A 287,718-nucleotide genomic window follows, 5' to 3' on the forward strand; every position below is an offset into this window, starting at 1 on the left:
GCTGGGATTAAAGGCATGCACCACCACGCCCGGCTGTTAGATAGGTTTTTATATCGTGGTAAAATGAAATTATGAGGCGGATCCTTGCTATTTTCCAGGTTGTACAAATGACTGCATTAGTAATTTGATTTTTTTCCTCCATCGTTTGTAATGGGCCTGAAAGTGGCAGCAAGATTATGGTTCGGGTTCCCCGTAACTAGTGTAAAGACCTCCTGAAAAGTGATGTTTTATAAGATAACAAATGGAGTCATCTCCATGGCCATTTAAGGAAGTTCAGTGGAATAAAATGGAAGGCCAAAACTTTGTTTACAAAATGGAGCTGCTTATGTCTGCACTTAGCCCTTGTCTACTATGATTTCTTCCAGAACAGTTTGCAGAAACTTTGTTTGCAGACCAGTAACAAGCACAAGGGAGAGAAATCTTCCACATAAGTACTGCATGCTCACCCATTAGGCCACTGGAGCACCAGTCTTCCAAAGCAGTGTTGGTTAAAAACATGGTAACTGTTTACCTGGCATCTTGAAACTTTTCACTTTATATGTGACAAGCGCTTTGTGGAACACATAAGTTTATGTACAGTTGTAGCTGTGCAGGGTGGGGACATGTGAAGATAAACATTTTTTTGTTTGTTTATTTTTATTTATTTATTTGAGAGTGACAGACAGAGAGAGAGAGAGAGAATGGGCGAGCCAGAGCCTCCCAGCCACTGCAAACGAACTCCAGATGCATGCGCCCCCTTGTGCATCTGGCTAACGTGGGTCCTCAGGAACTGAGCCTCAAACCGGGGTTCTTAGGCTTCACAGGCAAACGCTTAACCGCTATGCCATCTCTCCAGCTCTAAAGTAATACATTTTTTATAATGTTCACCTGAAAACATTATTGATTTAAGAGCTGGGATTTACTTTTTCAAATACCCATTCTTTGATGTTAACCTCAATAAAACCTTCAGGTACTTTGAGTTCTTAATGCACATGAATTGCTTCTCAGATCAAGCACGCATGTCTTTAATCCCAGCACTCAGGAGGCAGAGGTAGGAGGGCCACCTTGAGTTTGAGACTACATAGTATTCCAGGTCAGCCTGGGCTAGAGCAAGACCCTACCTTGAAAACCAAAAAAAAAAAGGAAAGGAAAGGAAGGCAAGTTGTTTCTGTAGGGCTTCCTCATCTCTCTCTACTCTGTTCTACTTGAGTGATGACTTGAGACACAATGTGGCGCTGCTAGCTTTCCTCTTTGATGCTGGCTGGCTTCCTCCTAATAGTCAGCCATCACCTCTGTTCTCTAAAAGAGCTAATGAGAGAATAATTGGTGGCTTTGCCTCCCTCTCTCCTTCTGTCCTGGTTTTGTTTTTTTTTGAGACAAGGTCTTACCCTAGTCCAGGCTGGCCTTGAGTTTTGGGTGCAGGATTACTAGATAGGATATTGGCAGGAACAGGGGCCAAATTTTCCTTCAATCATAGAGATCTGGTGATATAGGAGTGTTGGTCCAGTGTCCTTCCTCCCTTTATCCAGAAAAACTTCCATGTTGCAGTCTCCATTTTCCTATTTACTGGATATGGATGAGCCTCTGGCTATTATAGAAACTTGTTTTTGTAAAATCAACTATTTGACTTGAAAATTGACATGAAAAGATCAGAGATATAAAGGTGACATGCATTCTTGGCATGGCAGTGCACACCTGTAATCCCAGACCCTAGGAGTTGGAGGCAGAAAGATCAGGACCTCAAGGTCATCCATAGCTATATAAGTGAATTCCAGACCAGCCTTTCTTCACTGGCCTTGGATGGCATCCTCCTATTACTTTGCTACTAGCTCTCTGTTTCCTCAAAGAATGAACAGGTAAATTAATTGGTGGCCTTTATGTGTTATCTCAAAAAATAAATAAAAATGAAAAATAAAGAAGTGACATGAACTAGAAAATGTCCTGGCTGTCTAGTGAGTATGCCAGGGACAAGGCAGAATGTACTCTCATCCATATCTGCTTATACTATGTCTCTTTTTTAAAAAACAGAATTTAAAAATTATTTATTTTCAAGTAGAGAGATAGAAGAGCAACAGACAGAGAATGGGCATACCAGGACCTCCAGCCACTGCAAATGGACTCCAGATGCATGCACCACTTTATGCATCTAGCTTTACATGAGTACTGGGGAATTGGTCTTAGATCATTAGATTTTGCAGGCAAGCATCTTAATCACTGAGCCATCTCTCCAACCCTACACTATGTCTCTTAACCTTGTAAATGTACCCACTCTGAGCCCCTTGCGATGCAGAAAGACATCAGTAGACAACTATGATGTGCTCAGGATTTTGAAAGCCTAATGGAAATCACACAGTACTTTGTCAGACCTGAGTAGATTTCTTTGCTAGAACACCATCAAAGCAAAGTGGTACCCCTGAGTGTCTCATCCCATCAGGAACTTTAATTGACCTACATGTATTATTGAGGAATAAAAACAAATGTGGCTGGGGAATGTCATACTACTGAAGCCATAGCTGAGCACGAACTGGTTGGCAGATTCCATGGCCAGCCCAGTTCTTATGGGCTCTTTATACTCCAGAGCATCCTGTCTGCCTGAAGGGACCTGTACTATCCCCAGCTGCTGTATATTAGCTTATGGAAGATGACACTCCCTTCTCCTTCCCATCCCCCTCCCAGCCTCAGCAGCAGAACCTTCAAAGATGGATGTCATTTCTTTGAATCGCTGCCAGTATCCAAGGACAGCTAATTCTTTGCAAACATCAGGCCTTAGGATTCTATGACTAAAAGCATACATCCTATTATAAGCAGATGGTTTTCCTTTAGTTACCTTCATTCCCTGATTGGTTTTTAGAATGGATTAAATATTCTCCTATTTAATAAAACAGAATAATTTATAAGTCTGAGTACTGGGATTAAAGGTGTGTGCCACTATACCCTGCAAAAAGGCAGCTGGCCTCCCTATCGGGGAATTGAACCCCGGTCTCCTGCATGACAAGTGGGGATACTTACCATTACATGAATGAGAATGGGAACCAGCATACTCTGGGCCTGGTCCCCATCTTCCTGCACAGGCAGGACAAGAGCACCCTGCAGCCTCACGTCACTGTCTCTGCTCCTCCCCTGTGAGGGAGACTGCTTCAAACCAAAGTACATCTGAAGCGCTCACAGGTAGCCATCGGCTCTGTGCGACTCATAGGACGCGGCTGTTGAAGCTTTTGCATACCCAGAACACCTTGCAATGAGAAAGTACAATATATACTTGTTGTGTGGCGATCCTCTGAACAAAACGACCATCTTCACCAGAGGCAGCTGTGACTACTAGCAAGAGGCGATCGACATTGTGCCTGGTGGGGCTGGAGGGATGGCTCAGCAGTTAAGTGTTCTTGCTTAAGCATGAGAGCCTGAGGGGGCCTGAGACTGCCTGAGACAGATTCCCCTGAACCTATGTAAACTGCTGGGCGTGTCCACACCCATCTGTCACCACAGTCCTGACTTAAAGGAAAAGAAAAAAAAAAAAAGAGAGATTGCACCAGGTAATCTTCCTTCAAAGGGGATGGGGAAGGCCATCTGACCCTCATCTGAGCTCTCTGCCATCCCCTCCTGCACCTCCCTGCTTACTATATGATTCTTCCCGCCCCCCACCCCCCATCTAGGGATCTCAGGAGGTGAGAGTATAGAGTGTGTGGAAGGTTAACTGAAGGGGAAGAAATCCATCTGGTGCTGGGGATTGAACACAGGGCCTTGCACATGCCAGGCAAGTGTTCCATCACTGAGCTATGCCCCCAGCCCTTGGGATAAAAAAATAAATAAAAATTATTTATTTATTTGGAAGGAGAGATTGAGAAAGAGAGGGGCAGCAGGTGAGTGCACACCAGGGCCTGTGGCCTCTGCAAACAAACTCCAGATGCATGTGTCACTTTGTGCATCTGGCTTTATGTGAGTACTGAAGAATCGAACTGGGGTCATTAGGCTTTACAGGCAAGCACCGTAACCACTGATGCATCTCTCCAGCCTTGGATGAGACTTTGATGCTACCAATGCTTTGAGATCACCCATCATCCATGCCCCTGTAAGTATACCCTCACCCATGCCCTCATTGTCAGGAGTCTAGGGTTGGTAGATCTCATCCTAAAAGGAGAAATAGAGCATGATTTTCCATGGAAGCCTCATGGACAAAGCCATTTGCAAATTAAATTGCCCCAAAGAATCTCAGGATAGGTTATTATTTAGATGCTATTTTTTTCTTTTCAACTTATTATTGACAACTTCCATAAGTATAGACAATATACGATGATCATAATCCCCCTCTACCACCCCCATTTCCCCTCCCAAATCCACCCTCCATTGAATCCCTTCTTTTAAATTAGGCTCTTCTATTTTGATGTCGTCATATGTTTTACCTCCTAATATGCAGGTCTCATGTTGGTAGTGTCAGGCACAGTGAGGTCATGAATACCAAGGCCACTTTGTGTCTGGAAGGCTGCACTGGAAGCAGTGCTCCCCTTCCTTTGTCTCTTACATTCTTTCCTGCAGTGGTCCCCAAGCTTTGGAGGGTGTGATGAGATGTATCACTTGGTGATGAACACTCCACTGTTACTTCTGCCCAGCACTATTGTGAGTTTTGAGTTTTCCCAGTGGTGATCACCATCTAAAAAGAGAAGCTTCTCTAACCAAAAGTGAGAGTGTCAGCTATTTCTTTGGAAAGAAAATTTACCTGTGCAATAAACTCACTGGCTTACCAGTTGAATGTTGGTGGTCTTGTACTTCAGTTGGCTGTTGATCCTTAACTGAGGAGAGCAGATGCTTATCAGTGCTTCCCCATAAAAACTTTCATACAACAATACCTCAGCAATACCTTATTGCGTTCTTAGATCACACTGAGAAGAAACTGTTGGCAATTCATGAGTTATGTATGGTAACAACTGCATCATTGAGCAAGGCACACAATGGTCACATTCCAGTGTCAGCCCCTTCCAGGTACAGAAAGAACCCTGGGACTACAATTAGTCTTCTAGAAGCACAAATTTCACATTGGCCTTTTGGCTTCAATGCTGTGGTGCCATTCAGGCTTGGTTGTATCAAATTGTTTAAAAAAATGATTATAGTTAGAATCTATTATTAGTTCTGCTATCAAGTAAATGAGATGAGACCTGTGGCTGTGGTTGAGAGGTGTTTAGATGTTCAAGGCCACCTGGAAACATCATCCAGAGCCTTTGAGTTCTTGGCAGAAGTGTGCTCACACAAAGAACCAGGGCCTTCCCGAGGCCCTTGGCTTCCCACCAGGAATAGATGGTAAGACCCTATTACTGAAGACTCCATATACTTGGGCTGCAAGGCCACTGAGAACTCTCACTGGATCTGAGCTGATAACCTCCTCCATGTAGACCAGCTAACAGAAAGCTGGAAGAAGCCATTCTGCATGCATATCAATGGAAAAAAGAGAAATCATCAGTCAAGATACTCAACAGTGGACACTGCAAGCCTTATATTTGGCCAGCCAGGCCAAATGAGCCAACTGGTGCAATAATGGCACGTCTGTAATGGGGGAAACCAACTGCCCTCTAATTGGACTGGAGGCCCACTCTATGGGAGGGAAAACATCCCTGATACTGAAAACTTAAAACAAGGGTAGTCATCAGCCCTCGGGGTGTAATGTCTGCTATTGTCTGGCTAAATTTATATACTATGCTTATCAAACTGCCCAGTAAGCAAGTCTGTTAATGTTCACACCCTTACAATATTGCTACTCTCACTTTTGGTAGAGAATCTTCTCTTTTCAGATGGCAGTGACCTTGGGACAACTCAGGAGGTATCATGGTGATGGAAAGAAATGACCACAGTGCTCAGTACTGCAATATCTCTATCACACCTTCCAAGGCTCAGGGTCTAATGCAGAAGAGGTGGCAGTAAGAATGTAAGAGCCAAAGGAAGGGCAGGACCCATACAACATGCTCCCTTCAGACACAGAATGGCCTAGATATCCATGGCCTCACAGTGCCTGACATTACCTGCATAAGGCCATCATAAGAGGAGGAAAAGATAATGACATCAAAAGTAAAAGAGAGACTGATTGAGATGGGTAGGGGTATGATAGAGAGTGGAGTTTCAAAGGGGTAAGTGGGGGGAGGGAGCGTATTACCATGGAGTATTTTTTGTAACCATTGAAGTTGTTAATAAAAAAAAAAAAAATTTAAAGAACCAGGGCCTGATTTTCATATTTGTTTGTTTTCAATTTTAAAACATTTTTTTTCACATTTGAAACATAACACAACTGGTCAGTCCCTATGATTTAATAATTTGTTTTTTCTTTTTTTTTTTTAATAACACCTCATGCTCTACAGTAGGTTTAAAACATGGGGAAGCTTTAAAAGTGCACAGATAAATCCCACTTGCAAAGAAACAATACCTGAGAAGATAACCTCTTCTGGGATACTCTTGCCCATGGAGGCTGCCCTGGGGAATTCTGTTCCGCTTCTCCTTTCAGGGTGAGGCTGACCACCCCAGCCTCCTCACAAGCTGGAGTTGTGAAGAGCAGGAGGCTGAAAGAAGAGGCGCGGGGGCCAGCAGCAGAAAGGAAGACATTGCTCCTTGATCTGCTCACACTGTGTCTTCACAGTTCAGTACCTGTGGGCACAGGGCTGCTTCCTCTGCCACTGCCTGGGGAAAGCCCAGGTGTGCACGTGTGTACAGAAGGTGCCCAAGGGAGAGGACCTTCCATGAGCGCGGTGCAGAGACCTCCTCCTGTGCTTGCTGACCAGTCCCATGGTGCCTGTGGAGTCCATGTCCAGACCGTGCCCAGCTCCTCTCTGAATACTCCAAGACTCCTTCTTCTAGCCCTGGATCCTTTCTCTAGAGAAAGGCTCCTCTCAGTAACTCCTTTCCTGCCTCATGGGACATAGAAAAGATAAGGGCATTGGGGACCCGAAGAGAGGGGGACAAGAAGGAATGTTCTAGCACATCTTCACCTTTACCAGCATGAATTTGTAACCAGTGTGCTGCCAACAACTCCCCACTCACTTCCATCATCACTGACTGTGAGCTTTGCTCTGTAGCTACGAAGATGAGAGAGAACAGACTGAAGATAGACACATGCCCGCTTTTAGAGTTTCACAAGTGGAAGTGGGGAAGGAGAAACTGGCAGGTGTAAACATCATGACCAACAACCTGAGAATAAGGGTGAAGACTGCCTGTGATCCACATCCCAAAATGCCAGAGCCCCACTGTCCAGGGGATCGTAATTTTCACTTAGTACAACTCTTCCCAGTGATTTCAAGAATTCTTTTGCTTTTCTTGAATGCCATGAGCACCCAAAGCTCACTGTGGGCATCCCTTGATGTCCTAACTGTGAAGCAGGTGGGCCTATCTGGGCATGTGAGGTATTGGTGATTAAGGACAGATCTCAATGAAGCTCAACAAGACAGAGTTTTCCAGTTGTATTGGCAGCTGGCCAGGAGGCCAGATGCTGTCCCTAGTCTACATGAGCCACTTTTTCCTCACAATGACCTGTATTTGGGCCATGTGGGGCAAATCAACTTAGTTTTAAATGACGGAAATTAGAAACATTCGTGTCTCCCTATTCCTTCTATCCAAAACTGGTTCCTCAAGTAACCCTGACCTCCCTCCCTAAAGCTCCACGCCGCAGGGCATGCCTCCTCGCACTCACCGCAGCATGACAGCCCCCAACTACCTCTGCTCCGGAGACAGCAGGTTCTCCCACAGCCTCGGGTTTTACCACATCAGCTCCCACTGTGGTGCTTCTGGAATGCAAGATGGGGGTTGGAAGGCACAGGCTGGACCATGAACACAGTGTATCCCCACACTGCCTGCACATCAGGCACTCTGGGGACACTCTGAGACAGGGACTCCTCCAACCAGCCACCCTGAGACCAGAGCAAGTGTCGTGAGCAGTGGCCAGTGCCGGCCGTGTGCCAAGGGGTCAGGGTCAGCACAGCTCTGAAGCTGCAGCCAAGCAAAGACCTTGCTCAGTCTGACATGCTTCTCCTTGAACTCGTGCAAGTCCCTGAACTGACTCTGTGCGGGCCACAGACTCCAGCGCCACACGGTCAGGTTTGCTTCCTTCCAGCTGTCCCATGGGGAAGAGGGTGCATGGCAGGAGCGCCAGAAGCAGGGGGATGGGGAGTGGCTCTGTTTGTTCTTTGGCTGGAAAATACTCTTTTTCTCTTGAGGTAGCAATGCAATTGGGCCCAGCTGTGGTCAACACTCAATATCTTGCAGCTCAATCTCTTCAGTGGTGCTTTCTGCAAAGCAAAAGACAAATGACGTGGGAGTGGAAGATGGCTCTGTGGTTAAAAGCACTTGCTTGCAAAGTCTGCTGGCCCAGATTCAAGTCTCAAGGCACTCAAGGAAAGTGGTTGCAAAAAAAAGTGGTGCAAGTATCTGGTGTTTGTTGGCAGCAGCCAGAAGCCCTGGTATGCCCATACACACACACATGCATGCATGCAAATTAAGTAAAAAGACATGGCAGAGTTGAGAACTGAGACACAGCAGTTTCTTGGTGTGGCTGAGAGAGGTAAGACGCCCTCCCTCCAACCTCCAAGCTGAGAACAGATTATCACAAGGTCCAGAGGATCACCTTTCAGTTTGTGTCTCCTCTTCCTCTGGAATTTATATGCACACCTATTGCACACCCACATGAGGCTGATCAACACTGCGGCAACAGCAGCAAGGAAAGCAAGGAACACAGCGACCAGGTGGAGGTCTTCATAGAGGACTTCTGGGGGAAGACAAGGTTGCTTTTAATAGTACGAAGTCGCCCCCACACTTATGATTCCGGGGACCCCAGGGCTCTCTTACCTGACACGTGCAGCACAATGGTACCAATCTGGCTGCTGCCTGGGTGCTCTGTCACTGTGACGACATAGTAGCCGGAATCTCTCACACCCACCCTGAAGAGCTGGATGGAGCCGTTGTCGAAGGTGCAGACTCGGCCCTTGTGACTCGGAGAGACGTTGGCCAGAGCCCCTGGCTTCCACTCCACGATCTTTTGCATGCCCCAATTAGACGTGTGCTTCCACTCGATGGTGGGCACCCCATGGCAAGAGTAGTCAACTGAGAGCAGGATGTCTTCTTGGATGGTGGCATTGATGGCTGACTGGGGAATGTACAGAGACACGCCCTGACCTGAGGATGAAACACACATATGAACTGATACTTAAGTCAGCATGTTTGCTACTTGCATTTATTCTCTCTTTTTTTTTTTTTTTTTTTTTTTTCGAGGTAGGGTATTGCTCTATCCCTGGCTGATCTGGAATAGCATTTAGTCTCATGCTGGTCTCAAACTCAAACAGTGATCTTCCTACTTCAGCCACCTGAGTGCTTCAATTAAAGGCATGTGCCACTGTGCCCAATTATTTTTTTAATTAAAAAAAATATTTATTTGAGAGAATGAAAGAGGGAAAGAGGCAGATATATAGAGAGAGACAGAGAGAAAATGGGTGCGTCAGGGCCTCCATCCACTGCAAATGAACTCCAGATGCATGTGCCCCCTTGTGCATCTGGCTAACATGGATCCTGGGGAATCAAACTGAGGTCTTTTGGCTTTGCAGGCAAATGCCATAACTGCTAAGCCATGGCTCCAGCCCTATTATTTTTTAAAAATATTTTTTATTCTCTTACGTGCAAGAAAGAGGGAGGGAGAGAGAGAAAGAGATGACATTTAGTCTCAGGCTGACCTCAAACTCACAGTAATCCTCCTACCTCAGCCTCACAGGTGCTTTGATTAAAGGCAAGTACACCACACCCAACTATTTATTTTCTTAAAGAAATATTTTTATTCATTTATTTGCAAGGAAAGAGAGAAGGGGAGAGAGAGAGAGAATGGGTGAACCAGTGCCTCCTGCCACCACAAATGAACCACAGACTCATTTTTCACCTTGTCTCTCTGGCTCTATGTGGGTACTGGGGAATCAAACCCAGGCCATCAGATTTTGCAATCAAGCACCTTAACCAATGAGCAATCTCTCAAGCCCAAGTCAAGATATTTAACTTACTGATTTCTTCCACAAGCACTGACTATTACGGTGTCTATTATATGCCACAAATGGTTCAAGGCTCTGTTGAGCTGATACTATCATGGGAGACAAACCGTAGTGTCCTTTGTGTCCAGAGTACATTCTACAGGAGAGACCCACAAAGGATGGACAAACAAAGCAAGCTAATTTTGCTTGTTTATTCTGTTCTACACGTGTGTTGTGCCTGTATGTGCATTGGAGTGTTTGTATTGTGTGGTACATGTGTGCATGTGTGTAGGCCAGAGGTTGATGTCGGGTGATGCATCTGGAGTTTGTTTACAGTGGCAAGAGGCACTGGCACATCCAAAACTCTGTTTCTCTCTTTCTCTATCTCTCAAATAAATAAAGAAAAATGAGATGAAGAAAGTGAAGAAGGAAACCAGCAGCAGGGCTCTGGGCTTCCTCCTGCCATGTCTCTGCTTCTCCAGTACCACTCCCAGCGCTCAAGCAAAGTTTGGGGTACACAGGATCTGTTCGAGGATGATGGGAGCTGCAAGAGGATGTAGGCCAGAGAATTCTCAGCCTGATGGGGACTGTTGCCCTCAGGCCTACATGCTCCTGCAGCTCCCATCACCCCCGAGCGCCCAGCGTCCCAGCTGCTGCCCGGCTCTCCCACTATGTTCCAGCACTTTCACTGCCCTTGTAGCCCTTGAACACGCCCTGCTTCCTCTCACCACACAGGCTTTACACTCCTGGCTTCTTCCTGTGTCTTCACATGGCTGCCTCTTTCTCTTTGTCGACTAGAACATTCAAATGTTACTTCCTCAGTGAGGTGTTTCTTGACCATCTAATGTGTACTAGCACCATCTAAAGCCCACTATAACTATATCCTGGTTTATTACCTGTAATACCCTTGTCATTGTCTAAATGTTGCTTAAATGCTAGGAGTGGTATGAGGGAAGCAGACAAGTAGATTCCTAGGGCTTGCTGGCCCTAGCTCCCAGGGCCATTGGGCTTTGCAAGTGCCTTAACTCTGAGCCATCTCTTCAGCCCCACCTGCACGTCTTGTTGAATGCTGGGAGTGGTTCTGGGAGTGCTTACTAGCAAGGTAGTCTAGCTCCCAGGCCGCCAGGCTTTGCAAGCAGTGCCGTAACCACTGAGCCATCTCTCCAGCACCTCCTTCACTTGTCATTGAGCACCCTCACCCTCAGTATGCCCAGCTGCTCAGGGGGCCCATGCTGTATGGCTCCAGGTAACCTCACCTGCTACTGTTAAGGCCTTTCTCATTGTCCTCTCCCATCCCCAGCATTTACATTTGTACCTCTGTAATATTGTAATGAAATAAGAATACCTAACTTCTGTCTCTTGTTCCTAATATATTTTGTTATAGTTTTGCTTGTGCATAAACACACAAATTTAAGCAAAGTGATTGAGATCTAGCAAATTAGTTGAGCCAACAGAAGTGTGGAACCCTGTGACTTATATCAAAGCACAGGTGACAACTAGGGCTTGCAAGGGCCATGGTATGGCCACATAGACACTGTCAGAATGAACTGAATTACAGGACACCACTTAATAATTCCTGAGCAATCTGAAAATCAGAAAAACTGTGCCAAATAATAAGAGAAAAAAGTTGTTTTATAATAGATTACCCAATGCTATGTCATTGAAAATATGTTAAAGGTGGGCTGGAGGACAGCTTGGTTGGTAAAGTACTTGCCTTGCAAGCATGAGGACCTTTCACTTTAATCCCCAGAACCCATATAAATAAAGCTGAGTGTGGTGGTGTGTGCCCAAAATCCCAGGTCTAGGAAGCTGGAGAGAGGAGAATCCCTGGGACTTTCTGGCCAGACAGTCTAGCCTCGCTGGAGAACTCCAGGCCAGAGAGACTCTGCCTCAGAAAAAGTGATGACCCCTGAGGAACAGCACCTAAAGTTGTCCTCAGTTTCAGAACCTCAGACCCACATACCAGTTGGAAGCTGTGGTGGGCTTCTGCAGTCCCAGTGTGTTTGTGGTGACAGGAAGGCAAGGACAGCAGAACCTCAGCAAAGCCTGCAAACAGAGGCATGGTGAACACAAGCCCTTACCTCAAGCGAGGTGGAAGGCTACGACTGAGCCACAGTGGGCCTTTCACCTCCACACGCATGCCATGGCACACACATGTACACACAAACACATATGACCATGCCTACCAGACACAACTGTCTAAATATATATATATATATATATATATATATATATATATATATTTTTTTTTTTTTTTTTTTTTTTTTTTTTTTTTGCTTTTTCGAGGCAGGGGTCTCACTCTAGCCCAGGCTGACCTGGAATTCACTCTGGTGTCTCAGGGTGGCCTTGAACTCATGGCGATCCTCCTACCTCTGCCTCCCAAGTGCTGGGATTAAAGGTGTGCGCCACCACGCCCGGCTAAATAAATAAAATTTTAAAGTGCACTAAAAAAATACTTTTCCCAGTGGATGCATCTTGATGTTTATGAAAAACCATTTTCTATCAGTTTGAAAGCACACAGAGAGACCACACATCATCTGTTTCCAGGGCCCAGCACAGCTCACTACTGCTGCTATGCAGATGGTCAAAGCCAGTGAGGCTGGCCCCACAGTCAGGGATCTGCAAGTTCTCCAGGAGAGCCCTCCTCTTTATTCTATGCTCAGCTACTCTCAGGACCCACAGCTCTACACTGCTCAGGGCAGGCCCGGGTCTGTCCATTCCCTCTCCAGAACCAGACTCAAGCCCAACCCCGTTCCTCTGTCTCCTGGGGACTGGACCACGACTACTGCCCAGCTCTGGCTCCTCTGTGAAAAGGATGCTCGTTTGTGATTCCACGCCTATGTCTGAGGAGTGGCCTAGGTCTTAGAAACTGGAGTTGGAAAAAAGAAGGAAGTTAATCTGGTCCTAGGCCTTTAACTAACTGAACTGCCTCTTATTTCCGACAATCAAAGGACGAGGCTGATGAAATTTGCCATGCTGGGCTGGAAAGAAGATAACCTACAGCTCTTCTAGAAAAGTGCCATGTGCCAGCCTGCCAGCTTTCTGAGGGGAGCGGCCTTTATGCCCTGTCTCAATCCGCCCCAGCTGCTGGAACAGGCTGAGTGGCCACACACGATGCTCTCTGCTGAAGCTCTAAGGGCAGAAAGCGAAGACCTCTGGGCAGCGCTGACGGACTGGCTCCTCCATGGGAGCTGAGCTTCTTCTGACTCTTAGACTGCCTTCCTCTTGCTATATCCTGACGTGGTGAAGAAAAGGCTTCTGACCCCATCTAAACCCTGTCATCTCCCAAAGCCCCATCTCGAAATATCATACTGGAGGTCAGTCTTCCATCTGTGAATTTTGTGGACACATTCAGTCTACAAACATCCATTTATGGTCTCCCAAATACACAATCCTCCTTTGAAAGAGAGAAAGAGAGAGGTAGAAAGAGAGGGAGAAAGGAAGGGAGGGAGGGAGGGAAAAGAAAGAGAGAGAGAGGGAAGGAGGAGGGAGGGAAGGAGGGAGGGGGGAAAGGAGAAAGGGAAGGAAGGAAGGAAGGAAGGAAGGAAGGAAGGAAGGAAGGAAGGAAGGAAAGAGGAAAGGAGAAAGGGAGGAAGGAGAGAGGAAGTGAGGGAGGGAGGGAGGGAAGAAGGAAGGAAAGGAAGAAGGAAGAAGGAAGGAAGGAAGGAAAGAGGAGATGCTGGGGCTGGACACAAGGGAAGGAAAGGGTTGTGAAAGAAAGAGGGGAAGGAAACAAAAACAAATTTTGAGCCAGGCGTGGTGGTGCATACCTTTAATCCTAGCATTTGGGAGGCAGAGGTAAGATGATCACCATGAATTTGAGATCATCCTGAAACTACATAGTGAATTCCAGGTCAGCCTGGGCTACAGTGAAATTCTACCTCAACAAACAAACAAAAACACACATTTTGTTTGAACAGCACCATAATGAAACTTAATTCTTTGTATGCTCATAAAAATAATTAAGAAAACTAGTTTAAGGTACTTCTCTTAATGTTCATACCCTTATATTAATGCTACTCTCACTTTTGGTAGAGAATCTTCTCTTTTCAGATGGTAGTGACCTTGGGAGGACTCAGAAGGCATCATGGTGCTAGAAAGAAGTGACCACAGTGCTCAGTACTGCAATATCTCTATCACACCTTCCAAGGCTCAGGGTCTATTGTGGAAGAGGTGGCAGAAAGAATGTAATAGCCAAAGGAAGGGTAGGACTCCTTACAACATGCTCCCCCAGACACAAAATGACCTGGATATCCATGACCTCATAGTTCCTGACACTACCTACACAAGAACATCATAAGAGGAGGAAAAGATCATGGCATCAAAAAAAGAGAGAGAGTGATTGAGAGGGGAAGGGGATATGATGGAAAGTGGACTTTCAAAGGGGAAAAGTGGGGGGAGGGCATTACCATGGGATATTTTTTATAATCATGGAAGTTGTTAATAGAAAAAAAATAATAATCAAAACAAAAAAAGACTACTTTGTATCATAAAAATGTAATATTTTCCAAAATGCAAGGCTGGGAGCACCACTGGGTGGGGTAGATTCTCACTGCAGAGGGCACACCTGGAAAGACAGGGCGAAGGGCTCCAGGCAAGTTCCATGCACAGTTAGGCACATAGTGAGACCAGAGCACATGCTCTGCCCTCAAGCCCCTGAGGTGACTCCCAAAGCTCTGCTGGGTGGTAAGATGTCCCCTGATGCTCTGGGCAGTCGAGACAGAAACAGCACCTTCACTTTTCCTTGTTATTGAGGCAACCCTTTGATCTGTCAATCAGTTTTGGTTATTTTTTTTGAGAGAGAGAGAGAAAGAGGGGGGAAGGGGGGGCAGAGAATGGGCATGCCAGGGTCTCTAGCTACTGCAAATGAACTCCAGACACAGGAGCCACCTTGAGCATCTGGGTTACATAGGTTCTGGTAAACAAAACCTGGGTTTGATTTGGCTTTGCAGGCAAGCACCGTAATGGCTAAGTCACCTCTCCAGCCCTCCTCTTATCTCTTTTTAAAAAAATATTTTAAGCTGGTGTGGTGGCACAAGCTTTTAATTCCAGCACTCGAGAGGCAGAGGTAGGAGGATCACCGAGAGTTCGAGGCCATCCTGATACCACATAGTGAATTCCAGGTCAGCCCGGGCTATAGTGAGGCCCTACCTCAAAAAACCAAAATAATAATTATGTGTGTGTGTGTGTGTGTGTGTGTGTGTGTGTGTGTGTGTATTTGAGAGAGAGAAAGAGGTAGCTAGAGTAGAGAGAGAATGGGCACACCACGGCCTCCAGCCACTGCAAACGAACTCCAGATGCATGAGCCACCTTGTGCATCTGGATCACATGGGTCCTGGGGACCTGAACCTGGGTGCCATCTCTCCAGCACTGGTTACTCTTCTCTTGTTGAAAGAACAGCTTAACAGCCCTAAGATTCAGTCCTATGGGATCTCGATATCCACATTCTTCCTTCATTTTGGCCTGACTGGGTCCCCTTCATTTCAGGTTGGCAGTGTTTCCTCTGAGGTGGCTGGTAAGTGACTATGTCCACACCCACACTAATCTTATCAAATAGCTAGTCACCACACCTTGGCTGTGCTCCTCTGAATGTGCTTTTCTAATTTCTTTTACTTATTTGTTTGCAAGGATAGAGAAGGGCCAGGGTATCAAGCCGCCGTAACTCCAGATGCATGAAACATCTTGTCCATCTGGCTTTACATGAAAGCTAGGAAATTGAACCTGGGTTGCTAGGCTTCACAGGCAAACACCTTAACTGATGAGCCACCTCTATAGCCCAGGCAGAGGTAGGAAGGTCACTGTAAGTTCGAGACCAGCCTGGGACTACAGAGCATGTTCTGGCTCAGCCTGGGGTAGAGTGAGACCCTACTTAGAAAAGACCAAAACAAAAATATATGTGTGTAGGGACTACAGGTCAGCCTGGGGTAGAGTGAGACCCTACCTCGAAAATACAAATGTGTGTGTGTATGTGTATGTGTGTGTGTGTGTTCACATGCATGTGTGGCAAACAAAAGTCTGACACATGCAGCACTGCTTTTTCATACCTGGCTTTATGTGGATGGCTAGGAAATTGAACCCACATAAACAAGCACCTTTAACCACTGAGCCACCTTCCTAGTCCCCTTGTTTGTTTGTTTGTTTGATTGATTGATTGTTGAGGTTTCAATCTAGCCCAGACTAGCCTGGCTAATTTCTTTTCTTTCTTTCTTTCTTTCTTTTTTTTTTTTTTTTTTTTTTGAGTTTTTCAGGGGTAGGGTCTCACTCTATTCCAGCAGGCTGACCTGGAATTCACTATGTAGTCTCAGGGTGGCCTTGAACTCATGGCGATCCTCCTACCTCTGCCTCCAAGTACTGTGATTAAAGGTGTGTGCCACCACGCCTGGCCTAATTTCTTATACTATTCACAGGTTTCAAGGTTTCCAACTCTTTAAACTGATTGCTTTTTGCTTAATGGTCCTTCAATTTATTTATGTTTTCAAAATCTACTACAAACTGTGAGGAGGAGTCAGGCCTTTCCAATACTTTGCTTGGAAATCTCAACTAAATATTTCAGTAGTTCACTTGCAACTTCTACTTTCCACAGAAACACTAGAACACACACACATTTCAGCCTGGGTTTTTGCCACTTGCAGACAAGGATTCTCTTTTCTCCTTTGTCTAGTTGCATGTCTCTTGGTTCTCTGAGACCTCCCCAGAGTTACCCACCACATCCAGGTTTCTAACACGCACCTGGAAGCTCCTCCAGCCTCCACCCAGATCCTACCCACAGCTTCAGCTCTGGTTGTTACAGTAGCACCTGCTTGTCAGTGCCAAATTCTCCATCACTGCAGGTTGTTACAGTAAGATACCATGGACTTGGCTAAAGTAACAGGCATTTTTTTTTTTCCCAAGTTTTGCACAGTGAGGGGTGGAAGATGGCGGATACCAGTAGATGCAGATTTAATGAAGACCCTTGTGGTGACTGTTAAACCTGCTATGTCTCACAAGCAGAGGATGCTAATCCAATCAAAGGGGCTCCAACCTCACAACCAAGGGCCTCACCTCCAAATAATACCACAGCCCAGGTTAGGTTAGGGATGCAACCTGTTGCTTTTTTGGAGGACATATTGGGTCCATAACCATTTATACAGGAAAGGCTTTCAAATACATGGAATGTGTGTGTTTGAGGACAGGTTTTAAAACACTTCCTGGACTGAAGATTTTTGTTGTTTCTTTTTGGCAGAGCTGGGAACTGAACACAGGGTGTTGCTTGTGACAGGAGAGAGCTCTGCTGCATCCCCAATCGTGGACTGAAGCTTTGGATAAAGGCGAGGAGGCAGGGAGCTGCTGAGAGGGAGGAGGGCTGCCCTACGTCATTAGGGCTGGCCCACAGCAGGTGCACATCCACCCTTCATCTTTCAAATAGTTCCAGGGCTGGAGAGACGGCTTAGGAGTTAAGGAGCTTGCCTGCAAAGCTAAAGGACTTAGGTTCTATTCCTCAGGACCCACATAAGCCAGATGCACAAGGTGGTGCATTGTATCTGGAGTTCTTTTGCAGAGGCTTAAGGCCCTGGCGCACCCATTTTCTCCCCCCCCCCCCCCGTGTCTCTGCCTCTTTCTCTTTCTCTCAAATAAATAAATGAGAAGAAGAAAAACAAAGAATAGGGGCTGGGGAGATGGTTAATGTTTGCCTGCAAAGCCTAAGGATCCCCAGGACCCACTTAAGCCAGATGCACAAGGGGGCACATGCATCTGGAGTTCGTTTGCAGTGGCTGGAGTCCTGGAAAACACACACACACACACACACACACACACAAACCCTCTCTCTCTCTCTCTCTCTCTCTCTCCCCCTCTCCCTCTCTCTCTCTCTCTCTCTCTCTCTCTCTCTCTCTCTCTCCCCCTGCCTATTTCTGTATCTCTCTCTCTCTCAAATAAATAAATAAGCATAAACTATTTTTTTAAAAAAAGAATAAGTCCAGGTGAGCATTGGGCAAGCTCTAGGGACTCCAAGCTATGAGTGCTGGCCTTCCTGGGACTTACAGCTGTGCGGGAGGAAGTCAAGGAACCACAAACTTTCAGCTGGTCTCCAGGTTTGGCATTTCTGGTTCACCCCATAGTCCCTCTGTCCCATTCCCTGTCCTCTCTATCCAACTGTGTCCAAGGAGATGTGGTTTCCTTTGGACTCTTTGCTCTGGCTCCTCAAATCTAATCCTGAGCCTCGAGTGTCCCCAGAATGCAGCACTTTCTGCTTCTCAAGGCTTGCCACAAAGCTGGCAAGCTTTATTTTAATTTTTAATTTTTATTTTTTAAACATTTATTCTATTCTATTTATTTGAGAGAGAAAGAGGGAAAGAGAGAGAAAGGGAGGGAGGGAAAAATGGGCATGACAGGGCCTCCAGCCACTGCAAATGAACTCCAGATTCATGCACCACCTTATACATCTGGCTTACGTAGGTTCTGGGGAATCGAACCTGCGTCCTTTGGCTTTGCAGGCAAGTGCCTTAACCACTAAGCCATCTCCCCAGCCCTTTTTTTTTTTTTTTGAGACTGTGTGGTGGGGGTTGTGTGTGCATGTACATTGCATGTGTGCTCACTTCATGGAGGCCAGAGGTGATGGTAGAGTCCTCCCCAATTGCTCTTCACCCTATGTGGGTGGGTGTGTATAGTATGTGTGGTGTGGTCTTCACGCTCCACGCACATGTGTACAGAGGCCACTCTTCCTCCCTGCTTCCCCAAAACAGTCTCCCACTGAGCCTGGAGCTTTCTGTTTCTCCATCACACCTAGGTGCTGGAGGAGGTACTCATGCTTGGGCAGCAAGCTGTACTCACGGAACTGTCTCCCTAGCCCCTAAGGCTGGCATCTTGTTTGCTGGACTGTCTCCCCCATAACAGTCTGAGCTTCCCATAGAAAAGCTGTCAACCACAGTATCCTTTGTACCTGGGGTAGCATCTACAGAGAGAAGACAGGGTCAAGTGTGAGCCAATGGCTGTCCCCTACACATCACAGGCAGCTGAACCGAATGCAAGAATGGTGACTCAAAGTGTGAGCATGGATTTGGAAAACAGAAGAGAAGGTCACTGCAGAGCCAAACCCGGGTGCCCACCTCTGGACAAGCAGCCAGCTAGTTCTCACTGGACAGCTGCCAGAGCCCCAGCCCCACCCCAGTCTCACTCAGCTTCTGAGATTTGCAACCCCCAAAGTTGGCCTCTAGCCAGAGATGAGCGAAAGCCAAGTGTGAGAGGGCCCCGTTAGAACCCTGCTTCACCACTGATAGGTGGTCACCTTACACACGCAGTCGCCTTGCCCTACTGCAGTTTCCTCAGTTGAGAGATGAGCGGGTCCTGAGGACTAAATTATAGGAGCCTCACAGACGGGATTGTTCCACCTAAGTAGGCACAGGTCAGTACCCTCACCTCTTGCAGCTCCCCACCCTTGTTCTCTGTAAACCTCAGTTGACTAATCTGTAAAATGGCAATGAAAATAAAGATAATATCGTTAAGTAAGAAAATAAAAATGCACTCTCATCTTTTGTGTCTACAGAAGTTTGTGGGACCAAGCCATGCCATACCTGGCCTCACCACGCCTGGAATTCCAGCACTAGCCCATCCTGCACAACCTGGCCAGTGACAGGGCCACCTTCTGGGGCCACAGCCCCCCCCCTTTCCAAACCCAACCCTCCGGAACCCTTTCACTTCACAACAGAACTGAGGGTCCGTGTCTACGGTGGGGGAGGCCTGTGGGACAAACCCTGATGGCCCAGGACACCCACAAAGTATGGACGGTCTCCCTGGTGGGGTGCAAGAGGCGGGCGCCCCTGGGAGCTGCCGTCCGCTTAAGACTCCGGAAAAATGAATGTAAAATGTTGCAGAGGAGGCGGCCGCAGGGCGGGGAGCGCTTATCTCCGGGAGGCTTCCGGCTCAGACAACCTCCGTGGGAGCCCCGAAGTGGCCCAGGGCTCAGCCCCGTACCCGCCGGCCGCGCCGGCCCCGGGAAGGTCACCGTCCACCCACCCGCCAGCCCGGCCACCCGCGCCGCCCCGTCTTACTCTGCAGACAGCGGGCGGCGGCCAGACACAAGGCGAGGAGCCCCAGGGAGATGCCGCGGGTGCTCCTCCTCCCGCGGGGCGGCCCCATGAGCGACTCCCGGGCCGCCGCGGCCCCGGCGGGCGCGGGCCTCCCTCCTCCTCCTCCTCCTCCTCCGGCCGGGCGCTCCGCCTCGCTGGCCCGCAGCGCGCAGGCGGCCCCCAGGCGCGAGGCTGGTGCTCTGGTTGAACCAGTTCCCTGGGTGGAGAGAGGGAGGGAGCGAGGGAGGGGATGAATATCAATTATGGACGCTACGGAGGGATGGGAAGGCACACACTAGAGGCAGCCCCGCAAATAATGAGCCATCTCCGGCCGTTTACACCGCCTTTACGAAACTGATTCCAGGTTCAGTGCCACGGATGCTGGATGGCGGCAGGGAGAGCAAGGACCTGCTGTTGTCTAGAGCCCAAAGGGGTGCTTGAGGGCTCCAAGGCCAAGGGAAGGCTTCTAGGAGAGTGAAGTGACAGGCTGCGGGTGAGGAGTGAGGGGAGAAACACAGGCAGGCTCGGAGTGTTCTGGGTGGAGGGAGGCAGCGTACAGGGACGCTGTCCATCTAGGACATGTCCATCGGAAGTGAAAGTTGCCTAGTGCACAGGGTCCGGACCCTGTCCTCACCATTCACTCAGAGGGTCGTGCTGGAATGAAGTCGGGTGGTACTAAGAACTAGAAATAAAACCAGATTTGGGGAGTCCCCAGTGATGGCAGGACTATGATTTCATCATTTGGGAATCATCAAGGAGATTTTGGACTCTTCATTAGAAATCCCAGCAAGGGGGATGGAGCGATGGCTTAGTAGTTAAGGTGCTTGCCTGCAAAGCCTAAGGACCCAGGTTTGATTCCCCAGTACCCACATAAACCAGCTGCACAAGATGGCACATTAGTCTGGAGTTCACTTGCAGTGGCTGGAGACCCTGGCACACCATATTCTCCATCTAGCATGCCATATTCTCCCTCTCCCTCCCTCCCTCCCTCCCCCTCTCCCTTTCTCTCTCCCTCCCTCCTCTCTCTCCCTCCCTCCCTCTCTCTCTCCCTCTCCCCCCCCTCCTCTCTCTCTCTCTCTCTCTCTCTCTCTATCTCTATCTCTCTCTTCCTGTCTCTCTCATATAAATAGATATCCCAGCAAGGAGTGAGAACTGAAAGAGAAAAAGAGCAACTTCTGTATAGTGAGTCCCTTGCTGTGACAAGGAAGATCCAGGATGTCTGGGAGCTCAGAGCAAATGACTGACTCCAAGAGGCAAGTGTATATAAAGGGGTGTGGGATTGAAAACTATATAGGTAAAGGTAGCTGCCTACTCTGTCCTACTTGGTCAAAGCTCGATTTTGAGCCTTCTTTGCAGCTAGGGGATAGCCATTCTGGTCAGTAAATTTAGCAGTTTGCTTAGGAGGGTTCTGGAAAAGGGTTTGCTTTCCTGATAAGAGGGACAGATAAATCTATGAATGCTTGCCCAACAGCTGTTTCCTCCATAATGAACCATTCCCTCCTGAAACAACTCACAAGAAATTTGCAGGTCCAGGAAGCTCCTCCTGAGGTTTTTATATATGCAACATTCAACTGCTGGCCAGAGCAGACTCTTTAGTGGAGCTGCCTGCAAGTTGTACAGGGAACTTTAGTGATGGAATTTTTGAGTTGTCACTCATGCTAGGACGGAGTTTTTAGTGAGCCAGCTGCTTGAGTCACTGGTGCTCTTAAATGATAAAATGATAAAAACATTTTTAAATAAGAAGCTTGACTAAAATGACTTTTTTTTCTTTTTTCAGCATACAGGAATCATTTGCACTTACTTGTTTATTCATCAAACATTTATCCAGTGTGCCATGAACCCTGTAATATGGTAGCTCCAAAGATGAATGACTCATGGTTCCAAGTCCCAAGGAACTCACACACCTGTAGAGTTGCAGTGACCTCGAACTAAGAAAGGCCTCTAGGCACTCGCCCTTCCTGCTGAGGTCAGCCTGTTTTGCTCTCTGCCATTAACCTCGTACCTAGTGCATAGTAAACCCTTAATGACTGTTTGTTAAATGAGTGGATGAATGCAAAGGCTGAATCCTGAGAAATGAAAGACAGAAGGGAGAGCTTTTCTTTGTAGTATAAATACTATATAAATACTATATTTAATAAATAGCTTTACAGTTTATGTCAATGTATTAGCAGAACTATTCCTGCCTAAGTTACATTTCAAGCATCCAATTCAGGTAATTTTCTCTTGTATAATAATGATAGTCTCCAAAAAAAAAAAAAGCAGCTCATTAATACACACAGGTTCAAATTTGCTTCATTATTTAGTCATCTTTGCCACAAACTACCTGCTAACAGTTAAATAGACAGTTTTTTATTAAGAAGTCTAATTTTGCAACAGATTTTAACTTTTTAAAACAAATTGAATCCAAATGTTTTCCAGTTCAGATTTTGTTTTGTAAACAGGCTTAAAATTTTTTTGGTATTGTTAAATTTGTTAGATACAAAAGTGACTCAGTTCCAGAGAAACTGAATTCCTAACTTCTGTCAAAGATAGCTGGTCTAAGGTGACAAGGACTTACCCAAAGTATAAACGTTTACAGTTCTGACCAATCCTGTCGACCATCTGCAAAACATTCAAAACTGATTCACTCATTCTCCCTCCCATCATTCCTTGCCTCGGTGCAGTAGGCTGTTGGTACTGTGGGTGGTTTCCTTCTGCCCGCTACTCTATTCCAGACGAGAGCAGAGGACAGGAAAGGACACTGTCCCATCATGCACAGCTCACACAAGTTTCTACCCTAGCACCCAGCCCAGCCCCCAGACAGGCACACCTGGTGTGGATTCTTTTGTGAGTTAACAACCTATCAACTGAGTCAAGTACAGTAACACAGGATAAATAACTTGTTTCCCCCTCACTGTTTTGGTTTTTTTTTTTTTTAAAGCGCCTAGGGACTCTCTACTTCATCTCCATTTGATAATTTTATATTTTGTGTGCAGGCAGCTTAAATTCATAGGAAGAAATAAGGTTCTGATATGTTTAGAGTGCATATTTCATTTATTCATTTTTGTAATACAGTATTGCATTATAAATATAGATGGAAACACTATGAACTTTAGTGGTCTTTGCTACATCCAGAAAGGGTCTTCCCATTTGTAAATTGCAAATCCAGATTTTCCCATTATAAAAGTCCATTCTATGAGGCAAATATGTGTGTTTACACTGTGTAATTTAAAACATATTGAACACACACACACATACACACACACACACACACACACACACACACATGCCAGGTTCCAGGTTCAAAGTGACATCCACCAAGTGGTACGCCCTGGGTGTGGGGCTTGGTCCACCAGAGCCCCTGAGCACAGGGAATGTGAAGTAGTGCTCACTCTGCCGACCCTTAGCACTCATAAACCTTAAGTGCAAAACAAAAAGGATGAGGAAAGGAACATAAAGTAAAATATTATACACTGGGAGAAGATCTTGAGATTAAAAAGCTGGTAAATGTCATAGATGCCTCAGCTGACTGTCATCTACTATGTCTCTGGCCATGGGAGAGGGACATTAGCTCTCTGGACCTCAGAGGAACTTGGACTGGACCAGGAATCATCACTTCCTGACCGGGCAATAGAAAACTGACTGGGGTGGGGGAGATGCTCAGCAGTTAAATGAGCTGACTTGCAAACCCTTACAGTCTGGGTTTGATTCCCCAGATCCCAAGGAAAGCCAGATGCACAAAGTGGTGCATGTGTCTGGAGTTTGTTTGCAGCAGCAAGAGGCCATAGTATGCCATCTTTCAAATAAATAAAAATATTTCAAGAAAGAAAAATGACCAGGCTTGGTGGTGCACATCTTTAATCCCAACACTCAGAAGGCTGAGGTAGGAAGATCTCTGTGAGTTTGAGGCCAACCTGGGGCTACATAGTGAATTGCAGGTCAGCCTGGACTAGAGTGAGACCCTACCTCAAAAAAACCAAAAAAAAGAAAAAAACCCAGAAAAAGAAAAATGAACTATGCCCTGAGTGCCCCTTTTGAACACCATCTGCTTTTATGGAAACTGAGTGATTCTGTTGTGCAGCCTGGTGGAGAGCCTCAGCTCCACACTGGAGGCTTGTCAGGGTCGTGTGTTGTAGTTCTTAGTTCCAAGTTTGTCAGGCCTTCCTGTGTAAAATGTTCTTATTGGGGCTAGAGAGAGATGGCTCAGCAGTTAAAGGCACTTGTTAGCTAAACCTGACGTCCTGGGATTGATTCCTCAGTTCCCACGTACAGCCATATACACAAAGTGGTGCATGTGTAAGGAGTTTATTTGCACTGGCAGAACTGGATGCACTCATCATCTTTCTCGGTCTGCCTCCCGCCAGCGCATTCTCACTCTCTCTCCTGTAAATAAATACAACAAAATAAAGTTATTTATTTATTTATTTGCACCCAGGGCAAGGTGCCAAGAACTCTTCTCTCTGCAAACAACCTCCAGACACACTTACTACCTTGCATAGTTACTGGGGTCTTGAACTCAGGATGGCAGACTTTGCAAGCAAGTACCTTTACTGCAGAGCCTTATCCCCAGCCTGTCTTTCCCTTAGTGTTAAGATGTCGTTGAGGGGAGGAAGGAGGTACATGCGCACATTATTGATGTGGTTATATTTATTGCTCAGTTGCTTGTTCCACAAATCTGATTGCCTGCAAGATGCTTGGCATGGCATGCTTAGTGTGGTTGAGGCAGAGGGGGGATGGGGGGATGAGTGGGAGGAGAAGCTAGAAAAGTAGACTGGGACTGAGGACCGAATCTAGAGTGCTTTTGCTAAAAGGGCACCACTCAAGAGTCACGGAGTATCAAATGTTCACGCACGTCCCTTGGCATATGTGAAAGCCTTCCAGCAGGAAAAACAACTAGTGTTCATTTTGTCAAAACCTCAGGGGCCATCCTTCACCTCCAAGAGAACAAAATCTGCCAGCACTGACCTAGCTTTGTGACAGCTGCACCTCATCTCCTCCTCATTTCTGGGGACAGTGTCCTGACTTTAAATATGGTCTTTCTGTTGTTCCAACAAGCTTTGAATTTGTGAGACTGGTCACCATATTCAGAGGTCTGCAAATTCACATTTCTTTTCGCCTCTCTTGAAAATATGCTTGTCTTACAAGATGTATGCTTTGGTGACATGCAGGTGGCAGAGCTGGGAGGGCATACAGAAGACCTAGATGAACTTCTATTAAGGCCGGTTCTTTGCCTCTGGGCTTATGACATCACAGCGTGCTCTACGAGTCTGTAAAGTGGTCTAGTTTGTGGTCTCCATGTCAGCAGGACTACATGGAGGCCACGCTTAGTAAGGGGAGGGAAAATAAAGCATAGTGTTTTCTCCTTTGAACTCTAGGGATCCAAATGGACTGCATTACGTGTATCATTTTTAACCTCTCCAACAAGAAATGTTAACTGATGCATGCAAGCCTTCATTTCCCCAAGTACAGTGGTGGTACCCTAAGGCATGCCCCCGCTGAACCACTGCTGAATTCAGAACCAGTTGTGGTTCTCTTAGTATCGTGCCCTGGAACAAATTGTTCCACCTCTCTCAACTTCAGTCACCCAGCTTTGAATTGTGTGCTGTTATCACAAGGCTGTTGTAAAAAATGAAGTTGATTACTGACAATAGGAAACCAGGGCTGTCCCAAGTCTGTTGCCCATGACAACACATCATGTAACTGACCTTCCTAGGAAAAATGTTATTATCATATAACTATTGCTTTCTTTCTTCTTTTTTTTTTTGGTTTGGTTTTTCAAGGTAGGGTCTCCTTTTAACCCAGGATGGCCTGGAATTCACTATGTAGTCTCAGGCTTGCCTCAAACTCATGATCTACCTACCTCAGCCTCCTAAACACTGGGATTAAAGGTGTGTGCCACCACATCCAGCATAATAACAATTTCTATTTGAGACAAGGTCTCATGTAGCCCCTGCTGGCCTCAATAGCTTCTGTTAACTGAGATGACCTTGAACTCCTGATCCTGCCTTCACCACTTAAGTGCTGGTATTACAGGTATGTGTCACCATGTCCAGCTCATGCTACCCACTTTATTTTATTTTTAAATACTTTATTTATTTATTTGCAAGCAGAGAGAGATGGAGAGGAAAGAGAGAGAATGGACAGGCTAGGGGCTCCAGCTGCTGCAAATGACCTCCAGGTGTATGTGCCACTGTGCATCTGGCTTTATGCAGGTACTGGAGAATCAAGCCTGTGTCATTAGGCATTTAAGGCAAGTGCCTTAACTGCTGAGCCATCTCTCCAGCCTATTTTTAAAAAATACTTTATGCTATCCATTTTAAAGATAAGAAAAATGGTGCATAGAACGTATAAGGAACTGAGCTCCTCTTGAACGGCTGTGGTTGTTGAGATTGTCCCCATCATTCTATTATCCTGCTTCTTCTTTGGACTACTAGGTGGACAGTGTGGTGGTCTGATGCAGTGCAGCATGTGATGGCTTTGCTGTAAGTGTTCGCTTTTCTCCTTCCTTACATAGACAGTCACAAACAAGGTGGCAAATAGCCCATGATCATCTCCAAAGTGCAGCAGGTACAATCCAACAGAATGCTGGAGATTGTGCCAGACCGTCTTACTTTCATTATTCTGGCTTGTCAGTTTCTTGGGCTTGAGACATGTAAGTCAGCAGGGAGGGGCTTCCAGCCCAACTCTAGCTTGATTTCTTAACGTCCTGCAAGCAAAACATGTGGTATCTTCACCAATAGGGTCTATCATCTAGTTTTAGTGAGCAACCAAGAGCTTTGGCAATAGCCTATATTGTTCTGGGGACCTCAGTGGCCTTGCTGACTAACACTTCACTGAGAGGTATCCCAAAATTGGCATGGAAATTTTCCTGTGCCAAACTATGGCTTCTGAGCACCCCATTTATACCCTCGTGGGGGAGAATTTTTTTCAAAGTATCAGTAAGTGGGTTCTACCCTTAGAGGTTCTTAATTAGTCAGCATCTCATTTAAACTTGATTTCATAGCTCTGTCTTTTCATTTGTTTTGCCTTCATTGTATAAGTACAACTTCCCCCTTAAAAACATGCATTGAATTGTGGTTAAAAAAAAAAAAAAGAAGAAGAAGCTAAAAGTTGAACTGATTCACTGAGTTACTATAAGAGTTAATTGAAAAAAAAAAAAAGAGTTAATTGCTCTGGAACTAAAACTTACCTTTGTCAGCAGATGGAAAAATCCCAAAGAAGGAACTGTCCAGAAAGGGCCCAAAGGGAGATAAGAAGAAAAAACAGTTTAGGCTAAAACACCGTAAAATGGGGTTCATTTTTAGTAAAAAATGGGGTTCACTGTTAGTGGCCTGACTATAGAAATGAATGATACGCAAATTGCCACATCTTGTTTGTTCACTTACTCCTCCCCTTGGCTATGGAAACTATAAAATGGAAATAAAATCTCTGCTCAGGGTCAGAGCTTCTTCGCAGGGCTACATCAAGTTCCTTGGCCCCCCGGGAAATAAACTCTGCTTTCACTCATACTTGTGTTGGAGTGATCTTTCCCAAGAATTTCTGCAACAGAATCTTATGGTTTCTGTGAATAAGGAACCTAGACCTGATTTTCTGTGTCCATTGCCTCGGGGATTCTTAGAAAGTTGTAATCAGAGTTTTGCTCGGGGTCTTGCACAAGACCACAGCCAGAGTTCAAACAGGACCTGGCTCCAGGCTCAGTCTGGGTGTTGACAGAAACTCTTCTCCCATGCTGTTGAACCAGGTGTCATACTTCCTCACCAAGTACTGGCTAAGAGATTGCCTTCAGTTCTGAGCTACACAGGCCTCTCTAGCCTGTATGCTTGCCTCACAAAGTCAGCAAGAAGGGGGTCTCAAGGCATGGTGGAAGTAATGACTTTTAAAATCTGTTCCTCGCACCTTTAATCCCAGCACTCAGAGGCAGAGGTAGGAGGATCGCCGTGGGTTCAAGGCCACGCTGAGACTACATGTGAATTCCAGGTCAGCCTGTGCTAGAGTGAGACCCTACCTCAAAAAAAAGGACCTGTTCCTGGAAATGATATTTCATCACTTTTGTCATATTCTATTTCTTAGAAGCCACTAGGTACACTTGCTACTCAGTGGGGATTACACAAGGCCATGACTATCAGGAGGCAGAGATTGCTGGGGCCGTCTTGGAAGTCTGGCTGTCCCCTTCTTAGATGATTCTAATGTGTATTAGGGTGAAGAAACATTGTTCGAGGAGAAGGGAGATGTAAAGATGGGCTCATCCCTGTGTTGGCCTACAAAGGCACAGTCTGAATTCAAGCAGGATCAACTTCCAAGCTCACTTTGATTCTTGGCTGCTCAATACACATGAAAAGGGATGCTTTCCAAAGAACTGCAAAGATGAGGGAAGTGCACAAAATGATGTTAATACAAAAAGATGAGAAATGAGACAAAGATGAGGAAAATATAAGAAAGACAGTGCAGGAATGGAAGTGGTCAAAGAAAGGGGCTGGAGAAATGGTTTAGTGGCTCAGGCGTTTACCTACAAAGCCAAAGGATCCTGGTTCAATTCTCCAGGACCCATGTAAACCAGATGCACAAGGGGAAGTAGTCAGAGGATAAGAGAGGAGAAATCCATGAGAAAGGAAAAGGGGAAAGAGATAGAAATGGTAGGAAGAAATGTGTGTATGCATGTGCATGTTTGTGTATTTATGTGTATGCATATACATGTATGTACATGTCTATGTATGTGTACGTGTGTATGTGTGTGTGTATGGAGCAGCACAAAAAAGAGATAAAGCTGGAGATAAGAGATACAGAAAGAAAAAAGACCAAGGAGAGGGAGAGAAGTCAGGTATGCCCCCATATCACCTATCCATCAGGCAGCCTCAGAGGGCTCTGTCTATGCTCCTGGTGGGCTGATGCCAAAGGTGCTGAGATCATTATTCATTAATATCAGAGGCTTCTGCCAGCCTCAATGCCCTCTGGGACTGTGTGCTGAAAGCTGGGAAGCTGACATGTTGGTTGGGTAGATGCCAGGCTGTGCTCAGAGAGCGATGGCCCCTTACCAGCACTTATCAGTGATGGAGTTGAGCCTTGCCTGGAGCTACCTGTCTTCAAAAAGTTCCCAGTGGCTGAAGCCTCCCTGTCCAGAGCTGCTGCTCATCCGACTCTCAGTGCACCCCACCATGGGCCAGGGGCTCTGTTGGGCAGGACATACTTCCTGCCAGCAACAGTAAGCTCTTGAAGGATGTCTTTGCCATGTGAGTGACATCAATGAAACTGCCCTGTAACATGAAGGTCTTTTTGTTTACTTTTAAACCCACTTGGATAACCATTCTTCTGAATTTTATAGAAAACAGTATTATGGGAGGGTTTCTGTGTCTGACTCCCTTGGGAGAAAGCCAATGGTTGCCACCCAAGGCACTCATGCATATTTGCAATGTCCACAGCAGCCTTCAGCAGTCATTGGGTGGCTCTTGTGGACAGAGCACTCTCAGTAGCTGTAGAACCACAATGAAATAGCAGCTCTGTTCTTACCCTTGAGTGAGCTGACACGGAGTAGAAGACGACCCCCCAAACATGTACATAAACCCAAACCCCAGGCCCCTTAATACTTTATAAGCAACTTTGATATACAATTCTAATGACGCGTGCTTAAATGCTTCAGAACTACCCTGCTTTCCTTGTACATGATGAATTTTACTGGCAAAACTGACATTCACAGGGGATTTTTGTCAGTTGTAGTGTTTTCCAGGACATAGCCAGAAATCCCCATCACATGAAACTGGGTTCTCGTATCGCTGCACTGGTTCTGGCTTGTTTTCTTCTCCTCTGTTTACCTCAGGGTTGGTGATGCATACTGGTGTCCATTACCCTTTGAAATAATTTTGGTTCATAATTTCCTTTCTCCATAAAGGGAGCAAAGCCTTTCATACATGTTAGGGCCCTAGACTGGGATGGGACCTCAAACGAGACCTGTGAAGGTTTTTGGAGGTAATGTTTACCTTTGTGATTCCCACATGATTGCATTCTTCTTTGAATGCTCATTATGATACTGCTGTGTCCTCTAGGGAGGTTGGGAGGAAGGAAACATCCTTCAGCTTATGGGAACCAAGGGAGCTAGTGAGGTGATGAATTGAAAGTTTACTGTGCTTCGTATTAAAGATCAGTTTTAGAGCTATCTTTCTGGTAAGGTGTTTAGTGGGGCGAAAAAAGAGTCAAGAATTGGAGGACACCACCTCCTGAGCGCAGGGATTACTGGTATGTGCCACCACACAGTTGATGCGATGCTGGGGACCAAACCCAGGGCTTCCTGCATGCTAGCTAGGCAAGCAATCTACCACTGAGCTACATCCTCAGCCCCTTGTTTATTTTTTAAACACCAATAAATATATTCAACCAGCGGGGAGAGCAGGTCGGAGGTGAGAGACCTGGCCGGCTGCCTCACTCCTGTCATGGGGGCCTGCCTCGGGGGCAGCCCTCCACCCTGAGGACTGGTGCACTCCTTTGCCGGTTAGTCCCCTAATTTGCCCATTTCCCTTTCACAGTGCCATTTGGAGGAGAGGGGTCTGCTTCCCGCTGTGACCGGGCTATGGGAATCTGACTACCTTGCTTCATGATTTGATAAATTTGTTGTATTCAAAAACTTGAAGTGTAGGACACCATTAAGTGTTTATATTTTTGGAATGTTTGTACTACAATTAATTAATAAAAGTTGGGGGTTGGAGAGATGGCTTAGTGGTTAAGCGCTTGCCTGTGAAGCCTAAGGACCCTGGTTCGAGGCTCGGTTCCCCAGGTCCCACGTTAGCCAGATGCACAAGGGGGCGCACGCGTCTGGAGTTCGTTTGCAGTGGCTGGAGGCCCTGGCGCGCCCATTCTCTCTCCCTCCCTCTATCTGTCTTTCTCTCTATGTCTGTCGCTCTCAAATAAATAAAATAAAATAATTTTAAAAAAGTTGGTTTAAAACCTAAAAAAAAAGAAAAAAAAAAAAAGAATTGGAGGACAGATTAGCTTAGAAAGGTAGTTTGGCAGGGCTGGTCCTAAGGCTGAAGCAATCCTTGTGGCCAGATCATTCCACGAGATGCAAAAATCAGGGAAGTGTATATTTTTATATCTGTGGTTTTGAAACTTTAGTACTTGGGCTTTGGGCATTCTGCACTACTCTTTTGCTCTTACAGCTGTAAGCATACTCCTAAGCACGGAAGGGGATGGCATTTCCCCGTGTGTTCACTGCCTCGTTCCTGGTGGAACAGCTGCTCACTGTCTGTGCCTCCAACATGATGCTGTTTTCTCTGCTTACAGTAAAAAAGGAAAAGTAGTTGGAGAACAAGACTTGCAGCTTCCTTTGCTTTTGAGGAAATGGATGTAGCAGAAACTGTACGATGAAGGAAGAATTCTGTGAAAGCTGCAAGTCTTAGACTCAGTGGTGGTCCCTTCCTAGAAGACAGGGAAAGGCAAGGAAGTGATCGCTGGACTTAACTGAGGCTGGGAAGAGGTCAAGTGTAAGATTTCATGCAAAACATAGAAGTTAGGTCCCCATTGTTATCAAGAATAGTCACAAATGTCATAAAACAAAGTTATTGTTTTAGGATTTTTTAAAAAATGTGTACCTAAGGCCATATTTATTCTTCTACTCTTATCACTGCAAAGGAGTGATGTGTATGTATTATATGGAAAATCTTTAATGCACTGTTATCTCCTAAATGTTTAGTAAATTAATACTATTTAATTTTTTTAAAGACTTGTCTGTGTAGACACTAAAAGTATTACACAAGATCTGGACTTACAATGTCCTTTTTTTAAAAAAAAAATTATTTATTTATTTATATGAGAGAGATCGAGAGTGAAAGAGGCAGAGATAGAGAGAGAGAGAATGGGCGCACCAGGGCTTCCAGCCACTGCAAATGAACTCCAGATGCATGCGCCCCCTTGTGCATCTGGCTAACATGGGTCCTGGGGAATCAAGCCTCGAACTGGGGCCTTAGGCTTCACAGGCAAGCGCTTAACCGCTAAACCATCTCTCCAGCCCTACAATGTCCTTTTTAACAATTGAAAAGTACTTTTTATATATGTTAAGACTTTTTATATATGTTAAGACTTTTTATATATGTTAAGACTTTTTATATATGCCCGGTTTGTATTTCTGATAATTCCTATTTGTGAACTGTACCCGTCCTTGTCTCTTTTTCAGGCATTTTCTGCATGCACCTCTCTTTGATTATAGATAGGACCATGGCTTGCCACACTCCATGCCCTGCTGCAGCCGTGTGCCCGGAGCCCAGTGCACCAGCAGTGCCCGCTCTGCCTGCAGGAAGCACTGCCTCTTTAGAGCCAATGTTCTGCTTTTGACTTGTCCCGCCATCCTTCTTGAAATGACTGTTAAAATGGATATAATTCCATTGCATTTATATTATATTCTTGGTTGAAATAAAATTTAATTGACTTTGGAAAAAAAAAGTTCCCAGTGGCCCAGTCTCACCACCTCGCTGCTGATTGGTACTACTGACAGTCTGGAAGACAGAAGTTTATGCAAAGGACAGAGGTGATTACAGATATCCACAGAGGACAACGTTGCCAAGAATAAGCTACCAGTATATACTTTGGACATATAAGCCACACCCTTCAAGGCTCAAGTAAATTCACAGAAAAGGGGAATGTTCGGAGCAGGAGCATGATAAGTGGGGCTGAGGAATACTATCTTCTAGAAGGCAATTCTACTATACTCATGGGCTCCCAGCACATGTGTTTCCTGTATAGGACTGACCCTGTCAAGAACTCATTCTAGAGGAGGGAGGGGTCCATGACACCCCACACTTCTAAGAGTACATAGTGGAAACTGACGGTTGCTGAGAGATGAGAAGTCACGTCCTTTAGGGCTGGTGGATCAGAGGGGGTGGTAGTTATTACCCATTCTCCAGGAAATAACATCCCACCCATTATTATACAAGGAATTCTAATTTAAATCAGTGGGTCCAAAAAGAAAAAGGAAAGTGAAAATAGCAATCATACCAAAAGCAATCTACACATCTAATGCAATCCCCATCAAAATTTCAATGGCATTCTTCACAGAAATAGAAAAAAAAAAACAATACAAAACTTAATTTGGAAGCACAAAATACATTAAATATCTAAAACAATTTTGAGAAACAAAAATAAGGCTGGTGACATCACCATACTTAATTTTAACCTGTATTACAGAGCCATAGTAACAAAACCAGCATGGTATTGGTACAAAAACAGACATGTAGATCAATGGAACAGAATAGAGGACCTGGATGTAAGTCTGGGTAGCTATAGCCACCTGATACACAATAAAAATGCCAAAAATACTCACTGGAGAAAAGACAGCCTCTTCAGCAAATGGTGCTAGGAAAACTGAATATGTATGTGCAGAAGGATGAAAATAGATCTTTATCTCTCTATGCACAAGAATTCAGACCAAATAGATCAAAGACCTTACTATCAGAAATGAAACTCTGAAACTGCTGCAGAAAAAAGTAGGGGAACCTCTTCAACATATTGGTATTGGCAAAGACTCTGAATATAACCCCAATTGTTTAGGCAATAAAACCACAGATCAACCACTGGGACCCCATGAAACTACAAAACTTTTGTACAGCAACGAACACTGTGAATAGAACAAAGAGGCAACCTACAGAATGGGAGAAAATCTTTGCCAGCTATACATCTGATAGAGGATTAATATTTGGCTATACAAAGAACTCCAAAAATTAAATAAGAAATCAAACAACCCAATTAAAAAAACGCCTATGGGGGCTGGAGGGATTGGTTAGCAGTTAAGGAGTTTGCCTACAAAGCCAAAGGACCCTCCCTGGCTCCATTCCCCAGGACCCACATTAGCCAGATGCTCTAGGGAGCACATGTGCATAAAGCATAATGTTTGAGGCCAGCCTGAAACTACATAGTGAATTCCAGGTCAGCCTGGGTTAAAAGGAGACCCTACCTTGAAAAACCAAACCAAAAAAGAAAGAAAGAAAGAAAGAAAGAAAGAAAGAAAGAAAGAAAGAAAGCAAGCAAGCAAGAGTTATCATGATAATAGCATTTTTCCTAGGAAGGTCAGTTACATGACATGTTGTCACAGGCAACAGACTTGGGACAGCCCTGGTTTCCTATTGTCAGTAATCAACTTCATTTTTCACAACAGCCTTGTGATAACAGCACACAATTCAAAGCTGGGTGACTGAAGTTGAGAGAGGTGGAACAATTTGTTCCAGGGCACGATACTAAGAGAACCACAACTGGTTCTGAATTCAGCAGTGGTTCAGCGGGGGCATGCCTTAGGGTGCCACCACTGTACTTGGGGAAATGAAGGCTTGCATGCATCAGTTAACATTTCTTGTTGGAGAGGTTAAAAATGATACACGCAATGCAGTCCATTTGGATCCCTAGAGTTCAAAGGAGAAAACACTATGCTTTATTTTCCCTCCCCTTACTAAGCGTGGCCTCCATGTAGTCCTGCTGACATGGAGACCACAAACTAGACCACTTTACAGACTCGTAGAGCACGCTGTGATGTCATAAGCCCAGAGGCAAAGAACCGGCCTTAATAGAAGTTCATCTAGGTCTTCTGTATGCCCTCCCAGCTCTGCCACCTGCATGTCACCAAAGCATACATCTTGTAAGACAAGCATATTTTCAAGAGAGGCGAAAAGAAATGTGAATTTGCAGACCTCTGAATATGGTGACCAGTCTCACAAATTCAAAGCTTGTTGGAACAACAGAAAGACCATATTTAAAGTCAGGACACTGTCCCCAGAAATGAGGAGGAGATGAGGTGCAGCTGTCACAAAGCTAGGTCAGTGCTGGCAGATTTTGTTTCCTTCTCTTGGAGGTGAAGGATGGCCCCTGAGGTTTTGACAAAATGAACACTAGTTGTTTTTCCTGCTGGAAGGCTTTCACATATGCCAAGGGACGTGCGTGAACATTTGATACTCCGTGACTCTTGAGTGGTGCCCTTTTAGCAAAAGCACTCTAGATTCGGTCCTCAGTCCCAGTCTACTTTTCTAGCTTCTCCTCCCACTCATCCCCCCATCCTCCCTCTGCCTCAACCACACTAAGCATGCCATGCCAAGCATCTTGCAGGCAATCAGATTTGTGAAACAAGTAACTGAGCAATAAAAATAACCACATCAGGGCTGGAGAGATGGCTTAGCGGTTAAGCGCTTGCCTGTGAAGCCTAAGGACCCCGGTTCGAGGCTCGGTTCCCCAGGTCCCACGTTAGCCAGATGCACAAGGGGGCGCACGCGTCTGGAGTTCGTTTGCAGAGGCTGGAAGCCCTGGCGCGCCCATTCTCTCTCTCTCCCTCTATCTGTCTTTCTCCCTGTGTCTGTCGCTCTCAAATAAATAAATAAATAAATAAATAAAATTTAAAAAAAAAAAAAATAACCACATCAATAATGTGCGCATGTACCTCCATCCTCCCCTCTATGAAGTCTTAACACTAAAGAAAAGACCTCAGGGGCTGGAGAGAAGTCTTAGCGGTTAAGGCACTTGCCTGCAAAGCTAAAGGACCTCAGTTTTATTCCCCAGGACTCATGTAAGCCAATTGCACAAGGGGGCATGAGCGTCTGGAGTTCGTTTGCAGTGGCTGGAAGCCCTGATGTGCCCAGCCCATTACCACCCCCCTCTCTCTTTCTCTTTCTCTCTCTTTCCCTCACTCAAATAAATAAATAAAGTATTTTTTAAAAAAAAGACCTGTGGCTGGGGATATGGCTCAGAAGTAGAGGCATTTGTTTGCAAAGTCAGCCAGTCTGGGCTGGGGAAATGGCTTAGTGTTTAAAGCATTTGCCTGCAAATCCTAAGGACCCCTGTTTGATTCCCCAGGACCCAAGTAAGCACTCAAGAGGGCGCATGCGTCTGGAGTTCATTTGCAGTGGCAGGAGGTCCTGGCGTGCCCATTCTCTCTTTCTCTCTGCCTCTTCCTCTCTCTCTCATAAGTAAATAAATAAATACATAACTTTTTTAAAAGTCTGCCCATCCGAGTTCAAGTGCTCAGTAACTATGCAAGGTAATGACTGTGTCTGGAGTTTGTTTGCAGAAGGAAGAGTCCCTTGTGCCTTGCCCCTAGTGCAAATAAATAAATAAATCTTTATTGTTTCTATTTATTTACTTGAGATGGGGAGCAGAGAAAGTGTGAATATGGGTGCACCAAGTTCTCATGCCATTGCAAATGCACTCCATAAACATGCACCACTTTGTGCATATGATACGTGGGAACTGGGGAATCAAACCCAGGCCATCAGGTCTGGCTAGCAAGTGCCTTTAACTGCTGAGCCATCTCTCCAGCTCCAATAAAAACATATTAAGCAGGAAGACCTGATAAACTTGGAACTAAGAATTATGAGAATTATGACATATGACCATGCCAAGCCTCCAGTGTAAAGCTGTGGCTTTCCACCCTGGCTGCACAACTGAATCACTCAGAAAGTTTCAGAAAAGCAGATTGGGTTCAAATGTACTGGGGCTCAGGGCATGGTTCATTTTTCTTTTTCTTTTACTGTTCTTTTGTTTCCTTTTTCTTTCTTTCTTTTTTTTCTTTTTTTCTTTTTGGTGGTGGTGGTGTTTTAGTTTTTGTTTTTCTAGGTAGGGTCTCACTCTCACTCTAGTCCAGACTGACCTGGAATTCACTATGTAGTTTCTGGCTAGCCTCAAATTCACAGAGACCCTCCTACCCCAGCCTCCCAATTGCTGGGATTAAAGACGTGCACCACCAAGCCCCGCCATTTTTCTTTTCGGAAATATTTTTATTTATTTGAAAGAGAGAAGGAGAGGGCATATTAGAGGGTAGCAGACTTGCATCGTGCTGTCCCAGAGGAAGCCTGCTGTGGAGAATCCCCAGGTAGTAGAAGGAAAGGTTTGGGGGCTTAGTGTGGGGACCAGTGCTATTTGTAGGGCATGGATGTGACATCATTCTTCTTCCATGAGTACACAGGACAAGGAGAAGAGAGAGCTTAGTAATTCTCAACCCAGGCTGCACCTTAGAACGTGGGGAGCTTAGAAGAACACGTGTCCACACCCTACCCTAGACCAGTAAAACCAGCATCTCTTAGGCAGGGTCTAGGCACTGCACTGCTTTACTTTTAAGCTCCTCCAGTGATTCCAGCATGTGGCCAGCCAGAGTGCTACTCACCTGGACAGTGAGCAAGCCTCTCCATTAGACTGGGCCTAGAGAATAGCTTGTCATGAAGTATGCACGTGTCCCCCACCTTTATATCTCAGAACACCCAACACTGTGTTAGAGAATCTCACTTTTATGTGGTTTGTGTGTTGTGGTAGTTTGCATGTATGCTCTCCATAGACTCAGGTATTTTATTAAAGCTTGTACCTTTGGTCTTCAGCTGGAGGAGGGTCACTGGGGGCAGATCCTGGGGTCCGGCTTGAAGGTGTGGGGTGGAGATCTGATCTCCAGCCCAGGGCATGAAGAGTAGCCTGAGCTCTCACCAGGTCCTGCTCTTGCTCTGCTTGCTGCTCTTTGGTGTTAGCTGGCTGGTTGGTTGTTTCTCTCTTCTTGACTGTATGGAAGCTGCTACTTCAGACAAAGATAGAACTTCTGGATCTGAAAGCTGGATAAATACCTCCATCCCTCAAGCTGTGTCTGGTTTGTATGTTCATCCTAGCAACATGAAACTGTCTACAACATGTGTGTATGTGCACACATGTGTGGAGGCCACAGGTTGAAGTGGGTGTCTTCCTCAATGGTTCTCCACCTTATTTTTTGAATCAGGGTCTCCACTAAACCTGGATCTCACCAATTTGTTTAGACTAGCTGCAGCAAGCTCCAGGGACCCTCCTGTCTCCAGGGAGTACAGGTGCATACCTCTGGATTCCATTTTTCACATGAGTGCTTGGGATCCAATCTCAGGTCCTCACACTTGCGCACCGAGCACTTTGTCAATCTCCCCAGCTCCTTATGTGTGTTTTCGTCCAGGCAGACTGCACCAGTCACTTTCTCATTGCTGGGATAAAACCCAAGAGTGGAAGCTGCTGAGGGAAGAGCTTCTCTTGGCTTCCAGTTGCAGAGGTTAGTTCTTCATGCCGGGGACGGCACGGCAGAAGCAGGAAGCCAGAGTAACAGCAGCAGGGAGGAAGTGCAGACCGAGAAAAGGGCGAGTAGGGCGGGACTGTTACAGAGAGGCCTACGGTCAGTGGGCACTTCCTCCAGCAAGGCATCACCAACCAAAGCCTCCATGACCTTCCCAAACAGCTTGTCACCAAGTGTTCAAATGCATTAGACCATGGTAGACATTTTACATGCATGTCCTCACATATTCCTGTAAAGACTTTCCTACCAAGCTAAGGATGGCAGACAAGACTGCTTTACTTTGATGTCCCCTTGGCACTATACTTCTCAGGCTCTTACTGTGGTTGGTCATCAGGAGATGCACGCTGCATTAAATTCCCACCTGAGGGTCACCTAGCCCCAGGGAAAGTCAGGTGCCAAGCAGGTAACATGACACCAGATGCACTAGGGCACTGAGAACACAGGGGTTTGGTATAAATTTGGTGGAAGTGTCTTGCAGCGGAAGCCTTGAAGGACAAGAAGGAGATGGGCACTTGAGTCAAGGAAGCTCTGGGCTGCTGGAACCATGAAGAGTCTGGGGCAGTGAAACAGAACTACGATCTTCTGAGTCATTTTCCCTTTGCCCATAGAGGTGACTGGTACCTTCCTAGTTCAGAAAATCAGTCACAGGAGAAAGTCATTTTGCAGTCTTCAACTTGTCAGTCATCCTTCCTGCCACTGCTGTTTTGGCTGCCTAAATAATGTGATGTCCCTGCCGTTAAACAACAATGACTCCACTGTCTTTCAAGATACCATGTTTTCAGAAGAAACCCAGGTGCAGGGAGTCTAGGCCCTTCCAAGCCCTAGCTAAACTCTCAGTGGGTGTTAGCTGAGTCCACACCACTTCCTTTTCCATTAATACCTTGTCAGAAATTTTTCAATGCATGTCTGTTTCTTCCTACTCAATCTAAGGAGTTGTCTCTGTTAAGAGAACAGAGCTTGGGAATGTATTGGGTCTTGGGTAGAAAGTGCCAGAAGAAGAGGAAGATATGCATCCCTTGACAGCAGTTACTGGTCCTAACCTAAAGCTCCTCTAGTTATTCCATCTATACAGATGACCTTGAGTTAATAAGATCCCTGCTCCAGGCCCACTGTTTACATGTCTTTCAGGAGCCAAGACCTAAAAGAGAAAAACCAGATCTACCTCCATTCCCCATTACTAGCCATTTGACATACTTTGGGATTCTTTCTTCTTTTCTTTTATTTTAAAATATTTATTTATTTGCAAGGAGAATAGAGAAAGAGAGAGAGATTGGACACACCAGGGCCTCCAGCCACTGCAAACAAACTCTAGACCCATGTGTCACCTGGTGTATCCAGCTTATGTGGGTCCTGTGGAATTGAACCTGGGTCCTTTGGCTTTGCTGGCAAGTGCTTTAATGGCTAAGCCATATCTCCAGCCTTTGCTTTGGTATTTTTGAACTAATTCAGTGAATGGTGAATTCAGTTCAATGGCCTCTGCTTACATGAATCATCTATTATGTCACAAGCTGGTATGCACTGGGGACACAGACCTAAGCACACTGGGAAGCCTGCTGCCCTTCTGACAGGGACATGGAGTATAAGTCAGACTATGAGAGGTGCTGCATGAGCTTTGTGGGGACTGAGAGAAGCTCTGATGTTTAAGACAGTCAGTCCTTGAAGAAGGAGCAGAAACCACAGCAGGGAGAGGGTGATCTGAGCTGGTGTAGAGGAGATAAAGTCCACTGGGGAGTGGTCTGTATTTTATGTTGCTTGAATTGGAGGTGAGAAGGAGTCAGGGGAGATGGCAATGAGAAAGTTGGGATTGGGTTATTGAGTCTTTCAGAGCCAAGGAAGACAGACTGTGGTTCAGGAAGATGATTAGCAATAGCTTCCAGCCAAGCCAGGAGAAGCAATGCCAGCATCATCCAAGTATGAACCAGGATTAGTAACACAAGAGAACAATAACTAAGTCTACTGAACATTTGGTGCCAGGCACCTTAACAGATGCTTGCAACACATCTTTCCTGTAATCCTGCACAGAGATATCTTGAACCCCCTTTTAATGAGGAAACAGGGGGCCTTATCTATACTCATTCACTCAGCAAGTGTTGACGCTGAGCCGCCACCACTGTACTGGCCCTGTAGAGTCCTTGGTGACCAAGACAGACCAGTCTCTGCCTTCTCAGAGCTGACGGCTGACCTAGCGGGGTGAGCCACTTGTTGAGAGAATTGTAGCCGAGTGGAATGAGTGTGTGGATCCAAAGGAATGGAAAGCAATGGAGTACAGCCCTGAGCCTGTTGTCCCACTTCTGTGGGTAAAAATCATGACTCAGAAGAAGCAATGTTTCAAGGAGTAGCTGGAGGGGCGGAGGAAGCAGCGCATGCATCTCTTTGGAGAAGCTCTGGTCTGGGCTCTCTGGCCATGCTCCCCTTCCAAGAATTGTGGGAATATCTTGCCATCCCCCTTTCTTCATTTGCCCCGCTCAACACGTATTTGCTACAGATATGTCTGGGGAAGGCTCACTCCACTTCCCCAGGCTGGCCAGGGACCCAGGGCTGACCCCGCGTCCCACGGCAGACAGCACAGCCAGCTCCTCTCCGTCCCTCCCCACCCGCCCCCCCAGGGCTGCGCAGAGCGAGGCGTACACGCTTGGCTTCCTTGGCATCTGACAGAAGCACAGCAGGGACTTTACCACAAGCCATGGCTTTCAACAACGGATTCAGTTCTCCAACAATGGTGGCCCTGATGTTCATTGTGCCTAGAATTGGTGTGGTAGAATGCTCCAGGAGGAATTCCATATGGGGAAATTTCAGGTTTCCCACTCTCTTGCCACACCTCCAGAGAGAATCAGATTTACAATTTCTGGCTTAGCTTTGGGGTGCTAAAATCAATCCCCTGGCCTGAACCACTTCAACACAACATAAAATCACTCACTATAGTGGTGCACTTCTATACTCCTAGCTACCTGGCATGCTGAATTGGGATGATTGCTTAAACTCAGGTGTTCAAGAGAACAGACTGCACAACAGAGATAGAGACAAACTGAACCTAGATATGCTCCCAGATCAGAAGGCTGAGAAGTCCAAGATCAAAGTGCCAGCATGCGGGGATGGTCTGCTCTGCAGGGATAAGAATTCTGAGTCCTCGGGAGGCAGAGGTAGGAGGATCACCTTGAGTTTGAAGCCAGCTTGAGATGACATAGTGAATTTCAAGTCAGCCTGGGCTATAGTGAGATCCTACCTCAAAGAAAGAAGTGACTGCAGTGCTCAGTACTGTAACATTTCTATCACACCTTCCAAGGCTCAGGGTCTAATGAGGAAGAGGTGGCAGAAAGAATGTAAGAGCCAAAGGAAGGGTAGGACTCCTTACAACATGCTACCCCCAGACACAAAATGGCCTGGATATCCATGACCTCACAGTGCCTGATACTACCTATGCAAGACCATCATAAGAGGAGGAAAAGATCATGACATCAAAATAAAAGAGAGGGGCTGGAGAGATGGCTTAGCGGTTAAGCGCTTGCCTGTGAAGTCTAAGGACCCCGGTTCGAGGCTCGGTTCCCCAGGTCCCACGTTAGCCAGATGCACAAGGGGGCGCACGCGTCTGGAGTTCGTTTGCAGAGGCTGGAAGCCCTGGCGCGCCCATTCTCTCCCTCTATCTGTCTTTCTCTCTGTGTCTGTCGCTCTCAAATAAATAAATAAAAATTTAAAAAATAAAAAATAAAAAAAATAAAAAAATAAAAGAGAGACTGATTGGGATGGGGAGGAGATATAATGGAGAATGGAGTTTCAAAGGGGAAAGTGGGGGGAGGGAGGGTATTACCATGGGATTTTTTTTTTTTTATAATCATGGAAGTTGTTAATAAGAATTTGAAATTTAAAAAAAAAAGAATTCTGAGTCCTCACAAGGAAGCTTGCTTTCAAAGGGCACTGGTAGATCCCCTCATGGCAAGCTTCATGACCTCTCACAAGCCTACCTCTTCCTGGTATCCCACTGGGCATTAGATTCCAAAAGATGAACTGCAGAAAAAGACACCAGCATTTAGACCATAGCAATGCCCTTTCCAGTTCCATATCTACTGTGTGATTCAGACTGAAGAACCAGCCTCCTCACCCAACAGCGGCTCCCTAGCATGTGGGGGACCCTGAATAGGAGGGAGGGAAGGACTGGATGGAAAGCAAATGGCCTTCAGCTACAGATGCCTTCCTGCAGATTATCTCAGTGACTATTGAACTTGGTGGCACACTGGTTTTGACACTGTGAGTTTTAAGATCCCCAGAAACTTTGGTCCTACCTGCAGAGATTCTGAATTTGTTCATCTAGGGAAGTGGTTTCAAAGCTTCTCTGGATAGTGTGGTGTTCAATGGAGGTTTAACAACTTGATGAGCTGACTTAATCCTTTGCACTTGGTGAACTAAATACCCTGAGACTATGACTCATGGAAACAAGGGCCACAGACCAGTGCCCCGGGCTGTCTGGCTTGCTTGGGCTGCCTGGCTTGCTTGGGCTGCCCTGAAATCACACTTCCTCCAGCTGGCTCACATAGCCAGGGCATTCTGAAGGGAGCCTGAGATGGAGGTGCTGGCAGGCAGGGAGGATGGCTGAACTCCTAGCCTCTCCCCGGCCTCTGCTGGTCATTGGCCACATGTGGTGTTTTTTGGCTTGCGTTTGCACCAGCATATCTCTGCCTTCATCCTTGCATGGTGTTATTTTCTCTGAGTCCAAATGGTCCTTTTCAGAAGGACACCAGCCTGGTGGCCTTCGTTTTAACTTGATTGCTGCTCTAAAGACATCCCCATAGAAAAATCACATTTGAAAACAGGCTCTGATGCCAGCATGTCTTTTTTAAACTGAACAGACAAAGAGGAGGACTGTGGACAGGGAACAAGTCTGGATGGCGTCTTCTCTGGCTAGATGCCATACTCCAAGCAGCCAGTGGCTCCCACCCAGGCCTTACCAGGCCTGTGGTCTTTTGTTCTTCTACATCCTCAAACTAGCACTGGTGAAGTCTGAGAAAATATTTTTAGGCCACCATAGGGGAGAGCTTACTGCATATCACACTGACTCTTCACAGTCTCCACTCACCATGAGTGGCATTCAATATCCATGTTACCAAGGAAGAGGCATGTCTCAAGAAGCTGCGTAATTGATGAGGACCAGAAGTCACCAGAGAAAACCTTTTCAGAAGGAAGCAGAGAAATCCTGGGTAGAGTATCTGCAAAAGATGGACAGACTTGGCTTCCCCTCATAACTGGAATGAGGAACTCAAAACTATTGGGACTGTGGCATCCCTGCCCCAGCAATCCCCAGACAACATGAGCTGGTGATCACAGCCTCTGACACCCAGGATCTACTTTCTCCACTACAATTACTGTGACACTCATGTCCCCACACCCCTTCAGACATGCCAAAGGAACCTAAGTAGACCCTGATTCCTGACTGCAGATGCTCAGGATTGAGGATCTGAGTGTCCCAGCCCAGAGCAGGTGTCTTCGTCCAATCACCTGTAACTATAAAGGTGGATTGACAAGACTCTCTCTGCAAAGGCTCAGAGAAGATGGGGAAGGGGGGAGGGATGAAGGAGAGGAGTTGAGCTGGGCAGGGGTGGGGGAGAGGCAAATTAACTAATAATAAATTTCCAAGTGGAACATGTGACCAGAAGTAGGTTCTTGTTGAATGTTTATGCCTGACCCCATCCTTCCCAACTATTTGTTGAATGGAAGGAGAATGAGTGTTTTCACAATGCAGACTCTCAGCTACCATGGTTAAAAAATCAAAGAAAGGAGTCCTGAGCCCCTGGCTGTTGAGCTCTCTTATCCACAAGAGGTTTTTCATTGAGTCACTTATTTCCAGCCAAGCTATAGGGCCCTTAGTTACAAATGAAAGTGGCTCAGAGAGGTAAAGGCATTTGTGCATAGTCACCCAGCTTGGCATGTGCAACCAAAACAACCCAAGCTGTCCAAGGCGGAAGATGCCCAGAGGCCAAGAAACAGACACACCCAGACCTGCTGTCTAGTGAGACTCTTGGAAAGGGCATGTCTCGGAGGCCACAGGATCTGTGACTCCACAGATGGGAGGAAGGGGTTTATAAACTAAATTAGACAAAGTTGCAAAGCAAATGAGAATGTACTATGGGCTTTCTTTAAAAAAAGAAAAGGGGGGGGAGGGAGGGAAGAGAGAGTGAGAGAAGGAAAGAAGGAAGGAAGGAAGGGACTGGAAAGATAGCTTAGTGATTAAGGCACTATATATATATGAAGATATATATATATATATCTTCATATCTCTCTCTGAAATAAATAAAAGCCTTTTTTTTCTGGTTTTATGAGGTAGAGTCTCACTCTAGCCCAAGCTGACCTGGAATTCACTCTGTAGTCTCAGGGTGGCCTTGAGCTCAGAGCGATCCTCTTACCTCTGTGTCCCAAGTGCTGTGATTAAAGGTGTGTGCCACCACTCCAAGCAATAAAATCCTTTTTAAATTATATATATATATTTGTTGTTGTTGTTGTTTGTTTGTTTGTTTGTTTTCCAAGGTAAGGTCTCACTCTAGCTCAGGCTGACATGGAATTCACTATGTAGTCTCAGGGTGGCCTGGAACTCTCAGCCACCCTACCTCTGCCTCCTGAATGCTGGGATTAAAGGTGTGCACCACCATGTCCAGCTTTAGAATAAATGAATATTTTTAGGAAAGAAAGAGAAAGAGAAGAAAGGAAGGAAGGAAGGAAGGAAAGGAAGGCAGGCAGAAAGAAAGAAAGAAAGAAAGAAAGAAAGAAAGAAAGAAAGAAAGAAAGAAAGAAAGAAAGAAAGGGAGGGAGAAAGAAAGAAAGAAACTGGAAGTAGAATGTCAGAGGCAACACGTGGGTGTCAGAGACCAGTGCAGTGTGCTTGGCTGACTGTGTTAACATCTTTTTTCTGTAAAGTTTCAAATGTGTGCCACGATTGCAACCAAGAGGGTTGTAGTCGTGTCAAACTGTCTTCTACTATGAGAGTCTTGTGGCTCCCCTGCATGTACTCCCTGACTTTCTCAGCTGCCATCTTGCCCCCTCCCAACTTTGTTTCTATTGGAAGATTCTCTGTCTCCAACACTGTCCATCCCTATGACCCTGAGCCACGTATGCCATGGGCAGAGGGTAAGGAAGAGCGAACTGACCTCTTGGCCAGTTGCTGAGCTTCCACTTACAGGTCAGAACAGCAGTTTGCCTGTTTGCCTTGTTTTAAAATTTGCCATTTTTCATGATGTACTTGCAACAGCCTGAAGTGCACTGTGAAGTGCCTTCTAAATAGTCCTGGGATGTGCCCCGCCTGCCACCTACTCTGTAGTCACTGGGGTGACAGCATTCTTGTGGGCAAGGGTGGACTGTACCCCTGCCTACACTTTACTTCTAGAAGATGTGGGAGGGGCCACTGTGCTGGGCTGGGCATTCGCATGTTCACTGTAATTCCTTCTACCATATCTTATCCGCACCGTGGCTGTGGCCACTGTGGTTTACCGATGATTACAGGCTGTGGCTTGGCCATATCTTGGCCAAAGTCCTGACATGAACAAAGGATAGGTTGGTATTGCTGGGACCTCATCTGCCTTAATGATCTCTTCTGAAGTTCCTGCTTCTCCAGTAGGGTTCTTTGGGATTGCTTGCACAAGCGTCTTCTATTTGTCAAAAGTAAGGTCCCAGCTCGGGGTGCATGAGTTGGGAGCACAGCTGTAAAGCTGTTAGTCACTAATATCACATGCTTATTTCAGACACAGCAGAAGAGGCAACTTGGAGGATCACACCAGAGCTAGCTGTGGGGCTCCAGCGCCCAGTCTTGTGTTTAGCTTGGAATTACAAGTGTGTGCCACCAGACGTGGCAGTGTGTGTGTGTGTGTGTGTGTGTGTGTGTGTGTGTGTGTTACATTTTCTATTGAGAGTTTTTTAATAATGTATTTTTTTGAGAGAGAGGCTGAGAGAGAGACAGAGAGAGAGAGAAAGGAAATTAAGAGCTCCAGGGTCTCTAGCCACTAGAAATGAACTCCAGACGCATGTGCCACCTTGTGCATCTGGCTTTATGTGGGTATGGGGAACTGAACCTAAGTCCTTTGACTTTGCTGGCAAGTGCCTTAACTGCTAAGCAATCTCTTCAGCCCAAGAATTTTTTGTTGTTGTTTGTTTTGGTTTGTTGAGGTAGGGTCTCACTCAAGCGCGGGCTGACCTGGAATTCACTATGTAGTCTCAGGGTGGCCTCAAACTCATGGTGATCCTGGGATTAAAGGTGTGTGCCACCATGCCTGGCACTTTTGAGAATTTTAGTACATGAACATACTGTAATGTGACCACATTCCTATTCTGTTACCTTCTTTTGTCCCTCCCCCACCGCATTCTGCTGAGCATCCTCCTCTTTCCAAGAAGATCTTCTGCTGTTTTGATGCCCTGCTCTTTGTCCTCCTCTGTCCTCCAGGTCAAATGTTGATGGGCTCATGACTTCACAGGTCTTGTGGGAGCAATGATTACTGTGAGGACAGAGCCTCAGAGTTCTCCCTTCTATCCCGTCTTCCCAGCTGTATGCTTTTATTTATTTATTTATTTATTTATTTATTTATTTATTTATTTATTTATTTGGGTTTTTCTAGGTAGGGTCTCACTCTAGCTCAGGCTAACCTGGAATTCACTATGTAGTCTCAGGGTGGCCTTGAACTCACAGTGATCCTCCTACCTCTGCCCCCCCAAGTGCTGGGATTAAAGGTGTGTGCCACCACACCTGGCTATATGCTTCTGATTAGATTTTCAATTCCTAGCATGAATTCCCTCCTGTAGAGTGGGCCTCAAATCCAACCAGAGGCTTTTTGTTGTGTTTTGGTTTTTGAGGCAGGGTCTCACTCTTGCCCAGCCTGACCTGGAACTCACTGTGGAGCCCAGGTTGGCCTATAACTCAAAGCACTCCTCCTACCTCAGCCTCCTAAGTACTAGTATTAAAGACCTGAGCCAGTATGCCTAACTTGAGGCATTATTTTCCTGATCATCTAATATCAACATATACAATTCTGCCTCATATTTTTAATGTCAGTATATGCATGTATGTATATGTATGTGTGTGTGCAATTTGTGTGCATGTGTATACATTGTATTTGTAGGACAAACACAACCTCCTTACTTACAGATTTGTGTGTATAAAGTATAGTTACTTGTTCAAGTGGAAGCATTCCTTACACTTTGTTCTGCCCTGTGCCTTTTTCATTGTCTTAACATTTCACTGACAATTTGTAGCACTGCAAGGCAGGAACATTGCTATTCTGTTATACTAGTCCCTTAGTGGAACATACATGGGCCATTTCTGTTCTTTTGTTACTGCAAGTGACTATACTATGCCTCATATCTATCTTTGCACCTATGTGCCCACAGTACCCTTAGGATAAATCCCTGAAAGTACTGTTTCTGGATTAAAAAGTATGTGTGTTTAAATGTTTTTATAGCTTTTGGTGTATCACCCTCCAAACAGAACACACCCTGCACAATCAGCCCAGTAATCTTTGAGTATATCATCTAAGCACACTCCTAGAAACATAGTGTTATCAAACAACTTCATCTTTGCCAATCTGATAATGGCCAAGTCATTGAACTGTCCCTCTCTTGGTTTCATTGAACTGTGAATCCTGTCTGATGCCTAATAGGTGTCACTTATGGAAATGACTTGCTATCTTGGAGTGATTTTTCTAGGTGGGGTAAAAATTCTAAAATCTGGTAGAAAGGAATCGCCTGTCAGCCTCCATCTGAACCTGCCTCTGTCTGTGGTGTCTGGATTCGGCTGACATAGGGTTAAGTTCTCAAGATCATGTAGCATCAAGATCACAGGGACCCCTGCAGGCTGGACTGAGGTTTGGTTTTAGATTGATTCTTCCTTGTCTCTTTGAGTTGGCAAGTTTGATGGGCAGGGCACACATGCCACCGTTCACTCATTTATAGAATCTATCTGAGCACCAACAAGGTAGCAGGACCCAGGCCAGGTACTGGAAATTCCAAGATAGCTAGGAAGAAAACGTTCCCAGGAAACACTACAGTGGAAAGTACAGACCCACTCTGCATCCTCCTTCCTTCTGCGCTTCTCCAGGGAGTGTGGTGAAGTGGGGCACAGTCCACAGAGACAGAAATGCCAGGCTCCTCCCAGCCATTTGACATCTGCTATGGTTCTCTCCTGAGTTATAAATGTCTACAGTGGGTCCACCACAGCCTAGGTGATATATGCACAACTTCTGGTTCTGATCATGGTGGCACTGTTATTTTGAATGTCCTGTGGCCATGTCTGCTGAGAGAGAACTCTCCAAGAGTCCCAGGCTACTGGGCCTGGGTTCCCCACTCAGTCCCAGGATCTTCTGGCAATCACCATTCTACACAACTTTGCTCACTGCACTAGTTACCTTCTCATTCTTTCACTATTCCAGTTACTGTTTTAAATACCAGATAAAAGTAATTTAAAGGCCTGATGTGGTGATACACACCTTTGATCTCAGCACTTGGGAGGCAGAGGTAGGAGGATCGCTGTGATTTCCAAGGACAGCTTGAGACTACATAGTGAATTCCAGGTCAGCCTGGGATAGAACAAGATCCTACCTAAAAAAAAAAAAAAAAAAGGCAATTCAAGGACAGAAGTATTTACATTGGCTTACACTTTAAGGGGACAGTGCATCATGATGGGAAGTCATGGTGGCAGGAGCAGAAAGCAGCTATTCACATTGATCTGCATTTGGGAAGCAGAGAGCCATGCTGGTGCCCAGCTTGCTTTCTCCTTCTTATTCAGACTGGGACTCCAGTCCATAGGGTAGTGCCACTAACAGTTTGGGTGGGTCTTCCCACCTCAGTTTAGCTAATCTAGAAATTTATAGACATACTCAGAGATTTGACTCCTAGGTGATTCTAGATCCTGTCAAGTTGACAATTGAGATTAACCATCACAATCACCAAGTCTGAAATCTGGAAGCACTGTTCTCTTAGCTTCGTTTCCCTTCCCTTCCCCCCACCCCTCCCTCCTCTTCTCTTCTCTCTCTCTTTGCAAGGAAAGGTCTCATTCTAGCCCAAGCTGACATAGAACTCACTCTGCAACCCCTTCTATTAAGTTTTATGCTTCGCAAACTGCCACTTGTTCCCTTGGGCAAGAGCTTTGCATTTATTCCTTCTTTTAAGCTCTGGGCTCCCCCATTTCTGGGAACCCAGATTGTGTCTCCTCTTAGCATGAACTTTGTCTTCCTTCCTTCTCTTAAATTCTATCTATAATATGCTAAAACCTATAAACTTTAGCCCTCCAGCATGTGAATGTCAATTTTTTGAATTCATAAGACAGGAATCTGGGTATATCCCAAAAATCTTATGTCATATCAGTGTGTCAACATGTTATATTCATGCATTAGCAGAGGAACCCCAATGCCTATATCACCTGGACACTTCCAACCTTCTATTCTGTTTATATATTTGACTTATTTAGAGTCAACATAAAGTGAGATTATTTGTATTTGGTACAAATATTTTTCTTTCTATATCTGGCTTATTTCATTTAGCATTCCTCCAGGATCACAAATGATAGGACTTCATTCTTTCTGTGGCTAAATAATATTTCCATCTCACAGTTTAAAGTACATATTAATTTATTTATTTGCAGAGAGAAAGAGAGAGAGTGCCACCTGGACCTCTTACCCTAGCAAATGAACTCCATTTGCTTTGTGCATCTGCTTTATGTGGGTACTGGGAAATTGAACCCAGGCAGACAGCCATCTCCCCAGCCCATATCTTACTTTTTTTTTCAAGGTAGGGTCTCACTTACTTTTGTTTTTGTTGTTTGTGCTATCAATGTCATTCAAAACAAGAAATTCTTCCCGATGTGAATGAACTCCAGGTATGTGTCCCCCCCCCCCCCCCCGCACACATGTGCGACAGTGCATGCTTGTGTCGCTGCATCTGGCTATGTGGGACCTGGAGATTCGAAGATGCGTTCTTAGGTTTCACAGTCAAGCACCTTATCCACTAAGCCATCTCTCCAGCCCTATTTTGTTTTTGTTTCTTTTTGAGGCAGAGTCTAACTATAGCCTAGAATGAACTGGAACTCACTCTGTTTCCCAGGCTATCTTTGCACTCATGGAGATCCTCCTACCTCAGCCTCCTAAGTGCTAGGATCAAAGGCATGAGTTGCCACACTTGGCTCTTCCCTATGTTTTCTTCTGGAAGTTTTGTAATTTAAGTTTTTAATCCATTTTTTGAATGGTGTAAAATAAGGATCCATTTTCATTCTTTCCCAGGTGGATATATAGTTGCTCAACATCATATGTGGGAGTATCTTTTTACCATAGTATATTCAGGTGTACTCCCTCTTGTTAAACAAGAAATTCTTCCCTTTGTGAACATGTATGTGTGTTCTGGATTTGCTGGTATGTTCTCCTTACTTGGCTATGTGTCTGATACCAGTTTCATGCTGTCCATTCAAAGCTTCTTTCCCTCTTCCATTCTCCCTTTCTCTTCTCTCTTCTTTCTCTCTTCCTTTTCTTTCCTTTTGCTGGGGATTGAAGCCAGGGCCTTGCAAATGCTCAGGGTGGACTCTAACATTGGGCTGTATAAACCAGCCACTCATTCTTATTAATGGTTTCTTGGCGTCTGTTTTATCAGTAAAACCTGATATGCTGAACCAACCTCTTTGGGTGGAACATTTGAACCAGATAGAATTATCACTCTCGCTCTTTAAGTTTCTGTGCAGTTGTACTGGAATGATGTTAGAATAAGGTACAAAAGGAGTTATTCATTAATCTATTTTTTTGTTGTTGTTGTTGTTGTTTTTCTGTTTTTTTCAAGGTAGGGTCTCACTCTAGCTCAGGCTGACCTGCAATTCACTCTGTAGTCTCAGGGTGGCCTCGAATTCACAGAGATCCTCCTACCTCTGCCTCCCGAGTGCTGGGATTAAAGGCGTGTGCCACCATGCCCCACTAATCCAATGTTTTAAGCATTTCACATTGGGTGTTTTCTTCAATTATTTTTTACTGTTTATTCTTTTGTTTGTTTATTTTTGGAGATGGGGAATCTCGCTGAACCTAGAACTCACCAATTAGGTTAGACTAGCTGATTGCTGCTGTACCTGGCTTTTATATGGTTGCTAGGGAAACAAATTCAGGTCCCCATGCTTACACAGCATCACTTGGCTAACTGAGCCATCTCCCTAGCCTCTTGTGTATTTTTTGAGGTAAGAGTTCATGGAGCCTACTCTGGTCTCCAACTCACTATATTGCTAAGATTGGCCCAGAACTCCTGATCCTCCTGCCTCTATGCCCCAACTGTTGGGATTACAGACTTGTGCCACCACAAGCCAGCTCTCAACTGATGATTTATGAGGTGTCCTATGGGCTCCACATGGTTAGAGGCAGCCAGGTCTGGGCAAGTGTCAGCAGAGTGAATCCCATCTTCCCAGCCCCGCCTGACTAATTAGTGCATTTGGAATGTACGGGTACACTGCCACTTGACTAGGGTCCTCCTGCTAGTCCTGAGCCCAGCAGCACCTTCTCTCCCATCTTCCTGGACTACAAGGACAGGTGCAGCACTGCGTTGGGAAGATTATATTAGCATCTCCATTTCACAGGAGAGTAAATCAAAGTTCCTTGAGGTTAGACCCCTTTCCAATGTCACTCTAAGGGGCTGGGCAGAGATGTAGACGCTAAAGCTTTACTTTCCATTACTCATCCAGGAATCATGGAGGAGAAAAATGCATCAACATTGTGGCATAAATAATAAGACTGTGAAAATGCGAGAAAGAAAAGAAGCCCAAAGGACCGGGACATGACTCAGTGGTTAAAGGTACTTGCTTACAAGCCTGCTGGCTGGGGTTGGATTTCCCAGTAACCATGTAAAGCCAGATGCAAGAGTGGCTCATGTGTCTGGAATGCACTGGTGGAAGCAGTGGTACATACGTGCATGCATGTGCACACACATGTAAATAAGTAAATAATATTTAGCCAGGAATGGTGGCCCATGCCTTTAATTTCAGCACTTGGGAGGCTGAGGTAGGAGGATCTCCATGAGTTTGAGACAGCCTAGATAGATAATAGATAGATAGAGATAGATAATTGATAGATGATAGATAGATAGATAGATAGATAGATAGATAGATAGATAGATAGATAAGAATGCTTATAAAGTATACAAAGTTCCTAAAGCTTTGACCCAGTGGCAGTTCTCATCCTTCTGTGTAGATAGGCTTTAAATGTACCTGAATTTTCAAGGCACCAAAGTAGTAGCATTCCAAGGAAGAAGAACCTGACATTTCCTGTTCTCATAAGCATTGGTCATTTTCTTGTTCATTCACTCACCATATACCGACCAGCCACTATGTGACAGGCATTGTGTTGGGTACAAAGGGTACCAAAATGAAGACACATGGGATTTCTGCCCTTCAAGGCTGACCTGGAATTTGACCTTGGTTTTCTTATTTGTACTAGGAGCCTTAAACTCTACACTGTGTTCTGTGTTAAAGAATAACTACACAACAGCACGAGGGCCCCGATGAGCACAATATACAGAGTCACGGTATCTGAAGGGCACCTCATAACTGGGACAATGTCTGGAGTCTGTGTTGCTATTTCAAATGAGCTTCCTAAAAGAGACTCCTAGAACTGGAAAAGGTTGCTGTGGCTATAGACCATTGCTGCTGCAAGAAAGAGTGCTGGCAGAGGTTGAATGCTGGGCTCTGTGAATTCCCACTCTGGAAGGGAAGTGGGCCAGGAAAAGGTTTTCCCCCAGATAGTCTGGAACCCACACGTGCAGGGCACCAGATCAGGACTCTACAATTGGGTTCTGCCCCCAAGGTGGCCCATGAGTGGAACTGGTGACCACTACAGGTGGTAGGAACATGTGCTACAAGGAGACATTAATCCTCAATGGTCTCCTCCAGCTGGCCCCAGTCCCAGATTCTCCCAAGTTTCTCATTCTTTGGCTTTATGATATGAGAGTTCTTGTTAAATTGTAATCAGCTCAAGAAAATGCTTAAAAATTGAAATAGCCTGAAGAGGCTCCCAGTAGCCAAACAAAGGCTTACCCCAAAGGAAGTTGTATACTGATGATAAAAGAGCCTAACATCTTAAGTTTGAAAAAATAAATCTGGTAGTCTATAGAGACAAAGAGAAAGTTGGGGGAGGACAGCTGGGCAGAGAACTAATTTTTGGTTTTAGTTTTTATTTTTTTATAAAAGCAAGTTTTTTTTTCCATTTATTTATTTGAGAGCAACAGACACAGAGAGAAAGAGGCAGATAGATAGATAGAGAATGGGCATGCCAGGGCCTCTAGCCACTGCAAAGGAACTCCAGACACGTGCGCCCCTTGTGCATCTGGCTAACGTGGATCCTGGGGAATCAAGCCTCAAACCGGGGTCCTTAGGCTTGACAGGCAAGTGCTTAACTGCTAAGCCATTTCTCCAGCCCGAGTTTTTTTTTTTTGAGACTGGGTCTCACTATGTAGCCCAGGCTGGCCTCAAACTTCTCATGTTTCTGCCTCATTCCAGGCACATGCCACAAATCCCAGCTTGAGAAATAACTGTTTTACAGAAGAATGCCACTTTTATGAGTAAAACTGAACAAATACCTTTTTGTAGCCATCTATGAAATAACGAATATAGGTGAAGCATATCTGTGGATGCTAAAATCTTTGTGTATACTGTTATTGTATAACATGGTCTCTGACTGAAACTTCACAGATTAAAAAGGGAAAGGAGCCACATACCAGTGACCTAGATAATCTAGCTCCCCCAACCATGGGACCAAGTCCTGTTACGTGTCTCCTGGAGAGATGCAACATGAAAACATCACTTTGGCAGAATTCTCACCTTTTCTCTAGCCCAGTAAATACAGGGTAGAGCTATTGTCATGAAAACCTCCCCACTCCACCCCAGGGTGCAGAACCTTTATTAGGTTAAAGAGACTGACCAAGAAGCATGACAATCAAATGTAGTAAACCATCATTGATCAAATTTTGCTTTTGACAGAAAAGATCATTTTGTGGACACTTAAGAGAATGTGACAATTTATTGTGAATTTATAAAGCAGTGTTATTTCAAAGCTACAAGTCAGGGGTGAATAATGGAGTGGGGATGTAAGAAAATGGCTCGTCCTTGGTATCAGGGTATCTGTGATTTTTCTAATCATTAAGACAAAAATTTTGGTGAGAGAAGCAAATATAGGGACTTGCTAATGACTAGTGAATCTAGAAGACAGATATTCACTTGTCTTTAACATATTTGTGTGAGTATGTGTGCCATCTTTAACATTTTCTTAATGATACAACATTGGGTAATCTGTTAAAAAAATTTTTTTTTAAACTTTTCCTCCTGTTACATGGCACACAGTTTTTCTGATTTTCAGATTCTCCAGGAGACATAAGTGGTGTACTGTAATTCAGTTCAGGCTGAGACGGTCTACCTGGCTATCATACCATGGCCTTTGCAAGCCTCAGATTGTCACCTGTGCTTTGACCTCTGTGATGGTTTGATTCAGGTTTCCCTCATAAACTTAGGTATTCTGAATGCTAGGTTCCCAGCTGAAAGGTAATTTGGGAATTAAACCCCCTAGAGGCAGAGTATTGGTGGGGTGGTTTTATGAGTGTTACAACCAGTTTCCTCTTGCCAGTGTTTGGCACACTCTCCTGTTGCTGTTGTACACCTGATGTTGGCCAGGAGATGATGTCCACCCTCTGCTCATGCTGCGTTTCACCCTGCCATCATAGAGCTTCCCCTCAAGTCTGTAAGTCAAATTAAGCCTTTGTTTCCCCACAAGCTACTCTTGGTCAAGTGTTTTCCAAGCTGGCTTTGAATTCCTGAGGATTCTCCTACCTTGGCTCTATGAGCGCTGTGCAACCACTTCGAGCAATAGCGTCTGTCGCTTTCATGTCACGTGTGACTTTTTGCCCCTCCCTCTCATGCTCAACACCTCTATGGTCTCCTTTCCACTGAAACACCAAACTTCTGTAGTCCAGTTCATAGCTGGAAAGGAATTTTCCCCAGGATGAGATGTCCTTGACACCTCACCACATCTGTTTTAGAGGACATTTAAGCAAGACTTCAAGCAAATGTCTTTAAGCACTGAGCCATCTCCTTGGCACGGCACTGCAATGAGATTTCAGACTTAATGTTGGTGTTGGAATGAATTAAGACTCTTGGGGCTGTTGGGATGGAATAAATGTATTTTTCATAACAGAAGGAAGTGAATTTGGGAGACCATAAGTGGACATTTGTGGACTGAATGTGTCCACAAAATTCATAGATGGAAGACTGACCTCCAGTATGATATTTCAAGATGGGGCTTTGGGAGGTGACAGGGTTTAGATGGGATCATGAGGGATTAGTGTCCCCTCCCATGAGAAGAGGAAGAGACCTGAAGAAGCCTTTTCTTCACCATGCCAGGACACAGAAAGAGGAAGGCAGTCTAAGAGTCAGAAGAAGCTCAGCTCCCATGGAGGAGCCAGTCCGTCAGCGCTGCCCAGAGGTCTTCGCTTTCTGCCCTTAGAGCTTCAGCAGAGAGCGTCGTGTGTGGCCACTCAGCCTATTCCGGCAGCTGGGGCGGATTGAGACAGGGCATAAAGGCCGCTCCCCTCAGAAAGCTGGCAGGCTGGCACATGGCACTTTTCTAGAAGCTCTGTAGGTTATCTTCTTTCCAGCCCAGCGTGGCAAATTTCATCAGCCTCGTCCTTTGATTGTCGGAAATAAGAGGCAGTTCAGTTAGTTAAAGGCCTAGGACCAGATTAACTTCCTTCTTTTTTCCAACTCCAGTTTCTAAGACCTAGGCCACTCCTCAGACATAGGCGTGGAATCACAAACGAGCATCCTTTCACAGAGGAGCCACAGCTGGGCAGTAGTTGTGGTCCAGTCCCCAGGAGACAGAGGAATGGAGTTGGGCTTGAGTCTGGTTCTGGAGAGGGAATGGACAGACCCGGGCCTGCCCTGAGCAGTGTAGAGCTGTGGGTCCTGAGAGTAGCTGAGCATAGAATAAAGAGGAGGGCTCTCCTGGAGAACTTGCAGACCCCTGACTGTGGGGCCAGCCTCATTGGCTTTGACCATCTGCATAGCAGCAGTACTGAGCTGTGCTGGGCCCTGGAAACAGATGATGTGTGGTCTCTCTGTGTGCTTCAAACTGACAGAAAATGTTTTTTCATAAACATCAAGATGCATCCACCGGCAAAAGTGGAAATGACATTTGAATGTGACCCAGTCGACAAAGAGAAAGAGGCAGCCATGTGAAGACACAGGAAGAAGCCAGGAGTGTAAAGCCTGTGTGGTGAGAGGAAGCAGGGCGTGTTCAAGGGCTACAAGGGCAGTGAAAGTGCTGGAACATAGTGGGAGAGCCGGGCAGCAGCTGGGACGCTGGGCGCTCGGGGGTGATGGGAGCTGCAGGAGCATGTAGGCCTGAGGGCAACAGTCCCCATCAGGCTGAGAATTCTCAGGCCTACATCCTCTTGCAGCTCCCATCATCCTCGAACAGATCCTGTGTACCCCAAACTTTGCTTGAGCGCTGGGAGTGGTACTGGAGAAGCAGAGACATGGCAGGAGGAAGCCCAGAGCCCTGCTGCTGGTTTCCTTCTTCACTTTCTTCATCTCATTTTTCTTTATTTATTTGAGAGATAGAGAAAGAGAGAAACAGAGTTTTGGATGTGCCAGTGCCTCTTGCCACTGTAAACAAACTCCAGATGCATCACCCGACATCAACCTCTGGCCTACACACATGCACACATGTACCACACAATACAAACACTCCTATGCACATACAGGCACAACACACGTGTAGAACAGAATAAACAAGCAAAATTAGCTTGCTCTGTTTATCCATCCTTTGTGGGTCTCTCCTGTAGAATGTACACTGGACACAAAGGACACTACGGTTTGTCTCCCATGATAGTATCAGCTCAACAGAGCCTTGAACCATTTGTGGCATATAATAGACACCGTAATAGTCAGTGCTTGTGGAAGAAATCATTGAGTAAATTAAATATTTTCACTTGGGCTTGAGAGATTGGTCATTGGTTAAGGTGCTTGATTGCAAAGTCTGATGGCCTGGGTTTGATTCCCTAGTACCCACATAAAGCCAGATAGACAAAGTGTAAAATGAGTCTGGAATTCATTTGTGGTGGCAGGAGGCACTGGTTCACCCATTCTCTTTCTCTCTTTCTCTTTCCTTGCAAATGAATGAAGAAAAATATTTTAAGAAAAAATAAATAAATAAATAAACTTTTAACAAAAAAGGAGGGGCAGACTTCTAGGAAAGATAGTGACATTACTATCTGCATCAGAGCAGTCTAAGGAAGGAAATAAATAGAAACACAGCAAAATACACTCTTCTACTGAAAAGTGAAGGTGTATAAGTTATTGTCAACCATGGCAGAGAAGCAGGAGAGACCAAGATCTTCCAGAAAGGAGGAAACCTGCCAGAATTCTGCCGAGATGCCAGTGGCCCACCTGGCAGCCAGCTGGCTGGCGCAGAGCTGCAGGAGTAGAAACAAGGCGAAGGGATTTTCAACTCACATCAGCCTCCTCGCAAAGTCAAGAAACCTAAAGGAGAACACAGCAGGGCCAGCTGAGCAGCTGCTGAAAGACATACAAATGGGACCAGCTCTGGTAAGACTCCGGGTACCTTGCATAGCCTCCCGTCCCTCAACTGTCAGGGCTGTGAATGGCCAGAGAACTCATGCAACCCTGGGCCACCCAGCACTGAGAGAGATCAAGATGGGCATTCAGCATTGGTGAGATTGGAAGCCATCCCCAAAGGTAACAGGGCCTACTTATACAAAGCCAGGTACATAGGCCAGCACTGGAAGTGCTAATGTCTCTGTCAGGAAAGGTAATGTATTACATTTGAATGATATATTCTTGGTTGGCTTTACCCTTCTCAAATAAGCTGTATTTTGGTGCTGACTATTGTTGTCTTTGATGTTTCTTGATTTACAGGGCCTTTGTCTTTTTCTTAAGTCTTATTGGGGGCAGGACTGACTGGCCCCAGACTGACTTGGAACCCATTTCAGTCTAGAAATCTTGACCTCCTAGTTGACAGGATTAAGGGTGTGGAGGAATACATCCTTAGGGACTCTGGCTTTACTAGATAATCTGTTTAGTTTAGTCCCCACACTTCTATAGATACTCTGTGCTGGTATTGACTGAATGTCTGTATTGCTCAGTTGAATTTTTGAATTTGCCAGTAATTTTCATCACCCAGTCTAGTACAATAGTTGAATAGGAGGCAAACTCAACACCTAGAGTTACTTCTGCTGTTTCTCTTGGAGTAGAAGAGCTATACCTGACACCTTAAATTCCTACACTGAAGATATGTAAAGTCAGATTTACACGGCTAAGAACATTGCAGATAATTTGAAAACTCAAGCATCAAATTAATTCAAGGTGCAAAAATATCTACATTATAATACAAGAAACAAAGAATCAAGACAATACAAGTCCACCAAAAATTATAAATCCATCAGAAAAGACCCCCAGTGAGACTTTTAGATTAAATGCCTGACAAAGATTTCAAAACCATGATTTTATCTATACTTAAATAAATTAAAGGAATTAAAGAAGAAAACAAAGCAATCAAAGAACAAACTCTTGAAGGAGAAACCAACTTAATTAAAATAAGGAGGTCATTACAAGATATGAGTAAGGAAATAGAAATAAGCTAAAAAAGAGATACAAAGGGAAGAGAAAGGAAGGGAGGAGGGTACTTAATAGGTTGGTATTGTATATGTGTAAGTAGAATAGATTAATGGGGGTGAAAAGTCCCAAAGTGAGGTCAGGGGAGGAGATTGAGTAAAGGAAAGGTGGAGGGAGGGCTAATCAAAATCCAAGAGGATATAAATAAATCAAATGGAATCCTTCAGTTTTGGACAATGGAACACTCAGGAGCTGTAGATTGTTGCTAGAAAATTTTCAGTGCCAGGGATGGGATGCCTCCCAGTAAGTTGTTGGCCAGGGAGGTCCCTCATGCCCCCAAAACATTATAGGCCATTGCCAAGTCCCTTGGTTTCCCACCAGGAATAGATGGCAAGCCTGTATTGCTGAAGACTCCACATATTTGGGCAGCAAGGCCACTGAGAAATCCTGCTGGACCTGAGCTGATAACCTCCTCCACGTAGACTAGCTGACAGAAAGCTGGAAGAAGCCATTCTACATGCAGTTCAATGGGAGAAAGATACACCACCAGTGAAGATAGTCAACAGTGGACACTGCAAGCCTTATATTTGGCCAGCCAGGCCAAATGAGCAATGGGTGCAATAGTGGCACATCTGTCATGGTAGAAACCAACTGCCCTCCAGTTGGACTGGAGGCCAGCTCCATGGGGGGAATACTCAAAATCTAAAACAGGGGTAGTCATGAGCCCTAGGGGTGTAACATCTGCTGATGTCTGGATAAGTGTATATACTATGCTTGTCAAACTGCCCAGTAAGCACTTCTCTTAATGTTCATGCCCTTATATTAATGCTACTCTCACTTTCTCTTTTCAGATGGCAATGAGTTTGGGACAACTCAGAAGGTATCATGGTGCTGGAAAGAAGTGACTAGAGTACCGAGTAACATCTTAATCACACCTTCCAAGGCTTAGGGTCTAATGTGGAAGAGGTGGCAGAAAGAATGTAAGCGCCAAAGGAAGGGGAGGACTCCTTACAATGTGCTCCCTCCAGACAAAAAATGGCCTCGATATCCATGACCTCATAGTGCCTGACACTACCTACACAAGACCATCATAAGAGGAGGGAAAGATCATGACATCAAAATAAAAGAGACACTTATTAAGATGGGGAGGGGGCCGGGCGTGGTGGCACACGCCTTTAATCCCAGCACTCGGGAGGCAGAGGTAGGAGGATAGCCGTGAGTTCAAGGCCACCCTGAGACTACAGAGTTAATTCCAGGTCAGCCTGGACCAGAGTGAGACCCTACCTCGAAAAACCAAAAAAAAAAAAAAAAAAAAGATGGGGAGGGGACATGATGGAGAATGGAATTTCAAAGGGAAAAAGTGGGGGAAGGATTTTTTTTTTAAGTTGTTTTTTCTTTTTTTTTGTTGTTGTTCATTTTTAGTTATTTATTTGAGAACGACAGACACAGAGAGAAGGGCAGAGAGACAGAGAGAGAGAGCGAGGATGGGTGTGCCAGGGCTTCCAGCCACTACAAACTCCAGACGCGTGCGCCCCCTTGTGCATCTGGCTAATGTGGGTCCTGGGGAATCAAGCCTCGAACCAGGGTCCTTAGGCTTCACAGGCAAGCACTTAACCATTAAGCCATCTCTCCAGCCCTGGGATATTTTTTTATAATCATGGAAAATGCTTAAAAAATTGAGAAAAATTAAATTAAATTTAAAAAAATCAGTCAGAAATACTAGAAATGAAAAACAGAGCTAAGTCAAATAGAAAACTCTGTACAAAGTCTCACCAGTAGAATGGATCAAGAAGAGGACAGAATAGCTAAATTAGAGGACCAGGTGGCAGATCTAATACAGTCCAGAAAAGAAAAAGACAAACTAATAGGAAGGCATGAACGGGAATTTCAAGACAACTGGCACACTAATAAGAGATCAAACATAACAATTCAGGGCATGGTAGAAGGAGAAGAAATACACTCCAAAGGCATCACAGGTATTTTTAACAAAATCATAGAAGAAAACTTCCCCAAGTAGGAAAAGTGATGCCAATACAGATACAGGAAGCCTATAGAATGCCAAACAGACAAAACATAGGAAGAACCTCTCACTGTCATATTACAATTAAACTAAAAAACCAATAAACCAAAGAAAATATATTGAAAGCAGTTAGAGAGAAAAATCAAGTCACATACAAAGGCAATCCAATCAGATAATAGCAGATTACTCAACACAAACTACCAAAGCCAGGAGGGCTTGGGATGATGTGTTCCAAGTACTGAAAGACAACAACTATCAACCAAGATTACTTTATCCTGCAGAGCTATGCATTCAGATAGAAATAAGGATATTCTACAACAAAAGCAGGCTAAAGGAATATATGAAGTCTAAACCAGCTCTACAGAAAATACTTGAAAGAACCCTCCATGCTGAAGAGAAAAAAGCACACATATAAGGAACCTGGAAAAAAAGTAAAGCATGCTCAAATACTAGTTAATTGAAGAGAACAAAGGTAAAACCGGAAGAACTACAAAACAAGAAAAACGGCAGTAAATACACACCTTTCAATAATAACTCTTAATATTAACAGCCTCAATGCCACAACCAAAAGACACAGGTTTGCAAACTGGGTTAAAAAGCAAGATCCTTCAATTTGTTGCCTCCAAGAAACTTAACCTTTCCACAAAAGAAGGACACTACCTTAGGGTGAAAGTCTGGAAAACAGTGTTTCAAGCAAATGGGCCTAGAAAACAAGCAGGGGTTGCTATCCTAATATCAGACAAGGTAGACTTCAGACCAACATTAGTTAGGAAAGATAAAGAAGGTTACTTTATATTGATTAAAGGAACACTCCAACAGGAGTACATTGCAATCCTAAACATATGCTCACCTAACATGGGGGCTCCCAATTGCTGAAGACTCCATATATTTGGGCTGCAAGGCCACTGTGAAATCCTGCTAGAACCGAGCTGGTAACCTCCTCCATGTAGACCAGCTGACAGAAAGCTGGAAGAAGCCATTCTGCATGCAGTTCAATGGGAGAGAGAAATCACCAGTGAAGATACTTAACAATGGACACTGCAAGCCTTATATTTGGCCAGCCAGGCCAAATGAGCCAATGGGTGCAATAGTGTCATGTCTGTCATGGTAGAAACCAACTGCACTCTAATTGGACTGGAGGCCTGTTCCATGGGAGGGAATACATCCCTGATCCTGAAAATCTAAAACAGGGGTAGTCATGAGCACTAGGGGTGTAATGTCTGCTGCTGTCTGGCTAAATGTATAAACTATGCTCATCAAACTGCCCAGTAAGCACTTCTCTTAATGTTCACACCTATATATTAATGCTATTCTCTTTTCAGATGGCAGTGATCTTAGAATGACTCAGAAGGCATCATGGTGCTGGGAAGAAGTGACAGGAGTGCTCAGCACTGCAATATCTCTATCACACCTTCCAAGGCTCAGGGTCCACTGCAGAAGAGGTGGCAGAAAGAATGTAAGAGCCAAAGGAAGGGTAGGACTCCTTACAATGTGCTTCTTCAGACACAAAATGACCTGGGTATCCATGACCTGCCTGACACTACCTACACAAGACCCTCATAACAGGAGGAAAAGATAGTGACATCAAAATACAAGAGAGACTGATTGAAAGGAGGAGGGGATATGATGGAGAGTAGAGTTTCAAAGTGGGGGAAGAAGGGGTATTAACATGGGATATTGTTTACAATCATGAAAGTTGTTAATTAAAAAAATAATAATAATAAATTTTAAAAAATAAGAAGTCAAGGGCTGGAGAGATGGCTTAGCGGTTAAGCACTTGCCTGTGAAGCCTAAGGACCCTGGTTCGAGGCTCAATTCTCCAGGACCCACGTTAGCCAGATGCACAAGGGGGCGCACGCGTCTGGAGTTCGTTTGCAGTGACTGGAGGCCCTGGCACGCCCATTCTATCTCTCTCTCTCTCTCTCTCTATCTGCCTCTTTCTCTCTCTGTCACTCTCAAATAAATAGATTAAAATGAACAAAAAAAAAACATTAAAAAAAAGGATGAGGCTCTTGTAAAAATAAATAAATAAATAAATAAGAAGTCAAGCTGAGCGTGGTGGCACACACCTTTAATCCCAGCACTTGGGAGGCAGAGTTAGGAGGACTACCAAGGGTTCGATGCCACCCTGAGACTAGTGAATTGCAGGCCAGCCTGGGCTACAGTGAACCCCCACGTGGAGACACCAAATAATAATAATAATAAATAAAATAAAAATTCAGAAAGTACCTGAAGATTTTATTGAGGTTAACATCAAAGAAGGGTTATTCAAAAAAGTAAATCCAAGCTCTGAAGTCAGTAACATTTTCAGGTGAACGTTATAAAAAATGTGTATCTTCACATGTCCCCACCCTGCACAGCTACAAATGTACATGAACTTCTGAGTTCCACAAAGCGCTTGTCACTTATAAAGTGAAAGGTTTCAAGATGCCAGGTAAACAGTTACCATGTTTTTAATCAACATTGCTTTGGAAGACTGGTGCTCCAATGGTCTAATGGGTGAGCATGCAGTACTTATGTGGAAGATTTCTCTCCCTTGTGCTTGTAACCGGTCTGCAAACAAAGTTTCTGCAAATTGTTCTGGAAGAAATCATAGTAGACAAGGGCTAAGTGCAGACATAAGCAGCTCCATTTTGTAAACAAAGTTTCGGCCTTCCATTTTATTCCACTGAACTTCCTTAAATGGCCCACGAAGATGACTCCACTTGTTATCTTGTAAAACATCACTTTTTGGAAGGTCTTTACACTGGTTACGGGGAAATTGAACCATAATCTTGCTGCCACTTTCAGGTCCATTACGAACTATGGAGGAAAAACCAAAATACCAAATATAATCATTTTCCAACCGAGAAAATAACAAAAATACGCCTTACAATTTTACTCTACCATGAACATAGAAACCTACCTATGGAGCCGGGCGTGGTGGCACACACCTTTAATCCCAGCACTTGGGAGGCAGAGGTAGGAGGATCACCATGAGTTTGAGGCCACCCTGAGGCTACATAGTGAATTCCAGGTCAGCCTGAGCTAGAGTGAGATCCTACCTCGAGAAAACAAAAAACAAACAAAACAACCTACCCATGGGCTAGAGATGGCTCAGCAGTTAAGGCACTTGCCTGCAAAGCCTAAGAATCCAAGTTGGATTTCCCAGAACCCACCTAAGCCAGATGCACATGGTGATGCATGCATCTGGGGTTCATCTACAGTGACTGGAGGCCCTGGTGCACCCATTTTCTCTCTTGTAAAATAAATTAATAATCTTTTTTTTAAAAAAACCTATCTATACAAGTGTGGTGGTACATGCCTTTAATCCTAGCACTCTGGAGGCAGAGATAAAGGATCACTGAGTTCAAGGCCACCCTGAGATTACATAGTTAATTCCAGGTCAACCTGGGGCAGAGTGAGACCCTACCTCAAAAAACAAAAACAAACAAACAAACAAAACTATCTAACAATCTTTTGAGAGAGTGTTTCAGGGTCAGGAATGGTGGCTCATGTCTCTAACCCCAGAAGTCAGGAGGATCAAGATTTCTAAGCCATTTCTGGCTACATAACAAGTTTGAGGCCACCTTGGGACATAGGAGACCATATATATATATATATATATATATATATATATATATATATATATGTATGTATGTATGTATGTATGTATGTATGTATGTATGTATATATATACACACATACACACACGTATATAAAAGCCAGGTGTAGTGGCTCATGCCCTTAGAGGATAGCTCTGAGTTTGAAGCTACTCTGAGACTACACAGTGAATTCCATGTCATACTGGGCTAAAGCAAGACCCTACCTTGAAAAACAAAAAAAACAAAAAAAAAAAAAAGACTGTGGAGGTAGCTCAGTGGGGAAAAAAAGCACTTGCCTTACAACACTGAGTACCTGAGTTCAGATCCCCAGACCCATGTAAGCGCTGAAAGCTGTGTAGGCTTCTGCAGTTCTAGGCTACCTACAGCAAATAGGCGATAAGGGAGCTTAAACAGGAAAGTTTCTCGGAAGCTCAGAAAGGGAACAGTAAACAAGAAACCCTATTCAAATGAGGTGGAGGGCAAAGGCCACCCCCAAAATTGTCCTCTCATCTCCACATGTGTGCCATGGATGTATGTACCTTTACTTACACTCAAACATGCAGCCCCACACACATCACACAAATACCAAAGACATAAAAAATTAAAAACAAAATGCAAAATAAATTTTGCTATACAAAAATCAGGAAATCCTGCCTGGAGGGAAGAGATGGCTCAATGGTTAAAGCCACTTGCTTGCAAAGCCTAGTGGACTTTCCCTAGTACCTCACAATTCCATAGTGCCCATGTAAAGCCAGATGCACATAGTGGCACATGGGTCTGGAGTTTGCTTGCACTGGCAAGAGACCCTGGCATGCTCACTTTATTTGCAAATATATATGGATTTGGCAGGATCTCCTATTGCTGCAAATGGATGCCATATGCTTGCACTACTTTTCTGTCCAGCTTTAGGTGGGTGCTGGGGAATTGAACCTGGGCTAGCAGCTTTGCAAACAAGTACCTTCAACCACTGACCTTCCCAGCACCTTTTGACTGGTGAGGTTAAGGTATGACTCTAGCCCAGGCTGGTTAAAAACTAACCCTAGGCTTAGGATGGCCTCCACACTCCTGGATCTTGCCTCAGTGCTGGGATTAAAGGTGTGCACCACCACACCTGGCTATTGCTGGGAGTTTGAATGCATCCTGGGCTACATGTCCAGTTCTAGACTGGTAAGGGAGTACTCAATCTCTACCGCCCCCACCCTCCATCATCATGAAAAGAAGTAACTAATAGTGGATAAGTTTGCTAATCCTGCACAAGCTGAACACTGAAACTTCTTCCATGAAATTTAGTGGAATGATGGTGTTAATCCCTGAGCTGCTTTTTTCATCCTGTGAAAAGTAAGTTTTAAACCAGGCCTCACACATGTTAGGTAAGTGTTCTACCACTGAGCTACATTCCTGGACCCATCATAAATATTTGAAAACTATTAGAGATAAATATCAGTGTTAACACAATGATAATTCACCAAGGAGATAAATACTATATATACTTAGCCAATAAAGCTGAATGTTCAAGTTCCACTCCCACTCAGAGCAGCACAACGTACCTGATATAGCGTAGTCACCATTGGGAGAGGCCACTGTTATGGCAGAAGCATTGCCAATGCTCTCCACAGGTCCGAGTCCCACATGATTGCTGAAGCTAAGGACCTGCCAGCCCATAACCTTGGCTAGCTGCTGAACAGCATGTACCTGATGCTGTGACATCTGTGAATGACAAGGGAAACATGACTGACCATCACTAGAGAGTGAAAGATCAGGGTGACATCACCTGACACTTGGGATCAGGCTTGGCAATGCCTAGCAAAGCACTCGTCACAGTTCTGAGGAATCCTCCCCTCAAGAGGCCACCAGGGAAAGGAGACAATCCTCCATTTCACTGAAGAAGTTACCGCTGCCTGTACTTGCCTGTTGTGTCCACTGGCGGCCTGAACAGAGGCACTTGACCTAATCACAGCCCACTGGAGTCTCAGATTTGGGTTTTTGAATGTGGAGCAACCCAACCATCTCCCATCACCTTCAAATCCAGCACCCATGTTACATTCACCCCTGGGCGCAACATTAACAATGTCCCAAGCTCTCTGGGTTAGGTAATGTTAGGTGCCCAAGTAACAAGCTTTCCAGTGGAGCCAGCAGGTTGACAAGGAAGAGAGTGTGTCAGGCATTGGTTCTCGTGGTACCTTTCCTATGAGATTGGTGAGGCTGGTTGAATGTTATAACAGAGAACTTCTGGGGGGTTGGAGAGAGGGTTTAGTGGTTAAGATGCATGCATGTGAAGACTAAGGACCCCTGTTCGACTGTCCAGGTCCCATGTAAGCCAGATGCACATAGTGGCACATGCGTCTGGAGTCTACTTAAAGTGGCTAGAGGGTGTGGTGCGCCCATTCTCTCTAGCTCTCTCCTCCGTCTCTAATAAATAAATAAATGAGGCCAGGCATGGTAGTGCATGCCTTTTTAATCCCAACACTCTGGATGCAGAGGTAGGAGGATCGCCAAGAGTTAGAGGCCACCCTGAGACTACATGGTGAATTCCAGGTCAGCCTGAGGTAGAGTGAGATCCTACCTCAGAAAACCAAAAAGTAAATAAACTACATAAAGATGAAAATAAAATCTTAGAAAAGAAAGTAAAAGGCTTCTGGGATTGGAGGGATGGCTCAGTAAGGTGCTGGCCTGCAACACCTAATGACCTGGGTTTGATTCCCTAGTACCAACATAAGCCAGATACATAAAGTGGTACATGAATCTGGAGTTCATGTGCAACAACTGGATGTCCTTGTGTGTCTACTCTCTCCCTCTCTCTGGCCCTCCCTTCCTTGTTGGAAATAAATAAGTAAATAAAATAAAGATGTTTTGTAAAAAAGTTTCTGATGTCAAGGTGACTTGTCTATACAACTCTTCTTTTCAGAGTTCTGAAAGGCTTGTCCCTGCCCCCAAGCTTGACCCAGGGCTAGAACTGCTACATTCTGGGGCCTGGTGACTAACAGCAGACATAACATCTCTGGTGGCTGTCCTACATCCACAACTTTGTGAGTTCATCCATAGTAAATAGTAAGTACAGCCTTCTAAGTGCACCACATGTTCCTGGTCTGACACACCAGTGGCAAAGGTAGCAGTGCTGAGAGCAACACTGCACTCTCCTGGTTGCTCCACATTCCTGCTCATGTGCACACTTCCTATCCACTGAGACATTTTCCTTGTGTGTGCATAAATGGCCAAAGCCATTTAGGATAAAAAAAGTGAGGAGCAGCCACCCCTCACAGGGCATTTTTAAGGATTTACTTGCCATCAAAGAAGCAAATCAGTATACAATTACTCTTCTGGATACAAACCATTAGCACTGCCCCCACTTAATTTTGTATGAAAAAACATTCACACTAGCATTTGGAAAACCTACTCCTGGCACCACAAGTCCAGGAAGGAAGGAAAAGTACTGCTCTTCTCTCATGTCACAAAGCCAGCTGACGGTAGAGCAGGGACTAGAAGCCTGCAGCACTTTCTGTTCTGCCCCTTTACGTGAGGAGCTCCTTGCAGGACTGACGGTCATGTTCCACTGCTACTATGAACAATGGCCACTGAAGCTTGTATCTCATCTCCCATTCTCGAGTGTTCTCAGGGAGGTAGTACACCCCGACAATCATGAAAAACAAACCTGTTGGCTCAAGAACTGGTCCTTTGTCATAAACAGAAGCAAGTGGAAATAATTCTAGAACAGCTGATTAACAATTTCAAGTGGCCCGCAGGGTACAAAATGTGCACCAGAAAGTTAAGTGGCATGGCATAAAGGAACAATTGACTTTTTCTTTCTTTCTTTCTTCTTTCTTTCTTTTTTCCCAAGGCAGGGTCTTATTCTAGCTCCAGGCTGGCTTCTGCCTCCCAAGTGCTAGAATTAAAGGTGTGTGCCACCACACTCAGCTACACCTATTTTAACTACTTCTTACTCACCCTGTTCTTTAAGCAGTTAACAGAACAAAGTGAGGGGTTTAAGGCTTGTAGGCTTATCAGGAATAGCTGTACACACCTATAATCCCAATACTTGGGAGACAAGGCAAGAAGACTACCGCAAGTTTGAGGCTAGTCTGGTCTATATCGTGCATTCCAGCCCACTGTGGGAACTTGCAGTCCACAACTGTCACCTGAGACAGAAGGAAATCCTGCAGCTCCTGCTCCTGGTGGGACAAGGTGATCACTCGGCCATCTCTGTGCACGACACGGACCTGCTCAACGCCAATGTTCAACTGCAGCTGGATGGACCTTTAGAGAAACACATCAGAATGTTCAAAATTATCTTACATATCCCATACATCTTATATTAAATCCTCACAGCACAGGCAAAGACAACAACAGCTTTGACCACCTACACAAACATTTATGGGAGGGTGAGACCACATTGTGTTCTACCCAGACCACACTGAGTGGCAGCTGCCGCAGCAGGCCAACGTCAGGTGCTCGTCTTCCCTGACATTCCGCACAGTAGCACAACCCTTCATCATGATGAGAGCCATACTGCACATATGTAGCACCTGCCCTGTCTTTCAAGCTTCATTTCCCATGGCAGCCATGAGCTCTTATAGTAACTGCCAAGGTGTAGCTCCAAAGGTTCCCATAAATGTCATGCCCAGTTTTAAGTCATCCCATTTCAGGGAGTTCAGAGGCATTCCATCACATTTGCAAGTCTTCCCAATTCAGATGAATTCTGTCAATCACACCACTTTGACCATGTGGCTGGTAAGATAAACCACATCTTTCCTTCTTGGGCTCCTAGACTAGAACTAGAGGTAACCACAGGTCTAATTTTCACATAGAAAAGGAACAGGGTTTGTGACCTCTTTACTAAACTCCACCTCTGAAATAATCAGCAAGTCGGACTCTGTATGTTCTATTAAACAGGCTCAGGCCTAACTAAAACACCCATAAAATACTCAGCAAGTAACATTCAGAGCCCTGTATTATTCCAAAACAAGTTACAAAATTGTATTATATAGTACATACAAGAAATTAGAAGTCCTCCAAATTAAGTAATTTAAACAAATGCAGAAAAAAAAAAAACATCTTTCCATATTTGTTAGTACTTAGTGTTTCTGACTTTTTTACAGTATTTGGTAATAAGGCAATGACAACTTTCTAAATAAAATTGTAACTCTAAATTCTTAGAAGACATAAATTTAACCAAATTAAAAATAAAGACTAAGAGTGTGAAGGTGGGGTTAAGGAGATGGCTCGATGGTTAAAGGTGCTTGTTTGAAAAGCCTGCTGGTTCAATTCCTCAGTACCATGTAAATCAAGACCCACAAAATGGTATGAGTCTGGAGTTAGTCTGCAGCAACAAGAGGTCCTGGCATGCCCATACTCTCTCTCTCTCAAATAAATAAATAAATAACACAAAATGAATAAGTAAATGAGAAAGATGTCCCATTAAAAAAAAAAAAAAAAAGGCCAAGCTGGGCATGGTGGCGCACACCTTTAATCCCAGCACTTGGGAGGCACAGGTAGGAGGATCGCTGTGAGTTCGAGGCTACCCTGAGACTCCACAGTGAATTCCAGGTCAGCCTGGGCTAGAGTGAAACCCTACCTCAAAAAAAAAAAAAAAAAAAAAAAAAAAAAAAGGCCAGGAGTGGCCCTGCACTCAGGATGCAGAAGTAGGAGGATCACCATGAGTTCAAGGCTAGCCTGAGACTACATAGTGAATTCCTGGTCAGCCTGGGTTAGAATGAGACTCTACCTCAAACAAACAAAAAAAGTTTAAAAAAAAGTATACATGTCAGGCTGAGTTTGACAGCACACTCCTGTAATTACAACATTCTAGAGGCAGAGGTGTGAGGGAGGGTCATGTTCCAGACCGCCCTGGGCTACACAGGAAGACTGCATTTCTTTTTAGGGTGATAGTTATACAACAAAGGAAATTAAAGTTTGTCATTTTAATAACATCTCATTTAAGACATCCAGGGCTGCAGAAATAGCTCAGCAGTTAAGGTGCTTGCTTGTAAAGCCTAACAACCCAAGTGTGATTCCCCAGGACCCACATAAAGACAGATGCACAAAGTGGCACATCCATCTGGAGTTCCTTCACAGTGACTAGAGGCCCTGGTGCACCCACTGTCTCTCTTCCTCTCTGCTGGAGAGGCTAAGGTAGGAGGATTACTGTGAGTTCAAGGCCAGCCTGAGACTACATAGTGAATTCTAGGTTACCCTGGGCTACAGCAAGACCCTACTTTTAAAAAACATAAATCCAAATAGGGCTGGAGAGGGCTTAATGGATAAGGTCTTGCCTGCAAAGCCTAAGAACATTTGTTCAAATATGGAGGTCCCACATATAGCCAGACTAAAGTCACGTAGGCGTGCAATGTCGCACATGCACAAGAGGGGGTGCACCATCTGCAGTTCCACTATAAATGGCTGAGGGCTGGAGAGATGGCTTAGCGGTTAAGCGCTTGCCTGTGAAGCCTAAGAACCCCGGTTCGAGGCTCGGTTCCCCAGGTCCCACGTTAGCCAGATGCACAAGGGGGCGCACGCGTCTGGAGTTCGTTTCCAGTGGCTGGTAGCCCTGGCGCGCCCATTCTCTCTCCCTCTCCCTCTCCCTCTCTCTCTCTGCCTCCTTCTCTGTCTGTTGCTCTCAAATAAATAAATAAAAATAAACCAAAATATATATATATATATATATAAATGGCTGAAAGTAAAGGGAAGAGAAAGGAAGGGAGGAGGATACTTAATAGGTTGATATTGTATATATATAAGTACAATGATTGTAATGGGAAGGTAATATGATGGAGAATGGAATTTCAAAGGGGAAAGTGTAGGGGCGGGGAGGGAGGGAATGACCATGGGATATTTTTTTATAATCATGGAAAATGTTAATAAAAATTTTAAAAATTAAAAAAAAAATAAAAAGGAAAAAAAATGGCTGAAAGGCCCTGGCATGCCCTTTCTCCCTCTCTCTCAAAAATAAAATTTAAAAAAAAAAAAATCTAGGCTGGGCGTGGTGGTGCATGCCTTTAATCCCAGCTCTTGGGAAGCAGAGGTAGGATTGCTGGGAGTTCGAGGCCACTCTGAGACTACGTAGTGAATTCCAGGTCAGCCTAGGCTAAAGTAAGACCCTACCTAGAAAAACCAAAAAAAAAAAAAAACCTACAAAGCTGTGAGAAAGAAGTGTAGTACAGGCAAGATATGTTTAAATACACATGCTTTTCTAGAATGATGTCTGGTGTTTGCATGCACTGTATGTGACCTTGTGACATCTGCTTGCAATGGCCACAGAAAAAAGTTACGTGTACTACTCCATCACTCTTCCATCTGTTCTTGTTTGAGCCAGAATCTCTCCCTGAACTGAGCTTGTTTTTGTTTTTGCAAGTTTCAGCAATTCCTGGATCTCTGCTCCCCTATAGGACTAAGGATACATGGCGTGATCACACTAGCTGTTTTACGTGGGTTCTGAAGATTCCAACTGGGTTGGTCTCAGGTTCCCTCAGGCCTCCACGTGCTTGTGCAGGAAGCCTGCTTAAACTCTGAACCATCTGAGACTATGTAGTTTAAGCCCTAAGAAACAACTGTTCTAGGGAGGGGCAGTCTGAGAATTGCTTTACAGTGTTCTAGTTTAAGTTGGTCCCAGAACTAAAAGATAAGGAAAAGGGCATTCCACTACTCCCTTCCTACTTCCTCTCATTCATTCGTGTTTCTTTTGAGACAGCATTTTGCCATGTTGGAGCTCGGGCTGCTCTCTGCATCCTTAGTACCATGACTCCGCCCTTCAGAGTTTGTCAAAGCCACATTGCCACTAATCTTCCTTCCCAGGTTTTGCATGGAGTCCTGTGACCAGAATGCCACAATTGGTCTGGTTTTATGTCTCGACCTAAACATTTTCATGTTGATAATTTTTTCCTTCCTCCTTCCCTGTGTGGGTTTATGTATGCGTGCTCACCTGTGGGCACCAGAGGACAACTTCAGGTGTCTTTCCTCAGGAGAGCCATCTACCTCCTTTGAGACAGGGTCTCCCAATGGCTGGGAGCTATCAATTATCCTTCCTGGCTGGCCAGTGAGTCCCAGGGACTCACCTGTCTGCCTCTGCCACTGAGATAAATTACAAGCATGCACCATTATGCCCAGCTTTTGTACAGGGATTCTGTGGATTGAGCTCTGATCTTCACGATTATGTGGCAAGCAAACAAAACAGAACAGTAACAAAAAAGTAAACATAATGACGCTTAATTAACCCTGATGTGAACATTCATTTAAAAAAATTTTTTTTGGTTAATTTTTAAAGTTTATTTGGGTGTGGGGGGCAGATAGAGAGAGAGAATGGGCACATCAGGGCCTCCAGAAACTTCAAACAAACGCCAAATGTATGCATCACCTTGTCCAGCTGGCTTTACATGAGTAGTGGGGAATTGAACCTGGGTCCTTTGGCTTTGCAGGCAAATGTCTTTACCGCTAAGTCACCTCCCAGCCCCAACATATACATTCTTTAACAAGCCTTTTTAAGGAAAAATTTAAACACAATGACTTTAATCTGGGTATGGTGACACATGCCTTTAATCATTGCACTCAGCAGGCAGGCAGGCAGGGGTAAGAGGATCACTGTGAGTTGGAGGTCAGCCTGGGCTAGAGTGAGACCCTACCTCGAAAAACAACAACAACAAAAAAAAGAATTAATTTACAGTATAATAAAATCTAGCATCTCACCACCCAGTCTCAGTAGGTTAAAAAAAGCTATAACTGGGGGCTGGAGAGACGGCTTAGCGGTTAAGGAGTTTGCCTGCAAAGCCAAAGGATCTCAGTTCAATTCCCCAGCACCCATGTAAGCCAGATGAACAAGAGGGCAGACATGCATCTGGAGTTCGTTTGCAGGGGCTAGATGCCCTGGCATGGCCATTATCTCTCTCTCTCTCTCTCTCTCTCTGCCTCTTTTTCTCTCTTGCAAATAAATAAATATGATACACTTTTAAAAAAAAAAGCTATAACTAACACCATTCCTCCCATACTACCCCTACGTCACTTGAATGATTTTATTTCTTAAACAGAGGAAATGAGGGCTGGAGAGATGGCTTAGCCCAGGTTCTATTCCTCAGGACCAACATAAGCCAGATGCTCAATGTGGAACATGTGCTGGAGTTAGTCTGCAGGGCTAGAGGCCCTGGTGTGTCCATTCTCTTTCTATCTGCTTCTTTCTCTTTCAAATAGGTAAAATATTTTTAAAAATAGAAGAAATAAAACTTCTGATGCAGCCAGGCATGGTGGCACACGCCTTTAATCCCAGCACTCAGGAGGCAGAGGTAGGAGGATCGCCATGAGTTCAAGGCCACCCTGAGACTACATAGTGAATTCCAGGCCAGCCTGGACTAGTGTGAGACCTTACCTCAAAAAACCAAAAAAAAAAAAAAAAAAAAAAACTTCCGGGCTGGAGAGATGGCTTAGCGGTTAAGCGCTTGCTTGTGAAGCCTAAGGACCCTGGTTCAAGGCTCAGTTCCCCAGGTCCCACATTAGCCAGATGCACAAAGAGGCGCACGTGTCTGGAGTTTGTTTGCAGAGGCTGGAAGCCCTGGCGCGCCCATTCTATCTCTCTCCCTCTATCTGTCTTTCTCCCTGTGTCTGTTGCTCTCAAATAAATAAATAAAAAAATGAACAAAAAAAAAAAAAAAAAAAAAAAACTTCCAATGCAGCTTCACTCCATCTTTCATGGAAATTTCAAAACCAATTTCCTTTACATTGTGTACTTTTGACTTATATACTTAATTTATGCTTATTCACAATTTTTCATTACAAATATTGAATTAAAACTACCAAATTGAAAATCAGTGTTCTATGTAAGTTTTCAAAGGGTAGTGACTGTGTGTGCCAGTTTTTTGCCCACTGTGGCCAGTTAGACCAGTTGAAATAAAGCAGCAACATTTGAAAAGTGCTCACAGAGCCTGTTGAAAGGCGTGGCCATAACTTACCAGTTATCATAAATTCCAAAAAGGTGCCAATGGAAGCCCAAATACCTCTTCATGTCTCTAGCCAATTATGTTAGCTCATCAGGTGTAAAATAAACAAACCTAGAACACTGCATCTTTTTCTTGCCTTGCTAGGAATGGAAGGGTCTTGCACACCGGCCAAGTGTTCTACCACTGAGTCACACTCTAGCCCAAACAGAGCTCATCTCTAACAATGAAGGATCATGTTGCAGACACATGAGTGTCAATCTGATTCAAAAGGAATACTCTGACCTAACAGATCAGACAAAGGATCAAAATCAGTTCAGGAGAGAGCTACCACACTCAGTTGCTTGAAGCACAATATGGAGAATGCAGGCACTATGGCTATGGCTGTCCTAGGTGGGCAGGGTGATGCTCACCTTTAATCCTAGCACTCGAGAGACAGAGGTAGCAGGATCACTTGTGAGTTCAAGGCCAGTCTGGGACTACAGAGTAAGTTCCAAGTCAGCCTGGGCTACAGTGAGAACTTATCTTGAAACAAAAACAAAACAAAACAAAAAAAAAAAACATGGCTCTCCTCAGTACAGAGACACTGCACTTGTCACAGCTTCTAGACAAGAACTAAGAAAGCACTGGTATGCACCTCAGTAGGTTAGGTAGTGCTGTGGTTGTTTGAAAGTAAATGCCACGACCCCCAATAGCCTGAGGTATTTTTAAAAATGTATTTTTTTATTTGCACAGAGAAGAGAGAGGGAGAAAAAAGAGGAGAGATGGGAAGGAGTGGGAGGAAGAGAATGGATAACACAGGATCTCTTGCCATTGCAAATAGACTCCAGATATATGCACTACATTGTACATCTGGCTTTTAAGTGGATACTAGGGAATTGAACCCAGGCCAAAGCAGGTTTTGCAAATGAGTGCCTTTAACCGCTAAGGTATTGCTCCAGTCCACCTGATGTACTTTTTTTAATTTTTAAAAATATTTTATTGAGAAAATTAATCAGCACGCAAGGGCCTCTAGCCATGGCAAATGAACTCCAGATGCATGTGCCACCTTGTGCATCAAACTTTATGTGGGTACTGGGAAATCAAACCTGGGTCCTTAGGCTTCACAGGCAAGCACCTTCACCATTAGGCCAGCTCTCCAGCCCTCTGCCTGATGTATTTTTGAGTAAGCTTCCTATTCCTGTTGGGAGTCTTTGGAAAGTGGATCCCTGCTAGAGGAGCTGTATTGCAGAAGCAGATCTTCAGTGTAGCCCTTTGTTCAGAGTGAGCTTGTTGTGTTCTCTGATGTGGATGGTTGATGAAGGAAACCAGCACCACCCCCCCCCCCCAATGAAGAATATTCCCCTTGAAACTGAAAGCCCAAAATAAACCCTTTCCTCCTAAAAACTGCTTCTGGTCAGGTGCTTTGTCCCAGCAATGAAAAGCTAACTGCACCAATGACATTTATCTAATACAGACCATTTAAGCCATTCTTTCTTCTTTTTGGTTTTTCGAGGTAGAATCTCACTCTAGCCCAGCTGACCTGGAATTCACTATGTAGTCTCAGGGTAGCCTCTCAGGGCAATCCTCCTACCTCTGCCTCCCGAGTGTTGGCATTAAAGGTGTGCTCCACCACTCCCGGCTCCATTTTAGCCATTCTTACCTCTCCTTCTTGCAAGAACTTTACTGGTGGTTCTAGAACACTATGGCATCATAGCAAATAGAATGCAAAGCTATACACAGTCCCTCCATGAACTCAAACAATTTAACATGCTAAATGCTAACTCATTTGTGACACTTACTTGCATATTTGTTCATAACCTTGCGATGTGATTAAAACTTTCACGCTAGATTCATACACATCATTGATATTTGACCAGTGAGCCTGTATCTGAGGGTCCTCGATGCGACTTGCTAAACTGTCAATAGTTGCAGCAGTTCTTTCAAAGGAAAGATAAAACCAAAGAAGACAAAAACCAATTAACAATTACCATTTAAAATGAATGGGTTCAAATACACTTCAATACTATGAAATCAAGAAATGAGATAACCACTCTTAGACAATTACCATTTGACAAGCAAAAATATTTTAATAGACAGAAGTGGAAGTGCTTTGGGATACACACACATCTGTTACTAGAATGGCCTAAAATCATACTGAAGACAAACTAGAGAACTTAAGTATCATTCATTTATATGAAAAAAAGGATAAAATACAAATCAAAAAGTGCTTATTTATATGTCCCAAATATTTACTAATTATATTCATGAATTTGATCACTTTTTTTTTTTGAGGTAGGGTCTCACTCTGATCTAGGCTGACCTGGAATTCACTTTGTAGTCTCAGGGTGGCCTCAAACTCATAGTGATCCTCCTACCTCTGCCCCCCAGGATTGGGATTAAAGGCATGCGCCACCACGCCCAGAATTGATCACTTATTCTTAAAGATTTCATCCAAAACTGGCCTGGAATCCACTACATGGCTTCTAATTCAAGAGCCCAAGTGCTAGGATTATAAAAGTGTGTACGCCACATATGGCCTCAGGTAGACAATGTTCTCTCTACCTTTTATTTTTCTTTTCATGTTTCTCTCTCTCTAAGACAAGGTCTTATGAAACCTATCCTGGCCTCAAACTAGAAACTAGTCATATAGCCAAGGCTGGCTTTGAACTCCTATCCTCCTGCCTCTACATCCCAAGTGCTAGGACTACAGGAGCATGCCACTGCACCTGGCTTCAAAAAAAGGGTTATCAATGTTAAGCATTTACCCAAGGACACACAGATAGCTCTCAGCAGGGGTACCACACCTTGAAGCCCAACTTCAGAACCAAAAGCCATGTATCAAATTCCAAATCCAAGAGCTGGAGAGGTGGCTCAGTTGTTAAGAACACTAGCTAGGAAGGAATAAGAACTGGAGTTCAATCCCTTGCACCCATATAAAAAGCTGGGCACATGTTTATACCCTTGTATTAATGCTACTCTCACTTTTGGTAGACAATCTTCTCTTTTGCAGATGGCAGTGACCTTGGGATAATTCAGAAGGCATCATGGTGATGGAAAGAAGTGACAGGAGTGCTCAGTACTGCAATATCTCTATCTCACCTTCCAAGGCTCAGGGTCTAATGTGGAAGAGGTGGCAGAAAGAATGTAAGAGCCAAAGGAAGGGTAGGACTCCTCACACAGACACAAAATGGCCTGGATATCCATGACCTCAGTGCCTGATACTACCTACACAAGACCATCAGAAGAGGAGGAAAAGATCATGACATCAAAATAAAACAGAGACTGACTGAGATGGGGAGAATGGAGTTTCAATGGGGAAAGTGGGGGGAGGGAGGTTATTACTATGGGATTTTTTTTTTTTTTTTTTGGTTTTTCAAGATAGGGTCTCACTCTAACTCAGGTTGACCTGGACTTTATTATACAGTCTCAGGGTGGCTTCGAACTCATGGTGATCCTCCTACCTTTGCCTCCCAAGTGCTGGGATTAAAGGCGTGTGCCACTACGCCCAGTCCCATAGGATATTCTTGATAATCATAGAAGTTGTTAATAACAAATAAATAAATAAATAAAGCTGGGCACAAAGACTGGAGAGATGGCAGAGCAATTAAATATGCATGCTTTCAAAACCTGATGGCCCAGGTTGGATTCCCCAGTACTCATGTAAAGCCAGATGCACAAAGTGGTACATGTTTCTTGAGCTCATTTATAGTAGCAGGAGGCCTTGTGTACCCATACTCACTTGCTCTGTGTCTGCCTCCTTTCCTCTGCCTCTCTCAAATAAAAATATAAATTAAAAAAAAAAAAGCTGAGCATGGCTGCACATTCCTAATACCCAAGTGTTACAGGGGTAGAGACAGAGCATTGACATGGCTCCCTGGTCAGCCAGGTTAACTGAAAACCAGGGAGCTCCAGGTTCAGTGAGAGACACTGAACAGGGAAATTAGATAAAGGAATGATAGGGAAGGCCACCCAATGTCTTCATCTGGTCTCCACATGTATGTGCAAGGGGTACACACAAGTTCGGGTACCACATCCATACATACACACACATGCCTATCACACATACTAACACAGATCAAAAAAAATTTCCCCAAAGCCAGTCATTTTTCCTTGATATCTAAGATATACACCCACTGCTTAGATCACGTAAATTCAAACACTAGAGGTCCTTAGCTCTCATGATGGAACTCTAGTACTTTACTGAAAAGGCAGCTTGGATCCGTGAGAAAAGTAACTGGGACAAGAGGCTCCTGTGTGAACACAAGCAGGACTTGTTCACTGCTGCTCCAGACCGGTGTCTTACAGTCTTTCTTGTCCCAGTTTGTTTCCCTTATAGTGCTTCAAAATTCTAGAAGCAGAGTGGTATGTATGTGAGATTGTTCTGCTCAGCATATAGCAAAAAACTGGATGTAACTCAGTGGCAGAGGCTTGCCTAGCATGATAAGATTCTAGCAACAACACGTATATACGGACACACCCACCATCCATCATTCAGTCAAGCAAGCAAGACTGGGAAAATCATGGAATGCTTGCCTATGTTCTGGTATATAGTTATTAAAATATCCTTGAAGCCGGGCATGGTGGCACACGCCTTCAATCCCAGCACTTAAGAGGCAGAGGTAGGAGGATCGCCTTGAGTTCAAGGCCACCCTGAGACTCCATAGTGAATTCCAGGTCAGCCTGGGCTACCTCAAAAAACAAAAATAAATTTAAAAAAAAATCTTTTAGCCATGCTTATTGAAAGAAGAAAACTTAGAGTATAAGATAGGATATAAAATTTTATAATTCCCAATGTGTATGGGGAGAAAAAATCTGGGTCTGGTGGAGCATACTTGTAATTCTACCATGTGAGAGGGGGGATGGTAAATTTGAGTCTGGCAAGGGTTACACAGTGACACTTTACCTCAATGTGCACATACCCAAGAAAAGATATGGGGTTCAAGGCTACCCTGAGGTCAGCCTGGGCTAGAGAGAGACTCTACTTTCAAAAAAAAAATTAGTAATGGTTCTTACTGGGCATGGTAGCGAATGCCCTTAATCCCAGTACTTGGGCAAGAGGTAGGAGGATCGCTGAGGGTTCAAGACCTCCCTGAGACTACACAGCGAATTCCAGGTCAGCCTGAGCTAGCATGAGACCCTACCTCAGAAAATAAAAATAAAAATAAAAAATTATGGTTCAGCTATGTTCCATGTGTTTTATAGATTTCAGGAGATATTTAACTTTTTGGTCAATGAGAAATTTCCAACATTAACAACAACAGTTCATATCAATAACTTTATCACTAAAATTCATAAATGGAAAGTTATAGTAATCTTATTGTTTACAAGGAACTTTGGTACAATTGATTTTACTTGATCCCAAGACCAGACTTTTATACCTACAATGAATGAGGAATGAATGCAAGGCCACAGACACTAAGTGGCTTGCCCAGAGTTTTTTTTTTTTTTAAAGATTTAATTTCTTTATTTGTAAGCAGACACACAGAGAAAGCGGGGGGGGGGGGGCACACCAGGGTCTCTAGCCGCTGCAAACAAAACTCCAGATGCATGCACCCCTTTGCGCATCTGGCTTTATGCAGGTCCCGAAAAATTAAACCCTGGTTGTTAGGCCTTGCCGGAAGTGCCTTAACCACTGAACCATCTCTCCAGCCCCACCTCTGGGCTCTTTGCTTGCTTGTTTGTTCAGTTCTCGATGTTCTAAGAAGGCTGTTGAATGCCTATCGATATTGTTTCCCAAAAGTTTGAAGCAACATACTGGATAACATATAGTTTAGGGATGGAAAGATGGCTCAGTGGTTAAAGGCACTTGCTTGCAAAGCCTCCCAACCAGGGTCTGACTCTCCAGTACCCACACATACCCAGATGCACAAAGTGATGCGTGCATCTGTAGTTTGTTTGCAAGTCACCCTGGAGCACCCATATGCACTTATCTTTCTAATAAGTCAGTAAAATAATTGTTAAAAACACATATGTTAAGCCAAGCATGGTGGCGCACACCTTTTATCCCAGCACTCGGGAGGTCGGGGTAGAAGGATCACTGTAAGTTCAAGGCCACCCTGAGACTATGTAGTGAATTCCAGGTCAGCCTGGGCTAGACTGAGACCCTACCTCGAAAAATCCAAAAGAAAACAACATGTATGTTTTATCACCATGCCTCTCTTTACCTCACCCCTCAGCTGGACCTCTCCAGATGCTCTAGACCTACTGCACAATGGTCACCTGAAATGGTGCCATTTTCTTGGGTGAGATCTTCTGCTTCCTAAATCTTACATGTTTCCTGTTTTTTTTTTTTTTTGGTTTACTCTCTTGCTTGTCTGAAGTGCATCCTGTCATAACCTCCTAAGAAAAGGTGCATGCGGAGTGCATAGTTTACCATGTTCACAATTGATTGACGACCAGGCCAAGTACAGACCCCTATGGAAGTGGTGCTCTGTCTGTATGTTGAACTGCCCAGAGTTATTAAGCTTCTTCCACCGTGTCTTACTATCACTTACCTATCTTCTTAATTCAGTTTACTAAAAGCTCAAAGATCCAAGTTCCCATTATAGGACAACAAACTAATGTTCTAACAAGGTCATGACTATTGGTAAGAAGAAACATAAAGTCAAAACTGTCAACAAGTGGGCTGGAGAGATGGCTTAGCGGTTAAGCGCTTGCCTGTGAAGCCTAAGGACCCCGGTTCGAGACTCGGTTCCCCAGGTCCCACGTTAGCCAGATGCACAAGGGGGCGCACGCGTCTGGAGTTCGTTTGCAGAGGCTGGAAGCCCTGGCGCGCCCATTCTCTCTCTCCCCTTCTATCTGTCTTTCTCTCTGTGTCTGTCGCTCTCAAATAAATAAATAAATAAATAATTTAAAAAAAAACTGTCAACAAGTAAATGCCACCTATCAGATGACAATGCTATTGTACTTTCAAGCAAAATTATGAAGCAGAGGGGCTGCAGGGATGGCTCAGCAGTTAAGGTGCTTGCCTGCAAAGTCTAACATCCTGGGTTTGATTCCCCAGCGCCTACTGTTAAGCCAGATAGATGCACAAAGTGGTACATGCATTTGGAGTTCATTTGCAGTGGCTAGAAGCCCTAGCGCTTGCTCACTCTCACTCGTTGGAAATAAATTTTAAAAATTATGAAGCAGAAATAGACATGTTCATGGCTACCAATAATGAAATAGAAGGGCAACCTTCAGTAGCAAACAAGATACATTTCTGTCCTATTTTGCCACACCATAATAATGTGATAAAATAATCCTAAGCAGGCTGGACAGATGGCTTAGCAGTTTAAGCACTTGCCTGTGAAGTCTAAGGACCCCAGTTCAAGGCTCAATTCCCCAGGACCCATGTTAAACAGATGTACACATCTGGAGTTCATTTGCAGTGGCTCGAGGCCCTGGGGTGCCCATTCTCTCCCTCTCTCTCTGCCTCTTTCTCTCTCTGCCTGTCACTCTCAAATAAAAATAATAAAAATGAACATCAAAAAATAATTTAAAAAATAAAAATAAAATGATCCTAAGCTTCAGGCACAGCCCTAGTTTTGCTCCTTGTCACTGAGCCTGAGCAACTTGATGGCTCACTTCTCTGAGCTTCAACCTTCCCATCACCATCATGGGAATGCTAGGAGTCAGCCTAGGAAAAGGCCTTTCAATCCAGAACAAGTGCAGCAAACAAAAAGTACTGTGCTCAGAAGAGGTGAACCAGTTCAGGAATCAGTGACTCGTTGGGTGGGTTACTGAAGAAGGCATGGGGCTGGTTGTAGGACACTTGTATGGCATGCTCTAGCCCTGGATTCAGATCCTAGCTCCAAGATAAACAATGACAGAAAGATAGTCTCCTAAAGTACAAGGCACAGTCCTCACCAGAGTATGTTAGAAACAATGTATTAAATCAGACTGGCCACAGATCTAACTCCTCCCATCTGACAGGACCCAATCTGTAAACTTATCCTGCAGCTACCTTCTCCATGGGATGGGGTGGGCTGCACAGTTAAAGCATTCCAAAATTAATATATGTGAACAAAATAGGAAAGGACTTCAATCTCACAGAAAAATAACCTTTTTTATCCTTACCTGCTCCTCAGGAAAATATGCTTTGCTTGTTTAATTATTTTTTCTAGGAGCCCTTCACTGGACTGTAATGAACTGATCTCATTTTTATCAAAAGCCTGAGGACCTGAAAGTCTCATTCTCTTGTGACCAAAAGGAGCACTTGCTGGATGAGGCATCACCACGGAACTCAAGGTCTGCTTATGAAACTGACAAAAAGAAAAAAAAATCCATTTTTTAATGAACAACATACATGTAGTAATTATGACACAAAGTTTAGTAAAAGCATGGTTCCTGTTTCAGAAGTATTAAGAGCAATGGGAATAAGTTACATACTGAAAAGGAATCTTGGCACAAAGATACACGCTAGCACCACTAGGTCACAGGTACTGCAAGTTTTATCTTCAAAGTTTAAAAATACAAACCAAGTTTTCTCCATTAAGTCTCAATCTCCTGTTACCCACAGAACATATGTACTTAGTAGGTGGTCACTTAGTAGGTAGATCCTAGCCTGCCCACCAGAGAACTTGTTTTTAGTGGTACTGGGAATCGAACCCACAGCTTCATGAATGCTATAAAAGCACTGCACCACTGAACTAAATGCCAGTCTGAGAAGCTTTTAAAAACACAGGCTTAAAAAAAGAAAAGAAAAACCACTGGTTTTTAGACCATTACAATCAACTGAATCACATCCTAAGGCTGGGCAGGGACATTAGAATATGCATCATCATCATCATCATCATTATTATTTTTGGTTTTGTTTCTGTTTTCTGAGGTAGGGTCTCACACTAGCCCAGGCTGACCTGGAATTCACTATGGAGTCTCAGGATGGCCTCGAACTCATGGCAATCCTCCTACCTCTGCCTCCTGAGTGCTGGGATTAAAGGCATGTGCCACCACACCCAGCTGAAATATGCATTTTTATATGACGTTTCTCAGGAATTTTTTTTTTTTTTTTTTTTGAGGTAGGGTCTTGCTCTAGCCCAGGCTGATCTGGAATTCACGACATAGACTCAAGGTGGCATCAAACTCACAGGGATCCTCTTGCCTCTCCCTCCCAAGTGCTGGGATTAAAGGCATGTGCTACCACGCCCGGTTTGTTTTTTTCTTTTGAGATAGGCTTTTACTTTGCAGCCCAGACTGGCCCAGAATTCTACATCTTCCTGCCTTGCTTCCTCCGTGCTGAGATTATGGGTGCACCCCAGCAAGGGATTCTTTTGTATGAACTCCAACTATGCAGTAGCACTGCAGAAACCCAGCTGTGAATGAGCAGCCAGACTCTCCTAAAGACTCAACAGTACACTCACAGGCTGAGGCAAGACACTACTCTTCACTCTCACCCAGTGTCATATGGTCCCTATGCCTCTACCTCCAGAAAATATGCTAGGGATCTTCTGGCTCACAGCAAGGCTCATGGAGCCAGAGCCAGGCAGGGAATGCTGCTGCTGTGTAACAGAGACTCAGAGTGGAGGTATGTGCAATCACTGGCCCAGATTTGCTCAGCATGGTGCCATGCACTGACATCATTACCTCTCTGATCAGCAGGTGCAGGTTATGCTCTAGGACATAAAGGTGATCCTCTGAACTCTGCTTCTCAGTGGCAGATTTCTGGGATTTCTTATCATTTGAAGAATGGCACAAGGAAATAGACAACTGCAAGCCTGTTCATAAAAAAGGAAGACAGATACAGATAAACCAAGATCTGGGTAGCCACTCACTGTCTTCATAAAGGACAATCTGCTCATGATTAACATTTTTTACTCCAAGAGACCATTCATTAATATGATAAACTCCCACACATTTGAACAGTTCAAATTCTGTGGACCTTGAGCTGAAAGCTGGTGAAAAGCCTATATATTTTTTAATTCCTACCTTTTAATTTTAACTTAAAAAATTAAAAACAAAGTTTTACAGTTATTTAATTACTTATTTGCAGAAAGAGAGAGAAGAGAATGGGCGGGCATGCCACAGATTCTAGCCACTGCAAACGAACTCCAGATGCATGTGCCACCTTGTACATCTGGCTCTACACGGCTACTGGGGAATTCATGCTGGGTTATTACCACAAGTGCCTTAACCACTGAACCATCTCCCACGCCCTGTAGTCATTTTTTGTAAAGCATGTGTACATGACTATAGTGTATGATGTAGCCACATAAGCATAAGGGCACACACATGCCACCATGCACATATGGACATCTGAGGACAGCTTGGGGTGTTTGTCCTCTCCTTTCACCTTGGTTAACATAAGGTGACCCCCACCCCACCGTTTTTGGCTACTGTGTGTGCACCAATCCAGTTGGCCCACAAGCTTCCACTTTCTACTGCTTCATATCCCACTGCTATAGGTGCACTGTGATTATAGACACATGTACCACTTTGCATCCAGCCTTATGTGGGTGCTAGAGAATTAAACCTGGGGCAACAGGCTTTTTAGTAAGCACCTTCAACCCCTGGGCCATCTCCCCAACACTGTTGTTCACATGGAGCTGGTGTCTGCTTTTAGCACAGAGGACAGATTCTGTTTCCTTGCTCCCAATGAGCTAGGCTGGGACTGTGCACTTTCACAGCCTATTCCTCAGTAAGAACATGGTGGCACAGTCCTAAAAATTTGTGCAAAGTAAACAAGTGTACAGTTAGTGACAATCAGTTCTAGAATAAATCTGATTACTTTTGAATAATAAAACTCAAACCTTAATCCTAGACTTGGGAAGCTGAGGGAGGACGATCACCATGAATTTGTGGCCAGCCTGGGCTGCAGAGTAAGTTCCAGGTCAGTCTGGGCTACAGTGAGACCCTGCTTCAGAAAAACAAAAACAGGGACTGGAGTGATGGCTCAGAAGCTAAAGACACTTGCTTGCAAAGTCTGATAACTTGGGTTCGATTTCCCAGTTCCCATATAAAACTAGATGCATGCATCTGGAGTTCATTTGCAGTGGCAGGAAGCCCTGGCACACCCATTCTCTCCCCCTGTTCCAATGTGCTTCTCTTGCAAATAAATAATAAAAACTAAAAAACAAAAACAGGGCTGAAGAGATGGCTTAGCAGTTAAGGTGCATGCCTGCAAAGCCTAACGAGCCAGGTTCGATTTCCCAGTACCCACATGAAGTCAGATGCACAAAGTGGCACATGCATCTGCAGTTCATTTGCAGTGTCTGGAGGCCATGGAGTGCCCAACCTGTCTGTCTTCTATCTCTGTCTACTTGCAAATAAATAAAATTATTTTTTAAAAAAGAAACCTAATTCCTACAACCTTAGGAATATTTTAAGTAAGCATTTTTAAATTGCCACCACATTTATAACAGGTAATATTGCTGGGAAAACTCACTTCAAAGCAATTGCTATCAGCAGTCAAGCCAGTGTAACTTTTCACACACACAGCTTTAAAGTGCTGGAGCTATGCTCTCTAGAACATAGCACAGAAGTGGGAGTACCACAGTGTAGAATGCTTTGTGGGCTACCATGAAGGACAGCACATAACCTCTTTGCTATTGTTATCCCTCCAACATACCCAAACAGCTACCACAAAGTCCTGTTTGGCAGTCTCAGAAGGGCTGAATGCTCTTACTTGGAAAGGGCTGAGAGATAATCTGGTTTTTCACCACAATGTGAGGGATCTGTGACTTAATTTGAACAGCTTCCCGGGAGAGCTGGGCAAAGATTTCTTTACACAGAAGAACATTCTGTGCTGCTTCTAATTTTGTCTGCCAATGTGGGGAACCTGAAAGACAAGAGCTATGTGTATAAATCAGGTGTCTAACCATACAATGCACCAAGTAGCTCAATGATGACCTGGACACATAAAATGAAAGTTCTGAGAATATTTGTACAGCACATAAACACCTCACTTCTCTTACAGAGAAAACTAGTAAAGAAGTTCAACCTAAAACAATGTGTAACTTTTCACTAATGGTTTATCTATCAACTTTTGAGAAATATATTTCCAGAGTCAAGCACTGTGGCACATATCTGTAAGTCTGTAAATCCCGAAACTCGTAAGGCTAAGGGAGGAGTTCAAAGCCAGCCTCAGTTATATAGCAAGGCTCTGGAAAGGAAGGCAGAAAGAGAGCGAGGGAAGAAAAGAGAAAAATAAAATAAAAGAGAAAAAAGGAGAGGAAAAGACAAAAAGACTAAAATTGAAGAAGCCCTGCCTAATAAAGCAGCAGTATATTACCTTGGAGGTTAGTTCTCATTTTGAATTGAAATCTGTATCATTTTCTTTTTCTTCCCCCCCCCCCCCCCCCCGCCCAGGTAGGGTCTCACTCTGGCCCTGGTTGACCTGGAACTCACCGTGTAGTCTCAGGGTGGCCTCAAATTCACAGCGATTCTCCCACCTCTGCCTCCCGAGTGCTGGGATTGAAGGTGTGCACCACCACACTGGCTTCTTTTCTTTCTTGCTAACATCAATTCCTTTGTAAAATTTAACTTAAAAATAAAAATCATTCAAGGCCAGGCATGGTGGCACATGCCTTTAGTCTCAGCACTCAAGAGGCAGAGATAAGAGGATCGCCATGAATTTGAGGCCACCCTGAGACTACACAGTGAGTTCCAGGTCAGCCTGGGCTACCTGGAAAAACAAAAAAACAAAACAAAACAAAAAAAATCATTCAAGGGCTTGGAGAGATAGCTTAAGTAATTGCTTGCCTGCAAATTCTAAGGACCCAGGTTCCGTTCTCCAGGACCCACATAAGCCAGATGCACAAAGTGGTGCATGCATCTGAAGCTCAACTGCAGTCACTAGATGCCCTGGAGTGCCCATTCTCTCACTCTCAAATAAATAAATAAATATTTTCAAGTTTAAAAAAAAATCATTCCAAAGGGAAATAATATAGTAAATATCATTATTCTTATTACATAAATAATAAATGATACATATCTATTATGACAAACTAGTAACAAAAACCTTTTTATGCAATTTGAAAACACCTGTAACAGCTCTCTATTTAAAGAAACAGATTTCTCTAAATAAACAAAAAGAAGAAAGACATGTATTACATGAAAGGCATATTTCCAACTGTTCTTACGTTCAAAAACACTCCTTTCCCTGTCCTTATTTATATTTGTTTTATTTGCAGAGAACAAAACAAACCTGATTTGGATTTGGGCAAAGGTCGCTTGAACAGGTTAACTGTGCCAAGATCACCGATGTCAGGAGCCTGTTTCTGAATGGAAACCTGAACAATAAAAATAACATGCAAAATGTTGACAAGGTGGCTTCAGGGAATTGATAAGAGAGCACTTGAAAATGCTTTAAGCAATACCTTGATGTATGCAGATCCTTCTAAATCACTAGGAATCTGGACATCGAGAGGACAGTAATCTTCTGGTATCTTCTTATCCAGATCAATATCTGTGTTCTTAATCACTTCAAAAGTGCCATGATGGGGAAAGAGAGATCCTAATGGAGTGGTTGAGAAAATGAAAACAGTTAACACATTAATTTAACATACACTGTCAAGTATATATCACTTCATACCCATATCACTGAATTATAACTGTTTCCACTGAAAATACTGTGCATGTTCCACTGAAAATGTTCTGTACTGTGCAGAAAGAAAGGCAGGAACAGTGAACCAAGGGAGGAAAGAAACCAGGAAATATATATTTACATTAAAATAAAAAAAAATGGCACAGTGGTACCATACCTAAAATTCCTGCATTTGGGAAATAGAGACAGAAGGATTAGGAGTTCAAGGCCAACCTGGGCTACATGAGACCCTGTTCTCAAAGAAAACAAAAAGAAAAATATCCCTCCTTACTATAGAGGCATCTTTACAGTAAAATCTCCAGGGCTGGAAAGATGGCTTAGCGGTTAAGGTGCCTGCCTGAAAAACCTTAAGGACCCAGGTTCGATTCCCCAGTACCCACATAAGCCAGATGCACAAGGTGGTGCATGCATCAGGAGTTTGTTTGCAGTGGGTAGAGGCCCTGGTGTACCCATTCTATCTGCATCTTTCTCTTCAAATAAATAAATAAATGAATAAAGTTTTTTGTTTTTTGTTTTTTTTTGGTTTTTCGAGGTAGGGTCTCACTCTGGTCCAGGCTGACCTGGAATTAACTCTGTCATCTCAGGGTGGCCTTGAACTCATGGCAATCCTCCTACCTCTGCCTCCCGAGTGCTGGGATTAAAGGCGTGCGCCACCACGCCCGGCACGAATAAAGTATTTTTTAAATATTCTTAAAAACCTCCACAGGCCAAACTGTAATGCATTCCAACTGAGTTTTGGTAAAAATGGATATGCTTCCAGAATTCAATTCCTTAGAGTTAAATTTTAAGGCTAAAATATTTCTGGAATTCAGTCCCTGTAATAAGACATTTGAAATGTTCTCAATTTAATATTAGAAAGACAAAAGAATAGCGCACACAATACCATTTCTAACTAGTTCCTATCTTTTTATGTGATGTGTTTTTTTTTTACACAGTTCAAAAACCTAGTTAAGTCTGTTACATTATACGAATAGATAGCTCCGTGCAATAGGAATCTTATAACCAGGGAAGGTATAGATCACCAGATGCATGGGGTGTCACATGCATCTGGAGTTTATTTACAGTGGCTGTGGCCCTGGCGTGCCCATTCTCTATCTGCCCCACTTGCGCGCGCGCTCCCCCTTCCTCCCCCCTCTCTCTCAAACAAATAAATAAATTGTCGGGCATGGTGGCGCATACCTTTAATCCCAGCACTCAGGAGGCAGAGGTAGGAGAACTGCCATGAGTTCAAGGCCACCCTGAGACTACACAGTGAAGTCAAGTTGAGCCTGGGCTAGAGTGAGACCCTACCTCGAAAAAACAAAAATAAATAAATATATATTTTTTTAATTATGAAAGAACTGCTTCTAGAAAAACCATCTGGAGATGCTCAGTGGTGTAAGGTGCTTGCTGGCAAAGCCTGCTGGCCTGGGTTTAATTCCCCAGTACCTTTGTACTGACACACAAAGCAGTACATACAACTGTAGTTTGTTTGCAGTGGCAAGAGGCTCTGGTATGCCCACACTCCCCTCACCCTCATGTTCTCTGTCTCCTCTGTCTGATAGCAAGAGACCCTGCCTGAAACAGGTGGAAGGACAGGATGAACATCTAACACTTTCCTCTCATCTCCACATGCACACTTGCAGTCATGCATAAACAAATGTATATATACACACACATATACGTGTGTGTGTGTGTGTGTATCTCACAGTGGCTGACACTACCTACACAGGACCTGTATAATAGGAGGGGTAAAAATGATGCCATCAAAACACAAGAGTGTACTGGAGAGATGGCCTAGATATTAAGGGGCTTGCCTGCAAAGCCAAAGGACCCAGGTTCAATTCACCAGGATCCACATAAGCCAGAAGCTCAAGGTGGCACGTGTTTGGAGTTCATTTGTAGTGGCTGCAAGTCCTGGTGCACCTATTCCATCTGCCTCTTTCTCAAATAAATAAATAAAAATTTTATAAACTAAGTATTTTTTTTTAAATAGAAAAGAGACTAGTTGGAAAAAAGAGATTTCAAGGAGGGGGGATTCAGGAGGTGAAAAAGGAAGAGTGGCAGGAGGGGATTATGACCATGTTATATTGTCTATATGTATAGAGGTTGTCAATAAAGTTTTAAAAAATGCAAAAATAGCTTCATCACCTTGAGCTCATATTTTAAATGAGATTTTGCCTTCAGAGCTCAATTCTCCAATCTACATCAATGTTGGATATTTTAGGTCCTTCTAATATTTAACATAACCATCTTGATTTTAATACTAGAATAATGCTTGGCTTATTCTGGTCCATGAATCCTTTTGACATCACTCTAGTATTGTTATCACAAGTATCCCAGCCAGGACTCTTGCCTCTTCTCTTGGGATTTTGCCCCACTGAGCTATAAACTTTATAAACCCCATCTTTAAACTTATAAAAAGTTTTATTCATTAGAGAGCAAGAGAACAGGTGTGCCAGGGCCTTTAGTCACTGTAAACAAACTCCAGACACATGTGCCACCATGTGCATCTGGCTTGCATAGGATCTGGGGAATCCAACCTGGGTCCTTAGATTTCACAGGCAAGAGCTTTGACAGCTAGGCCATCTATCCAGCCCTAAACTTTTGTTAAATGTACCTAAAAGCTTTTCAAATTGATGATAACTGTTTATTGTAGGGCAACAATAAGAAATACTTGTTTAAAATCAGCCTGGTTTACAAAGTGAGTCCCATGTCAATATGGGCTGGAGTGAAGACTCTGCCTCCAAAAACAAAACAAAAACCAAAGACTGGCTTGTTAATTTAGTTTTTGTGGGGAGGGGTTTTCAAAGCCCAACCTGACCCTCATCCCCTACTACCTCCTTCCAAAAGCTAGGATTATAGGTGTGTGTCACAGCCCAGACAAAAATGGAGTTGGCTTTTGTATTCAGAAATTAATTTTTTGGTATGTAACAAACAGCTGAGAAACCAAAATGAGAGGATATGGACTTCATCACAGCAGCCCTACATGCTCACACAAAGCAGTTTAACAATGATCTAACCTGCACTTCTGTAGCTCAGATCGCCAAGAATTTTATCCCCAACTTTCCTGAGCTTCCAGTGTTGCCGCAGTCTCAAGAGTTCAGAGTTGAAGTCTCTCTGCAGTTTGTTCTCTTGGTTCTCAGTCACTGACTTAGTTAGCCTTTCTGCACCCTTCAGCAGGATTTGAGCTGCTCCAGCAAGGGACTTCTTCTTAGAAATCAGCTGCAATGTCTGAGGATTCTATCAAAACCAAACTATCACATTTTCCATTGAAAAAAAACTGGAGTTTCACATTATTTTAGGTAACTTTAAAATTATACACTTTCTCAGTCACAAAACACTTTTTTCAAAAGAAAATTTTAACTTCAATTCGAACAAAAGGACAGGTGATAAAGAACATACAACAATGTTTTAAAAGGAGATAACGGTTCTGGAGAGATAGCTTGGTGGTTAAGCCATTTGCCTGCAAAGCCACACAACCCAGGTTCAACTCCCCAGGACCCATGTAAGCCAGATGCGCAAGGGGGTGCATTCATCTGGAGTTCGTTTGCAGTGACTGGAGGCCCTAGCAAGCCCATTCTCTCTCCCTCTCTTTGCCTCTTTCTCTCTCTCTCAAATAAATAAAGTTTAAAAAAAGGAGATTAACAACTCAACATTGCCCAACTGATACCAAAACTACACTAAAACACAAGGGGCTTGAAATCAAAACTTGACTCCATTAGCTTGGCCAAACCTATGTCAGGGCCTCTCTCCTTATATACTGCCATCCTAACTTGTGTCTATATGTACACCTTTTTGTGACACTCACTTCTGCTCAGTTTAAGGCCCTGCTTAAATGTACCTCAGGTGTCAGTAACCACTATCCACATGCAGACAATACAGGGCTTGGCTTGTACAAACTCACTTATGAATAAGCAGATGGCTCTAGTAAGTATAGCTGTAAAATTATCTTGTATTATCATAACCTACTGATGTGCTTTTGGAACTGAGACTGAAATTATACAGCACTACTGTTAAATGTATTTCACTCAATCTTGATTTTTTTTTTTTTCATCATGAATGTATTTAATTCATTTATTTTGGGTTTTTTAGGGGTAGGCTCTCACTCTAGCCCAGATTGACCTGGAGCTCACTCTGTACTCACAGACTGGACTCAAACTCCCAGTGATTGTCCTACCTATGCATCCCAAGTGCTGGGATTAAAGGCATGTGCCACCTCACCCAGCCATGAATGTGCTTTATATCTCCCTATATACAATTTCTTCTGGTTGTGAAAATATTTGGGGTAGTCAAACATATTTTGAATGGTTAATTAATTTCTTATTTATTAAAGAGGGGAATAGAGAGAGTGTGTGCATGTGTGAGGACACTAGGTCCTCTTGCCACAGCACATGAACTCCAGACACAGGTACCGGTCTCTGCATGTAGCTTTATGTGGGTACTGAGGAACTGAACTCATAAGCATAGGCTTTGCAAGCAAGCTCATTTAACCACTGAGCTATCTTTCCAGCCCTTGAATAGCTAATTAATGCTGCAAAATTTATAATAACAAACAAAAATGAAAAGCAGCAGTACCTGTGCCTGGGTGTACACTCTCCAAAGAGAACAGAATCTTTTAACCTGAGTAATTATTTTCCCCTTTACACTTCACTATTTTTCTTTTTTTAAAATTTTTATTAGCATTTTCCATGATTATAAAAAAAATCCCATGGTAATTCCCTCCCTCCCCCCCACACTTTCCCCTTTGAAATTCCATTTTCCATCGTACACTTCACTATTTTTCAAAAATAAGTTTGCACTATTTACTGGTTGTCAGACATTACAATAAATGAATGTTTACTGTTACTGGAAACTGAGTCATACAGAGATGACAGCATAGATAAGAGTGGAGAATCAGAAAATTTATTCACATCGACATAGACTCAGGGGAATAACTTTCCAAAGCCTGAATACTGAGCTCAAAGGTTTTACAGACAAATATAACAGGTAGTCTAACATCACCTTAAATTCTATTCTTTTCTTTTCTTTTCCTTTCTTGTCTTTTTTTTTTTTTTTTTCAAGGTAGGGTCTCACTCTAGTTCAGGATGACCTGGAATTCACTATGTAGTCTCAGGGTGGCCTTGAACTCATAGTGATCCTCCTACCTCTGCTTCCCGACTGCTGGGATTAAAGGTGTATGTCACCACACCTGGCTTCACCTTAAATTCTTTACAGTATAGGTGGGTTACAAGTTTCTAAGACTACATGATTTTGCGGGGGAAGAAACAGAAAGTTCCTTAGCAATAAACCAGTGATAAGGAAGTACAAATGTAGAACAGAAAGTTGTTTGTTCAGGAGTGCTTTTACCCATGGTTTGATCTTGTAAGATATCTGACTGACCCCAGATGGGACTCAGTGGCCCAGTTGTGCTGGGTTATGATAAGAATAGGACAAGGTTGTTTACATTTTTGTTTTTCGGCTTAGAATCTGAGGTGTTTGGAAAAGCACAGAAAAGGGGTGAGGGGCTTTATTTTAATTGAAATCACCACATTCCCCCCTTTTGATGTCTTCTATGGGTATTATAAAGATACATCATGTATTTAGTATCACCATAGATGTTAACCCTTTGATATCCCTGGAGGAGTATCTGGAATTTTACAGTCAGTCTTGATTTTTTATTGTTGTTTTTGAAAACTGATCACAAATCTAAAATGTGTTATAGGGCTAGAGAGATGGCTTAGCAATTAAGGTGTTTGCCTGCAAAGCCAAAGAACCCAGGTTCAATTCCCTAGTACACAAGTAAAGCCATATGCATAAGGTAGCACATGTGTCTGGAGTTCATTTGCAGGCCCTGGTAACATCCATTCCCTTTCTTCTTCTAATTAATAAATACATAAAATATTTTTTAAAAAACTAATTTCTGAGCAGACATGGTAGAACATGCCTTTAATCCAGCAATTGAGACGCAGAGGTAGAAGGATGGCTGTGAGTTCAAGACCACCCTGAGACTACACAGTGAATTCCAGGTCAGCTTGGGCTAGAGTGAGACCCTACCTCAAAACACCACCACCGCCAAAAAACAAACAAACAAAAAAACTAATTTCTGGTGTAGAAGAGTCAAAACAACTTAAGAATTTTCACAGAAATGCCACAATCATCTTTTGCTCCTAATAGGGAGCTCAATCCAAAGACATTCCCAAAACTATGAGGCAGGCCCCAGAGACTACTTGCTGGAGAAGCACATAATGGCCAGGAGGGGGACAGATTGGGGGTGGGGGGGGAGTTATAGTGGCAGACTTCTCACAACTGGCTTGCAGCAACCTGAACACTCCCCAAATCTCTCTAGGCCTTAGCTTTTGCTCTGTAAAATAAAGGAAATACATTTCAAGAACTCTGAAGCCTTCCAGTACAGTTTTCTAGATCCTCAACTATTACTACATGAGGAATTATATTTGATTAACTTCATGCACAAACAGGCTTTAACTGTCACTAATGCCTCGCTCAGGTGTTCCAAATGTCTGTTTCCCAGGTTTCTGACTCACCCACCACCGCGTCATTCAGCTGCTTCTCGTCATCATCCTTTTTTTTTTTTTTTTCCCCAAGGTAGGGTTTCACTCTAGCTCAGGCTGACCTGGAATTTACTATGTAATTTCAGGGTGGCCTCGAACTCACAGCAATCCTCTGACCTCTGCCTTCTGAGTGCTAGGATTAAAGGTGTGCGCCACCACGCCTGGCTCGTCTTCTTTTTTTGAGACAGAATGGCCACGCCACAGCCTCTAGCCACTGCAAGTAAACTCCAGATGTATGTGCCACCTCGTGCATCTGGCTTTACATGTGTACTGGGGAATCAAACTTGGGTCCTTAGGCTTTGCAGGCAAGAACCTTCTGAGCCATCTCTCTAGATCTTATTTTCTAATATAAATACTAAATAAATAAGTATAAATATAAAATAATAAAAATACTTTTATCTATAGATTTGAAAGCAGAGGGGAATGAGAGAGAAGGGCCTCCTGCTACTGAAAACAAACTCCAGATGCACGTACCACTTTACATCTGGCTTTATAAGGGTACTGGGGAATCAAAGTCTGGTCTTTAGGCTTTAAAAGCAAGCACTAAACTGCTGAGCCATCTTTCCAATACTTTCTTAAATTTTTTAAAAATTTTTATTTATTTATTTGAGAGACAGAGGCAGAGAGAGATTGGGCACACCTCGGCCTTCAGCCACTGCAAATGAACTCCAGATGCATGTGCCACCTTGTGCATCTGGCTTATGTGGGTCCTGGGGAATGGAACCTGGGTTCTTTGGCTTTGCAGGCAAGCACCTTAACAGCTAAGCCATCTCTCCAGCTGTTGTTTACTATTTTTTTAATATTTTAATTTATTTTCAAGGAGAGAGTGTGTGTGTGTGTACACATGTGTGCACACATCAGGGCCTTTTGCCACTGTAATTCCAGGCGATGCATCACTTTGTGCATCTGTTTTTATGGGGTTACCTGGAATTGAAACTGTGCCAGCAGACTTTATAAGCAAGTATTTTAACCACTGAGCCAACCCCCTCCTACCCTCTTTCATTTTCAATTGTCTGGTTAGAAAAGTTAGGCTGAGGGTTGGGGAGATTGCTCAGAGGTTAAGCTGCTTGACTGCAAAGCCTAAGGATCCAGTTTCGATTCCCGGTACCCACCTAAATAAAGCCAGATGCCCAAAGTGGTACATGTATCTGGAGCTTGTCTGCAGTGGCTAGAGGCCCTGAGGGCACTCACATTCTTTTTTTTCTCAAATAAATAAATAAAATATTTTTCAAGGGCTGGAGAGATGATTTAGTGGTTGAGGCATTTGCCTGCAAAGCCAAAGGATCCTGGTTCAATTCTCCAGGACCCACATAAGCCAGATGAACAAGGGGGTCCATGCATCTGGAGTTCCTTTGCAGTGACTGGGCCCTGGTGCGTCCATTCATTCTCCTTCTCTCCCCGCCTCAAATAAATAAATTAAATAAATATATTTTTAAAAAAGAAAATAATTTTTAAAAACTTAGGGCTAGAGAGATGGCTTAACAGTTAAGGCACATGCCTGCGAAGCCTAAGGACCCAGGTTCCATTCCCCAGTACCTATGTATGTCAGATGCACAAGGTGGCATGCAATAGGGCCTCTACAGCCAGTGTAAAAGAACTCCAGACATATGAGTCATCTGGCTTTAGGTGGGTACTGGGAATGGAACCTGGGTCCTTAGGCTTTGCAGTCAAGCGCCTTAACTGCTGAGCCATCTCCCTAGCCCTCAGCCTAACTTTTCTAACCAGACTATGAAAAAGAAGAGAGGATCAGAAAGGAGAGCTGAGGTTTAGAGGGGGGTGGGGGGGACCAGCTTATGGCCTCCCAGCTAGTGAGAGCAGAGGCAGGATCTGAACCTATGGGTGTGACTGTCACCTACACCATTTCAGCATCACATCTTTGTGCAAAGTATCATAGACTCAGAAAGTACTGGGAAGTGGTAGCTATAACCACCTGATATTCGATAAAAATGTCAATAATACTCATTGGAGAAGACAGCCTCTTCAGCAAATGGTGTTGGGAAAATTGGATATCTATCTGTAGAAGGATGAAAATAGATTCTTCTCTCTCTCCATGCACAAGAATTAAGTCCAAATGGATTACAGACCTTAACATCAGACCTGAACCTCTGAAACTGCTAGAGGAAAAAGTAGGGGAAACCCTTCAACATATTGGTCTTGGCAAAGACTTTCTGAATACAACCCCAGTTGCTCAGGCAATAAAACCACAGATTAATCACTGGGACCTCATGAAATTACAAAGATTTTGCACTGCAAAGGACACTGTGAATAAAGCAAAGAGGCAACCTACAGAATGGGAAAAAATCTTCGCCAGCTATATATCTGATAGAGGATTGTATATCTAGCATATACAAAGAACTCAAAAAGATAAATAATAAGAATCAAACAAGCCAATTAAAAATGGGCTATGGAGCTAAATAGAGCATTCTCAAAGGAAGAAATATGAATGGCATATAAGCATCTACAAAGATGTTCTATGTCACTAGTCATCAGGGAAATGCAGATTAAAACTACATTGAGATTCCATCTCACTCCTGTCAGATTGGCTACCATCATGAAAACAAATGATCATAAATGTTGGCGGGGATGTGGAAAAAGAGGAACCCTTCTACGCTGCTGATGGCAATGCAATCTGGTCCAGCCATTGTGGAAATCAGTGTGAAGGTTCCTAAAACAGCTAAAGATTGATCTACCGTATGATCCAGCTATAGCACTCCTAGGCATATATCCTAAGGACTCATCTCATTTCCTTACAAGTACATGCTCAACCATGTTTATTGCTGCTCAATTCATAATAGCGGGGAAATGGAACCAGCCTAGATGTCCCTCAACTGATGAGTGGATAATGAAGATGTGGCACATTTATACAATGGGGTTCTACTCAGCGGTAAAGAAAAATGAAGTTATGAAAATTGCAGAAAAATGGATGGATCTGGAAAGGATTATACTAAGTGAGGTAACCCAGGCCCAGAAATCCAAGCGCCACATGTTCTCCCTCATATGTGGATCCTAGCTACAGATGATTGGGCTTCTGTGTGAGAAGGAAAACACTTAGTAGCAGAGGCCAGTAAGTTAAAAAGGAGATATAAAGGGAAGGGAAAATGTTACTTAGTAGGTTGGTATTGTATATACGTAACTACAATGATTGAGATGGGGAGGTAATATGATGGAGAATGGAATTTCAAAGGGAAAAGTGTGGGGGGAGAGGGAGGGTATTACCATGGGATAATTTTTATAATCATGGAAAATGTTAATAAAAATTGTGAAAAGAAAAAAAAAAAAAAAAAGTACTGGGAAGCGTAGGAATTTGCTAAACCTTGTGCACTGCATTACTGATGAATCTTCATGTTCCCAGTGGCCCCATATATAGAATACAAGAAAGGAAATGCAGTTTCATGCCTATGCTTTGGACCACTGTCTTCAAATCTTCATTTGGATTGGGAAAAGGGAACAAAAGGCACACGAAACACTGAGCAGCACTACATGACAAGCCGCTGCTCAACTAAAGGCCACACCTACCTGTTTGGGAGGAAGTGCATCTTGAGAGACAGGATCAAGAGTCATAAACTTTTTGTCTCTAACAATACTGAGAACATCATAGAGAACACACATTTCGGTAAGGGCACTTCTCAAATTGTTTCTCACTGAATCCCAAGGCCATAAGGAAGGCTGAAATTTTACCAACCCTAAAAATGGAAAGGAAAAACAAACACGGAAGCATTAGTCATACTGAGTAAAAGAAGAAAGCTCATTAGAAAGCTCATTTAGAGGTTTAAAATACAAAAAGAGAGGCTGGAGAAAGAGCTCAATGAGTAAATTACTTGCTGCACAAGAACCTGGGTTTGGGCCCCTAGGTCCCGTGTAAAAACTGAGGGTGGTGGCCTGGTGGTGTGTGCCTGTAATCACAGAACTGTGAAGTCAGAGATGGTGAATCCCTGGAACTCACTGCCTATCTACTGAGCTCCAGATTCAGCAAGAGCTTCTATCGCAAAAGAATAAGGTGAGCTGGGTGTGGTGACACATGCCTCTTGTCACAGAACTTGGAAGACTGAGGTAGGGGGATCACTGTGAGTTCAAGGTCAGCCTGGGCTGGAGTGAGACCTTGCCTGGAAAAAAACAAAACAAACCCCTTCCCCCAGAAAAGAAGGTGGGGAGAAATTAGACACTGGGATGTGTGCAACCTGAGTGTGTGTGTGTGTGTGTGTGTGTGTGTGTGTGTGTGCGCGCGCGCGCGCACACACACACACGCGCACACACACACACACACACACAAAGAAAAAACATGGAAAGAACTATTTTCTTTTGAAATGTCCTCTTTCTATTCCTTTCCCATATTTTTTTCCTGAATCTTTGTTAACATTCAATACGAATAATAATACTCAATACAATGTGACAAAACAAATAGGTCAATTTCCATCGGCTAATTCGTTACTAAAATATTTTACAAGTTTTGAACCTAGGGTCTTGTGCACACCAGAGGAATGTTCGACCGCTGAAGTACATCCCAGCCCTATGCAAGATTTTAAACCTGCTTCCTTTTTATTCCTATAACTTGAATTATTAACTGGAGAGGGCCTCCAAACTACAAAAAATGTACAAAGCCACAAGTGTCCTACAATGCCAGCATTGCTAGAAGCTTTGTGAGCATAGCTTCCTTTTTTTTTTCAAGGTAGGGTCTCACTCTAGCCCAGGCTGGCCTGGAATTCAGTATGTAGTCTCAGGGTGGCTTCGAACTCACAGCCATCCTCCTACCTCCGCCTCCCAAGTGCTGGGATTAAAGGCGTGCTCCAACACGCCCGGCCTTTAATTACTTTTTAATTTAATGCATGCTTACTGCATAGAGTACCATCAACCTTACCTTTGATTCTCTTCCCTCCTGATACATGGCCACTATTCGCAGGGGGGTGCACCCTTTAAAAGGTTTTCCTGTGCACTTGCATATATATATATATTCCCATATTATCTTGTACCCTCGCGTTTAATAGGTTTTGGAAACCCCCAACTCCTATAAATCGATTTCCCTCTTTTACACATTGTATACACGCTGGAACTCAGATGCACAACATTTAGGTATTACTACAGGCCAAGTGCTTCTGACAACACCAGCATTAAGTCCCTCGGATACATTCTGTTGATGTTCAACTCTTTCTGCGGGTTAGTGGATCAAGGCAGATACGTGCTGTATTCTAGCACATATAAAACGGCTAGTCTGTCTTTCCCCACACTGGATATTAGCAGTCTTACTTTTTAAAAACCAACTGTATGAGAACAGTATCTCTTTCTTGGCAGTGTCTCACTAAACCTTCTCCTTCTGTGAAGGTGTATGGGGGGGGGGGGTCTACTCATTTTCACGTTCCCAGAAACAGTGACTGGAACGGGCGCACGCGGAGACCCAGCCCGGCCTCACCCTCCTCGTCCTCCTGCTCGGCGCCGGCTCCAGCCCAGTCCTGCGCGTCGCCCTCGGGCCCCGCCGCCTCCTCTTCCTCGGAGCCCGAACCCTGGCTGAAGTCGATCCGCTGGGCCAGACGCGCCAGGTTCTGCGACATGGACAGTGGCTGCAGGTACGTCTCGGTGCCATCCAGGCCCACCTCCTGCACCTGCTTCTCGCAGGCCGACTCGATGCTGATGCGCACCGCTCGCACCCCCGACATGCTGGCGGCGGCGGCGGGAGGCTGAGGGCCCCCGCGCTCACACGCTGGCGAGAGGCTGACGCCAAACACCGCGGCCTGGCAGCGCCGCCCCCACAATGCACCGCGAGGCTCCCGCCGCGCCTCCCGGAACGGAACTGAGCAGGCTCAGGGCTCCAGCTGCCCGGACGCTTCCGGTGAGCCGCACAGGGCGTGGGGAAAGCTTCCTCCTGGGAGGGGCGTGGCAGGTGGGGGATTGTTAGTGAGTTGCTTGGTGGGTCTCGTTTTTTTTCTTCTTCTTCTTCGAGGTAGCGTCTGGCTGTATCCCAGACTGACCTGGAATTCACTACATCACTGGAATTCATTCGTCTCAGGGTAGCTTTGAACTCACAGCGATCCTCCTGTTTCTGCCTCCTGAGTGCTGGGATTAAAGGCTGTGTTTGAGACAGGGTCTCAGTAACCTATCCTGTCCTGCCACTGGCAGCAATCCTCCTGCCCAGTGCTGAGATTATAGACATGGGCCACACCACACCAGCCTATCAGTCTGCATTTAATTGTTGCTTTCTTGAAAGTGATGAAGGAAAAAAGTTGAAAGACGAAAAGAGGCAAGAAAAAGAAATGAATGGGTCACTGGATCTTGCCAATGAGAGTCTCGCCCGTTATGAGATTCTGAGCTTAGAAACTTGGCCGAAGAGTTACAAAATATGACCAAAATTTGAGGAAAGCAATCGCCTAACGACCCAAATTCAATTCTCCAGTACCCATATAAAGCCGGATCGCGCGTATCTGGAGTTCTTTTGATGTGCCTATTCTCTTTCTCTCTCTAAAATAAATAAACTTTAAAAAAAAAAATGAAGGGCCAGGTGTGGTGGCGCACCCCTTTACTCCCAGCACTAGGAAGGCTGAGGAAAGAGAATCGCTGTAAATTCAAGGCCAACCTAAGACTACATAGTGAATTCCAGGTCAGCATTGGCTAGAGAGACTATCTCGAGAAAAAAATATGTATATATATTACATAATTAGTTTATCATCTGGCTTGTTAGGAGCTGTAAACTCTGTGATGGTAAATGTCTCCATCAAACAAGACTGGTGCAGAGCCTGTGATTAACAAAACTTATTTCATGGGCAGGAGAAATGGCGCAGCCTTAAAAGCACTTGCTTCCAAAGCCTAAGGGCCTCCAGCTGCTGTGAACTAAGTAGCAAGATGAAATGCTTTCATACCAATCTTACATTTATAAGCCTATCTCCATTGTGAGTCTTCATGTGTCTTTCAGCACTGAGGCAGTAACAGTGCTTGAAATTAGTAGTTCAGGGCTGGAGAGATGGCTTAGTGATGAGAAGACCAACTAGTATAGAAAAGTGGCACCAAGAAGTAGGGCTGTTACTATAAAAAACTTGACTATGTGGTTCATAATCTTGCAGAACTCCTCTGTAGGAGAGATTTTGAAGAGTGTGGTCTGTGGTCTATAGAAACCCTAGAATAGTAGAGGTCAGTGGCCCCTTCTGAAGGTGGGAATATGAAAGACCAGAAGGACAAGAGAAATGCAGTCTAGCCCCACCTTGGGAGGTTTCAAAAGGAATGCGGACTCTATTCAGAATCTGATTGTAAACCGGGCATGGTGGTGCACGCCTTTAATCCCAGCACTCAGGAGGCAGAGGTAGGAGGATTGCCATAAGTTCAAGGCCACCCTGAGATGACAGAATTAATTCCAGGTCAGCCTGGACCAGAGTGAGACCCTACCTCGAAAAACAAAAAAAAACAAAAAACAAGCAGAATCTGATTGTAGGCCAGTAATTTTATATCCTGGAAAAAAAAAAAAATCCTGCTGCTTTCTGAAAATTTGAATGAGGCTAAATTTAAAAGTAATGGACTAAGTTGTTTGGTAGAGGAAATTATAAGACTGCCTAAGTTCCAAACTATGACATGATTACTATTACAACGAGTAAATGTGCAAAATGTGGTTTGGTGAGGAAATGATTGTGATTAAACCTAATGATGACCATTCAATAGAAGAACCATAAATAAAACAGAAGCTATTTTAAAAGTCACAATGTCTTTAGGTATAAGCACCTCATCCTTGGAAATTAAACACTTATACATGAACCTTTATCTTAAGACTCAGTTTCTTTTTTGTAGAGTTCATTGACAGTACCAAAGTAATTTATGTCAGCCAGCAAAACAGTTGTTTTTACCCCATTACTGAAGTCACAACCTGCCGCTTTCAGAATCTCTCCCATGTTTGTAAGAGCGTGTTTAGCTTCTTCTGCGACTCCTCCTGGCACAAGCTCCAGTTGAAGGATACGTGCCTCACTGTCCTGGAATGTACACGTTCCTGCCCTCTAAGCAGCTTGGCTGTAGGGACTGATGGCTCCCGGGCTTTCGCGGTGCTGATCACCTTTCCGACCAGAGATGCCATCCTCCTCTCTTGCGGACACCCTTGGAAGAACACTCCACACCAGCTCTACTCACATCTCAATCTGTCTTAGTCCCTTTTTAAAAAATATATGTGTATAGTTTTTAAGCCGGGCATGGTGGCACATGCCTTTAATTCCAGCACTCAGGAGGCAGCGGTAGGAGGATCACTGTGAGTTCGAGGCCACCCTGAGACTACATAGTGATTCCAGGTGAGCCTTGACTAGAATGAAACCCTACCTTGAAAAACAAAAAATAAATAAATAAAAAGAAAAAAGAAAAAAAAAAGTTATTTATTTGAGAGAGAGAGAGAGAGAGAGAATATAAATGGGTGTGCCAGAGTCTACAGCTGCTGCAAACGAACTCCAGATGCATGTGCCCCCTTGTGCATCTGGCTTACATGGGTCTTGGGGAATTGAACCAGGGTCCTTTGTCTTTGTAGGCAAGGGCCTTAACCACTAAGTTATCTCCCCAGCCCATAATCCTTTTTTTTCCCTTGACTTCTTTTATTTATTTATTTATTTATTTGAGAGTGACAGACACAGGGAGAAAGACAGATAGAGGGAGAGAGAGAGGATGGGTGCGCCAGGGCTTCCAGCCACTGCAAATGAACTCCAGACGCGTGTGCCCCCTTGTGCATCTGGCTAACGTGGGACCTGGGGAACCGAACCTCGAACCGGGGTCCTTAGGTTTCATAGGCAAGCACTTAACCACTAAGCCATCTCTCCAGCCCTCCCTTGACTTCTTGATTATAATAAAACAGAAGTTGCCACCTGGAGTGACTGTTTTAAAGTGCTTATCTGGTTTGTTTACCAATTTTGGTAGTTTCTTACAAATATCAGATGTTGGCTGAGTTAAGAATTTATAAGAAGTAGCCAGGTGTGGTGGCTCACGACTTTACCCAGCACTCGGGAGGCAGAGGTAGGATCGCTGAGTTTGAGGCCACTCTGAGATTACACAGTGAATTCCAGGTCAGCCTAAACTAGAGCGAGACTACCTCAGGGAAAAAAAAAAAAGAAGAAGAAGAAGAAGAGGAGGAGGAGAAGGAGGAGGAAGGAGGAGGAGGAAGGAGGAGGAGGAGGAGGAAGGAGGAGGAGGAAGGAGGAGGAGGAGGAGGAAGGAGGAGGAGGAGGAAGGAGGAGGAGGAAGGAGGAGGAGGAGGAGGAGGAGGAGGAAGGAGGAGGAGGAGGAGGAGGAAGGAGGAGGAGGAGGAGGAAGGAGGAGGAGGAGGAAGGAGGAGGAGGAGGAGAAGAAGAATTTCTTCCTCCATGGTGTCTGGAGTTACATTAGCATGTTTCCTAATTGACTCTTTAAGTCTCTGGAGAGAAGTAATGGACAATTCCTGTTCTCCATGTATTATCTAAATGAGCCAAATTTCTAAGGAGACAGGATAGCAGAGAATTTTCTGGTATCTTAGAAGTTGATCGTCCCATCCACAGCTGAAGTTCCTAAGTGATTAGAGAGTGCCTCAGGTTTTTTGTTTTTTTCTTTTGTTTTTCTGAGATAGGGTCTCACTGTAGTTCAGGCTGACCTGGAATTCACTGTGTAGTCTCTCCAGGTGGCCGCAAACTCATGGCGATCCTCCTACCTCTGCCTCCCAAGTGCTGGGATTAAAGGTGTGCGCCACCACATCCAGCTACCTCAGTATTTTTTATTAAGATTATTCTTCCAGGCTGGAGATACGGTTTAGGGGTTCAGTGCTTGCCTGTGAAGCCTAAGGACCCCAGCTCAAGGCTCTGTTCCCTAGGGCTCATGATAGCCAGATGCACAAGGGGGCAAATGCACCTGGAGTTTGTTTGTAGTGGCTGGAAGCCCTGTCGTGCCCATTCTCTTTCTCTGTCTCTTTCTCTCGGCTGTGTCACTCTCAAATAAGAATGAACAAAAAAGTAAAAAAAAAAAAATTCTTCAAGTCTCTAGCAGGCAGATCCCTGCTAGAGGAGGTGTGTCACTGGGTGAAGATCTTGAGTCTAGTCAGGTGTGGTTCAGAGCCAGGTCATGCTTGCTGGTCTGTCTCTCTGCTGTGGATGTATGATGAAGTGAGCCTGCTTTTCCCATCATTATGAAGCTTCCCCTGAAATCTATAAGCCTGAAATAAACCCTTTCATACTCTGTTTCTGGTGGAGTGTTTGTGACAGTGATTGGAGGCTCTGGCACACCCAGTGTCTCTGACTGTCTCTCTTCTATCTCTCTCTGCTTGCAAATAAATAAATAAATAAAATAGTTTTTAATGATGTGTTTGAATGTCAAGTTCACAACCAGTTAACTTGTGATGGTCAGTCTTGTCAGTTTGACTGGATTTGGAATCGTCTTAAAGACACATTTCTGTGAGGGTTGCCCTAAATATATGTGGCACCATCTCACGGAATCAGTGACCATCCCATGGACTCAGTGTCCCAGACTGAAGAAATAAGGGAAAAAGAGAAAGTCAGTTGAACACCAGTATTCATCTTGATTCCTGACCATGGACACTATGACCAGCTATCTGACGCTTTTGAGAACACGGCTACAACCACTCTCAACACCGCAGCTTCCCCAACTTCACCTTCAAGCTGTGAGGTAAAGTACCCTAAGTTGCTTTTGTTGGGTATTTCATCACAGCAATGAGAAAATAATAGATTGCCATTAATACTAACAGTTATATTAACAATGCTTTAAGAGTAGTGCTTTAATGGTGTCACAGGAAGCTTTTCCTGGGGAGATGCAAACACACGTCTTCACCCCAGACAGGGTTCAGATGACAGTCCAAAGTACAATTGCACCAATACCAGCTTGGTGAACCAGTGAGCTTGGAGAGGGGTTATTTACAGGAGTATGGAGACCCCTAAAGCAAACAGTTTGTTGGAGCTCCCTGTGGCAAAACTGCTCTGTGGATGCTCCTCCCTCAGCCACATGGTACAGGTGGGCTTACATAGCATGAGGACCCCAGAGCAGCTGCACCACGGAGAAGTCTCATCCCACCCTGGATGACAACTTCCCCTTGGCTGCTTCAAGGAAACATCCCTGTCCAGGAGTATGCAGCACATCAGTGGGGCTCACTATGTCAGGATTATCCTCACAGGTGCTCTTCCCTCAGTCTTGGGGTGAGGGCTTACTTATAATAGAGTATGGAAGCTGCTTCGATGGAGTTCACTGTTCCTTGATCTTTTTCCCTCCCCCACCCCCAGGTCAAGAACCTCGGGCACTATAGCATATGAAATTTCAGGTGGGGGTCTGATGACCCTCCCACGCCTTCTCCTGTTGAGTTTTCCCAGTTGCTTTTGATAAAAGCAGGCAATAGTTTTTCAATGCTTTTAATGCAGAGGAATTTTGCTGTACAACAAATGGCTTAAACTTGCCCAGTGGCGAGGGGAGATTCTGCTGTGCTGCATCACTTCTGAGTGTTGTATTTCTAGATACCAATGTAATTATTATTAACATTTCCAATGGCTTTGTAATGTTTAAGTAAGGGTGATACACATACACACAAACTTGCATACACTAGAACATTAATTCCATACTTCTGATATTGTTAACTATGGTCTCCTTGCTGTTTCTTTTTTTTCTTTTCAAGGTAGGGTCTCACTCTGGCCCAGGCTGACCTGGAATTCACTATGTAGTCTCAGAGTGGCCTCGAACTCATGGCGATCTTTCTACCTGTGCCTCCAAGTGCTGGGACTAAAGGCGTGCACCACCATGCCCAGCTTGCTTGCTGTTTCTTGAACATATGAAGTTCTTTCTTGTCACTGAGCTTTCTCAATGTGCCAGTAAGGATGTATATCGAATAACTTCTTGGTTCACTTTTTTATTCTTTCAGGCCTTAAATGTCTCTATATTAGAAAGGTTTTTAAAACTGATTTACATCTGCTGTTTGGTGGCTGACAGCTTTCAACCCTTGCTTTGTACCCTTTCACTTCTACCTTACATTTTGGCCAAGTCCGCCAGAGTGCCCCTTTCTTTAATACCTGTTGAAAACTCAAATGTCATGGAAGAACCATCAAAGCTAGTCTTTCTTTCAACTTGTTCTATCAAACCATTTTGAGGAAATTCCCTGACTCCCTAGAAACCTTTGTTATTGTGAGGAATGAATCCCTTCACACCCTGTTGTGTGACTTCATCTGTCTTGGTATCTGAACCAAATTAAGGTAGGGAACTTATCCTCTCTGTGTGGGATGGCCACACCAAAATAAGAGTCCTCCTTTGTAGCTCATGCCTGGCTATATATTAATATCCCTAAATTACATTTGTTTTTTGTTTGGCTTCTCTGACTAAACATATCCCCAACATCTAGTGAAGTGTTTGACATTATCACTGTTTACTAGGCTAAGATGGCTAATAAACACCTTGCTCTGAAATTTCTAAAGGCAGGGGAAGTGTTCAATATATATTTGTTAAATCAAATACTAACATTGTTTTTATTCTGAAAGTAAGACAATGAAAACGATATCATACAAAATTTTTATTCATTGTTTTTCCTCAAAATAGTGTGTATTCAAAATAACACTTGGAAATTTACACTCATTTGTTGTAACTATCATCAAAGTAAACAGTTAGAAAACATTTAACAATTATGTGCTTAGTAATAAAAGTTCCTAAATTTGCACCTTGTGACATCAACAAGACTAGAAAGTTGATTTCTGGCAAATGATTGTTATAGAAGAACACTGATCAATCAGTAAGAGGCTTTTTGTAACTTATGATTGATAACGGTCATGTTCAACAATAGTCTTACTTAAATTATATTCATTTCAGTGCTGCATTTTGAGGCTGTTTCTTTTCTTGCAAACAATAATTAGGTATGAACTGCTGATTGGCAATCAAACAAGAGAAGAATCATGTCTAATCAAATAGCTGCTAATGTTAATGGAAGGCAAATTGCTAACTTCTGAATCTGTATTAATGTTACCAAAACAGTGCAAGGGAAAGTACACTCTGATTTCTAGACTGTTTTTTTTTTTAATTTTTATTATTATTAATTTTTTGAGAGAGAGAAAGAGAGAGGGAGGCAAATAGACAATGGGTGCACCAGGGCCTTCAACCACTGTAAACAAACTCCATATGCATGCGCCACCTTGTGCATCTGGCTTACATGGGTACTGGGGAATCGGACTTGGGTCCTTTGGCTTTGCAGACAAGCACCTTGACTAAGCCATCTCTTTAGCCAAACTGGGTTTTTTGGTTTTTCAAGGTAGGGTCCACTCTAGTCCAGGCTGACCTGGAATTCACTATGTAGTCTTAGGGTAGCCTCAAACTCATGGTGATCCTCTTATCTCTGTTGAGTGCAAGGATTAAAGGCATGTGCCACCACACCTGGGATAGGCTGCAGTTTTTAAAAATTTTTTTTTTTATTTGAGAGCGACAGACAGAGAGAAAGACAGATAGAGGGAGAGAGAGAGAATGGGTGCGCCAGGGCTTCCAGCCTCTGCAAACGAACTCCAGATGCGTGCGCCCCCTTGTGCATCTGGCTAACATGGGACCTGGGGAACCGAGCCTCGAACCAGGGTCCTTAAGCTTCACAGGCAAGCACTTAACCGCTAAGCCATCTCTCCAGCCCCAGTTTTTAAATTCAATACAAAGATTCAATAATTATCAACATTTCTATATGCCAGTTTTTTCAGTACATAGTAATAATCCACTTAGTAGTTGTGAAACTAATTGAAAAAATTCAATGTAATGCGAATGTAAGTTATTAGATAGAATAATTATAAGATCCCTGTTCATGTTTAGAAATGAGATATAAACACAAAATAAATTTTGTGGGCATTATAAAAAATGAAATTGCAGCTGGGCATGGCGGTGCACGCTTTTAATCCTAGCACGGGGGGGGGGGGGGGGGGGGGGGAGGGCAGAGGTTGGAGGATTGCCGTGAGTTTGAGGCCATCCTGAGAATACAGTGAATTTTCAGGTCAGCCTTGGCTAGAGCAAAACCCTACCTTGAAAGAAAGAAAAGGAAAAGAAAGAAAAAAATTGGTTCAATAAATGTGAGTATACAAAAAAAATTTCAATTATTTATCTTTGTTCCCAATAATCTCCTTTATATTGATATGTAGAAAATATGCCTACATTTCAAATGCCAAAACAGTAGGGTTTAAGTGATACATATTTTTACCGGGTTATTTTGTTTGTTTGGTACTGTGGTTTGGGCCCACAGCCTTCCAAGTGCTAGGCAAGCACTGTACCACTGGGCTACATCTCCAGTCCTATATTTTATTTTGTATTAGTATCAATTAATGAATTAGTTAATTAACCTCAATCATTTCTTTTTTGAAGCAAGCATCATAGGCTTTAATCTCTCCCAAACAAATGGGTCTCCTTTGGCTGATCAATGCGGTAGAGAAGCTGGGCAGGTGAGAAGTACCCTAGGTATTCCACGGTGTCTGGAGTTGTGTCATAATGGTAGTGTCCACCTTCTCCGTGATGACTGAAGAAATGAGTGTGCTCCAGCCTCAAGTCAAACCCCTCGACAACAGACAAGCAACATGTTAACATATACTCAAATCATTTCCATGACAGTGTATTTAAGGGGAAGGAGAATTCTTACTCACGTTACAAAGATCTTATTTTTAATTTTTTGAGACAGGAAGTCACTCTTTAGCTGAGGCTGACCTTGATTTCTTTTTTTTTTCCCCTCGAGGTATGGTTTCACTCTAGCTCAGGCTGACCTGGAATTCACTATGTAGTTTCAGGGTGGCCTCAAATTCATGGTGATCCTCCTGCCTCTGCCTCCCAAGTGCTGGGATTAAAAGTGTACAACACCATGCCTGGCTTGACCTTGAATTCTTATCTGTACTTCCCAAGTGATGGGATCATAGACATGTACTACTATGCCTGGAATTAATTTTTAAGAAATTTTACTTATTATTTCCATGTGGGTGAGGCATGCTAGGGTTTCTTGCCACTGTAGACAAACATCAGATGAATGCACTACTTTTGCATCCAGCTTTAAGTGGGTGCTGGGGAATGGAACCCAGGCCAGCAAGCTTTGCAAACAAGCACCTTTAGCTGCTAAGCTATCTCCCCAGTCCTGGAGTCAATCTTTTTTTGTGGTGCTGATGATTGAACCTAGGGCTAAGCTGAGTATATATATCTTCAGGTCACTGAGATATAACTGGAGCTCTCTTGTTTTTTCAGCTGGCAACCGTCACATTATACCAAAAACAAGGAATGCAAAAGGATAGTCATTTGAAATTTACCTTCTCTTGCCATCACTATTTCTTTTCCTTATAGGTAACACATACAAACACATTTTTGTATATTATTTATATATTTATTATATGTCTATTTTGTATAGTATTTCTTCACAGAAATATATATAGCTTGAAGACCTCTGCCTATCTGATTGTAAAAGCTTCTGCATTCAGTGTTGGGGAGATACTTACTTTGGATACGATGAACACCAAACAAGTCAACAAGAGACTCAAATCCTAGTTATATTTTCTACTACTTAATAGCATGCCTTTCATGTTATTTAACATGACTGTTCCCTTACTTTCTTGAAGGTAAAATCTGCTCTGCCTGACTCACACAGTGGTAAGCTACCTATTCTCTTACTATTCAATATAAGTCCCAAGACTACCCAAAGAGTTCGTACTCTAAAAGAATATGTTAACCACCAAGTACGATCAGTGTAGCACACGTCTAGAACAGGCGGAGACTTACGGGGTCCCTGGAGACAAACACGGGTAGGCAAACCAGAGGAGCTGTCATCTCATAGAAACGCAGCCACTTGTTCACCTCTTCATCCGAGTTCAGTGGGCAGGATGAAAAGTCTGCTGGCTTCAGTGAAAGATGGTTAGACAGGGTCACAATGAGTGCTGTGGAGGATTCAAACAATCTCCAAGTATTATCTCAATATAAATTTTATGCCCTTTGATACATTCTACTGACTTGTATTCTATCCATAAACAATATCCTACTATATAAACCCTAGCTTTTAAAACAATGACCAATCAATTTGTACAAACTAAAACTTAGGAATGATTAAATGAAGGAATGAGGCAATTACTATCTTCCTCTCTTGTTTATTTTACTTATTTATTTGAAAGCGACAGAGGAGAGGGGGGGAGAGAGAGAGAGAGAGAGAGAATGGGCACACCAGGGCTTCTAGCCACTGCAAACGAACTCCAGATGTGTGCACCCCCTTGTGCATCTGACTAACGTGGGTCCTGGGGAATTGAGCCTTGACGGGGCCCTTAGGCTTCACAGGCAAGTGCTTAAACACTCTCCATCTCTCCAGCCCCCTTTCTCTCTTTTTTGGTGTTGGAGATAGAGCTGAGTTTCACATATGCCCCCTTTCTCTCTTTTTTGGTGTTGGAGATAGAGTTGAGTTTCACATATGCTAGGCAAGTGCTCTACTACTGAATTACACCCCTAACCTGCAGTTTTTTACTTTCCATGGCCTCTAAATGTTCCTGCATACACATCCCCATTCTAATTTCTAAAAATGTTTTTTCTTGGGCTAGAGAGATGGCTTAGCGGTTAAGCGCTTGCCTGTGAAGCCTAAGGACCCTGGTTCGAGGCTTGGTTCCCCAGGTCCCACGTTAGCCAGATGCACAAGGGGAAGCACGCGTCTGGAGTTCGTTTGCAGAGGCTGGAGGCCCTGGCGTGCCCATTCTCTCTCTCTCCCTCTATCTGTCTTTCTCTCTGTGTCTGTCACTCTCAAATAAATAAATAAAAAATTTAAAAAAAATGTTTTTTCTTTTGTGATGCTGGGAATTAAACTCAAGACCTATGAGGTAAGTACTCTACCAGTGAGTTTACATTGCACCCTGTCTAAGCTCTTCCAGTCTAGTTGTTTTTTATTTTATGTTATTTAGTATACTAGGGATCTAACCTAGGGTCTTACACTGTTAGTCAAAGACTCTCCACACAGTTACATCTGCAGTCTTTCAGTCCTAATCATGTGTCTCCTAAGTGCTACCAGTAATGAGTAGATGGGATGCGAAAGCAAGACACAAAAATAGGTAAAAGTATCCAACAGAGAAAGGTATTTTGGAGTAAATGTAACCAAGGAGGTGAGAAGCAGACATAAAAACTCCCCCAAATTTACTTAGAGTAGAAAAAATGTTGTATTCATGAATGGGATGACAATATTAAGGTGTCAAAAACTTTCCAAGGGTACCTAAGCACTAGCCCTACACTACCCTTGCCTACCTGTGTGAGGTTTTGGCCTCTGTCCCAGCACCCCTCCCTACCAAAAAATTGCCTTGTCACTACTGCAGAAGCTCAGGGGTAAATGGTCAAGAGCTTGTCTGCCTAACACTCAGGAGGCTATGAGTTGTAATCTTAACATGGCAAAGAAAAAAAAAACCTGCAATGTAATCACCATTGAAATCTTAATTACTATTTTTTAGTGGTGTTTTTGTTGTTGTTTTAAAGTAGGATCTTATTTTTATCTGTCTGACCTACAATTCACCCTGTAGCCCAGGTTGCCTTTGAACTCATGGGCATCTTCTTATCTCAGCCTCCAAAGTGCTGGGGGTAAGGTGGCAAACCATACCCTGTCTTGTTTGTTTTGAGGTAAGATCTCACTGTAGCCCAGGCTGACCTGGAACTCACTCAGTAGTTCCAAGCTGGTCTCAAACTCACAGCCATCCTCCTACCTCTGCCTCCTGAATGCTGAAAAGCTGATAGGAGGATCACTATGAGTTTGAAGCCAGCCTAGGCTATGGAGTGAGTCCCAGGTTAGCCTGGCCTACAGTGAATCTCTGTCTCAAAACACCAAACAGGGCTGCAGAAATGGCTTAGTGGTAAAGGCACATGCCTGCAAAGCCTAAGGACTCAGGTTCAGCTTCTCAGTACCCATGTAAAGCCAGATGCACAAAGTAGTGCATGCATCTGAGTTCATTTGTAGCAGCTAGAGGCCCTAATGCAGCCATTATCTCTCTGCTTGCAAATAAACAAATACATAAACAAACCCACCAAACAAACCCAAAGCAAAAGTATAGATTAGGAGGTATAGAATTATAAGTCCTTCTGAGGTACTGATGGGAGTATAATGTGATGTAGCCACTATGTTATATGGTGCTTAAAAGTCTAAACACACAATTATTATAATTCAATATTATATTTCTGGGTACATACCCAAAATAATGGGTAGCATATTCTCAAAGGGATTTCTGTATACCTAAGTTCACAGCAGTATTATTCATAATAGCCAAAAGGTAGAAGTAGGGCTGGAGAGATGGCTTAGCGGTTAAGCGCTTGCCTGTGAAGCCTAAGGACCCCGGTTCGAGGCTCGGTTCCCCAGGTCCCACGTTAGCCAGATGCACAAGGGGGCGCACACATCTGGAGTTCGTTTGCAGAGGCTGGAAGCCCTGGTGCGCCCATTCTTTCTCTCTCTCCCTCTATCTGTCTTTCTCTCTGTGTCTGTCGCTCTCAAATAAATAAATAAATAAATAAAATTAAAAAAAAAAAAAAAGGTAGAAGTAGCTCGTGTCCATTGTTGGGAAGGAAGGAAAGACAGTGTGAGGGAGACAGACAGAGAGTATGGGTAAACCAGGGCCTCCAGCCACTACAGATGAACTCCAGATGCCTGTGCCATTTTGTGCATCTGGCTTTACACCGGTTACTGGGGATTTGAACCCAGGCTATTGGGCTTTGGAAACAAAAGCTTTTAACTACTGAGGAATATCTCTAGTACTATTTTTTTTGTTTTTGTTTTTGTTTTTGGGTTTTCAAAGTAGGGTCTCACTCTAGTCCAGGGTGGCTTCAAATTCATGGCAATCCTCCTACTTCTGCCTCCCAAGTGCTAGGATTAAAGGCATGTGTCACTATGTCTGGCTCTTCCTAATTTTTTGTTTTTATTTTTAGTTTTGGGTTTTCAAGGTTGGGTCTCACTCTAGCTCAGGTTGTCCTGGAATTCACTATGTAGTCTCAGGGTGGCCTCGAACTCTCGGAAATCCTCCTACCTCTGCCTCCCGAGTGCTGGGATTAAAGGTGTGCACCATCATACCTGGTTTCTTCCTAATTTTTAAATTAATCCATTTATTTATTTGCAAGCAGAGAGGGACAGATACACCAAGAGAGACATAAAGAGACTGGGTGCTAGGGTTTCTAGCTGCTGCAAACGAACTCCAGATGCATGTGCCACTTTGTGCATCTGGTTTTACCTGGGAACTGAGTTGTTAGGCTTTGCAGGAAAGCACCTTAACTGCTGAGCCATCTCTCCTGCCCAAATTAATCCATTTATGAATTAAAAAATTATTTGTTCAGGGTGTCTGTGGTGGTTTGAATCAGATGTGCCCCACTATGAACTTAAGTGTTCTGAATGCTTGATCCAGAGTTGATGACAAGGTGGCACCTTGCTTAAGGAAGTGTGCTGCGGAGGGTTGGCCTTGAGATTGATTAGTCCCTAGCTTGTCAGTATTAGTTGGCTCATTCTTCTGCTGCTTTCTACTTGCTGTGGCAGATGTGATGTCCAGCCTCTGCTCATGCCATGCTTTATTGCCCCCCCCCCCACCAGCTGAGAAAATAAGCCAAAAAAAAGCAACTTTCCTCCCAAGAGCTGCTTTTGGTTTTGTGTGTCCCAGCAATGAGACAGTAACAACAACATTGTCTTTAAAGGAAGAATTGCCATCTTATTTAAAAATCCAAACATTGGGCTGGAGAGATGGCTTAGTGGTTAAGCGTTTGCCTGTGAAACCTAGGGACCCTGGTTCAGGGCTCGATTCTCCAGGACCCATGGCAGCCAGGGGCACACCTGTCTACAGTTCGTTTGCAGTGGCTGGAGGCCCTGCATGCCCATTCTCTATCTGCCTCTTTCTCTGTCTGTCGCTCTCAAAGAAATAAATAAAAATGATAAAACAAATTTTTTAAAATCTAAACATCTTTTTTTTTAAGGTAGAGTCTCACTGTAGCCCAGGCTAACCTAGAACTCACTCTGTAGTTCCAGGATGGCCTCTAACTCACAGTGATCCTCCTGCCTCCCAAGTGTTGGGATTAAAGGCATGAGCTACCACACCTGGCTAACAGCTACAGCTCTTAAGCACATGCACATGATTTCATGTGTAAGCAGAGATTCGGACCCTTACCATAATATGAGCCTTGACCTTTCCCTTTTGAACTATGAAGGTGCCTCCCATCCCTACAGGCTGGTTTCCATAATGTTTTTCCAGAGTTTGTCTCATACAAGTCACAAAGTTAAGTTGTCCAGTTCTCCGTTTGGCTTTTACCTCAATGACCTACAGAGGATGGAAATAGGTACACAGTTGTATAAACTATAAACTTTGGTGTAGACAACTACCAACATGTTACACTGTAACTTAATGTCATGAATATTCTAGTCTGCTCAGAGCACCAGATCTGAGCTGTCTCAATCTCTCTCTCCCTCTCTCTCTCTCTCACACACACACACACACAGCTGTGTATAACTTTAATAATCATATGCCTGCATCCTTGAACTGATGCCTTTTGTTTGCTTATTTTTGTATCTTGAGGTAGGGTTTCAATCTAGCTCAGGCTGACCTGGAATTCACTGTGTCGTCAGTCTCAGGGTGGCCTCAAACTCATAGTGATCATCCTATCTCTGCCTCCCGAGTCCAGGGTTAAACACATGTGCCACAAAATCCTAGCCTGATGCCTATTCTTTTTTTTTTTTTTTTTTTTTGGTTTTTAGATGTAGGGTCTCACTCTAGCCCAGGCTGACCTGGAACTCACTATGGAGTCTCAGGGTGGCCTTAAACCCATGGCAATCCTCCTACCTCTGCCTCCCTAGTGCTGGGATTAAAGGCGTGTGCCACCATGCCCGGTCTATTTTTTTTTAATTTATTTGTTATTTTTTTATTAACAACTTCCATGATTATAAACAATATCCCACAGTAATGCCCTCCTTCCCCCCACTTTCCCCTGTGAAACTCCATTCTCCATCATATCCCCCCCTTTCAATCAGTCTTTTATTTTGATGTCATGATCTTTTCCTCCTCTTATGATGGTCTTGTGTAGGTAGTGTCTGGCACTGTGAAGTCATTGATATCCAGGCCATTTTATGTCTGGAGGGAGCATGTTGTAAGGAGTCCTACCCTTCCTTTGGCTCTTATATTCTTTCTGCCACCTCTTCCGCATTAGACCCTGAGCCTTGGAAGGTGTGATAGAGATGTTTCAGTGCTGAGCACTCCTGTTACTTCCTCCCAGCACCATGATGCCTTCTGAGTCATCCCAAGGTCACTGCCTGATGTCTATTCTTAGTTTTTCAATTTTTTAAATTAACAACTTCCATGATTATAAAAAATATCCCATGGTAAAGACCCTCCCTCCCCCCACTTTCCCCTTTGAAACTCCATTCTCCACCTGATGCCTATTCTTTTTTTTTTTTTAATTTATTTATTAGTTTTCTTTTCAGCAAATACAGGCTCATCCATGATCTACCCCCTCCCTATGGACCCTTCTTGTTGATGTATATGGGTCATGCATTGTGGAGTTAGCCCACAGTTATTGGTACGATAAATGTCTCTGCATATCATGACCCAACATGTGGCTCTGACATTCTTTCTGCCCCCTCTTCTGCAAAATTTCCCTGAACCATGTTGGGTTCATTTTTGGTCTGCTTCAGTGATGAGGTGTTGGGAGCCTCTGAGGCTCTGGCTCTCTGATTTGGTAAGAGTTGATTTTTCTCTATGTTGGTCTCCTTCCCCTTTGTGCTGGTATCCGGTTCATCAGGAAAACATCACCCTTGCTTGTTTCGCCAGTTGTCCTTAGTTTCAGTCGGGCCCCTTTTGAGGTATGTTGGGGCAGCTCTCTCCTTAGGATCTGCATCTATCTTTCTTTCCCCGGTATTTGCAGCACAGCTAGGCGGTCGCCATCTTGGCCGGAAGTCCTGATGCCTATTCTTAAGTTTAGACTATCAACATGTATGTTAATGTGGGAAAAAGTTAAGAATTACTAAGATTAAAAAGATCAGGGCTGGAGAGATGGCTTAGTGGTTAAGGTGCTTGCCTGCAAAGCTAAAGGACCTTGGTTCGATTCCCCAGAACCTCGTAAACCAGATGCACAAGGTGGTGCGTGCATCTGGAGTTCATCTGCTATGGCTAGAGGCCGGCACACCCATTCCTTCAATCTCTCTCTTCCTCTGCCTCATTCTCTCTCTCAAATAAATAAATAAAAATATATATTTTTTAATTGAAAAAAAGACTAATGTCTGGTGAATGGGGAAGATGAACGTCAGTCTCATTTCCTGTAAAATTCTGGGCTACATCTTCTCTGTCACTTGGTAATGCCACTTCTCTACCTCATTTGTTAAAGCAGCTAAAGTGACAGTCTCAACTTGAAAGTTCAGAGTCCTCACATATGCTAACACAGAAATCAAGTTCTGGTATGTTATGAGCTAATCAACTGCTCTCTGGGTCTTGCTGTTTCAGTTCCCATTGTTTCTATTCAGCACAGTGTATAATTAGTCAAGAAGGGGCAGATTACCTATTTACTACTGATAGGCAGGCATTAGCTATTTCTTTTAGCTACACGTTTAACTGATGTAAGTAGCCAGTTTCCCAAGTTAATATCATTACCTTTTACTCAGAAAAATGTATGTTAAAAAAAAAAAACAGGCAATTTTGACTCTGCCTACATTATCTTGAATCTTTTCTTTCCTTTTATCCCATGGAACTGGGTTTTGAACTCACAACCTTCAGAATGTGAGGCAAGAACTCTACTGCTGAGCTATATCCCTGACTATTCTGAACTCTTCACTAACTAGGTTATGTGTCAAAGCTTTGACTTTGGTACCTCTGATTTTCTTAGGAAAACTATTTGGGCTAAAAAATATTCAAAGTTTTAGCCATCTGAGAACAATAAATTAAGGTTATATTTTAGTGGACAAAATCACCTTGCCAGGTTGGCCCTCACTGGCAAAAAGATTAGCTAGTAATGCACATCCAAAATCACGGTATTTCTGGCTGTATTTCTCCAGCATGCACCCTCCATCTGCAGGGTTAATACGAGCAAAGTAACTTCCATTCACAGGAGCGTGGTTTTCACTTTCTGTTTGGACAAGTGGAATGAACTGCAAAGAAAATAGTCAATCTTAGCACCTATAAAGAAAGGATATTTTGATGTAATAGATGTTATAGCTCATACTTTAAGACATTTATTTCAAGTCTTTTCCTACATATTCACATGTTTTGTGACACTGGGGACTGAACCAAGACTCTTGCTTATACCAGGCAAATGCTCCTTCATTGAACTACATCCCCAGCCCTTATTTCAAGTCCCAATGAGAAAACATGATCAATCCCAGTACCACAACACAATCACAAAACAAAAATAAAGTCAGGTATGGCAGTGCATGCCTATTATCTAGACACTCAGGAGGCTGAGGTAAGAGGATTACAGTGAGTCAAAGCCAGCCTGAACTACAGAGTGAGTTCTAAGTTAGCCTAGACTAGAGTGAGCCTGCCTTAAAAACCACAACAATACCACCCCAACAATCAAACAAAAAATACAAATAAACCATATAATACAAAGTATCTAGTTCTAGAAACAAAAAATAGTGGGAAGCTGGACATGGAGGCACATGCCTTTAGTTCCAGCACTTGTGAGGCAGAGGTAGGAGGATCACCATGAGTTTGAGGCCAGCCTGAGACTACATAGTGAATTCCAGGTTAGCCTAGGCTAGAGCAAGACCCTACCTCGAAAAAAAAAAAAAAAAGTGGGAGAAAATAGTTATGGATCTATTGACTAATTCTTACTGTAAGGGATTTGTTGGGAAGGGACTTTAGGATCAACCTGAGCTCTCTCTCTCTGCTTCCTGGCTGTCAAAAGCTTTGTTTTGCACACATTCCCACCACATAATATTTTATCTCCTCCTCTGAAACTAAGGGCCAAACAATTTTTTCTCTTCAAGCATCAATGACCTCAGTGAGTTTGTTACAGTTATGAAAATCTAACTCTCTCTCTCCCTACCCACCTTTCTTTTAAAAAAAAATATTTTTTTAATTTTAGAGTGAGCAAGAAAGAGAGAGAGAATTGAAATGCCAGGACCTCAGCCATTGAAATTGAACTCTGGATGCTTGTGTCACCTGGGGGCATATACGACCTTCAGCTTGCCTCACCTTTGTGCGTCTGATCCCTCTTTCTTTTTTGACAAGGCCTTGCTATATATCCCAGGATGGACTGTTACTCACTATTGAATCCCAGGCTGGCCTATTTTTTTTTTTTTTTTTTTTTTTTTTTGAGGCAATCCCAACAGACTGGCCTTTTTTAATGCAAGAGAATCAGAGAGTGATATAGCAAGAAAGAGAGAGAGAGAATTGGCGTGCCAGGGTCTCTGGACACTGTAATCGAGTTCCAGACATGTGTGCCACCTTGTGCACATATACAACCTTGAACACCTGCATCACCTTATGAATCTGGCTTATGTGACCTGGAGAGTTGAACATAGGTCCTTAGGCTTCACAGGGAAGCGCCTTAACAGCTAAGCCATCTCTACAGCCCTAGCCTGTCATCCATCTATCTATCTATCTATCTATCTATCTATCTATCTATCTATCTATCTATCTGTCTATCTATCATCTGTCTGTCTGTCTGTCTGTCTATCAGGAGCCAGAGTATCAATCTTTGGCCCTGGCTGAACTAGAACTCACTATGTAGACCCAGCTGGCGAAAATCTGGCAGTGATGTTTTCTTGCCTCAACCTTCCGAGGACTGGGATTATAAGTGTGAGCCACCATACCCATGCCCATGCCCAGCTAAAAGTAGCTTTTTAAAAATCTTTTTGAGGTAGGGCCTCACTCTAGCCCAGCTTGACCTGGAACTCACTTGGTAGCCCCAGTCTAGCCCTGAACTCTCATCAATCCTTTTACTTCTGCCTCCCAAGTGCTTGGATTAAGAGTGTGTGCCACTATGCCCAGGTAAAATTAGTTTTTTTTTCAAGCCACTTTGTGTGCCTGGCTTTTTGTGGGACTGGTAATTGAATCTGGGCATGCAAGCTTTACAGGCAAGCACATTTAATGACAGAGTCACCAACTCAAAAGTAGCTTTTAATAGGGCAGTAAAAGGACAAAAAATAAGCCATAAACTAAATGTCAAATCAATAAAATAAAACAAATACTATACTTATACTAACCTCAGAATTGAATCCAAGAGTCTGAAATGGACCTGCTCCTGCTCCAAGAATGAAAGCTCCAGGCAGCTTTATTTCCTTCGCAATCTTATTTAGATCATAAACCTATCAAGAGGGAAAATATTATTAAAATCCTAACACACAAATGTCCCAATTTCCTTTTTACAACTGAGTCCAACAGCTTCCTGGCCTGCCGCATTGGTCAATGCCCTCTAATAGTAAACAGGAATCCACTGAAGCTTCGCGATCTTATATGAATGTGAAGAGGAAAAGTCCACTTACTTTTTTCTTGTTTACAATAGGCATTAAGTAAGGCACACCTCCTACTTCTGCAATTCTAGTTTTCCCACAGATTCCTAAAAAAAACACAAGTCATCTTAAAAGTAGGCAAGCATAACTGAAGTATAAAAATCCAGAAGACACTTATCTGTGAAGACCATATGTAAGGGTATATCATAACTTTAGTTTTATAACTAGCAAGGGTTGAGCCGGGCATGGTGGTGCATGCCTTTAATCCCAGCACTTGGTAGGCAGAAGTAGGAGGATCGCTCTGAGTTTGAAGCCACTCAGACTACATGGTGAATCCATCAGCCTGAGCTAGAAAAGACCCTACCTCAAAATACCAAAATGAGGACGCAGCTGGGATGGAGGAGAGCGAGCACGTGTTGGGATGGTGGGGAGACACGGGACTGTAAGCTGTGTGTGGCGCTTCCTGTCGGCTAAGGGCGGGAACACCGAGGGGCCCGGTGCCCAGGGGCGGATGATCAACATGCAGCGGCTGCCGGAGCTGCCGAGTTTGTGGAGCGCCGGGAATGAGCGTGTGAACATGGCTTCGCCTCATTGTTCCCTTCCAGGCCGAGCACTTGTCTCATTTTAACATAAAGATTTGCTTCCACTTTCTACATGCAAGTTTCTCTCTTGTCTCATAAACCCACTGTGCAGGTGCTGCTGTTGCTCTTATATTTTCAGAAATGTTATTTTCTTCTAAGTGAAATTTCTAGCCTGCACTTTGATGTCATTCATGTGTGCCCTTTGTCTCTCAAACTCTCAAGGTTTCCTTCTGGTCCTCTCCTTTACCCTTGGAAGCCTTCCTGGAGGCCTTACCCCCAGCTGTTTGGACTTTGCCTTCTTTAAATAATTTAACTACTCTTAAGTACTTTAAAAAAAGCTTTATGATTTTCATAACTTATTGCTGGTTTTAGTGGGTTGTTAATTTCAGTCCTGTAGTTTTATTTTATGTTTAGATAGGGCTGGGCAAAGAAAAAAGAAAGACAACATATTGAGCAGTGCAGTTGAGTTGTGTGTTAATGTTAGACTATCTTTTTGTGTGTGAACAGCACTTTATAACAGCATTCACTTCTATATACGAAGTGTACCACGTTGGCCACACAGAAGGAAGGCCTTGCATATCTATACTCACTTGTGCTCATCCTGTGCCTCCAAAAGTACTTTTTCCTTGTTGTGCTATGTTTGAATGAAAGATTTTTTTTGAAGTACATCTGTTAAAAAACTGCATGCCTGTAAAAACCCAACATGAAAACTTGCTAAACTTTAGGTGCTAGGGACTTAATAAAAAAAGGTAACAAAACAAATTCACTTTTGGCAACAAAACAAATTCACTTTTGTCACCTAAGAAAATTATTTCTGGTTTCACTTACAATTATTCCTGGCAAGGTAAGATGTGCTCTGTATGTTTGTTTACTTTGGACTTTGCCAATGACAGTTTAAAGAGTGTGCTGCTATGGAAAGTAAATGGAGGGCTACAGAGATGGCTGAGAGGTTAAGGCACTTGCCCATAAAGCCTAAGGACCTAGATTTGATTCCCCAGAACCTATGTAAGCCAGATATACATGGTAGCACATGCATCTTGAGTTTATTTGCAGTGGCTACAGGCCCTGGCATGCCCATTCTCTCCCTTGCTCCAATAATAAAAAAATAATTTTTTTAATGACCAAGCTGGGCATGGCAGTGCATCCTTTAATCCCAGCCCTTGGGACACCAAAGTAGGAGGAATACTCTGAGTTCAAGAACAACCTAAGACTACAGAGTGAATTCCAGGTCAGCCAGGGCTAGAACAAGACCCTACTTTGAAAAACTTAAAAACAAAAAGAGCAAAAAATGGGAACACAACGAGTGAGGTTCTATTGTTATTGCCATGGTATTAATTGGTATAATTTTAGCCTAGGGCTGGGATTTGGAACATCGTTCTGGCACACTGTAGGTGTTGCTATTTTGCTGTGTGTATACAGGATGACAGACTGGTAAAGCTTGACACAAACCTGTAGTACATGCTACAACTGCCCTTCCCTAATACTTCTCATACTGTTTTTGTACGTGTGTGTGTGTGGGGGGAACATGACAGATTGTATGATGTAGCATTCTTTTTAAAGACACATTGACTTTGAAGACACAAGTTATGCAAGAAATAAAAGCTGAATAATGAAAAAAAACCACAGAGGGGTTGGAAGATGTAAGCACCCCCTATTCCTACCCTGTCTTAACTCTGTCTCCAGTATCATCATAACCAAGTATGGGTTGGTAGAATTGGCAGTCAAGGATGATAAGAGAAAGCTAACTTTTTTTTCTTTTTTAAAAAATATTTTTATTTTTATTTATTTATTTGAGAGAGTGAAAGATAGGCAGAGAGAGGTGGAGAGAGAGAATGGGCGTGCCAGGGCCTCCAGCCACTGCAAACGAACTCCAGATGTGTGTGCCCCCTTGTGCATCTGGCTAACGTGGGTCCTGGGGAATTAAACCTGGGTCCTTTCTTTACAAGGCAAGTGCCTTAAGCGCTTAGTCATCTCTTCAGCCCTGTAGGACTGCCTCCTAGAGATCAGGTTTCTAGTCCATCACAAGCCTCAAGGGCACAGGAGCAGAGATTTTTACTTGACTCACTTCAGCTGATGACTGCCATTCAGAAGGAAAGATAAATGCTTTGATGGTCTTGAAAGATGTCGTCCAGGAGACTGGCTGGGAGGAGCCTCACACTGTGTGTCAGGATGGTGAAAGCTAGCTTCTTTTAGGTAGTTACAGTTAGAGGTTGAGACCCAAAGAGAACAAGGAGATGCCACCCCACATGAGACCTCACCCTAGCACAAGAATGGGACTTTTGGCAAAAATGTCTGTTCACTACTGATTTACAGTGGCCCCTGCTGCCCAAAGTCTAGTGTACCACCTACGTAGATGGGCCCAGGTAGGCTCTCTCTGGGGCACACTCTCCAAATCTACAAAGCAATCTGGTCTTCTCCTTGCGTATAAAGGCCCTCATCTTCTTCCTGTTTTTCCTTTTTTTTTTCTTTCTCTCTGTGAGATGCTCTTGGACTTACCCTGTGCAGTTTGGAAACACATGAGTTCTGGCTTCTCCCTCATCTAGACTGGCTGGGTGGGGGAGGAGAGCATAACACTTTTTTTGTCTGAGGAACTCTTCTGCTTGCCTTTGCTTTATAGACTGGGGTAAGTTCTTACTTGGATTACATATTTTTTTTGCCTGTGAATCTACCACGTACGTTATGTCTGGTACACTTTAGATCTACCACTTGGGTGCTCTCACTAACTCCAAGCCTCCTACTTGTGTAATTTCTTTGAATTTTGGGTAACCATGAGTGTAACTCTTTCCATTAATCATTTCTCCTCTGAATTTCTTGGTCTCTGCTTTAACATTTTCCTTCTTATTCTTTCTTGAGCCTCACCATTTGCTCTCTGAACTTCCCTCCGTGGGAAAGCACATGGCAGATGCCATGTATGTTCCTGCTAGGTCTTCCTACATGTATACCTAAGTTCTGTCTTCCATGTGTTTACAACTCCAATCTCTCCTCAGTTTCTCTTTGTTGAATATTTTATTTATTTGAGAGGGAGGGAGATAGGCAGATAGAAAGAGAATGGGCATGCCAGAGTATCTAGCCACTGCAAACAACTCCAGACACATGTACCACCTTGCACATCTGGTTTACATGAGCACTAGGGAATTGAAACTTGGCCCTTACAGTTTGCAGACAAGTACTGTGGTGGTTTGATTCAGGCGTCCCCCATAAACTTAGGTGTTCTGAATGCTAGGTTCCCAGCTGATGGAAATTTGGAAATTAATGTCTTCTGGAGGCAGGATTTTGGCAGCAGCCTTATGGGTGTTATAGCCAGTTTCCCCATGCCAGTGTTTGGCACACACTCCTGTTACTATTGTCCACCTTATGTTGGCCAGGGGGTGATGTCCACCCTCTGCTCATGCCATCATTTTCCCTGCCATCTGGGAGCTTCTTCCTCAAGCCTGTAAACTAAAATAAACCTCTTTTTTTTTTTTTCTACAAGCTGCTCTTGGTTGGGTGATTTCTAACAGCAATGCAAACGTGACTGCAATGAGTATGTTAACCACTAAGCCATCTCCCCATCCTCTCTTTTGAAAAATATTTTATTTTTTAATTATTTTTGAGAGAGTGAGAAAGAGGCAGCTAGAGAGAGAATGGGTGGACCAGGTCCTCTAGCCACTGCAAGCAAACTCCAGATGCATGCGTCATCTTGTGCATGTGGCTTTATATGGGTACTGGGGAATCAAACCTGGGTCCTTAGGCTTTGAAGGCAAATATCTTAACCACTAAACATCTCTGTAGCCCTCAGTTTCTCTTAAATTGGCTTTATGAATTCCCTTCCACGTGCTTGTGGCTCTACTCCAGTCTACCTAAAAACTTCAATTTTTCTTAAGAGGAATCTCGTAAACTATGCAATATTTCCATGTGAGAGCATGTCTCCTACTTCCCACGTGTATATTACCCAGCTTTAAACTTTCTAGATTCCAATATCCCTTAAGTAAATTCCATAATTTGTGATTCCTCCCCTGAATAAGCCCTAGAATTTGTGATTTCTCCCTAAATAAACTGAATAATTCATAACTTTTTAAAATTATTTTTTATCAGAGAGAGAATCTGTGTACCAGGGCCTCCAGCCACTAAAACCAAAGTCCAGATGTGTGTGCCACCTTGTGCACATGTGAGACCTTGCGTATTTGTATCACACTGTGAATCTGGCTTACGTGGGACCTGCAGTGGCGAACATGAGTCCTTAGGCTTCACAGGCAAATGCCTTAACCTCTTAGCCATCTCTCCAGACCCATAATTCATAATTTTTCCTTCTTGAGTCCATATTTATCAAATCTTTGTTAAAGGTAGGACAGAACATAACTTGGGATTCATAAATTTAGGGGACCCCTCCTAAATGCCAAAATCCTGCATAAAAGTACCTGGAAACTGCTGATAGGGCAAAATCCAGCATTGGGGCTAAGTTTGGATGAAGTCACCAGAATTAGTCTGTAATTCCCTAGTCCCTTAAAAATCTTATTTTTCTTTATTCTGGAGTTGTCTTTTTCTTGTGGTTTAAGTTGTTTATTTTTATTTTATTTATTTATTTTTATTTATTGGAGAGAGAGAGAATGGGGACTCCAGGGTCTCCAGCCACTGCAAACTCCAGATGAATGTGCTGGATCTATGTGGGTACTGGGGAACTGAACTCCAGTCCTTAGCCTTTACAGGAAAACATCTTAACCACTAAACCATCTCTCTAGCCCTCAATTGTTTTTTTTTTTTTTTAAATATTTTTATTTATTTGAGAGTGACAGACAGAGAGGCAGGGAGAGAGAAAGAAAGAGAGAGAGAATGGTCACGCCAGGGCCTCCAGCCACTGTAAACAAACACCAGACGCGTGTGCCCCCTTGTGCATCTGGCTTACGTGGGTCCTGGGGAATCGAGCCTCGAACTGGGGTCCTTAGGCTTCACAGGCAAGCACTTAACCGCTAAGCCATCTCTCAAGCCCCATCAATTGTTTTTTTTTGTTTGTTTGTTTGTTTTTTGTTTTTCCGAGGTAGGGTCTCACTCTAGCCTAGGCTGACCTGGAATTCACTATGGAGTCTCAGGGTGGCCTTGAACTCATAGCAATACTCCTACCTCTGCCTCCCAAGTGCTGGGTTTTGCTCTGGTAGAATATATGGAAATCTTTTTTTTTTTTTTTTTTTTTTTTTGTTTTTGAATTTAGGGCCTCATTCTAGCCCAGGATGATGTAGAATTCATTATGTGGTCTCAGGGTGGCCTTGAACTCATGATGGTTCTCCTACCTATGCCTCCCAAGTGCTAGGATTAACGGCGTGTGCCATCACACCCAGCTGTAAATCTTCCTATAAGTTGTTTATATTCCACAGTCCTAAATTATGTATAAAAATAGATAACTTTAGCCAGGCATGGTGGCCCATCATGTGGTACCAAAGTCCAAACCCGCTTGGGCTTCAGCATGGAGGAGCTCAGGGTGGCCAGCATCCACAAAACGGTGGCCTGGACTATTGGTATCTCTGTGGACCGAAGGAGGCAGAACAAGTCCACAGAGTCTCTGCAGGCCAGTGTTTAGCGCCGGAAGGAGTACCGCTCTGAGCTCATCCTCTTCCCCAGGAAGCCCTCGGCCCCCAAGAAGGGAGACACCTCTGCTGAAGAACTCACAGTGGAACTCAGCTGACTGGACCCATGGTGCCCATCAGCAACGTCTGTAAAAAGGAAAAAGCCAGAGCCATCACAGAGGAGGAGAAGAACTTCAAGACTTTCTCAAGTCTTTGCATGGCCCATGCCAATGCCAGTCTCTTTGGCATCTGAGCAAAAAGGGTCAAAGAAGCAGCAGAACAGGATGTTGAGGCATAGTAATCAATCAGTTAATTGAAAAAAAAAAAAGGAAAGAAAACAGGGTTGGAGAGGTGGCTTTGTGGTTAAGGCACTTGCCTGCAAAGCCTAAGGACCCAGGTTCAATTCGCCAGTACCCAAAGCCAGATGTACAAGGTGACACATACGTCTGGAATTTCTTTGCAGTGACTAGAGCCCCTGGCATGCCTACTTTCTCTCTCTCTCTTTCTCTCCTTCCTTCCTGGCTTCCCTCTGTAACAAATAAAAACAATATTAAAAAAAGAAGAAAAGCAGTTGGGTGTGGTGGCACATGCCTTTAATCCCAGGCAGAGGTAGGAGGATCATCATGAGCTTGAGGCCACCCTAAGACTACATAGTGAATTCCAGGTGAGCCTGGGCCCGGGCAAGATCCTATCTCAAAAAGAAAAAAAAAAGTTTATTTATTTTTTTGTTTTGTTTTTGTGATTTAGGAAAGCTTTTCCATGGAACAAACAGAAATTGTGCATAGCCAAGTGACAGCGATGCTTATGTGTACAGGTATCATTATAGGCCTCTTGTTGTCCAAGGAAAAGATTAGTAGCAGCTAATTAATTATGATGGCTTGGGGATGGAAAAGAAATATGCATGGAGATGTCATGCAGGCAACTGGAGCTATCTACAGATAAGAAAAGGGGTAGCCATGAGCTCTAGGAGTATAATGTCTACTGTCTGGCTAAAAGTATACACTAAGGCTGGAGAGATGGCTTAGCAGTTAAGCACTTGCCCGTGAAGCCTTAAGGACCCCGATTCAAGGCTTGGTTCCCCAGGACCCATGGTAGTCAGATGCACAAGGGGGAGCATGCGTCTGGAGTTAGTTTGCAGTGGCTGAAGGCCCTGGCGCACCCATTCTCTCTTTCTCTCTCTCTCTGTCTCTTTCTCTCTCTCACTCTCAAATAAGTAAATAAAAATAAACAAAATTTTTTAAAAAATTATACACTATGCCCACCAAACTATCCAGAAAGCACTTCTCTTAATGTTCATACCTACATATTAATGCTACTCTCACTTTTTGGCTAGAGAACCTTTTCTTCTCAGATGGCAGTGACCTTGGGAAGACTCAGGAGGCATGGTGCTGAGAAGCAGTGACAAGGAGTGTTCAGCACTGGAATATTTCAATCACACCTTCCAAGATTCAGGGTCCATTGTGGAAGACATGGCAGAAAGAATGTAAGAGACAAAGGCAGGGTAGGACTCCTTACAAAGCACTCCTCCAGACACAAAATGGCCTGGATATCCATGACCTCACAATGCCTGACACTACCTACACAAGACTATTATAATAGGAAGAAAAGATCATGACATCAAAATAAAAGAGAGACTGATTGAGAGGGGGAGGGGATATGATGGAGAGTGGAGTTACAAAGGGGAAAGTGGGGGGAGGGAGAGAATTACCATGGGATATTGTTTATAATTATGGAAGTTGTCAATAAAAAATATTAAACAAAAAAAGAAAAAGAGGTGTGGGAGAGATGGCTTAGTGTTTAAGGTATTTGCCTGCAAAGCCTAAGGACCCATGTTCTATTCTCCAGATCTCACATTAGCCAGATGCACAAAGGTGAGGCAAGTGCAAGGTCACACATGCCCACTAGGTGGTGTAGGCATCTGGAGTTCTATTGCAGTGGCTGAGGCCCTGGTACACCAATTTGCTGTCTCTCTTGTGGGGAAGAAAAGATTTATTTTTGCTTACAGATTTGAGGGGAAGCTCCATGATGGCAGGGAAAATGATGGCATCGGCAAAGGGTGGAAATCAACCCATCACCAGCATCAGGTATACAACAGCAATAGGAGAGTGTGCCAAACACTGGCATGGGGAAACTGGCTATAACACCTATAAGCCCACCCCCAACAATGTACTGTCTCTAGGAGGCATTAATTCCCAAATCTCCATTAGCTGGGAACCTAGCCGTCAGAATACCTAAGTTTATGGGGGACACCTTAATCAAACCATGACAGTTTTCCCTTGCCAGTGTTTGGCACACTTTCCTGTTGTCCATCTGATGTTGGCCAGGAGGTGGTGTCCACCCTCAGCTCATGTCATCATTATCCCCTGCCATCATGGAGCTTCCCCTTGAGTCTGTAAGCCAAAATAAACCTTTTTCTCATAAGCAGCTCTTGGTCAGGTGATTTCTGCCAGCAATGCGAACCTGACTACAACAGGATGTATGAGAGATAGGACTAGATTGTGGAAATTCTGTGGCAGACTTCTTTTTTTCCTTTGGATTTTCAAGATAGGATCTCACCCTAGCCCGGGCTGACCTGGAATTCACTACGTTGTCTCAGGCTGGCCTCAGACTCATGGTGATTTTCCTACCTCTGCCTCTGAAGTGTTGAGATTAAAGACGTGTGCCGCCACTAGGGTAGCAGACTACTTTTTTTTTTTTTTTTTTTTGAGGCAAACACAACACACTGGCCTTCCTTTTATGTGTGTGTGGGAGAGAGAATTATTGGTATGCCAGGGCCTCAAGACACTGTAATCAAACTCCAGATGCATGTGCCACTTGCACGCTTGCATCACCTTGTGCATCAGGCTTACATGGGACCTGGAGAGTTGAACATGGGTCCTTGGGCTTTGCAGGCAAGCACCGTAACTGCTAAGCCATCTCTCCAGCCTGGAAGACTACTTTTTAACAAAATGTGTCAATGAACATAAAAAACCTAAGTGCTAATTTCCAAATTTCTCAACACAGCTTAGTATAATGGGAAGGTTAGATTCTAAAGCAGACAGAATAGCATTTGATCCTCACTCTAACCCTGGGTTTTATTTTTGTCATCAATAAACTAGGGCTGAACTAGTACTAGCTTTGTATTGTTACTGAAGAATTAACACATCAAAAAGATGTCAGCCAGGAATGGTGAGCACACCTTTAATCCCAGCACTCAGGAGGTAGAGGTAGGAGGATCACTGAGTTTGAGGCCACCCTGAGACTACATAGTGAAGTCCCAGTCAGCCTGGGCTAGGAGTGAAACCCTACCTCCAAGGAAAAAAAAAAAAAAAAAAAAGGGTCGATCACACTAACAAATCTTTTTTTATTTATTACAGAGAGAAGGGGGGGGGGAGAAGGAGAGAGAGATTGGTCATGCCAGGGCCCCTACCACTGCAATCGAACTCCAGATGCATGCACCATCATGTGCATCTGGCTTATGTGGGGTCTGGAGAATTGAACTTGGATCCTTAGGCTTTGCCACTAAGCCACTGCTAAGCCATCCCTCCAGCCCCCCTTTTTGTTGTTGTTTCTGAGGTATGGTCTTGCTCTAGCTAAGGCTGACCTAGTCTCCAACCTCTGTCTCCCCAGTGTTGGGATGGAAGGTGTGCACCTCATGCCTTGCTGCTGACAAACCATTTTACTCAATCTTTCTCACTTCAAAATTTCCAAGTTTTTGAAAGGTTATAAGTATATAGTTATGGAATGGATTAATCAAATATAAGCTTTCTAAGACTTTTCTGTTCTTGAATAAATACATATAAGGCCAAAAAATGAAATCAACATGCTTCTGGAGTTTGTTTGCAGTGGCTAGAGGCCCTGGTGTGCCCATTCTCTCTCTTCTCTCAAATAAATAAATAAAATATTTTTAAAAACTCATCTAGCCTGCTGAATATCTGTTATTATATAACCCAGTGATGATTATAAAAGTTCATAAAACATAATCTCACATACTATCACAAGGGTATAAAATGAAATTTGACATATATCAGAAAACAATAAACACAGGAATTACACAAAATGGGTCCTTTATTTAGAAGTAAAAATAATATTTGCTTCAGAAAAAGATTATAACTGAAAACAAAAAGCACAATTAAAAACTGCATACCTTTTACAGGAAAGGTAAATGGCTCCTTGGTCAAATCAGGACAATCAACCACAGAGACCTGGACTTCAGCAAAGTTACTTTTCAGCCCCTTGTGTAGAACTGGTACAAACATGAAAAGGGTCAGTTAGCATTAGGTAAAAATGTGACCATCACATCAAATCTTCCTGCAAATTCTTTTACACTTACAACTTATACTTATGTAATAAGAGAGAGAAATGGTTTCAGTTTTCAAAAAAAAAATTATTTGTGAGAGAGCCAGAGCCAGATGGGGGGGGGGGGAGTGCCAGAGTCAGCATTTAGATTAATCAAACAGGAGTAGGGCAGTCCTTGAAGGGAGGGGTCCTAGGACATCACACCCTTGCTGCCTATGTAAGTTTACTCTGCCTGTGCCAGTCAGAAGATATAAGATACATTAAGACACATCAAAATCTTACCTAGCCAGGTGTAGTGGCACATGCCTTTAATCCTATCACTCTGGAGGCTGAAGTAGGAGGATCACTGTGAGTTCATGGCCAGCCTGGAGCAACAGAGTAAGCTCTAGGTCACCCTGGGCTAGAGTGAGATTCTACCTTGAACGTCCCCCCCACTCCAAAATAGGCATTACAGAGTGCACGCAAGTGAGGACTCTCTCACTCTGGGGGAGAAGATTCCAAAATACATAATCAGACTGTTTAAAAAAAAAAAAAGGAATTACATGGGTTGGAGAGATGGCTTAGCAGTTAGTGTGCTTGCCTGCAAAACCTAAGAACTCATGTTTGAATCTCCAGGTCTCATGTAAACCAGATGCACAATGATCCAAGCACACAATGTCACACATATGCACAAGGGAGCGCATGTGTCTGGAGTTCATTGTCAGCAGCTGAAGGCCCGGGTGCACCCACTCTTTTTGCCTCTTTCTCTCTCCCTCTCAAAATAAATAAATAAATAAAGGAATTGTGGGCTGGAGGATGGCTTAGTGGTTAAGGTCCTGCCTACAAAGCCAAAGGATCCAGGTTCAACTTCCCAGGACCCACGTAAGCCAGATGCACAAGTCTAGCCTGCTGAATATCTGCTATTACTTTTTTTTTTTTTTCCAGTTTTTAGAAGTAGGCTCTTGCTATAGCCCAGGCTGGCTGTGAACACACAGTGATCCTCCTACTTCAGCCTCCGGAGTGACAGGATTAAAGGCATGTGCCACTACACCTGGCTGGGTAAGAGTTCATGTGCACTGGCTGGAGGCCCTGAAGCACCCATTCTCTCTTTCTCTCCCCAATAAGTAAATTAACTAAAATCTAAAAAAATTAGAAAGTAAATTCCTGGGCTGGGTGTGGTGATATACACCTTTAATCCCAGACCTAGGAATGCACAGGTAGGAGGATTGCCATGAGTTCAAGGCTACCCTGAGACTACATAGTAAATTCCAGGTCAGCCTGGGCTATAGCAAGACCCTACTTCTAAAAATTAAAAAAAAAAGTAAATTCCTATTTTATACTGAGTATAATCTATATGATAGCTGGAAAACAGAAACAAGCACATGGGTGGGCATGGCAGCACATGCCTTTAACCCCAGCACTTGGGAGGCAGAGGTAGAAGGATTACTATGCGTTCAAGGCCACTCTGAGACTACAAAATGAATTCTAGGTCACCCAGAGCTACAGTGAGACCCTAGCTCAAGCTATAAAAAAAAAAAAAAAAAAAAAAAAAAAGGAGGGTCACTGTGAGTTTGAGGCCAACCTGAGAAAACATAGTGAAATACAGGTCAGCTTGGGCTACAGTGAGACCCTACCTCAGAAAAACCAAAACCTCAGGAAAGAAACAAAGAAAAAAAGAAAATAAATGTACTTCTTGGCTGCAATTTCAACAGCACAGATAAACTACCAGGACAGTCAATTTGAGAAATAAGAGAATGTTCTTGGCAATAGTTATCACAGATCAGAGCCTAAATACCATCAAATAAAGTGGGAATGTCAGAGTTGATAGTTCCCTACTTTCATTTGTTTCCCTCTTTCTCTTTTCTTTGTTTTTAATTATTATTTATTTATTAGAGAGAGGTGGGGAGAGAGAATGGAGACACCAGGGACTCTAGCCACTGCAAATCAACTCTAGATGCATGCGCCATCATGTGCATCTGGAGAACTGAACCTGGGTCCTTAGGCTTCACAGGTAAGCATCTTAACTGCTAAGCCATCTCTCTAGCCCCTTAGTTTTTTCTAATTTAGTTTGGGAATGAACCTTAAAATTTTTGTTTGTTTGTTTGTTTTTCTTTTTGGTTTTTCAAGGTAGGATCTCATTCTAGCCCAGGCTGACCTGGAATTCACTATGGAGTCTCAGGGTGGCCTCGAACTCACGGCGATCCTACCTCTGCCTCCCGAGGGCTGGGATTAAAGGTGTGCGCCACCACACCTGGCTTTAAAATTTTTTTTAATATATTTTATTTATTTGATAGGGAGAAAGAGGGAGAGAGAGAGAGAGAGAGAGAGAGAGAGAGAGAGAGAGAGAGAGAGAGAATGGGCATGCTAGGGCTTCCAGCCACTGCAAATGAATTCCAGATGCATGTGCCCCCTTGTGCATCTGGCTTACATGAGGCCTGGAGAGTCAAACCAGGATCCTTTGGCTTTGTAGGCAAATGCCTTAACTGCTAAGCCATCTCTCCAGCCCAAAACCTTTGTTTTTGTTTTTTGAGGTAGGGACTTGCTCTAGCCCAGGCTGACCTGGAATTCACTCTGCAGTCCCAGAGTAGCCTCAAACTCATGGCAATCCTCCAACCTCTGCCTCCCAAGTGCTGGAACTAGAGGTGTGCACCACCATACCTGACTACTCAACCTTAATTTTTTTTTTTTTTTCGAGGTAGGGTCTCACTGGCTCAGACTGACCTGAAATTAGCTATGCAGTCTCAGGGTGGCCTCAAACTCACGGCGATCCTCCTATCTCTGCCTCCCGAGTGCTGGGACTAAAGGCGTGCACCACCACGCCCGACTCAACCTTAAATTTTTGTCTGTACAAAGTAGAACACCTAAAAATATCCACAGAGCAAGCTTTGCAAGTTTTTGGCAATTTTTCAAGGCAGGAGGTTGGAAAAAAAAAGTAGTTTGGAAATATGATTAATACACTACAGTAGGTTATATATTTTATTTATTTTGGTTTTTCAAGATAGGGTCTGACTCTAGCCCAGGCTAACCTGGAATTCACTATGTAGTTTCAGGATGGCCTCAAACTCATGGTGATCCTCTTACCTCTGCCTCCCAAGTGCTGGGATTAAAGGAGTGCACCACTATGACCAGCTTATTTATTTATTTTGCTTTTTGGAAATAGGGTCTCACTCTAGCCCAGGCTGACCTGGGTCTCACTCTGTAGTCCCAGGCTGACCTTAAACTCACAGCCAACATCATACCTCAGCCTCCCAAATGCTGAGATTAAAGGCATGCGCCACCATGCCAGGTTCAACTTTTTAAAAAAAATATTTTTTGTTCATTTTTATTTATTTATTTGAGAGTGACAGAGAGAGAGGGAAGGAGAGAGAGAGACAGATAGAGAGAGAATGGGCACGCCAGGGCTTCCAGCCACTGCAAATGAACTCCAGATGCGTGCGCCCCCTTGTGCATCTGGCTAACATGGGTCCTAGGGAATCGATTCTCAAACCGGGGTCCTTAGGCTTCACAGGCAAGCGCTTAACCGCTAAGCCATCTCTCCAGCCCCAACTTTTTTTAAATTGGAAAAAAAATCCATGTGTACATCTGTTTGCTGGGAAAACTAATTTATTTATGTTATTTTGTGTATTTTTCTGTGATGTCAATGATTTTTATTTAAAACAATAATTTCTACTCTGTTAAGATCAAGATAAACTAATAAGGCTGGGTACAGTGGCACACGCCTTTAATCCCAGCACTTGGGAGGCAGAGTTAGGAGGATCACCGTGAGTTCAAGGCCACCCTGAGACTACAGAATGAATTCCAGGTCAGCCTCAGCTAGAGACCCTACTTCAAAAAACCAAAAAAAAAAAAAAAAAAGCTGTTAAGTACAAATGTCTGTAAAATTAGACTCTTTTTTTAATTTATTTGAAAAAGAGAGAGAGAGAAAGAGAGAGGTAATTGGCACGCCAAGGCCTCCATCCAGATCTGTGTGCCACCTTGTGTGCATGTGTGACCTTGCACACTTGTATCATGTACATCTGACTTAAATCAGATCTGGAGAGTCAAACATGGGTCCTTAGGCTTTACAGGCAAGCATTGTGCTAAGCCATCTCTCCAGCCTTAAGTTTATTTTTTTTGAAGAATAGAATTTGGGGCTTTTTCAACAAAAACAATACAGAACCAACACTGAAATGGACAATTTTCTATCAAAAGAATCTTTTTTTTTTTTTTTTTTTGAGGTAAGGTCTCACTCTAGCCTAGGCTGACCTAGAACTCTCTCTGTTGCCCTAGGAACTCATGAGATCCTCCTGCTTTTGCCTCCCATGTGCTGGGATTAAAGGTGCACCCCACCACAATTGGTCCAACAGTACCATTTTAATAAGATACAGACACAAAAAATTGATAAACTACATATATATCTTGGAGATCTTTGATTTTTTTTTTTTTTTCCAAGGTAAGGTAGGGTCTCACTCTAGCTCAGGCTGACCTGGAATTTACTATGTATTCTCAGGGTGGCCTCGAACTCATGGCTATCCTCCTACTTCTGCCTTCTGAGTGCTGGGATTAAAGGTGTGCACCACCACGGCTGGCTTTAAATAGTTCTTAAAATTCAAAATTAGTACTGTGTTCACCTTCAGCAAGCTCCTCAAGACTTGGCACATGGAAAGAAAACTCAGTACAGGCCATTTTCTTTCTTCAAGTTTGAGGCTGTTGTGTGCGGTTGCTCAAAGAAAGCAGATGAGATGTACTTAGAAGAGTTCACGGGCACAAAGCATGGACTGCCACTGTGCTGGAAATGAACATTAGAGTTCAGTTACATAAAGGAAGCAAAGGTCACTGAGATTCTTGTGTCCTCACACAGTTCACTTATATAAACAGAGCAAAGTGGAAGCCTTTTCCTTCTTTCTTTTCTGTTTTTCTTTTTTTTTTTTTTTGACAGCATCCATAATTATAGACAATACACTATGGTAATTCCCTGCCTCCCCCTCCCCCCCCCCCACCCCCAATTTCCCTTTGCAATTCCACCCTTCATCATACTCCCTCCCCCTCTCAATCAGTCTTTCTTTTATTTTGATGTCATCATCTTTTCGGCCTATGCTGATGGTCCTGTGTAGGTAGTGTCAGGCACTGCGAGGTCATGTGTATCAAGGCCATTTTGTGTCTGGAAGAGCACATTGAAAGTAGCCCTGCCCTTACTTTGGCTCTTACATTTCTTACGTTCTTTCTACCACCCCCACCTCTTCTGCTCTTCTCTATCTTTTTTTTTTTTTTTTTTGAGGCAGGGTCTCTCTCTAATCCAGGTGTACCTTGAGCTCACTCTATAGCCCAAACTGGCCTCTATTCATGGTGATCCTCCTCCTACTTCAGTCTCTCTTGAGCTCATGGTAATCCTCCTACCTCTACTTCCTGAGTGCAGGGATTAAAGGCATGCACCACCACATAGCTTATTTTGTTTGTGAAATATTTTTATGTATTTATTTGTGAGAGAGTGAGTGAGTATGTGCATACTCCAAGATCTATTGCTGCTGAAAATGAACTTCAGACACATTGTCTAACACTTTGTGAATTTTGGCTTTATGTATGTACTGGGGAACTGAACTGCACCAGTAGATTTTGCAAGTGGTGCCTTTAACTACTGAGCCATCTCCCCAGCTCCCGATATTGCTATCTTTTTTTTTTTTGTTTTTCTAGGTAGGGTCTCACTCTAGCTCAGGCTGACCTGGAATTCACTATGTAATCTTAGCGTGGCCTCAAACTTACGATGGTCCTCCTACCTCTGCCTCCCAAATGCTGGGATTAAAGGCGTGCACCACCACACCCAGTATCTGATATGGCTATTTTATTTATTTATTTTTGGTTTTTCGAGGCAGGGTCTCACTCTAGCCCAGGCTGACCTGGAATTCACTATGGAGTCTCAGGGTGGCCTTGAACTCATGGCGATCCTCCTACCTCTGCCTCCCAAGGGCTGGGATTAAAGGCATGCGCCACCATGCCTGGCTTCGATATTGCTATTTTAAATGATTAATACTTAAGATAGATGCTTTGCTCACTTACCTTAATTGAACTTGTATATATATATATATATACACATATATATATATATATATATTTTTTTTTGTGATTCTGGGGATTGAACCCAGGGACTGAACCAGGGTTTGAACCCAGGCAAGTGTTCTACCACTAGCCTATATCCCCAGCTAGAACCTGTACTTTAATGGATGGTCTAAGGAATATGAGTCTTTGAGTAAACAAACAAACAAACAAACAACAACTAAGAATTATGAGTGTCTTCTTGGTTGTAGATAACAAGGTGGGAAATTATACTGTGATACATATCATGTCTGTGATATAGTCAATGCATAATATATATATATATATATATATATATATATATATATATGTACGTATACACACACACACACACACACACATGCATTTCTATAATGGTTAATTTGTGTTTCCTATTCTATATTTGACATCAAGCTAAATATTAAGTTTTTATCTTTTTCTTTTCTTTTTATTTATTTATTTGAGTGACAGAGAGAAGGGAGAGAGAGAGAATGGGCGTGCCAGGGCTTCCAGCCACTGCAAACGAACTCCAGATGTGTGCACCCCCTGTGCATATGGCTAATGTGGGCCCTGGGGAATCAAGCCTTGAACCGGGCCCTTAGGTTTCACAGGCAAGCGTTTAACTGCTAAGCCATCTCTCCAGCCCTTGTTTTCTTTTTTTGAGGTAAGGCCTCACTATATCCTAGCCTGACCTGGAATTTACTATGTAGTCTCTGGATGGCCTAGAACTCTGGGCTTATCCTCCTACCTCTGCCTCGCAGGTGCTGGGATTAAAAGAGTGTGCCACCATACCCATCTTAAAATAAAATTTAATTATGAATTGAAATGATAATGTGTGGAAGACTCACAGTTTACTCTTTTCTTCCTATTTTTGGTTTTTTGAGGTGGAATCTTGCTCTAGGCCAGGCTGACCTGGAATTAATTCACTATGTAGTCTCAGGGTGGCCTCAAACTCAGTGATCCTCCTAACTCTAACCGCCTAGTGCTGGGATTAAAGGCATGTGCCACCATGTGAGGCTCTTTTTCTTATTTATTTATTTATTTATTTTTGATTTTTTGAGGTAGGGTCTTGCTCTAGCCCAGGCTGATCTGGAATTCACTATGTGGTCTCAGGCTGGCCTCAAACTCATAGTGATCCTCCTACCTCAGTCTCCTGAGTACTGGGATTAAAGGCCTGCCAAGCACATTTTTACCTTAATTTACAAATAAACATTTTTGGTAAGCAGTTTTAATGTTCTGTTATTGTGATAATCTGACCAATTATAATTTTATATTTAAAAATGTACACAAGCCAAGCATGGTGGCATATGCCTTTAATCCCAGCACTCAGGAGGCAGAGGTAGGAAGATCAAGTGAGTTCAAGGCCACCTTGAGACTACGTAGTGAATTCTAAGTCAGCCTGGGCTAGAGCGAAACCCTACCTTGAAAAGCCAAAAAAAACCAAACAACAACAACAACAACAACAACAAAATCCCAAGAAAACATACACAAGTATATTTTTCAGAAAATAATGCTCAGAGATTAGTACTTACCTCCAGTGTTCAGTGATGACTGCAAGCGAACTGAGATTATAAAATGGAAAATGGGGGAAAGGAGGTAGGCAGTGCATTCTACTCCTGGCCTGTCACAACATGGAAGATGGCCAAAACTCTTGGGATATTTCTGCTACTAAGTGCACTGCTGGAGTTCTCATCAAGATGGTTAATAGAACATCTCATTAATCTGAACAGACTTTGGTTTTAACATGCTCACTTGGCAAGTGAAAGGTAGGTCTGTCAGATTCACATGAAGCACTTTCCATGTTCATGAGTTCTGTGGACACTGGGTTTCTAGTTTGGAAGACATTATAAAAACCACCTATCCCCATTAACATCTATTGCACAGTCAGCAACTGACTTTTTTTTTTTTTTTTTTCTCTCTCTCTCTCTCTTTTTGTTTTTTTACAAGGTAGGGTCTCAGTCTAACTCAGGCTGACCTGGAATTCACCATGTAGTCTCAGGGTGGCCTCAAACTCATGGTGATCCTCCTACCTCTGCCTCCCGAGTGCTGGGATTAAAGGTGTGCGCCACCGCACCCAGCTTCTCTTTTTAAAGATATAGAATTTTCCTATTGTTGTCCAGACTGGGCATAATTCTTAGGCTTGTCATCCCCCTGCCTCAGCCTCCAGAGTAGCTGGAATAGGTGACCTTTACCTTAGTGTTTTACTAAATACCAGGTTTTACTTTCCTTTAGTTATTTAAAATATGCAGTTTGGTTTCACAAATGAAACATGAACTGTCAAAAATGGGCTTCAAGCCGGGCGTGGTGGTGCATGCCTCTAATCCCAGCACTCGGGAGGCAGAGGTAGGAAGATCGCAGAGAGTTTGAGGTCACCCTGAGACTACATAGTAAATTCCAGGTCAGCCTGAGCTAAAGTGAGACCCTACCTTGGAAAAAAAATGGGGTCAGGGGCAGAGGCCTTCAAGTGGTATAATAATAATAATATTTTTTCTTGAGGCATGGTCTTTACTTTAGCCCAGACTGACCTAGAACTAGCCACGGCTGGCTTTAAACCCATAGCATGCTGGGGTTATAGGTTTGAACCACTGTATCCAATTTATGATTATCTTTTTCCTTTTTGGTTTTTTAAGGCAGGGGTCTTACTCTGGCCTAGGCTGACCTGGAATTCACTATGTAGTTTCAGGGTGGCCTTGAACTCATTGGGAACCACCTACCTCTGCCTCTTGAGTGCTGGGATTAAAGGTGTATGCTACCACACCTGGCTTGAGACATCTATTTTTTTTTTTCTTGCCTGGCAAGATATCCTAACTATAGTTTTGGGCTTACTAATGTATACTTGTTTATGAGTAAGGCATTTTAGCTCTCTTGAAATAACTCCATATTGAAATGTACCCAAATTTTCCAAATGTTAACATTTTGTCACATTCTTTATTAGGCATCCAGCAGGTACATCTTCCTTGTGAGCACATTAAGATCTCTACAGTGAATAATACATTTACTCATTGCTGCTGCTTTTAAATGTATTTTTATTTTTATTTTTTTTAAATATTTTATTTATTTATTTGAGAGTGACAGAGACAGAGAGAAAGACAGATAGAGGGAGAGAGAGAGAATGGGCGCGCCAGGGCTTCCAGCCTCTGCAAACGAACTCCAGACGCGTGCGCCCCCTTGTGCATCTGGCTAACGTGGGACCTGGGGAACCGAGCCTCGAACCGGGGTCCTTAGGCTTCACAGGCGAGCGCTTAACCGCTAAGCCATCTCTCCAGCCCTTAAATGTATTTTTAAAATTTATTTATCAGAGAGAAAGACAGAGGGGGGCGGGGAGAGAAGACAGATGTACCAGCACACCAGAACCTCTAGCCAGTGCAAACAAACTCTGTGCCACCCTGAGCATTTGGCTTATGTAGCTACTGACTGCTAAGCCATCTCTCCAGCTCTGGATCTTTATTCATTATTTTATATAGTTATTTTTGGCTTTTTGAGGTAAGGTCTCACTCTAGCCTAAACTGACCTGGAATTAGTCTCAGGCTAGTTGCAAACTCATGGTAATCCTCCTACCTTTGCCTCCTGAATGCTGGGATTAAAGGTGTGCATCACCATGCCTGGCTGTATGTATGTTATGTATGAGAGAGAGAGAGAGAGAGAGAGAGAGAGAGAGAGAGAGAGAGAGAGGGAGAGAATGGACATAACAGGGGGTGCTAGCCACTGCAAAGGAACTCCAGATGCATGCGCCACCTTTTGCATATGGCCTTATGTGGGTACTGGCAAATAAAATCCAGGTCCTTAGGCTTTGCAGTAAGTGCCTTAACAGTTGAACAATCTCAGCCCATACTGGTCTGGAACTTCTTTTTTTGTTTATTTTATTTATTTGAGAGCAACAGACACACAGAGAGAGAGAAAGAGAGAGAGAGAGAGAGAGAGAGAGAGAGAGAGAGAGAAAGAGGGAGGGAGAAAGAGAGAGAGGGAGAGAGAGAGAGAGAGAGAGAGAAAGGGCGTGCCAGGGCCTCCAGCCATTGCAAACGAACTCCAGACGCATGCGCCCCCTTGTGCATCTGGCTAACATGGGTCCTGGGGAATCAAGCCTCGAACAGGGGTCCTTAGGCTTCTCAGGCAAGGGCTTAACTGCTAAGCCATCTCTCCAGCCCTGGTCTGGAACTTCTGATCCTCTTGCTTTACCTTCAGAGTGCTGTACCACCACACCCAGCTTTAGTATATCCATTATACTGACAATAATGAAAGCAATTTAGGTAATTATGCTTTCAGGAGGAATAAAGACTCCAAGTTATATTTAAATATATTCATAATTTTATACTCCTTGCTATCTCTAAGAGGTAGTCAGCCAGTTCATTTGTTTTATTTCCCTACAAAAAATAGAAACAAGCTAGGCATGGTGGTGCACGCCTTTAATCCCAGCATTTGGGAGGCAGAGGTAGGAGGATTGCTGTGAGTTCAAGGCCACCCTGAGACTCCATAGTGAATTCCAGGTCAGCCTGGGCTAAAATGAAGCTCTACCTTGAAAAAAACAACAACACTAGAAACAAAGTCCAACCCTGGGAGGCTTCAGCCTGAATAACTGGCTTAGAAATGTAGAATTTCAGGCAGGCCAATAGCGAGAAAGGTGGTGTGAATGGTCAGTGGTTTCAGGAAGAAAGCTTTGAATCAGGTGGAGACAAACAGTATTAGCTCTCCTAATTTAACTGGTGGCAGACAACAGCCCAGAAATAGGTTCTAGAGAAGAGACCAGTAGAAACAGGAATCATTTGGACAAGGGAACAGGAGGACAGCACTCACAGGGACAGACCAACAGGGCTGACTGCCACTTACTGAGCCTACTTGATGTACCAGACACGACAGCAGGCACTTTCATTTCTCTCAAGATTCCTCATAACTTTGTAGGACATGTATTATCATTTTAAAGAACAGGAAATATGCTGTTGTTGTTAGCTTCTTGTTGCTGGGACAAAACAATCAGAAGCAGCTTGAGAGAAGAAAAGGTTTATTTTAGGCTTTTCTTTGTTTATTTTTATTTTTATTTGAAAGTGACAGACAGAGAGAGAAGAGGCAGAGAAAGAGAGAGAATGGGCGCACCAGGGTCTTCAGCCTCTGCAAACGAACTCCAGATGCGTGCGTCCCCTTGTGCATCTGGCTAATGTGGGTCCTGGGGAAATGAGCCTTGAACCGGGGTCCTTAGGCTTCAAAGGCAAACGCTTAACCGCTAAGCCATCTCTCCAGCCCAAGGCTTATAATTTTGAGGGGAACCTTCATCACGGCAGAGAAAAGCAACTGGCTTGCTTCATCATACATCCACAGCAGAGAACAGCACCCAAAACCTGCCTCTCTGGCTCTGAACACACTGTGAGGCTGGACTCCAATCCCCAAAGCCCACCTCTGAGCAATACACCTCCCACCAACTGGGAACTAAGTAGGAATCTTCATAAAAATTACCTGAGGCTCTGGGGACGTTTATATTCAAATCACCACTATGCCACAGAGAATCTAGTATTTATCCAAGATCACTCAGCTGTGAAGGGCAGAGAAACTATGGAGAGGCAGAAGCACTTCCATAAAGCTAAAACTCTTCACAGCATGCCATGCCGGCTCATCAGTGAAGGAATGCTACATCTCGGCTGATAAAAAAGAAGAATGTGGCCTGTGAGATGGACCAGTGGGTAAAGTGCATGCATTCCAAGCATGAGGACTTGAGTTTAATCCTTACCACCCACATAAAATGCTAGGAGTGGTAGCACATGCCTGTGATCACAGCATGGGACGGGTTGGGGAGGTGGGGGTGAAGGGTGGGAGACAGAAGGATACCTGGAGCTCACTGGCCAGCCTGCCTACACTAATTGGCGAGCTCTAAGCCAATGAGATGCCCTTTCTCAAAAAGAGATGGATGAAGCTGGGTGTGGTGGCGCACGCCTTTAATCCCAGCATTTGGGAGGCAGAGGTAGGAGGACTGCCATGAGCTCAGGGCCACCCTAAGACTACAGAGTGAATTAATTCCAGGTTAGCCTGAGCTACAGTGAGACCCTACCTCGAAAAACCAAAAAAAAAAAAAAAAAAAAAAAAAAAAAAAAAAAGATTGAGAGAGAGAGAGAGAGAGAGAGAGAGAGAGATATGGATGAAGTTCCTGAGGAACCCTGTGTTGTCCTCTGGCCTCCACATGCACATATGAAGGCATGTGTACAACACACACACACACACGCACGCACGTGTACAATGAAGTAGACATGATATTTTAAAAGGTAGAATTTGTCTAGAGTGATCCTATAGCATTGAGTATAACTGTCATCATATTTGTTTTGTTCTTTACTCCTATTTTTTAAAAACTTATTTCTGGGGATGGGGAGAAAATAAGAATTGACACACCAGGGCCTCTGTGCTGTAAATGAACTCCAGATGCATGTGTGACTTTATGCATCTGTCTTTCCATGAGTTCTAGGGAATTGAACCAAAGCTGGCAGACATTTCAAACAAGCAATTTTGGGCTGGAGAGATGGCTTAGCTGTTAAGCATTTGCCTGGGAAGCCTAAGGACCCCAGTTCGAGGCTTGATATCCCCAGAACCCACGTAAGCCAGATGCACAAAGTGGTGCATGCATCTGGAGTAAGTTTGCAGTGGCTGGAGGACCTGGCATGCCCATTCTCTCTCTCTGCCTCTTCCTCTCTGTTGCTCTCAAATAAATAAATTTAAAAAAAAAACAAGCGGTTTTTGTTGTTGTTGTTGTTGTTTTGTTTTGTTTTTAGAGGTAGAATCTCACTCTAGCCCAGGCTAACCTGAAATTCACCATGTAGTCCCAGGGTAGCCTCAAACTCACAGTGATCCTCATACCTCTGCCTCCAAAGTGCTGGGATTAAAGGTGTTGTGCAAGCACTTTTCAGTGCTGAGTCATCTCTCCAGCTGTTCCTTCCTCATAGACTGCAATTTCTTATGTCTTCCAAGTACATAATAGCACACAATGAGTACTCACTAGCCTGAGTTATTTATTGAACATTAACAGTGTAGCAGAATCATAAGAACTTAGAATAGGGCTGGCTTCACTGTTGTCCAGTCTATCAGTCACGCAGAGCCACAATATTCATATATATGTGTGTGTGTGTATGTACCAAAATACACATACTCTCTCACATGTTTCTTTTCTTTCTGTGTTTAAACCTTACTTTTATTTTTATGTTTTTATTTGCATGCAGAATGGGGGACAGGGAAGAGAATGGGCATGCAGGACCTCTAGCTGCTAGAAACGCCAGATGCACATGCCACTTTGGGCATCTGCCTTATGCAGGTACTGGGGAATCCAACTCTGGTCATTAGGTTTTACAGGCAATCGCTTTAATTGCTGAGGCATCTCTCCATCCCCCTGTTTCTTTTCTTTTCCTGCTTTTTTAAAGTTTTTTAAAATTTTGTTTATTATTTATTTATTTGAGAGTGACAGACAGAGAAAGAGGGAGAGAGAATGGGCCCACCAGGGCTTCCAGCCACTGCAAACGAACTCCAGACGCATGCGCCCCCTTGTGCATCTGGCTAACATGGGTCCTGGGGAATCGAGCCTCAAACCAGGGTCCTTAGGCTTCACAGGCAAGCGCTTAACCGCTAAGCCATCTCTCCAGCCCTGTTTTTTTTTTTTAAATATTTATCTAATTTGAAAGAGAGAGACAGATGTAAAGAGAGGGAGAATGGGCATGCCAGGGCCTTTAGCCACTGCAAGTGAACTCCAGGCACAAGTGCTACCTTGTGCATCTGGCTTGGGTCCTGGGGAATTGAATCTGGGTCCTTTGGCTTTGCAGACAAGTGCCTTAACCACTAAGCCATCTCTCCACCCTCCCATTTCTTTCTTTTTTTTTTTTAAACACATTTTATTTATTTGAGATAAGAGAGGGGAAGAGAGAGAGGGAGAGAGAGAATGAGAATGAGTAGGCATGCCAGGGCCTCTTGCAAATGAACTCCAGATGCATGTGCCACTTTGTGCATCTGGCTTTACACAGATACTGGGGAACTGAACCAGGCCTGCAGGCTTTGTAAGCAAGCACCTTTAGCCACTGAATAATCACCCCTTCTTTTTTGTGTTTGTCTTGACATAGTTGCTGGAGAATTGAACTCAGCGCTTGTAACAGCTGAGCTGTCTCTTCTTTTTTAAGAAGGGACCATGCATTTTCATTCTGCATGCAGTCTTGCAAGTGATCTACCTGAACCTGTTCCCAAACGTGATGACAATGTGAGACAGATCCCAGCTCTGAAGCATACAGTAACTGCATAGAATGGTATCTGGAATGCTGTTGGTTGTTTATAGGATGAGACCTTTCACCCCTGGAGTTGCTCAGTATCTGGAGCAAGAGGTCCAAATTACTTTCAAGGTATGTACAATTGTAATACTGCATTAAGACTAAGCTAAAGATAGTTTTAGTAGTTTAATTGTATACTAGAAGAAAATGGGGGTAAAAATAAAATCAGACTAGTTTTAGAAAAAGACTACTTTGGCCAGGAGTGGTGGCTCACGCCTTTAATCCCAGCACTAGGGAGGCTGAGGTAGAAGAATCACCTTGAGTTTTAAGCCAGCTGGAGCTACAGAGTGAATTCCAGGTCAGCCTGGGCTAGAGCCAGACCCATCTTAAAGAAAAAAAAAATAGAACTACTTTGTGGGACACCTAACTAAAGTAAACTAGTTTCAACTGTTTTTCTTTTTTAATTTATTTTATTTACAGAGAGAGAGAGAGAGAGAGAGAGAGAGAGGGAGGGAGGGAGGGAGGGAGGGAGGGAGGGAGAGAACGGGTGCTTCTGGGCCTCCAGCCACTGCAATCGAACTCCAGACGCATGCGCACCACCATGTGTATCTGGCTTAAGTAGGAACTGGAAATCGAACCTGGGTCCTTGGGCTTCGCAGGCATGTGCCTTAACTGCTAAGCCATCTCTCCAGCCCGGAACTGTTTTTACCCTTTATCCTGAAAGGGGGCGGAGTAAGGAAAAACCCTTCCTTGGCTGTATATGTCAACCGCTTTGAGGCAGCGGGCAAGGGGTTGTTAAGGACCTACAGCAGCCTCCAAAACCAAAGTTATGGATTTGGGGTCATGGTCTAAGTGCAAGCCTCTCCTAGTAATTTAGCACGTCGTGGTGCAAGAGACTACCTGGAAACGAACCCTATGTTTCCAGGCGGCTCACGCTCCCTACGCTCACGTCATCCCACAATCTCCATATCGTTGCAAAACGGTTTTGACAGTTGCACTTACCTAGACGATCTCGGAATCGCGCACAGGAGTCCCGCTTGCTGCTGCCAAGCCGCCTCGGGGGCCGACAACGCGTCAGCCTCAGCCGCCCCGTCGCCCCTCCCCTCGGGGCGGAGCCCAGGTGGAGCCCAGGTTCCTGTCTCCGCCCACAGCAAGCTAACGCGAGATTTCGGCCGCCCTCTTAGCCGCGCCGCGCGGTCGCCGCGTTCTTTCCGCCGCAGTCGGAGCAGGTAGGCCACTGTGTTCTTTTTGTGCGTCACATGCCGGCGCGTCGGCGGCCTGGGGTCGCGGGCAGCAGCATTCCGGTGGCGGGAGGCCGGGCGGAGGCCGTGTGAGCGCTCCCCGCGGCCTGCTGGCTGGAGAGAGTCCGCGCCGGTCCCTTGTGTGCACCAGGATGCTCGGTACTCGGGGCAGGCGAAGTGTCTTGGTGCTGCTGGGCAGCCATTGTTGAGGCGGAGCTCCCTGCACGGGCTGGAATGCTCGGGAGTCGTCTGCGCACAGTGTGCAGGTCTGTAAAACGCCACTGTCGGACCTCGAAAGCACTGAATCTCAGAATGGATTCAACGTCCAAGTACCAGTGATCTAACGGTTCATTGTTTTTTTGTTTTGTTTTTGTAAAGTTGCCTGTTCCAAAATATGTCATGTGGGCTGGAGAGATGGTTTAGCGGTTAAGCGCTTGCCTGCGAAGCTTAAGGACCCCGGTTCGAGACTCGGTTCCCAGGTCCCACGTTAGCCAGATGCACAAGGGGGCGCACGTGTCTGGAGTTCATTTGCAGAGGCTGGAAGCCCTGGCGCGCCCATTCTCTCTCTCTCCCTCTGTCTTTCTCTCTCTGTCTGTCGCTCTCAAATAAATAATAAATAAAAAAAAAGTCATGTGAATGTGTGAGGCTGTCTAAATTAGCTACAAGTACCCTGTTAAAACCAATGGACCAGATAGTTAGATTGCGTTTTTTTAGGCACGTGATATTAATGATCCTGTCTTCCTGTATTTGAAATTTGCTAGTTTAAGAATGTTAATGAATAGTACAATAATTTGGTAGTGGTGTCTCACACCTCTAGTCTTAGCAGAGGTAGGAGAATCGCTGTGAGTTTGAGGTCAGCCTGGGCTAGAGTTAAACCTGTCTCGAAAAAAAAATAAAAAGGAGCTGCAACAGTGAAATGATTTATAGCATATTATTACCGCCTTACTGTTCGGTGCAATGTGGAGATAAAATAGTGCCTGGCATTTAAACTTAACGAATTCCTGTTTCCAGTTACAGCGCAGGTGTTAGCAGCAAAATCCTTATTAGTAACAGGCCAATAATTTGTAGCTTATTGGGTAGAGGTCTGATCCTAAGAATATTTTTTGTTACATAGAAGGTATATTGCCTAATGTAATTTTTTTTTTTCCTGAGTTCCCATTTGATTTTCGAAAGAGGCCTTTGGGCTACCAAATAATAGTTTCTGTTGGTTTGGTTTGTTTTTTGAATCAGGTTCTTAAGTAGAGCCCAGGTTGGCCTTGACCTTTCTTGGAAATACTCCCTCCTGAGTGCTGGGATTCTAGGTGGGAGCCATCCCTCTCAGGATTATTGTGTGGCTGGCTGTGTGAAACTTTGTACGCTGATGCTGTTCGAAATACAGTGCTTTTCAGAGACTGTGTTAAAAAGACATAGGTCTGGAGAAATGGTTAAGGCTTTTGCCTGCAAAGTCAAAGGCTCTAGGTTCGATTCCCCAGGACCCACATAAGCCAGATGCACAAGGTGGCACAGGCTTCTGGAGTTCCTTTGTAGCAGCTGAGGGCTCTGGCGCACCCATTCTATTTGCCTCACTCTGCTTCTTTTTCTCAAGTAAATAAAAATAAAATTAAAAAAGAAGACAAACTGTTTAAAGTGGACATTTAAAATTCCCATAATGGCATGGACTGTGTTGAGCTGTCAGCATCACTGCATTTCCTAATTTCAGAAAGTGTGGAGCACAAGTGATGGATAAATCAGAAGCAGATTCTCTTGACTCTCTCACATCTGAAAGAGCTGTGGATATTGAAAACCAAAGGTAGGTGGACTTTCTAACAGTGAAAATAAATGTATTTGAGTTGCCATGAAAGTGTAAATGTAATGATGGCAGTAAAACTTTAGGAATTGGGAAATGAAAATGATTTATTGTAAATAATGTAGTGAGACACTACAAAAGCACATTTCAACGTTTGACTTGTGACTAAATTGACCTATTTTTAGAAGCAGCTATTTAGTAGTGAACTAGACAACTTGTGTTAGCAACTGATTTTTCTTCAAAGATAAAGTGCCACCTTTTTTTTTTTAGCTAGCCTAAGCTGACTTGGGATCACTATATAGTTGCTGGGTGGCCTTGAACTCATGACTATACTACCTGTGACTCCTGAGTACTGGGATGAAAGTCATGCACCACCATAACTGGCTAAAATCACATTTTTAAATTTAGATAGGCGTCAGAACAATGGCTGGTATGGATCCATTCCTAATTTTTTTTTTATTCTGGGTATGTTTTCTTGAGCTTGTGTCAGGTATAAGGGTACATTTGGGACTGAGTATTTTCTAGTTTGAATCTTAGGGAGTCCAGGTTGGACTTTGACATGCCAAAAGATGACTTCTGATTTCATAGTGCTGGAATTGCAGGATGTGTGCTGGTTATCATTCAGTACTTTTTTCTATTTCTAGTGATGACTCTTCATCTGGTAGCAGCTTATTTAAAACACAATATGCTCCTTCACCTAAACAAAGGCAAAGAAACCCCATAGCAAAGTTTGCTCACTCACCTGCAAATGTTAAAACCGATTCATCAAGTGACTCATCACTAGAACCCAGACCTTTGACTTTAAAGGCTATTTTTGAGAGATTTAAGAAGAAGAAAAAAAAGACCAAAAAGAGGAAATATAAGCCAAAATTAAGACCAAGGGGAAGACCAGAAGGAAGTAGAAACACAAGAAAATCACAAATAAATAGGAAACAAATTAAAGACAAAGAACTTATGTTTCCATTTTTACAACCTGAAAGTGAGAAAAAGCCATTACCCTGGAGGAAAATTTTGACCTATGAGGTGAGCTCGTATTTCATTTAAAATTGTCCTATGCTTGCCTGGAACCATGGTCTCATTGAGCCCAGTCTAGCTTCAAACTCATTGATCCTCCTGCTTCAGCTTCCTGAGGTTTAACTTTGGCTTCTGGTAGAATTTTTCACTGTATAGTGTAAATTTAAAGCTGTTTTTGTCCATTCTAGACTTACTAAACAAACCTAAAGAACAACCTAAGACAAACTTAGGTTCAGACAATTTCGTTTGCTTTAAGCCTGCTTACTAACCAAGTTCCCATACATATTTTGTACATTGAATATTGAGTCAATATAGATGATATCCTTAGAACATGTCATTTAATTTGAGAAGACTAGTATCTATGGTCACCTGGACTCTTGTTTCAGAAATACATGGGGTGGTGTGTGTTCCGGTGTGAGCGTCTGCTAGGCTGTGAAAAACTTCATTTTGTAATGTTAAAGAAAACGTGTGTTCTTTACCTTAAAGCAAGCTGTTGCAAGAGGATTCTTTAACCACATTGAAAAACTGAAATATGAACACCACCTTAAGGAATCCTTGAAACAAATGGATGTTGGTGATGATTTAGAAAAAGAAGATCTTGATAGTCGTAGATACAAGTATCTGGATGACGATGGTTCTATATCTCCTATTGAAGAATTGTAAGTAGGAACATACAAAATTACGGTCATAGACACTTGATCATTTCTTTTTTATGGTGTGGTCTCGCTCTAGCCCAGGCTCACCTGGATTTCACGGTGTAGTCTCAGGGTGTCATCAGCTTATATATAGTGACCCTCCTATCACTGGCTCCCAAGTGCTGGGATTAAAGGTGTGTACATCGCACGCACCACACTCAACATTTTGTCTGCTTTTCAAGTAACTGTCTTGGCTTCTTTTTCAAGGTAGGGTCTAGCGTAGGCTGACCTCACAGCAATCCTGCCTCTACCTCCTCAGTACTAGGATTAAGGGCATGCAACACTATGCCTGACTTAAACTATATATATATATGTATATATATATATGTATATGTATATATTGTTTTGTTTTGTTTTTTGAGGTAGAGTCTCACTCTATCTAGCCCAGGCTGACCTGAAATTCACTATGGAGTCTCAGGGTGGCCTTGAACTCATGGCAATCCTCCTACCTCTGCCTCCTGAGTGCTGCGATTATAGGCGTGCGCCACCATACCCGGCTTAAACTATATTTTAATGTTGCAGAGCTGAAGATGAGGCAGTTCACCTTGAGCCTGATGATTGTGATATCAAATTGGTGGTAAGTGTAGCCTTTTGAACCTAATTTTTGGAGGGTAGGAGATTTATTGAGTAATTTTCATTTTATTTTGTGTGCGTGCGCCAGTTTTCTTCTGCAAAGAAATGGCCATCCAGTTTTATGTAGGTTGTTGGGAATTGAACCTATTATGGCAGGCTTGTGTGTAAGCATGCATTTTTAACCACTGAGCCAATTCTCCAGCCACTATATCTAAAAATTTTTGATCTAAGTTCCAGGGACTTGTGTGTGACTACCAGACAAGCCACCTTTAAAAGTGAGCTATGACACCACCCTTAAATATTAAGAAACATAATTGGTGGCATGACTGTTAGAGGCTGTTCGTCTGGGTTTTAAAAAATCTCGGCATGCTATTTCTGAGTTATTACTAATCCTGATTTACTTTGATGCAGGATGACAGTTGTTTCATAATAAGTTCCGAATTCCCAAAGAAGATGAAAGGATGTTTAGAAAACAGGAATAAAAGGTTGCAGTGTCTAAAAACTACTAAAGCTAAATCTACTGGGCAGAGGACAAAGACCTGAAGAAAAGTCTCCAGTGAATGTGGGTATATATGCCCTAACCTGAGGATAAAGAAACTCTTAAAATTACTTAAACAAGTTTGTGAAAGATACAACTTTTAAACTCTTCCTAAGTCATGCTGCTTTTTTTACTGGAGCATTGAAACAGCATAGGTGTATATTACTCTTATAGTCACTGAGACCCAAGCAACTCCTATGTCTGTTCTGAGACAAAGTCTGGGCCAAGTTAGCCTCAATCATGAAACTCCTCTAGAGTACGTGAAAGCACCACTGAGCAAAAAGTGAGCCTTTCTTACTGTGATAACCTAAGCTTCCTTTTTCTGGATTGGTGTGTAGCTCAGTGGTACAAGACCCTGAGTTCAGTCAATAAAGAAAATGTTCCTGTGTCACTTAGAATTATGCCATTATAAAGTAGATCTTCTGTTTGTCTTGCATTGTATTGTGGCACTTGTCCTTGTCTTTGTTGAGCTGATGGACAAAGACTTAAAGACAGGTGCAAAAATAAATCCTCTTTTGCAACCCAGAGCTCATTGTTAAGTATGAGTTTTGATACAGATAAGAAGGAATATGGCAGTCATTGCAAAATGATGGTTGATTCTCAGAATAGACTTGATTTTCAAAGTACAGATGGTAATCTCAGAAATTGAATCAGTATTTTGATATGCGAGTGATAGATTAAGGCTGTGTCTCTTGTTTTTAAGGTTTTTTATCTTGAACATGAGGCCTGCAGATACAGATATCTTAAGCCGTGAATGGAAAGTTTTAGTAAGTAGTTTAGTACCAATTAAAATCTTAACTGGTTTTGAGTTTTGCTGCTTAATTTCAATTTGTGACACTGATACAGTAATTTAATTTTACAGTGATGTGACGCCAGGTTTTCATTTAATAGTTGCAGAGGGCTCCAAACACTAACCGAGAAGTGCAGGTCTATAATATAAGAATACGAAGCATATATAGCTTCATAAATTGTACAGTTAAATTAATCTGGTAATATTAAGGTACCACATTTATAATTGACCTCAACTAAGATATTTCATGTACTTGCATCAATTCTGAGGTATATATATCATTCAGAAGAAATAGGTGATAGAGATTGGACTTCAAGCAATCATTTTGATTTTTTGTGGTAGGGTCTATTTAGCTCAGGCTGGTTTGAAAACCACTGCAGTATCTCATGCTCCACTTCCATCGGGCATTAGTGGGCACTGGGGAATCAAACTAGGCTGTCAGTCTTTGAAAGCAAGCACTTTTTACTGCTGAGTCATCTCTCCAGCCCCTCTCTGCAGGCAGCTACTTTTTGATGGCATTTAGCATAATTGAATAAACCAGTTCATGTACTGATTTAGAATAATAACATGGTAAGAGAACTTTACTGTGCTTTGAAGGGGCACAGTGATGGGAAGCTAATCCATCACTGCATTCTGACTAGGCAAGTGTTCTAGTGACTATCTCCCCACCCCGTTTTAAAATTGTTTTGATTTCTGATGTCTGATTAGGATCAAATTTTTTAAATATTTTAGAGATAAAGCGGCAGAGAGAAGGGTGTGCCAGGGTCTCCGGCCACTGCAAACAAACTCCAGATGGATGTGGCACTTTATCAAGCTCATGGGTCCTGGGGAATTGAACCTGTGTCCTTTGGCGTTGCATGCAACACCTCAGCTATTTCCCCACCCCAGGATCCTCATTGATGTTTTTATGCCTGGGTGCATTGGATATTGAAATTCGAGGGATTTGCAATGGAGAAATAAATGGCTTAGTGGTTCAGGTGTTTGCCTGCAAACCCTAAGGACCCTGGTTTAATTTCCCCAGGACCTATGTAAACCAGATGCACAAGGGGGTGCACGTACCTGTAGTTAACTTGCAGTGGCTAGGGGCCCTGGTGTGCGTCTTCCTCTGCCTCTTAAAGTATAAAAATTTTTTTTTAAAAATTGTGGGATTCATTGCTTTTTATGCAGTCATGTGGGTCTCCACATTGAGGTCTATCCCGATGGGGCTTTTCCAGTAGCCACACGTCGTTGGAAACGCCTCATACAGTAACACTGTGGTTTTCCTTAACTCAAAGGACTTCTTGAGCCTGTGTGAAGGAACCACAAAACAATAAAGTGCTACTTGCTAATAATCTTTCTTTTTATCCATAGGTGTTGACATATCCTAAAGAATTGTAGTTTTCCTGGATGATAGCTTAGGTAAGTTTCATCCTGTAGCAAAATAGTCTTGAATACAGTTCACATGATGAATTAAACTGTTCAACTGCTGAATGATATACAGATATGAACTAAAACTTAATTCTGATGGAACTGGATGTAGCTCTCAGGTCTGGCCAATAAATTTAGACTGCAGGGCTTTTTTTCCTCTTGATTTTTTGAGGTAGAGTCTCTAAGCCCAGTCTCAGGGTGGCCTTGAATTCATGGTGATCCTCCTACCTCTGCCTCCTAAATTGTAGGTTTTAATAACTAGGAATACTCAATTGTATCCTTGCTAAGTCTTTATTTGGTATTGTCTCTAGGAATGAGTGGACCTGAACATGTTTATGTTAAGAAGTGTAGGTAAGTGGAATACTTGATTTCTGTTGACAGTGCTTTTGACAGATGTGCATATTAGACTAGAAAAACCATCTGCCATTTTTATTTGCTACCTACTATAAGTGGCACTTAATTAGGTTATATCCTAACACTGAATAATTTGATGTAATGGGGATATTGAAATGTTTGAAAGATGTGTCTAGTGTGCTGGGCCAGGCCTATAATCAATCCTAGTGCTTGGAAAGCACAGGTAAGAGAATCTAAAGTTTGAATCTAGCCGGGCCACATACTAGGATCCAGTCTCAGGAAAACATGATAGTAAATTAGCAATTTGAGCCTTCTTAGTAGTTCATCACAGTTGCACTGCATGGTATCTGCACTCAGCAGTTTATTCCTGCTGATGTGTTCAAAGGACAGTGCGATAGAAATTCAATATCTGGCATCGTTGGTTTTCTTGGCTTTGTGCAGTTAAACCTGGTATTTCTATTGATACAATTTTATAATGTTACACTAGAGTTTATGCTGATTAGCATGATTTTACAGCTTTCTAGGGTGCCAGCAGTTAAGAAGCAGACAGATCAGCTGTCCTACATTGGTAAGGCTTTCAATTCTTTTGTTAGCTGCTGCTTTTCAAGCATACAAGTAGAGGGACAAGAGAAGTTCCAGTAGGCATGTCCAGCCCACATTAGAAGAGCTGTGACTGAATGCAATGGAAAATAACTTTTTTTTTCTGGTTATCTGGATTGCCATGGGTATGTGAAAGGAGCTTGCACAAAGCCACATTGTAGATGAAATTGGACGCTGTTGGTCAATGTCCAGAATTGCTCAGTGTGGCTAAATTGAAACACAGGTCATGCTTCCATCACAGTAAACGTATTGCAGTGGTGACAATGAGACATGTAACATTTTACCTAAGTTCAAGAAAGAGTGAAAGATTTGCCAGAATATCAAGTAATTTGTATTATTCATCTTTTAGGACCTAAAGTAAATTGCTTCTAGGAATTCAGTATTCGAGGTCTCAGGTAAGAATGGCAGATCTTATTTTAGCTATATCGCGTAATATTTGTCACTAATCAGTGATGCATGATGTTGTGATGATTGGGAAAATGTTCAACTGCTCTGAGTTGGCTGAATGAAACTACCCATCTGAACAGATGACATACACATGCATGATTGATTACAGGGCCATCACACTGAGATGGCCTTTGACATTTGTTAAGTCAGTTGCTTGCAAAGCCTGGGCACAATTCCCTAGCATCCCATATATAAAGATAGAAGCACAAAGTGGTGCATGCGTCTTGGAGTTCTTTGCAGTGGACCCGAATGTGCCCATTCTCTCTGCAAGTTTTGTGGGCTATAGGATATAACCCACTTTTATTTGGGTTGGTCAGTAATGTGAAGTATGTATTTTTCCACAGAAACTTTGTCATTCAACCAGAGAGACTCAGGAAATAATGGCAAGTAGTAGTTTTCTTATTTTAATAGCAAGTTGTAAAATGGTCATTACCAAGGCTTTTAGAATTGCAGTTTCTCATTTGCTGTGGACATGACCGTAAAAAAAAATTCCCAGTAGGTTTTTTTTGGTATGCTGCTCACTTGGCTAGCAGTCAGCCTATTGGGAACATTTCAAATTATCACTATATGTATGCATGCTTCCAAATTACCATTAGCTGACTTTTTTAAAAATATCACCTTTAGGTATATGTTGAATTAATTGCTCAACTGGATCAGTTTTTGCAAGGTATGTATGCATAAGAATATTTGGGTCATTTCAAAGAGGGCTTGTTGGGCTATAAAACCAAGAGCTCTTAACGCTGTGACCAAAGACTGATGTTCTCCACAGGATGACATAGTCACTCAGTAGTGCTGTGTTTTTCTGAGGAGATACATTTTCCCAAATCACCCAAATTTAGGTTCCAAAGCTAAATCTTTCTGTTCTCCCCTTCAGGACTGAGCTTCAGCAGGACTAAGGTGACTATGATGGACAATGAAGGAAGCACATGGATGGGAAATCTCTTAAATAAAAGTTTAATTTCAGCAGGACTAAGGTGACTATGATGGACAATGAAGGAAGCACATGGATGGGAAATCTCTTAAATAAAAGTTTAATGGCTTTGCAAATATTTACAGTCTGTGAAATCAGCATATATTTCTGGCTCGAAGTTTTGCTAGTGTTTTCTGTGGAAAGAGAATAAAAGTCAAATTTAGCTCTTTATGCTGTGGTAATTTTATTTATTAGGGTGAAAATTCTGGAGTAGGCCTTGCTCACCTTGTGAAATTCCTTTGCCCTTGCTCTGTTCTGAGCATAAGCTTCTTGCCTTGCTTTCTGTTCCTTTTGCTGTTTCACTTCAAGCAGTTGATTGTGTAATCTGAAAGAAGTGAAAGTTTATGGATACCATACCTTGCATTGGATATAATGAACCAAATATATATATAATGAAGCAAATAATCTACCTCAGAGCACTTTGTGCAGTCTTTCTTTCTTCAGGAAGAGACACTTTGCCTCTGTGGCTCTGGAAGGAACCTGAAAAACAAACTAGTAGGATCTGAAACCTTGTGAAACTTACCTGCTACCCATAGTGTGTAGCTGTTTCTCCTTACCTGTTTTTACTTGAGTGTTTTTAGAGGCTCGTGCTTTGCTCTGTATTTCTCTTTGTCTTTGGTAGGATCGCTCCATAAATGACTTTTTCCTTTTGGCAAATGCTTCTTGTAAACTCTCTGGTAAAGCTGTAGATTTTGGAAGGGTTTGTTTCAGGAAATTGGATACTTTATATATATAGCAGGGTTTCCCACTGACAGATGAGACAGCTTACCTGCTGGCTGCTCTGATACCACTGGATAATCTGAGGATTCTAATGCACTAGCCTAATTGTGGAAAAAATGCATAAATTATACACAAGCATTTTACTACCCTCCCCCCCCCCTTTTTTGAGGTACGATCTCACTCTAGCTCAGGGTGGCCTTGAACTCAAGCAATCCTGCCTCCTAGGAGCTGGGATTAAAGGCGTGTGCCATCACACCTGGCTCTATTTCACCTATTTCTCCTAAGAATTCAAAGGGACACAGGGACATGAAGTTTACCTGTAAACAGCTTTTTGCCTCATTTTCACTCTCTTCTAGTGCTAAGTTTGCAAAATCTGTTTCAGCAATACTGATATCACTGATGCTTACTAAAGTAAGTTCTGGTTCTTCCATTATACCATGGCCAGATTCTGTTTCCTGTGCAACACAATTAAAAAGGAAGCAAGTTAGAAATAGCCAGAAACCACTTGATGTGAAGCACCTTTTAGCCATGTTCTAGTGTAATGACTTGCTGCAGGTGTTTTCAGAAGAATGTCTGGTCTCAGCTGAAGCCCATATTTTCAAAGTACTTTGATTTTAAACTTACCCAGACTGGAATAGAGCTTTGTAATGAAAGTGATTCAGATCTCGGGAAGACCTCTGCTTGTGCTTGTGAAGAGATGTTTCTTAAGCCTTTTGAGGTTTCAGTTCCACTCTCATAAAGTTTATCTTCAACACTTAATGAATGTGGTGCCTGTTCTGAAGTTCCCATCTCTATTGTCCTTACACATAATTGAGAGTCAGTGTCTTGTAACATTGTGACAGCTTCTGTTTCCAGATGTTCTTGAGAGCCCAGCTTTGGTTTGCTTTGTAGTTTCATCAAGCACTGCCCAGAGCTAGACCCATATGGAGTACTGTGTTCTACATGTAACTGATCAAACACAGCATCAGATGTCCTGCAGACTGAATCCAAGTTCTCTATAGAAGACTGGAAATGAACACTCTTTTTATTGCTTAGTATTTCAGCTAGTTCTTTGGAAGAATAGCTGAAATTTTCCATGTCTTGAGGAGAATGTCTTGCTTCAATGCTGTAAATACTTGGTAGATCATGCTGACTCTCCTGTGAGGAAGCTTCTGGTAGAAGCTGTTTAAAAGACTGTTCAGACTCTGCATTAAGAAAAAATAATTCAGTACAAATATGTATGACAAAGGATGGTCTGCCCCCTCTCCCCACTTTTCTTTTTGAGGTAGTGTCCCCCACCACTCCAGCCTAGGCCAGCCTTCAGCTCACAATTATCCTCCAACCGCAGTCTCCCAAATGCTGGGATTAAAGTTGCGTACTACCACGCCTGGCTTTTCTCCTTTTCTAATGTTTACTAGGATATGTGTGGCAAGAGGTACTTTTTTTTTTGGCTTTTCAAGGTAGGGTCTCTAGCCCAGGCTGGCCTGGAATTCACTATGGAGTTTCGGGTGGCCTCAAACTCACGGCAATCCTCCTACCTCTGCCCCCCCCCCCAGTACTGGGATTAAAGGTGCGTGTCACCACACTGGGCTGAAGGGAACTTTATCTCCATAACGTACCCTCAGTATTTTGTGTAGCAAAGCTTTGATCAGCATGAGCCAGGTTAGTGTCTGGCTGTGGGTTCAGCCTCATATTATTAAAGGAATGTAAGTCAGTCCTCAGTGCAGTAAAAGAACTTGCGGGTGATACATTGCAAAGGTGTTTTCCAAATGAAGACTCTGACCTCTGTTGGAAATAGGAAAAGGCTGAAATACTGTGTTCCTTTGAATAGGGACACACACATACACGTTACTTTTTTTCAAGATAGGGTCTCACTTTAGCCCAAGCTGATCTGACACTCACTCTGTAGTCTACTCTTATTTGGCATAATAGAAACGGAACCTAATTCCTCCTTCTCATCAGTATGAAAATGATTCATCTCACCCAGTACTGGGATATGAACCCAGGTCCTTGTGCTCTAGGTGTTCTACCATTGAGCTAAAATGTAGTTTAATGCATCATTTTCTTATGCAGAACAGCTAGAGTCTTTCATGAGAGCTATGATAAGGTCTCAATGTAGCTTAGGCTAGCTTTGAATCCTTGATCCTTTGTCCCCCTAAATTCTGGGGTTATAGGTATGTACATTCTTATCTGGATAATGAAATAGATTTAAATCACTTACCAGGAATGTGTGTGTAATGTGTATGCAATATTGACTGTAATAAACTAATGTACCTGGTGAAAGTCTCTGTTGTCTTGAGAAATCCCAGAGGATGAAGGTGATAAATTAAAATCCAGACGCGGTTCTAAGGGTTTAAAGAGCTGACGGTGCAAATTCGGAAAAATGTGTTCCAATTCTGGGAAATCAAAGTCAACTGTTGGAATTTTGAGAGTAAAAAGACACAGTTTTTAATTTATAGCAATGCAATTACTAATGTTTTAGGTATCTGATGGAACAAAATTCCTTTTCCTTCCCAGAATTATGACAACAGATGCTTTCAAATTAAGTAGAAATTCAGTGACTGAATTTTCTTTTGCCATTTCCATTTTTTTTTTTTTTTTTTTTTACTTTTCCAGGTAGGGTCTCACCCTAGTCCAGGATGGCCTGGAATTCACTATGTAGTCTCAGGGTGGCCTCAACCTCACAGCAATCCTCCTACCTCTGCCTCCCAAGTGCTGGGATTAAAGGCCTGGCAGGCACTTCCATTTCTTTTTTTTTTCTTTTCGAGAGTGACAGACACAGAAAGACAGATAGAGGGAGAGAGGGAATGGGCACATCAGGGCTTCCAGCCTCTGCAAACGAACTCCAGATGCGTGCGCCCCCTTGTGCATCTGGCTAACGTGGGATCTGGGGAACCGAGCCTCGAACTGGGGTCCTTAGGCTTCACAGGCAAGCGCTTAACCGCCAAGCCATCTCTCCAGCCCCACTTCCATTTCTAACAGCCCGAAGACCTTGTTCCTTAGGAATAATGGACCATATGTGAGCATTGCTTTGGTAAAAATGTTGCTGTTCTTTGGATCGGGCTACCTAATTCTCAAAAGCTTTATTTGAGAGAGAGAATATGGGTGCACCAGGGTCTTCAGCCGCTGCAAACTCCAGACGCATGTGCTACCTTGTGCATCTGGCTTACATGGGTTGTGGAGGATGAAACCTGGGTCCTTAGGCAGTGCAGGCAAGTATCTTAACATTTAAGCCAACTCTCTAGCCCCTCAACAGCTTTCTTTTATCAAAGAGTCAAGTAACTCATGCCTGGCCTCACAGGGAGGAAATGATCTAATTCTGACTTATAGCCTGGTCTCTGACTCCTGAGCTCTACTCTGCCTCAGCTATACTGAGTCAAAGAAAAGGCAGGTTTGCTCATCAATCCCCTCTTTATTTTGTTAAAGTGATTCTAGATGCACTCATAAATGCTCTGAATAGTTTTCTGTGATATAACTGTCATGCAGGCAATAAAGATATGAAGCTCTTGAGGTTGGAGAGATGGTACAGTGGTTAAGGTGGTTACCTACAAAGCCTAAAGACCTGGGTTCAGTTCCCCAGTACCCACGTAAAGCCAGATGCACAAAGTGGTATATGCTTCCGGAGTTTGTTTGCAGTGGCTGGAAGCTCTGGCACTCCCATCTCATCTCTCTTTCTCCTTGGAAATATATTTAAAAAAGTGAAGCTCAACTACTTAAAATGAAAAAGGATTAAAGGTGAAAAATTAACAATTTAGAGCAATAATTCACTTGAAATAATCTTACCCCACAAGTCCGTTTTTTCAGGTATCAGATTGGCTTCATCTCTGTACTTGTCTATAATCTGACAGTGTATATGATCAGGTGTGTATGCTTCATGGGACAACAGAGATTTATGAACATCCGAGGAGTTCTGCTCATACAGAATTTGTGCTAAAGGAACTACAGAACATAAGTTGTTTGTTCCCTTGTGTTTACTGGTGGTAGATTCTAGTTCTTGATGGTCCAGTTCTGAAAATGACCCTGAAAATCAAGTTTAATTTGCGTTAACAATGTAATATATATACACATACATACATATATATAACTTGAGGCAGGATCTCGCAGTAGCCTAAGTTGGCCTGGAATTCACTATGTAGTCTCAGGGAGGCCTCAATCACAGTGATCCTCTCTCTACCTCTGCCTCCCAAGTGCTGGCACTGAAGGCGTGCACCACCATGCCTGGCCTTTAACAATGTAATCATTTAATGGCTGGATACTTCCTTAGAAACATTTTGCACAGCAGTATGTATTAAGAGACTGGTGCAAAGTGAAATTTGACATTAGTAAATATTTCTCAAAGTACTGCTAGTGATCTACAGAGCAATGATGTGTCTTCTTAGCCATTTTCTACTCAGCACTCAGCACCAGTGCTTTCCCTGTTAGACTTAAAGAAACAAGTTTCTCCCACCCCAAATACATTGTGAAAATGCAATTAATGTTTCACCAGCTAGTGAAATGTTCACACTCATCTAGTGCTTGTCTTTAAATCTATTTATAAAGTTTAATAGTACCTGGTTCTGTAAGACTCAAATCTGTGTTTTCATGACTTAAAAAGCTGCCAGTAGAAATAGTTACTGAAGGTGACCGCTCATGAGAAATCTCCTGTGTTTTAGCCGAGATATTAAAAGGGAACTATTAGAATATTACATATCAAGGTTTAAACTATCAACCTTACCAATTAATTCTGAGCTCAGGTCAAGTGTAGAAACCTTCATAGTTACAAAGTTCAGTAGTAAAATCTTTTCATCATTGCTCAGAAATGACTAAATGAGTAACCTTTCACACATGCACACACACACACATACACACACTCAGACAACCACACATAAGACAAACACATTTTAAATTACTCTGTAGTTTTGCTTCTCAGAACAATAGAGATCATGCATCAAGAAGACTGACAAGCCTTCTGATGCTCAGATTTGGCTATTTTCATCATTGATCTACATAAGTAGGAGTAGATCTCAGAGAACACAGACTAAAAATTTTCAGCAATCCAAAGAAACTATGAAACCAGATAGCTCAAAAGTTGTGTATACACAAGGACATTACAACCTTATTATCTGGCTCCAGAGTCGGGCCCAGACATCTGTCGTCTTCCTCTGAGACAGCATAACTCAATACTGCATGATTCTCAGCAGCAGCTTCCTTGACCTTAACTAAAAAATGGATTTTGAAATTCAAAATGGGGGGAGGTAGAGGAATAGAATAAATTAGCATCAGAAGGTTCCATCCCTTGAATTCCTACAAATTGCTTTTCTATTTTGCTTCTTAAAGTTGCCTTCCAGCCAGGCATGTGCCTTTATTCCAGAGGCAGAGGTGGAAGGACTGCCATGAGTTCCAGGCCACTCTGAGACAGTGAATTCTAGGTCAGCCTAAGCTGGAGTTTGACCCTACCTCGAAAAACCAAAATAAGTAAATAAAATATATCACTTTCTGATTATACTCAGTAGGCAATAATCACCACTTTTTTTTTTCTTTTTTACCTGTAGCTGTCAATATTCCACAAATAAAAACACTTCAAAAATGAGTAGCTGAGCATGGTGGTGCACAGCTTTAATCTCAGCACATGGGAGACAGATGATGGAGGATCATTGTGAATTTGAGGCCACCTTGAGAATACAAAGTGAATTCCAAGTCAGCCTGAACTAGAGTGAGACCCTATCTAGAAAAACAATTATATATATGAGTTATAAACCTGGGAAAGACAAAACTTTGAAATGGTTTTGTGATTTAATGTGGAGAAACAAAAAGTGTTTTAAGTCAAAGATGAGTAAAATGCATGTATAATCATGAAAAACACCCATGTATAACCAGGATTCTAGTGATAGGACAAACAGTGATTTTTTTTTTTTTTTTTGGTTTTTCGAGGTAGGGTCTCCCTTTAGCTCAGGCTGACCTGGAATTCTCTATGTAGTCTCAGGGTGGCCTTGAACTCACCGTGATCCTCCTACCTCTGCCTCCTGAGTGCTGGGATTAAAGGCGTGCGCCACCACACCCAGCTAAACAGTGATTTTTTTAAGTGTGTGTGTAAGAGAATGAGCCACCACTGGCCTTTGAAATCTTGGGCTTAAGTGATATTCTTGCCCTAACTTGTGGAATTATAGTTTAATAGTACCAAATCAGGTTTTTTGTTTTTTTTTTTTAAAAAGAGGCTTCTGGGTACTAAACAAGTACTCATTTGAGCAGTACACCTAGATCAATTTTTACCACTCCCTACTTTTTAGTGCTCTCTAAACTCAAACATATATTAATAATGAATTATCATTCTCAGTTATATTTGATATCAAAAAATTATATGTTGTGCCTAACTATTAACATGACTTAAGTATCCTTTTCAAAAAAAGTTTTGTTTTTTTTAAAAATTTACATATTTTGAGAGAAAGAAAAATCGGCACACCAGGGCTTCTAGTCTTTGCAAATGAACTCCAAATGCATGTGCCGCCCTGTGCATCTGGCTTCCGTGGGTACTGGGGAATTGAACCTTGGTCCTTAAGCTTCACAGAAAGTACCTTAACTGCTAAGCCATATCTCCAGCCCCACACTCAAGTATTTTTAATTTGTGAGAAACCTGGTCAAGGCACACTCATCTGTGACACTGAAACAAAAGTGCTTTGTAAAAATAAGAACAAAATGTATGTCATCAATACCACAGTATAAGGAAGCATACAAATTAAAGGTATGTTTCTTAAATATGTAAGAAATATTTTAAAAGTGGAAAACCAACAGAGAAAAATGTGTACACCTTTACATACCCACCTGCATGCCTGTGTATAAATATGTATTCATTTATAAACAATCCTTATAGCATGGCTAATTACAGCAGAAGCAAAGGGTTGGAGAAATGGTTTAGTGTTTAAGGTGCTTGCCTCCAAAGCCTAAGGACACGAGTTTGATTCCCCAGTATCCACGTAAAGCCAGATACACACGGCAGCACATGTGTCTGGAGGTTTTTTGCAGCGGCTAGAAGCCCTGGCATGCTCATTCTGTTTCTTACTGTATTTGCCTTTTTCTCTATCACTAAATAAATAAATAAATAAAATAAAAACAGAAGCAAAACTAGCAGCAAATACTGTCTTTAAGTGCAACTTTACCCTATCTTGTTTTAATTCACTGAAAAATACTATTAGGCATAGTGGGATTATGCCTGTGAATGAACCTAAGAAGCTAAAGCAGGAAAACTGAGAGTTCTAGTCTCACATAGTCAACTTTATGAGATCCCCCACGTCATCTCTAAGTAAAGAAAAATGACATAGAAGGGACTAAACAGCAGACTTAGTGGCTAAAGAAAGGCACTTGCTTGCAAAGTCTGCAGGCTTGGATTCAATTTCTCGCCACCTATACATTTAATGCAAACCCCATCAAAATTCCAATGGCATTCTTCATGGAAAAAAAAAATACAAAAATTCATTTGGAAGCACAAAAAAGCCTTGAATAAATGAAACAATTTTGAGCAACAAAAATAAGGCTAGTGGTATCACCATACCTAATTTTAACAAAAACAGCATGGCACTGATACAAAAACAGACATGTAGACCAATGAAAGAGAATAGAAGACCAAGATCTTAGAGAAAAATGCCAAAAATACTCATTGGAGAAAAGACAGCCTCCTCAGCAAATGGTGCTGGGAAAACTGGATATGTATCTGTAGAAGGATGAAAATAGATTCTTATCTCCATGCAAAAGAATCAAGTCCAAATGGATTAAAGCCCTTAATATCAGACCCAAAACTCTGAAAGCTTAAGGAAAAAGTAGGGGAAACCCTTAAACATATTGGCATAGGCAAAGACTTTCTAAATATTACCCTAGTTGCTCAGGAAATAAAACTACAGATCAACTGCTGGGACCTCATGAAATTACAAAGATTTTGACACTGAATAGAGCAAAGAGGTAACCTACCGAATGGGAGAAAATCTTTGCCAGCTATACATCTGACAGGGTTAATATCTAGGACATACAAGGAACTCAAAAAATTAAATAATACAAAATCAAACAACCCAATTAAAAAAAAAAAGTGCTATGAGGCTGGGTGTGGTAGCACATGCCTTTAATCTCAGCACAGGGAGGCAGAGGTAGGTAGATTACTGAGTTCAAGGCCACCCTAAGACTACATAGTTAATTCCAGGTCAGCATGGGCCAGAGTGAGACCCTACCTTGAAAAACAAAACCAAAACCCAAAAAACAAAAACAAAAACAAACAAAAAAACAGGCTATGGAACTAAATAAGAGAGTTCTCAAAAGAAGAAATATTGATGACATATAAATATCTAAAAAAATGCTCACATCCCTAGTCATCAGGGAAATGCAGATTAAAACTACATTGAGATTCCATCTCACTCCTGTCAGATTGGCTACCATCATGAAAACAAATGACCATAAATGCTGTCAAGGATATGGAAAAAGAGGAACCCTTCTACACTGTTGGTGAGCATGCAATCTGGTCCAGCCATTGTGGAAATCAGTGTGGAGGTTCCTGAGACAGCTAAAAATAGATCTACCATATGATCCAGCTATACCACTCCTACACATATATCCTAAGGACTCGTCTCACTACCTTAGAGATACTTGCTCAACCATGTTTATTGCCACTCTATGCACAACAGCTGGGGAATGGAACCAGCCTAGATGTCCCTCAACTGATGAGTGTAAGATGTGGCACATTTACACAATGGAGTTCTACTCAATTCCCCACCCCCCACATAAAGCTGGACAGGCACTTGTTTGCAGTGGCAAGAGACCGTGGCATTCATTCTTTCTCCCCTACCTTCTCTCTTACACATAAATAATTAAAATATTTGAGAAAAAATGGAGCACTTGCGCAGCATATGAGACAATGGGTTTCATCCCCAGCACTGAAAACAAAGATTCACAAAAAAGTGACATGGGCTAGAGAGCTGACTCAGCAGTTGAAGTGCTTCCTTGCAAAGCCTAATGGCCTGGGTACATTTTTCTAGTATCCATGTAGGGCAAAATGCATGAAGTGGCACACGTGTCTGAAGTTTGTTTACAGGGGCTGGAGGCCCTGTTGTGCCCCCTTCAATGTGCAAATAAAATAAAATATCTTTTAAAAAATGACATATAAGAAGCTAGAGAATATAAGAAGTAGGATAAATGGAAAGAAGGCTTTGTGATCAGCTTCTAGGAGGTGGTCATCCAGGATGGAGTGAGACTTTGTAGTCATGAAGCCACCTGAGTCATCCACAGTCCTGTAAGTATGACTAAGAAGAAAGTCTTTGATTTAATTGCAATTACCATTTTCTATAACATACCACAGAGGAAAGATAAGAGTAGTTTATGGGTACTGGCAAACAGTGGAAATAGACAAGGAAGCAGTGAAACAATTATTTAGGATGTTAAAAACAGGCTAGGGAGATGGCTCAGTGGTTAAAGACATTTGCTTGCAAAGCTTGATGGGTTCAATTCCTAAAGCCAGATGCACAAAATGGTGCATGCAGCTGGAGTTCATTTGCACTGGCAGGAGGCCCTGGAGTGCCCATTCTCTCCCTAAACTCAAAGAAGAAGAAAAAAAACTAGTAAGTGGGTACCTGAAAGGTAGAAGAGAAAGGAGAAAGTGATAAAAGGGACTTTGTCCCTCATAGGAGAAGTAACATGAAATCAACACCTTAAGACACCGAAGTTTATTTGTTTTTTATTATTTTTGTTCATTTATTTGCAAAAAGAGAGAGAGAGAATGGGTGTGCCAGGGCCTCTAGCCAGTGCAAACAAATTCCAGATGCATATGCCACCTTGTGCATCTGGCTTTAGGTAGGCTTTACAGGCAAACACCTTAGCCGCTGAGCCCTCTCTCCAGCAAGTTCTGTTCAGCTGAAATTCCTGATATTCTTCAGCCAGATACAGAGAGGTAGAACAAAAAGGAAACTGTACCTATTGGTGTGATTTAGAGAATGACATATTTTACATTAAAATGTCAAAATTACAATGGAATGGAAATTATACTCTTTTTGTTTCTTTGTTTTTGAGGTTGGGTCTCACTCGAACCCAGGCTGACCTGGAACTCACTCTGTAGTCCCAGGCTTGCCTTGAATCACAGTGATCATCCTACCTCTGCCTCCCAAGTGCTGAGATTAAAGGATTAAAGGTGTGTGACATATCTGGCAGAAATTATATAGTTTTTTAAAAATTGGGGCTGGAGAGATGCTTAGTGGTTAAGGTACCTGCCTGCAAAGCCTAATGACCAGAGTTTGATTTCCCAGTACCCACATAAGGCAAGATGCACAAGGTGGCACATCTGGATGGAGTATGTTTATAGTGGTTGGAAGCCCTGACATGCCCATTTTCTCTGTCTCTCTACCTTTCCCTTTGCAAATAAATAAATAAATAATACCCCCCCCTTTTTTATTTTTTTGAGGTAGGGTCTCACTCTACCCCAGGCTGACCTGCAATTCTCTATGTAGTCTCAGGGTAGCCTCGAACTCACAGCAATCGTGTTGGGATTAAAGGCGTGTATGTAGTACCACGCCCAACATAAAAAAAATTTTTTTAAAAAACTGAGCCAGGGCTGGAGAGATGGCTTAGTGGTTAAGGTACTTGTCTGCAAAGCCAAAGGACCCATGTAAGCCAGATGCACAAGGGGGTACACGCATCTGGAGTTCGTTTGTAGTGGCTGGAGGCCCTGATGTACCCATTCTCTCCACCTGCCTATTTCTGTCTCTTTCTCTCAAATAAATAAATTAAAAAAAAATAATAAAATTCAAAAAAACTGAACCAGGTGTAGTGGTACATAGGCACATACCTTTTATCCTAGCATTTGGGAGGCTGAGGTACAAGGACTGCTATGAGTTTGTACTTTGAGGTCAGCCTGGGATAAAGCAGACCCTACCTTGAAAACTTAAAAAACAAAACAAAAATCCTGAGAATTGGCATGTTAGGGCCTCTAGCTACTCAAAACGAACTCCAAACACATATGCCTCTTTGTGTGTCTGGATTTATGTGGGTACTAGGGAATCAAACTCAGGTTATCAGGGTTTTCTGGTAAGAACCTTAACTGCTGAGCCATCTCTCCAGCTTCAGAAATTATATTCTTTATAGCCATTCCAAAGTATAATTTAAAAAGCAGGGCTGGAGAGATGGCTTAGTGGTTAAGGCACTTGCCTGCCAAGCTAAAAGACCTCGGTTCAGTTCCCCAGGACCCAAGGAAGTCAGATGCACAAGATGGCGCATGCATCTGCAGTTCATCTGCAGTACTGGAGGCCCTGACATACTCATTCTCTCTCTCTCTCTATCACTGAGCTCCATCCACAGGCTCTATCCTCACTATGTGTTAAGGACTGCACAGAACAGCAAGGTAAAAGGGCACCATAATGATTTCATTATCAACTGTTACTGATGTTACTCACCACTACAAATAATCCAACCTTTGAACCACATGTCTTTGTTCACTACAATTCCACTCACCTGCTTCAACAGATGGTTCACAACTACCAAAAGGATCCCTGGCCAGTGGGCTCACTAGAAAATTTTGTTCTCGGCTTACTGACACTCTCAAGGGGTCTCTGTCCTGACAGAAATCTGGTTTACCTAGGAGAAAAATATTTTTTAAATATTTTTATTTATTTGCAAGAAGAAAAAGAATGAATGAGAGTAGGTGTGCCAGGGTCTCTTGCTGCTGCAAATGGCATGCACCACTATGTGCATCTAGCTCCTTTTCCCTATAAATTTTTTTTAAAAAAGGTCATCTTACTGTGTTAAGCTTTAGCTAAGGTAAAATATCAATTATCCAAGTATATGTGGCTACAAAAACAGAAATTAGGTCAGAAAGGATAACTATGTAAAAAGAATAATGGAGCCAGGTATAGTGGTGTACACCTTTAATCCTAGCTAGCACTTGGGAGGCTGAGGTAGAAAGATCTCTGTGAGTTCAAGGCCAACCTGGAGCTACAGAGTGAGTTCCAGGTCAGCCTGGACTAGAGTGAGACTCTACCTAAAAAACAACAAGAAAACAATAAATAAGTGTAAGTAGTGTTATGCATAATAAGAAAAAAAATGACTGAATTTCCTCCATTATCAATTAGTTCCATAAGAAACAAAGGCACAGAAAAGATTTGCTTTGATAAATTTGATCAAGAAAATTACTGAGCTGGAGAAATGGCTTTGTGATTACTGGTGCTTGGTTGCAAAGCCTGACGGCCCAGTATTGATTTCCCAGTCCCATGTAAAGCCAGACGCTCAGAGTGGCATTAACACCTGAGGTTTGGTTGCAGTGGTGAGACCCATTTTCTTTCTGCTTGTAAATAATAAAAACACTAAAGAAAAAAAAAAAGAAGAAAATAAAATTATCTGATGATTGAAATCTAAAAACTGAAAAGTTCAAGAAGGATTACTCAGCCAGGCATGGTGGTGCACGCCTTTAATCCCAGCACTCAGAGGCAGAGAGGATCGCTGTGAGTTCAAGGCCACGCAGAGACTACAAACGAAAAGAATAATTAAACAAATATGTCTGTTCTAACTAAAAAAACCTAGGTTTTAAGCATAATTATCCTACAGCACACTCAGAAAGAGTAAAGTACTAAATGAGCAGCAAGGAAAAAAAGCAAAAAAAAAAAAAAAAGAGCTAAGTCACATCTTGACGCATGTCAAGAAGGCAGACATGACAGGAAGCAGAGGTCATGAAGTGTCACAATGTCAGCCAGCAAAGATTTCTGCCTGCAGCATGTCAGTTTTCCTCATATACAAATAAAGGAATCAGTTACCTAATGCCACATTTCTTGACTTGTTTTTTGAGTTAGTGTCTTGGTCTAGCCCAGGATGACCAGAAATTTACTATGTAGTCTCAGGTTGGCCTTGAACTCATAGCAATCCTCTCACTTCTGCCTCCAGAGTGCTGGGATTAAAAGCATGTGCCACCATGCCCAGCTTTTCAGTCCTAACTTTAAATATTGCTTATGTAAATCAGGTTCTTCCTGTCACAGGTACTCATTCCTTTCACAAGTACTCAAAGACTAAATATCTGATAAATAATCTTACCAACCTGAAGAAAGCTGGGAAATTAACAAAAAATCTTTTATCTTAATTACATTATTTACCTGGTGTAGAAGTTTTGCCACTTGCTGGTGATTCCACTTCTTGTATAGTACTAAGTTCATGTTGGTTTAAGTCCAAACCACATATCACTTTGGCTACAGGTGGCTTTGAGACTTTTGTGCCCAGTGCTTTGTCCAGATGCTCACCTATTGGATCAAGGACAACGTTGAATACAATAACAGCCCATGAGCACTGTAAGGCATTTCTCCACCAGCAGGTTGCAGGGATGGGAAAAAGGAGCACTTGCAGGATGGTTATAATATAATGAGGAGTGATCATCTTACCATGCTCGACACTAACATCTTCTGAAAGCAGCTGATTACCATCAGAGCTGTTCCTATCTGCAAGACCAATGCTCTCCTCATCACTTCTAGCTAGGTCTGGTATGTGAGGAAGCCATTCTCTGAGCTGATCTATCATCTGCATTTTAAAGTCACTTTCATCTGTGGGCTTGCTTGCCTGAAAAAGTGGACAGAAAAAGGAGAATTGATGCATGATGAGGGCTCATGCAAATAATTCATTAGATAGATGACTTAGTGGTTAAGACACTTGTCTGTGAAGCCTAAGGACCCAGATTTGATTCCCCAGGACCCATGTAAGCCAGATGCACAAGGTGACACATACATCTGGAGTTCATTTGCAGTGGCTAGAGACCCTGGCATGCCCATTCTCTCTCTCTCTCTGCTTCTTTCTCTCTCTTCAATAAGTAAAATATTTCAAAAATATTTGTCATTTATTTGAGAGACAAAGAGGCACAGAGAGAGAGAGAGAGAAAAAAAAAAAAAAGGCATGACAGGGCCTCCTGCCACTGAAAACCCACTCCAGACACATGTGCCACTTTGTGCTTCTGGCTTTAGGTGAGTGTTGGGGAATCAATTTTGGCTGCCAGGTTTTGCAAGCACTGAAGTACCTTTAACCACTGAGCCACCTCTCCAGCTCCTTACATCTCATTTTTATGTTAGAACTCACATCAATACAATTTTCTCCATGTCTGTAAACTGAAGTTTCCAGGGGGGAAAAGGGCATACTTATTCTGAATACTCTACAAGGCTGACTGACTGCACTTCATGATTGTGAAGTTGGAAGACTCAGAACCAAATTATCTTGTGTTCTCTTCAGTCCCTTTAATAACCAGTTTTTGCCCAACTGACCTAATACCATTCTGGCTATTGGGTAAAACCTCTGGGAATGTATTCTTAGCAGAGCCCCGGTTTCCTGTCACCAGATGTCATCTGTAATCTACAGCAGTGCCCCTTCCCTTTTGCTGAATTCCCAGCATTGTATTTGGAAAATGTCTTGGTTTCTGATGTTCTCAGTGCTATGACTGTAGTAGTCCATGGAAGCACTTCTACAGTGGGACATGTTACTAAGGGCCACCTGAAGCCCTGTTTGCAGGCTACTGCCCCCACGTTTGCTTCAGAATGAACAATCTTACTCCCTTGCAGGTGAGAACTGCATTTTGTGTTGACAGATCAAAACCTTGAAAGGATGATATTCCCAATGGAAAGTATAAGCAGGTAAGCCCTGGACCTGAAACCAAGCTTCCTCTGTACCTCTCAGTAAGAGATTATACTTGAGGGCACCTGTCTGCTTTTCTTTCCCTTGAAATCCTGGAGTCCCTGAAACACTCAGAAGCTGCAGAGTGCTGTTTACACTAACTAATGAATTTAAGAAATGGTCTTCTTGTTGGGCATGGCCACCACTTTAATCCCAGGACTGGGGTCAGCAGAGGTAAGGGATCATTATGAGTTTGAGAATAGCCTGAGACTACATAGTCTAAATTCCAGGTCAGCCTGGGCTGAGGCAAAACCCTACCTCAAAAAAACAAAGGAGGGCTGGAGAGATGGCTTAGCGGTTAAGCGCTTGCCTGTGAAGCCTAAGGACCCGGTTCGAGGCTCGGTTCCCCAGGTCCCACGTTAGCCAGATGCACAAGGGGGCGCATGCGTCTGGAGTTCGTTTGCAGAGGCTGGAAGCCCTGGCGTGCCCATTCTCTCTCTCTCCCTCTATCTGTCTTTCTCTCTGTGTCTGTCTCTCTCAAGTAAATAAATAAATAAAAATTAAAAAAAGAAAACAACAACAACAACAAAGGAGTCCTGGAGAGATGGCTTAGCAAGTTAAGGTGCTTGCCTGTGAAGCCTAAGGATCCAGGTTTGATTCTCCAGGTCCCATGTAAGCCAGATGCACAAGGTGGTACATGCTTCTTGAGTTTGTTTGCAGTGGCTAGAGGCCCTGGCATGCCCATTCTCTCCCTCTCTGTGTCTCAAATAATTAACTGTTGGGGGGGGGGGGACAAAAACAAAAACACCAAAGGAAGAGTCTTCTAAAATAAAACGGATAAGACGGGCGTGGTGGCACATGCCTTTAATCCCAGCACTTGGGAGGCAGAGGTAGGAGGACTGCCATGAGTTCAATGACACCCTGAGACTTCATAGTGGGTTCCAGGTCAGCCTGGGTTACAGTGAAACCCTACATCGAAAAATAAAAATAGGGCTGGAGAGATGGCTTAGTGGTTGAGCACTTGCCTGAGAAGCCTAAGGACCCCAGTTCGAGGCTCGATTCTCCAGGACCCATGTAAGCCAGGTGTACAAGGTGGTGCAGGCATCTGGAGTTAATTTGCAGTGGCTGGAGGCCCTGGCACACCCAGTCTTTTTCTGCCTGTCGCTCTCAAATAATTAACATGCTGGGCGTGGTGGCACACGCCTTTAATCCCAGCACTTGAGAGGCAGAGGTAGGAGGATCACCATGAGTTCGAGGTCACCCTGAGACTACATAGTGAATTCCAGATCAGTCTGGGCTAGAGTGAGACCCTACCTTGAAAAAACAAACAAAAACAATTAACAAATAAATAAATAAATAAAATGGATATATTTATATGTACAAGAATGCACTCTTGTCTCCCATGTGGAGAATTGTGAACATCTGAATGACCATGCCAGTCTTCTCAATAATTCAGATGCAAGCAACAGAGATCCAGGCCCCAGCCTACAAATCATGCCAGCTTTATCATGTCAATGGAAAAGAGGGACTATTTTTTTTCTTTTTGAGGTATGGTGTCACTCTGCCCAGGCTGACCTGGAATTCACTCTGTAGTGTCAGGATGGCCTTGAATTCTTGGCAATTGTCCTACCTCTGCCTCCCCAGTGCTTTTCTTAAAGGCATGTGCCACCATGCCTGCTTTTTTTTTTTTTTTTTTTTTTTTAAGGTAAGGTCATGCTCTAGTACAGGCTGACCTAGAATTCATTGTCATCTCAGGGTGACCTTGAACTCACATCGATCCACCTACTTCTGCCTCCTAAGTGCTGGGATCAAAGGTGTGTGCCACCACGCATAGCTGAAGAGTACTAACTTTGATTTGTAAGTAAATGTCAACTGTATAAGGTCTGCTATGGCACAATTTTTTTTGTTTCTTTTTATTTATTTATTTGAGAGCAACAGACACAGAGAGAAAGAGGCACACAGACAGAGAGAGAGAGAATGGGCGCGCCAGGGCCTCCAGCCATTGCAAATGAACTCCAGATGCGTGCGCCCCCTTGTGCATCTGGGTAAAGTGGGTCCTGGGGAATCGAGCCTCGAACCGGGGTCCTTATGCTTCACAGGCAAGAGCTTCACCGCTAAGCCATCTCTCCAGCCCGGCACAAATAATTTTGTTAATGATTTACCTTTACAATTTCAATCTATAGTCAACTTACTCCAGATAAGAATCTATATTCTGTAATGGTGAGTGCACTTAAATTTAGTTAGCTTTCAAGTAACCATTATCTCAAAGTCCATTTGAATTAGCTCAGTTTTTGTTTTTACACTGTTAAAGATAGAAAATGAAAACATAGTTAATGCAAATCATTCCCAGAAACAAAAGAAAAAAACCACTGGAAGTAGGATTAAACTCAATCAGGTTTAAACCTCTATTTAATTCCTCTATGTTTGAGAACATACCTTACTACCATTGAAGAAGTCCTTCAAAGTTTCTTGATGTTTTTGGATCTGCTGCTGCAGTGCTGTTTGCCTCTGTTTAAGTAATTCTTCTTGGGCCTTTTGGCTAGAATGCAGAACTTCTCTTTGTAGATCTAACTGCTTCTGAAGACTTACATTTTCTTGCTGAGTTAAGACAGGCTGGGAAAACCTCAAGCATCTATCTTGAAGTCTTGGGATCACAGAATCACTTGAGAGAGCTGTATGCGCATTTTTAGATGGGCCCAATTCACAAATGTTTTTAGGCTTAGCTTCTGCAAAAGGTAGTGGAATGAATGAATGCTCTATTTCCTTCGACAGGCACAAAGAAGAGAGAACATGCTCATCTGATTCACTTTTCATCTTTTGTTTGTTTAAAAGCAGTTCCTGGGATTTCTCCCTAGGAAATACTTCCTCCCTTCCTAAGTCCAACTGCAGTGTCAGGTGATCATGCTGAGGCAGAAGAGGTTGTGAAAAGGTCAAAATCCTGCCTTGTGCCCTTAGGATGCCAGGATCACCACTTTTGGCAGGCAAAGATTTTTGGGTTCCTTCAGAGTTGGCTACCTGAGATGAGAAGGGGATGGAGCTGCTTTGCTCAGATAATACCCTTTGCTCCAATTTAGTTAATCTTTGCAAAAGCAGTTCCTCTTGGATTTCCTGGCCAGACCTAATGGATTTCCGTTGTATATCTAACTGTTGTTGAAGTGCCTTTAAATAACCAAGATGAGGTGGGATAAAATGCCTAGAAGATACATCTTCCTCAAGTTTACACTGCCTGGATAACAGAAACTCTTTCTGGATTTTCTCTGTGCAAGGAAAGGGATTTGTCTGTGCATGCAAGTGTTCTTGCAGTGCACTCAGGTTACCTTGTTGAGGTAAATCAGTATGTGGTAAGTCCAATGCACTGTCAGGCAAAACCAGCATCTCAGAATGTCTTGAGGAGATTGTATTATCACTGGTAGTTGAACTAAAAGTTTTTTTTTCAGATTCAGGAAGTGGTGAAGAAGGAAATGAATGCTCAGCTGCTGAAGGTGAAGATACACCAACCTGCTCCGGGGACGTCTTCCCTCTCCACCCTTTTCGTTTTTGTGAAAGTGCTTCTTCATGAGCTTCCCATCTAGTCTGAGTGATGACTTCCCTCTGTGTAGCTAGCTGTTCTTGAAGGGCCTTTAGATTGTCTTGCTGAGGCTGAATAAGTTGGGATATCTTTAAAAGCCTATCCTGTAGCTCTGGAATCTGAAGATGGCTTGAAGTTATTTTACTGTCACTCTCTGTTGAAAGTTCCTGTCTTGTACCAGAGCCAACAGAAGGCAATGACATATAAGAAGGCTGTCCTAATTGGGGTGTCAATGAAAAACCAGTCTGTTTAGAAGATATATTTTCTTGGGTTTGCTGGCTAACTTGAATGACCTCTCTTTCTGTGTCTAGCCATTCTTGCTGTTGCCCCAAATTATCTTGTAGAGGAAGTATATGCTGGGAAAATCTAAGAAGTCTTTCCCGAAATCTTGGAATCTTAGAATGGCTCGAGGGACCCGTACTGTCACTCTTGATTGACATAAACTCCTGGAACCTTTCTGATTCATCTACCTGGAATGGTGAAGAAGAGGTGCTAGTCTGCTCACTTTGTTTGTGGATAAATTCCCGAGTCTCTTCTCCAGCATCAGGTGTTACCTCCTGCATGTCTAACTGTTCCTGAAGTACTGCCAAATTTTCTTCTTTTGGTGGGCTGTGCTGTGGGGAGAGAAGAGATGTATCCTGAAGTGTTGGGATGATCAAATGACCAGAGGGAATTATATTCTCCTTCTCAGATGAATACAGTTTCTGAAATCTAGACTCAGCTTCCATAGCTGTGTGCAAGGAAACTGATTTCTGGGAAACCAATGATGAGAACGAAGAACTCACCGGCCCAGACATACTGCCTCCCAAATCCTTTTGTCTCTGTAAAAGGAGTTCCACTTGAGCATTATGTCTGGCCTGAAGTGTATCCTCCTGTGAAGTGAGCTGGTGCTGCAGTAGCTTCAAACTATCACGTAGAGGTAGGAATTGCTGTAGGAAACTTGAAGACCCATCCTGAGATCTTGGGATTTCAGACTGGCTTGAGAGAAGCCCTTTCTCACTCTTAGGTAAATGCTGCTCCTGGATGTTCCTAGATTTATGATCAGCAAATGGTAGTGAAGTAAATGGATGCAGAACTACTTGATGAGGCCCAGTCTGTTCAGCCCCAATCCTTCCATCCAGTTCACTCTCTTTACATGTAAACAAGACTTCCTGGGCTTCTCGTCTGGCCTGAAGATTATCTCTCTGCATATTGGATTGTTCTTGGAGAAATTTTAAATTATTTTGCTGTAATAAGATAGGTTCTGGAACCCCCCTGAACTCATCCACATCGCCCAAGGATGCAGCAGTAATGTTTCTGGCAGGAGATTCCTGGATTCTTCTTGGTCCACCCTTGACAGGTGGCAGTGAAACAAATGACTCTCCAGCTGCCACTGGGAGCAAAGTGGAGAGGCCATTTTGCTCTTCAAGTTTTTGCTGTTTGCACAGAAGCAACTGTTCCTGAGCTTCCTGTCTTGCCTGAAGAATTTCCTTCTGTAGTTCTAACTGTTCTTGGAGAGCCTTCAAATTGCCTTGCTGGGCTGTGATAGTCTCCGAGGATACCACAGGCTGACCATGCACTTGACTCAGTACAGTTTGGTTTATAGAAACTGCACTTTTGCTTATGTTTGAAAAAGGTTCCTGAGTTTTTCCAGATTCGCCTTTAACAGGGAGACAAGTAAAAGAATGCTCAGGTACCAGTGGTAGGAATGAAGAAAGTTCATTTGGCTTAGAAAACAAATTTTCACTATTTACTGACAATATTTGTTGAGAATCTAAACTTTGAAAAGTTGTTACCCTAAATGTTTCAGGCATTTTTCTAGCATCCTGTAATGTTTGTGGCCTATCAAAAGACAAAGCTCTCGAAAGTATGTGAGAATCTTTAGGGATCAATTTATAGTCTCTCTGCTGTGTTTCCAACTGGAATTGCCGTAGGTGATCTTGAGACTCCAAACGCTGCTTAGCTAACACATCCAAAGTGTTTAATGTTTCTGCCGTTTCTGCTTGTTTCTGGGAAAAGTGATATTGTCTTGGCTCCTGAATATTGCCTTGTTCCCCTCTGGGAATTTGTATGGGTTTCATAGGTGGATATTTGTTAGGACTTAACTTGAGTCTCTGGCTCTGATCCCTATGCTCTGATGTAGTCAATTTTTCAGATTTCCATGGTGGTACTGATATAACAGAATCAGATACCAATGATGTGGCTGACATGGATGGATATCTTCTTTTTAGTATAGTCTGATACTCAAGTAATCGTTTTCTGGCAGTTTCAACAGACTGCCTATGTAACCTATCAAAAATAAGAATAAAGCCTGAGCCAGAGTGAGACCCTACCTCGAAAAACCAAAAAAAAATAAAAAACAAAATAAAAAACAAGAATAAAAATAATATTACTATTTATTAATGAAAAACACACACACAAACAACAACAAAACCCCCAAAAACAAAAGGCTGGGGATATAGCTTAGTGGATTAATTGCATGCTCTACCAACATGAGAACTAAAGCTCAGATGCTCAGTGCCTACTAACTGCAGGGTGAGCATGGTGGCTTCTCTGTAACCCCAGTACTTGGGAGGTGAAGATATGGGATCCTTGGATAAAGTGGAAAGCTAGAGTACCCGAATGGGTGAGCTCTGAGTTCAAGTGAGAGACCGTGCTGCAGTAAATAAAATGGAGAAGATGGATGACAACAACTTTTGGCATCCACATGCCCATGCACATGTACACATACATGCATGAACACACATACAACATGCTTCACATTATCAAATATTTATATATCACACTCAAACAGAAATCTAGGGTTGACCATATTCACAGTGGAAAAGGAATATTCTCCTACTGCTCTTGAAGAAAGTGCCAAACCAAGTTCTAAAGGAGTTCCAGTTAGATCTTCATATAAATCAAATAATCCCAAAGGTGCAATACATCGTTGTATAGAAATTATACCCCAGCTGATACCTGTTTTGTTGTAAAAGTTGTTGCTGATAGTTACGAATCATCTGCCTATGACTGTGTTCATCAGAAATGATGTCACACGATGCTGGAGCAACCTAAACAAGGATAATATAATTAAAACATATTCAGAAATATATATATATATATATATATATATATATATATATATATATATATATATATATATATATATATATATTTGGTTTTTTGAGGTAGGGTTTCACTCTAGCCCAGGCTGGCCTGGAATTCACTATGGAGTCTCAGGGTGGCCTCGAACTCATGGCAGTCCTCCTACCTCTGCCTCCTGAGTGCTGGGATTAAAGGCATGTGCCACTACACCCAGCAGAAATAAATATTTTATTTTATTTTATTTTATTTTATTTATTTATTTATTTTGGTTTTTCGAGGTAGGGTCTCACTCTGGCTCAGGCTGACCTGGAATTCACTATGTAGTCTCAGGGTGGCCTCGAACTCTCGGCAATGATCCTCCTACCTCTGCCTCCCAAGTGCTGGGATTAAAGGCATGCGCCACCACACCCGGCAGAGATAAATATTTTATATAAACAAACAAAACAAAGCTTGTGTAGTTGTGTTTTTTTTTTTTTTTTGTTTGTTTTTTTTTTGTTTCTAGACCTAGGGTCTCAATCTAGCTTAGGCTGACCTGGAACTCACTATGTAGTCTCAGGGTGGCCTCGAACTCACGATGATCCTCCTACCTCTGCCTTCCAAGTGCTGGGATGAAAGGTGTGCGCCACCATGCCCGACTTCATTTTTTGTTGTTTGGTTTTTTTTTGAGGTAGGGTCTTGCTATAACACAGGTTGACCTGGAATTCACTATGTAGTCTCAGTGTGGCCTCAGACTCTTGGTAGTCCTATCTCTGCCTCCTGAGTGCTGGAATTAAAGGTGTGTGCCACCACGTCCAGCTTAGTTGTTCATTTCTTAGCAAGCACCTTTAATCAGTGAGCGGTCTCCCTAGCCTTTACATTTCTATATAGCTTTTCTTTTTGTTGGCAAAGGCAGGAAATTCCATAAGAATTATGAAATGAAGTAATTTACTGTTCTCCTTCAGTACTCAGTAAATGCAAAAGCTCCAGTACACATAAACAAATTAGTTACAACTACTGTGGCTCAGTACATGGATGGATCAAAGAATGATGTTAGGTTACTGCAAAATTAAATACTATGATTGCTCACGTTTTCTTGCCCTCACTGACTTATGTAGGGATGAAATTCCTGCATCGTACCTCAGTCTGTTGAGTTTTCTCTCTTTTTTCTTCTTCCAGCTGAGCCCTGAAGCAATCAGTTTCTAATCTTAATTTCTGTTGTTCAATTTGTTCAAGTAATTCCAATTGCTTTTGCTTCTGCTCTTCTATCTCCATTATCTAGATAATAAAAATCCTATTGCTCTATTAACAACAAACTCATACAAAAGTTCACATGCATGGCAATGAAAAGACATATGTGGAGAGATGGCTTAGCAGTTAAGGCACTTGCCCACAAAGCCAAATGACTTTGGTTCAATTCCCCAGGACCCACATAAGCCAGATACATAAGGTAGTGCATGCATCTGGAGTTTGTTTGCAATGGCTGAAAGCCCTGACGTGCCCATCCTGTCTCTGTTCTGTCTCTGTCTTTACCTCTCTCTCTCAAATAAATAAATAAAATTTTTTTTTAAAGACACATGTGATGTTCTATCTACATTATTGGTGCTACCAAAGGGTGGATAGGAGAGCTGGGAGAAAAGGAAGGATAAGTAGTATAAAGAAGACACACAGTGAGGGTCAACTGAGTAATGAAAGCAGAGACAAAATACATGTTATTAGCCAAGTATTTGTGTAAGACAAAGCAGAAAAACATAGTATTAAGACAAACTAAATTGGTAAGCAAAATTATAGCACACAGAAGAAACCTTTAAAAATACATCTCAAGGGCTGGGGAGATGGCTCAATGGTAAAAGAGAACTGCTTGCAAAGCTTGCAAAGTTCAATTTCCCAGTACCCACATAAATATAGATGTACAAAATGACACATGCACCTGGAGCTCCTCTGCAATGGCAAGAGGCCCTGGAGTACCCACATACTCTCTCTGCTTACAATAAATAAAAAATATCTTTAAAAAAAAAACAAGTTACCTGTTTGTGCCTTGCTGACATTCTAATTCTGGCAGCTTCTTCTTGAGGATGGAGCAGAACTGAACTCTGAGCAACAGCTGTGACAGGTGGAGTTTCATTGACTGCTACAAGAACCCCAAAACAGAAATTCATTGCAGTATTTCACAATTTTGACCCCTTTTCTATTCATTCATTCTATGTAATTTTAAAGGAAAAAGATGTAAAGAGTAAAACAAATTTAATCTGAGGATGTGATAAAAAGAAATACCTTGTTCCTTTCCAGAGTATGCTTGGCAAGGAAGTTGTTTATCTTCACTACTAAGAGGTCCAGACTCAATTGTCAGTATGTCACTTCCCATGACTGTAACAGACACCACTGTTATTATGATCCTGTCATCACTGTCAAGTGTAAAGGGAGCAGAGCAAAAACAAAAATCTGCATTCATATCAACCATTCAACCTTGGTCCACCTGAGGTGGACCACCCACTGAATACCTGCTCACCTTCCTGATGGCCATATATATTATCCATCAAACACAAGCACAATATAATCACAAAGATAAAAGATGAAATTGTGTAAAGGAAAGAACTGATTAAAGTATACTTGACAGGCTTTACCACTGGAAAAGCATAAGGACAATAAGCAAGGTGACAAAATTAAAGAGGAGCTAAAGAAATATCAGTGTATCTTCAATATATTAAGAGTCCAGGGTTCTTATTTTAAGATTTGTAACGCAGTTTAACCTAGTCATATTTGAGTAGTCAGATACTGTGCATAGAGTACTTACTCAATCATCTATGACGAGTTTACATGATAGATGCTAGGGACACTGTGGTGAATGAAGAGGCCTAAAGTAGGTTTTAAGGATGAATGAGGGACAGAAGCATTAAGCATGCAGAATTAGAAATTTATGAAGGAAAGTTAGGCATGGTGGCACACGCCTTTATTACTGTCATTTTTTTTTTTTTTTTGAGAGAGAGAGAGAAAATGGGAACACTAAAGCCTTTCAGCCACTGTTAACGAAATCTAGATGTATGCTCTCCCTTGTGAGCATGTGCAACATTGCACACTTGCATCACTATGTTTGACTATGTGGGACCTGGAGATTCAAACATGCATTCTTAGGCTTCACAAGCAATCACCTTAACTGCTAAGCTATCTCTCCAGCCCAGCACATACCTTTAATACCAGCATTTGGGAAGCAAAGGTAGGACGAATGCCCTGAGTTTAAGGCTACCCTGAGACTACATAGTGAATTCTGGGTCAGCTTGGGATAGAGTGAGACACTACCTCAAAAAGCCAAAAAAAGAAAAAATAAGTTATGATAGGAAAACAAAGAGCTATACTACAGATTGTAATAAAGACAATATTAGGTTAGTGTGTTGGTGTGATTTCTGAATATGACCTTTCAGACTAAAAAGGGAGAATCCTAGGGGGACAAACAGACATATCCAAACCAATGAGCAGTATGAAAGGGCCTATGTGAAGAAAACAAAAACAATCAATTTGGCTCATTTAAGTAACTAAGAGACCCAAGTGTATGAGCAGTAGTCATCAAAGGGGAAGAATGAAAATGACAGTGCAGACAGAAAACTCCTATTCACAATGGTGGTGCAAGCCTTTAATCCCAGCACCCTGAGACTACAAGTGAATTCCAGATTAGCCTAGACTACCTAGGGGTGGAGGGAAGAGAACCTCTATTTCCTTTTCCCTTTCCTTCTTTCTTTCCTTTCCCCTCCCTTCTCCTTTCCTTTCCTTTTCCTCTTCTCTCCTCCCCCTTCCCTCCCTCCCTCCCTTTCTCTCTTTTTGGTTTTGCAAGGTAGGATTTCATTCTATCCCAGGCTGATGTGGAATTCACTATGTAATCTCAAGGTGGCTTCGAACTCACAGTGATCCCCCTACTTCTGCATCCCAAGTGCTGGGATTAAAAGGCGTGCAACCACCAGGCCCAGCTGAGAACCCTTATTTTACACAGGGACTTTTCAGAACTTGATAACAGACTGAACAGGAAAGCCTTCCCTTCACTAGGATTCCAAACTGTCTTCTCTCCTACTTCTCTAGCTACTTTCTTATAATGCCTTTGCTGTTTGATCCAGGTTCTAGCTTTGCTGGAAGCTGGAGTATCTTGGATAGTCTCCCTGTTTAAAAAATTTATTTATTTATAGGCAAAGAGAGACATAGGGGAGGGGGGAAGATGGGCATGCCAGGGACTCTAGCAACTGCAAACCAACTCCAGATGAATGCACCGCTTTGTACATCTTGCTTTATGTGAGTACCAGGTTGTTAGGTCTTGCAAGTAAGTGCCTTAACAGCTAAGCCATCTCTCCTGCCCTTGGATAGTCTTTTGAATAAATTTTTCTTCTAAAAGAATTTTCCATTTTCATGGCTTTAGACAATACAGAGAACTTCCCAAAATGCCATTTTTTAAAAAAGAAAAATATTTATATTCCTTCAGTTCAGAGAAAGAAAATAAAAAAGGATGCAGACAGAGGGAGTGTGAGTATGGGTATGACAGGGCCTCCTACCATTGCAAATGAACTTTAGGCTCATGTGCCACTTTGTGCATCTGGCTTTTTGTGGATACAGAGGAAATGAACCCAGGCTGGCAGGCTTTACAACCAAATGTCCTTAAATAGCTCAGGCATCACTCCAACCCACAAATTATTTTTTTTTGTTTTGCTTTTGAGGTAGAGTCTCACTATAGTCCAGGCTGACCTGGAATTCACTATGTATTCTCAGGGTGGCCCCGAACTCATGGCAATCCTCCTACCTCTGTCTGCCAAGAGCTGGGATTAAAGGCAAGCACCACCATGTCTGGCTTCTTCTAATATATTTGCAAACAGAGAGAGAGAGAGGGAGGGAGAGAGAAAGAGAGGGAGATAGAAGAGACAGAGAGAATGGGTGCACCAGGGCCTTCAGCCACTGGAAAAGAACTCCATATGAATGTGCTACCTTGTGCATCTGGCTTTATGTGGGAGTGGGGAATTGAACCTGGGTTGTTAGGCTTTGCAGGCAAGTGCCTTAACTGCTGAGCCATCTCTCCAACCCCTCAGGTTACCTTTTGCTTTAAACTATTCATCTAATACAACAAAACCCAATTGGGTCCCTTTTTTATACAAGACACTAGGCTCTAGGGATAGAGCAATGAACAAAATCTTCAAGCTCCTACTCTCACAGGTGGAGAGCATGGAGAGGAGTAGGTGTGAAAAAAAATCAATAAAACAAACAAAATCTATTACCTATTAGATTTCAGTAAGAGACACAGAGAAGCAGTAGGGTAAGGGAGATAGGATGTGAAGGGGTGGAAGTATGACTAGAAAAGATGTCATTTTTAAAATTTGTTGTTTATTTTTATTTATTTATTTATTTGAGAGTGACAGAGAAAAAGGCAGAGAGAGAGAGAAAGAGAATGGGTGCTAACGTGGGTCCTGGAGAGTCAAACTGGGATCCTTTGGCTTTGCAGGCAAATGTCTTAACAGCTAAGCCATCTCTCCAGCCCGAAAAGATGCCATTTTACATAAAGTGGTCAAAGAAGCCAAGTATAGTAGCACATGCCTTTGATTCCAACACTCAGGAGGCAGAGGTAGGAGGACAGCTGTGAGTTTGAGACCAGCCTGGGACTACAGAATGAGTTCCAGGACAACCTGGGCTAGAGTGAGACCCTAACTTGAAAAAACTTAAATAAATACATAAATAAATAAGGAAAGAAAGTGGGCAAAAAAAGCCTCACTGAGAAAGTGAACCATAAGAGAATGCCAGCCAAAAGGACAAACAACTGCAACGATCATGTGACTTGTGTCTGTTCTGTCTGAAGACCAGTAAGGAAGCCAGCATCTGAAATACAGTGGTTGGGGAGAGGTATGGCAGAAAATAAAGTCAGAGACATCAAGTGTGTGTGTGCATGTACACGTGCATATATGAGAGAGAGAGAGAGAGAAAGAGAGATATCATACAATATGCTGAGGCCACTGTGAGCACTTTTGAGTTTTCCTGAGTAAAACTGGTACTCGCTGGACCTCACAATGAGATGAGCTGAACTGTGTTCTGTCATAGAATCACACTGTGAAGAGACTTTAGCAGGGAACTAGAAATATAACAGACCACTACAAGAATCTACCAGAAAACAAATTTGGCTCAAACAAAGATGGTAGGAATAAGAAATGGTTGGGCTCTGTGATCTACTATGAGTGTAAGAGTAACTGAAGATGCTGATGTTCTAGACACAGGAAATGAAAACAGAACCAGAATGAATATAATATTTTTTGCTTGAGTGAAGGAATTAACATGCTGCAAACAATGAACTATGGGGAATTTTAAGAGCAGCTATATGGTGAAAGGGGATATCAAGAGATCAGTTTTGGGCTGGAGAGATGGCTTAGCAGTTCAGAGCTTGCCTGTGAAGCCTAAGGACCTCGGTTCAAGGCTCGATTCTCCAGGACCCATGTTAGCGAGATGCACAAGGGGGCGCATGCATCTGGAGTTTGTTTGCAGTGGCTGGAAGCCCTGGCGTGCCCATTTTCTCTCTCTCTCTCTCTCTCTCTCTCTCTCTCTCTCTCTCTCTCGCTCTCTTTTTCTGCCTTTTTCTGTCTCTGTTGCTCTCAAATAAATAAATAAAATTTTTAAAAAAAGATCAGTTTTGAGTAAATTTAAGATATTATTAAATATAAAATATCAAATACTTAAATGAACTGAATTCAAAATTCAAAAGGGACTCTAGAAGCACATCAAGGAATAGATGATAATGTAAAGCAAGTACAATAGGAGCTCAACTAAGGTAGTTTAAGATAGTACTTATCATCTAGTGTGCATGTAGGCCTGTGTGAGTATGTCAAAGGAAGAAACCCTCACTGTTGCCATTGCCTCCCTTGCTGTAGTACACTGGGATGGCAGGAGCCCACCACAGCTTCTGGCTATTGTATGGGGCCTGAGGAGCTGAACTCTGGTACTCAAGATTTTATAGCAAGTCCTTTATGCACTGAGTGACCATCTCTCCAGCTCTGTCTAGAGTGTTCTGACATAAGGAGAAAAATTCTGAAGGATGAGTTCTAGGGCAATAGCTAGTGAATGTGGAAATGTGGATAAACAGCAAAGGATACCAAGGAGCACCCAAAGCAGGAAAACCAAGAGGGAGGCCTCAGGAGCCAGTGAAAGACACATTTCAAGGCCTCAAGTGGTACTTAGTATAAGATCTAATATCAAAATATAAACTATATCATTTCTTTCACAAGTTTGCTAGCAAAGTATTTCCACACACATCCAATCATATTAAAATAAGATACAATTAACCTCAAGCCATAGTTGGTTGAGCACACCTTTAATCTCAGCACTCAGAAGGCAGAGGTAGAAGGATTGCTATGAGTTCTCGGCCAGCCACACAGTGAATTCCAGGTTAGCCTGAGCTAGAGTGAGACCCTACCTTGAAAAACCAAAAGACAGACCTCTAATAAATACATCAGTTATAACATCATAGTTCTCATTTGCCTGAATTGTGTTTTTTGTTGTTGTTATTGTTTTGAGGTAGGGTCTTGCTCTAATCCAGGCTGACCTGGAATTCACTATGGAGTCTCAGGGTGGCCTTGAACTCATGGTAAACCTCCTACCTTTGCCTCCCGAGTGCTGCAATGTGCCACCATGCTTGTCCTATGTAACTTTTGAAAATATACATAATAGCCCATTTAAGGACCACCATCTCTTAAGTTATAAATTATAAGCTTATGTATTTAATTATAAATTTATAAATATACTATAAATTAAAATATAAGGAAATCAAAGCTCTGCTTGGAATGTGAAAAAACACACTACAATTTTTCTTTCAAAAGTTCTTCCTAAGAAGAACTTTTAAGAAATAAAGATGAGGGGAAAAAAAAAAAGATGAGAGCAAAGCACTGGGTATGTGGCAGACACACATAACTGGGTATGTGGTAACACATATGATCCCAGAAATCACAAGGCTAAGGGAGAAGGATCTTGAGTTGGAAGCCAGCCTGGGTCACAAAATGAGACCCTATCTCAAAATACACACATGCACACACAAAAACAAAAGGATGTGAGCAAAGATTTCACTAGAGATCAAAAACACTCCCCGCCCCCGACAAATGTCACAATAATAACTAGTTAAATCTCATTCATCAATTTCCTTGGCTTTAACACACCAAACAACACTATATTAGAAGTTGTTTAGGCCAGGTGTGGTGGCACACACTTTTAATCCCAGCACTTGGGAGGCCAAGGTAGGAGGATCACTGTGAGTTTGAGGCACGCATTAGCCGATGTAGTGAATTCCACATCAGCCTGGGCTAGAGACCCTACCTCAAAAAACAAAACAATAAAAAAAGTGGTTCAGCAGACTCAGTTTCTCAATATTGTGTTTTGCTTTAAGTAGCAGGGTTTCTTAACCTTTGACCTCTATTCAGATTTTTAAAGTATATGTATTTTTTTCTTTCTTGGTGATGGGGGCTGAACCCAGGGCTTTGAATGTTATCACTGAGCTGAACCCCCAACCCAGATATGAACATATTACTGAACAGCTTGAACCACATTTATGTGCCACCAAACAGACAAGTAGAGAGAGCCACCTTGCTCCTGCTCAGATGATAGCGCTCCTTCCTCACTGTGGGCTTCTCCCAAGTCCACTGCTGGCACTTGACTCTCAGCTTCACTAATAGTTGCAGCTGTTTCACTGTCGTCCTCAGACATGGATTTAATTGTCCAGAGAGATTTTTGGTTTCGAATCTTATTTAGTAATCTTTTAAAAAGAACTTTTGAAGGAAGTTGCTGGTTCTTCATTGCAAAGGGTACTACTAAAAAACACACACAAAAAAACTTTAGTATAATTTTATGCAGGAAAATCATTCTATCTTTACACTCAGTTACTGGTGTAACTATAAACAGTAAGCACAACTTTATTCTCAAAATTAATAATTTAGTAGCATATTCAATGATGCTTAACTCCAGTCTTTTAAAAATAATTTTTGTTTTTTGAGGTAGGGTCTCTGTCTAGCCCAGGCTGACCTGGAACTCAGTATGGTCACTCAAGGTGACCTCAAACTCTCAATAATCCTCCTACCTCTGCCTCCCAAGTGCTGGGATTAAAGGTATACACCACCAAACCTGGCCCTTTAAAAATGTTTTTTAAAATATTTTTATTTGCTAAGAGAGAAGGTAAAGGAGAAAGTTGGGCATGCAAAGGCCACTTGCCGCTGCAAATGAACTCCAGACACATGAGCTACTTTGTGCATCTGGCTTTACATGACTGGACAATCAAACCAAGGCCAGCAGATCTTGCAAGCAAGTGCCTTACACCTCTGAGCCAAGCCCTTAACTACAGTCTTAACTTAATAACCATGTATAATACTTCAACTTAAATTTTGAAAAGGTGCTAAAATGTGGCTGTTTTCCAATAACATAAACATAATATAAATTTCAAGCTTAACCTCAAGGCCACACATTAGCTTTGCCTGCTTGCCTGTTTTTTAACTTCATGAATCACACACCAAGGTAAAAAATTCTGCCTGGCTCCTTTCAATTGTCATTAGCTTATAACCTACTCATTTTTCAGAAATAGACTAGTTGTCAATATTTTCTGCGTGAGGGACTAGGGATGGAACCAGCCCTATGATAGGCAAGCACTCTACCACTGAGCTACATCACTAGCCTTTAGACGTTAGTATTTTCTCTCTCTTTCTCAAAAGTTAAGAGAGAGAGAGAGAGAGAGACAAGAGGACTTGAAACTTAGCCCAAACTATCCTTGAACTGATAGTCTTCTTGCCTCAGCCTCCTAAGCAGCTGAGACTACAGGTATGTGCTATAGCACCCAGCTCCTAATGGGGATAAGGAAAAGATGAATGAAGTGTCCTTATAGGTAATGTTAACCTTTCAATTCTGATGTCTGAATGATAGCCTACTTGAAGCAAGTATATCACTGGATGAAAGAGTAAAAATAAATAAATAAATCTTCCTTAAAGATATTGCTGATCTAGCAAGAAAGTAAGATTCTTCTGATACCAGAAATGAAAGTTAAGTGGGGAGGGAGGGTCCTGGAGGGGTGACTTAGAAGGTTAAGGTGTTTGCCTGCAAAGCCAAAGGACCCACTTTCAATTCCCCAGGACCCATGTTAGCGAGATGCACAAGGGGGCACACACATTTGTTTGCAGTGGCTAGAGGCCCTGCCACACCCATATTCTCTTTCTCTCTCGCCCTTTCTCTATCAAATAAATAAATAATAAGATAAAATATTAAAAACATAAAGTGGGAACATTAGTAAAAATGGCAAATGGCACTAAAAGTATTGTCCACTGAGTTTATGCCAAAGCCAAACCACAGAGCCTTATACATGCTGGGAGGCCAATGTGGGGATAAAATTAAGATCCCCATCCAAGGAGCCCAACATCAAGTTTGGACTGCAAAAGGCTAAGTCCAGTGTAGGGTATAGATGATAAGATGGAAAAACCTGAATGGTTTTAAACAAAGGCAATGCTTTGATAAGATATATTGGAAAAACCAACAAAGTCAATTCAATGGTGAGCTTTAAGGAGATACAAAGTGAAAGTTAAGTATTAAAGGAGCCTATTAACTTGGCTTGGGTAACTGGTACCATCATTTACTTCAAACAGGTAGAAAGGGTTTCAGTAGGCAAGTGATGATAAGTTCACTGCTAGATACAGTTTTAAGTACTGGTGGATGCTGGAGAGAGGGATGAAGGTAGGAGATAAACTATACATGAAGTATCCAGCACTAATGGAGCACAGCAGGACTTCTGGTGATATGAGTAAGTTGAAAAAAAATGCAAATTCTTCAAATGAATTCAGAATTGAGTGTTTAGCTTAAAAATCTTGATTACATACACACCCATATGAATACAATAGCCTTCCTCTTAGCCATATGAAATGGATCTCTAATGTCAGAAACATGAAGATGTTTCCCCCATACCACTCCCATTAGTATTTGTTACTGTTTACACTTAAAGTAGAATAGATTTTCCTAAGTGTTGACTAATGATTAACACTTTCTCCTGTGAAATATCCTAACACTTGGTTTAGAAGAGGTTTTTACCATCTGCTTCACTAGAACCTTTGTCAGCATCTGTCACTGGAAGGTTCCTGGCTTCATCTTCATTTTCCTGCTCCATTGAAATGTCCAATTCTTCGTCTTGGATCTGATCAGACACAGCAGGCAAAGGCTCTGGCTCAAGATGTAAAATCAGGTTTCCTTTCACCTCTTAATAAAGAAATACATAGACATGTTTCCCTTCCAACATGATTAAAAAGAATTTGAAACAAAATCTGGCCATAGATTTTTTCCCCCTTCCCTGGAGATAAGGTTTCCCTTTAGCCTAGGCTGACCTGGAACTCACTCTGTAGTCCCAGGCTGGCCTCAAACTCACAGGGATCCTCCTACCTCTGCTTTCTGGGTGCTGGGATTAAAAAGCATGCACTACTATACCTGACAGGCCATAGAATGTTAAAGGCCATCGGTTTCTAGGTCTAAAATATAAAGGTTTCTTTCAAACTGAGAACTCATTTCAGAATAAAAGTTGCTTTATCACTACAGATGTTTTTCCCCACCAAAACATTCAAAAGCACTGCTGAAAGTCTACTGAAAATCTCTTACTCCTGTCTGCATTGTACATATCCTCAAAGGCAAACTCCAGCTCTCGCTGCCAGTCTTCTTTAATTTCACTGCGTTTGTATGGAAGTTCAACCAGCTGTGGTGGCATTTGTGCTACAGTCTGCCTCCTACGTGCCAGGTCTTCTTGTTGTAGCTGCTTGAGTTCTTTCATTAGTTTCTCTTGATTCTTAAAGAATAAAGAGATTAACAATAGGTCAGTTAAACCTTGGATGGTAACATTAACCAATGAGGAAAAAGTGGGAAAAATATGAGGAATAAGGCCCAAGATTCCTTCCACAAGTCTACTATTTGTTCTGCCACAAAAACATTATATTTTGGTTTTTCGAAGTAGGGTCTCACTCTAGCCCAGGCTGATCTGGAATCCACTATAGTCTCAGGCTGACCTTGAACTCACAGTGATCCTCCTTCCTTGGCCTGTGTACCACCATACCACACAGAGATGCACTTGCTTAACTGCTAAGCCATCTCTCCAGACCTTTTTTTGTTTTTGTTTTTTCAAGGTACGGTCTTACTCTAGCCCAGGCTAATCTGGAATTCACTATGTAGTCTCAGGGTGGCCTCACACTCACAGCCATCCCTCCTACCTCTACCTCCCAAGTGCTAGAATTAAAGGCATGCATCACCACAGCAGGCTCACAATCAAAATTATACAAATGATTGATCTTCAGGGGTGTTTGGATTAAATGAATGTAAAAAAATTAATTATGGGGGCTGGGAAGATGGTTTGGTGGTTAAACAAATGTGTGACTGCAAAGCCTATGAACCTGGGTTAAATTCTTAAACATTTTATTTATTTATTTGAAGGAGGGAGGGAGGTAATATGGGCATAATAGGACTTCTAGCCACTACAAACAAACACCAAATGCTTGTGCATCTGGCTTATATGGGTACTGGGGAATTGAACTTAGAATCTTAGGCTTTGCAGGCAAGCACCTCAACCACTAAGCCATCTTTCCAGCCCTCGGTTCAATTCTGAAGCCACTCACATAAGACGGACAAAAAGTGGCTGGTGGTCATGTGCAGTGGCAAGATACCCTGGTGTGTACACACATACAAATACACAACTAAATAATTAGTAAATTTTTTAAAAAAATATTTTTATTTATTAGAAAGAAAGAGGCAGAGAGGGAGAGAATAGGTGCACCAATGAACCCCAGATTCATGTGCCACCTTGTACATTTGGCTTATGTGGGTCCTGGAGAATCAAAAGGGGATCCTTTGGCTTTCCAGGTAAACACCTTAACCACTAAACATCTCTCCAGCCCTAATTGGTAAATTAAAACAAATATTTTATTTATCTATTTGTGAGAGAAAGAGAGAGAATGGGGATGCCACAGCCTCTAGCCACTGCAAACAAACTCCAGAAGCATGCACTACCATGTGCATCTGGCATACATGGGACCTGAAGAATCAAACTTGGTCCTTAGGCTTCTCAGGCAAGCACCTTAACCATTGAGCCACCTCTCCAGGCAACCAGTAAAATTTTAAAACAATGATACAATTTGAGAAGAGCTTCAAGTTTCAGTCTGAGCTGGGAAGAAAGAGGGCAAAGGAGGGTGAGAACCTTGAATCAGAGACTGCATGTATACCCTCCTGTGACTTTGGGCTCCGACCCTCATCACTTCTGTAATCCTACCTGTCACCTACCAGTAGTATGTAAGTCACAGTGCAGAAATCCACTCTTACCTGGGCCAACTGGATCTTTTTCATGGCCTTGGTACCGCGTACATGTGCCCTTTCGAATTGTTCCTCTCTCTCCTGTGCAGCCTGTTTCTGCAGTTCTTCCAGTCGTTTAGCTGCTTCTTTAGCAGCCAAATGAGCATCTGGCTAGCAGTCAAGCAATGATGTTGTAGATAATGATTTTAGAAGCATGAAACAAAGAAATATCTATAACAGTAATATTCAAAGAATTTGAATAATTTTTCTACTTAAGTGAAGTGAAATGGTAAAAGTTATTATTTTGGGGGGAGGTAGGGTCTCACTCTAGCCCAGGCTGACTTGAAATTCACTATGTATTCTCAGGGTGGCCTTGGACTCATGGTGATCCTCTTACCTCTGTCTGCCAAATGCTGAGATTAAAGGCATGCGCCACCATGCCTGGCCTTAAAAATTAAAATTTTAAATGCCCATAATTATACATAACATGTATCTATAAAAAGAGAGACTCTCAATTCATTATGACATTAACCATATTACTTATGTATATTATGTATAGTTCTATGGTTTTTACAAAGTGTATATATCATTAGAGAAGTTTTGTTGTTGTTGTTGTTTTGAGGTAGGGTCTTGATCTAGCCGAGGCTGACCTGGAATTAACTATATAGTCTCAGGGTGGCCTTGAATTCACGGAGACCTTCCTCCTACCTCTGCCTCCCAAGTGCTGAGATTGAAGGCATGTGCCACCACACCTGGCCTTGAGAATAAAAAGTTTTAAAATATATTTTGCTACAACAAAACCCTTATCTTGTACAACACATGCTTTAAAAAAAATCTCACCATTTTAAAATCCAGCCATTTAAATAGCCAAGTGCTATCTTTCATTCATATAAGTAGGACCATCTTATAGCTAACTTTAACATTCAAATTATAAGAGGTCTTTGATTTCTATTACTCTAGAGTAGTTAGCATTGTTCAAATTTTAAGATCTGGCAATACCAACAGAACCAAGATGTAGCTCAATTCAGTGAACCTACAAATAATGAAGTGAGGTAGAGAGCAAGCAACCGTAAGTCAATCACCTGCTCTGTGTCCATCTGTCTAGTCACAAAACTGGAAAGATGATGATAGGTAGAACTATTGGTTTTCAATGAAGAAATTCTTTTCACTTCAATATTCTGGAGAATAGGACATAAAAAACAGAATTTAGATTAAAAGTATGAATTTTCACTTATAACTGGATTATAGGCATGCACCACAAAAATCATGTTTTAATCTGAGCTGCGGTTAGTCCTTAAACTTAGGTCGAAATTTAGTCCTCATTATGAGGTGTTAAAGGAGGAAGCAGATGGGGCCTTTGGTAGGTAATTAGGGCTCTCCTCACAGCAATGGATTAACCATCCCAAGTGATTTATAGTTTTGTGGGTTAATGAATTACTTCTAAAACAAATCTTTCACAAAAGCCAGTTTGCCCTATACTCCTTATTTCTGGCTGTGATGCCACTCTTCAACCTCAGACCACAAGCCAAAGTCCATATGCACTCTTTTCTTTTTTTTTTTTTTTGAGGTAGGGCCTTGCTCCAGCACAGGATGACCTGGAATTCACTGTGTAATCCCAGATTGGCCTCGAACTCATGGCAATCCTCCCGCCTCTGCTGCCAGCATTCCCAGCTCATCTTTTTTTAAACAATGTATCTTGTCTGTGGCATTGTTATTACTAGCAAAGTATGGACTAAGACAACACCATTCAAGATGCCAATGCTAAAACTCTGCTTAATAATAAATCATGCCCCCCCCCCACTGAGTTAAATTATTGCTTAATACAAGCCAATATATAAGGATACTAATATCAGGACAAACTTTTAAAAAGATGAAATAAGCTACTCTCCCCTATACTTTGCATTAAAATCAGATTTTCAGTCCATCAAAATTTACTACATGATAACCAATTAAATCAATTAAACTAATATGGAATTTCTCAAGTGCCTACAATGTGTTCTCAATGCTAGGCATTATAAACGATATTGAAATGATTCCTGCCTTCAAGAACTCAACTTTTTACTAGCAGAAGTTCTAATAAGATATTTGGCAAAAATGATGAAGACTATTCACAAAGAAATATTAACAATCTTGTTGAATCTCTTCTGTACCAGATGTTAACTGTGAAGCCACAGCAAGGCCCTGCAACTTCTCTGTCTCTCAGCTTCCTCAAGAGCATACACAGCTATCTCTGCATTATATGGTCATTGTGACAATTATACTGGAAACTGTAGGGTAAGAGAAAGCACTTGAAAGTGGTAAGGCCAACAAAACCTTAACACAAGTTCAGACAGGAGAAAAGCATAAAAAGTAAGTGTTATTTCAATTTTCTGGGTGCTAACTTACTCTCCGTTGGAGAATCTGCTTCTCTTTTTCAGATAGATGCAGATCCTATGGAGAGAGCTGCCCCAACATACCTCAAAAGGGGCCCAAATGAAACTAAGGACAATTGGTGAAACAAGCAAGGGTGATGTTTTCCTGTGAACCGGATACCAGCACAAAGGGGAAGGAGACCAACGCAGAGAAAAATCAACTCCTACCAAATCAGAGAGCCAGAGCCTCAGAGGCCCCCAATACCTACCTCAGCACTGAAGCAGACCAAAAATGAACCCAACATGGCTCAGGGAAATTTTGTGGAAGAGGGGGCGGAAAGAATGTCAGAATCACATGTTGGGTCATGATTTGCAGAGACATTTAGCATACCAATAACTGGGGACTAACTCCACAATGCACGACCCATTTACATCAATAAGGAGGGTCTAATGGGAGGGGGTAGATCATAGATGAGCCTAAACAATGGTACCAAACTGCCTGTATTTGATGAAAAGAAAACTAATAAATCAAATTAAAAAAAAAAGAATAAATCAACAGCAGCTTTAACGTAAGTGTGTAGGGGAGGAGGACTAAAGTAAAAAGAAAAAAATATAAAAGAAAGAAAAGAAGGCAGGGTTGGGAAAGCCAAGTAGATTGAATTAATTAGTCCAACTAGAGAAGGATTACCTGAATAGTTTCAAAAATCTGGGGCTGGAGAGATGGTTTAGCAGTTAAGGTGTTTGCCCCAGGACCTGTGTAAACCAGATGCATATCTGGAGTTCATTTATAGCAGCTGAAGGCTCTGGAGCACCACACCTGTTCTCTCCCTCTGTCTCTTTCTCTCTCAAATAAATAAAATAAAATTTTTAAAAAATCTAGATGTTTTGGTTCTAAAATTAAATTAATTAAAATCAGAGTTTTGGGAGATATAGCCTGTCATTATTATTACTATTTTTTAAAGCTGCCAGTTGACAAATGCAGTCTAAATTAAGAACTTTCCAGAGAAGCCAGAGGCTATTTGCTGACAAATCCCAGCTCTATATAATAGGGGGACTTGTTCAGGATCTTATTGAGGCAAAGGATAAAACTCTACACAAACAGTATTTTCCTACTAATGAAAACATTAATTGGTTACAGTGTTTTGTTGTTGTCGTTTTTTTAGAGGGGAGGGAAGAATAAGGGCTCATGTATCCCAGTTTGACTGTGAACTCCTGATTTTCCTGCTTCTATCTCCTAAATGCTAGGATTACAGCATATGTGCCATGCCTGACTTTAATTAGTTAATGTCATTATAATTAAAGTCCAGTATAGTCACATAACATGCTAGGAAACCAAAGTCACAAAGCAGAAACTCAGAGATGGTAATACAATCAGGTAAGAATGTTCTATCTACAAAAAGGTCCTAGTAGTTTTTAAATCAATACTTAAAAAACAACAACAACAAAAAAACAACTATAGGCTTCTTCACTCCTTCTCAGGCTCAGGGAACATTGCAGAAGAGGGGTGAAAAGAATGTAAGAACCACAGGGTTGCTATGGCCCCATAGAAATCACTGAACCTCCCACAAGACTGCACTGTTCTGAGCCCATCAGCCTTTTGACATGGAGGACAAAAGGAATGAGACAACAAAACAGAGGAAAGATCTCAGTGGAACAGGGTCAGAGGAAAGGGGACAAAAGAGATTAATGGGATAGGAATACTACAAAATTACAGTATGTCCATACATTTAAGTTCCCAATTAAAAAAATACCTGGGGGAGCCAGGCATGGTAGTGCACACCTTTAATCCCAGCATTTGGGAGGCAGAGGTAGGAGCATGGGTTCAAGGCCACCCTGAGACTACATAATGAATTCCAGGTCAGCCTGGACTACAGTGAGACTCTACTTTGGAAAAAAAAAACAGACAAGAAAATATATATAAATATATTTGGGCTAGGCAGGGTGGTATGTACCTTTAATCCCAGTACTCAGAAGACTGAAATAGGAGGATTGCTGAGACCAGCCTGGAACTACAGAGTGAATTCCAGGTCAGCATGGGTTAGACTGAAACCCTACCTTGAAAAAACAACCAGGCGTGGTGGCACATACCTTTAATCCCAGCACTTAGGAGGCAGAGGTAGAAGGATGGCTATGAGTTAAAGGCCACCCTGAGACTACATAGTAAATTCCAGGTCAACCTGGGCTACAGTAAGACCGTACCTTGAGGAAAAGAAAAAAAACAAGAACAAAAAACAAACAGAAAAACTTGGGCAGAGTTGGGAAGATAATGCTGTAGATTAGTAAACACCAATGAGAACCAACAGTAAATTCTTAAAAAGAAAAAGCTGTAGGGCTAGGGAATTTTGATTACAGACTGAATATTAAATGGTATTAAGGAATTAACATTAACTTGATACCGGTATTGTGAATGCATAAGGCAAAAAAATCTATACTCAATATAAGTAGGCATTCATTATATTTTTTCTCTACATATACCTATATCCATAGATATGTATGCACATATGTGTGTGGATGGATGGATGGATAGATAGAGGTTTTTTTTTTCCCCTGGCACACTAGGGCCTCCAGCCATTGCAAAGGAACTCCAAACACATGTACCATCTGTGTATCTGGCTTTATGTGGGTCCTGGGGAACTGAATTTGGGTTCTTTGCCAGAAAGCACCTTTAACAACCTCTAAGCCATCTCTCCAGCCCTAACATGTGGCGCTTGGCTTTCTGGGCCTGGGTTACCTGACTTAGTATAATACTTTCCAGGTCCATCCATTTTTCTGCAAATTTCATAACTTCATTTTTCTTTACCGCTGAGTAGAACTCCATTGTATAAATGTACCACATCTTCATTATCCACTCATCTGTTGAGGGACATCTAGGCTGGTTCCATTTCCCAGCTATTAAAAATTGAGCAGCAATAAACATGGTTGAGCATATACTTCTAAGGAAATGAGATGAGTCCTTTGGATATATGCCTAGGAGTGCTATAGCTGGGTCATATGGTAGATCAATCTCTAGCTGCTTTAGGAACCTCCACACTGTTTTCCACAATGGCTGGACCAGATTGCATTCCCACCAGCAGTGCAGAAGGGTTCCTTTTTTTCCACATCCCCGCCAACATTTATGATCATTTGTTTTCATGATGGTCAGCCCTCATTTTTTTTTCCCCCCCAAGGTAGGGTCTCACTCTGGCCCAGGCTGACCTGGAATTAACTATGTAGTCTCAGGATGGCCTCGAACTCATGGCGATCCTTCTACCTCTGTATCCTGAGTGCTGGGATTAAAGGCATGAGTCACCACTCCCGGCAGCCCTCAACCCATTATGTAGTCTCAGAGTGACCTGGAACTCACAATGATCTTCCTACCTTTACTTGCCAAGTGCTGGGATTAAAGGCATGCACCACCACATCCGGCCTCATTATATTCTTAATTCGTTTACATTTAAAAAATTGAAAGGATGCTGGCCGGCCGTTGGTTGTGGTAGTGCATGAGCCTTTAGCCTTTAATCCCAGCACTTGGGAGGCAGAGGTAGGAGGACTGCCGTGAGTTTGAGGCCACCCTGAGACTTCATAGTGAATTCCAGGTCAGTCTGGGCCAAAGAGACCCTACCTCAAAAAACCAAAAAGAAAAAAAAAAGTTGAAAGGACAACTAAATATTTATATATAATTCATACCAACCAAAGTTCATATACAGATACTATATTGCTCAACCTTTGTGGATTATTTGGTGGGAATGTTAAGATTTCTAATGAAGGCAATCAAAAGGCATCATGGATAAAACACTGCTGCCTTTTTTAATCATCTTACATGGTCTTGAGGGAGTGGCTGAAATATTACTCTTTCACCCGAACCTTGGCATATCAAATGTACATGGCAGATGGCTCAATGAGAAAGCGGAGAGGCTGACAAGGTGAAAGACCTCTGAGACTTGCTGATCACAAGACCTGTAAAATATACCTGTACGTTCAAATGGACAGACATCCTGGCACTGGTCTTTTTGTTCTTTATTACTTTTACGTAACTTTCCAGATAAAAGTAACTACAGATTTGACAAGCATCTAAACAACCACTTCAATATAACCACAAAGGGAAAATGAGTAAGAGAAATGATAGTTTCTTTTTATGAACTAGGCCTCACTATGTATCCCAGACTGGTCTTCTGCCTCATCTTTACAAGTGTCAGGATTACAGGCATAAGCGACCATGCTTGCCTGGTTTCTTACAAATAAAATAAGCCTTCCAGGCTGCAGAGATGGCTTGGTGGTTAAGGCACTTGCCATGCAAGCCAAAGGATCCAGGTTCGATTCCTCAGTATCAATGTAAAGCCAGATGTACAAGGTGGCACATGTGTCTGGAGTTTGTTTGCAGTGGCTAGAGGTCCCGGTGCGCCCAATCTCTCTTTCCCTATCACCCCCCCTCAAATAACTAAGTAAATAAAAAAGGCCATGAAAAAGAAAAAGAGAATAGTTAGTAGATTTTTAATGACCAAAACTACGGTAGTTTTTCAAACACTTTTTTTTTTTTTTTTTAGGTAGGGTCTCTCTCTAGTCCAGGCTGACCTGGAATTCACTATAAACTCTCAGGGTGGCTTCAAACTCTTGGCAATTCTACTACCTCTGCCTCCCAAGTGCTGGGATTGAAGGTGTGCATCACCATGCCCAGCTCAAAACACAAATTTTTGAGACTACCGGGAAAACAAATAGTGGGCATTAGATAACAGTGAACAAATTATCAGTACTACATTAAAAAACTTTTTAATCCTTATTACATCAGAAATACACATGAAAGTGTTTACAGGTAAAATGTTATCTATGATTAAAAATATTTTTTAAGGGCTGGAGAGATGGCTTAGTGGTTAAGCGCTTGCCTGTGAAGCCTAAGGACCCCGGCTCGAGGCTTGGTTCCCCAGGTCCCACGTTAGCCAGATGCACAAGGGGGCGCACGCATCTGGAGTTCATTTGCAGTGGCTGGAGGCCCTGGCGTGCCCATTCTCTCTCTCTCCCTCTATCTGTCTTTCTCTATGTCTGTCGCTCTCAAATAAATAAATTTAAAAAAATGAACAAGGATGGCGGCGTAGGTACCACGCCAAAGCAACCTGGGGGGAAAAAGACCAAAAAAAAACTCAGCAAAATACACACTTTTACTAAAAAGTGAGGTGTATAGGAAATTGAGGTGGCAGCGGAGAAGTGGAAGAGTTCCTGAGCATCCAGAGCCTGCACAGGCGGGAACAGCGGCTCCGGGGCGGCTCGGCCACCCGCCGCAGCCACGGAGCGGCAGAAAGCCGCCGGACTCTCGGCTCGAGCCGCAGGACAAGCCAGGTGCGGGATTTTCCCCTCACACCGCGCTCTCCGCAACTCGGGAAACGTGAGGGGAGAACGGCAGGGAGCAAGGGAGGGAGGAGCAGACCGCGAGGTAAAAGCACACGTGGAGAAGCGATACAACCAGAGCAGCCGCGGCTCCCTCCCCTCCCCCGCCGCCTGAACCCAGCTCCAGCGAACACATCAGCGGCCCGGGACCGGCCACGCCAACTTGGGCTGACGGCGGGACCCAAGCAGGAGCAGAGTTCGGCAGCAACTTCAGCGGCTCCAGCACCGGTACCAGTGGCCCCAGCAGCAGCGGACCCAGGAGCGGCAGCGGCGGCTGATCCCGCAGCAGCGGCTTCGGGGTGAGCAGCGGCGGTGGACACGGCAACGGCAGCGGTGGTGGCTCCGGGGGTGGCAGCTACAACAGCAGCAGAGGCGGCGGCAGCAGCTCAGTTTGCCCCGTAGGAAAAGCAAGTGCCCAGCTCCAGAAATCAGAACAGCAGCCCGACGACCCAGGCAGCAACTTGACTGAGACCACAATCACCCAAGGTAACTGGGATTGCACCAGGGAAGGGTCTCACTTGGTCACAAGCTGACTTGGAAACCTCAACAGACCAGAAATCTAAACCTCTTTGTTGATAGAGGATCTGGTCATTATAATAACTACTCTTGCATACATACTCGGGGCTGTTTTTGATTGACTGTGTACAGTGTTTAGTTAAATTTTAGAATCTACCAGTATTTTATTCCACTCAGCCTGCTTGAATACTCCTATAGCAGGGAAACTCAACCCCTAAGAACATCTTTGTAGATACTCTGAGAGTCTTAAGAGCCAAACCTAATTCCTTAAGGTCCTACCCTGAAAATATATTACATCAAATCAATTGATACAGCTAAGAATACACAGCTAGCTAGAAAATCCCAGCATTAACTTAATCCAAGATGCAAAAATATATACATTATAACACAAGAAACACTAAAAAGCAAGACGATATAAATCCACCTAAAAGTATTAATGCATCAGAAATGTCCTCCAGTGAGAAAGAGTTAGAGGAAATGCCTGAGAAAGAGTTCAAAAGAATAATTATAAATATGTTCAAAGAGGTCAAAGAACACATGAAAACAATCAAAGAAGAAATCAAAGAGGAAATCAAAGAGGAAATCAAAGGAATCAAAGAAGAGGCAGGACACCAATTTAATGAAATAAAGAAGGCAATACAAGACATAAATAGAGAAATAGAAATAATAAAGAAAAACCAGTCAGAATTACTAGCAATGAAGAACACAGTTAATGAAATAAAAAACTCTGTAGAAAATCTCACCAGTAGGATGGATGAGGAAGAGGACAGAATATCTAAATTAGAAGATCAGGTGGCAGACCTAATGCAGTCCAACAAAGAGAAAGACAAACTTATAGAAAAGTATGAGTGGGAATTCAAGATATTCGGGACACTATGAAAAGATCCAATATAAGAATTCAGGGCATAGTAGAAGGAGAAGAACTCCACTCCAGAGGCATAGTAGGCATCTTCAACAAAATCATAGAGGAAAATTTTCCCCAAATTGGAAAAGAGGTGCCAATACAGATACAGGAAGCCTTTAGAACCCCAGCCAGACAAAACCCAGAAAGAACCTCTCCTCGCCACATTATACTCAAACTTCCAAACACACAAACCAAAGAAAAAATATTGAAAGCAGTTAGACAGAAAAATCAAGTTACCTACAAAAGCAAGCCCATCAGGATTACAGCAGATTATTCAACACAAACTTTTAAAGCCAGAAGGGCTTGGAGTGATATATTCCAAGTTCTGAAAGATAACAACTGTCAACCAAGGTTACTTTATCCTGCAAAGTTATCCATTCAAATAGATGGAGAAATAAAGACATTCCATGACAAAAGCAGGTTAAAGGAGTATTTGAAGACAAAACCAGCTCTACAGAAAATACTTGATAGAATCCTCCATGCTGAACAAAAGGAAAAGCACACATATAAGGAACCTAGAAAAAACCAGCTATACTCAAATACCAGTTAACAGAAGAGAGCACAGGTAGAACAAGTAACACACACACACACACACAAATGGCAAACATAAATACACACCTTTCAATAATATCTCTTAATATCAACGGTCTCAATGCCCCAACGAAAAGACATAGATTTGCAGACTGGGTTAAAAAGCAGGATCCTACAATTTGTTGTCTCCAAGAAACTCACCTTTCTACAAAGGATAGACATTATCTTAGGGTGAAAGGTTGGAAGACGGTGTTTCAAGCAAATGGGCCTAGAAAACAAGCAGGGGTTGCTATCCTAATATCAGACAGGGTAGACTTTAGTCCGACGTTAGTCAAGAAAGATAAGGAAGGTCACTTTATATTGATTAAGGGCACACTACAACAGGAGGACATTACAATCCTAAACATATATGCACCTAACATGGGGGCTCCCAAATTCGTCAAACAAACACTATTAGAACTAAGGTCACAGATAACACCAAACACGGTGGTGGTGGGTGACTTTAACACCCCACTCTCATCAATTGACAGGTCATCCAGGGAAAGAATAAACAGAGAGGCATCTGGACTAAATGAGGTCATAGAAGGAATGGACCTAACAGATATATACAGGACATTTCATCCAAAGGCTGCAGAATATACATTCTTTTCAGCAGCACATGGAACATTCTCTAAAATAGACCATATATTAGGACACAAAGCAAATCTTAACAAATTCAGGAAAATTGAAATAATTCCTTGCATTCTATCTGACCACAATGGAATTAAACTACAAATCAGTAGCAAGAAAGGCTATAGAGCATACACAAAATCATGGAAACTAAACAATACACTACTAAATGATGAGTGGGTCAATGAAGAAATCAAAAAGGAAATCAAAAAATTTATAGAGTCAAATGATAATGAGAACACAACATACCAAAATCTCTGGGACACAATGAAGGCAGTTCTAAGAGGTAAATTTATAGCCTTAAGTGCCTATATTAAGAAATTAGAAAGGTCGCAAGTAAACGACCTAATGCTTCGCCTTAAAGCCTTGGAAAAAGAAGAAAAAGGCAAACCAAAAAGTAGTAGACAGGAAGAAATAATAAAGATTAGGGCAGAAATTAATGAAATAGAAACAAAAAGAACAATCCAAAGAATTAATGAAACAAAGAGTTGGTTCTTTGAAAGGATAAACAAGATTGATAAACCCTTAGCAAATCTGACCAAAAGAAAGAGAGAAGAGACACAAATTAATAAAATCAGAGATGAACAAGGTAACATCACAACAGATTCCAGAGAAATTCAAAAAATTATAGGGACATACTATAAAAGCATATACTCCACAAAGTATGAAAATCTGAAAGAAATGGATGATTTCCTTGATCTATATGACCTACCTAAATTAAATCAAAATGAGATTAATCACTTAAATAGACCTATAACAAACATGGAGATCCGAGCAGTTATCAATAATCTCCCAACTAAAAAAAGCCCAGGCCCGGATGGATTCACTGCTGAATTTTACCAGACTTTTAAGGAAGAGCTAACACCATTGCTTCTTAAGCTTTTCCAGGAAATAGAAAAAGAAGGAATCCTACCAAACTCCTTCTATGAGGCCAGCATCACCCTGATACCAAAACCAGGCAAAGATAGAACAAAAAAAGAAAATTACAGACCAGTCTCCCTCATGAACATAGATGCAAAAATTCTCAACAAAATATTGGCAAACAGAATACAAGAGTATATCAAAAAGATCATTCACCCTGACCAAGTAGGCTTTATCCCAGAGATGCAGGGATGGTTCAACATACGCAAATCTATAAATGTAATACATTACATAAATGGGTTGAAGGACAAAAATCACATGATCATCTCATTAGATGCAGAGAAAGCATTTGACAAAATCCAACATCCCTTCATGATAAAAGTCCTACAGAGACTGGGAATAGAAGGAACATATCTCAATATAATAAAGGCTATTTATGACAAGCCTACAGCCAACATATTACTAAATGGGGAAAAACTGGAAGCTTTTCCACTAAAATCAGGAACAAGACAAGGGTGTCCACTGTCTCCACTTCTATTTAATATAGTTTTGGAAGTCTTAGCCATAGCAATAAGGCAAGAGACACACATAAAAGGGATACAAATTGGAAAGGAAGAAATCAAGTTATCATTATTTGCAGATGACATGATTCTATACATAAAGGACCCTAAAGACTCTACTAGCAAGCTGTTAGAGCTGATCAAAACCTACAGCAATGTAGCAGGATACAAAATAAATACACAGAAATCAGTAGCCTTCGTATATGCTAACAACAAACACACAGAGGATGAAATCAGAGAATCACTCCCATTCACAATTGCATCAAAAAAAATAAAATACCTTGGAATAAACCTAACCAAGGAAGTAAAGAATCTATACAATGAGAACTTTAAAACACTCAAGCGAGAAATTGCAGAAGACACTAGAAAGTGGAGAAACATCCCTTGTTCCTGGCTTGGAAGAATCAATATCGTGAAAATGGCAATCTTACCTAAAGCAATCTACACATTTAATGCAATCCCTATCAAAATTCCAAAGGCTTTCTTCACGGAAATAGAAAAACAATCCAAAAATTCATTTGGAATCATAAAAAACCTCGAATATCTAAAATAATACTGAGCAACAAAAAAGAGGCTGGTGGTATCACCATACCTGATTTTAACCTATACTACAGAGCCATAGTAACAAAAACAGCATGGTACTGGCACAAAAACAGACATGTAGATCAGTGGAACAGAATAGAGGACCCAGATGTAAGCCCAAGTAGCTATAGCCACCTGATATTCGATAAAAATGCCAAAAATACTCATTGGAGAAGAGACAGCCTCTTCAGCAAATGGTGTTTTGAAAACTGGATAAATATCTGCAGAAGGATGAAAATAGATTCTTCTCTCTCGCCATGCACAAGAATTAAGTCCAAATGGATTAAAGACCTTAACATCAGACCGGAAACTTTGAAACTGCTAGAGGAAAAAGTAGGGGAAACCCTTCAACATATTGGTCTTGGCAAAAACTTTCTGAATACAACCCCAATTGCTCAGGCAATAAAACCACAGATTAATCACTGGGACCTAATGAAATTACAAAGATTTTGCACCGCAAAGGACACAGTGAAAAAAGCAAAGAGGCAACCTACAGAATGGGAAAAAATCTTCGCCAGCTATATCTCTGATAGAGGATTAATATCTAAGATATACAAAGAACTCAAAAAGTTAACTAATAAGGAATCAAACAAACCAATCAAAAAATGGGCTAAGGAGCTAAATAGAGAGTTCTCAAAGGAAGAAATACGAATGGCATATAAGCACCTAAAAAAATGTTCTACGTCATTAGTCATCAGGGAAATGCAGATTAAAACTACATTGAGATTCCATCTCACTCCTGTCAGATTGGCCACCATCATGAAAACAAATGATCATAAATGTTGGCGGGGATGTGGAAAAAAAGGAACCCTTCTGCACTGCTGGTGGGAATGCAATCTGGTCCAGCCATTGTGGAAAACAGTGTGGAGGTTCCTAAAGCAGCTAGAGATTTATCTACCATATGACCCAGCTATAGCACTCCTAGGCATATATCCAAAGGACTCATCTCATTTCCTTAGAAGTACGTGCTCAACCATGTTTATTGCTGCTCAATTTATAATAGCTGGGAAATGGAACCAGCCTAGATGTCCCTCAACAGATGAGTGAATAATGAAGATGTGGTACATTTATACAATGGAGTTCTACTCAGCGGTAAAGAAAAATGAAGTTATGAAATTTGCAGAAAAATGGATGGACCTGGAAAGTATTATACTAAGTCAGGTAACCCAGGCCCAGAAAGCCAAGCGCCACATGTTCTCCCTCATATGGGGATCCTAGCTACAGATGACTGGGCTTCTGTGTGAGAATGAAAATACTTAGTAGCAGAGGCCAGTAAGTTGAAAAGGAGACATAAAGGGTGGAGAAAGGAAGGGAGGAGGATACTTAATAGGTTGATATTGTATATATGTAATTATAATGATTGTAATGGGGAGGTAATATGATTGAGAATGGAATTTCAAACGGGAAAGTGTGGGGGGTGGGGAGGGAGGGAATTACCATGGGATATATTTTATAATCATGGAAAATGTTAATAAAAATTTAAAAAAAAAATGAACAAAAGTTAACCACTCTTCCCCTTTTCTTAAAAAAAATATATATTTTAAATATTTTATTTTTATTTATTTATTAGAGAGACAATGAGGAGAAGAGGCAGGTAGAGAGAGAATGGGCGTGCCAGGGCATCCAGCCACCACAAATGAACTCCAGACGCATGGGCCCTCTTGTGCACCTGGTTTATGTGGGTCCTGGGGAATGAAACTGGGTCCTTTGGCTTTGCAGGCAAGTGCCTTAATTTCTAAGCCATCTCTCTAGCCCTAAAGAAATAATTTTGCATGTATGTGTGTGGGGGGGGTATATATGTGTGCCAGTGGAGGCCAGAGGTTGACACTGGGTGTCTTCCTCAGTTAAGACAGTGTCTTTTTTAAAAAAAAAAAATTATTTATTTGTAGTCAGAGACATAGAGAAAAGAGAGACAGAGGGAATGGGCATGCCAGGGTTTCCAGCCGCTACAAATGAACTCCAGATACATGTGCCATTTTGTGTATCTGCATTTACATGTGTACTGGGGAACTGAAGCTGGGTTGTTAGGCTTTGTAGGCAAGCTCCTTAACTGCTGAGCAACACTCTCCAGCCTGAGACAGTGTCATACTTAGTGTCTGAACTTAGAGCTCACTGACTGCATTTCACTAGCTAGCCAACAAGGCCTAGGTATCCTCCTGCCTCTGCTTCCCCAGGACTGGGATTATAGGCACATGCCACTACACTCAGCTTTTATGTGGATGGTGTGGATTAGAAATCAGGTCCTTATGCTTGTGCAACTAGCACTTGACTGACAGTTACCTCTCCAGCCATAGGACTATTTGTGTACTTATTTATTATTTTTTTTGAAACAGGATTGTACTCTGGCCCAGGCTGACCTGGACCATACTCTGTAGCCTAGACTGACCTCGAACTCGTGGCAATCTCCCTACCTCAGCCTGCTAGAATTAAAGGCACCATGTCTGGCTAGAATTATATTTAAATACTCTATATATACTAATGCATCACTATACAGTTAAACATTAGGTTTATACAAATTTTTTTTTTTTTTTTTGGTGTTTTTGAGGTAGGGTCTCACTCTGATCTAGGCTGACCTGGAATTAACTATGTAGTCTCAGGGTGGCCTTGAACTATCAATGATCCTCCTACCTCTGCCTTCCAAGTGCTGGGATGAAAGGCATGCACCATCACACCCGCTACAAATGGTAATTATTTTGCCCTCCACTGAATTTTACTAGTAAACTGTAACTTAGTTCCTCTCATAGCTCACCTCAAAAGCAGCTGGAACAGGTGGTGGCAGACTTGTTACTTTGGCAGATCTCTCTTTTTCCACAAGCAGTGCATCTTTTCGAGCCTTTATATGCCTTAAAAGATAATAGATGCCAGCAATTAATCTCTCAGCTAATATCTCAGTTGAAAACAAAAGGCAGAGACTCCTTCAAAGACCTCCAGCCTAATTCTACACTCAGTTTAGACAAAGAATAGATATGTAAGGCCATATTTACCTCCTGATAGAAGCCTATCTAAAGCAAAAAGGGTCACAGTGGGAACCAACTTAACAAGTGTCTCATGTTATTAAAATAGGCCACTGTGTAAAATGAGCACTGTAGACCAGTACAGGTTCCTTAAGGCTTACATGTAAAAAAACATTAAAAACAGGAAGCTTTCCAAGTCTATAAGCTATTATCTCATCTCCCCCCCCCCCCCCCCCCCCCCCCCCGCCCCGAGGCAGGGTCTTACTCTAGGCCAGGCTGACCTGGAGCTCACTCGGTAGTCACAGGTTGGCCTCTACCTCTGCTTACTGCATGCTGGGATTAAAGGCATTCACTGCCATGCCTGGCTCTAAGACTTTAAAAAAATTTTGATAGACAGAGGAAGATAGAAAGACAATGAGTATGGGTGTTCCGGGGCCTCCTGCCACTGTAAATGAACTCCAGAGAAATGTGTCACTTGTGCATTCGGCTTTTCGTGGGTACTGGGGAACTGAACCTGGGCCATAAGACTTCAAAAGAAGTGCCTTTAACCACAGAGCCATCTCTCCAGCCCACCAAGACTTCCATTTAGTATTTGCTTTTATATAATATCCCATGTGCCCTCTACTTCCAGCCGTGCTGGTTGAAAATATGGCAAAAAATTATTGTTACCAGGTTTTCTGTTTCATTAACATTTCCTTCTGATTTCTCTGTACTTTCAAGGCTTCTTTATGCCTCATTTCTGCTTTTCTTTTCCTTTCTGCTGCCCGCCAAGCCAGAGCATCCAAATCCGGTTCCTGAAAGTACAGATTATTTAAAACATCATGTTAAACAAGATGAACAGAAATGGCTCAATTGTGTCATTTTGTCTCATAGTAAATAGCTATTTCTCAAAGCCACATCAAGAATGTGCCATGTTAGGAGGGACAAAAGGGACAATTTAAAATTATTATAATCATTTAACTTATATACAAACATTAATGAAATATCAAACTATTTAGGACAAGGTTTAAATTACTTAACAAAATGCTAAAAACATAGTAAATGGGAAGTTCTCAAGCCAGGCAAAAATCACACAGGTGCTCTTCAAATGACTGAGATTTAGGAAAAATTGATTAAGCACAAGGCTAATGGTGAGTTATATATAATCAATTTTGAAAACCCAAATTCACTGTCCTGAATTTGTTCACAATGCTCAAGATGAACTTCTGATTCAAAAGGCTATTATATGATCTATATAGATATAAACTGGAAGACAATAATGCTAATCTCAACCTAATAGGAAGAAATACTGTGGCACAATTTATCAAGATATGACCATATTACTCCACTCATTACATTAAAATAATAATAAAAAACCCTCAAGTTGTCAATCTCAAATCCTATACATCAAAATATTTTTATAATACAAACACTCGATAAATTTAATTTACTTCGAATAGTGCTGCCTCAATCAGATAAGTCCAATAAGCTCACTCACATTTTCTTTGGCCTGTTGATGTCCAGCTCCCATACTTCTTAAACTTGCCAAATACAACTTTTCCAAGTTCTGTATTTTTTGGGTTTGTGCTTCTTCCCATTCTTCCCTTAGCTCCTCAGCTAAGCGAGTCAGCTGCCGGTTTCTCCTGTGCTTTGTGTCCTCTCTTCTCTGGGAGGCAATGCCCCTTTCTTGTTCTCGGACCTGAGAGATGAATCGTCACAGAACTAAGTGAAGGAGGCTACTTGAATTATTTTGAAAATTGATTTGGAAGTAGGAACTCAAATTTTCTTTAGTTGCACCAATCCTCCTGGATACTTACATAAAGACTATGTAAAATAGATTATCTTAATGATACAGAAAGTTTTAAGACTACTTTTAAAGCCTATTAACTTTTTAAAACTGCCCTCCTAGCCCCCCATAATGAAACTGCTGTATCCTAATTATTTATATAGAAAGGCTAAGATGGGAAATGTGATTTAACAAAGTGCACAGATCAGTGTATGGATAGGTCCAGAAGAGAACTCCATTGTTGGGGTATATCATCTCAGAATCTATACAGAATGGCATTTAAAACATGATTTAGAGTGGCCGTGACACCCATGACCTCACAGTGGCATAACAGGACAGGAAAAATGATGACATCAAAATAGAACAGACACTAATTGGAAAGAAAGAATTCAGGGGAAGGGTTACAGTAGGGAGGACAAAGGAAAATGGTGGGAAGGATTATAATCATGCTATATTGCATATATGCATGGAGGTTGTCAATAAGGTTAAAAATAAATAAAACATGATTCACCAAGACTTAATTAATATATTCTAGATTGCTAGAAATCTGTAACTTACTAATCAATTGGTTTTAGAAGCTGACAACCTTTCCAGTAAATCTTCAAAGTCTAACTTTGCTGTTTTAATCTTTACCAATTAATTACACAGCATTTAAAAATATTACAAGAACTATTTCCCAATATTTGAGTCAAAACACTATCTTCTAACTCTTCTCGAATCTACTTCCCATCAGCCTATTTTTTAGTGTCTTTTTTTTTTCCTGAGTTTTTTCCTCTCCAGGCTATTTTTTAAATATTCCAACACTAGCTAATATATAAGTAGGGCTCTTATACAACTAGATAAAGCCTTCAAAAACTTATTCTTATTTTTTGAGAGCACGAAAATATTTTTTATTTATTTGCAAGGGGAGAGAGAATATGAGAACAGGCACATGCCATGGCTTCTTGTCACTGTAAATGTACTCCAGATGCATGCACCATTTTGTGCATCTGGCTTTATGTAGGTACTAGGGAATCGAACCCAGTCTGTGAAGCTTTGCACACAAGCTCCTTTAAACACCGAGCCATCTCTCCAACCCATAAAAATATTATAAAAGAAGTTATACTTTAGGGAAAATAATTTCCCAAGAAAATAAATTAGCTAACAGCCAATAAGATATACAGATGCAGATTAAATGAAGTATCCCTTTTCTGTGGCCCTGGGAACAGGCATAAGCTTGTGGTTGAGATGAGTACAAGACAAGTAACAAACAGAACTTTGGTTTTTTAATTTTTATTAACATTTTCCATGATTATAAAAAAAAATCTCATGGTAATTCCCTCCTCCCCCCCCCCCAAAAAAATTATTCTTTATTTGCAGGGAGGGAGGGAGGAAGGGAGAAAGAATGGGTGCACCAGAGCCTCCAGCCATTGCAAATGAACTCTAGATGCATGCACCACTTTGTGCATCTGGCTTTATGGGGGTAGTAGAGAATCAAACTCAACTTATTAGGCTTTGCAGGCAAGCACCTCACCTGCTGAGCCACCTCTCCAGATAAAGCTTTTAAATGCAACATTTCATTCAGAACACTCTAATCCAAGAAGACATAAACAATTTGAGGAAGACAAAGAATTTTAAAGTTTTTTTTTTCCCCCCTGAATATATCATACCTGAAGCAATCTTAGTTTTCGTCTTCTTTCATAATCTTCCTTCAAAATCAGGGCTTCTTCATTAGGACTCAATCTCAGCTTCCCAGCATTCACAACCTTTCTTTTCATTTCTGTGTACTTCAAATATAAAGGATCTGAATTTAAAAGAACAAAGAAAACTATCTATAATGATATATGCCTTATTGAAATAGGGCAAAACAAAATAGTTTAAGACTTCATGTTAGTCATCTAACATTTAAAGAGTTATACATATGCAAGTAAAAATGTGGGTAAATAAAGTCCAACTTAATTACAAATAGTTATACATCCAATCCTTACACCACTGGTTCTCAGATGGATGACAAACAGAAGCAAAGAATGGGTCAGAACTGATGAGCAAAGTTTTCCCCACCTATAGCGGATTGTTCACAGACACTATCAGGGGACAAACTGTCTTGGTACGACTTCTTTAGTTTTTCACTAACTACAGTTTACCATTTGTAGATGTATTCTTGATAACTCAATAATGGTGGCTATGGCTTAAATTTTTTAAATATTCAGAATAAATATAATAACTTTCACATACTGTTTCAACAAGGTGATATAGGGTCACCTAATAAAAACCAGCATTTTTCAGAGAATTTTCCAACATAAGCTCAATGAGGACAAGTATAGTTGTTATCATCACCTTATTTAATCTAAGAACAGTGTCATGCACTTACCTCACAGGCAATTCAATGTACTGCACATCACATTCAATGAGATCATTCATGTAAAGTACTCTACAGGCATCATCCAGTCATCTGTATTGACTACACTATCTTTACCAGCACTCTGCTACCAAAAGGGAGTAACTGCTTGAAAATCTTTTCCAATGCACTCCACTGATTTGACACTCATAAGGCCTTGATAATGAGTTAAACTGTCAATAATTTCATTTTATATATGAAATAAAGGTTTCTTGAGTTCAAGAAATTGCCTCAAGTGGCACTAACTCGTGTCAGAGCCATGGGAAGAACCTGGTGTCCTTATTTGAAACAACTCCTAACCGCCTGATGTATGCAAAAACATGTGGAATGAGATATATTTTATTTAAGCTGTTTGTTTCTAATGGGAAACAATTATTCCTTCTAATTGCATCAAGAAGAACCCTGCTGCTCATTTGTTTACTAGTCATTCCTAACAATGCAGAGTTTAAAACTTTGTTTTTATTATTGACCAATAATGGAGATGGCAGGACTTACCGTGTGGGAATTCATACTGAGGATTGAACAGTACATGATACATGTCATACAATGTAGGCTCAAAACCAAACACTATCACTTAATTAGGAAGACAACGGGCAAGTCTGTTTTATTAACTTGTAAAAGGGGAATAAATACCGATTGCTAGGAGCTGTACTAATGATTGTGGGGCTGGATCAACATGAAACTGCCAAATACGTTATCGGTATCTGACTCACACGATGGCCAAGTTCTGTTGGTTTCTCAGATGCGACCTAACTGTGTATCCCCAGGCTGGCCTTGAACTCGAGCCAATCGTTCTGCCTCAGCCTCCAGAATGTTGGGATTACAGATGTGACCCACTAAACCGGAACCTGACGGCCATTTTTAAAAAGCTGAGCTTGTGGCACCACCATACAATTAACGGGAAGTTACAGGTGACAGACGCCTAAAGGGCTGCAACGCTCTCAATAGGACCACCGGTTTCCAACCGCGGCGACCCTCCCAGGTTGCCGGGAAGCCAGCCGCGTGGACCCCGCCGGACGGGCGGACTCCGTAGCGGGCCGGGCCGGCCTGAGCAGAGGGGCCCCGCGGACCGGAAACCCCCGGGCCTCCGTCACTCACCTGAGACAGCCTGCAGCCGACGCTCACAGGAGACCCGCGCCCGCAGCCTGGGCCCAGGGGCCTCCCAGCAGCCGTTTAGACGCCTGCGCGGCGGCCATCGCCCAGCGCTCGTCACTTCCGTCATTCAAACTGCCCGCCAATGGCGGGAGCGGACCGCGGCAAGGGCAGGCCCCGCCTGTCCCGGACCGCCGGGGAGGCCGCGCCGCCGTGAGGCCCCGCCCGCCCGCCCGCCCGCCCGGGGCCCCGCCCAGCCGGCTCGCGGGTGCGCGCGCAGCGTTGCTTAGCGGCCCTTTATTTCTCACGCCTTCGTGGCCTGTCTCGCCTTCTCCCTGGGAGGGCCGGAGAGCTGGAGTGATCTACCCCGAGCTGTGAGCTGTGAGGGGAGACTAGTCTTTTTGCTTTTGAGACAGTGTCGTTGGGAATCCCAAGCTCGTGGCGATCCTCCTGCCTCAGCTTTCCGAGTACTGGGATTACAGACGTGCACCACTCTGGCACGTGACTTTAGTCTTGGGCCTCACCGTGCAGATGTCTTTGGTTGTACATCTCTCTGTATACCTAAATTCATTGCACTTGATACCTTTCAGTGTGGCAATGAACCATCAAAGGCCTGTCACACCTAGATTATGTCATAGATTTATTGGCAATAAATGAAGTTCAATTAGGGGATAAGTACTGGCTTGTATTGAGCATGGGTTATGTGACACGTAGATTGTGCCAGGTACAGCGGAGAGAATGGTAAATGATTATGACCCTATCCTTGAATTTGGAGTCTATGAGAGTAAACATACCAGGGATCAAAACATTAGAAGGTGGACATGGGAGATGCTGACTTCAGATTTGGCTGCGTTGTGGAGAAAATGTCAGAGTAAGGCTAGAAGATGGGAAAACCTGCTGTAGGAAGTTGAAGCGCATAGCAATGAGGATGGAGAAAAATAGGTGATGCAAGAGGCAAATAGGAAGTCAGACACGGGGGCTAGTATCCTTGTAGAAAATGCTGTGAGAGGAGCACCTCTGATTGGGGGAGTTATGCTGTCAATATTTTCAATTTAGCTGTTTATGGGATATCTAGGGTCAAAAGGTTGAATTCTAGAAATATATATATATGTATATATATGCGTGTGTGTGTATGTGTATGTATGTATGTATGTGTGTGTGTGTGTGTGTGTGTATATATATATATATATATATATATATATATATATATATATATTTTTTTTTTTTTTTTTTTTTTTCCCCCTAGGTAGGGGTCACTCTAGCTCAGGTTGACCTGGAATTCACTATGTAGTCTCAGGGTGGCTTTGAACACATGGCAATCCTCCTCTGCCTCCAGTGTGCTGGGATTAAAGGCATGTGCCACCACGCCTGGCTGAATTCTAGAAATATTATGTGGGACACAAAATCAGTACCAGACAATTGCTTATGAGGGTGAGGAAGGGTGAGAATGAAGCCAGGTGTGGTGATACAGCCTGTGTGTAATCCCAGGACTCAGGAGGCAGGAAGATCACAGGTTTAGGGTTTCCTCAGCTGTTACATAGTGAGATTTTTTTGTCTCAAAAACAATGAGAATGAAATTGCTCTCACAGATTGGGCCACTAGATTGGTTGGGTAGCTGTGTGGTTTATAGCATCTCAAAGTACGCAGAAGAAGTAGATAAGTGATGAGCCAACTGTACAACTATTTAGCAGCTCCTTATGGATGAGACATGGACCATTCCTTGAGCACCAAAAGTGTGTTTGGTTCAGTTGCCTGGCAGTTAGAGCTTCTCAAATATTTGTTAGTTGAATGGACAAATTAGATGCTTTAATTCCTAACTGGCATTGTAGGTGGAGATTCCACAAGTGGAAATTCATAACTGAGAATTTGCTTGTTTTTCCAGGTAGGGTCTCACTGTAGCTCAGGCCGACCTGGAATTCACTATGTAGACTCAGGGTGGCCTGGAACTCATGGTGATCCTCCTACCTATGCCCCCCACCAAGTGCGGGGACTAAAGGCGTGTGCCACCACACCTGGCCACCTTTTCTGTTTTTAATAAGAAGCCATGAAGATTGAAGGAATCCCAGTAGACGGAGTGTGAGTGTCAGGCTCATCATCACGAGGAGTAGTTTCTAGCTATGGGGTCTTGGAGCACAGGAGTCATGCTTCATGTTTTTGTTCAGTATTGCTGCAGACTTGGAATGTCACACAGTCCATTCATTCTTTTCTGTTGGCAGTTTTTGGCTGTTAGCTGAAGGCTCCACTGGAAGCATTGACTGGAGAACCTACTTGTTCCCTCTCCTTGGGGACCAGAAATCTTATTTCCTGTTTTTTTCTGAGGGACTGTCCTAAGATAGTTTTCCCAGAGAAAGAAAATGAAATTGTAGGTCTTTTGAAGGTGAAGCTAAGAAAGGGTTAGCTTAAGTTTTGTCACCTTTTATTGGCTAAGTTTCAAAGGACCAGCCTAGATTCAAGAGAGGGTGAAACAAACTCCCTCTCTTAATGACTCTATGGCCATATTAATCTGCTACTGTGCTTAATAATACTTGACCTGCTCTCTTCCCAGGGTCACTGTGAGACTCAAAATGCAAGAATCACATGAAATCACTTTCTTCCAGAACCACCTTCTTTGGTGCAAACCCAGTGTTCTAGACCTCAGAGGTATGACCCAGACTGGACAATTACCATTATCTATCTTCCTTGTCATTGTGACTGCTCCAAGGATGAGAATGTGACCTGAATTGTGCTAATCACAGTCATTTCCAGTAATTGTTCTTACTGGACCCAGAAATGAGTATTTTCTTCTCTGGACTCTTGTTAGGATCTGAACATGGAGCCTCTCTACTGTGTAGAATACCAGTACTACTCTACTGATCAGAATGCATGAGTCTGACACACAGCAAGGAACACAGAGAATCCTGACAGTGCTCCGGCTCCTGGATCTAGCCGAAGCTGGGGTCAGCAAGACACCTACTCACTCTGTATCTCACAGGAGCCATCAGACCCTTTCTTTTACATAAGATGCTTTCAACAGGACTTTCTGTGTTTTGAAAATTCAAAAGGCTATAGGTTTATGCCTAAATTCTCATAGACATATGACATTCAAGTGTCTTGGGAGGTAAAACAGAATAATGGTTGAAAGCTTGGACCTAGAATTCAATGGCTTCGGTTTGAATTTCTCACTGACTCTGACCTTGAGCTGCTTACCAAGTATCTCCAAGTCAATTTTATCATCTCTGAGAGTTGTAGCATTTAAAATGTCATGAAGTTTAAAATTCTTAAAACCATGCTTGCCATAAAGTGTGCAATAATAAGGATTATTGTTTTTGCTTTTATTTTGATACATTTGTTTTTGGATACAGGAAGAAAAAGAAAAGCTTTCAATGTGTGTGGTGGCGGTTTAGGTTTAACTGTTAATTAGGTCTTTGTACTTAATGGGCATAGGGAAGCAGAGGCATGTTTAGCTTCTAGTGCTGTCATCCTATGGGAGTGAACATTAATGACTAATCAAGAGGAGGCATCATTCCGTGTAATATCTCCAGTCTTTAGAATGCAACCAAAACCACTTAGGGTTGGAGCAAGAATTAGCTCTAGCATCACTGAGAGCACAGTTCCTGATAGGAAAACCTCAAGGGAGGAAAGGTTTACTTTGGCTCACAGTTTCAGAGGGCTTGATGGCGGAGGAGGCGTGATGGAGCAGTTCCTACCATGACAGTAAGACTGTGAGAGGGAGTCCTTTCTTCCTTCCTTTCTTATTTTATTTTTTTGAGGTAGGATCTTGCTCTGGCTCAAGCTAATCTGGAATTCACTATGTAGTCTCAGGGTGACCACAAACTCATGGTGATCCTCCTACCTCTGCCTCCTGAGTGCTGGAATTAAAGGCATGCACCACCATACCTGGCTGTTCTTTACTTTAAAAAAAAAACATATTTTTTATTTTTATTTATTTATTTGACAAAGAAATTGGGGATGGGAGAGAGAGAAGGGGTTCACCAGGGCCTCTAGCTACTGCAAATGGACTCCAGATGCATGTGCCACCTTGTACATCTGGCTTACATAGGTCCTGGGGAATTGAACCTGGGTCCTTTGGCTTTGCAGAAAAGCACCTTAACCACTAAGTGATCCTTCCAGCCTTATTCTCTTTTTTTTCTCTGTTTTTTTTTCTCACTTTATTTTATTTTATTTTTTCTTTTCACAATTTTTATTAACATTTTCCATGATTATAAAAAATATCCCATGATAACACCCTCCCCCTCGCACTTTCCCCTTTGAAATTCCATTCTCCATCATATTACCTCCCCATCTCAATCATTCTACTTACATATATACAATACCAACCTATTAAGTACACTCCTCCCTTCCTTTCTCTTCCCTTTATATCTCCTTTTTAACGTACTGGCCTCTGCTACTAAGTATTTTCCTTCTCCAGCTTTATTCTTTACTTTTTAAAATATTTTAATTTTTAAAAGTTTTTAATTAAGCCGGGCGTGGTGGCACACACCTTTAATCCCAGCACTTGGGAGGCAAAGGTAGGAGGATTGCCGTGAGTTTGAGGCCACCCTGAGACACCAATAGTGAATTCCAGGTCAGCCTGGGCTAGAGTGAGACCCTACCTCAAAAAACCAAAAAAAAAAAAAAAAAAAAAGTTTTTAATTTTTTTTGGTTTTTCGAGGTAGGGTCTCACTCTACCCCAGGCTGAACTGAAATTCACTATGTAGGCTCAGAGTAGCCTTAAACTCACAGTGATCCTCCTACTTCTGCCTCCTGAGTGCTGGGATTAAGGCATGCATCACCATGCCTGGCTTTTAAAAATATTTTTTATTTTTATTTTTTTGTTTATTTAACAAAGAAGGAGGGAGAGAGAAAGAATGAATGGGCATGCTGGGGACTCCAGCCACTGCAAATGAACTCCAGACTATGTGCCCCCTTGTGCATCTGGCTAACATGGGTCCTGGGGAATCAAACCAGGGCCCTTTGGCTTTGCAGGCAAACGCCTTAACTGCTAAGCCATCCCTCCAGCCCCTTATTTTTTACTTTCTGATGGATATAAAGCAGACAGGGTGCAACGAGAAGGAGTCATGGATACTACACACTCAAGGACCCACTACCAGTGACTTCCATCTGCACATCTTCCCCAATAGCACTACCATCTGGAGACCAAGCAGTCAAGTCATGAGGCTATGGGAGGTATAATATTCAAACCAGAGAAGAACAATTTGAGATATTTCTCTGTTGGAAATACTTGTACTTTTCTGAGTTCTCTTTAAACTTTACCCACATCCAGGATAAGGCATGTTTACATTTAAGCTTGGGGGTGGGGGGGGTGGAAAGAAGGCCTCAAAATTCTCACGATAAAATCCAAAAGAATGCCAAGTATGAGGCTGGAGGGATGGCTTAGTGGTTAAAGCATTTGCCTGCAAAACCAAAGGACCCAGGTTCTATTCCCCAGGACCCACGTTAGCCAGATGCACAAGGGGGCACATGCATCTGGAGTTCATTTGCAGTGGCTGGAAGCCCTGGCGGGCCCATTTCTCTCTCTCTCTTCCCCTCCCTCTTTCTCTATAAAATAGATAAAAATAAAATATTTAACAAAAAAGAATGTTGGGCTGGAGAGATGGCTTAGCGCTTGAGTGCTTGTCTGTGAAGCTAAAGGACCCTGGTTCAAGGCTCGATTCCCCAGGTCCCACATAAGCCAGATGCACAAGAGGGCACATGCATCTGGAGTTCGTTTGCAGTGGCTGGAGGCCCTGGTGCAGCCATTCTCTCTATCTGCCTTTATCTCTTTCTGTCTGTCGCTCTCAAATAAATAAATAAAAATAAAACAAAAAAAATTATGAAGAAAAAGAATGTCAAGTATGATGATAACACTCTGGTATCCCAGCACTCAGGAGGCAGAGACAGTAGGATGGTCACAAATTCGAGGCTAGCATAGCCAGAGCTAGCTCTTGAGCAGCCGGGGCTATGTAGTAAGACACTGTCACAAACTAACAAATCTAAAGGAAGAAGAATGTCTGCAAGAATAGAAGTAATCAAAAAGTTTCCCATCTGATCATCTGCCAACAGGTTTCCTTCTCCCTGGCATGAGCCCCACAGCGTAGTGGTGACAGTGTCCTATTAGGGGTGAGGTTAAGAGTGTGGGAGAGAAAAGATGGGCGGAGACTCTTAAAAACTAAGAGCTTTTTTTTTGCTTTTTCAAGGTAGAGTCTCACTCTAGCTCAGGCTGAACTGGAATTCACTCTGTAGTTTCAGGGTGGCCTCGAACTCACGGCAATCCTCCTACCTCTGCCTCCCGAGTACTGGTGTTAAAGGCGTGTGCCACCACGCCCAGTTTAAGAGCATTATTTTTTTAGAAGTGTGCATCAGGGGTTGCATTAAAGGATTGAGCCATTTCCTTGGAGTAAGAAATGAAATGTCTTTGGAAGCTTTCTTGACAAATGGATTATATGATAGTTATGAAAATTATTGATATTTACTAAGCTGTAACTATACAGGCTATACATTACAAGCTTAAAAGACAAAAAGTCTACATAAAAGGAGAAAAGTGATTTGCAATGCAAAAAACTTACAGAGCAGTCAAAGGGGCTGGGTAGAGTCAGGACTAGTCTTATAGCTGGTATTAGAAGATGTAGGTGGAACAACTGCAATACCAGCTGTAAACCCTCTGCAGCTCAGGCTCTATCTAGAAAATGAGAATAAAGATGCCTTGTCTTAAAAAGCTGGGCAAGGTGGCACACACGTTTAATCCCAGCACTCGGGAGGCAGAGGTAGGAGGATTGCCGTGAGTTCGAGGCCACCTTGAGACTATAGAGTGAATTCCAGGTTAGCCTGGGCTAGAGGAGGCAGAGAGGGAGAATGGGTGTACCATGGCCTCTGGCCACTGCAAACAAATCCCAGATGCATATGCCACCTTGTGCATCTGGCTACATGGGAACTGGGGGAATTGAACCTGGGTCCTTTGTCTTTGCTGGCAAGCACCTTGACCACTGAGCCATCTCTCCAACCCATGATTACATTTTAGAAACAAATTGTAAGTATCAGATACAAATATTGTAAACATCTTACATAGAAGTGTATAAATAGTTATAAAAGAACATGGTAAGGCCAGACATGGTGGTGCATGCCTTTAATCCCAGCACTTGAGAGGCAGAGGTAGGAAGATTGCTGTGAGTTTGAGGCCACCCTGAGACTCCATAGTGAATTCCAGTTCAGCCTGGGCTAGAGTGAGACCCTATCTCGAAGAACATGCTATGATTTGGCTACTAGACTTAGGACAGGTAACTTTCATGGTGCACTTCTTTGGTATCGCCACTTGATCCAACACAGGAACTATTTTCTGAGTGTTCTTTTCATCCAAAATCAGGTGTGGTGCCACATGTATAATCACTTGGGGGGCAGAGGCAAAAGCATCACAAGACCAGTCTGGACTACTCAGATCTCAAGCAACAAACCAAAACAAAACAACAACAGTAAACCCAAATAACACCATCCGAGATCTCCATTTCATTTGCAAACCTAACAGGAATCTGCACACATTATATTTATATACTTGCTACTCAAAGTGTGGTCCCAGGACCAGTAACATCAGGTTCACCTGGACGCTTGTTGGAAATGGAGACTCTCAGGCCCTACTCTGATCTGCTGTGTCAGAACCTATAATTTACTTATATACTTGATATTTAATTTTTTTTAAATTTCTTTTATGTTCATTTTAATTTATTTATTTGAGAGTGACAGAGAGAGAAAGAGGCAGATAGAGAGAAAGAGAGATAGAGGGAGAGAGTAGGCACGCCAGGGCTTCCAGCCACTGCAAACGAACTCCAGACGCTTGTGCCCCCTTTTGCATCTGGCTAAAGTGGGTCCTGGAGAATGGAGCCTTGAACTGAGGTCCTTAGGCTTCACAGACAAGCGCTTAACCGCTAAGCCATCTCTCCAGCCCTTGATATTTAATTTTTTATTGAGTTGAGACTTTGTATGAGTACAAGTGTTGGTACCATTATTTCCTTCCTCCTTGCCTCCACTCCATCTAGGATCCCTCTTAATGGGATTGCTGGTATTCACCATGGAGCTGTGGGTTATGAGTTGTGAGAACAGCAGTCAGTCATTATTGTTGTGTGTGTGGGGGGGCGGGGTTGCCTCTGGATATTCCCTCTCACCCTGTGACTCTTACATTCTTTCTGGCCCCTTTCCACAAAATTCCCTGAGCCTTGGTGGGTCTGTTAACTGTTTTAAGGGCTCGGTATGGGAACCTAGGGCCCATGCATACCAGACAAGCACTCTACCACTGAACTGTATTCCCAGCCCCTCAGAATGAATCTATGTATCTATTATCTCTATCTAATCATCATCTATCTATCTACTATCTATCTATCTATCTATGTATTATCTATCATCTGTCTGTTTTGTTTATTTACTTAGAGAGAGAATGTGTGAGTGTGAATATGGGCACACCATGACCTCCTGCCACTGCAAACAAACTCCAACACATGTGCCATTTTATGTATCTGGCTTTATGTGTGTACTTGGGAATCAAACCCAGGCTTTTAGTCTTTGCAAGAATTAGGGCCTTCAACTGCTGAGCCCCAAGAAATTATACATACATACATACATACATACATACATACATATATATATATATATATCTGAATAATATTTTTTGTTTTATTTATTTATTTATTTATTTATTTATTTATTTATTTGAGAGCGACAGACAGAGAGAAAGAGGGAGAGGAGAGAAAGAGAGAGAAAGGGAGAGAGAGAATGGGTGCGCCAGGGCTTTCAGCCACTGCGAACAAACTCCAGACACATGCGTATCCTTGTGCATCTGGCTAACGTGGGTCCTGGGGAATTGAGCCTCAAACTGGGGTCCTTAGGTTTCACAGGCAAGTGCTTAACAGCTAAGCCATCTCTCCAGCCCTAGAAACTATATTTTTAAATAGGTTTGCCGGCAGTTTCTGCACACATTAACATTTGAGAAGCACTGATAAACACAAAGCCTCATGGAAAGTCAATGAGCTGTGTGCTCTACTACATATTTTTGAATCAGTAGATGAAATGGTGGCGCTCTGTTTCTTCTTTTTTCTTTTATTTTTTTGAGGTAGTGTCTCACTGTAGCCTTGGCTGACCTGGAATTCACTCTGTATTCTCAAGGTGGCATTGAATTCATGGTGATTCTCCTACCTCTGCCTCCTGAGTGCTGGGATTAAAGGCATGTATCACCACACCAGGTTGTAACACTTTATTTCTTTTCTTTCCTTCCTTTCTTTTTTTTTTTTCTTTTTTCTTTTTCTTTTTTTTTTTTTTGGTTTTTCGAGGTAGGGTCTCACTGTAGCCCAGGCTGACTTGGAACTCACTATGTAGTCTCAGGGTGGTCTCGAAGTCACAGCGATCCCCTTACCTCTGCCTCCCGAGTGCTGGGATTAAAGGTGTGCGCCACCACTCCCGGCTTCTTTTCTTTTTAAAAATATTTTATTTATGTATTTGAGACAGAGAGAGACAGAGACAGAGAGAGAGGGAGAGAGAGAAAGAGAGAGGGAGAGGAAGAGAGAAAGAGAGAGAGAGAGAGACAGAGAGAGAGAGAGAGAGGGAAAAAATAGGCAGATAGAGAATAGGTGCACCAGGGCCTCCAGCCACTACAAATGAACTCCAGAGGCATGTGCTACCTTGTGCTTCTGGCTTATGTGGGTCCTGGAGAATCGAGTCTAGGTCCTTTGGCTTTGCAGGCAAGTGCCTTAACCATCTCTCCAGCCTAACACTCTATTTCTTAACCACAGTCTTTGTTCTGTCATTAGATTATGGTAAACTCCTCAGTACCAGTCTCCTGTATCCAGATTTCCCTCCGGGGTTCAGCATGACTTGCTGCTGTGCAAAGTTGTTCTTTCAGGAAACCTCCCACCTCCCAGACCTCACTGAGTTCATCTGGTTTTCTTTAGACATCTTAGCATTTCTGCCATGAGCCTTTTTGACTTTGCTTTCTCATGAAGTCTTTGAATCTTATTTCTACCCACAACATTATTTCACTTCTTGTACACTTTAAAGTTGCTTGAGCAGCTTTATTAGGGCTACTGAGCAGAAACTTATACCACAATTGTGGAGGCTGTCTGTTGGCAGGGCCACGTTTCCTCTGAAGTTGGTAGGGGAAGATCTGTCCTATACTTCCTGGCTCCTGGTAGCTCTTGACTTTACTGATGCCTCTGCCTTCAGCTTCACATGATGTTCTCTCTGAATGAGCAGATTTTTCCAAGCTCTCCTGTGTGTGTGTGTGTGTGTGTGTGTGTGTGTGTGTGTGTGTGCATGCATATGTGGAAGTCAAAGAACAATCTTGGATGCCAGTTCTCACCTTCTGCCTTGTTTGAGACAGGTTCTCTTATTAACCACTGCATTTGCCAGACTAGCTTGCCCACAATCTTCTGGAACATTCTGTTTCCCTCTCCTACCTTGCCAAAGGCATGCTGACATTAACATGCAGCTTTTCATGTGGCTTCTTAGGATCTGAACTCAGGTACTCATTCATGCTTATGCAGCAAGCACTTAATCTGCTGAGCCATCTCCCCAGCCCAAGTTTCTCCCTTTAATAAGGCTGCCATCTGTGCTGGATTTAAGTGTTGTCCTGCTCCAGTATGATCTGGGCCAATTACACTGTATATGAACAAGGTCACATTTCAAGGTACAAGGGTTTGGGATTTTTATATATCAACCCTTGGTCTTAATAATTCAACCCATCATAGTTCTCTTGAAGCATGTGAAAAAACTACCTATTTGCCTCAGAACTTCACAGTGTGAAATCATAAAAGTGTAGCCATGCAAAGTCTGTGGGATTCTTGGCTCCCTATTGGTTTAGGATCAGTGTGGTGTGACTCCAGCTACTATGCTCTTCTTCTTAGCATATCTGCTGTGTGCCAAGTCAAGTACGTGTTAACAGGTAACTGGATAAAAGTGTATTTTCTGGGCTGGAGAGATGACTTAGCAGTTAAGGTGCTTGCCTGTGATGCCTAAGATCCCATGTTCAAATCTCTGGATCCCATGTTAGCCAATGCACAAAGGTGAGGCAAGTGCAAGGTCGCATGCACACTAGGTTGCACAACTGTCTAGAGTTCAATTGCAGTGACTGAGGCCCCGGTGCACCAATTCTCTCTCTCTCTTGAAAATAAGTGTTTTCTTTCATTTTCACAAATATAAAATCTCTTTCAAGGCTGATATCTTCAACATTCTAATATATATGCTTCTATTGAGCCCTGAAGTTGCCCAGTGTTATATGGCTCAAATGACAGAATGGGACACTTCTAACAAATTGTTTCCCATTCCTCTCTGCCCACTCCATCCTTTTCTTCTCCACTGGTCACAGACAGTGAATAATTGCTGACAACTTAAATGAATATTTCTCTTTGTTCTCTGGAAGGAAACCACCATATTGATTTTACAGGGCTAGGAAGAGTGTGGTATTTGAACCATAGATAGCCCTCAACAGATAGTTGATGAGCAAATGATAGTATGTATATACCCATAAATGTAAGACTGTTCTTATATTATAATGTGACCTAACTTCAGAATAATTTTGGGCTTCAATACTTTGGCCAATAGGGCATTTTCTCTCCCCAATGTGTTGGATGTGATAAACATTGGTTATACAATGTGTCCCTGGTGTCTTATCTTGACTTGTTCCTGAGTGGCACTGATGACCATATTTTTAAGGTGTGTCATGGTGAATAGTCTGGCCACTGTTTTTACCATGGGCTGCCAGCATAGAACCTCCTTCCTGGAGCTTTGGGGAATCCCATTCTATTTCTCAAATTGTCTCTGTGTGTTTCACACTTGGGGTCTTATTCGCCTTTTTCTTTTCCTTTTCTTTATTTTTTATTAACAACTTTCATAAATGTAAACAATATTCTGTGGTAATTCCTTCCCTCCCTCCCACTTTCCCCTTTGAAACTCCATTCTCCATCATATCCCCTCCACCTCTCAATCAGTCTCTCTTATTTTGATGTCATCATCTTTTCCTCCTATTATGATGGTGTAATGTAGGTAGTGTCAGGCACTGTGAGGTCATGATTATACAGGCCATTTTGTGTCTGGAGGAGCACGTTATAAGGAGCCTTACCCTTCCTTTGGCTCTTACATTCTTTCCACCCCCTCTTCTACAATGGACCCTGAGCTTTGGAAGGTGTGATAGAAATATTTCCATGCAGAACACTCCTCTGTCACTTCTCAGCACCATGGTGCCTTCTGAGTCATCCCAAGGTGACTGCCATCTGAAAAGAGAAGGTTCTCTAACCAAAAGTGAGAGTAGCATTAATATATGGGTGTGAATATTAAGAGAAGTGCTTACTGGGCAGTTTGGTATGCATAGTATATACATTTAGCCAGACAGCAGCAGACATTACTTCACCTTTTCTTTAGATGAAGCAATTATCCTCTTTCTTTGAGTTTTTTTTTTTTTCTTTTTCCAGGTAGGGTTTCACTCTAGTCTAGGCTGAGCTTGAATTCATTCTATATTCTCAGGGTGGCCTCAAACTCATGGTGATCCTCCAACCTCTGCCTCCCGAGGGCTGGAATTAAAGGCCTTGCGCCACCACACCTGGCTTAAGTTGATATTTTTTGAGACAGTCTCATGTAGCCCAGGCTGGTCTCAAACTCACTCTGTAGCTGAGCTGGTCTTGATGATCCTCTTATGTCCTGGGGTAACAGGTGTGTGAGTTGAATCTCTTCTGAGGTTCAAGAATCCATGTTTCCATTACCTTCTATGTTTCCTCCCATTTTGCCTCTAAGGCTTCACTATTGGGGTTCTACTTTTGGAATTCCTCCAAATCCTCTGGTAGGGATCTAGTCATCCTGTGCCCTTGTTTTTACTAAAGAGCCAAGGATATCCTAACCTGCCCAGATTGTCACTGAGCCACCAGGCCCATGCCAGAAGACAAGTGTTCCTTTTCAGGACACTCCCTTTTTTATCTCTCAACACTAGTCACAACACACTATTCTCAGGAATTCCCAAGATGACAGAACAAACAAACAAGAAAAATTGCATGGCCTCTGGTTCTCAAGCTCTGTACCAAGAGCTGAATGAGCACCTTCAAGCTTATTCTACAGATGACAAACTCATGCTTAGAGTTAGCTTGGTATGATATGCCTTGTCTCTAGTGAATGTGGCATTTCATCCCTGGCTCCTTGTCCATCCCTGTGCCCCTCTCCCCAGCCTCCAGTCTAACGCTCCTGGTGTCAGCATGCATGGTTGAGCAAGTATCTCTAAGGTAGTGAGACGAGTCCTTAGGATATATGCCTAGAAGTGGTATAGCTGGGTCATATGGTAGATCTGCTTTTAGCCTTCTCAGGAACCTCCACATATTACCACAATGGCTGGACCAGATTGCATTCCCACCAACAGTATAAAGGATTCCCCCTTTTCCTCATCTTTGTCAGCATTTATTGTCACTTGTTTTTATGATCGTAGCCATTCTGACAGGAGTCAGATAGAATCTCAAAGTAGTTTTGATTTGCATTTCCCTGACGGAAGAGTCACCTTTTGGACTAGTATTTTTTATTAGGTTCTAGTATGTTTACATCCTCATATGTTTTACTTCTTATTTTTTAAATATTTTATTGATTTATTTATTTGAGAGAGAAAGTGATGAGAGAGAGAGAGAGAGGGAGAGGGAGAGGCGGAGGGAGAGAATGGGTGCGCCAGGTCCTCTAATCACTGCAAATGAACTCCAGATGCATGTGTCACCTTGTGCATCTGGCTTATGGGTACTGGGGAATCAAACCTGGGTCCTTGGGCTTTACAAGCAAGTGCTTTAACTGCTAAGCCATCTCTCCAGTCCTACTTTTTTGTTTGTTTTTTGTTTTTTGTTTTTTGTTTTTTGAGGTAGGGTCTCTAGTCCAGGCTGACCTGGAATTCACTGTGTAGTCTCAGGCTGGCCTCAAACTCATGGCGATCTTCCTACCTCTGCCTGCTGAGTGCTGGGTTTAAAGGTGTGTGCCACCACACCTGGCTCAGTCCTACTTTTAACTTAAAAAAATTTGTAGTGTGATATGGTATGTGTCTATATGTGCATGTATGTACATGTATGTGCCCACGTGGTGTTTTATGCACTCACCTGTGGTGGAATGCACTTGCCTATAGTGGCCAGAGTTGAATGCTGGTATCCTGCTCAGTCACTCTTCTGCCAGTTCTTTTTTTTTGTTCATTTATTTATTTGAGAATGACAGACACAGAGAGAAAGGGAGATAGAGATAGAGATAGAGATAGAGATAGAGATAGAGATAGATAGAGAGAGAGAGAGAGAGAGAGAGAGAGAGAGAGAGAATGGGTGTGCCAGGGCTTCCAGCCACTACAAACGAACTCCAGTCGTGTGCACCCCCTTGTGCATCTGGCTAATGTAGGTCCTGGGGAATTAAGCCTTGAACCAGGATCCTTAGGCTTCATAGGCAAGCACTTAGCCGCTAGCCACCTCTCCAGCCCATCTTCTGCCAGTTCTTGCTGGAGTCTCTGCTGGTTTTTTTTTTTTTTTTTTTTTTTTTTTTTTGTAACAAGCTCCACCAAGTCTTAGGTCTGCTCTCATACTGGAACAAGGTTTTGGATGTCACCTGGTCATGCTCAGCTGTTTATTTGTGTCCTGGGTCTCAAACTTGGTTTCTCAGGCCTCTTCAGGTCCTCAGTGTTTGCACAGAAAATGCTCTTAACTGCTTGGGCCATTTTTTCCAGCCCAGTTTTACTTTTTAAGGTGTTATTTCTAGACAGATAGTTGTAACTTTTGAGGAAGGAGCTGGCATGCATACCTTTTGCTCTTCAAGCACTGGAATATCCAGGGTCCCTGGGTAGTTGACTTCCTATGGACTTTCCTGACGCTTCTCCCACTGTGAAGGTAATCTAGTCTTATTCTTCAGGCTAGCATAATTTAAGCTCAAGGATTCACAGACTACTTTTCCTTATGCGTATTTACACGAATATGCTAAGCTTTGAAACTGGTAAGTGAGCCATGTTCCAGTTATAGTTACTGGCCTGCCTTTATGTATGTAGTAGTGAAGGAGGACAGGAGAATGGTAGCTTTTTAAGGCAATTTTAGGGATTGAGGCTCAAAGAAAACCGTGAGATGCCACCCCACATGACATCTTGCCCTGAGACAGGAACAAAACTCAACAAAAATGAAGCTAATTCGGCCAGGCATGGTGGCGCACGCCTTTAATCCCAGCTCTCGGGAGGCAGAGGTAGGAGGATTGCTGTAAATTCAAGGCCACCCTGAGACTACATAGTGAATTCCAGGTCAGCCTGGGCTAGATAGAGTGAGACTACCTAGGGGGGAAGAAATGAAGCTAGTCGGATAGAGACCTACAGCACCCCCTACTGCCCACAGTCTAAAGCACTGCCTGGATGGGCTGCCCCAAATGGGCTGACCTTCAGGTTCATCCTCAGATTTACTAGCCAATCAGGTCTTCCCCTTACAAACCTGAATCTGATGCTGTAAAGACTGTGGCCTTCCAGCCCCTCCCTCTCTTCTTTTCTGGCCTGACCCTGGTGTGTGTGTGGGGGGTCTCTCCAGCTGTTATGGACAGCCATGAATCTGGCCTCTACTCCCAGTGTTACATTGTTTCTTGATCTAAACTTTTCCGCTTGCTTCTGCTTTATAGTCTGGGGTAACTTCTCAGTTTAATTACATGTATCCTTTTTCTCCAGTCTCCGAATCTGTCACATGGGTTCTTGCAGCAACTCAACACTTGCGACCCATGTCCTTACTCGAAATTTGGGGTCACCATGACTGTAACCCTTTTCGTCACTCATTCCTCCTCTGAATTTCTTGGTCTCTGCTTTGATAGTTTCCGTCTTCAGGAAAGCACATTGTGGATGCCATGTTTGCTCTCTCTGAGTCTCTCTATACTTTCCTTCTTTAGGAAAGCACATGACAGATGCCCTGTGGGTTCTTTCTGAGACTCTACATATACATCTAAGTTCTACTTTTCATGTGCTTACAACTCTGGTCCAGTCCTTTTCTAAAGACCTCAATTTATTTTCAATGACCCTTATTAACGATACAGTGTTTCCACATGAGAGCGTGTTTCCTACTTCCCACATGTTTAGCCTCTCTTCCTAGACCCCAGTCTCCTTTAAATAAATGCCAGTATTTGTGATTTCCCTCTAAATAAATTTAATAATTCATAATTTATTATTTATAAATACTTATTAATTCTTTGTCAAAGAAGAGGCAGAATGCAAAATATGGGGTTCATAAATTCTGGGGGACCGTTTCTGAACCCCCAAATCCTGCTCAGTAGTGGCTGTAATAACAGTAAGCAGCAAGACCAGGACTTTATTGGCATTCCTGAAAATTAAAATATTTGCCACTAGATGGCAGAATAGCCAAACTTTGGAATGTTTGCAGGCATTTGAAAAGTGGTAATTAAAAAAAAATTTTTTTGTTGTTGTTTATTTTTATTTATTTATTTGAGAGCGACAGACAGAGAGAAAGAGGCAGATAAAGAATGGGCGCGCCAGGGCCTCCAGCCACTGCAAACGAAAACCGGGGTCCTTAGGCTTCACAGGCAAGCACTTAACCATTAAGCCACCTCTCCAGCCCTGAAAAGTGGTAATTTTTATTTCGATTTATCTGTGGTGATAGGGAATCGAATCCAGGGCCAATTATGCATGTGAGGCAAGTGCTATATTACTGAACTACATCCTCAGCTCAGGATTTTTTTTTTAAGTTGCTTTCACAAATTCTCCTGTGTTAAACAGAAGAGTGACTCAGAGTCAACAAGAACTGGGGAGAAACTAAGGTCACATCATTGCTCTGCCAAGAACCAGATACTGCTTGTCACTGTTGTGTGAACTTTTTCTGAGGAAATGTGAACAAACATGTCCTCAACCCAGATAGGGCACCAAAGACAGGCCAAAGAAATGATTCTGCCCAAGCATAGCTGAGTGAACCAGTGAGTTGAATGCAGCTTTAATGCACTGATGCATAAATGCATGTGTTTAATTGGGGTTCCTTACAGGAGAATGGGTGAGAGGTTACTTATAGGGAACCTACAGAGGGCTATGCCACAGAAGAAAATGCTTCCTTCTCCCAGTCACTGTTATCTGCTTATATGTCCTCAGGGAAGAGTGGGGCTTCATAACCTCCCATGACATAATGTTAACTGGTCCAATCTTGTACAAGGTCGCTTTCAGCTAACGACAGTTGCTGAGCATTCAAGAAGGCAACAGCTGTGTCATGCTCTGCTCAGAGGACAGTGTTACATAGCAATCATCTGCGCATGTGTCTGATATGCCAGGCCCGCCCTGGCAGAGAAGGAGGGATTCAGGTACATGTACGGTAAACCACACCCCAACATTTAGAATCTGTTATATGACAGGAACTGTGTTGGGCATTTTAGCCACACTGGCTTCTCTATTCTTCAGAGCAGCTCTTGGGGGCAAAATAAATAAATAAATAAAAATTTAAATAAATAATGTAATAAAGCAACAAATTTTCACTATTATATAGATAAAGAAGCAGGCTTATAAAAATTAAATTTGGGCTGGAGAGATGGCTTAGCGGTTAAGCGCTTGCCTGTGAAGCCTAAGGACCCCGGTTCGAGGCTCGATTCCCCAGGTCCCACGTTAGCCAGATGCACAAGGGGGCGCAGGCGTCTGGAGTTCGTTTGCAGAGGCTGGAAGCCCTGGCGCGCCCATTCTCTCTCTCTCCCTCTATCTGTCTTTCTCTCTGTGTCTGTTGCTCTCAAATAAATAAATAAATAAATAAATACATAAATAAATAAAAGAGAAGTTTCTTTAAAAAAAAAATTAAATTTGCCAGGCATGATGGTACATGCCTTTGATCCAACACTTGGGAGGCAGAGCTAGGAGGTTCGTTGAGTTTGAGGCCACCCTGCGACTAAATAGTGAATTCTAGGCTAGCCTGGGCTAGAATGAGACTGTACCTTGTAAAACAAAATAATTAAATTTATTGATGCATTGCTCAAAAGCAAACAGCTAATAAGTAGCAGTTGAGCTTGAGTTGGTGTTTGTTGGGGGAAAGTGAGAAAGGGCTTGAAGTTAAATGGTAAATCAATCATGAAAGTCTCTCTGGGGCCCTCAGGGAGAGCCGCTGCCTAACCTGCAGCAGAATCCCAAGCAGAGAACACAATTCTAAGCAAATTCTTTGCATTTGTTGTAAAAAGGAATCAATACAGAGTATTGTAAGAAGAAAGCAAACAATACATTCAAGTCTTATATAGATAAGACACAGTAAACTGTATTTTCTTTGCTTTTTATTGTGGATGCATTACTATGTAGATAAACATAGAATCTTCACCTTTAATATAAACTATTGTGTTTTGTTGTACTTAACCCCTTAAATCATAAATTCACTCACCTATTGATGAGCTTCTCATTAATTTTCAGGTTTTTAACTATTATAAATAATTATGTAATCAATTCTCTATGCCTACTTCTGAAGAGCCTCCTTTCTTATTGATTAGATTCCATTCTATCTCCTTGAACTAAACAGTTGTCCCTTATTTTTTCTTTGTCATTTCCCCCCACTTCATTTTGTAACCCTCCTACCTTTTGTGGAAAACCAATATGAGATAATAGCTCCTTTTAAATAAATAAAAATAAAAACTTCCTTGATACCATTTCTACCTATAGCCTATTTTCTTTGTTCCTTAAAGTTGCTTAGCTGGGCGTGGTGGCACACACCTTTAATCCAGCACTTGAGGATCACCGTGAGTTTGAGGTCAGCCTGGGCTAGAGCAAGACCCTACCTTGAAAAACAAAACAAAACAAACAAACAAAACCAGAGTTGCTTGTTCTGCCAGCTTTACCTTCTCTCCTTTGGCTTCTCCCAACCTCAGTACAATTGGGCTTTCATGTACTTTCCTCAATAAGGCTCTTGGTTTGGTCACCAGAGACTTCCATGTTGTTGAGCCCTCAGCTCTGGCCTGTGAGCAGTATTGAACACTCTGACCATTCCTGTACTTCTTGATTTCTTCCTTTGTCTTCCAGATCACCACCCTCAGACATTCTTCTCCGTGTCTGGCTACTTCTTTTCAGCCCCCTTTATTTGTTTTCCTGGCTTCCAGGATTTGGAGTACCCCAGGTTTGGTCCATGGGCCTCCTCTCTTCCCTGTGTACAGTCATTCCTTAGGTGATACCCTCTGGTGTCAGGACCAAACACTGTCAATATACCTCAATGTATATCTGCAGCCTAGCCCTCTCCCTAACCTGTGCACTCATAACCCAACTGCTTCCCTGGCATTGCTACCAAGATGTCTGGCATCCAACCTGCACAGGTTGAAAGCTTTTGATTTCTTATAACCTGACCTTGTCTAGGCCTCTTCTATGGGCTTCTCTATCTTAATACATTAACACTTCTCAGCCAAAACTGAGTTATTCTTGACTCCTGTCTTTCTCTTACATCTGCCTCCTCACAAGTCCTGATGGCTCTCTCTTCAAAGCACATCTAGAATTCAACTACTTTCCACCACCTCCACTAGCCTTTCTCCCTTCATGTCCCACTGGGATGGCTGCCACCACTTCCTGCGTGGTCATTCAGCTCTCCCTTGGCTCATTCCCAGCTGTCACTTCACCCAGAGCCAGAGAGTTGTTACAAAATTAGAATTGTAGCCCTTGCTGCCTGGTGCAGAGCCCTCTGATGCTGATTCTGCCAGTCCCATGGACAGCACATCCCACTGGCCCTGGCCCTATGGCTGACAAGCCCTGCATGAACCTAGGGCACCATTCCCCACTCTACCTCATCTATTGCCCTATTTCACCTCCTGTCACTTTGTCCCTTGTTCACACTGTTCTGGTCCCACAGGCCTCCTCACTGGCTCACAGACAGGTGAGCATGCTTTTGTCCTCGTTCCGGTTCTCCCTCAGCTTGGCATCATCTTTCCAGCGGCATCGTTATGGCCTGCTTGCCTTTGTCATTCAAGCCTCTGCTCATATGTCTTCTTTTTTCCACATGTATGTGTCATGTGTGTTTATAAATGTGTGGGTGCATGTGTGTGTGGGAGGGGAGAGTGCATGTAGACCACATTCAAAAGTGCCATCCTCTTTTTGAGATAGGGTCTCTTATTGACCTGGAACTCACCAGCAATCCTCCTGTCTTGGCCTTCTAAGTACTGGGATTACTGGCCTCATATTTTATGTGGAAACTGGGCAGCAAATTCAAGTCCTCATGGTTATGAAGCAACCACTTCCTTGACTGAGCCATCTCCCTAGCCCCTCAGATATGTCCTAGTCACCCTGCAGGAGCAGTGCCTCCTGTCTTCCACTTCCCCATCCTGCTCCAGTTTTCTTACCATTATTTACCCTGTCCCCCAACACATTTATACATACACAGTTTATCATGTCTTCTCAGTACATAATGGATGGTTCTTGAAGTCAAAGAGTTTTGCCTATTTTGTGATCAGCCATATCCCTAATTCCTAATTTAATTACTTGTACATATAAAGGCTCAATAAATGTCATTTGACCGAATGAATGTTCAAGGCCTTGCATAAATATCTTCTTATGGTAGATTTCAATAAGTAGGATTGCTGACTCCAAGAGTTTGAATTTTAAAGGTATGTTGACATATTCAGCCAATTTATATTCCAATCAACAGTGAACATAAAAATTCTATTGGCCCTACACCTCATCAAACAGAATGTGCTAATATTTTTTAACATTTATTTACCTAGTACATAAAATACTTTTATTTACATTTTGAAATTATTTGCATTTCCTGTATACATTCATTAGCAACTACTATGTGCACTTAAAAATGCTTATTTGTTTATTTATTTGAGAGGGGGAGAGAGAGAGAGAGAGAGAATGGCACCGCAGTGCTTCCTAGCCACTGCAAATGAACTCCAGATACCTTGTGCATCTGGCTTTACATGGTCACTGGGGAATCAAACCTGGGTCCTTTGGCTTTGCAGATAAGCACCATAACCACTAAGCAATCTCTCCAGTGCATTGTGTGTGTGTGTGTGTGTGTGTGTGTGTGTGTGTGTATGTGTGTGTGTGTGAATTACTAGGCTGCATTGTTTACTCATTTTCCTGTTGTAATTCATTTCCCACGTTGGTTTGTTCTTTGTGTATTACCACCAATTTTTCTAGTTCATTATTTGTCTTCCTTCCAACCTTGTTTTAAATGTTTTGGCAAAAAAGCAGTAAAAAATTTTATGCAATAAAATTTATTCATTCCTCCTTGAGGTTTTTTTTTTTCAAGGTAGGGTCTTGCTCTAGCCCAGGCTGACCTAGAATTCACTATGGAGTCTCAGGGTGGCCTCAAACTCCCTTGAGGTTTTTATTTCTCTAATAAGAATATAGTTACATGAATGAGTATCTGAATATTGAGCTTTCCCAGGGTTTCTTGGTAATGTTTATTGAGCATATTCTTTTTTTTTTTTTGTAGATAAATGTCCTGCTAAAATCTTATATCATGACTCTAGGTAGAAGGTGGTGGTATAATATTTTCTGGGCCATCAAACATATTGTTCCATGAATCTGAGGAGCTGGAATGCTATACCAGCTGAGATTACCATGAAGCCAATTCTCTGGGAGAGTTCATGGAAGGGTGAGCTGAAGTTGTTAAACATGTGCATGCATAAAGTGTATGCACATAGTTCTGCTCCAAGGTGAGAAGTGTAAATGAAGAAGGGGAAAGGTTTTACAGAGACAAGTTCTCTGCTTACAGAACCATATGCCCACAGTCACAGTATTGCCCTTCCCCTGGGCAGTGCTGGCTGGTACAATAATACCCATTGCTGTGTGTGCTTAAATAAGGCAAATACCTTTTCATCTACTCACCTGCATGCACATCAAACATGAGTGATGTTCTGGGAGCAGAAACAACGTTTTCTGCATGTAGGGTCACCCATTGCGGCACCGATGGTTTAGGTGTATTGTTTGTGGTCTACCAGTCTGAGTAACTCCTGGGAGCTGGTAGAAATGCAAAATTTCAGGCCTTGACCCAGAATGTGCATTTTCACAAAATGCTCACATGCTTATCTGCTTACGTTCAAGAAACTGTGCTTATGCCGATTGACAACCCCATTCTTCTTTTCAATTTTGATGGAATAGTATTGCTCTTGATTGTAAAAGCAGTTGGAAAGCACTGATTACTGCAATCAGAGCTAGACAGTGTCCCACAATGCTCTTTCTGGCATTGTTTTTTTTTTTTTTTTAAACTAGTTATGTAGTTATGTCTCCCAGAACACTGTGAACACTATTTATTTAGCAGTGACTTGGTTTCTTTTGTACCCATCTCTAATTGTTCATGTATAATATACTGCTTTCTCTTTGCTAATGAGATTGCAAGACCTTGAAGTACAAGGGAAATTCCATCTCATAGTCCTTCCCTGTAACTTTTTAAATATTACAGTGTTTCACACACTTTGCATAAGAGGTCAACATACTCTGAGGCCCAGGCTGGCCTCAGATAGTGATCTTCCTACCTCTGCTTCCTGACTGCTAGGGTTAAAAGTGTGTGTCATCACACCTGGCTTCATTTTTCTGAAAAAAATATTTTATATATTTCAGAGAGAGACAGAGTGAATATGGGTATACCAGGGCCTCCTGTCACTACAAACAAACTCCAGATGCATGTGCCGCTTAATGCATCTGGCTTTACATGGGTACTGGAGAATCCAACCCTCATAGTACGGCTTTGCAAGCAAGTGCCTTTAACCAGTGAGCCATCTCTTCAGCCCTGATTTTTTTTTTTAATGTGGGTTCTGGCAATCAAACAAGGCAAGCACTTTACTGATTGAACTATTTTCTCATCTCTCTTTCTTTTGATGGTTATGACTCAGTCAGTATCTGTTAGACTGGTAATATGATGAATAAAAGTTTTTGTAGTAAGGAGATCTTTGGACAGCCTTTCATGGGTGTAAGAAACTTTACTCAAGATATTTATTTCTTCAAGTGGAGTTGTGAAGGGGAAAATGAGGGGGAGGGAATTATCATGGTTTATTGTCTGTAATTATGGAAGTTGTCAATAATAATAATAAAAAAAGATATTTATTTCTTCAGATCCAGATCCCTGGGTTCGGCTGGAAGATACCCATTACACTGTCTGAGATGGAAGTCCAGGTATCTGCATTTTTAAATCAGGGCTTATAAAAACTATGGTTTGTACTTTTTCTATCTTCACGGAGCTGAATAATGGAAGAGATAATGATTATTAAGAACTTGTAGTGGGCCTGGTAATTACTTACGGTGCAGACAGAAGACTGTGACATTGGCTTTACTAGGAAGCTTACTAGAAAAAGTTAATCTCAAGCCCCAACTCACATCCACAGAAACAGAATTAGCATTTTAACAAGATCCCAGGCCATTTGTATGCATAGAAAGTTTCAGAAGCACTGCTTCTCATGCACAGTCTCCGGGGGACTTCATTTTACTTTTCTAGCTACAGGGACAGTTTTCAGATGTGTGGATGCTGAGGTCTAGGGAAGGTAAGGCATTTGTCTGAGGTCAAGTAGCTAGCAAGAATTCAAACATCATCAAACTCTAGAATCTATGCTTTAAAAAAATATTGTATTTATTTACTCATTTGACAGAGAAAGAGGGGGAGAGAGAGAAAGAGAGAAAGAATGGGCATGCCAGGGCCTCTAGCCACTGCAAACAAACTCCAGACACATGTGCCCCCTTGTGCATCTGGCTAATGTGGGTCCTGGGGAATCTAACCTGAGTCCTTTGGCTTTGCAGGCAAGTGCCTTAACTGCTAAGCCATCCCTCCAGCCCTAGAACCTATGCTTTTAATCACTGAACTAGTAATTCTCACAGTTTATTATGTAGAAGATTTACTTAGGTAGCTTATTAAACATATTGATTCCTGAGCTACTTTCTGAAATTCTGATCTAACCCACCTGGGGCATAGTCTGGTAATCACCCTTTTAATGCATCCACTGGGGACTCTGAGGTACTACATAATCTACAAAGCACTGTACTGAACTAAATGTAACTTAACATGCTTTTTTAAAAAATATATATTTTATTGACAATTTCTATACTTATAGACAACAAACCATGTTATTTCCCCCCCGCCACTTTCCCCTTCATAACTGCTCTCCATCATATAACCTCCCTCTCTCCATTAGTCTCTCTTTTAATTTTATAGCATTATCTTTTACTCCTATTATGAGAGTCTTGTGTAGGTATTGCTAGGCACTGCAAGGTCTTGGCTATCGAGGCCAATTTCTGTCTGGATAGTTGTATGTAAGGAGTGGTACCCTTCCTTTGGCTCTTACATTCTTTCTGCCACCCCTTCTGCAATGAACCCTGAGCTTTGGAGGGTGTGAGATGTTTCAGTGCTGGACACTCCTCTGCCCCTTCTTCTCAGCACTATGTTGCCCTTTGGGTCATCCCAGTGGTCATTGCCATCTGAAAAAGAGAAGCATCTCCAACCAGAAGTGAGAGAAGCATTAATATATGAATATGAACATTAAGTGTAGTGCTTTCAGGGCAATTCTGTGAGAGTAATGTATGCATTTATCCAGACAAGAGCAGGCTTTACACCCCTAAGGCTCATGACCTCCCCTGCCATAGGCTTTTGATTAGGTTTTCAGTACCAGGCATGTGTTCCCTCCCATAGAGTGGGTCTTCAGTCCAGTTAAAGAGCAGTTGGTTTCCCCCAGAGCAGACATGCCACTATTTCACTTGACTGAACATACTTTTTGAGAGAGAACTACCTTGTATCTCCAGAACACTTTGACATAAGTCTGGTGGTGATAAAGATTTTACAGGAAGTATTGGACCACAGCCCCTAGAAAACTCTGCATCCAGTCCTGTTGCAGTTACCTTAGAGTTGCTAGACAAACACCACCTGACCAGAAGCAGCTTATGGGAAGGAAGGGTTTATTTCAGGCTTACAGGATTCAGGGGGAACACCCTGAATGGTGGAAGAAACTGGCTGACGTTCATAGATCCAAGCAGAGAGACATTACCAAACAGCCATCAGACTCGATTAGCCAGAGCTCCAACTGCTCTGAGCATACTTTAGGGCTGGACTTAAGATCATCCTCCAGTAGTCTGCTGGAGACTCAAGTTGCAAGCTCAATCCTAAAAAAAAAAAAAAAAAAAAAAATGCCTGATTCTATGAGGCCATACATTCAAACCACCATAAATCCTGAACTTTGGGAGAAGGTGTGGAGGCTCACTACAGCTGAACTGATGCACCAAAGCATGGGCTTTGCTGAACAGTAGACAGACACTGAGCTCAGGAAGGGAAGATCCGACATCTGTTCAAGAACAAATCTCTAAGCCTTTTCTTTTTCATATTCTACAAAATTAAATGCAGGCAGGGGAGTTGCATACCTTTTAAATTTTTTATTATAATATGTATAATTTAAACCACTGGATGGCTGTCACTTCTGCTTGTAAATTGTGCCCCTCCTTGAAAACAATACTTATCAGTCTACATGGCAGAAAAAGCTTGTTCACTGTGGAGCCCCTCAGGGCCTGGCAGAGTTAAAGGATGATGAATACTAACTAGCCATGCTGATGCAAATCTTATCCCAACAGAATATGTTTTGAAGCATATTTTGTTTGACATGGTACTTTTGTGTGCATGCACCCCCACCCCAACACAAACATTCATGTTTTCCTCAACTAATGATTACTGACTTAGAACTAACTGAAAGAGAACTAAGGGGAAGATATGGAATCACTAGTGGCAAATTGTTTGTAAGACTCACCATTCCCATTCTATGTCTATTCCCTCATTATTTTGTTCAAAAATGTCCATTAAACAGTTATCGTGCTCCAGGCCATTTGGTGGACACTTAGGTGGTGTTGAAGTCAGTCAGGTTCAAATTGCTGGTAGAAATCTCCCAACCAAGAGCAGCTTGTGGGAAAGAGTTTTATTTTGGCTTATAGGCTTGAGGGGAAGCTCCACGATGGCAGAGGAAAACAATGGCATGAGCAGAGGGTAGACATCATAAGGTGGACAATAGCAACAGGAGAGTGTGCCAAACATTGGCATGGGGAAAATGGCTATAACACTCCTAAACTCACTCCCAACAATACACTGCCTCCAGGACACATTAATTCCCAAATTTCCATCAGCTGGGAACCTGGCATTCAGAACACCTAACTTTATGGGGGACACCTGAATCAAACCACCACAGGTGGTAACTAAGATTTTTATCTATTCAAGGTACACTGTGAGTTTTATCAACTCCTTGGATGGGTGCAGTTGGTAGGGGGGAGGTAAGGGGGGAGTAAAAGGAAAAACATATCACATAATTTTAACACATCAGCTTAATGAAGGAGATGCTTCTCCAAAGTGTATCTCCCTGAAACGTATCTATTATCCACATGGAGAAAATCTAGGACTGGGAAAATGTAATAACAAGTGTGTGACTTCTGTTGTTAGAATGCCTACTTAGACACACCTTTCCTTAATGGTTGGATCATGTTTTCTCTGCAGAGCCTTTTTTAATTTTCTGTTTTCTGAATGGTTGATATTTCTTTTTTTAATACATTTTTATTGACAATTTCCATAATTATAGATAATATCCCATGGTAATTCCCTCCCTTCCCCCACTTTCCCCTTTGAAACTCCACTCTCCATCATGCCTCTTCCCCCTCTCAATCAGTCTCTCTTTTGTTTTGAGGTCATCATCTTTTCCTCCTACTATAATGGTCTTGTGTAGGTAGTGTCAGGCACTGTGAGGTCGTGGATATCCAGGCCACTTTGTGTCTGGAAGAGTGCATTGTAAAAAGTCCTACCCTTCTTTTGGCTCTTACATTCTTTTTGCCACCCCTTCTGCAATGAACCCTGAGCCTTGGAAGGTGTGATAGAGATATTTCAGTGCTGAACACTCCTCTGTAACTTTTACGCAGCACCGTTATGCCTTCTGAGTTATCTCAAGGTCACTCTCATCTGCAAAGAGAAGCGTCTTCAACCAAAAGTGAGAGTAGCATTAGTATATGGTATAAAAATTAAGAGCAGTGCTTAACAGGCAATTTGGTGAGCATAATATGTATATTTAGGCAGATACCAGCAGACATTACACCCCTAGAGCTCATGACTTTCCCCATCATAGGTTTCCAGTATGAGGCATGTGTTCCCTCCCATGGAGGGGGCCTCCAGTCCAATTATAGAGTGTTTTTTTCCCCCACAACAGCCATGCCACTATTGCACCTGTTGGCTCATTTGGCCTAGCTAGCAGTGTTTACTGTTGTTTATCTCTACTGGTGAATTTACTTTCTCCCATGGAGCTGCATTCAGCATAGCTTTTTCCAGCTTTCTGTCAGTTGGTCTACATGGAGGAGGTTTTCAGCTCAGTTCCAGCAGGATTTCTCAGTGATCTTGCAGTCAAAGCATGTGGAGACTTCAGCAACAGGGTCTTACCATCTATTTCTTGTGGGAAACCAAGAGCCTCATCAATGGCCTGTAATGTTTTGGGGGCATCAGGGACCTCCCTGACCAACAACTCACTGGAAGGTATCCCATCCCTGACACTGAAAATTTTCTAGTAACAATCAATGGCTTCTGGGTATACCATTGTCCAAAAAAGTAGGCTTCCATATGACTTATTCATAGCTACTTAGATTTTGATTAACCCTTCCCACAACTTTCCATTACTCAGTCTCTTCCCCTGACCTCACTTAGTCCTTTCCATCACCACAAATCTATTCTTCTATTTACATATATGCAATACCACCCCCCTAAGTTCCTTCCTCTCTTCCCTCCCTTATATCCCTTTTCTAGCTTACTGGCCTCTGCTACTGAAGTTTTTTTTTTTTTTTTTTTTTTTTGTTTTGTTTTGTTTTGTTTTGTTTTTAGGTAGGGTCTCACTCTAGCTCAGGCTGACCTGGAATTCACTATGTAATCTCAGGGGTTGCCTCGAACTCACAGCGATCCTTCTACCTCTGCCTCCTGAGTGCTGGGATTAAAGGCATGCACCACCATGCCCAGCTGCTACTAAGTTTTATTCCAAGTCACATATAGGTTCAAAACTCTTCAGTCTTGTTTTATTCTTTCTCCCCAACATTTTTTTCCAGGACTGTCTCCCTGCACTCTACTAACACACTTTTGGGGTTCCTTAGATAGACCCACTGGAGAAGTGTACCAACTGCCAACCTGACAACCCCACTCAACTTGAAGATACCAGATGGATCTGCCATCACAATCCCCTAATGGCAGTTAAGGTTGCTTCTTCAGAGGGGGGACTGAAGCACTGTAGGGTGACTGGGCCCCAAAAACTAAAAAGCAGGAATATCCTTAAGCCTGTCCTTGCAGTCTCCACTTTGCTAGAGATGAGAGAAAAATGACCCTCACCTTATCTCTTACCCAAAAGACTTCCATAGATCTGTTTTTTTATAAACAATCTGAGCTCATCCCTGGGAAGGAGTTCCCCTTTCCTAGAATTAAAGGTTAATTTTTTTTTTTTTTTTTTTTTTTTTTTTTTTTTTTTTTAGGAAAGTCTCACTCTAGCTCAGGCTGATGTGGAATTCACCATGTAGTCTCAGGGTGGCCTAGAACTCATGTCAATCCTCCTACCTCTGCCTCCTGAGTGCTGGGATTAAAGGTGTTTACCACCACACCCAGCTTCAAAGTTTAAATTTGATCCTGGCTTTGGGGTTGGTTAAGATCAGTCCCAAAACCTGTCATCATGGCTAGCCCAGCCCCTATTCAGAATCTATAAATGACTCCAATTTGGGTCACATTATGAGCTTTACCCCCTTCTGCCTTCCACATAGTGGGAGCTCTCTGTACTTCTTTCTCCTTCCTTCTCTTAAGCTAATAAGGTTTCTCTATACCTTAAAAAAAGAGTGCATGCAAAATGTCTAGAAGTTTTGCTACTTCATAGGTACTGTTAAATTTTATTTTATTTTTATTTATTTATTTGAGAGAGACAGAGTCAGACAGAAGGAGAGAGAAAATGGGCAGGCCAGGGCCTCAAGCCACTGTTAACGAACTCCAGACACATGTGCCATCTTGTGCATCTGGCTTATGTGGGTTCTGGGGAATTGAACCTAGGTCTTTTGGCTTTGCAGGCAAGTGCCTTAACTGCTAAGCCATCTTTCCAGCCTTCATAGGTACTTTTTAATCTACAGTTTGTGGTTTGATACAGGTGTCCCCACAAACTTAGGTGTTCTGGATGCTAGGTTCTCCACCTGATGGCAATTGGAAATTGAAGCCTCCTGGAGGCAGTGTATTGTTGGGGGCAGGCTTACGGGTGTTATAACCAGTTCCCCCATGCCAGTGTTTGACATACTCTCCTGTTGCTATTGTCCATCTTAGGTTGGCCAGGGGGTGATATTCACCCTCTGCTCATGTCATCGTCTTTCCCAGCTATCATGGAGCTTCCCCCTCAAGACTGTAAAACAAAATAAACCTCTTTTTTTTCCACACAAGCTGATCTTGATTGGATAATTTCTACCTGCAATATGAACCTGACTGCAACACAGTTGTAATCTCCTGGTTAATGTCTGTTAACACTGCTGAACTATAAATTCCACATGGGCAAGAGTTCTTGCTCACATATTCATTCTCAGTAATTAGCATGGTATGTTTCTCAGCTTTCCACTGAGGTGACAACAAACCTGAGAAATCAGCTTGAAGGAGGAAATTTTTCCTTGGATTTATGGGTTCACAGGTTCCACGACACGGTCACAAGGGTCCATTGTTTCTGTGCTGAGGCAAAATATTATGATAGGAAGCAAGTGGTAGAGCAATACTTCTCACCTCATGTTTTCTGGGAAGTGAGAGTGAGGGGGGAAGACATAAGAAATTACCTTCTAAGACCCTATTATTGAAGAATCCACATACTTGGGCTGCAAGGCCACTGAAAAATCCTGCTGGAACTGAGCTGGTAACCTCCTCCATGTAGACCAGCTGACAGAAAGCTGAAAGAAGCCATTCTACATGTAGTTCAATGGGAGAAAGAGATACCACCAGTGAAGATACTCAACAGTGGACACTGCAAGCCTTATAATTGGCCAGTCAGGACAAATGAACCAACAGGTGCAATAGTGGCATGTCTGTCATGGTAGAAACCAACTTCCCTCCAATTGGACTGGAGGCCCACTCCATGGGGGGGAATACATCCCTGATACTGAAAACTTAAAACAGGGGTAGTCATGAGCCCTAGGAGTGTAACATCTGCTGATGTCTGGGTAAGTGTATATACTATGCTTATCAACTGCCCAGTAAGCACTTCTCTTAATATTTATATCCTTATATTAATGCTACTCTCTCACTTTGGGTAGAGAATCTTCTCTTTTCAGATGGCAGTGACCTTGGGATGACTCAGAAGGTATCACAGTGCTGGAAAGAAGTGACTGGAGTACTGAGTAACATCTCTATCACACCTTCCAAGGCTCAGGGTCTAATGTGGAAGAGGTGGCGGAAAGAATGTAAGAGCCAAAGGAAGGGTAGGACTCCTTACAACGTGTTCCCTCCAGACACAAAATGGCCTGGATATCCATGACCTCACAGTGCCTGACACTACCTACACAAGACCATCATAGAGGAGGAAAAGATCATGACACCAAAATAAAAGAGAGACTGATTGAGATGGGGAGGGGATATGATGGAGAAGGGAATTTCAAAGGGGAAAGTGGCGGGGGGAGAGAGGGTATTACCATGGGATATTTTTTATAATCAAGGAAAATGTTAATAAAAATTGAGAAATAAAAAGAAATTCCCTTCAAGGGCATGCCCATAATGGCCTGCTTCCTCCAACTAGTCCCACCTTCTAATGGTTGCAACATTTCCTTACCGTGCCATGGGCTAGTGACCAAGTGCTGATGAGCACATTGCTTTGCAGTGCAATTCAGATCCAAGCCATAACAACATAGTATAAAACATAGTCTCTTTTTTTTTTTTTAAATATGGAACGCTTCACGAATTTGCATGTCATCCTTGCGCAGGGGCCATGCTAATCTTCTCTGTATCGTTCCAATTTTAGTATATGTGCTGCCGAAGCGAGCACAAAACATAGTCTCTTGATAGGTGTTTCTTGAGGAGAATTAAGTAAAGGATGGCAAGCTGGACTGCAGAAAGTCAACATATGGTGATTGGAGCATTCCTTACCCCTTATCACCTCAAGTGCAATCTTTCTGACCTGCACTTAGGGGTAACACCATCTGCCTATATTAAAACATGTTGCAAGAAACAGAATTCCAGAATCTGTGCAAATTCTATTAAGATGATGTAGCTGAGGGTATTGCTCACTGTGTGAAAAAAGTTAAATTTTCTGATACTGTTCAAGATAATTTTCTATATGAATTCAGAGTGGAACATGGTTGCTTGAATAGTTATAGTTCACATCATCTCATGACACTGAGCCATGCAAAAATGAAGTTTTCATTCTCACACTGACATTTTTTTTTTCAAGGCAGGCTCTCACTCTTGCCCAGGCTGACCTGGAATTCACTATGTAATATCAGGGTGGTCTTGAACTCATGGTGATCCTCCTCCCTTTGCCTTCCCAGTGCTGGGATTAAAGGTGTGAGCCACCATGCCCTGCTTCCACACTGACATTTTTAAAGGATGTCTGAAAAGTCTAGAAATAAGATAAAACTGTTTTTAAACAATGTGTTGTTTTCTCTAGATGATCTGCTAACATGGATTCTTGTCCAAGATAATACACCTCGGAATACCAGAGCAAACATCTTTAAAAACACGTATACTAAATACTGTTTATCTATTTTTAGACATTATTGCCAATGTTGTATATTTATTCTACATTTTCCTGTATAATAGTTGTACCCACTATTTAACTTGAAAAGATGTCTGAAGATCAAGTCTATTTCAAAATGTAGCTATGCACTGTAGTGGTTTGAATGGGAAACGGTCCCCACAGGCTCACTTGTTTGAACAGTTGTTCCCCATGTTTGGGAAGATTGTGGGACCTTTAGGAAGTAGAACTTAGCTGGAGGAAGTGAATTATTAGGCATGATCTTGAGGTTTTTATGGCTTGGTTCTACTTTCCCTTCACTTTCTGCTTCCTGACTGTAGATTTAATGTAACCAGCTGGTCTCCTGATCTCACCGCCATGCCTTCTTTACTATGATGGATGGTAGCCTCTAGAAATGCAGGCCAACATCAGCCCTTCTTCCCTTGAGCTGCTTCTTGTAAGCTATTTGGTCACAGTGATGAGAAAGTTACTAATACCCATATTGTACAGTAATAAGCTTACCCCGGATTTCCATAGGTGGTAGGAACTTTAGCAAATGGACCCTGGTTGGGGGAAGAAAGCCATTGTGGGTACAGCCTTGAAGGATGGGCCTTGTTCTCCATGCCCCCAAGCCCCCCTGCTTTCTGGCTACAATACAGTAAGCAGCTCTTACTCCACTGCACAGTCCCTACTGTGAGACTGAGGCTGAAAAACAGCAGATGCAAGTGAGCATGGACTGAAACCTTAGCCACAGTAAAACTTTCCTCCTTAAGTTGATTTTCTCAAATATTTTGGCACAGCAATAGAAAGCTAACACACCTTTGAAACTACCTTCAATATTCTTTTTTTTTTTTTTTTTCCAAAGTACTGTGGTGGTTTGAATAGAATAGATGGCCCCCAATATATTCAGTTCCTTATTGTTTGTAGTTTGCATCTGCTGGCCACCTGGCTGGAGGCAATGTCACTGGGTGATCTTAAAGTGTGGTGGTAGGTTTCCAATTTCAATCTAAAGATATGCAAAGTGTGCCTAGCTGGAGTTCCTGAAGTGTGCTGTGGCTTTTGACCTTGAGGCTTGTACTTCTTTCTCTCTGCTTGGGCCTGTGAAGGCAGGCCAGCTTCTTCTGCCATTATGGAACTTCCCCTGGATCTGCAAGCTTCAATAAATCCCTTCCTCCATAATTGTGCCTGGTCTGAAAGTTCATCTCAGTGAACCTGAAGCTCTCCGCTACAGAATTTGGTACCAGGAGTGGGGTGAGATGAACCTGACCATGTGGATGTTGATCTTTTGGAGCCTTTGTTTTGGAGGAGTAGGCATGGACTTGCTGCTTACAGCTGAAGATGTCTTCTGGAATGGTAAGCCACGTTTTATGGACTATTCTGATGAGAGTCTGAGAAAGCTAAGTGCAGACAGCATTAAACTTCGAGGCTTGGCTTATGAGCTTTCTAAGAGGAAGGAAAGACTACAGAGGACTTTGTTGGAACTGGGCTACTGGCATAAGGGCTGGCTGCGTCCTGATGCCCAGGCCCAGAGAGTTTGATCAAGGTTAAATTTGTAATGGACTGATGTGCTTGGCTAGAGATATTGGACTGAGAGACTTAAGATTTTAAGCTGGAAAACTTTAAGCAAGTTAAATTTACTGGCACAGAGACTGGCTTTAGATTATTAAAGCTGCTATTGTCGAACACCTTAGCAATCTTAAAGGACCATGGAAAGGATGCCTGAGCAAAGACTATCATAGAAATACAAACACTTTTGGAAAGAGGTGATTGGAGAAGGAACCTGCTTTTCAAGGCTATGATTTGTTTTGTCCCTGAATTAAGAATATGGCTGTGTCCTACACACCTGGTATTGGTTTCAGAAGCATAAAAAATGCGAGGAGTGGTCATGAATTGCACATGCTTCCAGGAGCTGCTGCTGAGATGCAGCATGAGGCAGGGCATGATGCCCTGATAGGCTAAGAGAGCCTTTGGAAGATGGACTGTGGTTTGCATAAAGACCTCAAGATGTTTTGGATATACCAGGACTGGGATGGAAGTGTTCCCCTGCTACTCTGCCCAGCTGGAGGGGCGGAATTGGAAAATCTGGAGACTGTCAGCCTCTGATTATGTTGAACTTAAACTGCAGACGTTTGATGTTTGTTTGATGGCGGTTCAATTTACATTGTTTTAGTCTCTCCTTGCAGTGCCTTATACCAGTTAAAAATGTTTACTCTGTGCCTTTATATGTTAGAAATGTTTAACTTGTTTGATTTTACAGGTCTTAATATCTTAAATTGGTCAAGACTGTGGGGACCTTTAAAATTGAACTGCGTACAATTTACAATGTGTGATGATTATAAATCTATTGGGGGCCAGGGGCAGAATGTGGTGGTTTGAATAGAATAGATGGCCCCCAATATATTCAGTTCCTTATTGTTTGTAGTTTGCATCTGCTGGCCACCTGGCTGGAGGCAATGTCACTGGGTGATCTTAAAGTGTGGTGGTAGGTTTCCAATTTCAATCTAAAGATATGCAAAGTGTGCCTAGCTGGAGTTCCTGAAGTGTGCTGTGGCTTTTGACCTTGAGGCTTGTACTTCTTTCGCTTTGCTTGGGCCTGTGAAGGCAGGCCAGCTTCTTCTGCCATTATGGAACTTCCCCTGGATCTGCAAGCTTCAATAAATCCCTTCCTTCATAATTGTGCCTGGTCTGAAAGTTCATCTCAGTGAACCTGAAGCTCTCTGCTACACATACCCAGGAGAGAGAGAGAAAGAGAGAGAGAGAGAGAGACAGAGAAAGAGAGAGAGTGAATGAGCACAGGGATTCTAGGCACTGCAAACAAACTCCAGACACAATGTGCCACTTTGTGCATCTGGCTTTACATGGGTACTGGGAAATTGAACTTAGATTGTTAGGCTTTATGGGTAGGATGGCTGAGCGATCTCTTCAGCTTTTTTGGTATTATCTTGAAAGAGATGAGGCATGATGGCAAGAGGGTTGGAGAACAGGGATAAAATCGTTACTTTTTAAAGTTTATTTATTCATTTTTGAGAAAGAGAGAGAGAGAGGGAGAGAGAAATTGGGCATGTCAGGGCATTCAGCCACTGTAAAAGAACTCCAGATGCATGTGCTCCCTTGTGCATCTGGCTTACATGAGTACTGAGGAATGAAACCTAGGTCCTTAGGCTTTGCAGGCAAATGCCTTCACCACTACACCATCCCTCTAGACCAAAATTATTATTTTTACATACAATAAGTTAACATTTATTGAATGCCTATAATACAAGCCTACCTACAACTCAGTTCCAAGCTCACACACACACAAAAATAGTAGGTCAGTGCCAGCTTTGGCTAAAAGTTGTCAATGCCTTTTCTCCAGCCTTTCGATATTCAGGCCTGTGATCAAAGCCAGTGTTCAGAGTCATGTGTGAAGAGTTTCCACCATCACAGGAAAATGTGCTGTATTTCCTGGAATGGTTTAAGGGCAAGAAAATGTTTTTTTTCTCCTTTGGTCAATATTTTCAACAAACTCTAAACAAAAGGTGCCTTATAGTTAATAGCAGGACATTACATTCCCTATCTGAAAGTCCTTAGAGCAGAGTTTCATGGCCACTGAGGAGGCAAGTGAAGAAGAACTGACAACACATGCCACCATGAACAAGCATCCTTAGAGGGTGGATAACCTGACTATTTCCTGCTTGCAGGATATGCGTGCCCCTGCAGAATAATACAAAAGAGGGGCCAATCATAAACTCAGTGAGATGCAAAACTAAGCTCACTGCTTTTGACCATCTGGGAGGGATTCTGGGACAGTTCTACTAGGGGCTCTGCAAGGGAAGTGTAGTGGTAGTTACAACAGCAGCACTATGCTAAGCGCTTAGTATACGTGTACATATGCATGTGCAAATACATACACTTATGATTGTACATAAGTGCCTTGTATATAACTCTGATAGGTGGAGGCTATTATCACTACCATTTTACAGAGGAGGACATTGTATCAAAGAGCAAGTAAAACCTTTTTTTGTTTTGTTTTGTTTTGTTTTCGAGGTAGGGTCTCACTCTAGCCCAGGTTGGCCTCTAATTCACAGTGATCTTTTCCTACCTCTACCTCCCAAGTGCTGGCCTAATAAAACTCTTTGATCACTCAGCCCCATCTGCATTTGTTTGTTTGTTTTTGTTTTTTTGAGGTAGGGTCTCACTAGTACAGGCTGACCTGGAATTTATTACGTAGTCTCAGAGTGGCCTTGAACTCAGGTGATCCTCCTGCCTCTGCGCCACCTGAGTGCTGGGATTAAAGGCGTGCCCCACCACACCTGACGTTTTTTTTTTTTTTTTTTTTTTTTTTTTTTTTTTTTTTTTTTTTCCGGAGGTTGGGTCTCTCTGGTCCAGGCTGACCTGGAATTAACTATGCAGTCTCAGGGTAGCCTCAAATTTATGACAATCCTCCTACCTCTGCCTCCCAAGTGCTGGGATTAACATGTGCAACACCAAGCCTAACTCATTTTGTTTTTTTTAAAGGAACTTGTGGTTCCCTAGTAAGGCAATGCCTAAAGAACTTACAATATAACCTAGAAGGAAAATTAGTTTTGATTCAGTAGGCATCCAGACACCCAACCCAGACATTCTGGCTCAGAATTAGATTTTGAAGGGACCAAATCCATTGGTCATCTAGGTATATTTTATTATTTTGTTTTTTTGAGGTAGGGTCTTGCTCTAGCCCAGGCTGATTTGGCATTCACTATGTAATCTCAGGGTGGCTTTATGCCCTTAAACTCATGGCAGTCCTCCTACCTCTTGCCTCCAGAGTGCTGGGATTAAAGGTGTATACCACCAAGCCTGGCCATCTAGGTAAATTTTAATTTCACAATTTACGCCAGCAACAACCTCCATTCCAAATCATGCATCCAGGTGATGACCAGCAGCAAAAATACCTATGGAATCTAGCCCTCAGCTTCATTTATGTATCTCAGCCAAGAGGCTATTAATTCAGGTACACATGTGATGGAATAGCAAAATTGCATTGAGTCAAAATCAAATCTGACAACAGGCAAGTTATCTGTTGAAGAAAATCATTCAACGATCATAGCAGAATTGCTTGTTAAGAAACCATCACAAACTATAGTGCAAATATTGCTGTTTATCAACATTTTTATAGATGTCATTTTAAATGGACGGCTTAGCAGACTATTTATTTATCTGTCCTAGGGGTCCTCTACTTGGACCTAATGAGTTGTCCTTATAAAACGACTGAAATCAGACCATACTGTAAAAGCTGGAAGTAAACATCCCTATGAAGGCTTCTCAGAAAAAATCAACACACACTATATTATTAGACGGGGACAGTGTTGTGCAAAGTGGCAAAAGGAATGAAGTTGCCTTTGGCAAGAATGTAAAATGAGGTAGTCTGGGAGAGGAAAAGCATTTGGGTTTTCTGGTTGGCGGTCACTGGTGTGGGTAAGACTGTCCCGCACTAGCTGGGTCTTCAGCTACAGAAGTTAAGATCTTCCTCCCCTGGACCCTTCATGACTTTGCTCCAGGTTTTTTGAGCAGAAGGAAACCTCCCCCCACTCCTCTGCCCACCTGTGCCCAGGTGCATATGCTCTTCTCTACACACTTCTAATGACATAACACTGTCCATTGTCCGCCTGCTTCACCATGGTCTGGGCCGCAAGAGCAGAAAGCAAGGTGTCAGCAGTGGGAGAGCCGATGGGTAGAGCCACTCTGCCCTCTTAGCGGGGCACTCTCACTACTGCCCAGACCCACCTGCACAGCTTACACATTCCCATATATCCTAAACCCTGAGTTTGATTCTTCCCAGAACCCAATGTGCTGGAGAGCAGAGGCAGGGCTGAGACTGGACCATCTACTATGCCTGGATGCTCTCAAGTGGAACAAAAGGGAACAGAAAAGTTTTGCTTTGTTGGTGTTTGTTTGTGTGTTTGTGATAGTACCATCTTGCTATGCAGTCCTGCCTGACTGCCACACATGTAGAGCAAGTTGGCTGTGAACTCACATTCCTTTCTCTGCTTCCTGAGTGCTTTTACTGCAAGCATGTGCTATATACCTAGTGCAAAGCTAAAAATTTAATGTAGTGCAGGGGATTGAACAGAGGGCTTTCTCAATTCTAGACAAGCACTCTACCACTGAATTATATCCCCATCCCAGAGAAGGAGACATTCTGAAAAAGAACCCCATAGGCTAGAATATTTAGAATATATAACTAAGAAAATTATGTTCTTGGCTGGCTTCTGAGAAGAGGGATTAGGAGACTGGGCTGAGGTGGGTAGATGGCTTTATATTCTACTGCGCCTAAATTTTTTCATGTGTTTTAGATTTTGTCCTTTTTTAAAAAAGAGTATTTTAAATATTTAATTATTTATTTGAGAGAGAGAGAGAGAGAGTGGTGGGGGAGCAGGTAGAGAGAGAGAATGGGCACATCAGGGCCTCTAGCCACTGCAAATGAACTCCAAGCACATGCTCCTCCTTGTGCATCTGGCTTTATGTGTCTTATTGGGGAATTGAACCTGTGTCTTTTGGCTTTGCAGGCAAAGGCCTTAACAGCTAAGCCATCTCTCCAGCATATATATATATTTTGTTTGGCTTTTATTTTATTGAAAACTTTCATACTTACAGACAATAAACCATGATAATTCCCTCTCCTCCCCCACTTATCCTTTACAAGTCTACACTCCATCATATCCCCTCCCTCTCTCCACTACTCTCTCTTTTATTTTGATGTTGTCATCTTTTCCTCCTATTATGAGGGTCTTGTGAAGGTAGTGCTAGGCACTGTGAGGTCATGGATATCTAGGCCAGTTTCTGTCTGGACAATTGCATTGTAATCAGTCTTACCCTTCCTTTGGCACTAACATTCTTTCCATCACCTCTTCCACAATAGATCTTGAGCCTTGGAGGGTGTGATAGAGATGTTTCAGTGCTGAACACTCCTCCATCACTTCTTCTCAGCACTATGGTGCCTTTTGCGGCATCCCAGTGGTCACTGCCATCTGAACAGAGAAGACTCTCTTACCAAAAGTGAGGGTAGCATTAATATATAGGTATGAACATTAGGCAAAGTGCTTACAGAGCAGTTTGGTGAGCATAATATATGTGTTTAGCCAGACAAGAGTAGGTGCTACACTCCTAATGCTCATGACCTCCCCTACCATATGCTTTTGATTAGGTTTTCAGTACTGGACATGTATTCCCTCCCATACAGCAGGCCTCCAGTCCATTAGAGAGCAGTTGGTTTTCTCCATAACAGACATGCCTCTACTGTATCTGTTTGGTCTTTTGGCCTGGATCGCCAAACTTGAGGCCTGTAGTGTCCACTGTTTTCATTGCTGATGACTTCTGTCTCCCATAGGCCTCTAGCCCTGCAAACGAACTCCAGACACATGTGCCACCTTGTGCATCTGGCTTACATGGGTACTGGAGAATCAAACCTGGGTCCTTAGGCTTCATAGCAAGTGGTTAAGGCCATCTCCCTAGCCCATAGCCCATTTTTTAATTGAGTTGTTTGACTTATTGTTATTTAGTTTTTGGAGAGTTTTATATATCCTAGATATTAATCTTCTGTCAGATTTATATCTGGCAAAGACTTTTTTCTCATTCTTTGGGTTGTCTCTTTGCTCTATTCACAGTGTTCTTTGCTGTACAAAAGTTTTGTAATTTTAGCTGGACGTGCACGCCTTTAATCCCAGCACTCGGGAGGCAGAGGTAGGAGGATTGCCATGAGTTCAAGGCCACCCTGAGATGACAAGAGTTAATTCCAGGTCAGCCTGGACCAGAGTAAGACCCTACCTCAAAAAACCAAAAAAAAAAAAAAAAAAAAAAAGTTTTATAATTTCATGAGGTTCCAGTGGTTGATTAGTGGTTTTATTTCCTGAGCAACTGGGTTTGTGTTCAGAAAGCCATTGTCTATGCCAATATGTGGAAGTGTTTCCTCCACTTTTTCCTCTAGCAATTACAGGGTTTCAGGTCTGATATTAAGGTCTTTGATTCATTTGGACTGGATTCTTTTGCATGGAGAGAGGTAAAGATCTATTTTCATCCTTCTACATATAACCAGTTTTCTCATCACCTTTTGTTAAAGAAGCTGCCTTTTCGCCAATGAATGCTTCTGGCATTTTTGTTGAAGACCAGGTGACTGTAGCTGCTTAGATTTATATCAAGGTCCTCTATTCTGTTCCATTGATCTATGTGTCTGTCTTTGTGCCAGTACCATGTTGCTTTTGTTACAATCAGGCATGGTGATACTGCCAGCCTTATTTTTATTGCTCAGAATTGTTTTGGCTATTCAAGGTTTTTTGTGCTTTCAAATGGATTTTTGTATTGGTTTTTCTATTGCCGTGAAGAATGCCATTGGAATTTTGATGGGGATTGCATTAAACGTGTAGATTACTTTTGGTAAGATTGCCATTTTCACAATATTGATTCTTCCAGTTCAAGAACAAGGGATGTCTTTCCATTTCCTAGTGTCTTCTGCAATCTCTCTTGAGTGTTTTATTTCTCTCTCTTTTTTTTTTCTCTCTTGAGTGTTTTAAAGTTTTCATTGTAGAGATCCTTCACTTCCTTGGTTAGGTTTATTCCAAGGTACTTTATTTATTTATATTTTTTTGGTGCAATTATGAATGAGAATGATTCTCTGATTTTATCCTCTGTGTGTTTGTTGTTAGCATATAGGAAGACTACTGATTTCTGTGTTTTTGTATCCTGCTACATGGCTGTTTATCAGCTCTAACAGTTTGCTGGTAGGGTCTTTAGGTCTTTTATGTATAGAATCATATTATCTGCAAATAATGACAATTTGATCTCTTCATTTCCAATTTGTATTTCTTTTATGTGTGTCTCTTGCCTTATTGCTATAGCTAAGACTTCTAGTACTATATTAAGTACAAGTATGGACAGTGAACACCTGTGTCTTGTTCCTCATTTTAGTAGAAAAGCTTCAAGTTATTCTCCATTTAGCATTATGTTGGCTGTAGGTTTGTCATAAATAGCCTTTATTATGTTGAGATATGTTTCTTCTATTCCCAGTTTTTGTTTTTTAGGGCTTTTTCTATGAAGGGATGTTGGTAAACTCCACACTCTTAATTCCAACATGATACTCCCTTTTCTTCTCTGTTGCTCATTTCTTTTACCTCTTGTAACCCCACAGTCACTGAAGAGTTTTCTATGCAACATGTTATTTCTGTGCTTTCCTTGCCTTATCTTCATCTGGGGTTGGGGAAAGAAATGACAATCAAAAGCATATAGGGAGAGTAGAGGAAACACAATTAGTCATCAGAAAATATAACCATAATAAGTGTCCAAGCTCTATGTTCTCTTTACCCTCCATCCCCGTCCCACCCACAGCACACACTTGAAACAACCTCTGGTGAACAGACAGACCTAAGGGAAGCCATCTTAGGCCACTCAGCCATCTTGACATTCTCAAGGAGCCATAAGAGATTAACAATGAACATAGAGCAGTAACTACAAGCCTATGATTCCAGTAAAGACATCTGAGGTTAGTCTTGCCCTGAGGTCAAGGTGGCTTGGTACTCCATACAGCTTCATCTGGTGTTTGGTCTTGCCCTTATCTGGAGCTGGCTCTGCCCAAGTTCTGCTTTTGTAAATAGTGCTTGCTTACTCTTGCAAAAGATAATTGGGGTGGAGGGGATGACAGGAGAATAAGGGGTAGGTTACTGTAAAGGAATGTGGTTTTTGCCTTTAAAAGTTCACTGAAACGTAGGACAGTGGGGGGTGGGGGTTGGAGAGATGGATTCGTGGTTAAGCGCTTGCCTGTGAAATCCAAGGACTCCAGTTCGAGGCTCGATTCCCCAGGACCCACGTTAGCCAGATGCAAAAGGGGGCACAGGCATCTGGAGTTCGTTTGCAGTGGCTGGAGGCCCTGGCACGCCCGTTCTCTCTCTACCTGCCTCTTTCTCTCTCTGTCACTCTCAAGTAAATAACTAAAAGTAACAACAACAACAAACAACAACAACAAAATAGTAGGATGGGGCTGTTCTCCATGCTGTGGGACAGATGCTGGCTGATTTAATAAAGGCTCTCCTTTTAATTTTTATTCGGGTGCTCTTCTGTTCATTTCTGGTCTGGGACTGGCTACACATAAAAACAAACACACATACTAGAGCCCCTACACTATAGACTCCACTGCTGAGAAGTTGGCTCCTCTCATTTCTAGGGTTCTGTACTTTGGCTTTTGATCTTTGCTCTTTTTTTTTTTCTTTTTTTTTTTTCCGAGGTAGCGTCTCACTCTAGCCCAGGCTGACCTGAAATTCACTATGGAGTCTCAGGGTGGCCTCGAACTCACGGCGATCCTCCTACCTCTGCCTCCCGAGTGCTGGGATTAAAGGTATGCACCACCACGCCTGGCTTGATCTTTGCTCTTAGTAGGTGCTTCACCAAGTAAATGCAAGGACCTACCTTTGGGGAGTCTGCTTAGTGGGCAGAACAGGATGCTCTTGCTCTTGGGGATGCTGTGCAGGGTGGGTATTCTCCAGAATGGGGCAGAGTGTGAAGTGAGGAAACAAAGGCTGAGAGCAGTAGAACCTGGGTGAGGGAGCTTGGGAGAGGAGGAGGAAGCCTGTCTTAGCTCATTTATCAGCTTTCTAATACTGAAAGAAATGACAGAGATAGGTCAATTTACAAAGAAAGGAGGGTGATTTGAGGCTTCTTTTTGGAGGCTCCAAACCAGGATGGGTTGACCCTTTGCTCTTGGCCTGAGGTGAGGTAGCGCACTGAGGCAGTGGTGGCAAGAAAACAATAAGAAGAAAGAGGGTCCCCACAATCACCTTTAGGGCCTTGCATCCAGTGACCTTGCATTATGGGGTGGGGGACACAGGTTTTCCATCCACAGCAGGGCTTCATTTTTCCTTCTTCATCGTCCCCAAAGCAGTGGAAGGAGCCAGAAAGCTAATCCCCTCCCACCTCTCATCACTCAGTTGATCAGTGGCCTGGAAACAAAGAACTGAATCACAGTCTCCCTCTGAACCTTCCAGGTAAGTCAGGCCACAGAGTGGAAACCACCCTCAAGTACAGCCTGTGTCCCAGAAGAAAACATCCATCTTTGGTTTTTCAGCTCGGAAGTGGTTGCCATAGCCTTGCTAAGGAACGCATGTGCATGCACACTCACACACGTGTCCATGAGCCCACATAGGACCTGCTGTACATTACTGGAGCCAATCCAGTTGGAAATCGGTTTCATTCTCATGAAAACACAAAACCATTCTCCCAGAGACCATGCAAGGATCCAAGGGCACTTTCTAGACTTTTTAATATCTTCCAGGCCCAAGGCCACTATCTGTAGCATTTGGTGGAAATCATCACATCTGTTTGCCAAGTCTCGGTGACTTCCTAGGATAGACTGACTCCAAATAACAGTGGGAATACGTCTGAGATTATTTCTGTGACTCAACGCACCTCTGCCCACCTACCCCGTACCCTGTGTGCCACCTCCCTCTGCTCACCAGCTTTTTCATGCCTCAGGCCAGCAGGTGAGCCTTCTTTCATCTTTGCTCACAGGGAAAGCTGAAAAGTGTTCGTGGACTGGGGGTGAGGCTTAGTGGCAGAGCACTCACGCAGCATGCACAGGGCCCTGGATTTAACTGAAGTACCACAAATAAAAACATAAAATAAAAAGTGTTCTTGTGGAATGAAAGTGAGGTGGAGGGCGGGGAAAGAAGTATAGGTTGATATGTGTACCTGTATGTCCATTTGTGCGTTTAAGTACTTGTGTGTATGTGCATGTGTCTAAAGCCTTGTCCAGTGCCCTTCACCTCCAGCAACTGAGCTCATCCTCCCTGAAAAGCATGGCATGGCAATGACTTGTCACATTGACTACCCGTTAGGATCCCTGTCAAAGTTTTTGCATTATGCCAGTACCTGGGCCTTGCTCTAGCCAGGCAACCAGACGCAGCTCGGCTTATAGCAGCTGGCAGGGTAGACCGCACCGGCTCTCACATCAGCAGGTGTGCGTTCAAATCCCAGCTCATATCCGCAAGTGCCACAACTTTGAATGAAGTATTTGTTTTTGGCATGATTTACTGTCATTTTATAAAAGGAGGTGACAATCTCATACCACATGCTTGGCCAGAAGGGCAGCTGCTTACAGTCAGGGCTCCATAAGATTGGCTCCTTCTCCCTAGCTTGACTCACATTTGAGCAACATATTAGAAACCAATATGTAAGAATCAGGTAGAGCAGAATTTGGCCCTATATCAATACTTTCCCCCCAAACTCTTTTCCCATAGCAGTGCTTTCTCACATCTGAATCACCCTTAGAGTTTAATTCCTAATGTGTTTGTGCACATGCATGTTCATGTGTGTATGGGTGCACATGTGTGGGGGTGCATGAACACATGTATACTGTGTGCAAGTGAAGGTCAGAGAACAACTTCAGGTGTCACCCTCAGGAATTCCATCAGCCATTTATTTATTTATTTATTGTTTATTTCATTTCAGAGAGAGAGATAGAGGGAGAGAAGAGAGAGAGAATGGATGGGCCAGGGCCTCTAGCTACTGCAAAGGAACTCCAGGTACCTGTGCCACCTTGTGCATCTGGCTTACGTGGGTCCTGGTGAATGGAACCTGGGTCCATAGGTGTCACAGGCAAGTGTCTTAATCACTATGCCATTTCTCTAGCCCACCGCCCCCCCTTTTTAGATTGAATTTCTCACTTCTCACTGGACAGGAGCTCACCTATTAGACTAGACCGCCTGGCCAGACTGGGGATTCTCTGCCTCTATTCCTTCAGTACTGGGGTTACAAGAACATGCTACCAGGCCCCACATTCTTACGTGGGTTCTGGGGGATTAAATTTGAGTCCTCATGCTTTTACTTTATTGTCTGAGTTACCTCCCCCTCCAGCTCAGTACCCAAATACAACTGTATACAGATGCTCTAACCCAAAGATGGCCAATAAGTGTGTGAGTGTGTTGTGTCTGGTGCGTGCCCATGTGTGTGCAGATACTTGTGACTGGTGTGCACTGTGTGTAGAGCACTGAGCGTCCTCCCCTGTGACTCTCCTGCATTGTTTCTTTAGACAGACTCTGTCACTGAGCCTGGAGCTGCTGTTTCTTCAGTCAGGTCAGCTCATCTGCAAGCCTCAGCAATTCTTCTGTCTCTGTGCCCCTCAGGACTGGGGTTACGTGCATCTGTGGCCCTGCCCGCCCTTTCACATGGGTGCTGAATATTGAATTCAAGTCCTCGTGTTTGCAGAGTTAACACTCTTACCCACTGAGCTAACTCTAACAGTCCCATATGTTTTTAAAAGGATTTAGCCCAGGATTAATTAGAATTATAAAGCATGGGCTGGAGAGTTGGCTCAGTTGGTTAAAGGTGGTTACTTGCAAAGTCCAACAGCATGGATTCAGTTCCATAGCACCCTCATAATGCCAGATGCACAAAGTGGCGCGTGTATTTGGAGTTCATATACAATGGCAAGAGTCCCTGGCAATCAAATTTTTCTCTCTCTCCTTACAAATAAGTAAATATATTAAAAAATTAGAAAACACTGGGTAATTTTAGTTCTTTTCATTCTGAAGATGACAATTTCTCAGGTCAGCTGTGTCTTCAGTTCACAGCCCTTCTGAGGCTGTCCTGTACCTGAGGGTGGGAGGCGGACGGGGACACAAAGACAGGTCTAGAAGACATGAGGTTGACTGAGGCAAGACCGGCTTGCTCTCACTGAATGGGTAAAATAGGTTTCTCTTTGTGTCAATAATTCATTAAGCTTCAAGGCAATTTGAAATGAAATATATCCCATCATCGCAAACACTGATTTACCTGGCGTGTCAATAGTTGCTATGACTTCTCACTTTTGAAGTACTGTTTCCCCTTCCTCAGTTGGCTTCCTCCAGCCCTCCCCTTTGACAAGGCTTGGAGTGAGACTGCAACAGTTCATTATTCTTCTCACGCAGGTCCTGGGCATCAGGTTTAATTTAGCTGCTGGAGCAGTAGGATGCTGGGATATTTTCAAGCCTTTAGCCCTGGCACTGTAAATCAGGTTGAATGTCAGCCAAGAAAAGTATTGAGATATAAGTTAGCCTTGTGTCCACAAACACCACTCAATACTTCCGTAATAAGGGAGAAAAGAACAATAAATGTTGCATTTAAACCTTACTTTGTGGCAGGTTTTAAATATCAAGAATGTTGAATCAGGAAGTTTTGTAAATGCTGCTGACACCCTGCTCCTGTGGATGTTCAGATACATGCTGTGGGCTGCAGCCACACGCTGTTCGAATGCATCTTTAGTTGGTGGTTTTCAACCTTGTCACATGGTTTGGGAGTTTGGGAGAAATCAGTGTCTTAGACAGTCTGACTCAGAATCTGCATTTTAATTTCATTTCTCACACCTCTGCCAGTAACTCTCAGCACCCTGCCTGCCATGGCCATTTCCCCAAATCCTTCAGAGATAATAGGCAGTTATTCCAGCTCCAGACCAAGCCATGTGAACTTGGGCGGGAGTGTGGGTGTGACGGGGTCAGGGCCTCACAGCTAGTGCCTAATATGGACAGTAGTCTCCCGTCCAGAGCTACTGATTCAAGCAGCAGCCTGTGTTCCACCTCACTCCATCCACCCCAGTGTAGGCTTTTTTGGGGTTATCTTTTAGAAGTATTACAGGTTACAGTATCTATAATTTATTTTGTATATTCTGTGCATAGAAGCTTATTCTACAAATAGAAGGAAGGGAGAGCTGGGGAGGTAGCCCAACTGATAAAGGCATTGGCTTGTAAAGCCCATGGACTGGGTTCAATTCCCCAGTACCCATGTAAATCCACACCCACAAAGTATGTGGGGTATGCATGTGGAGATTGTTTGCAGTGGCACGAGGACCTGGAACACCTATACACACTCATGCACACACACACACACACACACACACTCCTCTCTCTCTCATACATGCAAACACAAATAAGTAAATTCTTTATGAGAGAGAGGGTGAGAGAGAGAGAGAGAAAATTGGCATGCCAGGGCCTCTAACCACTGCAATCAAACTCCAGACATGTACACCACCTTGTGTGCATGTGAGACTTTGTGTGCACATGTCACCTTGTGCATTTGACTTACGTGGGTTCTGGCAAGTTGAACCTGGGTCCTTATGCTTCACAGGCAAGCACCTTAACTGCTAAGCCATCTCTCTAGCTCCCAAAGATATTTTTAAAAATAATCAAGCAGGTGGCACATGCCTTTAATCCCAGCACTTGGAAGGCAGAAGTAGGAGGATTGCCTTGAGTGCAAGGCCACCCTGAGACTATGTAGAGAATTCCAGGTTAGCCAGGGTTAGAGTGAGACCCTACTTTGAAGAACCACACACACACACACACAGAGAAAAAGCAAGGGGGAAGAGTTATGAAACACATACCATCCATGAAACAAAAATAATGAGAGATTTTGGGCTAGAGGGATGGCTTAGGAGTTAAGGCATTTACCTGCAAAGCTGAAGGATCCCGGTTTGATTCTCCAGGACCCACGTTAGCCAGATGTACAAGGGGGTGCATGCATCTGGAGTTTATCTGCAGTGGATGGAGGCCCTGGTGTACCCATTCTCTCCCTCTCTCCCTCTTTCTCTGTTAAATAAATAAATAAATAAATAAATAAAACATTTTAAAAATGATGAGAGTCAAGATATCCGCTGATAAGGATCTACATGAAAAAGCTGGAGAAAGGCTTATCTGTGGATTGCTGGTAACCCTGGAAACCTACACCTCTGTACCAAGGGATTAAAAATCCTCAAAGGACTGGGCTGGAAATTAGTAATGTAATTATAGAGAAGACAGATGTAACCCTGTGAGAAAGAACTCAGTCCCCACATAGATGCAGAGCACCAATACAGGAAATCTACCCTGCCAGGCAATACCCCCAGACCAAACACTGGGCCAGGTCCCAGGTGGGACCAAACATCAGGGGCTTGGATGGATGGCATCACCACACCATACTGCATGCTTGTCCTGCGGATATAAATTCTATGCAATAGCAGTTGGAGTGGGCCACAGGCTGAAGGGGTTACTCAGTAGGTTTTTCAGTACCAGGCATACATTTCCTCTCAAGGAGTGGGCCTCCACTCCAACTAGAGAGTGATTGTTTTCCCTCATAACAGACTCACTGGTCACATTTGAATATTTTATTTTTATTTATTTATTTGAAAGAGAGATACAGAAATAGGGAGGGGGGGGAAGAATGGGCATGCCAGGGCCTATAGCCACTGCAGACAAACTCCAGATGCATATGCCCCCTTGTACACCTGGCTTACATGGGTCCTGGGGAATTGAACCTGGGTCCTTTGGCTTTTCAGGCAAGCACCTTAACTGCTAAGCCATCCCTCCAGCCCAGCTGGTCACATTTTAAACTCTCAATTCACATGTGGTTAGTGGCCACTGTACTAGACAATTCAAAAATAAAACGTTTCCACTGTCAAAGTGGAGTCGTCAGTATTGGCTTAGACTTTTTGGGTGGTGGAGGGTGAGGGGGAAATCCTTGCTTTCTAGTCCATACTGTTCTTGAATTCAATCCATCTGCCTCTGCTTCCTAAGATGGGCTTATGAGCATGCGTCACCATGCCTGGTTTTGGTCTAGACTATTAAAGATGAGTACTAATTCAAGGCAACTTCACTATCCTATGCCCAGTACAGACTTTCTTTCTTTTTTTTATTTCAAGGTAGGATCTCGCTCTAGCCCTGGCTGACCTGGAATTCATTATAAAGTTTCAGGGTGGCCTTGAACTCATGGTGATCCTCCTACTTCTGCCTCCTGAGTGCTGGGATTAAGGGCGAGCGCTACCATACCTGGCTCAACACAGACTTTCAAATTGGAGGAGCCAAGCCGGGTGTAGGGACACATGCCTTTGATTCTCTCAGTGAGGAGGGTGAGGCGTTGGACACTGCCAGGCACAGGCTGCAGCCTTCGGGAGAGGGGCCTGAGCTGTCAGGCACGGCTAAGGACCCCCAGGCTACAGGAGGCCACTCCCTCTCCAAGCCCAGCACACCTGAATTTAGGCTCTGCCCGTAGCCCTGTAATCTATGGCCAGTTGCCTAGGAAACTCCTTATCATCTTTCACACAGCCCACCCCCCTGAGACCCTAGATCACCTGACCCCTCCCCCCAACGCATTGCCTATATGCTAGAATGAACATCCCTATATGCTAATTAGGCATCGGAAATGAACTTGGTACATCCAATCCCCTTAGGTCCTCCTTCCCCTCAGATGCTTATATACCCATTATCCCTGACAATAAACCGAGAGAGCTTTTCCACCGAAACTCCTCCTGACAGTCTTTTACTTTCACGATCCCACCCACCCCGGTTGCCTGGGCATCTTCGGGGGACCGTGGCTGGCCCCAGAGCAAGAACCCAGGAACCCACAGTGAGATAGGAGGATTGCCATGAGTGCGAGGTCATCCTGGTCTACAGAGTGAGTTCCAGGTCAGCTTGCGCTAGAGTGAGACCCTGCTTCAAAAGAAAAAAAAAAAAGGAGGAGCCACTTGCTAATAGTCATTGCTGACTCTTCTCTCCCCATGTGGGTCTCAAAGTAGACTTCTTTTTAGCATCTGTGACTGTCCCTAGCTTCCATCCTAAAGAGGAGCATGCCTCTGGCTCTCTGTCCTCTCCTGACAGCTTTTATGCAACAGACCATCAGACATGAAAAAAAAAAAAAATCTGCTTTAGCAAGAAAACAAGCCACAGCCAGAGGATTCTGGTTAGTTGTTTTATGGAAGGGAGGGACTTTGTATTATTTTTCATTTTAAAAAATATTATATTTTTGTTTATTTATTTGAGAGTGAGAGAAAGAGGGAGGGAGGGAGAGAGAGGGCTAGAGAGGAAATAGGCAGGCCAGGGCTTCCAGCCATTGCAAATCAACTCCAGATGTATTTGCCACCTTGTGCATCTGGCTTATGTAGGTTCTGGGGACTTGAACCTGTGTCCTCTAGCTTCGCAGGCAAGTGCCTTAACTGCTAAGCCATCTCTCCAGCCCTATTTTTCATTTTTTGAGGAAGCTTCAGCTTCCTTTAAAAGGATTTGTGAGGATCATCCTTTTCTCTCCAAGTTTAGTGAAAACCATCCCCAACCTGGGCTGCAAAGGCTGACAAAGGGTCAACATCGCTTTGGTGTCCACAGACAACCCATTCTACCCGGAGCTATCACTCTAATTCTGCCTTCACCAGCAATATTCACGGAATGCCCACTCACTGAGAATGTCAGAGGACTCCTTACAACCTCTAACATCAAGTTAAACTCTGATAATGAGTTTTCCTACCCTCATTTTGTTTTTACAGAAACAATGCTCTGCACACCTCATCTACTTAGTAAAATGTCTTGAAGGGCAGCTGTTGTAATAAAGCTTTGGAATAAAGTAGATGGGAACCAATACAGCAAACTCTGCCCCTTACTAATTGTATGTTCCTCAGTTCATTCCACAAATATCAACTAAGCACAGACCCCATGCCAGGTACTGAGCTGTTTTTGAGAGCCATAGAGATGAAATGCCTCTCTCACACAGTCTTGTGCAGGCAGACAGAAAAATAAACAATTGGCACACAGCATGTAGGACAGGCTCTCACACTATTAAGTACAGTGGCAATGGGAGTTGAGAGGTCCAGGGGAAGGAAAAACAGAAAATATTCCAAATATAGACAAGTACAGATAATGACAGATCTTGAGGGTCAGTGGTCACCTCTGCACTCCTGGGTATCCTGGTGCTGTGCCACCTGGGTGTGTAGTCTGGACCCTTGGCATGCAAGCGACAATGAGCATCCATATAGGTTCATTCCTGCTCCATGCCCAAGCCATGCCAAGGAGGGCACAACCCTTATGGGAGAGAGAAGGAAAACATTTGAGGCTCTTTTGCGTGATTAGTCCTCACCAGGGAGCTGCTGCAGGATGTGGGCAGCACAGGAATTTATAGTGTGTCTTGATGCTTAAGCATTTTCCTGGTCTAGGGCTGGAGAGATGGCTCAGTGGTCAAGGTGCTTGCCTGCAAAGCCTAACCAAAGTTTGATTGCCCAGTACCCATGTAAAACCAGATGCACTAAGTGGCACATGCATGTGGAGTTGGTTTGCATTGGCAGGAATCCCTGGTATACCTATACTCTCTCTCTCTCTCTCTCTGTATCTACCTCTTTCTTTCTCTCTCAAATAAATAAATAAATAAAGTTAAAAAAAATTTCTTGGTCTAGCAAAGCCTAATGACCTGGGGTTGATTCCTCAGTGCCCATGTAAACCCAGATACACAAACTGGTGCATGTAACTGGAGTTCATTTGCAGTAGTCAAAGTCCCTGGTGCACCCCTATTTTCTGTCTGTCTTTCTTTCTGCTTGCAAACAAATAAATAAAAATATTTAGAAATTTATATAAAAAAATCTGGGCCTAGTGATATAAGACTGTAATCCCAGTGATAGGGAGGTGGAGACAGAATCCCTGAGACTCACTGGCTAACTTTTCCAGTTGAATATGTGAGTTCTAGCTTTAGGGAGAGACACTGTCTCAAAGAATAAAGTGGACAGTGATTGAGAAACACCCAGTGTCAACTTCTAGTTTCCATACACATGAGCCCACCAACACCCACATGCATATGAACATGCATACACACCCGCACTACACACATACATATGCGAAAATAGAAACAGAGGAAGGAGGATCACTGTGAGTTCAAGGCCAGCCTGAGACTAAGTACTGAATTCCAAGTCAGCCTGAGCTAGAGTGAGACACTGCCTTGAAAATCCAAATCCAAAACAAAACAAAGAACCATCAATCTTACCTTCTGGCTGGCTCGCGAAGTGATGGAAGTAGAGATGAGGGCTCTGTGGGCAGCTGCTGGGATTTTCAGGCCCTTGTGTCCTGGAATAAGAAATGGAACCAAGATATGTGGGTCGTAGCAAGCAAAGTGAGAGAATTTATTGAGAAAGAACACACTTTGGAGACAGAAAGTGAGCTGGGGAAGAGAGAAGGTTTCGCTCAGCAGTGGAGAAGTATGAAGGATGGGGCTTTTGTGTCACATAGGGTAGGTTTTATCTGGTCATTTGCATAGCACTGGCTCTCACACATGCTCTCTGTTATGTGTCATTTATATTGAGCCACAGATCAAATTCAGACGTTCTGCTTCTGCACCTGTGCTAGGGGCACCAGCCAGTTGCAGCTGGCCTTCCCAACCACGTTGATTTTGCAGCTTTTGTGTCGGCCCTTCTGGCCCTTACTCTCTGCCCTGTTCCCTTGTGTAGGATGGTTATTTGTTTTTCAATTTTTTTTATTAACAACTTCCATGATTATAAAAAATATCCCATGGTGATACCCACCCTCCCCCCACCTTCCCCATTGAATCTCCATTCTCCATCATATCTCCTCTCTCTCTCAATCAGTCTCTCTTATTTTGATGTCATCATCTTTTGCTCCTATTCTGATGGTCTTGTGTAGGTAGTGTCAGGCACTGTGAGGTCATGGATATCCAGGGCATTTTGTGTCTGGGGGGAGCACGTTGTAAGGAGTCCTACCCTTCCTTTGGCTCTTACATTCTTTCCGCCACCTCTTCCGCAATAGACCCTGAGCCTTGGAAGGTGAGATAGAGATATTGCAGTGCTGAGCACTCCTGTCACTTCTTCTCAGCACCATGATGCTTTCTGAGTCATAGGATGGTTAATTTTGACTGTCAACTTTGTAAGATTAAGAAATACCTAGGGAGTTTGTGAAAAACACTTCAGGTATGTCTATGAGGGACTTTCCACAGAGGATTAACTTTGAGGAAAAAGACCTGTTCTGGATATGGGCAGCACCATTTCCATTATGGGAGTCCCAGATTAAATAAAATAGGGGAAAAAAGGAGAAAACAAGCTGAGCACAAGCATTCATCCCTCAGCTTCCTGTTTCTCTGAGATGTGAGGCGGCAAGGGGTCTGGGACCCACTCCTGCCACCATACCTTCCTTGCCACGATGGGCATTTAGGAAAGAAGGGATGTCTTCCCTTAAGTTGGTCCTGTAAAATATTTTGTCACAGCAATGAGAAAAGCAACCACTAGAGTGCATAAGGATGGAGTGAGTCCTAAAGTGGAAGAGGAGGCAGGCAGTTGAAGGAACCCACACCATTCAAGGGCAGAGGGCTTGTGTGGAGTGAAGGAGCTCTCCGTAGCCTAGGGATAAGAATGTGTAAGCCACAGGGCTGCTGTGGGAACTAACAGGATGGATAGGTGTGTTTGGCTCTGAACCAGTGCAGTTTGGGAAGCCTCTCTCTATGTCCTCAGTCAGGACATTCTTTTCCCAAGTCTCCTCTTTATGACAAGATTGAGCTCTGGACTGATCCTCTCAGTCAGTGTGAGATTGAGGGAGGGTCTGGCCAAAGCCATTCTTTCTCCATTATGTCCAAACTGCTCATACTTTGCACATGTTCACTTCAGAGGTTGTAAGAGGGTTAAGCTACCTTCTCATCCCACAGCCTATGGCAGGAACGAGTACATCTGCAGTGAGGGGGCAAGTGTGCCTGCCACTGCACACACAGGGTTGTTTGCTGCAAGACCATTTCTACCACTGCTATTGGCCTGCTACTGAAAACCACTCATGTTTTGTGACAGCCCATGAATGGATTGGATGAACAAAGGAGAGGGTTGGGGTGTGCTGGTGGAGGGTTAGGGTGGACCGGGTACAGAGATGTCTGTGCTGAGAAACAGTGTCATCTTTCAGGGCGATTCATTAAGGTAAAGCCTTTTCATATCAAGAAATAATGAGGCAACGGAGCAGTTTAAAAGAAAGAGAAGGGAAAGATCTGAAGACAGCTTAGAAAGCCACATTTTACCTGCATGCTTTCTTGGAGAGATTTTTATCTCTGGTTGCACTGCCATCAATAACTTAGTAATGCTGGAGTCAAAACTGAGTTTTAGTTCACCCCACCTGCACTTGACCTGAGTGTAAACAAGAAGCCACACTGGGTTCCGTCAGCCTCTCAGCTGTGTCACAGCCCCGGGATCCAGGATTTCTGTTTGATGGCCGTGACTCAAGCTAATAGAGCAGCAGTGGCTACAAATCTCAAGCAGGTTCCAGGCCTGCTGTAGGAAGACGATTCTTCATGCTTCCATGCTCAGACCACCCGCTGTCTTTGGAGTCTGGTTCATGCCAAGTACAGTAGCCAGGGGAAGGAAGCTTGGGCGATATCCGAATTCCCTTCTTACTCTGTGGGAAAGGAATTTTTCCTCCAGCTTCTGAGGTCTTCATCCTGTGAAAGTAAATTAGGTAGAAAATTACTTTTTGACAAACTTGAGTGAAGCTGTGAAAGTTTTTTTGCCTAAGTTTGAAAAGTGATTGGAACTGATTCCTCCACAAAATGTTCTTTGTTCTTCTTTGTGTGTCATATAATAGATTGCCCAAGGGGAAGGAATAACATTTCAGATAGGGCCATGACCTCTCCTAATGTATTCTGATGAGGTCCCATTTATTTGCCTGTCAGGGGCCAAAACCCTTTCACATTTTCTAGGCACTTGGGACAACTGCATGGACTTGACTATTTTGTTAGTTCTCATTTCAAATGTTTCTCCTTGCTGGAATAAAATACTCACCCAAACAACTTGGGGATGAAAAGAGTTTATTTTGGCTCATAGTTCTAAAAGGTAGAGTCCATTATAGTGGACAAAAATGCCAGAAACTGGAAGCTGGCATCACATCACCACATCAGTAGGGAGGAATTGGAGAGAGAGCAGGGATGAATTATAAAACCTTATTCCCACTCCCAGTGACACACTTTCCCCAGCAAATCTCACCTCCTAAAAGCTTCATCACCTTCCATAACAGCACCACATCATGGGGATTCAAACATGTGAACCCATGCAGGGTCATTTTACATTCACCCCGACCAAGCAGGCTTCATCCCAAAGATGCAGGGATGGTTCAACCTATGCAAATCGATAAATGTAATACATTATATAAATGGACTGAAGGACAAAAATCACATGAGCATCTCATTAGATGCAGAAAAAGCTTTTGACAAAATCCAACATCCCTTCATGATAAAAGTCCTACAGAGAATGGGAATAGAAGGAACATATCTTAACATAATAAAAGCTATTTATGACAAACCTACAGCCAACATAATACTAAATGGAGAAAACTTGAAGTTTTTCCACTAAAATCAGGAACAAGTTGGGCATGGTGTTACATGCCTTTAACCCCAGCACTGAGGAGGCAGAGGTAGGAGGATTGCTGAGAGTTCGAGGCCACGCTGAGAGTACATAGTGAATTCCAGTTCAGCCTGAGCTAGAGTGAGACCCTGCCTTGAAACAAACAAACAAGCAAAAATACAAAAAAAAAAAAAAAAAAAAAAAAATCAGGAACAAGACAAGGGTGTCCATTGTCTTCTCTTTTATTTAATATAGTACTGGAAGTTTTAGCCACAGCAATAAGGCAAGAGACACACATAAAGGGATACAAATTGGAAAGGAAGAGATCAAGTTATCATTATTTGCAGATGATATGATTCTATACATAAAGGAACCTGAAAACTACCAGAAAACTGTTAGAGCTGATAAACACTTATAGCCATGTGGCAGGATACAAAATAAACACAAGAATCAGTAGCTTTCCTATATGATAACGATAAACACACAGAGGATAAAGTAAGAGAATCATTTCCATTCACAATGACATTAAAAAAATCAAAGTACCTTGGAATAAACCTAACAAAGGAAGTGAAGGATCTCTACAGTGAAAACTTTAAAACACTCAAGCGAGAAATTCCAGAAGACACTAGGAAATGGAAAGACATACCTTGTTCTTGGATCAGAAGAATCAATATTGTGAAAATGGCAATCTTACCAAAAGCAATCTACACATTTAATGTAATCCCCATTAAAATTCCAATGGCAATCTTCATGGAAATAGAAAAAAAAATCCAAAAATTCATATGGAAGCACAAAAAACCTCAAATATCTAAGACAGTTTTGAACAACAAAAATAAGGCTGGTACTGGGCTGGAGAGATGGCTTAGCGGTTAAGGTGCATGCCTGCAAAGCCTAAGGACCCAGGTTCGATTTTCCAGGTCCCACATAAGCCAGATGTACATGGTGGTGTGTGCATCTGGAGCTCGTTTGCAGTAGCTGGAGGCCCTGGCATGCACCCATTTCCTTTCTCTTTGTAATAAATAAATAAATCTTAAAAAATAAATAAGGCTGGTGGTATCACTATACTTGATTTTAATCTATATTACAGAGCCACAGTAACATAAACAGCATGGTATTGGCACAAAACAGACATGTAGGTCAACGGAACAGAATAGAGGAGCCAGATGTAAGTCTGGGTAGCTATAGTCACCTGATCTTCAACAAAAATGCCAAAAATACTCATTGGAGAAAAGACAGTCTTTTCAGAAAATGGTGCTGGGAAAACTGGATATGTAGCTGTAGAAGGATGAAAATACATCCTTATCTCTCTCCACGCACAAAAATTAAGTTCAAATGGATCAAAGCCTTTAATATCTGACCAAAAACTCTTAAATTACTAGATGAAAAAGCAGGGGAAACCCTTCAACATATTGGTCTTGGCAAAGACTTTCTGAATATAACCCCAATTGCTCAGGAAATAAAACCACAGATGAACTGCTGGGACCTCATGAAATTGCAAAGCTTTTTTACAGCAAGGGGCACTGTGAATAGAGCAAAGAAGCAACCTACAGAATGCGAGAATATCTTTGCCAGCTATACACCTGACAGAGGATTAATATCTAGGACATACAAAGAACTCAAAAAACTAAATAATAAGAAATCAAACAACTCAATTAAAATTGGGATATGGAACTGGGCATGGTGGTGCATGTCTTTAATCCTAGCACTTGGGAGGCAGAGGTAGGAGGATTGCCATGAGTTCAAGGCTACCCTGAGATGACATAGTAAATTCCAGGTCAGCCTGTGCTACAGCGAGACTCTACCTCAAAAAACGGGGAAAAAAGGCTATAGAACTAAATAGAGAGTTCTCAAAATAAGAAATACAGATGGCATATAAACATCTAAAAAAATGTTCTACATCCCTAGCCATCAGAGAAATGCAGATTAAAACCTCATTGAGATTCCATCTCACTCCTGTCAGACTATTTAACTTCATGAAAACAAATGACCATAAATACTGATGGGGATGCAGAAAAAGAGGAACCCATCTATACTGTTGATGAGAATGCAATCTGGTCAGCCATTGTGGAAATCAGTGTGGAAGTTCCTGAGACAGCTAAAAGTAGATCTAACATATGACCCAGCTATCGCACCCTCAGGCATATAGCCTAAGGATTTGTCTCACTACCTTAGAGATACTTGCTCAACCATGTTTATTGCCACTCTGTTCACAATAGCTAGGAAATGGGACCAGCTTAGATGTCCCTCAACTGATGAGTGGATAATGAAGATGTGGCACATTTTTGCAATGGAGTTCTACTCAGTGGTAAAGAAAAATATTCTGCCCTTGGCCCCATTGGCTTCATAGCCACTTCATAATGCAAAATGCATGCAGTATAGTTTAAAACCCCCATATTCTAAGCTTGGTGTGGTGCCACATGCCTTTAATCCCAGCACTTGGGAGGTGGAGGTAGGAGGATTGCCATGAGTTCAAGGACACCCTGAGACTACAAAGTGAATTCCAGGTCAGACTGAGCTAGAGTAAAACTCTATCTCAAAAAAACAAAAATAAAATAAAATAAATCTCCATATTCATTTTTAGATTAAATTAAATTAATTAATTTATGTATTTATTGACAACTCCCATAATTGTAAACAATATCCCATGGTAATTCCCTCCCTTCCCCCAATTTCCCCTTTGAAATTCCACTCTCCAACATATCTCTCCCCCTCTCAATCAGTTTCTCTTTTATTTTGATGTCATAATCTTTTCTTCCTATTATTATGGTCTTATGTAGGTAGTGTCAGGCACTGTGAGGTCATGGATATCCAGGGCATTTTGTGTCTATAGGAGCACATTGTAAGGAGTCCTACCCTTCATTTGGGTCTTACATTCTTTCTGTCACCTCTTTCCCAATGGACCCTAAGCCATGGAAGGTGTGATTGAGACATTTCAGTAATGCGCACTCCTCTGTCACTTCTTCTCAGCACCATGGTGCCTTCTTTTTTTTTTTTTTTTTTTAAATTTATTTATTTGAGAGCGACAGACACAGAGAGAAAGACAGATAGAGGGAGAGAGAGAGAATGGGAGCGCCAGGGCTTCCAGTCTCTGCAAACGAACTCCAGATGCCTGCGCCCCCTTGTGCATCTGGCTAACGTGGGACCTGGGGAACCGAGCCTCGAACCGGGATCTTTAGGCTTCACAGGCAAGCACTTAACCGCTAAACCATCTCTCCAGCCCCCATGGTGCCTTCTGAGTCATTCGAAGGTCACTGCCATCTGAAAAGAGAAGGTTCTCTAACCAAAAGTGAGAGTAGCATTAATATATGGATATGAACATTAAGAGAAGTGCTTACTGAGCTGCTTGGTGAGCATATTATACAGTTTCAGCCAGACAGCAACAGATATTATATCCCTAGGGCTCATGAATGCCCCTGCTGTAGGCTTTCAGTATCAGGGATGTATTCCCTTCCATGGAGTGGGCCTTTAGTCAAATTAGAGGGCAGTTGGTCTCCCCCGTAGCAGATGTGCCACTATCAAACCAGTTGGTTCATTAGGCCTGGCTGGCCAAATATAAGGCTTGCAGTGTCTACTGTTGGGTCTTTTCACTGGTGATTTCTCTCTCTCCCATTGAACTACATGCAGTGTGGCTTTTTCCAGCTTTCTGTCAGCTGCTCTACAGGGTAGTTTTCAGCTCAGCTCCAGCAGGGTTTCTCAGTGACCTTGGAGCCCAAGTATGTGGAGTCGTCAGCAATAGGGTCTTACCATCTATTTCTGGTGGAAAACCAAGGGCCTTGGCAATGGCTGTAATGTTTTGGGGGAATAAGGGACCTCCCTGGCCAACAACTTATTGGAAGGTATCCCATCCCTGGTACTGAAAATTTTCTAGTAACAATCTATGGCTCCTGAGTGTTCCATTGTCCAAAAAACTAGGTTTCCACATGACTTATTTATATCCTCTTAGATTCTGATTAGCCCTCCCTCTACCTTTCCTTTACACAGTCTCTTTTCCTGACCTCACTTAGGCCTTTTCATCCCCATTAATCTGTTCTTCTACTTAATTATATACAATACCATCCTATTAGTTACCCCCCTTCATCCCTCCCTTTCTATTCCCTTTATATCTCTTTTCTAGCTTACTGGCCTTTGCTACTGAGTTTTCTTCCTACTCACACAGAAGTCCAGTCATTTGTTGCTAGGATCCACATATGAGAGAGAACATGCGACATTTGGCTTTTTGGACCTGGGTTACCTCACTTAGTATAATCCTTTCCAGATCCATCCATTTTCCTGCAAATTTCATAACTTCATTTTTCTTTACTGCTGAGTAGAACTCCATTGTATAAATGTACCACATCTTCATTATCCACTCATCAGTTGAGGGACATCTACGCTGGTTCCATTTCTCAGCTATTATAAATAGAGTGGCAATAAACATGGTTGAGCAGGTATTGCTAAGGTAGTGAGATGAGTCCTTAGGATATATGCCTAGGAGAGCTATAGCTGGGTCATATGGTAGATCTACTTTTAGCTGTCGCAGGAACCTCCACACTGATTTCCACAATGGCTGGACCAGATTACATTCCCACCAACAGTGTAGAATGGTTCCTCTTTTCCTCAAACTGTGCTACACAATTTCGAACAGGGAAAGCTCCCCAACTCCTTCTATGAAGCTAGTATCACCCTAATTCCAAAACAAGGCAGAGATGCCACAAGAAAAGAAAACTACTGGCCTGTTTCCTTGATGAACTTAGATGCAAAGATCCTGAACAAAATCCTTGCAAACCGAATCCAACAACACATTAAAAGCATTTTCCACCTTGATCAAGTGGGATTGATCCCAGGAACACAGGGGTGGTTCAACATACAGAAATCTGTCAATGTAATACACCACATAAGCAAGGTTAAGCACAAAACCACATGATCATTTTGATAGATGCAGAAAAGGCCTTTGACAAAATACAACATCACTTCATGATCAAAACATTGGAGAGAACTGGCATGGCTGGTTCATATCTTAACATAATGAAGGCAATATACAAAGCTCCTAAGGCCCAAATAGTACTTAATGGAGAGAACAAGATAGGGTTGTCCACTCTCACCTCTGCTCTTCAATATAGTACTGGAAGTCCTTGCTCAAGCAATAAGACAGGAGAAGGAAATAAAATGGATACAATTTGGAAAGGAAGAAGTTAAGTTAGCTCTATTCACTGATGACATGATTGTATATGTAAGAGACCTGACAGACTCCATCCCAAAACTCCTGAAGGTGATTAACTCCTATAGCAGCGTAGCAGGATACAAAATCAATGAACAAAAATCAGTAGCCTTTCTATATGCAAATGACAAAGATACAGAGAAAGAAATCAGGGACATGGTCCCATTTTCAATAGCAACAAAATAAATAAATAAATAAAATACCTTGGAATAATGTTAACCAAGGAAGTGAAAGATCTATCCAATGAAAACATAAAAGTACTCCAAAAAGAAACTGAAGAGGACTTGAGAAAATGTATTTTGAATATGAAATATCTCTCCATCCCCAGATAGAGGCATCAGTTTGGGAAATTCTAGAAACTTCAGAAGGTTGGAACATAGATGGAAGAAGTAGTTCTTAGGGTGTGTGCCTTTGGAGATTATAGCTGGTCCCTGGTCACTTCCTCACTTCTTGTTTCCTGTCTGCCATGAGGCAGAAGTTTCTTCTCCCACATCCTCCTGCTGCTCTGATGCTACGACTGAGCACTCTGAGGTGGTAAGCTAAATAAAAAATAAATAAGTCCTACTTTTAAATTGTTTCTGTGTTCTTTGTTCCTTATTACAGTGATGAAAAAACTGACCAGCACATCGCCAGGGTGTCTGAGTTCTGCCTGTATACATTGCTAAAACCAGCTCTACCCATGCTTCCCCCATGGCTATAGATGTCAGTACATCCCCTACCTTGGGATAGCAGACAGAGCTGGGTGTCTTTCACTGGCAACCAAAGTATCTAGATAATTTTCTAATAGACAAAGTATATAGAAACACTTCAAAAGACTTTCTAATCAATGGGATAACTAATCAAAGACCAAAAACTTTGATTTCTGAGTTTGTTTCTGGAGGATACTTTTCAGTCCGCAGGTTCTCAAGTTTTTAGGGTGAATATTTATGGCAATATGTACCCAAAACTGTTCTCAAAGTGATTGTAAGGTGATTCTCAAAGAAAAATATCAGACTTCTTATTATGAGATATTTTAGGGAATAGAAATGGGATATTTGTATTAGTTTATATAGAACTTATCATTTCATAGGTACAACTTAAATATTTCTCTTTAAAGTATTTTTCTAGCTTTGAATCTTTTTTTATACAGATATGGAATTGCTTTGATGGGATTTCAAACTCATGACTTCCTTTTTTCCTCTTAATCTTGTGACATTTCAAACACTGAAAAGGTATTTTCACTTGCATCCTGGTTATTAGATATGATGGATAAGTTACATTTTAGGTGGTATATACCCTCTAAATTAACACACTAATAACTCTGTTCCCAACTACATTTTTGAGAAAAACTCACATTGTGACAACATATGCAAATTCCATTCTGGGAAGGAAATGGCATCACTAATAGCAGAGAACAGAGGCCTGATGAGTCTATTTTCTCACATTGAGGCTTTGTTTGCCCTTTAAAGTTAATGAATTGCATGATCTAATAATAACTAATTGTACCTTCCCTCTGTCATAAAGCTCTTTAAGCATTTCACAACCAATTAGCAGTGAAGGGATGTCATTATCCCTGGACAGTTTGAAATATGATTGTATTCAGAATTAATACAGAGTAAGCCTTACTGATAAGCAGCTAGGACAGGGCATGCCAAGCAAGCAGGCTTTGAAGTTGAAAAGGAAAGCTTTCAATGTCTCACCAGCTTGCTAAAAGGGTTGCTTGGTCCCTTGCTCTTATTTTTTTGTGTGCTGTTTTTCTTATTATGTATGTATTGCCCATTAATCCCAGTGCTGGAGCTGAGGGTGGTGTCTGTACATTGCCAAGGTGCACTGCTCTATTGCTGCTGGTGATAAAAAGTTAAATGTGTGTACCTGACTGAAACAAAGTCCAATATGGCATATTTATCTAGTATATTTGGTTGGTACAGGCTGGCAAGCTAGGTGATTTAGGTCATAATGGATTTTTTATTCTTGGTTTTTCAAGGTAGCGTCTCACACTACTCCAGGCTGACCTGGAATTCACTATGTAATCTCAGGGTGGCCTCGAACTCACAGAGATCCACCTACCTCTGCCTCCCAAGTGCTGGGATTAAAGGCATGCACCACCATGCCCAGCTCACAATGGATTTTTTTTTAGGTTAAGCATATTAGAAACCATTCAGGACTTATGGGTCACATATAGACATTTAAGTATCACCAATCTCTGCTGTAATCCCTTGGATGGTGGGTAATTGAAGCCCTACACAATAACTTTGATCATAGCAATGAGGAACCAGAAAGAAAGTGAAATGACATGAGACAGTTTTCCAATTACTTTAAAGTTTTTTTAAAAAACTATTTTATTTTTATTTATTTATTTGAAAGGGGAGAGAGAAAGAGAGAACAGGAATAGGCATGCCAGGGCCCTAGCAGCTGGAAATGAACTCCAGATGAATGCGCCACCTTGTGCATATGGTTTACATGGGTGCTGGGGAATCAAACCTGGGTTCTTTGGCTTTGCAGGCAAGTGCCTTAACTGCTAAACCATCTGTCCAGCCCCCAAGGACTTTTAGATGTGCACATAACGTGTGACTTTTTATATGGTATGGATATGCTCACTTGAAGCAAACACGTGTAAAATTTTAATAGGTCTTTGTGACTCCTCCACAAGGGAGTTTCAAGGTAGTTTTACAAACACTTTATAATTTGTTTTGATTATCTGGAGTTTCTGGACCTGATTGGAAACTCAGAGTTCTGGCCTATTTCATCGTTTGCCTCAAAAAGTTTTTAGGAGATGGAGATGCACTGCTTAGCTTTCTCAACCCAGCCCTTCCTTCCAGGAACCAAAGAGTCATGATTTAGTAACCAGGAACAATATGATAGGATAAATCATGTTTCACCACAAAAATTTCCTTGTCCTAATCCTGGTAGCCTATAAATGTCACCTTGCAGATGACATTAAATTAAAAGTCTTGAGCTAGGGAAACTCTTCTGGATTTTCCAGATGGGGGGCACTCATTGCCGTTATTTATATGCTTTTAAGAAGGAGGAAGAACCACATTGAAGACCCTCAGCAAAGCTGGGATGGGAGAGGGGGTTTATGTGTGTACCTTTTTGTTAAAAAAAAACACACAACAAATTTAAAAAGAAGAAGGATGTTGGACAGAGAGAGAGAGAGGAAGAGACAAGGTGAATTCGGGAGCAGACGTTAGAGTGATGCAGCTGCAAGCCAGGGAACAGCAGCAGCACTGGAGACAAAGGCGATTTTCCCGTGAAGCCTCTGGAGTGAATGTGGCTTTGCTGACATCTTGATGTTGAACTTCCAGCCTGTAGGAGCAAGAGAGAACAGATTTCTCTTGTGTTAAAACCCCAATTTTGGGGGCTTAGGAGATGGCTCACTAGATAAAGCACTTGCAATGGCAGCATGAGTACCTGAGTTCAAACCCCCAACACCCACTTAGAGCCAAATGCGGCAGTGCTAGGACCTACAGTCCCAGGGCCCTAGAGTGAGAAGGGAGATGGAGTCAGGAGAACCGCCTCAACCCAGTGGGCAGGCCAGCCTGGTGAAGGCAGTGCAAACAAGAAAACGAGAGACCCTGCCTCAAACAAGGTGGATGGTGAGGACCAACACTGACGTCCTCTGACCTTCGTATACACACTACAAATACCCACAAACTCACAAACACACACAGGCCAAAATGCCCCTCACTAATTTGTGGTAATTGGTTTAGCAGCCATAGGAAACTCATGTAAACCTTGAAGAAGAGTGATGTGTGGTGATACAGAGCCAAAAGTGAAGGAGTGCCACCAGCAGTTGGAGTGTCGGGGACTTGGATTACACCTTCAACTTCAGAGTGTTCATTTGCTCAAACTGAGGCTGCAATGTGTATAAAGCCCTTATGTATGTCTTTCTTGTTTGTTTCTTTCCTTCAACTTTGCCTACATCTGGTGGAATTTCACTTTGACAGTTTCAGCTCTATTTTACTTATTCCATTTTTGGTAGGAGACTTCTCAAAATACACAGCTGGTTTATAGCTTGAATGTGAAATGTCCTCCACAGGTTCTTGTGTTTGAACACTTGGTTCCCAGCTGGTGGCGCTGTTTGGGAGCTGTGGAACCTTTAGTAGATCACTAGGAGTGGGTCTTGATACAGGATTTCTGCCACGTGGCCACATCACCATGCTTTTCCTGCCTTGATGAAGTGAAATCTCTCTGAAACCATGAGCTAAAATAAACCTTTCCTTCTTTAAGTAGCTTTTGTTAGGTATTCTGTCATGTGATGAAAAGCAATTATTAAAATTGGTACTGAGAAGGGGGATAATTGCTATGATAAACATGACCATGAGGTTCTTTGGCCTTTTGAACTGATCTGTGGAGGAATTTTAGCAATGTGGAACTGTGATCTAGGGAAGTCCTAATGCTTAATAGACTATTCTGCTGGGAGTATAGAAGATGAGATACCTATGGAAATACCAACAGTGCAGACTGTGCTCATGAGTCTTCAAATGGGAAGAAGGACTGAATTGATACTAGGCTAATAATGGCCATTCATGTGACATTCTGGCAAAGAATCTGGTTACATTTTGCTCTTGAAAACTTGATGGAGGCTGAATTCAAAAGACATAGGCTAATTTATTTTGGTGGAGGAAGTATCAAGACATCATAATATTCAGGGTATGGCATGGTTATTAATAAAAGTGTTCAGCAAGTTGTGTACTGAAAATGAAGAGAAAAAAAGGAGAGAAGAAAGATATGACAAGTGTGTAATATGGCAGAGAAAAGAACATAGAGATATAGATAAAGTTGCTTCAGTTATTAAAAAGATTTGTACAATGAAAGGGAAACCAGACACTTTGCACTGGGACAGTAGAAAAAACATCTCAAAAAAAGACCATAACATCAAAGCCTCTAGGATATAAAACTGAAAACTCTTTCATTTGGATGGCAGTGCTGCTGCAGTTTGACTCTGCTTGAATGGGGCTTGAATGGGGAAAGTTTCCCTGGCTAAGGCCACTACAATATGGGCCAATGAGGCTGCAGGTCAAGCTGGTAGCAGAAGCTGGCACTGTCCACGTGGTTCTCGTTTTGTAGGCATGCAAACTGAAAGAGTTTATGGGTTCATAGAGGTTTGCACCAAGGTTCCAGAAAATACGCTGTGAAGGCCAGGTACTGCGTAGCAGGGTCGGATTCCCTGAGGGCTCCTGAGGGACCTGTGAGGCTGTGGAGATGAACCCAAGCTGTACCAGAGAGCCCAGGATGTTGATGATACAGGGATCCTGTTATGTCTGCAGAGGAAAGCTGCAAGCAGCTCACTTAAGAGGGTGGCAGGGCTGTTGGGGTTAGGCTGCCTAAGCCATTTGACACTCAGATGATACCACCATGTGCCCTGAAGGCTGAACACAGGATGTCAGGGTTTAATGCTTGTCCTGCTGTATTTAAGTCTAGTGTTTTCTTGCTATCCTCCCATCCTTCCCTTTTAGGATGGTAATGTTTGCTCTGTGCCATTGTATGTTGTAAACATGTTCCTTTTTGATTTTACAGGGGTTTATAGGAGTTTTCCATTAGTGTCAGAAGAGACTTTAGATTTTGGGCTTTTGAACATTGTTGGGAATATTAAAATTATGGGGATTCTTGAAATTTTCTTGGATGTACTTTAAACTGTGAGAGGATCCTGAGATCATAGGAGAAAGAGGCAGAATGTAATGGCTTGAATATAAGGTGTTCCCCCGCAGACTAATGTATTTTTACACTGCAATCTCAGCTGGGGGTACTCTCTTGGGAGTTATGGACCTTTTGGGATGTAGGGTTACTAAAAATAGGCCTTGAAGATTATATTCACCTCTGATTTCAGTTTCTCTCTCTCTCTTCTTGCTTTCTTAATTGGCTGTGACAGATGAGCCTGTCTCATGCTCTCACCAGCATGATGGTCTGAAATTTCTCTGAAACTGTGAGCCAAAGTAAGCCTTTGTTTCCTTATGTTTCTTTTATCACTATGACACAAAAGCAATGAATACGGCTAGACTATGAAAATCTATGAAACCCAGTGTCCTGCCAGTCGGCCCTCTCCAGCAGAAGGAAAGTCTGGTGTCAGGAGGATCTGCTTGGCTGGAGCTGGCATCCTCCCAAGTTGGGCTAAGAAGCGGCAGCACTGCAGGACCACTGCGCAAATCGGCCTGGAGCATGATCCGGAACTCCCTGGCTCTCCCTGGGCTATGGCGATTTGGACAGTAAGTAATGTGTCTACTGTGCTGGGCTCCGACATCTGACAAGAAGGCTCTGGGGAAGGGCCGGCGTACTGCTCGTGATTCAAGGCTGGAGGAAACATGGCTGAACAGAACAAAGTGATGCTGAGGACAAAGCAGCTCAACTGAGTGAAAAGTTATTTCAGGCCCGACATCAGTCTGAGATTAACAACTGGCTCTTATTATTATCTGTGTTTGAAGCTCGGAAGGAGAACTTGCCTACCTTTGATACTGTAAGCGCAAGGCTTCATGTTGAAAGATTACAGCAGCTTTCTGGCTTGTTAGAACAAAATCACATGGGAATGGTTTCATAGCCAAAGCTGGGCTTCCCAAAAAGATGTCTCTCTGTGGCAAGATTATCTTCCCATGCCACGAATATCAAAAAAGATGCTGATTAAGTCTTTTCATTAGGAGCCCCATCCCCTGCTGCTGTTGGCTTTAGGATTGAGACAATATAGTCTGATTACTATTGTGTCCTGTAAAATTTAGAGTGTAAGTGCAAAACATGAAAGGTAAGTTTTGCCTTTTTTAAAAACATCTTGTCACTCCAGATGAGCATAAACTGTGAAAGTGGAATTTAAAACAATGCAGTAGTAATTAAAGACTGGTGTCTTCTCTGGGTCTGAAACAGCATACTGTGCCAAGATTTTGATTGGCAGTATGTAATTAAAAGGTACTTTAAATGGTTACTAAACAGACCAGCTATGAAAAGGCAACAGTGAGGAACAATTTTAGTGTAGAAAAATTTATAAACTTATATACATCATGAATATGTGTAAAATACCTGATTAAAAAGTTAAAATTAAGCAGAACATGGTGGCAATGCCTTTAATCCCAGCACTTGGGAGGTAGAGGTAGGAGGATTGTTGTGAGTTTGAGACCAGCCTGGAACTATAGAGTGAGTTCCAGGTCAGCCTGAGCTTTAGCAAAACCCTACCTCAAACCCCAACCCCCTCTCAAAAAATACTAAAATTAGGCCTGGAGAGATGGCTCAGGGGTTAAGGCATTTGCCTATAAAGCCTAACGACCCAGTACTCACATAAAGCCAAATGCACAGTGGTGTATACATATAGAGTTCATTTGCAGCAGTTGGAGGCTCTGGTGTGCCCATTTTCTCTCGCTGTCTCTTTTCTCTATCTCTCTCTGCCTAAAAATAAATAAGTGAAATATTTAAAGAATTTAAAATTAAATCCCTAGGGTACATATAAAGTATTTTATGCCATAGTTTTTGTTTTTTGTTTGTTAAGCAGTAATTTTTTTAAAAATTTTATTTATTTATTTGAGAGCGACAGACACAGAGAGAAAGACAGATAGAGGGAGAGAGAGAGAGAATGGGCATGCCAGGGCTTCCAGCCTCTGCAAACGAACTCCAGACGTGTGTGCCCCCTTGTGCATCTGGCTAACGTGGGACCTGGGGAACCGAGCCTCAAACTGGGGTCCTTAGGCTTCACAGGCAAGCGCTTAACCGCTAAGCCATCTCTCCAGCCCTGTTTGTTTTGTTTTTCAAGGTAGGGTCTTGTTCTATCCCTGTCTGACCTGGAATTCACTAAGTAGTCTCAGGGAGGCCTTGAACTCATGGCGATCCTCCTACCTCTGCCTCCCGAGTTCTGGGATTAAAGGCATGTACTACCATGCCTGGCTTAAGCAGTAATTTAAATTACCAGTTAATGTATATAAATTATTAGGGGAAGCTTTGAGATCACAAAATGATGTTTTAATGATAAATTCCAATGTGCCTGGATTTATCAGTCCTGTTATTGTATTCACTTAACATGTAAATAATAAAAGATTTTAATTACTGGTTTTACTGTGCATAAATTATACTTTAGTCATAAATTTAATGGCATCCAATTTGAATATGCTCCTTTGGTGGAGGAGGAGATTGGGTGTCAGTGAGGGAACAGGTGACAGCCAAAAAAAAAAAAAAAAAAAAAGCTTCCTCTTGCTCAGAAGCAAGGTATATGTGACAGCATATTTGAAAAAGCATTCCTCAGATGTTACCAAAATTCAGAGAAAAAATTGCTTTAAAGATTTAAAACAAGTTAAGTGGATTTAAGGTACATACATTGAAGTATAGTGATACAAATCTATAGTCCCAGCAACTTGGGAGACTGGAGCAGAAGGATCATTTGAGTCCAAGAGTTTGAAACCAGTCTGGAAATCAAGTACCTGTCTTCTTCAAAACTGTAATGTTAAAATTTATATAAGTAGGGGCTGAGAGTTGCTCAGTCACTGGAGTGATTTCCTCACAAGTATGAAGACCTGAGCTCCATCCCCAGAATTCTTGTTAAAAAAAAAAGAAGCCAGATGTTTTCTCAGTGCGTCAAGTGCTTGCCAAAAAAGCACGAGGACCTAAGTTCGGATCCACTGAGTCCATGGAAAAAGTCCTGGGTGTAGTGGCATGTGCGTGTAATCCCGGTGCTGGAAAGACACACAGGAGGATCCCTGGGGCTCGCTGACCAGCCGATGTAGCCTAACTGGTGATCCAAGCCAATGAAAGAACCTGTTTCAAAGAAAGGCAGTGGGGGATGGGGTGGGGGTATTCCTGGGAAATGATACCCATGCACCCCCCCAAACACATACATTAAAAATGTACACATGGATGTTTATGAGTTTAAAGTAGTTTATAAATTGCTAGTGTGTGTTTTGTTTGTTTTCTGGCTAGAAACATCACTCTGATCATCAAGACCAAGGCCACCTGCTTGTCTATATCCCAGGCCTATAGCTGTGAAAAGCTGGCAGAGCAAGAGGCATAGAGCCCAGCCCACAGCTCCTCCAAGCTCTTAATTTCTTTTTATTTAATTTTTACTTTATGAGAGACAGAGAGAGAGAGACTAAGAATATGAATGCACCAGGGCCTCTAGCCACTACAAACAAACTCCAGATGCACGTGCCACCATATGCATCTGGCTAACATGGGTACTGGGGAATCATACGGGGGTCCTTAGACATCACAGGTAAGCTCCTTAAACACTAAGCCATCTCTCCAGTCCTCCTCCCAGGTCTTAACTACCGGGTGATTCTCTCACAATAGTCAGTGTAGCAGACCCTATTAATCATTCATGCAGTCTGTCCTGAATTTCCTTCTTTGCTTTTTTTTTCACTCAAGGAAGATGTGGGGCTTGGCTGAGAACAAGTAAACAAGTGTAAAAACTTCTGGTTGGCATTATTAATCTTCACTAAAGAGAAACACAGCCAGTCCCTTCAAAATGTCAGGACTAAAGCCTTTGACAAACCTGAGTAGCCCAGTGAAAATCACTGCTAAATGAGCTCAGAGTGAACTGTTGAACTGTGGCCGCCTGTTGTAGACTGCTTTGCAGCATTGGGAGATAGGATGGTGCTGTAGTCAGCTCCGTGTTGCTCGGGTGAACATCCAGACCTGACACAGGTGGTGGGAGGAAGGGATTTATCTCAGGCTTACACATCTAGGGATGTTCTATCAGTGGCAGAAGAAGTTGCTTCCATACTCCAAGCAATGAGGAACAGCTGCAGCAAGCAAACACTACAAGCAGATCACCCTTGTAGTCAGGTCTGCATCGCCGGCAGAAATCACCCAACCAAGAGCAGTTTGTGGGAAAAAAGGTTTACTTTGTCTTACAGACTTGAGAGGAAGCTCCATGATGGCAGGAGAAAATTGTGGCATGAGCAGAGGGTGGACATCACCTCCTGGCCAACAACAGATGGACCTCAGAAACAGGACAGTGTGCCAAACACTGGCATGGGGAAACTGGTTATAACACCTATATGCCCCTCTCCCATTTTTGAGAGAGGGCCTTGCTGTGTAACCCAAACAGGCCTTTAACTCTCAATCCTGCTACCTCTGCCTCCTGAGTGCTGAGGCATCCCTCACTTACCCAGCTACTTAGAAGTCTTTAAATGGCAAATGGGTCTTGCACTTCTGTTCGACAGTACTCTGAATGGGCCAGGCTGTCCCTGACCTGTGGTCCTCTTGCCCCCAACAACACACTGCCTCCAGGAGGTGTTAATTCCCAACACTCCATCAGCTGGATATCTAGCGTTCAGAACACCTGCGTTTATGCGAGACACCAGAATCAAACCACCAGAGTCACAAACCCATCAGGGGACAAACCAGCTCTCTCCACACCTTTTGGGCTGGAATTCAGATCCGCCCCTAGTGACACCTCCTTGGGGCTGGTCTCTAAGTTCCATTCTCCGTAACACATCCTCCTATAGCAGTAACCTGCTAACCTGCTAAGGGTTAAAGTTGCAAACTCAATTCTTTTTTTTTTGAGGAAAGATCTCACTCTGGCCCAGGCTGACCTGGAATTCACTCTGTAGTCTCAGGGTGGCTTCAAACTCATTGTGATCCTCTTACTTCTACCTCCCAAGTGCTGGGATCACAGGCATGCACCATCTGAGTCTGAGTGGCCATACATTTATATTATCGCATTCAAACTACCACAGATGAAGACCTGTGTTCTCATTGGATCATCATGGGCTCTCCATCAAGGCTTGGCTCCATTTTGACTCTCAGACCAACTATGGTGACAATTCAGATTATTGTCTCCAAGGGATTCCCTGTCTCCTTCAAAATTATCAGTACATTGTTGTCTCATTCAGCAACCCAAACACCCATGAGCAGAGGAGTGCTCAGCACTGCGGTATCTCTATCTCACCTTCCAAGGCTCAGGGTCCAATGTGGAAGAGGTGGTGGAAAGAGTGTGAGAGCCAAAGGAAGGGTTACAACGTGCTCCTCCAGACACAAAATGGCCTGGAAATCTATGACCTCACAGAACCTGACACTACCTACACAAGATCATCATAACAGGAGGAAAAGATGATGACATCAAAATAAAAGAGAGACTGATTGAGAGGGGGACGGAATATGGTGGAGAGTGGAGTTTCAAAGGGGAAAGTTGGGGGAGGGAGAGAATCACCGTGGGATATTGTTTACAATTATGGAAGTTGTCAATAAAAGAAAAGTTATACTTCAGGTAGGTACTGTGAGGGAGACAAAGAAAAGTGTAAGCTTCAAGAAGCATTGAATCTGCTTGGAGAAATTAGATTTAAACACAGAGCTACCTCACCATAGGAAGGAAGAGAGAGGAAGGGGAGGTGATGGTTAGTATCAATCTCTAAGTTGTCAGGATCTAGAATCACCTGGGAGACAAATATGAAGGAGTTTCTAGCTTGGGTTAATTGAGGAGGGGAGACTCACTGTAACTGTGGGTGGCACTATCCCGTGGGCTGGGGTCTCAGACAGAATAAGAAGAGGAAGCTGAGCAGCAGCATTCACCTTGCTGACTCCTGTCCGTGGGTTCTGTGTGACCAGCTGCCACTCTTTCCTGCCACTGCTTTCCTCCCGTGATGGATGGACTGTGCCCTCCAACTGTGAGCTAAAGTCAACCATTTCTTCTTTAAGTTGCTTTTGCCAGGTGGGTTATCATAGCAGCAAGGGAAATAACTAACACAGGAGGATGGTGGGGAAAGGGAAAGAAGGCAGAGACAGAGAGAAGTATGATTCTAAAGCAAACCCTTGTATTTTCCCTGTGATTGGTTTTCAGTATTTTATTTTTATTTTTGGTTTTTCAAGGTCTTACTTTCTAGCCCAGCTGACCTGGAATTCACTATGTAGTCACAGGGTGGCCTTGAACTCGCAGCCATCCACCTCCCACTGCCTCCCAAGTGCTGGGATTAAAGGCATGCACCACCATGCCCTGCTATTATTTTAAATTGAATTGTTGAAGCACTTATTACAGGTTCAATGGCTAAGTTTTTAAACAAATGAAGTATTAGCATTTAAATAATATTTAATTATAAAGTCATCTAGAACATTATACTACCAGTATCATAAAAAAACTACCATCAGGAAACCATATTTCCCTTGAAAATTCTGCCTTTAATCATGTTTGGATCTCTCTCTCTCTCTCTCTCTCTCTTTTAGCCACAATGGCAGTGAAGTAACATTCTTGCCAAATCTGATATCTGAGAGAAATGAAAAGGACCAGCTTCCCACTCTCAAAGGGGCAGCAGCCCAGTAGAGGCGGCACTCAGTCCCCTAGGGTTGTAGTGACTATATACTAAACTCACTGTTTTCCCTTAGGGATCTCTCTTCGTTGAATATGAAAGGGACTGTGCTCCCACATGAAAAGCAAGAGAGCCACAGACTGACTTAAGCTTGATTAAAATAGAACTCCTTAATAATCATTCACATTGTTCAAATTTATAGACTAGCTTAAGAATAGTTAAAAAAAAAAAAAAAAACCAACTCCCATGTCCTAGTCTCTAGTTCCTTGATGTGACATTAACATTGAACCACATTTTCTTTTCTTTCTTTCTCTCTCTCTTTTTTAGCTTTTTTTTTTGGTTTTTCAAGGTAGAGTCTCACTCTAGCACAGGCTGACCTGGAATTAACTATGTAGTCTCAGGGTGGCCTCGAACTCACGGCGATCCTCCTACCTCTGCCTCCCGAGTGCTGGGATTAAAGGCATGCGCCACCACGCCCGGCTTTTTTAGCTATTTTAAAATTTTTATTTATTTTATTTACTTGAGAGAGAGAGAAAGAAGGAGAGAGAGAGAATGAATGTGCCAGGGCCTTCAGCCGCCGCAAACGAACTCCAGACGCAGATGCCACCTTGTACATCTGGTTTATGTGGGTCCTAGGGAATCGAACCTGGGTCCTTTGGCTTTGCAGGCAAGTGCCTTAACTACTAAGTCATCTCTCCAGCCCCTTTCTCTCGCTTTTCATAGGCCTGCATACATGCACGATTCTTTGAACCTTTGAGGATAAGCTGTAGATTCAATGTTCTGTTCACTTCTACTACTTCAAGGTATGCACACTAAAGACAAGTACATTCTCCTACATAACCACAGAAGAGTCTTCAAATGTGGGGAAGTAACATTGATACCATCTTATCATCTGATCTTCAGAGCCCATTCAAATTTCTGTGGTGGTCCCAATAATGTCCTCTGTAGCTGCAGGGTCACACTCAGGGTCATATACACTTAATTATCTCAGCCTCCCAGACTCCTTCAATTGGGAACTGTTTAGTGATGTGCAGCTATACTATGATTTGTAGAAGCTGTCAAGTTTTTTAAAATGTAGATGTATATATATATGTATATATATATATATATATATATATATATATATATATATATATATATAGTGTGTGTGTGTGTGTGTGTGTGTGTGTGTGTGTGTGTATTGACAACTTCTATGCTTATAGACAATAAACCATGATATTTCCCTCCTTTCCCCCACTTTCAGGTTTTTAAAATTAATTTATTTGCAAGGAGAGATAGGGAGAAGAGAGACAGAGAGGAGAGAAGAGAGACAGAGAAAATAGGTGTGCCAGGGCTTCCAGCCACTGAAAATGAACTTCAGATGCATGCCCACTTTGTGCATCTGGCTTTATGTGGGTACTGGAGAATTGAACCCAAGTCATTAGGCTTTGCAAGCAAATGTCTTAACCACTGAGCAATCTCTTCAATCCCTAGGCTGTCAGTATTTTTATGGTATAATATTCTGGCTGATTTCAGGTTACCTTTTTTATTTTTGAGGTAGGGTCTTGTTCTTCTCTAGGCTGACCTAGAATTCACTCTGTAGTCTCAGGGTGGCCTCAAACTCAGTCTTCCTACCTCAGCTGTGTAAGTGCTGGAATTAAATGCCTGGCCAGGTTATTATCTTTACATTATTGAATTGTGGGGTTGGAAGTGATACATACCATTGGTTTACATGTGTACTGGCTGACTCCAAGACCCACTGACCGCCCCTCTGATTTTCCTTGCATGTTGTGCAATATATATAGAGAGAACAGAGGACAGTTACTTTGCAGACTATCCTTCCACTTGGGTTGTCTGATCTTCCACATGTTTAGGTCCAGGGTACACTCCATACCACTGGGCAATGCTGGGCCCTTGTCGGTGCATGGTGTTGGGAGATGGGTGCTGCTGCTGGCTCCTATGGAGATGATAAGATGCTGCCTAACTGGGTCTCTATTCTGTGAAGATAAATGGTAACTCTTTCATACCTTACTTAATAAGTAATAAGCATTTTATAAGGAGATAAGTTGAGACTATTCAAACCACCAGTTCCTACTAAAACTTTTGACCATTAATTTTTACAACCAGTGATGATTCTTACTGGAGTCATTTATTACTATTATACTTGCTAACTCTTTTGGAGTTATAAGTTTCAATTCCATGATAAGGTAGATAACTTCCTTTACCCTCAGGTGTGAATATAGTATGGACTCATGGATTTTATCTGGTGGATTATCATCCATTGCTATCATTACTCATTTATGTTGAAATATTGCATACTTTACTAGGTTGAAGATGGTGCCTATCTCCACTTGGTAAGTTCTCATTATTCTTGGGTTACTTCCTACCTTTCTCACATTACATGTACCTTCTATTTTCCCTGTGTCAGTTCTCAAATTAACTAGCTCACAAAGCTGTGGCTCCTTTGGATGGACAATGGGATTTAGAACTAAGATGGAACACTAGATGTGCTCATTCTTCTGGGGTTTCACTGCCACTAGAACCTCTCAGAACGAGGTAACATATGTTGGTCACACATATACATATGGTCTGATCCTTGTAGGGCCTGGTCCTGATTATCTTCTTTGCAACACTAGCTGTGTCCAGTATTGAGCAAGGGAAAGCAGAGAGGGCCATCCATTTTATTTTATATAATGGAGAGCAATAAAAATTTACATAAAATACCATATAATTTTTCTCTTTTTATTAGCAACTAAAGTCTATTAAGAATGAAATTCTGGGGCTGGAGAGATGGCTTACTGGTTAAGGCACTTGCCTGTGAAGCCTAAGAACCCAGGTTCAAATCTCCAGGTCCCACATAGCCAGATGCACACTGGTGCAGCACATAGTGTCGCACATGCACGCAAGGGGGCACACACATCTGGAGTTCATTTGCAGCAGGCTGAAGGTCCTGACACACCTGTTCTTTCTGTCTTTCCCAAACTAAATAAAATAAAATAAAGAATGAAATTCTGGGGCCTGAGGAAATGGTTCAGCGGTAAAGGTGCTTGCTTGCAAAGTAGCAGGAATTCAATTTTTCATCACCCATGTCAAGTCAGATGTCAGATGCAACATGGCACATGCATCTGACATTAGTTTGCAGTGGCAAGAGACCCTGGCATGCCCATACCCCCCATACACTAATAAAAAAATTAAAAATATTTTATTTTAATTTAAGAGAGAGAGAATGGGCACACCAGGGTCTCTAGCCACTGCAAACAAACTCCAGATGAATGCTCCAGCATGTGCATCTGGCTTATGCAGGTACTGGGGAATCAAACCTGGGTCCTTTGGCTTTGCTGGCAAGCGCCTCAACTGCTAAGCCATCTTTCCAACCTGAGAATGGAAAAAATTTTAAATTATGTTTTTGTCTTGTGTCAAATGAAGAAAGCATTTCTGGAATGAATATTCCGGCACACATGATAGAAGTATCAAAAGAAAGTTCTGGTAAAATTAGGAAGTTGCTCAGTAAAAAGGCAGCCATCCTAGTTGACATAGACAAGTCCTCACAGAGGAGGTAGGCTGTGGGCAGGCTTCTTATGTACACGTTGGCTTTGAACATGAAGAGTATTGAATGAGAAAGATGGGAAATTGAGCCAAGAAGCAGGTAGTATGGGTAAGAACAAGGAGTAGCTGTGATCTGTGAGTAGATCAGTTCAGCAGAAGAGAATAATTGATTCTTGCAGGGTGAACGTGGTGGGGCAATCTGGTAGCCTAGCTTGTAAAGGATCCTGGCCGCACTTTGGACTTCAGTTTGAATATCATTATAAGACGAGTCTGACAGCAAATGTCCAGGTGCATTGATGGGGAAGCGCACAGTCAGGCAGCCATGTCATGGTTGAAGTGTGGGTGACAGTGTAGGCAGTGTGTCAGGCAGGACTCTGGGTGGCAGGCCTGCCAAGAACACTGCTGGGTGGGGTTTATTTCCCAAGCAGATCTTCTGAAAGAACAAGTGAAAGGTTCTCAAGCTGAGACCAAATGGAGTAGAATTACAGGCCGTGGAAAAAAGAAATTGATGATGAAAAGGAAACAACTCCTCTTGTGGGGCTGGAGCTACTGCTCAGGGGAAGAACACCTGTGTGCCATGCACAAGGTGCTAGGTTTAATCCCCAGTACTGCAAAGAAGAAGAAAAAAGAGAGGAAGAAAACCCAGAAAGAGCCTGGAATAGGTGGAACCAAGAGCTGTAGGGCAGTAGTGGCTAGTCTTAGAAACAGGCTCATGCATTCCTTCCACTCCTATGTTCTGTCTCTGCTCCCAGCAGAGCATGCTTGGGCCCCTCTACAGAAGTCCTGGGCATGATTCTTCGACTGACAAACTTCTAACACTATCTCACAAGCCAATCATATATTCTCCAAGTTTAAAGAATAAGCCATTTGTCTTTTTACACAGCATTTGCTTCTTAAAACTAACTGCACAGAAGCAATTAAATAAAGAGAAACATTTTACAGCTCTCTGGGAAAGGATGACCTACAGATGTCAGGGATTTGGCATTTCATTCTTAGATTAAACTTAAAGAATCAGAACTTGTTAAATTGACTTTTTATTTAGGAATTTGTGGAGTTAGCATCTTCTGAATGTCTCCAGCAAGATAATTTAGGTAAGAAAGTTTGTGTGTATTTTATTTTTTAGCATAGGTGACAAGATCCCAGTGAAGTATTTTGCAGAGTGCAGAACACAGTCATTAATAAGGCAACATCCTCAACAGTCATGCATATTTCTTTTTTATAATAAGCATCTTGTTTGGTAACAGCAGGATGATAAAGCCAATAGCCTGCCACATTGAAATTCATGAAGTACCATCCATTTTATGAAATGCACATATAAAGACTTTCTGCTCTCCTCTTCCTAAATTGCTGTGTCTATCCAATGACTTAGGAATTTGGGAACATTCACCTGGTGATAACACTTTAAAATGTCTTCTCGCTACCAAATACCTATTATACTTATTCAACTGTGGAAGAAATGCTTAAAATATAGCATCCCTTCTGCATCTAATAATTATTGTCTCTGGAGAACGCTATGCTTAAAAGGTGTAAGGGGAAGGAATTATGGCTCCAGTGGGGCACCATCCTGGGTCTTGGTGTCTTTGTTAAGAGCAGCTAGGAGTACCTGCTGTCAAAATGCATCAGGCAAATCAAAAGATCAGAATCCTTCTCTTTTCATAAAATGAGAAGGGGAAATGAATAAAGCATATCTTTGTCCTTGCTTGATTTAATTCCTTTCTGTGAGCTGCTACCACCAAGCCTTGACTTTTGACACTAACTGGGTAGGAAAAAAAATGTCTGAATTATGTAGTATTTTCAAGGAAATGCAATTTTAATTTTCCTAAATACACAATAATTCAAACCAGATACAAATGTTGTCAGGTGCGTGTTGTGGGAGGGCCAGTAGCAGATAGGGATCCATAGTTAGTGCAGTTACAATGCACACCATCAGCCAG

General features: G+C 42.7%; 5 protein-coding genes, 1 long non-coding RNA gene and 11 other non-coding genes across 31 annotated transcripts; 10 read left to right on the forward strand and 7 right to left on the reverse strand.

Moving 5' to 3' along the window:
- Window positions 1-6,312: 6,312 nt before the first annotated feature.
- Window positions 6,313-20,087, reverse strand: Vstm5 (V-set and transmembrane domain containing 5). The gene is made up of 4 exons (XM_004661932.2): window positions 19,982-20,087; window positions 8,794-9,120; window positions 8,573-8,713; window positions 6,313-8,237 (listed from the first exon to the last, which is right to left on the reverse strand). Exons 1-4 carry the CDS (start codon window positions 20,067-20,069, stop codon window positions 8,194-8,196), a joined length of 600 nt encoding a protein of 199 aa, XP_004661989.2. The 5' UTR covers window positions 20,070-20,087; the 3' UTR covers window positions 6,313-8,193.
- Window positions 20,088-62,857: 42,770 nt separating this feature from the next.
- On the reverse strand, window positions 62,858-99,868 carry Med17 (mediator complex subunit 17). Of its 2 annotated transcripts, XM_004661933.2 has the most exons (12): window positions 99,562-99,868; window positions 97,674-97,840; window positions 90,630-90,849; window positions 87,401-87,537; window positions 87,229-87,313; window positions 85,708-85,860; window positions 83,670-83,800; window positions 82,164-82,348; window positions 75,905-76,042; window positions 68,346-68,463; window positions 65,760-65,919; window positions 62,858-63,430 (listed from the first exon to the last, which is right to left on the reverse strand). In XM_004661933.2, the coding sequence occupies exons 1-12, from the start codon at window positions 99,803-99,805 to the stop codon at window positions 63,219-63,221; spliced, it is 1,950 nt and encodes a 649-aa protein (XP_004661990.1). In that variant the 5' UTR covers window positions 99,806-99,868; the 3' UTR covers window positions 62,858-63,218. The 2 variants fall into 2 exon arrangements, with proteins under 2 accessions (XP_004661990.1, XP_045002446.1); XM_045146511.1 differs by lacking the exon at window positions 85,708-85,860.
- Window positions 99,869-108,057: 8,189 nt separating this feature from the next.
- C3H11orf54 (chromosome 3 C11orf54 homolog) lies at window positions 108,058-145,216 on the reverse strand. Of its 2 annotated transcripts, none has more exons than XM_045146609.1 (9): window positions 145,117-145,216; window positions 134,458-134,615; window positions 129,717-129,815; window positions 119,506-119,579; window positions 119,227-119,328; window positions 116,989-117,165; window positions 114,203-114,352; window positions 109,830-109,946; window positions 108,058-108,629 (listed from the first exon to the last, which is right to left on the reverse strand). In XM_045146609.1, the coding sequence occupies exons 2-9, from the start codon at window positions 134,510-134,512 to the stop codon at window positions 108,456-108,458; spliced, it is 948 nt and encodes a 315-aa protein (XP_045002544.1). In that variant the 5' UTR covers window positions 134,513-134,615; window positions 145,117-145,216; the 3' UTR covers window positions 108,058-108,455. The 2 variants fall into 2 exon arrangements, with proteins under 2 accessions (XP_045002544.1, XP_045002545.1); XM_045146610.1 differs by lacking the exon at window positions 145,117-145,216 and adding an exon at window positions 137,428-137,548.
- A 76-nt stretch (window positions 145,217-145,292) lies between these two features.
- Taf1d (TATA-box binding protein associated factor, RNA polymerase I subunit D) lies at window positions 145,293-153,942 on the forward strand. Of its 6 annotated transcripts, none has more exons than XM_045146178.1 (12): window positions 145,293-145,343; window positions 147,055-147,144; window positions 147,786-148,164; window positions 148,642-148,814; window positions 149,373-149,427; window positions 149,835-149,985; window positions 150,665-150,728; window positions 152,102-152,149; window positions 152,470-152,509; window positions 153,029-153,080; window positions 153,462-153,507; window positions 153,904-153,942. In XM_045146178.1, the coding sequence occupies exons 2-6, from the start codon at window positions 147,074-147,076 to the stop codon at window positions 149,964-149,966; spliced, it is 810 nt and encodes a 269-aa protein (XP_045002113.1). In that variant the 5' UTR covers window positions 145,293-145,343; window positions 147,055-147,073; the 3' UTR covers window positions 149,967-149,985; window positions 150,665-150,728; window positions 152,102-152,149; window positions 152,470-152,509; window positions 153,029-153,080; window positions 153,462-153,507; window positions 153,904-153,942. The 6 variants fall into 6 exon arrangements, with proteins under 6 accessions (XP_045002113.1, XP_045002112.1, XP_004661937.1 ...); XM_045146177.1 differs by having other exon boundaries at window positions 153,037-153,080; XM_004661880.2 differs by lacking the exon at window positions 153,029-153,080.
- On the forward strand, window positions 150,407-150,533 carry LOC123459970. The gene has a single exon (XR_006636701.1). It is a non-coding gene; the product is annotated as a small nucleolar RNA SNORA40 (small nucleolar RNA).
- LOC123459955 lies at window positions 151,935-152,063 on the forward strand. Its single transcript, XR_006636686.1, has one exon. It is a non-coding gene; the product is annotated as a small nucleolar RNA SNORA18 (small nucleolar RNA).
- On the forward strand, window positions 152,187-152,260 carry LOC123459987. The gene has a single exon (XR_006636711.1). It is a non-coding gene; the product is annotated as a small nucleolar RNA SNORD5 (small nucleolar RNA).
- LOC123459943 lies at window positions 152,845-152,982 on the forward strand. Its single transcript, XR_006636675.1, has one exon. It is a non-coding gene; the product is annotated as a small nucleolar RNA SNORA8 (small nucleolar RNA).
- Window positions 153,261-153,393, forward strand: LOC123459947. The gene has a single exon (XR_006636679.1). It is a non-coding gene; the product is annotated as a small nucleolar RNA SNORA1 (small nucleolar RNA).
- LOC123459941 lies at window positions 153,570-153,641 on the forward strand. Its single transcript, XR_006636673.1, has one exon. It is a non-coding gene; the product is annotated as a small nucleolar RNA Z40 (small nucleolar RNA).
- Window positions 153,943-153,982: 40 nt separating the features above from the next.
- LOC123459953 lies at window positions 153,983-154,112 on the forward strand. The gene has a single exon (XR_006636684.1). It is a non-coding gene; the product is annotated as a small nucleolar RNA SNORA32 (small nucleolar RNA).
- Window positions 154,113-154,182: 70 nt separating this feature from the next.
- On the forward strand, window positions 154,183-154,700 carry LOC123459510. The gene is made up of 2 exons (XR_006636299.1): window positions 154,183-154,226; window positions 154,434-154,700. It is a non-coding gene; the product is annotated as an uncharacterized LOC123459510 (long non-coding RNA).
- Window positions 154,249-154,377, forward strand: LOC123459945. The gene has a single exon (XR_006636677.1). It is a non-coding gene; the product is annotated as a small nucleolar RNA SNORA25 (small nucleolar RNA).
- On the reverse strand, window positions 154,491-210,309 carry Cep295 (centrosomal protein 295). 8 transcript variants are annotated; one of them, XM_045146176.1, is made up of 30 exons: window positions 210,232-210,309; window positions 208,406-208,539; window positions 206,469-206,669; window positions 205,661-205,785; window positions 204,787-204,880; window positions 190,788-190,883; window positions 189,736-189,876; window positions 188,032-188,215; window positions 187,474-187,638; window positions 184,998-185,219; window positions 178,690-178,782; window positions 178,443-178,546; window positions 177,556-177,693; window positions 176,314-176,405; window positions 172,242-175,641; window positions 168,593-168,767; window positions 168,311-168,454; window positions 166,683-166,805; window positions 160,323-160,426; window positions 159,779-159,869; window positions 159,012-159,248; window positions 157,503-157,624; window positions 156,848-157,013; window positions 155,874-156,433; window positions 155,567-155,704; window positions 155,299-155,350; window positions 155,087-155,212; window positions 154,940-155,009; window positions 154,755-154,854; window positions 154,491-154,663 (listed from the first exon to the last, which is right to left on the reverse strand). In XM_045146176.1, exons 2-30 carry the CDS (start codon window positions 208,511-208,513, stop codon window positions 154,625-154,627), a joined length of 7,410 nt encoding a protein of 2,469 aa, XP_045002111.1. In that variant the 5' UTR covers window positions 208,514-208,539; window positions 210,232-210,309; the 3' UTR covers window positions 154,491-154,624. The 8 variants fall into 8 exon arrangements, with proteins under 8 accessions (XP_045002111.1, XP_045002105.1, XP_045002106.1 ...); XM_045146170.1 differs by having other exon boundaries at window positions 157,503-157,642; XM_045146171.1 differs by having other exon boundaries at window positions 184,998-185,222.
- On the reverse strand, window positions 159,953-160,022 carry LOC123459965. Its single transcript, XR_006636696.1, has one exon. It is a non-coding gene; the product is annotated as a small nucleolar RNA U2-30 (small nucleolar RNA).
- On the reverse strand, window positions 160,132-160,211 carry LOC123459966. Its single transcript, XR_006636697.1, has one exon. It is a non-coding gene; the product is annotated as a small nucleolar RNA U2-19 (small nucleolar RNA).
- Window positions 210,310-241,006: 30,697 nt separating the features above from the next.
- Window positions 241,007-241,113, reverse strand: LOC123459622. The gene has a single exon (XR_006636381.1). It is a non-coding gene; the product is annotated as a U6 spliceosomal RNA (small nuclear RNA).
- Between the last annotated feature and the right edge of the window lie 46,605 nt (window positions 241,114-287,718).

The sequence above is a fragment of the Jaculus jaculus genome, chromosome 3, assembly GCF_020740685.1.
Source record: "Jaculus jaculus isolate mJacJac1 chromosome 3, mJacJac1.mat.Y.cur, whole genome shotgun sequence".
Classification (NCBI taxonomy): Eukaryota; Metazoa; Chordata; class Mammalia; order Rodentia; family Dipodidae; genus Jaculus; species Jaculus jaculus.

What these genes read in the sequence shown, in the direction of transcription:
- Cep295 (XM_045146169.1), bottom strand. Translation starts at nt 208,513, where the DNA reads ATGAAAAGAAAGGTTGTGAATGCTGGGAAGCTGAGATTGAGTCCTAAT. An exon ending in AGGTTCTAGTGAAGCAGATG is followed by an intron (nt 185,223 to 187,473) that starts GTAAAAACCTCT and finishes TGTGTTTTTTAG; the next exon opens with TAGTACCCTTTGCAATGAAG. An exon ending in AAAGCTCTATTCCAGTCTGG is followed by an intron (nt 155,705 to 155,873) that starts GTAAGTTTAAAA and finishes TGTGTTGCACAG; the next exon opens with GAAACAGAATCTGGCCATGG.
- Taf1d (XM_045146178.1), top strand. Translation starts at nt 147,074, where the DNA reads ATGGATAAATCAGAAGCAGATTCTCTTGACTCTCTCACATCTGAAAGA. An exon ending in ATATCTCCTATTGAAGAATT is followed by an intron (nt 148,815 to 149,372) that starts GTAAGTAGGAAC and finishes TTAATGTTGCAG; the next exon opens with AGCTGAAGATGAGGCAGTTC. An exon ending in ATTGTGATATCAAATTGGTG is followed by an intron (nt 149,428 to 149,834) that starts GTAAGTGTAGCC and finishes ACTTTGATGCAG; the next exon opens with GATGACAGTTGTTTCATAAT.
- Med17 (XM_004661933.2), bottom strand. Translation starts at nt 99,805, where the DNA reads ATGTCGGGGGTGCGAGCGGTGCGCATCAGCATCGAGTCGGCCTGCGAG. An exon ending in TTTGCCCAAATCCAAATCAG is followed by an intron (nt 85,861 to 87,228) that starts GTTTGTTTTGTT and finishes CTTGTCTTTCAG; the next exon opens with GTTCCCCACATTGGCAGACA. An exon ending in GGTTATGAACAAATATGCAA is followed by an intron (nt 68,464 to 75,904) that starts GTAAGTGTCACA and finishes GTTTCTCTAAAG; the next exon opens with GTCCATCCAGCTGCAGTTGA.
- Vstm5 (XM_004661932.2), bottom strand. Translation starts at nt 20,069, where the DNA reads ATGGGGCCGCCCCGCGGGAGGAGGAGCACCCGCGGCATCTCCCTGGGG. An exon ending in CGCCGCCCGCTGTCTGCAGA is followed by an intron (nt 9,121 to 19,981) that starts GTAAGACGGGGC and finishes TTTCATCCTCAG; the next exon opens with GTCAGGGCGTGTCTCTGTAC. An exon ending in GAGGAGACACAAACTGAAAG is followed by an intron (nt 8,238 to 8,572) that starts GTGATCCTCTGG and finishes TTTGCTTTGCAG; the next exon opens with AAAGCACCACTGAAGAGATT.
- C3H11orf54 (XM_045146609.1), bottom strand. Translation starts at nt 134,512, where the DNA reads ATGGCCTGTACTGAGTTTTCTTTCCATGTGCCAAGTCTTGAGGAGCTT. An exon ending in TCTTGAGGAGCTTGCTGAAG is followed by an intron (nt 129,816 to 134,457) that starts GTGAACACAGTA and finishes TGTTTGTACCAG; the next exon opens with TTCTACACAAGGGGCTGAAA. An exon ending in CTATTGTAAACAAGAAAAAA is followed by an intron (nt 119,329 to 119,505) that starts GTAAGTGGACTT and finishes CCCTCTTGATAG; the next exon opens with GTTTATGATCTAAATAAGAT.